At 37.1% G+C, this 288358-nt stretch overlaps 3 protein-coding genes, 1 non-coding gene and 2 pseudogenes across 8 annotated transcripts; 3 read left to right on the top strand and 3 right to left on the bottom strand.

Annotated features, from left to right (window-relative positions):
- Positions 1-42986: 42986 nt before the first annotated feature.
- Positions 42987-44150, bottom strand: LOC143405789 (visual system homeobox 2 pseudogene; annotated as a pseudogene).
- Positions 44151-57111: 12961 nt separating this feature from the next.
- On the bottom strand, positions 57112-135655 carry Anapc10 (anaphase promoting complex subunit 10). Of its 5 annotated transcripts, none has more exons than XM_076863828.2 (5): positions 135558-135655; positions 134088-134214; positions 118774-118864; positions 107711-107831; positions 57112-58619 (listed from the first exon to the last, which is right to left on the bottom strand). In XM_076863828.2, exons 2-5 carry the CDS (start codon positions 134200-134202, stop codon positions 58389-58391), a joined length of 558 nt encoding a protein of 185 aa, XP_076719943.1. In that variant the 5' UTR covers positions 134203-134214; positions 135558-135655; the 3' UTR covers positions 57112-58388. The 5 variants fall into 5 exon arrangements, with proteins under 5 accessions (XP_076719943.1, XP_076719942.1, XP_076719944.1 ...); XM_076863827.1 differs by lacking the exon at positions 135558-135655 and adding an exon at positions 135179-135357; XM_076863829.1 differs by lacking the exon at positions 135558-135655 and adding an exon at positions 135038-135122.
- LOC143406305 (aspartate aminotransferase, mitochondrial pseudogene) lies at positions 94819-96150 on the top strand (annotated as a pseudogene).
- On the top strand, positions 135389-165241 carry Abce1 (ATP binding cassette subfamily E member 1). Its single transcript, XM_076863826.1, has 18 exons — positions 135389-135523; positions 141594-141727; positions 143259-143344; positions 144969-145066; positions 146113-146230; positions 146604-146741; positions 146885-146954; positions 147200-147296; positions 148135-148224; positions 152296-152417; positions 155355-155576; positions 156559-156618; positions 156715-156773; positions 159501-159611; positions 159698-159840; positions 159965-160087; positions 162205-162316; positions 163668-165241. Exons 2-18 carry the CDS (start codon positions 141625-141627, stop codon positions 163713-163715), a joined length of 1800 nt encoding a protein of 599 aa, XP_076719941.1. The 5' UTR covers positions 135389-135523; positions 141594-141624; the 3' UTR covers positions 163716-165241.
- Positions 165242-169757: 4516 nt separating this feature from the next.
- Positions 169758-215464, bottom strand: Otud4 (OTU deubiquitinase 4). Its single transcript, XM_076863825.1, has 21 exons — positions 215306-215464; positions 210847-210930; positions 207510-207560; positions 198785-198831; positions 198010-198082; positions 196565-196646; positions 193956-194088; positions 190392-190449; positions 190031-190148; positions 189875-189939; positions 186838-186932; positions 185570-185673; positions 185283-185469; positions 182861-183023; positions 180853-180976; positions 180436-180491; positions 179887-179967; positions 178599-178737; positions 177763-178023; positions 176242-176282; positions 169758-174808 (listed from the first exon to the last, which is right to left on the bottom strand). Exons 1-21 carry the CDS (start codon positions 215462-215464, stop codon positions 173591-173593), a joined length of 3339 nt encoding a protein of 1112 aa, XP_076719940.1. The 3' UTR covers positions 169758-173590.
- Positions 215465-229678: 14214 nt separating this feature from the next.
- Trnav-cac (transfer RNA valine (anticodon CAC)) lies at positions 229679-229748 on the top strand. The gene has a single exon. It is a non-coding gene; the product is annotated as a tRNA-Val (tRNA).
- Positions 229749-288358: the final 58610 nt, after the last annotated feature.

Genomic DNA, 288358 nt, shown 5'->3' with positions numbered 1-288358 from the left:
AGGTACCTATATCTCACAGCTTCAACCTCTGAGCCCCACAAGTGGTCCTGCCCCCGTTACAGAAACATCAGAAACTATTTTCACTGCACATTCAGAATCTGAAGGACGCCTCAGGTTCCCATTCCTTTCTATGTCTTTAGGCAACCAAATCTGCTGTCTCGGGGGAGATGCATACAGACAATGGTGCCTTTGGAGGTGTATTCAAATATCTAGAACATGCACCTTTTGTAGCTCTCCTTACCCTCTTTTTATCTTTTTTTAATATTTATTTTTTAGTTGTAGTTGGATACAATACCTTTTTTTAAAAATAGAGAGAGAGAGAGAGAGAGAGAGAGAGAGAGAGAGAATTTTTTTTTTAATATTTATTTTTTACTTTTCGGCGGACACAACATCTTTGTTTGTATGTGGTGCTGAGGATCAAACCCGGGCCGCACACATGCCAGGCGAGCGCGCTACCACTTGAGCCACATCCCCAGCCCCACAATACCTTTATTTCATTTATTTATCTTCATGAGGTGCTGAGGATCGAACCCAGGGCCTCACACGTGCTAGGTGAGCACTCTACCGCTGAGCCACAACCTCAGCGCCCTCTTTTTATCTTTTATATGAATTTCAAAGAAATTTTGGAGCCAAAAAGAAGGGTGACATTGTTACTATTATGCTGTGCCCTAGAGAAAAGACAAAGAACAGACAGGAATCTTCGTGCCCACCCCCTGGGTGTTTACAGCAGCTGTTCTAAGTCCTCTAGAAACTCTGTCCATGTGGTAAGTATTTGAAGCTGTAAGGTGTGAGTGCTAGAGAAAACAGTAAAATGACCTGTTATTCCGTGAAAAGAAAGGAGGTGTTTCTCTGGGACCACCACTGCACCTGCTATGTTTTACTGCAATTCAACCCCCACATCTCTCAACTGCTCGCACCTGGGAGCTGGCTAGCAAAAACATGGTGAGTCTGGTGTGCGGGAAATGTTCAAACACATCCATCGTGGTTCCTGGGTAAATAACTTACAAGTCTCTATGGTTTTCTGTGTATAACTGAATTGGGGTCTAACTATATGGTGGAATTATCCAAACTCAAGTGCTCTAATTGACACACACGGACATGCGTGTGCACACAAACACACACACACACTCACCCTAAAAAGCCTTAAAAAGATATTTGGCAAGACATTTTGTTTTTCACATTTGTGAAACGCAGCCTAACAGTGTTCTTACTGTAGTCCTGCCCGAAAGTGATCACCTTCCTGTACTTTTCCTGTGACAAATTTATTTCCCCTATATGCTTTTGTTGGCTCACAGCTCTGGCATGACCTGACTGACAATGAGCCAGAAGATCTGAATTTGGGGAAAAACGCATGGCTCTCGAGCTTTAGCTGGGTGGTGGGTAAGGGCGGAGCAAACACCAGGCAGAGCCCCGTGTGTTGGCCTCCTCAGCCCACCAAAGGGCATCCTGGACACCAGATGAAAACAATATACTCCACAATCTCAGGAACAGAAACCCATTCAAAAGAATCAGGATTCAACATTAAATCAAGTAAACAATTGCCAAAGCCTTGGTGAGCTTGACTAAGTGACAGGTCATGTGCGACAGGGACTTGCTGTTCTCATGATCATTGTCCCATACAGAAACTGAAGGAGCTACCCGCTGATGACTTGCCTTCTCTCTATGAAGTAAGAAAGGAGACTGTCTGCTCAGAGTGGGGACAGAGCAGCAGTGTTGAGCGATCCTAAGCCATGGAGTTTAAAGGCATTTTCACAGCAAATTCTTTAAAGAATATATGTGCCATCCATCATGGCCATCTGATTAGAATATCAGCATTTGAAATTGCCATTTTACTCTAACACTCTAGCTCTCAATCGTAGGCCATGTACAAAAGGCTCCGGTTCTACAGACAAGGTGATACCAAGATGTGTTAGCTTACACCTAGAATAGAGATCCGAAGACTTCCAGCTCAGTTGATAAGAGAAGGCATGGCAGCCAGGCGTGGTGGCACAGGCCTGTTTTCCAGCAGCTCGGGAGGCAGAGGCAGGAAGATCCGAGTTCAAAGCCAGCCTCAGCAAATTAGCGAGTTGTTAAGCCACTCAGTGAGACCGTGTCTCTAATTAAAATACAAAATAGGGCTGGGGATGTGGCTCAGTGGATAAGTGCCCCTGAGTTCAATCCCCACTTCCCAACCCCCCCGCCAAAAAAAAAAAAAAAGCAGGCATGGCCAAGCACACAGACACACATGAAAAAAAATAATAATAACTTTTGCTCTAACAAAAAGTCATCCTTCATCAGAATCTGAGCACATGATTCAATAGGTGAGTGGGTCCAACATCTGGCCTGTGATTAATCCTATTGTGCACCAACAAGACAATGATTTATAAATCCTTTTTGGACCATAGAAGTCTGAGAATCTCTAAAAACTAAAAGCTCCTCCACAAAAAAGACAAAAATAAATACATACCAAATTTTACACACAATTTCCCAAAACTCACAGGCCTCCATAAAATTCATTCCATCAGTTAACTATTGCTGAATAAGAAAGCACTCCGAATGCTATGGCTTTGAACAGCATTATTTACCTTAAAAATCCTTTGGTCAACAATTCAGGCTGAACCTAGCTGGGCAGTTCTTCTGGCCATGTCTGGATTCCCCAGTTCCTCCGAGGTGAGCCATAAGTAAGTCAAGTATACAGATCTACTTCTGGATGTTGGTTCCTGGCTAGGACACTTGTCCTGGTTTCAACGGATCTTCTAGCAAGATGCTCAGACTTATTCTCATGGTGAAGACAGGTGTCCAAGAGAGAAGGGAAATGTACAAGGCCTCATGAGGACTAATATCAGAATTGGTGCTGGTACCTCATTTCTTTGACAAGACCAACTCGCAAGACCACTCCGTAATCAAGGAGCTGTAAAACTGACTATCTATTATGTAAAGTGTCAAAAAATCATATTGCCAAGGGACATTATTACAAGGAAGGATAGAGAAATGGAACAAATTTTTCAACCAGTTTACCATACCTATCATAAATATATTAGTCAGCTTCCCGTTATTGTAAGAAAACACCTCAGATAATTAACTTATGGAGAGAAAAGGCTAATTTTGACTCATGGTTCTAGAAGTTCCGGTGCAAGATCAAGTGATCTACTGCTTTGGGCCTCTGATGAGTCTATACATCATGGCAAGAGCACATGGCAGACCAAACCGCTCATCCTATGACCAGAATGCAAAGAGAGGAAGAGGAAGGGCCCAGGATCCCACAGTCCTAATCAAGGCCATGCCATAAAAACCTCAGGATCCTCTATAAGGCTCCGCTTCCCAATATCACCATCCTGGAAACCAAGCCTTTAACACAGAACTTTGGGGGACATCCAAATCATGCCTGTTAAAATTTTTCTGTAATAAAGGAAGTAATAGGGATTTTACCAGAAAAAAAAAATATATATATATATATACCAGGAGCTTACTTGTATTGTGACACACAACTTTAGAAATCAATAACTATTTGTGTTCCAGAAAGTGTCCTCAACCTTTGAAGTCCAGAGTCGATAGAACACCTTCATCCTGCTAGCAAGGAAGAGATTTTCAATACTTTTGCTTCCTTAAAGACAAATAGACTAGAAAATAAATATGTCTCACATAGTTTAAAGTTTTCACTTGGTAACTGAACCAGGACCTCAGGGGAGTGAATGCTCACAATACTGACAAGCAGTAGAAGGCAGTGAACATGCTGCATACTCCCAACGTCTGTGAGTTTCATACCCAAATGCATGAAAGGCTATGGGAGTTCAAGTCCTTCTGTGTGCTTCCCTCCTTAGTGAGCCTCGGTAAATTAACACTAACATTTGCCACTAAACCAGAGTCCTAGAAGGCAGCATTTCCACAATTCCTAGGAAAACTTCTAGAACGACAGAAAGTGCCAACCGGAACTATTGAACTCAGAATGTTTCCTGATGTGTGAAGACTGATCTGGTGATTGCAGTAGCATCATCATAAACCCTATCAATGGGTTTCAGTATGGTTCTGTTTTCCTTCCCCTGGAAAAACAACAACAAAAAAAAAATGATTGTAGGAAATTCATTAAGTAATTTACCACACGTTGACCGAGTTTAGGCAAAATGTAAGTCTTTGTATGCATTTAGTTCACATCAAATCTGACTCTCCCATTACCAAGGGTTTGGACATCTAATTAGAAGAGAATTTCTTTGATACTCTAATGCTATACTTCATCTCACATGCTCTTTTTTCCCCTTCCAAATTATAACAGAACTGGTGTAATGGCTGCATTGGTAAGAATGAATGCTCCAACTCAACCCAACTCCCTCTCTGCATCCTGTATTAGTTTCCTTTTGCTGCTATAACAGATGGCAACAAATTTTAGAGGCTAAGATTTTCTCTTATAGTTGTAGAGCTCAGACATCTGAAGTGGGCCTCACTAGAATAGTCAAGGTGTCAATAAGCTGCATTCTCTTTTGGAGGCTCTAAAGGAGAATCCATCTCTTGTATTTTCTAGCTTCTGTAGGCTGCTTCCAATCCATGCTCCTTGTCGTCTTCCATTTTGAAATCCAGCAGTGACTGATTCTCCTATCAAACCACTCTGACACTCATTCTTTTGCCTTTCATTTCCATGTTTAAAGACCCCTGTGATTACATGGGACCCTAGATAATCTGGGATAACCTCTCAATTTTGAGGTCAGCTGATTAGGAAATTTAATTTTCTTAATTCCTCTTTGCCACGCAACAACATATTCATAGGTTTCAGGGATTAGGAAATGAACATCTTTGGGGACTATAATTCTGCCTACCATAAACCCACACTCATCCTACCACTTTTCTTAGGCTACCTTAGATATTGATGCCCTGAATTTTATTATCACATTAAGCAGAGTTTTTGAAGGAAGACAAATTAGATCTTCCCAATGCAAATTCCAGAAATATCAACTATATCATAATTGAAATGTAAAATAATGTAACAAGTTTTTGTGTTAACTATAGGGTCTCTTGAAAAGGTATAGTTGCGATATATTTATACATTATTGATAAGCTATACTCAGAGAAAATTAAATGCTTAATACCTAATTATTGATACATTCCTTGATTTACTGCAAACCCTCTACAAGTGATCAATGTCTTGGGTTAATTTATTGTAATTACTAAATAAGTATAAGCAAGATTAGTCTTTTCTTTCAACTTATAAACTGGAACAAAAATGATTCTATCCATCTTTAAGTGAGGATTTGCAGGACAAGAGGATTATTCAATTGCTGTAATCTGATTCTCTATCCTCAGAATAGCGAGTACGGTCCAGTCCAGTACATAGCAAGACATAGCAGGGTGAAGGAAGGCATTCTAAAGCCAGACCAAAAGAAACACTGAACTTAAAAAAATAAAAATAAAAATAAAAATAAGAAAAAATAGACCTGGAAAGAAAGACGATGCAAATAGATGGGATAGAGCAATTTCCTTGAGGATTTAACAATGGTTAAATAGCAGTTACCACCCTCCTCCTCCACTCCCTCTCCTCTTTCTTCTTCTTCTTTTTCTGGATACAACTTAATTTGAAACATTGGTATAAAATAGCACAGTGTTGCATTTGAAAGGAAATGCAACCTTGTGCTATTTACGAAATAGGCAAGTCAATTAATGCTAATTTGGAAGTAAGATCATTAGAAAACTATCTAATGGAGTATATGTCTCCATTAAGAAATGCTTACTCAAAAATGTTGGGATAATGTGTAGATATTCCCATTATAGAAAGAAATTTGGGAGGAAGATATAAATAGTCATGTTACTGATAAGTTCACTGTTTATATAGTTTGTGAACATGAACTGTATTCATATAAATCATAGGTCTTCCAACATATTCACAGTACCTGTGCTGGGGCCCATCTGGAATGGAGCTCTGGTAATGTACTGCATAAACAAACACTGCATCTATGCTTTCCTGTGCAGCAGAGATACTATGTACCCAAGACTTAGGGAGCAGCGATCATATTATTGTCTCCACCTCACATCATTTCTGATCCAAGAGAACTTTTCACCTGAATGATCTATTTGAGTTTTTCCATCAGACATCCCTCCAGTCACCCGGATTATCATTCCCATTTTTCCCCTAGAATGATTCCACTCCACATTGAGTTGTGAATCTAGACACCATTCCATCTAGAAACGGTTCCTGGCACCAGCCCTCCTACATATTCCTATAATATGATGTCCCTTTTATCAATGGAGTTGACATACTGTATTGTAAATAACTGTGTATTTGTTCTCCACCTCCACAACCACAAATGAGTCTTCCCTATTACTTGAAGGCCAGGACCCTATTTTTTTTAATCATTGTACTCTGAATATCTGACATATAGTGAGTGATCAATAATTTTTAGTTGAATAAACAGATAAATGAACATAAATAAAGAAGGGAGGGATGGAAGAAGTGTGGAAGTGTTAGGGTCTGTAAACAAGTCAAGATGGCGCCTGGCATATTGCCAGGGGGAGTGGTTTGTGAGGTGGCACCAGCAAGCCATTAAATGTGGAGATTCCTTATTGGTTGACTGCTGTATCTAGTTTATGCTAATTAAGATAAGCTGTGTGTAATGTTTATATACCCCTCCTGTCCTACAATAAACGGCTCCCACTCCTGCTGTATCAATCTACACAAGTTCCTCGTCACCACCCCCCCACCCCCGGTTATTTTGCTGCAGCCGGACTGCGGCATGGAAGAAAAGATAATAATGCTTATTCACAGTCAACCATAAAGCTCTTTTAAAGAAAAGTACCACCCCTCATCTTCCCTGATCTAAAAATGGCATATTGACAGACCCTGGCCTTTGTCAGCATACTCAATTTTCACAGAATAGCATATATTATACAGTGCCCTCCTGTGTAAATTAAGAATGATTCTGCCATGCGCAGTGTGGCAGAATCCCAGCAACTCAGAGGCTGAGGCAAGAAGATCATGAGTTCAAAGCCAGTCTCAGCAAAAGCGAGGTGCTAAGCAACTCAGTGAGACCCCATCTCTAAATAAAATACAAAATGGGGCTGAAGATGGAACTCAGTGGTCGAGTGCCCCTGAGTTCAATACCTGGTATCCCCCCCCCACTAAAAAAAAGAATGATTCCACTCAATCACTAGCAAGTAACCAATGTGACTGTGTAAAGAAGAAACTTTGAGAGATCTAATTAATTTGCTTCTACAAAATGATAAGGGTAAGTAGAGGGGTCACATCTCCTGATTTCAATAGGACTTTTTGATTGTCACCATGCCCGGCTTCTGATCATCTCTTAAAGGTCCTGCCCTCAATATTCCAAAATAATATTGAGCCGGGGATGTAGCTCAGTGGCAAGGTAGTTGCCTAGCATGCATGAGGCCCCTAGGCTCAATAACCAGCAACACAAAATAACAATAATAAGGACACTTAGAAAAGTAAGTTTGGGACCTTGTGGATATTAATGACATGAGTGACTAGTGAAGATGCTGTATTTAAAGGGCAATTATCAGTGATACATTATCACCTCGAAGAAATTTCCAACTGTCTTTAATAGGGATTAGCCCCAGAATATACACATTTCTTATCTTTCCTACTGCTCATAATAAAAATATTGAAAATATGCAGTTCACTATGTATTTATATTGTGGCTGCTTGTGATCCCTTAAGATAAAATGGATTTCAAATGACTGATAAAATTGGTAAATTTCCTACAAAATGAAATTTAAAATGGAAAGACAAAATATGTACATTTAGAAAATGCTATGGTTTGGATATTGTTTGTCCCCTCCAAAACGCACGTTGAAATTTAAACCTCATTATGAGATATGAAGAGGAGGACCTTTAAGAGGTGATCAGAAGCCAGGCATAGTGTAATGCCAGCAACTCAGGAGGCTGGGGCAGGAAGTTCCCACGTTTGAGGACAGATCCACCAATTTAATGAGATTCTGTCTCAAAATAAGAAATAAAATGGGCTGGGGTATGACTCAGTGGTGAAACTCGGGGTTCCATCACCCATACCAAAAATTAATCAATAAGCAAACAAATAAATAAAGAGAGGTGGTTAGAGCTCCGGACTCACAAATGGGTTAATTCATTGTGCAACTAATGGGTTATCTTCAGAGTAGGTCTGCTCTGAAGGTCAATACCAGTAGGTCTATCACACATTCCCTATGTCTTGCCATATGAGGCCCTTCACTACAACAGGACTCTGCCAGGAAGAAGGCCGTCACCAGATGTGGCCCCTTGGACCATAGCTGTGAGCTAAAATAAACCTCTCTTTTTATAACTTACCCTGTGGAATAGTGTTGTTAGCAACAGACAAAGACCAAGAATTCAAAATAACGAATTTAGTTGCACTATAAAGTATAACTGATTATAAATACAAAAGAAAACAACTAGGACCAAGGGCCAAGACTGGATGTGACCACCAGCTGAATGATGTAGCAAGATAATGCCCTAAGCCAGTCACTCTTGATCAGAATGATTTGCACCCCCCGCCCCGGGACACATTTGGCCACATCTGGAGACATTTTGGATTGTACCAATTGGTGAGAGTGCTATTAGCCTCTAGTGGACAAAAGCCGGATACTTCTAAGTTTCCTGCACACAACACAAGCTCCCCACAACAAAGAATTATCTGGTTTGAATTTTTAGTAGTGCTGAGTGAGGTTGAGAAACAAACCCATCAGAAAATTATACAATACAGGAGTTGATTAAAATAAATGATAATAATCATTTAAAGTTTGCTCTCATCTATACTTTGTACCAATTTGTTATTAGAAGGTTGTGTCCCATTTAAGGATATGACCCTTTAGAATGTACAGACCATGAATAATTGGAAATAGTCAATCACGTCTTACTATTCTGCTTACACAAATAAATTTTGCCATTAATCTGTCTTCCACCCATTTAGAAGATCTTCAAATAATTCATCTTTATTTTTATGTTTATACATATTTTTTTTGAAGCTAGGTTCTATGTCTTGGATAAGCGTCAATAAAATCTTCCTGGATAAAAAATGCTTCACTAATACCCTGTCTGGTAAACAGGCTAGAAAAGAAAACTGAATGAAGATTAAGTTAAATGTTCTGCATAATTAAGTCAGTTCTCAATTATGTCCTAAAATAAAATCTCTAAAAGTTAAAACACATAGAAAAATATCAAATATGCTAAAAATACAAATCCCACAAAATTCAATGAATGAGCCAAAACTCTCACATTACCAACATTGAACTATCCCAAAGGCTCAACATGTTTCAATAATATGAATTTTATTGTTAGAAATGTGGTAAAAGTGAAGAATGAAGGATTCCAAAGTAAAATTAACAACCTTGAAGTCACTTCAAGGTAGACAACAGGTTAGAAAAGGAAAAGGTGCTGGATTTGAAGTTAGAATGGTCATTTTAGAGAGTGAGAAACTGACAAGCAAGTTTTTGTGGTGAGAAGAGTTTATTTTTGTGGGGCTGCATTGAATGAAATGACACAGTGAGCCATTTTGTGTGGTCCTGTTGGTATTTCCATTGGATAGGCACCATGCTGATTCTACAACATGCTCGTGAGCCAAATATGACAAAATGTGTCTGTAAGCAAAAATATGTACATATACATGTACACACATATATAATATTGTTTGTTATTTGAATTTCAAAATAAGTATTATATTCAGAATAAATACCACATGCTAGTTAAGTACATAAAAACACATCTACTATGATTATAGATGGGCATTGCTTCAGTCTAAACATTTTCTAAATGTTTTTCAATGAGAAGGTTTAATATAAAATGTTTTAATTCATTAACCAGCTCATTTAACAAATGCTTTAAAACCTATTTTTATAATATGTAGTCTGATAACTAAAAGGACATAATCTATGTTATTGTATTATAATCTGGAAGTGGAGAAGAATATGGAAAATGCTCAGAAAAAATAATTTTATGAATAGCCAGTAGTTTTACTGTTTTCACCAACAAAATCTTTTTCCAGAAATACTAATACAAAGTTAAGGACCTTAGAGTTAGTTTCCTTCCCGAGGGAGTGACAGGAAGCAAGACCCAACTGTCAATTCTTTTTTTTTTTTTTTTTTTTTTTTTGGTCTACTAAGAGAAAAATTGTTCTCTGTCTTATTGTGCTATATCAACTCTTGAGTCATGAGGAATTAACCATGCTCAGGCGACTTCTAAATCACTGCCTTTCTTAATTCTGGAAAGTTCTCTGCAGTTGTTTCATAAGATATGGCAATCACCATTCATCTCTACCTTTTTTATCTCCTCTTCTGGAATACCTCATAAGACAAATGTTAGTCTCCTCCCCGCCCCCACCTTTACTCTGTTTTTTAAAACTCCTTTTCCTTTTTTTTTTTCCATTGCTTCCCTATGTGCTACATTCTTGTATCTTCAGACCTATCTCTCTTTCAGTTCACTAACTCTTTCTTCCACTGTGCCAGACACACAATTAAACCTATTGTATGACTTAGCATTCCAAAGAAGTAGAACCAATGGAAGGAAGGTAGGTAGGTTGGTTGGCAGATAGATATTTATTACAAGAATTGGTTCACACAACTATGGAAGCTACGCAGCCCCATCGTCTGCCATCTGTAAGCAAGAGAACCAGAAAGCCAGTGGTGTATTTCACTCCAAGTCCAAGAACCAGGATGGGGTTATGGTATAAGCACCTGAGTCCAAAGGTCCAACAACCAGGAGCACCAGTTTCTAGGAGATGAGAAGATGGGCATCCCAGCTCAAACAGAGATCAAATTTACCTTTCCCCTACATTTTTCTTCTTATTGAGTCCTCAACAGATTGGATGGTGCCCAGCCACATTAATGGGGGTGATCTTCTTTATTCAGTCTATCATTTCAAATGCTAATCTCAGCCAGAAACACTCTCACCAGAAATGAGATTTTACTAGCTATGTGGGCATCCCTTAGTCCAATCAAATGGCCACATCAAATTAATCATCACCTCTGTACAATGCATTTTGCATTTCCAGTAACTATATTTTTCATCTTTAGATGTTCTCTGTAGTTATTTTTCAAATCTGCCTTTTCTTTAGGATAGTACTTTTTGTAGTTTATTCCTTCTTTTATGTTCTAATTTAATTTCTTTTAGAATATTAGTTGATGATTTTCATTCATTTGTTTGTTCACCATTAAATCATGGAAGAAAAAAAATTCCAGCCAATGAAGTGAATTGTGCTGACATGAGACATTGCCTCTCACTTCAAACACATGCTCAAATAAAACAGTACAACCAAACAAAATTAAATAACTCAGTTATAAATTAAGAACAAGAAAGCTGTAGGTGTTAGAAATGAAGAGGAAATTTGAAGAGTAATACATTGAAGGCCTAATTCCCAATACCTCAGAATGTGACCTGACTTGGAAACAGTTTTGTTGCAAATTTAATTAATAAATTAAGATTAGATTGTACTGGAGTAGAGTGGGGGCTTTGTAAAAATATTTAAACCAAAGAATTCCACTGAATTCTGAGCAGATTTAATTCCCCCTATAGTTCCAAAAACCAAACCCAGGATCTCCTGTATGCAAGGCTGAGCAGAATTTTTGAAAAATGTATGCATAATATATTCTGGCAACTAAAGCGTATTAATTCAAAGAGAAAAATGTTAAAAGCATTGTAACACTGGAGAGGAAAAGTCTGAATAACTGTAGAGATACAACAATTAGACTGAAAGTAGACTTCTTGAAAGTAACAATGGATGCCAAAAGAAGGGAGAATGAAATCTTTGAAATGCTGAGAGAAAAATTCAACTGCTAGCCCAGAAGTGTCTACCACTATCACTCAAAGATAAAAGTAAAATAAAAGTCTTTTCAGATTAATAAACAATTAAGAGAATTTAGCAGTGACAGACCCCCCTCCCAAATAAAGGAGTTTTGTCAGGAATTAGGAAAATTATTTCTGAATAAAAATTAACAATGGAAGAAGATTTTTAAACTAACAAAAATTAAAATAAATTTTAGAAGTGTCTAAAATAAAAATAGAAACAATGACATAATATACTATGTGAATTTTAGAAGGTAGACAATAACATGGAAGATAAGAGTGAAGAAGATCAGAGTTAAGGAATTCTAAGTTTCTTACACTATTTGAGAGGAAACAAGAGATGCCTATTAATTTTAGATCAATAAGTTAAGAATAATTTATTTTTAACTTCAAAGTAACCATTTAAGTAAAAGAAATTATCTATACTTCCAAACTGTAAAGAATAAAAAAGTAAAAAAAAAAATTAAAAGATAGCATAAGTAATTCAAATGTCTTTAATTACATATGCAAATAGTTAAATTCACCAAGAACAGAACAGAGACCCATACAAAGACTAAAAAAAAACCCAGCTATATGCTGATTATTTCAATTAGCCTAATATTTGAGTTTTAGATGTTCTCTATAAGTTCTGGATATTAACTCCTTATCAGATACATGATTAACAGACGTTCTCAGAATTTTCAGTTCTATAGATCACCTTAGATCACTCTGTAGTGTTTTTTTTCCTTTTTTTTTATTGGTTGTTCAAAACATTACAAAGCTCATGACATATCATATTTCATACATTAGATTCAAGTGGGTTATGAACTCCCATTTTTACCCCAAATACAGATTGCTCAAGCGGTAGCACGCTCACCTAGCATGCATGCGGCCCGGGTTCAATCCTCAGCACCACATACAAACAAAGATGTTGTGTCCACTGAAAACTAAAAATAAATAAATAAATAAATATAAATAATAAAAAAAAATCTGTAGCGTCTTTTGATACACAGATGTTTTTCATTTTAACGAAGTCCAACTCATCTATTTTTTTCTTTTGTTGCCTACATCTATGATATCACAGCCAAGAAGCCATTGGCGACACCAATGCAGTAAAACTTTCGTTCTGTTTTCTTCTAATAGTTTTATAGTCATGGTTCTTATATTTATGTCTTTGGCCCACTTTGAGTTAATTTTTGTTTATAGTGTCAGGAAAGGATCTAAATTCATTCTTTTGCATGTAGATAGCCAGTTTCCCCAAATTTCATTTGTTGAAAAGACTGTCATTTACCAATTGAATGGTTTTTGTCAAAAATCATTTGACCATATAGCTAGAGGGTTATTTCTGGGCTTTTAATTTTATTCCCTTGGTTTTCTGTCTGTCTCTATGTCAATACCATCCTGGTTTTATTACTGTAACTCTTAGTAAGTTTTGAAATCAGGAAGTGTGAACCCTCTGTCTTTGCTCCTTTTTCAAGACTGTTTTGGCTACTCCAGGTTCCTTGATGTGCCATATTAATTTTAAGATGTATTTTTCTCCTCCCTCTCACACACAAGGGATTAAACCCAGGGGCACTTTATTCCTTAGCTGCAACCCCATCCCCTTTTTATTCTTTGAAACAGGGTCTCACTATTTTGCCCAGGCTGGTCTAAAATCCTCCTACCCTCCTGGGTAGATAGGATAACAGACACATACTACCATGCCCAGAAAGATTTTTTTTCCTTAAATAAAATAAAATATTTATTATGACTTTGATAAATATGTCTTTGAATCTGTAGATCACTTTGGGTAGCACTGACATCTTAATAAGCCTTCCAATCTTTATAAAAATCCAGGCACAAAAAGGACATGTTTTCATTTATTTACATCCTCTTACATTTCATTCAGCAATATTTTATAATTTTATTGTACACATCTTTCACCTCCTTGGCTATTTCTTAAATACTTTATTGTTTTCTATACTACTATAATTGGAGTTCTCCTTTCAATTTCCTTTTAATAGTTCTCATTGTTTGACTTCGTGTCTTCTCATGCTGACTTCGTGTCTTCCTGCTTTGTGGAATTCATCAATTCTAATATTTTATGTGTAATTTTTAGAATTTTTACATATAAGATCATATCATATATGAATAAAGATCATTTTAATTCTTCCTTTCTAATTTGTGTAGCTTCATTTTTTTTGACAAATTGCTCTGCTAGTACTTCCATTACTATGTTGAATGGAAATGTGGGAAAATGACTATTTTTGCTTCATTCCTGATCTTAGAAGGAAAGCTGTTGGCCTTTCATGATAATATGATGTTGCTCTGGGTTTTTCACATGTGACTTTTACTATGGTGAGGTTATTTCTTTCTATACCTAGGATAGTGTTTTTATCATGAAAGTGTGTTGACTTTTGTCAAATGATTTTTCTGCATCATTTAAGATAATCATGTTTTCTCCCTTTATTCTATTAACGTGTGTGCTACATGAATTGACTTTCACATGTTGAATCATCTTTGCATCCCAGCAATAAATCTCACCTGGTCATGGCATGTAATCCTTCCAATATGTTGCTGAATGTGATATTTTGTTGGAGATTTTAATATCAATCTTCATAAGAGATATTGGTCTGTTGTTTTCTTGCCTTGTACTGTTTTTCTCTGGCTTTGATATCAGGTTAATCCTGGCCTCAGAGGATGAGTTGAGGAGTGTTCCTTCTTCAATTTTTTTAAAAAAGTTTGAGGATTGGTGTTAGTTCCTCTTAAATACTAGGTAAGGATTGGGGCTCAAGTGGTGGCACACTCACCTGGCATGTGTGGGGCACTGAGTTTGATCCTCAGCACCACATAAAAATAAAATAAAGGTATTATATCCACATAAAAAAACTAAAAAGTAAATATGAAAGAAATACTAGGTAAAATTCACCAGCCATTGGGACCAGAGCTTTTCTTTATTGGGAGAACTTTTATTACTAATGCAATCTTCTTAATGCTTATGTATCTAGACACAAATCTACTGAATCATGTGATTCAATCTTGGTAGATGTTTTTGCTTCTAGGAATTTGTCCATTTAATCTAGGTGTCCAAGTTGTTGATATACAATCATTCATAGAACTCTCTTATAATTATTTTTATTTATATCAAATCAGTAGTGATGGCCCTGCTTTTATTTCTGATTTTGATAATCTGAGTCTTCTCTTTTTTTCTTAGTCAATCCAGCAACAGAATTGTTCATTTTCTAAAACTGTTGGCAGAATCAATTTGGGGTTGTATTTTTTTTCATTTTCAAAAACCAACAAGGAAAACACTATTAGATTTTATGTATGTGTATGTATATATATATACAATATGTAGATATTATGCATATAATATATATTTATATACGTGTATATATATATACATATATATTTACACACACATATATATTACTTGTGATGAACCTTTATTTTATTTATTTTTATATGATGCTGAGAATTGAACCCCGTGCCTCACACATGCTAGGCAAGCACTCTACCGCTGAGCTATAACCCCAGCCCAGCACTATTAGCTTTTAAGGTTCAAATTTAATCTTCTTTGGTTTGAGGCTTTGCTTTTTTGACCCACTGGGACAGAGACCCTATAGCACCCTGAAACTTGGCTAAGCAGTTGTCATCTGGCCTAGTGACTAAGGGAACAGTCTTGATGACCTTGAAATTGCCCTTGGGATCATTCTTTCCTTTTCTTGAAGAATAGCATGCACATTTGCAGCTGAATATCTCTATCATCCCATCCTCTAGAATCCAGGAACTCTGACAGCCTTCTCTATCTCATCTGGTCTCCATCTCTTTGAGTTCAAACTGGCAATATTTCTGTTCATATAATCATATAATCTCTTTATTGAATGATACGCCAACCACATATTGATGTTCTCTTCAGAAAATGCTCTCTCAGTTTTCACAATATGGATAGGCTGAAAATTGTCAAAATCCGGCTCTTGTTGCTTAACAATGCTTTCAACTCAGTTTTTTTTCTTACAATTTACTATAAATAGTCAGGAGAACCCAAGCCACATCTTCAACATTTCACTTTGAAATTTCCTCAGCTGAATGTCCAATTTCATCATCCACAAAACACTAGACCACAATTTACCCAAGTTCTTTATCTCTTTAGAGCCAGGATTACCTTTCTTCCAGTTTCCAATGACCTGTTCTGAGGCTCATTCGAATAGCCTTTAATTTCTGTCAGAGGCTCAGTAGAATAGCCTTTAATGTCCATACTGCTACCCACATCCTGTTCATGATTATTGGTGTATTCTCCAAAAAGACGTAGTGTTCTTTTCAGGTCTCTTCTTATTCACCCCTCACCAGAATCACTTTATTTATTTATTCATTTATTTAGGTACCAGAGATTGAACTCCAGGCTGCTTAGTCACTGAGCCACATACCCAGCCCTTTGTATTTTATCTTGAAATAGGACCTCACTAAATTGCTTAGAGCTTCACTAAGTTTCTGAGGTTGGCTTTCAACTTGTGATCCTCCTGCCCTAGCCTTTTGAGTCACTGAGATTACAGGCAAGTGCCACCACATCTGGCCAGAATCACATTTAATATTGATATTTCTATTAACAGTCCCTTCAGTGCAGTCTGGGCTTTTCCCTCCAGTTTCAACCCACTACCCAGTTCCAAATCCACTTCCACATTTTTAGGTATTTGTTACAGCAGCACATCATTTGGTGATACCAAAATCTCTCATAATCTGCCTCAGTTGCTATAACAAAATGTCACAGACTTTGTAGCTTAAGCCTCAAAAATTTAGATTCTTACAGTTTGGAAACTGGAACCTGGAAAGTACAAGATCAAAGTTTGGCAACATTTGGTTTCTGTTAAGTGCTGTTTCTGGCTTGTAGCTGGCTGCCTTCTCACTGTGTCTTCACGAGGTCTTTCCTAGGGATGTGTACCTGGAGAGAGAGAGAGAGAGAGAGAGAGAGAGAGAGAGAGAGAGAGAGAGAGAGAGCGCTTTTCTCTTTTTATAAGGATACTAACTCTATGAGATCAGGGGCCCTTACATATAACCTTGTTTAACCTTAATTAATTTCTTAAAATCCCATCTCCAAAGACAGCCAAATGTGAATTTCTAAGTGAAATGTTAAGGCATCAACATATGAATTTTGGAGAGATGCAATATTCAGTCCATAACAGTCTCTTAAGTATTTTCTAATTTCCCTTGTGAGTTCTTCTTTGATCTATTGGTTGTTTAAGAGTGCATATTTTTTTTACAAACTTATAAATTTTTAATCTTCCATTTGTTATTGATTTCTAAGTCCATCCTGTTATGGTTAAATCTAGTGGGACTTTGTGACATAAGGAATGGTCTATCCTGGACAATGCTCCATGTTCACCCGAGAAGAAGGAGTATTCTATTGTCGTATAGAGTGTCCTGTATTTGTCAGCTAAGACTTTGATTCACTATGTTGTTCAAGTCCTCTACAGTCTTACTCATCTTACTTGTTTGATTGTTCTATTTCTAAGATTGGGGTAAAAAGTAAGCCTCCAACTATTGTCATAGAAATGTTTGTTTCTCCCTTCTGTCAATTTTTGTGTCATCTATTTTGAGATGTCTTGTTAGGTAAGTAAATGTTTTTAATTGCTAGGTTTTCTTACTATGAAGAATCTTTTGTTAATAAGAAATATCTTTCTTTGACCCTTTTTGAAAAACAGTTTTAGCTGTAGATGGACACAATATCTTTATTTTATTTATTTATTTTTACCTAGTGCTGAGGATCGAACTCAGTTCCTTACACAGGCTAGGCAAGCGTTCTACCACTGAGATACAACCCCAGCCCTCCTTTTTTCTCTCTTGTAAAGTTTTTCATTTAAAGACCTTTTTGTCTAATATTAGGATAGCCACCTCTGAGCATTTGTTATTACTATTGGCGTGGAATATATTTTTCCATCCTTTTACTTTCAATCTTTGGTATCTTGGAATCTTCAGTCTTTTTTCTGCTTTTCAGATTCAATAATTTCCATTTTCCTATCTTCAAGTTTGCTGATTTTTTTTTCTTCTATATGTTCTAACTGCATTTGACTCCCTCTGGTGTATTTTTTATTTCAGTTCTTGTCTTCTTATGCTCTATAATTTTTTTTAGGTTTTCTATCTCTTTATTGATATTTCTTTTTAAGTTTTTTTCATGTGATATTTTGTATTGACTTCTATTTTCTTGATTTTTTTCCCCACATTTCCTTTAGTTTAGTTCTTTGAGCATTTCTAAAGCAGTTGCTTTAAAGTCTTTGTCTAGTCAATCTGGGACAGTTTGATGGGACAGTTTCTTTTAGATCATTTTTTCCCTTTGAATGGGCCATACTTCTCTCTTTTTATGCCTTGTGATTTTGTTGTTATTGTTGAAAACAAGATATTTGAATCTAGTAATATGGTAACTCTGAGAATCAAATTATTTTCTCCCGAAGTTCTGCTATTTGTTATTTATTTATTTTTAGATTCATTTATTTATTTAATTTTTATTGTCGTAGGCTACTATGTGCAAAGGCTCAGCCTGAAGTGTAAGCTAAAGCTCTTCTCAGGTCTTTTCTGTCTTTTCCTAGTCATGTTCTGTCATTTTCCGATTTGCCCTGTAGATGTAATTGCTTTCCTCCTAAAGTCCCAGTCTTCAATGTCTGGCTCCACCAAGGAGAAGCAGAGAAAAGGAAGAGGAACAAATAAAGAAGATGAAGAAGATGCCAGCCCTTGAAGTTCCTAGAGGTCACCTCAGCTGAGGGGGAGGAACTTTCAACAAAAAGGGGAGTTGTAACAATGACGGCACCTCTGCGCCTGCACCTCTGTGATGAGAGTGGTGATTCAACAATCGAACACAGATCCCTGGTAGTTGGAGAACAGGGACTTCATTACCCACCATGGCTCTCTCCAGCTCCACACAAGCTGCTCCAAAAACTGCACAGGTGCCTGCCGTGAGGCTTGGGGGCGATGAATAGCTGGGACTGGGCCAAGAATGATAGTTACTGAAATTCACTGCTGTTTACCATCCAAGAGTTTGCCTGGAAGTGGCAAGCATTCAGTGGGCTCCAGAGTTCCAAAATAGCTCTTTCAGACAGATTCTGCCTGTGAGATTGTTGTCTAGGTTGGAAGGCAGCCGCGGGGGCGGGGTATGGATGGATTCCTGGTGCTTCCTTCTCTTCCATATTCCCAGAATCCTCCTCCCTGGTTAAGTATATTTAAGAAATACAAAGTCCATAAATACCAACATTTTTGTGAACTGAGGTATTTTCTTTATTTTAAGGTAAAGAGGAAAAAAAGATTAATATAACCACCTGCTTCTACTTGGGAGAAATTCTACAGTACAAATGCATCTATATGGAGTCCTGCCTCATGACATCACACAAAAGTCAGGGCTGATCTCACATCATTACTATATCCTACAAATATTATTTCTAATGATGCCAAAATTTGGGGATTCAAGATGTTGAATATGAGGGGAGAGAATGAGATCCTTAAGTAAGAGAAAGTGAGATGCATGTGAATCCTGGACTCAGGGAGAGTTGAAATTCATGCTATACCATGGAATACACATGGAATGTAATTTATTCATTCACTCCTTCACTCATCCATTTGTTCAATAAGTATACTGTGTGCTACTTATACCCTAATTACTGTCCTAGACATGGAGTGTAAACAGTGAACAAAAAGACAAAAGTCTCTGTCTCATGAAGTCTGCATACATGTAGGTAAAAAGTAGTAGACATGACAAGTAAATTATGCCCTTTGTTCTAAGGAGGTAAGTGCTCTGAAAAAAATATAAAGCAAGGAAAGATAATACGGAGTGACAGGATGGGAGAGAGGTGCTGCTAGTTCTTACAGAGTGTTTAGGGAAGACCAACCTCACTGCAGTAAATACTCTACTGTATTTGAGTTATAGTTAATTCATTCAGGAGTCAAACCTTCCTGTCCAACCTGTTAATGCACAATACTGAAATTAGCCTAACTTTCTCCACCTGGAGATGCTTTTGATCTTTTTCCCTTATTAAATTAAAATGTACCAAAACCCTGTGCCTGATACTTAGTGGATCAGGCAATGTACAAAAACCTGAATAAATATCCCCCATCCTCCCCCCTCCCCTTAGAGCTGTATACAATTATTAGAGTGATTCTTTAAAGAACTTGTTAAAATGCCAAAATAGTGCCACAGAAAACACGTCAAATAAAGATTTAAGTTTTCTTTGTGAAAAAAAAAGTGTTTAACGAGGGTTTATGGGGTTTTATAAAAACACCTTAACACCTTCCAGACCTAAGGGAGAAAAAGCTCTCTTTAAGTATCATACACCAATAGCAGACCACCCAATGCTGACGACTAGAAGCCTCTAACAGACCCATCCTTAGGAGCCTATGTGGAGACCCTTAATTTTATGGTCATTTTAATTGTATTTGGGTTATTACCTCATGCTCCAGCAAACACCTAGAGTATTTAATAAAAATGAGTGCAGAACACTGTTCCAGTTAAAGTATGTATTAACCAAAATCATAAACTAAGTATGTTTCACCATAAATTAACTGGGTGTTTAGTGTTTTGCCTTTGAGTTGTATTTATTTTCTTACAACATGGTATGCTTCAGTATGTACCAAATCAATGTTAACTGGCTTAGCATTTAGACAGACTCTGCTATCTCCAGTCCGTACACCCCCACCAACCTACCTGTCCTGGATATTAGAGAGTGATAAGTACAGTTAATCAACTCTGCAAAATGATTATAAAATATCACCAGTATTGAAAAACAAAATGAATCTGGAAAAAAAACTGCATTTTGTAATCATCTAGAGTCTCTCTATAGTACTACTACTTATATCAGTATTGGTTCTGATACAAAAAGTTGGGGTTTTCTATAGCAAACCAAAGAAAATCTTGCAAAAATAAAAAATCCTCCCTCATTTTGTATTTGTATTCAATATCAACAATGGATTCTTAATTTTTGCTTCAGTGTTCTGCAGAAAAAATAGGTTAAAAAAAAACATACAGGACTTAGAAGTGATGATGTTCACAGACGTCACTGTCCACCTAGGTTTTCTAGCCTAACTCCTTAATTACCGAATGTATAGCTGCTTCTATTTCCTTACATCATCATTCCATAACCCATTAAATTTAGCATCTGTGCAATAGTCTCCCTACTACTTACATTGCACTGAAAGAGTTGTTGTTTAAGTTCCTTGAAATGTCCTAATTGCCAAAATTGCTGATCTCTTTTCAGTTCTCAATTGATTTGACTTCTCTGTAACTTCTACCTATGGGACGCATCCTCCATGAAACTCTTCCTTGGGCTTCCACACCACCACCATTCCGGTTTCATCCCACCTGTCAGAGCCCCTTCTCAGTCTCCTCCACTGGCTCCTTTTTCTCTGAGCATCTCTTTTTTTTTTTTTTTTTTTTTTTCATCTTCCATACATTTGATTTAAATGAGTTATGCATTTCCATTTTTACCCCAAATACAGATTGCAGAATCATATCAGTTACACATTCACAATGCTTACATAATACCATATTAGTGACTGTTGTATTCTGCTGACTTTCCTATCCCCTACTATCCCCCCTCCCCTCCCCTCTCATCTTCCCTCTCTATCTCATCTGTTGTTGTTCCATTCTCTCCCTTCCCCCCCTTTCCCCTCACAACCTTGTATATGTGATTTCGTATAGAAATGAGGGTGTCCTTCCGTTTCCATGCACTTTCCCTTCTCTCTCCCTTTCCCTCCTATCACTCGTCTCAGTTTAATGTTAATATTTTCCTCATGCTCTTTTCCTCTGTTCAGTTCTTAGTTGTCTGAGCATCTCTTAACGATGGATGATCTGACATCACCCTACGCAGCCTTCTCTTTCCACTCTGCAGATACTCTCTGGTAGATTCATCTTAATCTTCCAAATATCTGGCTGGTTACAATTCAAAGTGAATTGCATGGTGCTCCCTTCACCCAAGAACAATCAGTTCTTCCTCCAGGGCTCCCTGCCTCAGAAGAGTACTGCCACCCACCAAGTACTAGTGCTAGAAACCTCGATGCCATCAATGCTTCCTCCTTTCCTTTGACCCCCCACATAGGTTGCCAGATTAAAAGTACACCATGCTCACTGGGTTTGAATTCCAGATAAACAACAAATTTTGTAAGGATTAGCATCTGTGAAATAGTGAAGTTTAACTGAGCACAATTTATTTTATCTTGCAATCCCACCCCTTCATCTGAGCAAACATCAAGCTCCTAAATATGCCTCCAGTCTCTTCATCTCCTGTAACACTCTATCACCTCCAGCCAGGACCTAGCCACAATTGTCCCTTGCCTGGACCTCTAAAACAGACTCCCAGTCAGATTCACGGAATGCTCGTGACCCCCTAAAATCCATCTCTACTTGGCAATCAGAGTGATCTTTTATTAATACATGAAATGGATCAGTTTGTTCTTATTTCCCCTTAACGAATCACTTATAATTAAACCCTAACTCTGGCCTCTGCCTCCCTCTTCGGCATACTTTTTCGTGACTCTATTGAGTTTACTGTGTTTGGGCCATAATTATCTTATTTCTATTCTTCAGACTCATTAAGAACTTCCCTGCTCTCACAATACCATTGCCACTGCTCCAAACTTTATAGACATGTATAACAGATTTTTTTAAAGTAATTTATTAAGGATAAATTCACATAAAATAAAGTCAACCATTTAAAAAGTGAACAATTTAGTGCATTTTCAATGTTGTGCAATGACCTCCTTTATATTGTTCCAAAACATTTCTATTGCTTCATGGAGTAAGCAGCTAGGCTCTTCCCCATTCAGCCCTCCTCTCAGGCCCTGGCATCTATCCAACTCTCTCTGCCCCATGAACTGGCCTATTTTGGACATTTCCTAAACATGGAATCATATAATACGTGGATTTTAATGTCTGGCTTCTATCACTTTTAGCATATTGTTTTGGAGATTCATTCATGTTGTGGCATGTATCCATACTTCCCTTCTTTTGTGACTGAATAATAGGTATGTATATATCACGATTTATTCATCCATTTATCTGTTCATGGACAATTGGGTTGTTTCCACCTTGACTACTGGGAACAGTGATCCTATAAACATATGTGTGCACAGGTACTTATCCAAATCCCTCTTTTCAGTTCCTTTGGACATATGACAAGGAGTGGAACTGTGGCATAATATAATTATATATGTATATGATGTGTGTAATACATAATATAATTCTAGGTTTGATTTTTGGGGGAATCACCATACTACTTTCCACAGTGACTGAGACATTGTGCTTTCCCACCAGCAAGTATGAGGGTTACAACTTCTCCATATCCTCTTCCACACTTATTTTATGTGGCATCTTAATTACTGCCATCCTATTCTCAGAGTGAAGACAATGATTAGGAATAAAAGAAAATAATTATAGCTATCTTAGCAGATGTGAGGTGACAATCTAGTGTGATTTTTATTTGCATTTTCCTAATGACTAATGAATTTGAGCATTTTAAATGTTTTTGTTGGCCATTTGTCTATCTCATTTGAAAGAATATCTATTCCAGTCCTTTCTTAATTTGTTCATCTTTTTGTGTTGAACATTTAAAGCTCTTTATCTATTCTGGATACTACACTTTCATCAGATATGTAATTTTCAAATAGATCTTTCCATTCTGTAGATTGTCTTTTCACATTTTTTGTAATACCTTTTGATGTATCAAAGCCTTCAATGAAGTCTTTTGATGACGTTTAATTAACTTTTTTTTCCTTTTATTGGTATTATTTCAAAGAATCAATTGCTAAATCCCTGGTCATGAAGATTTATCCCTATTTTTCCTTCTACAATTTTTATGACTTTGGTTCTCATCTTGGGTTATTGATCCATTTTGTGTTAACCTTTGTAGATGGCATGAAGCAAGAGTCCAACTTGATTCTTTTGCACATGAATATCCAGCAGCTCCAGGCTATAACAAAAAATTTCCCAGTCTCCTCCTCTTCCTTGTCTTCTCCCCTGTCTGGCCTTTATATATCCTTGTGAACTCAGGATGAATGTCACTTCTTCATCAAAACCCTCCTTGAATACCTGCTCTGTCCCTTCTGCAGGAGATATGCTTGGCCCATCATCTGATGTGCTGCACGGCCCCTTCACTTGTGCTCCATGCTTCTGCCCCCCTCAGCTGCATTCAGAGGCAGAATGATCTGATCCATTTCATGCTTTAAAAAAGTTTACTCTGCCATGTAAAGAATGGATTTTAGGGTACAATGAAGCATTCAGTGAGTCTACCTGGAAGTCTATTTTAGAGATCCATGCAAGAGAAAATGATGGATAGATCACATATGGAGGTGATACAAAATAACAGGACAGAAAGAGACTCCAATATTCAAATATATGTTACACACATGAGGACCTATGTCTGTCTGATTCACCTTGTCCCTCCATTTCCCAACATAGTGTCTGTTATATAGGTTTGTTAAATCCATAATTTTTGTTGAATCATTAACTTTCCATAGTATGTCTCCAACACAGATCTCTTCTCAATCACACTTAAGGACCTCTCATTTAATAATTACAAATCTTTTTCATGCTTCCAAGTATCTGCCTGAATTGATCTACACTCATTCTTTGTGTAGCAAGTATCCTGGAAAACATGGAGCATTCGTCAGTTTTCTATTGCTAGAATGGATCACCTGGCACTGGGTAACTTATAAAGAAAAGAGGTTGATTTGGCTCACAGTTCTGAGGCCTGAGAGCATGGTGTCTACATTGTTTCCGTTCTGGTGAGGACTTCAAGGTGGATGGCTTCACAACGATGGGAGCATGTGTGAGAGGGAGAGATCACATGATGGGACAGGGAGCCATAAAGGTTGGGGGATGGTTTGTTCTTTTATAACAACCCCTTTACAAGAACTAACTCATGGATCCCATGGAAACTACATTAATCCCTTCCAGAGGCATCACCCCACACAACCTAATTAGTTCCCACTAGCTCTTATTCCTTAAAGGTCCCACAACTTGTTAACATCACAACACCAGGGACCAAGCTTCCAGCACAGGAATCCTTGGGGGACAAACCACAGCACATGCTGAAGTGTCACCTCCCCCATAAAGACCTACTAAACTTCTATAGATGCCTACGGACTCCTTTAGAGCCTCTTGTGGCTCTCTCCATAATAGCACTTATCGCATTGTATTGCAGCTGTCATAAGCGTGGTCCTATGCTAGGCTATAAACTCTTCAGTGGCAGAGAACAAACTTTTTTTTTTTCTTTCAATTTCTCAATGCCTCACACAGTACAAGACACTTAGTGGAAACACAAAAAGTATTTGTTAAATATATGGGTGAATAAACATGTAGGTGATAAAAACGACAACAAAAACATGAATCAAATCAACAAATGCTTTTTCTGTGTTCCCATTAGTGCAAAGACCTGAAAGTCACCCCAGAAAGACCCAGTAGTTGCTTGGGTCTCTCTCATAAGTGCCAGGCTATTTATGAACCTGTCCTTTAAATTTTGTTTAATTACATAAAAATCAAAATCCTAGGTCAATGAGTTAGTGAGACAAATTGATGAACAGGCTTTTATAATTTTTTCCTATATGTAAGAGGAAAAAGAAACAAGATATGGCCCTTTATACTCACAATATGGATCAATGCGAAAGATGCACAAAAAGGAAACAATTCATAAAATTTATATACCAAGTAATGGAAAACTAGCTATAACTAATTACTAAATTATATAATAGCCTAAAGCTATAAATGTGATGAAATTCATTTATTTAAGAAAAATTGTTGTAGACCTATTCTTTTAATAAGTTTTGTGCTCAATGCTGGGCATAGAGTCATAAATAAGACATCCCTTCCTTAGTCAAAAATTCCTTTTTGTATCAGAAAAAAAAAATTATGAATCCTCTCTTCAGAACCATACACATCGTCCCAGCAATAGTGTAAACATTATTAGTAGATCATGGATCAAGACTGTCTGATCTATAGAATTTCTCTAAGGACCATCAAACCAAGAAGAAATTAAGTTTCTCAGTTGTTGTTGTTAAGTGTTTGCTATCATCTATAAGCCTACAGGTAGAAAGATTTGTGATTACTAGAAATCACAACATGAAAAGGCTCAAGAGTTAGGAAACAATTTCCACGGTGAAATAATGTTCTACCCAAAGCGGGCAACTTCATCTGACCGCAGATGCCCAAATATGAGTCAAGCATTGTCTGATTTCGTGACATTTCAAGAGAAGTCACAATAAATTCAAAGTTTATGTGAGGCCTTTTGATGTTTAAATGTTGGTGCTATAAAAGAGACTGTTCCTTGCCCCCTCGATATCTGTCCTCCCTTTCTTTTGTACTGAAGGAACTCCAATCTTATTCTAGCTATAATGTCCCAATTACAAGACTGCATTTTCTAGCTCCATTTTTTTGATGAGGTGCCTGATGAGAGGTAAGTAGAGATATTAGGTGACTTCTAGAGCGGGCTGAGTTAGTTGGAAGAGATGCTGTTTTAAATGCTTCATCTTATTTGGATGGAGTGTGCTTGTTTTATGCAACTAAATAAATTCTAACTATTATTTCATGTTTTCTTTTTAACCACAAGATGAACCAATAAAAAAATATTTGCAGTCTATATCTAGCCCTCCAGTCACCTATTTGTGACTTCTTTAGGGGGACACCGAAAACATATTAAAAGTTAATAAGTTATACAGGAGTAGTAGACGTACAGGTATCAGTATACGTCTGTATTTCCTATACTGAGAGGTCTAGATGCAATGACACTCTAGTAGCAATAAACATATCTAGCATGCAAATCTTGGTTCCCAAATGCCATTTTCTCATGGAAATTGAAATCTGTTCATCAGTTTTTCATTGCTATTCAGAAATATCTGGAGATAATCAGTTTATAAAAAGGAAAGATTTATTTTGGCTCACAGTTTTGGAAATTTCAGTCCCTGAGCAATGGGAGTAGTCGTCTCATGGCTTTGAACTTGAAGAAGGCAGCAGATCCTGGTGGAAGCATGTAAGAGAAAAACCACTCCACACATGGCCAGGATGCAAAAAGAGAAAGAGGAAAGCATCAGAGTTCCATATCCCCTTCAAGGGCATTTCCCCGGCTACGTAAAACCTCCCAACAGACCCAAGGTCTTAAAGTGTCAACTAGAGTCTAAGGAAGATCTGTCTGGCGATGATATGGCAGAAACACTGAAATGGAAAAGGGGCCTCTCCGCAAGCTAAGAGGCCATAGATATCTAAGTGAGAGTGGAGGGAATTTGAACTCTAGTTATTAGTTAGACTAGGAAGGAGATGTTACAGAAATTCACATTTTCAAGTTCAGGAATTGGTAGCTGCGTTTGAAAAACAAGGAAAGAGCCACAGATGCTCAGCTATCATTGAAGATAGTTAAGTTAAGATAGCATCTTGACAGAAATAAGGAAGCTGGGAGGGACAGATGATGAACCCAATTTTGGCCATGTTGAACTTTAAGCAATGATGGAACATTTGGAGATATGAGGTTGGAACTGAGAAAAGAGATTCAAGCTGGAAGTACATTTGTGTCACAAGCAAAATGTTAATTGCTAAAATCATTAGCATGTATGAACTCTTTGATGGAAAAAAAATGCAACAAAGAAAATCATAAGAACAAGGCTACAGAGGGGAAAAGACTGAAAATAGGCTCTTGTATTTCTATGCCCAATTATTAGCAGAAAATGTGAAAAATTTGGTTTCAAAAATATAGCAGGCAACTCTTAAGATGGTACCTGCCTCATGCCATCACCAGGAATGGCTTATGACTAGACTGGTGTGGCTGTAGTGCCCACGTCTGCTACCTGACCCTGCACCATGGCTATCACTATAATCAAGAAGATAGAAGCCTGACCCAAGCAAAGCTAGTGAAACCTCTCCCTAAACCCTGTATTCATAACCTGGACTGAAAAGACACTGCAACTGGGCATAAAGCTAATGGTAGAGTCCCAGAGGAAAAGTCAACCAAGTCTCGTTGCTTCTAATATTGCTGAAGCTTATTAACAAAGGTATGGTTTTGCCTTCTCCGTGATACACAGTCTCTTTCCAGAAAAATACCACCAAGCTGGGCATAGTGGTGCATGCCTATAATCCCATTGACTTGGGGGGCTGAGGCAGGGGCATCAAAAGTTTGAAGTCAGTGTTAGCAACTTAACAAGGCCCTAAACAACTTAGCAAGATCATCTCTCTATATATATATATATACACACACACACACACACACACACATAAATATGGCAAGGGATGTGATTTCCATTGCTGCAAACAAAAGACTTAACTTATACCATAAATATTTTAATAACTACTCCTTTGGTGCTACTCAAACTTCAGTTGTTAATCATCTAGGCCTTTTATTAAATGTAGATTCAGAATAAGTCCAGAGTATAGCTTGAGAGTCTGCCTTTCCAGCCAAATCCCAGGTGATGCCATTGGGACACACTCAAGCTAGTGAGGCACTGCAGAGAATTATCTTTGTCCCCAGCTGGGTGTGGTGGCATAGACCAACAGTTCCAGCTACTTGGGAGGCTGAGAAAGGAGGATCTCTTAAGCTCACAAGTTAGACCAACCTATCTCTATCTCTGTCCTTAAGGCAGGCAAGTCATACACATATGAAGTAAATGATTTGTGGTGTTACTAGGCAGCACAAAGTACCGTGAATGGGTGTTAGCCTTGACTTTGTTTAAACCTACTGCGTTATCCCACTCAGATCACTGAATCAAATTGGACCTGAGTGTCTTCATTTGCAGAATGTCAGTTTGGCAGGAGTCTAATCAAGTCCCTCTCTACTCATAAATTTTATCTATAATTATAATTAACATTAATTATAGAAATGGGGGAACATCAAGGTGGACAATTGTCAGATATGTGTATGTGGGTATATATACATCTATATGTATATTAAGAAAAGAATCATGCCTAATAAAATATGCATTTAATGATTTCAAAAATATACATGATAACAGTGATTGGAAAAAGCTTAATAAAAATATCCATATTAATTTTAAAATGAGTAGAGAAAGAAAAAAGCCTTTGTCTTGGAATTTATAGGTAATTCTAGTATTTCCTCTTTATCCTTTTCTGTACTTTCTACCATCAACAGGTGTAATCTGTAAGAAACCCCACATCCCTGAAAGATAATATCCATTCTTGTGTCCGCTCTGGACTGTCCCAATCTTACCCAACCTCTTCCACGTAGGGGAGCTCAGAGGTTGGAAATGGTTGTCAGCCGATATGTTAGAAGTTTCCTTCTCACGAGTAAGCAGAATCTGGAAGTAGTTTGTCCAGTGCTCCTTGAGGTGAATTGAGACCCCTGGGAACTGAGCTGCCGTTCAATCTGACTGGCCTTTTGCCCAGTTTCTGGTTTTTTACCCCAGCTCCCTGCTGGGAGAGGAGCCCAGCCTTGAGACCCAGATGAAAACGCTGGATGGAGCCTTTGCTCTCCTTAATCCTTGCCAGTCCAGGAGACAGACCTTGGAGTGGCACCACCACCGCTACCATCCCACACCCCCGCTGCCACCTAGATGTCTGTCCATCGGCCCAAGGAGAATTCCCAGCAACTACACTCAGGTAGTGGGATAACCCACAACACTTGAGAAATATCTCCCCCAGTTCCTAGACATTAGTCTGCCGAATACTTCTGCAAATGACTTCTCTAAGTTCCCAAGCAGACTACAAACATAGCAATGCATTTTGCAGATTAATTCACTATATTGAAAAGGTAGCAACTGCAGTTTATCTGCTCTTCAGCCTTGGTGTGAACACACATATGTCTGTGCTTCCATTATGGATAAATCATGATCATATAAAGCATCTTTGGGATCCAGGTTCCTCACCTGTTTAAGGAGAGAGGACAACTCTCAAGCCTCTTCAATTAACATTCTTAACTAAAGTTCTTTACCAAGCAATTGTGCTCACTTTTGGGACCCATTCTGCTTTCTCCCATTATGTCCATAAAGCTAGCGACGGTTGTGACCCACAGTATTTTATGGTTAGTTGTCTGAGTGTTCTCTTGAGAGTTCCTTGAGCTTTTGTTATCTTGCTCTTTGTGTCTGGGTGTCTCCTATGATGACTGGCTCACAGAGAGCCTCAATATACAGCCACTGAACGTTAACAAAGGTACAGAGCAACATCTCAGTCTTCAGCAATACCTGAAAAATGAGTTTTCTGATTAGTTCTGAACTGTTCCTGACATCCTGGAAAATATATATATTTTTTTTAATAAAAACTAGGTATGCTGGACTTCATCAAGAGAACCTTGTGCTCTCTTATTTGATAATAGGAAAAGGAAAAAACGAACCAAAGCGGGGGAATCCCTAGTCAATTACTTTACAAATTAGTAGAGTCCTCCTTCTTCAGAAAGAATTTAGGGCCGTTTTACAACATGCCAAAGGATGAGAGCTGGCAAGCTTCGCCTTATTGATTCTCAAAAGCCCTGAAGCAACTTCTCCAGAGAGAGCAGCAGCTCACCAGAATTTGGACAATAAGAAAACAGAATGAAAACACCAGGACCTTGGTAAACAGTAAAAATGTTAGGTGAGTGGACCTTGAGCTAGGGCAGAATAATTTTGTTTTTCCCCTGAAAAATCTGCCTTAGCAGTTCCTTGGGTCACCTGAAGAACATTTGGTAAGATATATAAATAATAGTTTTTCTTATTACCCTAGTAGATAAAGAATTCTTTGAGCACTCCACAGAACAGACAGTTGTTAAGATTTTTACAAAAAGGTATAAACTTAGGCTCCCACAAGGTATAAAAGGTATAAGAGGTATAAAAATGAACAGTGAATGATTTTTTTTCCTCACACATATGATATGCGGGCACCACACAGCTGTCCTAACAAGTTCCAAGGAAAAGTGAAAATAGTGCAAATTTATATGGTGCAAAAGAATATTGAGATGGGTTGCATATTGGGACAAAAGTAGTTTTTCTACATGGAGGAGAGAGAAAACTAAAACTACTAGATCGAGCAGAATGTACAGATCTATCATTTGACTACAGTTTACAAAGAGTAGCCAAATTGCTCCAATCAGTGCACAGGGCTAGGATCTGGTCTTCCGGAAGCCTGTGCTGTAGATGATGTTTTCCATTGAGCCACACAATTTTGGTCCACAGTTTACTTGACCCCTGTCCCTAATGACCCCATCAACTATGCATGTTTCAGCCGTGCTTTGGCAAGCAAATTGCTGTCATTTCATAATCAAGTTCTGGTATCTGAGAGGCCCCAATTCCACGCTGCTCATTAAAAAGCAGCCATGTTGTTTATGTCAGGGATCTACCTATTACAGAGCTGACCTAATGCTTTTAAAATTCTTGAGCTCCTGACATTCCTTCCCCTTATGCAGAAACAGGACACAGGGGTTTTGCTTATAAACCAAGGCCAAATTGAGTTGGGACTACGGGGCTCAGGGCCCTGAAATGGAAAGATGCATTTAGGCCTGCAGGGTCCGGAAGCCTGGTGCTTTGACAGGAGCAGTACATCCCTCAGGAGCCTGTGTTCCACAGGTTCAGAGCTCGGCGATTCTGTGCTGTTTAATTTCACTTGCCCAAGTGATGGGAGCAAAGCTCTATCCCTGGGAGTTAAGCCCTAGGTGCAGAGGCAGAAGGAAGGGTGGGGATCTGAGCCCGTCCTCCCTCTGTCACCGCGCCTGACACACGCAGTGACCTCACCACTTGGCCATCCTCCCCAGGCTCCACCATGGTGGTCTCCCCTCCTTATCCTATCTCTACCCGGCACTGAGGAGCCTTTGTTCACCCGGCTGAGCTGTCCTGTGGGTGTGTCTCTTCTCTCGGCTCCCCCACCACCCCGGGAGCGTCACTCCACCCTCTCCTCCTCCAGGCCACGCCCTCTTCTCAGGAACGCTTCTCTTATCTATTTTCCTGTCCATGACAGCTGACAGCTTTATTCAGAATCTAAAGAATCATGTAATCCTGAGCGCGCAGGCTGGGGGAGGGATTAGGATCCCTTCTAAACCAGGAGGAGGGGCAGTTCCAGGCACTCTGAAAACTACCAATTGGCTGCCTGGCCCATGAAAGCCGTCGGGCCTGCGCTTGGTGAATGTCTGATTTTTTTTTTTTTTTTTTTTTTTTTAACTGGAATTGTATCCCCATGGACCCACCCGAGGAAGTTAGATGCAAAATATACATTCAAATGGCTGAATGAGTTGACCTGTTGTATGGGGTTACTTAGTATTGTTCATTTAAATACTGCAGAATGTCTGTCAAATACAATGGTTTTCGCTGTAGCTCGGTTGATGTTAAACTGTTCTGACAGTAAGTAGCCAACAGGTTCAGCAGCTTTGAAAGGAAAATCCTGGTTTCTGTTAATAAAACCATGTCATCAGCATAGGGAAAGGCATACATTTTTATGCCTCTAGCATTATGTCTTCTAGCATTCTCCCCATTTATGGAACAGCTGTATCAAGTTAAATATGAATGAACTGTGATGCCAAATTAGGACAGTATCCTGTTCTAACATGGAGAATTGGAATTTTATCCTCCCCATGAGAAACTCAGAATAACCCCCGTGTTATAGAACTTGATTCATAGGTTCATTCAGAAGATATTCATTGAGTATCTCATTATTCTGTGAACAGGAGACAAAAGATGAGTCCCAGAGGAACTTAAGGCACAGTACAGAAGATGACGTAAATAAACATTACAACCTTTTCACAACATTAGGACTTGACTGTCAGTCACTGTTGTAGTCCTGGTGTCAAGGCTTTCTGGATTTTATTAACTCAAAATTAAATAGAATTGAAACTCAGTGGTGATGTAGTGACACATGGTTGCCTGAAAGCACAAACAAGTCATCTGATCAGAAAAAAAAAAAAAATGACTATAAAAGGTCATATTGTTTGGTTTTGATCTGGATGCTTTTAACTGAAAAATAAAAGTAACACAGACTTATTGTAAAAAATGATCCATGATCCCATTGTTTCATTATTCTCAGTTTTTTTTTTAATTTTTTTAGTTGTTGATAGACTTTTTATTTATTTATATGCAGTGCTGAGAATTGAACCCAGTGTCTCACACAGGCCAGGCAAGTGCTCTACCATTGAGTCACAGCTCCAGCCCCTATTCTCAGTTTTGTCCTTAATATAGGAAATAGTCACTCGTAGATGACATTGCTCATTCTTCATGTAAGATATGAAAAAAAAAATATGCTTAGAATTAATTAGGAAAAAGCAGTGGGTTTATTTTTTTAAACTCTAAGTAACATTGAAGAAGTTACTAGATCAATTTTAGTAAAAGATTTGAGCCTACTGAAAGCAAAGAGATGATTATGAGACTCTAGAACTCAAGTAGGCAACTTCTTGCACTACTGGAGATGAGCACCTATGGCTCCTTCTATAGGGGACTCCCACACACTGCATGCTTTTTATATTTGTGTTCATTATTGGTTCTGTCAGTTCAACCTGAAGTCTTTCAGTGAAATCAGCTATAATCATCCCTTTGTCCAAAAAAGATAAATACTTTTTTAAATGATACAAACTTAATACATCAATGTGTCGTTCTAGGTAAACCATTTGAAGGGTTGTTTTGCAAGACTTACAAGATGTATTTAACTTCTCAGAAATCTTTCTGGAATCAGATGAAATACAATAGATCAATGTGAAAAATGCAGGTGTTAAATTTTTCTTCCCCCCGCCACATATCAACAGAAATGAGCAAAAATTTTTTTTGAAAAAGAACTTCTCCTGAGGATCAGTACACCAAAATTCAATGCCAGATTTACTGCATTTTACCTCAATTTTTGTCTAAGTTGGGTGTTTTTTTTTTTTTGCTTTTTTTTTTTTTTTTTTTTTTTTTTTACCAAAAACATCATATTCGTCACTAGAAATAAAAACCAAGTTAGGACTAAGTATGTAAGAAGGAAAAAATGTGTTTATGTTTTTGGAGGAAAGAATAAGCTGCAAATACCAAATCATTTCAATAAGACAAAGTGAACTCAAACAGTTCTCACTTTACATCTTTGACCTCTGACCTCCATTCTTCTAAAATGAAGGAGTGGTTTAAATGACTTCTTGTGTCTGATGTCATATTAAAATTCTATCACCATGAACTACCAAGAGGATCATGGTTAGAAAAGTAAAAAATAAAATAGCAGACAGCAAACAAATAGTACACCCACAGCAAACATCTCAAAGATACTTCCATTTAGCTATATCAATAAGAGAGTCAAACTTCAAAGACACTCATTTGATGGTGAAAAGTTACTCCAACAACAATAATCTGATCAGGAATCTGAGGTTAAGGAATTAATGTAGTCAGAACCAGGATAGGATAGATGAGGTGGCAGAGAAAATTATTTAGATTAGAGAGGAAATTGCTATTTTCTTCTTTCTGGTTTTATTCAAACCAATTTAAAAATTATGTACTGGGCTGGGGATGTGACTCAAGCGGCAATGCGCTCGCCTGGCATGCGCGGGGCGCTGGGTTCGATCCTCAGCACCACATAAAAATAAAAAATAAAGATGTTGTGTCCACCAAAAACTGAAAAATAAATATTAAAAAAATTCTCTCTCTTTCTCTCTCTAAAAAAAAATATGTACAAAGAAACTTTTAAGTTGCATTTGATAATAAAATATCAGAGTAGTAAGAGCATTAGGCATTTCTCTGGGCCATGCATATCTCTTTGGGTGGTTAAAGGCCCTCAGCTTCCAGTGCATTTGAGGTGTATATTAAGGGCTTAGCACAGTGAACTATCTTAATGGCATATTTACTGAAGCACTAAATCTACTTCTTGGGGGTGAGGAGATTAAGCATGTCTCTGTTAAAGCACAGAGACTGGCTAGAGACCGGATGACGGCTGCTGCAGGCTGGGGCCATAGCCTCACTCTGTGGCTTGTTGATTGTCTCAACTTGTTAAATTATGATTCGTCACCAAGCATTCTGAATTAGAACCTCAGATATTTCATCAATACCTGTCAATCCTCACCCAGCAAAGAAAGCAATACAGTGTCATACAAAGGATTTAATTTAACAAGCTGGCCATAAACCTGTCGTGGATTGTTTTAGATTTCCCCACCATCCATCTGTGTAATCTTCTAGATCTTTGCTGGCCAGTGGAAGCTCCATTTATTTGTCTGTTAAATAAAGAGATTAAACTAAATGGTCTTTTAGAGCTGACAGTTCATTATTCTGTCTCATTTTTTCTTTGGGTAACTAGCAACATGAAGAACCCTGAATTAAGCCAAATTTCCTATTTTTGCCTGAAGGTAATCATCTTTTCTCTTCTTTTTTTTTATCCCAAAATAATCTCTTTGGTATCAAAAAAAAAAAAAAAATGGATAGTACCTCTCTTTCCTGTATTCCTTTAGGGTGGTATTTAAAGAATGAAACCTGGAATGGATGCTATTTGGAGAAATAGTAATAAAAAGAAGACAAAAGTCACAACTTAGAATGGAACTATTTTTCAATGAAATAGTGCCACCTATGAAGGCATCTTCTTTTACCTTATCCATGTGGATATAACTATGCCAGCATCCCCGTGTGACAAACAAGATCACAGCCTCACAAAAAAAGGAATTCCTTTGAATAAACTGTCTTTTTGTAGTTAATACAAGAAAGGGGGGTGCTGAATAGGACCTGAATAATCACTCTCATGCAATATCAAAGTGAAAATGTATATAAAAAAAACTTTTTTGAGTAACATCAATAACATGACAGTAGGAGATGCAAGCCTTCTTATCCCCACCCACAAAAAAATAAAATAAATAAAATAAAACAACAAATAGACAGTTGTCCATGGAAAGCAATAGCCTGAGAGGGTTCAAAGGCTTTTAAGAACATGCAGCAACACAAGGGAGTAAAAAATGTCAGAGAATAAACACATTAAAGGATCGCTGGGGAGATCAGCATACCTGAGACATTTGAAGATGACCAAGAACAAAGGATGGAGGCTATTATTATCTGCCACACAGAAGGTGCCACCATGTTCTCCAGTGACCCACTCTGCAGAGGACATTAGCACCTTTTTCCTCTGCAATAACCAACAGCTATCCCATTGAAGACACCCTAAAGAGAAAGATGATGTTGTGACACCTAAGGAAGGAGCTAAGACCAGAGCCATCACCCACTAACCCAAAATATACTCCTGATACCAGAGCCACATTCAATCCATGCTTGTTTGCATCCAAGACTCTGGCTCTGTGGCCACACTGTGTGCATTTGTGCCCCAATCAGCAGAGTCATCACTTTTATAGGGTAGTTCCACCCCAGGCCTTGGAAACTCTCTTGCTCTGTGCATACCTGCACTCTAGACCCCAATTCCACAGGCCACTCTATGAGCAGCACAGTCACAGAGAGCTGCAGCTCACTGCACACCCACATTCCAGGCCCCAGCTCTGTGGCTGCTCCCAAGCACTTATGCCTTGCACACCATTACCAATGAGGTACAGAGATGCATGTGCCCCAGGCACCACCATCTTGAACTCAGAAACCTTGTTCCCTCCACATAAAGCCATGCCTCAGACCCTGGCCTTGCAGTCACTGCATAGTCACTCCATCAGATGCTAGTGACACTGCCACCATTAGCATGCCCACAAGACAAACATAGCACCCAAAGGGATTCTCTCAACTAGAACTTCCCCAGTGGGAGGAAAAGAGATCAGGAGGACTCCAGCAGCCTTTCCTATTGAAGACCCCCAAAGCCTTCAAGGCTGCTACAGATACCCACCCATAGCCTACAGAGGATCCTTGTAGCCTTGTCAACACTGGCCTCAGCTGAGAGATGCACAAAGACTCGGATGCTGCTCCCTTGCTGGAGCCAGAATTGCCACACCTCACCCAACTTGTAGCCTGGTATTCACCTATATGGGAAGGTGTTTTCCCACAACAGCCCCTGAAGTATGGAAGAAGCAATTGCTCCATCAAATGTGAATATGTCAACATGAAATATGAAAAAGCAAGGAAAAACAGCACTACAGAAGAACATAATAAGTTTCTAGTAACCAACCCCTAAAAATGGAGATCTCTGAATTAATATCAGAATAATTCAAAATACTTCTTTTAAGGAAGCTCAGCAAGCTAAAAGAGAACACAAAAATAACTCAATGAAATCAGGAAAACAATATATGAGCAAAATGAGCAATTTAACAGAGATCAAAATCATAAAAAGAACCAAACAGAAATTCTGGAGCTGAAAAACGCGATGAATGAAGTGAAAAATAGAGAGAGTGTCAACAGCAGAAGAAAGAATCTGTCAATTCAAACACATGTTATTTGAAAATATACAAAAGAGAAAAAAGAATAAAAAGGAGTGAAGAAGTCCTATAGGTTTTATAGCATAGCATCAAGAGAGCTAACATGCACATTAAAGGAGTTTCAGAAGGAAAAGACAGAGAAAAGGACAGAAAGTTTCTTTAAAGAATTAATAGCTGAAAATGTCCTAAATCTGGGGAAAGATATAAACATCTAGGTACAGGGAACTCAAAGGTCTCCAGTAGGATACAACACAAAGAGAACTACACTGACATATTATAATCAACTGTCAAAGATCAGAGACAAAGATAGAATATTGAAAGTAGAAAGAGAGAGAGAAAAAAATCCTTACATACAAGGGAACCTCTATTAGACTACCAGTGGATTTCTTAGCAATAACTGCAGACCAGGAGAAAATGAGATGATATATTCAAAGTGTTGTAGGAAAAAAAGAAACACCAACCAAGAATATTTTAACTGGAAAAGCTAGTCTTTAAAAATGAAGGAGAAAGGTTTTACCAGAAGAGAGACAGACTTTACCAGACCAATGAAACTGACAAATTTCATCACCTTACAATAAATACTCAAGGGTATTCTTCAAGTAGAAATGAAAGAATGCAAACTAGTCATATAAAAACATAAATATATAAACTCAATGGTAAAAGTAAGTACATAGGCAAATTTAGAATAATATTGTAATGATAGGGTATGTGTCACATATCTATAGTACACAGGCTAAAAGACAAGACTATTAAAAACTACATAGCTATTTTAATTTGTTAAAGGATACTCAGTACAAAAGCTTTACAATTGGGATATGAAAACCAAAATGAAGGAGTAAAAGCACAGAGAATGAATAGCCAGAAAACAAATAACTCAACTACATGTGGAATCTAAACCAGTCAAACTCATTGAGACTAGAATAATGGTTATCAGGGATTGGGGTTGGAGTTGGGTATAGAATCATGAGACACTAGTAAAAAACTAAGACTTTGGTCAACAGAAAGAATAAATTCTGGAGCTTTATTGTACGATATAGTGACCATCGTTAACAATGATTATATTGAATACTTGAAAATTACAAAGAGTAGATCTTCAATGTTCACCCACAAAAAGTGTGGGAAGTGTGAGGTGATGGATATGCTAATTTATTATATTTAATCATTTCACAGTGTACACATATATCAAATCATCACATTAGGGCTGGGGATGTGGCTCAGTGGTTGAGCACCCCTGGTTTCAATTCCCAGAACCCAAACAAATAAACAAAAAACTTTGTACACCTTTTATCATATAATTGTATCTAAAGCAAAAAAAAAAAAAAAAAAAGAATAAAACTATTCAGCTCCACTGTTGGACATATTAAAATATTAAATATATAATTATTAGAATTTTTACTATAATTAAAAAGATTAAATTTCTGTGCATTTTTTAAAGAAATACAAAATTTCATAAATATTGGCATAGAAGTTAAAATAAAATACTATGCAAAGGCCAAATATTCATTCTGGCTCTTCCCATAATCAAAGGTATGAAGAACACATTCAACCAAAAATTGTAAGTCAGCCAAAGAGAGGTGATATGCAAGAAATGTAGTTTTATTTAAGGGTCTAATGAAGAGAAGCATGGGGCTGATCCGCAAAGACAGAATAGTTTTAGCTAAGTCATACAGAAGAGTTGAATACCTTCTCCACAAAGTGGCCCGCTCTAGAGGACACTGCAGTAGAGGATAAAACTAGTTATTTCTAAGTTCCTTCAGGCTCATTTTTTCAATGATTCCTGGAACCTTCAAGGACTTATCCAAATGAAACACACACAACCCACCACTAGAAAAGCTTCCATTCACATCCAGTTCTATCTAGCCTCAGTCAGTTTATTCAAGATTCTGGCCTCTCTGGTTTCTGAGCCCAAATTTTCATTTCAAATATTCCATCTTTAGAAATACCTAATGGACCATTAAAGAATTGGCAAAGAGTAAAAGAAATATTTCATACCTGGTATTTTTATTTTGGTTAGAAAAACCAAAATAAAATTTTAATTCACTGCCATGGTTCTTAGCCCATTTTAGAAGAGCAGTTAGAGCTAGAATTTTTTATTTAGCTTTTTTCCAAACTACCTGTAAGTCATTAAAAATATGTCCCCAGTTGGGCCCATGGTTAATTAACTGTTCTTTGCAAAATCCATCTGTAAAGATTCTATATAAAACACCTTTTATTCCCCATTCTGCTTGTGATCTTAAGTTATTCGGTGCCTCCTTAGGCTAATCTTGACCTACTTCTCACAAAAATAAACACTATGGTGTAGAGTTCACAACCTTTAGGCATCACAATTACCTACTTGAAGCTAAAGGTGCCCTTGTGGGAAGACAGCATGTGTAATGCCCCAAAAGTCTGGAAGGAATTGGATTATGGGCAGCCCCACAAAGCTCTCATGATGATGGTGTTTAATTAAATCTTATAACCCTGAATTAAGAATCTAATTCGTGTTGAAATGTTTTCTGAAGCTGCCCCTTAGTGTGTCCTTGCCATTTACATTAGTATGTCAGGGATTTCGTTAGTGATAAGGACTCGATCTGACTTGATCTGTCACTTGTGAGACTCAGAACACACATTAGAAGGGGAAGCAGAGTTATTAATATAGGTAGACAATTTATCAACTACCAGTTGCCCCCCTCCCAATTAACAGAGTACTAATAATTCTATAAAATTTCAAAAAGGCAAAATCAGCTATCAAAAGCCAAGAATCTATATTAAAATTGAACCCTTTTATTGCCATCCAAAGAATAAGATGAAACATGGAAAGAACTCTAGTTTAGAAGTAAAAACACCTGGGAGGTTTCAGTTGCATCTGTTCTTTGGGGCCAACATTGGCTTTATCTAGATGACAGGGTTGTTTTAAGTAACTCTGAGGCAACAGGTGTGAGTGTTCTCCATAAACAATAAAGCACTTTCCAAAATATTTGAATAATTCACTTTTCTGTTGTATGTATAGAAAATGGGATGCATTTAAAAGAAAAATATTTATTAAAATTTTTCAAAATGATTCCTAAAAGTTTCCTACTAAAATTTTCCAGTTCTTATCAGAAAGGAAAGGGGGTAGCAAGATAGTAGCTGCCCAAGGAATTTAAAAACACCTCTAAATCTGGCATCAGGGTTAGCACGAAAAGTAATTGAATCTTTCTAAGAAAGTTTAGAGAAGAGATTCACAATTTTCCACAAAGACTCAATTTAAATTTAATTAAATTTTTAAACTAAGAAGCAGCAAAATATTCATGCAAACTGGGCTATTTATTGGCCACCCCAGGGCATTTGTCCTTAGATTGGCCCTTCTTGTATCTTTACAATGTTTTTGGACACCTGTGTAGTTCTGAAGGCAAAAGAAAACATGCTCATGCCTCTGGGTCTTAGAAGCCAATTTTATTATTAAGGTGTTATCACAGTGGTGCTTAGATTAGACCACATGTAGATGGCAATAGAAAATTAGATGAAGTGTTATTTAATTGATATTATACTGATTCATTTATGATTTATTATTTATCCATAAAAGGTTCCTAAATACCTAAATGCTTTGGGCCCCAAATTACTTAAACTAATCAAATAATTAAACACACACATCAGCATGAAGTAGAAACAATAATTCAACAAGTTTGGAGATATGTAAATTTGTCTAAGAAAGATCAGAGAAAAGAGATCTTTATCTCTTTGTCAGGCCCCATTTAAATTAAATCAATGTGATTTTACTTAACCTTTCCCAGACAATGTTGTAAAGGTGTGAAATGGTCATGCAAGCATCTCATTTGCAAAGCAATCACAGAAGGAAACATAGCTGAATCCTTTTCTAGGTGTTGCCCCCAACATTCCTCCCCTCTTATTCTTGTCTCTCCTTCTATCCTTTAGTTTTTTTCTCAAAAACCACCAGCTTCGCTATGAATAAAGAGGAAACAGTATAGTCTGGCCAACTTTTCCTATTCCTTTATTTTTGAGTTCTCATCCTGCCCCTCCCCTTAACAGTAGTGATGTGGGGAATGAAGGTTTTATTTGAGGAGGTCAAAGGTGAGAATCCCAGAACAAAATTGTTCTTTTAATAGTCTTTGGTATGACAGAAAACATAAAACCAGAGGCTGCATGCCTAACTTATCCACATACCATCAACCTCATCAGGTATTTAGCCACAGTAGCCCGGGGCTGCTGGTTCTCCACGGACCTGCTGCCCTGCACCCTACTCTCTCTCCTGGTGACCTAGATTTTTTTTTTTTTTTAACTGCTCATCCATTTGTGTATTTTTGTCTTAGCTACTATTTGCAAATAGGAATCAGCTAAATCTTTTTTTTTTTTTTTTTGGCTGTTTTTACATCAATTTTATTACTTGTATCTTTACAGAAAGTGGCACAAAAGCACAGGTTTAGAATACCTAGAGGTTATTACAGTTCCATATTTCAAACAGCTCAATATCAAGATTTTCTTCTCATTCTATGTACATTATTTACACACCAGGGCTACAGTCTAACATTGTCAAACCAACAGAGGACAAAGACAAGATCTGGGGTGGGGAAGGGTGTTTCCAGAAATGGGATGAAGAAATCAACTTTCGATAGAAAATTAAAATTGCACCTCAGTGTCTCAGGCCTTTCTCTTGCAAGTATCCCCCGCCATGGTGGGTGGGGAAGTAGAAAAAAAATGTTATGGGGTGAGAGGGCTCATACCTGGCCTGGGAGTATGGTCCAGTGGGCTCCACCAAGCTGTGTTCCCATTGTTCATGCAAAAGTGAAAGGGCAGAGTGGAAGGAGCAGCTGCAGAGAGGCCATAGGTACTGATAAGCCTACTCCTCAGCAGAAGGGAGCCCTAGTCCCTTATTTCAACATGGCTCCTAGGTCTGTCTTATTCAAGTGGACATTCTTCCCAGCATACACCTGGCATGGTATGAGGGCTTGCAGTTTTATCTGGCTTAACATTGGCTCCTATTTTGCTTTCCTTTGAACCTTTTCCCCTTCCTTTCTTATGACCCATCCATGATGCATATTTATGGCTCAGTGCCATTCCAGGATTAGGGATGGCCTGGGTCAAGTTGAGGCCATATCTGTGGTTTCCTAGCTGCACTGCTTTTCTCCAAGGCAGGCACATGCAAACGAGTAGTTTGCTAGAAGCCCTAGGCAAAGGATGCTTTGCACAGCAGGTCAAGGTCATGGCAGTATATGGGGAAAGTTGGAATGCTTCAGAAATACAGGTATAGGGGTCCAAGGACTCTGGTAGGGGACCTGGGCTCCCCAATAGTGCAGTGAGCCACAATATTTATGAGACGGGCCTCCTCCCTGCAGGGCATAGGACCTGGACCCAGTACAGGTCTTATACTTGGGCACATGTGCTGTTGGCACCTGTGATGAGGAGGAACCCATGGGGCAGGTTGGGCATGGAGAAGGCGGGTTCCTGAGGGTGGCTCAAAGACTCAGGCTGAGACTTCCCAAGTTCAATCTGGAAGGTGGGTAGCATTGGAGGGAGGGATGGAGGAAGTAGAGGTAGTGTGCGTGGGCCTGCGGGGCAGTATATTCTCTACACAGCAGAAACCCAGGCCCAGGTCCCCCAGAAGGAATAGGCTGAGGGAAGATTTGCTGAGGACTGGGGTGCTCAGGACATTGGAGCTGGAATGCAGATACTCAATCCATGTCACGGTTGTCTGGCAGGCTATGCGTTGGCAGCGATGGACTTTAGGCATGTGCCAAGCAGAATCCAAAGAGGTGCGGAGCTAGGAAGGGGGCCCTTCAGAGCCAGAGAACAGAGGAAGGGGTGGATTTGGACAGTAAGAGTTGCCAAGGGATTGAGAGAAAGGGGCTTGAGGGGATGGCCAGGGCAGCAAGTGGGCTTCTGAGGCAGGGATGTTGGGATGAGGAGGGTGCTGGAGAGTCAGGACTACATCAGGAGGTCTCAGCAGGATCCCAAGCTGAGGCCAGAAATGACCTGTGCCTGGAGTCAATGGGGGTAATCGAGGGCCTGTGGGGCAGGTGAGGGTGGTAGAGAACCTCCCTGCACCACAGGGGCCAAGAGGAGCACAGTCTTGGGGCTCCAGTACCTGAGCGCCCCTTGACCTAAGCCATGTCCTCAAGTTGTGATGGACTCAGCTTCTCGGCTGGCCTGTCTTCTTCCACAGCCTCTTCCTCCTCTGCATTCCAGGGCAGGCTGTCTGGCCCAGACACAGTCCCCAGCACTTTGGTGCTGTGCTCCTGAGCTTTGGCTGGGAGCGCTGCGATGCTGTTCTCCCTCAGTTCCTCCTGGGAGATGGCTGCCTGGGCAACGGGGCCCCGCTCTTCCTGCTCCGTCTTGTCGAGCTTGGGCAGGGCCTGGCGTCCTACCTCGGGCTTCCTCCCTGACTCGGCTGCTGCCTCCAGTGACTTTTTGTGCATCCCCAGTCGCCACGGGGCACAAGAGTCCATGATGCCATCCTTGGCAGACTTGAGGATGGACTCGGGCAGGGGGATGGAGTGCCGCACCATGGCCCCGTAGAGCCCATACTCTGCCATAACACTGCTCCGTCCCCAGCACTTCTCTGGCTTCCTCCACTTGGCTCTGCGGTTCTGGAACCAGACCTGTATCCTGTCTTCAGGCAGCTCGGTTTTCATGGCCAGCATCTCCCGGGCATAGACATCTGGGTAGTGGGCCTCATTGAGTGCCTTCTCCAGCTCCTCTAGCTGGTAGGAAGTAAAGATTGTCCTGTGTCGCCGCTTCTTCCGTTTCTTAGTCTGGTTTAGAGCCAATTTGGACATTTTTGGGTCACTGGAGGAAACATCTTCAGAATCCGAGCTGGCCGTCTGGCTGTTGTCCAGCGGCCCCGACGCTCTGCCCAGTGGCTGTAAGTGGACGCTCTGAGGGTCGGACCGCACTTCCAGGAAGGTGGGCTGCGCGTAGAAACCGGGAAGCCCTCCGGGCCCCAGCAGCCCCGTGCTGCCCACTCCTGCAGGGCTGAGCATGGAGCGCGCAGCCAGCAAGTACCCAGGGGCCAGGCCGTCGAGGGTAGCTCGCAGGTGGGAACTCGGGGGCTCTTTGTTCAAGCCCAGGATCTCCTGGATGCCGAAGCCTGTGGACCTGGCCGGGACGCGCCCCCCGCCCCCCCCCCCCCAGGTACTCTTGGCTACTGTCTCGGATTTGGGCTTGCTCAGCGCTCCCCCGCCCCACCCCGCCCAGGTACTCTTGGCTACTGTCTCGGATTTGGGCTTGCTCAGCGCTCCCCCCCCCCCCCCGCGTTTTCCCGTCATCTTCCGGTTCTTTGGAGGGGCTGAGGCTGCAGGTCTTTCGCTCCCCCCACCCCCCCACCGGGCTCCCTGCTTGGCAAAGTTGGTCCCAGGTGCCCCTCCGGTGTTTAATCCAGCTAAATCTTATGTATTATAACAGCTGCTTGGATCTTACTGGTGTCTGAATAATATCAATTTTATAGGTAGGTGGTATCTAACACTAGATAATGTGATAAAGACGACAGATAATGACATAGATGAATGAATAAATAGAATTTAATAGCTATAGATAAACATATATAGGGAGAGAGGGAAGAGGGGAGTTACTTTAGACTTCCTCAGAAGTAAATATTTTATTTACTCAGTAACTGCATGGCCTAGTTGTATTAATCTATCCTATATTTTCTTCATCCTAAAAAGAGGATCACAATAAGACCCACATTCTAGGTGTGTCACATGAGTAGATAAGACAGTACATAAAGAATACTTTATCATTTGGCACAATGAAAGCACTCCATCAATGTTAGCCACTTTTAGTGTTAGGAGAATGAGAGTCTGTAAAGGAGTGAGGCAGTCCCAGGTATAGGGACCTGGGTCCCTCTAAGTGCCCATCCATCCTTCCTCTCTCATATGTCAGTGTTAAAGGACATGGGTGAACAAGTTCACTCAGCAGCGACACTTGGGATTAACACACACAAAGAATCAGCCGAGAACTTTGTTGTAGAAAGAGGCACCTCTTCAGTACAGATGATTCAGATCAACTCCCTGCTCCTCTGTGTAATGATGGAATTACTCCCTAAGCATGACCGCATCAGCACTGGACAGGCTGAAGCTCATGTTTTATGACATTTTCAACAGGCACAAGAAAAAAAAAATCTCACGTGGAAATAATAAAATCTCACATAGCTAAAAGAACTAGTTATAGCTGGTCATGGTGGCACACACCTATAATCCCAGAGACTCAGGGGACTAAGGCAGGAGGATTGCAAATTCAAGACCCTAAGCATCTTAGTGAGACCCTGTCTCAAAATAAAATGGTCTGGGGATATAGCTCCTGGGTTCAGAAGAACAACTTAATATTCTCTCTCTCTCTCTCTCTTTTTTTTTTTTTGTACTAGGGATTGAACTTAGGAGCACATCCCAGCCCTTTTTATTCTTTGTTTGGGGACAGGGCCTTGCCAAATTGCTGAGGCTGGCCTTGAACTTCCAACACTTCTGCCTCAACCTCCAAGTCACCGGCATGTGCCATGGCACCAATCTAGCTACTTCTTGACCTCCTGAGGATGGAGAATTGTCTTTTCACTTGACAAACCTACATGAGACTTAAGAAATGCCCTGAGTGTCTTCTGTTACAGTAATTACAGGTGCAGTACTACTTGCACTATGGTGATGATTTCTTTAATAATCATTTTTATTAGGAAGTGTTTCAGTTTTTTTTTTTTAATGTGGAACATATAATGAGCCCATGGGCATACACTATTTAGCTTAAGAAATAAAACATTACCAATGTAATTGAAGCTCCCCAATGATCTCATTTCTCCACTTCCTTTTCCCTTAGACCCCAAGGTAATCGCTACACCAAATTTTGTGTTATTGCTTCACATGGGATGCATTCTTCAAGGTTACTTTTTCAGGTCAAGTTAAAGGGGCCAGTTTTCTATCAGTTTCCAGAGTTAATTATTTCCTTTGTGCCTCTGAGTAAAATTTACGATGTGACAAGCTTTAGTGATATCCAAATTAGGTACTACTTATTTTTTTTTTATTAAATCAAAAGGGAGGGAAATGCCATTTTAAGGCCATAAAAATTGTGACCCATAATGTCCTTTTAAAAAATCAAGTTAAGATACTTAAAAACACATAAAGAAAAATCTTTATAGATATGGGAAAATTCAAGATTTGAGTTTCAGCAACATGAAAAGCTATACATAAGAACTCTCCTTTTTTTTAAATTGGTTATTCAAAACATTACAAAGATTGCAGAATCACATCGGTTACACATCCACATTTTTACATAATGCCATAATAGTAACTGTTGTATTCTGCTACCTTTTGAATAACCAATAAAAAAAAAAAAAAAGAACTCTCCTGATAGATGAGCTTGAAATGCTGGAGGAAATTGCACAGCAGAGAAACTATAAACAAAAAATACCCAGATGGCAGAAATAATGAAGCAACTGAAAACTGGAGTTGCAAATGAGTAGAATACTCTGCACTGGCCTGGGTGAGTAGGGGTTGCAAGGTAAGAGTTTGGTTTTAAAGGGACTACAAAGGGTAAAGGAGAATTCACAAGGTGGTGAATTGAAATTAAGACCCATCATAAAACCTAGAAGGGCAAAACCTACTATGATGGGGAGGTAGATTTGCTCAACAGCAAAAGAAGACATTGAACAATAGAATAACTAACTGGCCTGTCTATGCTTGGGCTTCTGATAGAGAAAATAAATCCCTTGAGAATTCATAATATGTAGGTAAAGAAATTACAAAAAATGGATCCCTGGACAGTGATTCCCACAAAATGCACGCAAAATAAACTCAAAGCTATTCTGAAAAAACTTCTTAACTGAAGCTGTATGGGAGCTTTACAGCCAAAGCTCTGCTGAATATAAGCTCACAATCCAAGGTTTAAAAGAAGAGAAGAAAATCCACACTGAGTGGATTTAGCAGCCAAAAAAAGCAGATTGAAACACCCAAGAAATTCATATAATAAAAAGGTCTGATGACGACTACTAAAAATTATGACTACAAGAATTATCACATATTTTAACTAATTAATCTAAAAATCCCCTAAGATTTTCATAACTACTATGAATTCTGCATTCTTTAATAAGTATAAAAATGAAAAATGAGTGAACTGCTGTTAAGGGAATGATAAATAACTGCACTTTGGGGAAAGATCAGAAATAGGAAACTGAATTATTTGCCACTGATTTACGTTGGCACCATGTAATAATATAAAGCTGCAAGTACACTTAATGGTTACTATATGAAAATGCTTCCTCTTAAAAATATGCAAATTGAATGTCTTTCCTCAAAAGTGCTCACAAAAATATGGATGTAGAAATAGCTACTATCCATATAGACTATGGAAGATGTTAATTTACAAATCAAAGCTAACATGATAATTTGAAAATCAGTGATGGTGGTAGTAAAGAAAAATATCATATCTTTATTTTTCCCCTGCATTTAACTATTTGTAATGCTTTATAAAGATCAATATTCACCACAGTGTCATTATTTTTCTGAGGATCCCACATAATAGGTAGCTATATAAATATCTTAGTGTGATGTTAATATCTATTTGCTGATTTTCTTAAACTTGCCAACTCAACATAAGCAGTCAATGAGTTCTATCTTCTCTAGATATTAAGTCATTCCTTCTCATTTCCACTACTGTGTTTCTATCTGGCCTCTCCTCACATCATACCTGAATTTTTTACTTAGTCAATAAATATTTCATTACAACTTTCTAAGTATCAGGGATTGTTGCTATAGGTGCTACCATTAAATGTTTTCAGAATCATCTTTATTGCCTTTAGTACTTTCTGCTCCAGTTGAATCGAACTGATTTGACCTTCTCGAAAGACATCACTCACTTTTTCAAATTCTTTTACTGTTTCCTAGAAATTTAGAAGATAAAGGCCAAACTTTTGGCCTTAATATTAGAAATCCCTCCAAAATCCAGCCCCAATCTTTCTAAAGTTTTCTCACACTTTTCTCCTAGATGTTTACTTGATTGACACTGATTTGGGAGGCAAATCAGCTATATAGCTTTCTACCTCTTGGAGAGCCAGACCGAATAAAAAAACAAAACCCAACTATATTTTGTTTACAGAAAACATAAGCAATATAAGAATAGAAAGGGGAGGCAAGTAAAAGAATTGGGGAATTATAATATTCAAACAGTAGTCAAAATTATAATATTTAAACAGTAGTAAAAAAAACTAGTCATACCTTTATTTAATCAGACAATGTAGATTTTATGGCAGAAAACTAAGATAAAGAAGTATGCTTAATAAACAAACACTATATAATTTCTGGTTATGTTGACTAGAAAAATACAATTCTAAATATGTATGTACTTACATAGTCTCAAAATACATAAAGAGAAAATTAACAGAATTATAAGGAAAAACAGACTAAGAGATAATCATATACAGCTTTTCACATAAATTTCTTACTGATAGAACTAGCAGAATAAAAATCAGTAGAATATAAAATGAATAATAAATTTGATCTAATTAACTCATCTAGAACACTGTACCCTCAAACTACAGAGTAAATACTGTATTAATCTGACTAAGGCTTTCTCTAACATATCTCAGTAATCATATGAAATGGGGAAATCTTAAAAAGTTTTCCAGTAAGATCAGAAACAAGAATGATTTCATTCAGTGTTCAATATAACATCTCAGCAATCTATTTAATACCTTATTCGAGGACATAGCTAGTATGATAAGGAAAGAAAATAAAGAAAAGATACAAGGAAATACAAAATAGTCATCATTTACAGATGTTAGCAATTCAAGAGTCTGTAGATAAGTTATCTTTCTTAAGAGGTAAGTTTAAAATATTGCTGCATATGAAGGCAAGATATAAAATAAATTTTATTTCAATTTATCAAACTTTTTTAAAAAAGAACTATTTATAATGGGGAAAGTTCAAATTTTTAGGAAGAAATCTACAAAGATAAACAAGATGTAACCCTAGAAACCATAAAACATTATTGAAACATTAAAGATTCAAATACACGGAGTCTCCGTGAATTAGAAGACACCATATCATAATCATGTCAGTTCTCCTCAAATGATCTGTTGAGTCAAAACAATCCCAATATAAACTTTATCAGGGTGTGATTGTTTGTATGTTTATAAATTGATAAGCTGAATTTAAAAAGCATATGGTAGTGAAAAAGGCCAAGATTCACAGAGAAACTGTTAAAAAAATAGAACAAACTAGGATAATTCAAACTGCCTGATATCAAAATATATTACCAATAATTGGTAATTCAGATGGTGTGGTCCTGATGAAAAAAGATACAAATTAAACAGAGTGGGAAGCTCCCAAATGAAGGTAGCATTGCAAAGCAATAGGAAAATGCTCTTCAAAAACTGGCAGTGGGTCAACTGGCTATCCATACAGGGGGAAAAAACCATGGAATTTAGTTCCTATCAACTATGGTGGATTTTAGATACAAATGTGCTCAACAAAGCAAATCGATCTGGAAGATATTCAGGTTAGAATAAATATCTTAGCACACAAAAAACTACCAAATTTCATAGAGTAGATTGATTCCATTAAAAATAAGGATTTCATCCCCTTTCAGCTGTATGTATTGTGGTATAATTGACATCAATTTTGCATATACTCAAAGTATATGTTTGATATAAGTATACATTGTGCAATGATTACCACAATAAACCTAATTAACATTCTATCACCTCACATAGTTTGTGTGTGTGCGCACGCGCGTGTGTGCGTGTGGCAAAAATATGAAAAGATTCCATTTTGGAGAATGAAAAGGTAAGCTACAGAATGGGGAAAGTTAAAATCTTTCCAAAAGACAATTTATATCCAGAATACTTGAAGTTCTTTTAGAAACAACAGGAAACTAAAGACATTTTTTAATGTGAGCAAAAGTCTAGAATACTTCACAAAAGAGTCTATCAAAAAAAAAATTGCCAGTAAACATATGAAAAGTACCCTAACCTTAGTTATCAGTGAAAAGAAAATTAAAACTACGATAAGATACCATTACTACATTCACCAAAATGGCTAAAATTAAAATGCTCAAGAAGATTAGATATTAGTGAGGACATGAAGCAACAGCAACTTTTACATGCTACTGTTGATAAGTGTGGGATTACATCCACTTTGGAAAATGATTTGGCATTATATACAAAATATGAGCTTATATCTATCATTTGAACAAGGCATTTGACTTATATAAACCTATCTTACAGAAAAGCACATAAAAATGAGTAATAAGAGCATTATTGTAATAGCCTCAAACTGAAAACAACTCCAATAACCAATAACAGAAAAACGTGTTAAACAACTATGGTATATTCCCACAACAAACTATAGCTACAGTAACATGGATATGTATCACAAACATTACGGTAAAAGGGAGTTTTAGCCTTTGGCATGTACATGTCAATTTTGACCTTATTCACTGAGTGGTATGGGTATACTTCATTGTTATGTACTTTATTCCAAACACAAAGTATACACACACACACACACACACACACACACACACACACACACACACCAATCAGCTAAGGATTGTAGTAGACAGGACTCAAGTTCTCACATAATCCCTGTACTACAAGCTGTGTACTTAAAGATTACAAATGTTAAAAATTATTCACATGCAAAACATTCCCATTAAAAATAGCTCCTCTTGGGCCTGGGGTTGTGGCTCAGTGGTAGAACACTTGCCTAGCATGTGTGAGGCACTGAGATTGATCCTCAGCACCACATAAAAATAAATAAACAAAATAAAGGTATTGTGTTCATCTACAACTAAAATTTTTTTTAAGTATTTCTTCTTATTCTATTCACTAGATACACAAAGAACATATAAAAAATGGTTAATATTAGTCAAGAAACTATGCTTGTCTATGGCCATACCACCCTGAACGTGCCCAATCTCGTCTGATCTCGGAAGAAACTATGCTTATACTACATTATTGTTTCTTTCATATCACTTGCCCCAATTGCCACATCATGAAAAAGGGTTATAATACAAAGTGTTTCAAAGTTTCTTCAGTCCTAAAAGAAGGCTTTCTTTTTTGAACACAAAAAAGTAATTAGACTTGAGAGAAGCATGAGTTGCACCCAAAGGAATCAAGTGGTCTTCCTAGTGATAATTTTGTTTCCACATACAACATGCCATAGTCCATTTTTGTGAAAACCACTTGAAAGCCTTATTTGGAACTGTGTGAGATTTCTGATGGTCTTGCTTACAAGTGAATTTTTGTAAGAATTCCATTTATTAGCTAAACTTCTGGAAATGAAGAAGGCAACCTAGAACAATGGATCAAAATTGAGTGGACATAAATCATGGCATTTGCCAGTAAATGGATGGAGTTAGAGAAGATAATGCTAAGTGAAGTCAGCTAATCCCCAAAAACCAAATGCTAAATGTTTTCTCTGATATAAGGAAGCTGATTCATAGTGGGTTAGGGAGAGGGAGCATGGGAGGAATAGAAGAACTCTAGATAGGGCAGAGGGGTGAGAGGGGAAGGGAGGGGGCATAAGGTAATTAATGATGGTGGAATGTGATGATCATTATTATCCAAAGTACATGTATGAGGACACAAATTGGTGTGAATATACTATGTATACAACCAGAGATATGAAAATTTGAGCTCTCTCTAAATAATAAGAATTGTAATGTATTCTGCTCTTATATATAAATAAAATAAATAAATTGAGTGAGCATTTCCATGATCCTACAAGCTTCATCCTCTAGGGAATGGCCTTTGGAAAAGCATAGATTTCTACCCACCTTGTTTTCCCTGGCAATTTTCTGAGAGCCCTCTCTGTGGACCAATCATAATTTATATATGGCAAATATTAGCTAAATACTTTGATTTACATTAAGTTATTGCCTCAAAAATTGTAGGTATTATTCCTGAGTCTCTTCCGCAACTGATATTGGGGGTGTGTGGTAGACTATCCTGTTGCCACCCTTTCTCCTCCAATACTCTATAAATACATAAGTACCACTTGATTTATATGCATATAAACATAATAAATACATAAGGGTATGACTATAAAACTACAGCACCCCAACATATAACAGAATAAGATAAAATTCACCCACCCTACTTTTCTCTCCCTCACATCCTTAAGTCTGTCACTGATGTTAACACCCTGCTTTACGCCAGACTGAATATAAGCGTGTTCACTTTTCCACACTGAAAATGCACTCCCAGGTCAGCTCTGCTTGAATCTGCATTTTGTTTTGGAACCAGACAGTAAATTTAGGACCACTTCATCCCCACTCTTGATGATTGCCAACTGGAAGAAAGAAAGCTCAATTCCTTTACCCTGAGCCTACCTCCACCCCCTACTCCACCCCTGAAGAGTAGGTATTGAAACAATGATGGAGAATAACGGCACAGCTCACCCTCCTTCCTGCCCATCCTGCCTCAGTCAGCACAGCTGTGCCACAAGCCTGAGATTCATGAAAAGCCCAGAGTGGCCAAGACTTAAAAACACATACATCAACATGCCGTCATCAGAAAGGCAGGGAATATTCTGCCTTCATCTTCATTTTGTTTTTCACCCTGTCCAGAACCCCAATCTTCATATAAAAGAGAGCACTTCTGCTGTCTCCACATCCATCCTTTTCTCCCAGAAGAACCTTAATGACCTCTCTGGGCATTAATGATACTTTCCCTTATTAAAACAATTAATATTGATTATCTGTTTCATTCATTATCACCTTTCACTGAGTGGCAATGTTTTCGTGTGTTCCTAGTCATCAGCTACACTGTAAGTTCTTTAATTGAAAACATGTTTTCAACTTATTCACATTCTACATGATTTAAGGCATTAACTAACATATGTTGAATGAAAAAAGATGCAATGTTTTCCTCCTGGAAACTGTTTGTAAACACGACTTATCACAGAGTTGTATCTTGTTAATATGATAGGGATGAACAATCAGGTATCCTTAATAATTAAAAATTGACACTTTGGATTATTCCTCCTTTTAACTAAATCTTTAGAAAATGTACTTCATACTTTCTAGCCAAAATGTATTTATCTTCATAAGCCACACCACATTTATCATTTCTCATTGGTACAGAGTTCCTAAATATAGTATCTTTATTTCATTAGAGTTATCTAGAATAGGGATTTCTACTCCATTCATCAAAATAAAGAAAATTTAATCAAAGTAAATTTTGCATCTTAGAACCCAATAAGAGAATATAAGATTGGAGTTAGGGATATAGCACTTATTATGAACTTCCAAAGAGTCAAGAAAGCGCAGGAATAAGAAAAAAGATTCAGACCAGGATCTGGAGTAAGGACTGGGTCTAGGTGAGCACCTTAGAACTAAAGCTAGACACAGTCTCAATGTGCTGGAGCTATGCCCCTTTCAGGGAGTGTGTGTGTGTGAAGAACTGACAGGGTTGCTCAGCATCCATTTCAGCTTGTGAAATAAGAAGGTTTTAACAAGTATTCCTTGATTTTTTGCTAAAATTGAAAATAGTTTTAATATTTTGGATGAAACTCCAAGGATAACAACGTAGTTGATCAAAGTCAAAAGGCAGTCTTAACCCCCATCCTCTGTAATATATACTGAATTTAGAAACTTCTACTGCTGTATACACAATCAAGTTCTCTATAATTGATATTTTAGTGAGGTGATAGTACAGCTGTCCCTCCAGTATTGAGGGATTGGTTCCAAATACCACAATCTGCAGATGCCTGAGGCCCTTATATACAACAGTGTAGTAGTTACACATAATCTATATACAGCCTCCTGTACACTTCAAATCTATGAAAATAGTTGTTATATTCTATTATTTAGCAAATAAGGGCAAGAATAGAAGTTCATACATGATCAATACAAAAAATAAGCTTTCTTTCAAAAACTGCATCTTCCATTCATGGTTGGTTGAATCCACTGATGTGGGACCTCAGGACATAGATGGCCAATGGTAGAGATAAAACAGAGAGACTGGAAAAGGAATTTGAAGGCCACCATACACATGGTTTTACATAACTAGCAGTTCTCTTCCAAAGTCCAGCAGAGTTGATGAGGAAGAAGGAAATCCCATTTTGCCCCTAGAGATTTCTCAGGCCCAACTTAAGATAACAGCAGCAACAGCTGCTACTTCTTTATTGAATGCTTATGATTTGCCAGGCACTGTCCTAAGTGCTCACATTTATGATCTCACTTCATCCCCTAAGGTATATTGCTATGATGTCCTGTCTGCAGTGAGGGTGCCCAGGCCAGACACTTTTCATTGCCTGCCTGATACTCACTCCCCCTTTTTCTTTGCACAAACAATATTGTTCTTTGCTTTTCAGGGAGACAATGTGTTCAGCTCTAGAAAACAAGTCAACAGTGGCAATTCTGTTTGCTTGGGTACTCCCTGCTTCCCCGTACACACTCGCCTCCTTTCTGTTGGAGGTGGCGAGTGTGTATGGAGAAGCAGGGAGTTTCTGTTGGAGGTGGCATTCCAGGGAGTGGCTTTTGAATGATATATAAATTGGCAGGAAAATGACAAGATTACAGACCATTCAGTGTTACACACAAAAATAAGGGAGTTGTGTGCTTAAAATAGACAAGTGTATTTATTTGCTTGGCTAGAACAGAGTCTGAGAATAATTTTTAAAAATTATAAAAGAGACAGGGAAGAGCAATGTATGGTCTTGAGGGAACATCAAAAGACTCTAGATTTATTTATATAGGTAAATTTATAAAGTAATATAGGATTAGTGTAGATATTTATAAAAAGCCATATGATGGAAAATTATTTGCATAATTTCATCTTAGCATAAACTAAAGCCAATTGTCCAGCTGGGAGTTTCCAGCAATTGACCTTGAACAATGTGAAGGGGATAAAACTCTTAGTAATAATGTGGAGAAAGAAGCTGCAGGACTTAGAGCTATTTAGTATAGAGATAAAAGACAGGAGTCAAAATTATACCCAGTTACTCATCTAACAATTGAAAATGTCAAGAAATTAATTTTGTATTAAACTGCCTGGAAGGCTTAGGAAAAAAAATGAAAGAAAACTTTGCTAAATACTACCCTGAAAAAACAGGCCCTGTTTTTTAGACTGAATTCCTTTCCATTATTTTTGGTAAACACCTGATTGTGCTATAACTCAATACCTGAATGGTTTACCAACTCTTTTTACCAGGGCTACTCTCTTCCACTTTGTCTTCATACCCATTTAACATGTGATTCTTTAAATTTTTACAGTTGAAAAACAAATAGCTGGCTGAACTCTCTGCTTCAGTCTTTTGGATGCTTCGCTTCTTGGTAAGTGGTCAGTATTTTGATACTGCTATAGTAATAACAGGAAATGATGTGTTAAAATCTGGATCTCCAGTTATAGATGAATGCCAGTGTAAAGAGGAGAGCTCGTTTCTAAATAAAGTCTATAAAAACAGTTTGGAGAATTATTTCTAAGACCACAGGGAGAAAACAGTCATTTGCTCTCAACAATAGAAAAGCGAATGCATAGCAGAAGGAGATCTTAGGGTGATCAGTGAACTTCAACAGGGGAGTCGGTGGCTACAAATGTAGCAATTTTGACTGAAATTGTAAATGCTAGAGCATCAATCAAGGTAACATTGAATGTCATCTCGGGAAATAAATATTCATTCAGAAAGCTTCACAATCAGGTAGAACAATTCTAAACTGGTCCAATGGTAAATGTGCTTGCTTGCAAAGTAGAAGTTGGTTCTGTTTACCAAAAAAGAGAAAACAAACAATGGGGGTGGAGCTAGTCCTGGAATAAAGTGAAGGTACTTTCATATAAAACTGAAAAATAGACTGGCTAACGGTACTAAAATTATCTTTTACTTTTCATATAAAAGTGCCATTGATTATACATTTTCTTAGTCTTATAGCATTGAGTTTTCCAAATAGGTTTAAGGTTTTTCCTGTTAATAGAGTAAATTGACATCATGGACAATTAATAAACCAATCCCAGAAGCTTTCTCCTTTCTCATCTTCCTCTCTCCAAGGCTTTCTGGGTACAACTGAGCAAAGCCAGAACAGGCAGCACAGAGACTTCCCTGTAGAGGGTTGGTAAAGAGCCTTGTACATCAAACATTTCCCAACACCATACTCCAGGGAGTCAGAACAGAAGCCAGGAAAGCCAGAACAATGTGGGCAAAAGATAATCTTGGCTTAAAAGATCTACAAAGCAAAAATGCTCTCATATAACCATAACTGCACAAATTAAATTTCCTAATGTTTTAATGTAATGTTTTGAAATTGTTTTAAAAATCTAATTGATAAATTAAAACTAATAACCTAGAATTCAATTAAAAACAATACATGATGAACCAATATTTTTCCAGTTAAGAATTTTAAGCAAAAACAATTTTGTAAAACACTAGAGACAGATGTTATCAAATAAGTTATATATAATTATAAAAGCTATTTTGATGTTATCAAATAAGTGATATATACTTGATTCTCTGCTAAATTAATAGAATGGATAAAAGAATGTATGGAGTCTAAAATTACTTTTCAAGATTTGTCTTGAATTTTAGTCATTGAATGCTTTTAAACAGGAGTAAATGAAAATGGACAAAACATCACTTGGATCTTCTGAATATATAAATCATCTGTTTCAAATTAATTGTTGTGACTCATATAAAAACAATGACAGTCTGGAATCAAGAATGAATTTGAAAAGTGAAAAACTAGCTGATATCATAGATAGTATTTCTTTCCAAAATTCCACCTCCTCCAAAATGTCTTCAGATTCACCTCTATCTTCCTGGAACAAGAAGTAAACTTTCCTTTCTCCTCTGCACTCTAATTTGTCAATTAATTATCTTATCACTTTCTATTTCTGATTTGATTAAAGAGGTAATATTTTGCTAGTGGACTGTAAGCCAATGGAAAGCAAGGCATGCATCCAATTTGTCTTGGTTTCCTTAATACATCTGTTTAATACCCAAAATCTAGGCGCACACACACACACACACACACACACACACACACACAAATCAGTTGAATGAAGTGGTCCTTTTGAAGAGTTGTTCATTTATAGTGTTCTATGACTAATTTAAAATTCCACACTAAAAACACTGGATAAAATTACCTTCAAGCTATGTATATAAGGTATATATGAAACATAAATGAATCTCATGTTTGGAAACTTGGGTTCCCATACCCAAGATATCTCATTATGTATCTACAAAGTATTTCTTTTTTAAAAAAAAAAAAAATTTAAGCGAGAGAGAGAGAGACAGAGAGAGAGGGAGAGAGAATTTTAATGTTTATTTTTCTTAGTTTTCTGCGGACACAACATCTTTGTTTGTATGTGGTGCTGAGGATCGAACCCCAGGCCGCATGCATGCCAGGCAAGCGCGCTACCACTTGAGCCACATCCCCAGCCCCTACAAAGTATTTCAAAATCTAAAATATCCCAAACTCAAAACACTTCTGGTTCCAAGCATTATGGGTAAAGGAGACTGTATCTGTATTACAAAGCTGTATGTTTTCTACTTTTACTCCTTTTCTTACATTTACACATGAACAATTGTATGTGAACATTCACATACAAATCTTTATATGGACATAGGCTTTCATTTCTCAGACAAATGTAGGAATAGAATGGACCAGTCACATAGTTTGAGCTGGTGAAGCTCAAATCTTTTGCTCACTTTTTAAGTGGATTGATTTTTCTTTTGACTGGGGAATCATAAGAGTTCTTCATATATTTTAGACACAAATATCTGTCAAATATATAATATTCTTTTGCTTTGTTTTGTTTTTCTATGGTGCCAGGGATTTTTATGTGTTTATTTAAAATCTTTATAAAAAACACTTTTATTTATTTTAAAAAATTTCACAGGACATGTTATCTCCAGGAAATGATACAGTGTCACACCAAAGTTTGAAACTAACTATAAGTATTGTTTGAATTGAAATAAACAGCAGATTATAACATTAGTCTCCAACATAATATTGTCAGAATATAGATGACCTTAGGGTTATAAGTGTTTCACGGAAGTAAACATAAGACAATTAATGATATTCCCAAATCAGATGATTCTTATCTAACATCTAATATCAAGTTCATTTTGACACTATTTTTTTTTTTAAAGATCCAGTATTTTAAAAAATAAGCTTCCTTTAATGGAAGGTGTGTTGGGGGTAACCTTGACTTGTTAGAGGTTATATACACTTTGGTAAAACATAGTTTTGTTCTCAAATATGCAATGATCACTACATGAAATGATCAACTGGTTGATTTAAAAAACTGTGTATATACTGAAATTTTCAGTTAAACTAGTTTTCTTTTAATACAAGGGAAATATACAGATTGGCTTTGAATTCTTTTTTAGTGAAGTAAAATCTGTGAGCTTAATTGTATGTTAAAAACTGAGACAATAATATCCAAAATTTATTTATCAAAGTTAAAATACTTTTAAATGTATACAAAATTGCAAAATAACTGAAGCATTTTTCAATAAAGATCTCCAACATAAAATGTAATAACAGAACAAAACAAAGGATTCGTCACTTTTGGCTCCACTTTAAAGTCACCTTATTGAACGATACATCATGAAATCGATAGTTGTACATCTAGGAAATTTACCAATAGAGCTCTCTTCCACTGGTGTGTATATTTTAATTTGTCTCATGTGGGTATCTCTCCCATTCTGGTGATTGGCTAGAACAGCAATCTGTATCATGAATGTTCGAGTTGGCTTCTTATGATTATCAGTTAAGGGAACATGAATCCAGCCACTTGGCTCCACCAATTCAAGTTGCTAACAAGAAAAAAGAAAGTCAGATTATGATTTCACTCAGTGAATATAACAATAATGTTTAACAAATGAATGCATTCTAAAATTAAATTAACATTTGCCTGCTGAGAGAATAAAAATATGACACTAACCATTACCAGTTAGCATGCACTTTTACCCGATCTACTTTTATAGCTGCAAAAAACTTTATATGTATCATATTAGTAGACAAAATAAAGGTATGTAATCATGGGATTAACAGAACACTGTATAACTTATATAACATCAGAAAGCACACATCTCTGCAGCCTTTAAAAATATGTGAAGTGGTACAAATCTATAATTCTAGCAACTCAAAAGAGATTGAAGCAAGGAGATCACAAGTTCAAGTACAGCCTCAGCAACTCAGAGAGGCACAACACACTAAACTACTCACTCCTAGTTGCAACTTAGTTTTCATTGATCAACCTTTCCAATTTTTCCCCTGAGCCTCTGGTAACCACCATACTATGCTCAGTTCTATGAAACAGGCTTTCAGAAGTTCCACATATTGAGTAAGATTGTACAGTACTTTCCTTTTTGTGCCTAATTTATTTTACTTAACATAATCATCTCTAATTCTATCCATGTTGTCAGGAATGACAGGATTTCTTTCTTTTCTATTGCTGAATAGTAATCTATTGTGTGCGAGTGTGTGTATTCTTTATCCACTCATTGGTTAATAGACACTTAGGCTATTAACCATTTGTTAATTTGTTAACCATCCATTTGTTGGCTATTGTGAACAGCGCTGTCATGAACATGAAGTGCAGATGTCTCCTTGACATACTGATTTCATTTCCTTTAGATATATACCCAGGAGTGGGACTGCTTGATATGGTAGTTTTTTATTTTGAAAATTTTGAAGAACCTCTACACTGTTTTATATAATAGCTATACTACTTTACACTCCCCAACAGTGTGCAAGGGTTCCTTTCTTCCATACCTTCACTTACCAGCCCTTTTTATCTTTTTCCCCCCCTTGACTGCTACTGAGAATCAAACCCAGGGTCTTGCACATCTGAAGCACACACTACTATTGAGCTAAACCCCCTACTACTGGGCTACACCCCTAGGCTGATCTTTTTGTCTTTTAGATAGTAGCCATGTTTACTGGAGTGAAGTGTATCTTACTGACATTTTGATTTGCACTTCTCTGATAATCTGTGATCTTGAACATTTGTTTTATATGCCTACTGGCCATTTGTATGTCTTGCTAGAAACGGCTACTTTGATCTATTACTCATTTTTAAATAGAGATATTTTGCTGTTGATTTTTTCTGACTTCCTTATGTATTCTAGACATTAAATCCTTATCACATGTATAGTCTGCGAATATTTTCTCCCATTCTGTAGGCTGTTTCTTCACTTTGATGATTGCTTCCTTTGTTATACAGAAAATTAGATATAAAAACATTTGTCTATTTTTTTGCTCCCTGTGTTTTGGAGATCTTGTCCCCCAGATTCTTGCCCATTCCAATGTCCTCAATTTTAAATGAGATTAGACTATTGCTTTGGGAGTCACTCATACTTTGGGAGAACCGTATGTATTAATTAGTCATTTTTCTCCAGACTGTAATTAATGTCTGGAAATAAATCAGATCACTTACTGGGGCTACATATATAAGTCAATGATAAAGTGCAAGCCTAGCATGTGCAAGACCTGGGTTTGATCGTTAGCACTGCAAAACTAAACAAATCAAAACCTTGGAGGAAGCATTAACCTTTCAGACCATTAAGATAAAGTATGATGAGTATATGACATAGTACCTAAAAATGCTGTACTGCTGTCAAAGTATCAAACATAACCAGATAGCAACTATAAATACAGAGGTTCTAAGAATAATGTTTACTGACATTCAATAATAAGTAAGCAAAATTCCACATCAAACAAACAAAAATTCTCAACTTTAAAAATGCACTGGATAATTTTTCATTTCAGAACACAGTCCCTTGATGTAATTCTATGTCTTTATAACATAGATATATATAACTGCTCCCATCTATAAAAAACGATATATTCACAGAAACATACTTCTCTAAGAAAGAATCAGACATAAGCAAAACAACAACAACAACAACAAAAAAAAAACATGCCACTACTACGTTATGAAAAAATATATAACATTAGATTTATGGTATATTTCATTTTAAAGACTGTGTCTAATACATACAAATGAAAAAAATACATGCATAAAGACTATGCATTAAAAGAGGAAGGGGAATCCACTTCAATTGTTGCACAAGTCCAGGACCTCTGAAAAAAATGAGGAACCAGGAAAACATCTCCCCACAAAACTCAAAATCTTTTAAGAAAGGATCCCACAGATACAGAAGTGGATGAGAAAAATGATAAAAATGGATTAAAATATTCCATGAACTAAAAAAAGATCTAAGGAATGAGCTAAGAGAGTAGATGCAGGAGATGAGACCATTCATTAAAGAAATAGAAATAGTAAAAACAAACCAATCAGAACTCTTAAAAAAAAGATAACAAATCAAATTAAAAATTCACTTGAAAGCATCACCAACAAATTAGACTGCGTAGAAAACAGAACTTCAGCCCTCAAATACAGAACATCAGGCCTTGAGAACAGAATACACAAATTTAAGTATATGGAATACAATAAAAGGAAAAAAAATACAGAACATGATCAGAGTATACAGGAAATTTTGGACATCAAGAGACCAAACCTGAGAATCACTGGGAGAAGAGAATGTGGAGATAACAAGCTAAAGGAATTAAGAACATTTTCAATGAAACTGTTGCAGAAAATCCCCCCCCCCTCAGAAATGAGATAGACACACATACAAGAGGTATATAGGACCTCAAAGAGACCTGACCAAAACAGAAGTTCTCCAAGACACATCATAATCAAAATGCCTAACATAAAAAATAAGGAAAAAATATTAAAAACTGCAAGAGAGAAACATCAGGTCACATTTAGAGGAAATCCAATAAGACTCACTTCTGACTTCTCTACAGACACTAAAATCAAGGAGGGCCTGGAATAAGATATTCCAAGCTCTAGAAGAAAATAACTGTCAGCCAAGATTGATATACTCAGCAAAACTATCTTTCATATTTAATGGGAAAATAAAAACTTTCCAGGACAAAGATAAAGTAAAAAATAAATAAATAAATAAATGGCATTTAGCCAGCACTACAAATAATCCTCAAAGATAAATACTGTGCAGAGGAATTCAAAAACAAAATCCAAAACTCTCAAATAAGTGAAGGGAAAATTTTCTGCAACTAATCTTTAAATGAGAATCAAGACAGAATTAAATATGACCCAAAAAAGTTAACAAACCAAAAACATATCCATAATAACATTGAATGTAAGTGGTCTTAATTCTCCAATTAAAAGACATAGATTAGCAGAAAGGATCAAAAAACAAGATCCAAATATATGCTATTTGCAAGAGACTCATCTCATAGGCAAAGATGCTCAAGGCTGAAGGTAAAAGGATGGGAAAAAAATATTCCATGGAGTTTGAAAATGAGCTAGAATAGCCATCCTGATAACTGACAAAGTTGATTTCAAGCAAAAATAAATCAAAAACAATAGAGAAGGCCATTATATCCTGGTAAAGGAAATGATCCACCAAGAAGATATAACAATAGTAACTATATGTACCCCAAATGTCAATGCACCCAGTAACATTTTAAAAATACTCTTTGACATTAAATCCCAGGTGGATCTCAATACAATAATATTGGATGATTTCAATACACCCTTATCATCAATAGACTGGTCACCAAAGTACATAATCAATAAAGATATTTCTAACCTAACTAATACTATAAATCAAATGGACCTAATAGACATTAACAGAATATTTCACACCAAAACTGGTAAATTCACCTTTTTTTTGGCAGCTTCTGATCACATTACAAGTCTTAGCAAATATAAAAAGATCAATAAAATTCCATGCATTCTACTGTACCCTAATGGAATGAAACTAGAAATCAACAGCAAGAAAAACAATTAAGCAATACTCTTTTAAATGAGGAATGGATCAAAGAAGAAATGAGAGAAGAAATTCTTAAAAACAAATGAAAACAACAATACAATATATTAAAATCTTTGGTACAGTATGAAAACAGTAACAAAAGGAAAATTCACTGCTCTGAGTGTCTATGTTAAAAATACAGAGAGACCGCAAATAAATAAGCTCTACCTCAAATCTTAGAAAAAGAAAAAAAAAAAAAAAACCCTCTAAAGTCAATGTAAGACAAGAAATAATAAGAATCAGAGCCAAAATTAATGAAATTGAGAATAAAAAAATTACACAGGATCAATGCAACAAAAGTTGGTTCTTTGAAAAGATAAATAACATTAATAAACCTTTAGTCAAATTAACAAAAAGAGAGAGAACCAAATTAACAAGATTAGAGATGAAAAAGGAAATATTGCCACAGATACTTTTTAAAAAGTAACTACTAAAGTGTCACACTAAAGCTCAAGAAATAAAAATAAAAATCGGTAAGTGTGATGCTGTCAAATTAAAAACCTTCTGCACTGCAAAGGTAATGATTAAGAGAATGAAGAGAGAGCCTACGGAATGGGAGAAAATCTTGCCAGCTACTCCTCTGACAGGGAGATTAATATCCAGAATATATAAAGAACTCAAAAAACTCAATGCCTAAAAACCAAATAGCCCAATCAGTAAATGGGCAAAGAATTAAATAGAAACTTCTCAAAAGAAGAAACATATATGGCTAAGAAATATATGAAAAACGGTTCAGTATCTCTAGCAATTAGGAACTACACTAAGATTTCATCTCACTCCAGTCAGAATGGCAATTATCAAGAATGTGAGGGGCTGGGGATGTGGCTCAAGCGGTAGCGCACTCGCCTGGCATGGGCGGGATGCTGGTTTCAATCCTCAACACCACATAAAAATAAAATAAAGATGTTGTGTCCCCCAAAAAAGAAAACTAAAAAATAAATATTAAAAAATTCTCTCTCTCTCTTTAAAAAAGAAAGAATGTGAATGATAATAAATGCTGGTGAGGGTGTGGGAAAAAAGGCACACTTTTACATTATTGTAGGACTATAAATTAGTACAACCATTCTGAAAAGCAGTGTGGAGATTCCTCATAAAACTAGGAATGGAACCACCATATGACCCAGCTATCCCACTCCTTCATGTTTATCCAGAAGATTTAAAATAGTGTATATAGTGATATAGCCATTACAATGTTTATTCACAATAGCCAAATTATGGAATCAATCAAGATGCTTGGCAATAGATAAATGAATTAAGAAAATGTGATATAAATGGAGTTTTTACTCAGCCATAAAGAATAAAATAATGACCTTTGCCAATGAAGAAACACCACTGTACTATCTTCTCTTCCCTTCCCCTCCCCTTCTTTTCCTGCTTTTCGTTCTTTTATTGCCATTCCCCTCTCCTCTATTCCTTCCCTTGCCTGCCCTTCCAGAGAGAGGAAACCAACATCTTTTAAAGGTAGTATTTTTAGTATTGAATACTTAATCCTTTTAATTACAAAAGAAAAACAGATCACTATGTTTCATGGTATTTTCTGTCTGTGACTTCTTATAAGACTTTCATTAACACTAATTTACAAAGACCAGATCAGAGGACAAATGTATCTGGTTTCTATCACTAATCAGGAAATAAATAGTTACTGAGCACATAAAATGTTCAAGATATTGTTCTTAAGTATAGTTAAGCATACAAAAGTGAGCGAAGTCTGTGCAAAAAAAAAAAAAAAATCTCTGTGGCCTCATTCAGTTTTTTCATATTTAAAATAAAGATACTGGATAAGATATCATCCGATATGCCTTCCACTCAATGAGTTTAAATAAAAGAAGATCAGGTAGGCAAAATAATAGGCCACCAAAGACAATATGTCCTTCCCCCAAACTTGAATAAGTTAATTTACATGGCAAGAGACTTTCCACATTTGATTTAAGGTAAAGATCTGTAGATGGGAAGATGATGCAGGATTATCTGGGTGGACCCAATGTAACTGCAAGAGTCATTATAAGAGGGAAGCAGAAGACACAGAGGAAGAGGTAACAGTAGAAACAAAGGTTGGAGTGATGTATCCATAAGCCAAGGAATATGAGCAGCCTCTTTAAGCTTGAAAAAGCAATGTTCCCCCCTTGAGCCTCTAGAAAAGAATGTAGCTTGCTGATACCTTGACTTGAATCCCTAATATTATTTTGGACTTCTGACCTCCAGGCATACATTCATTCATTAGATTTTTATTGAGCAATTACTATGTGTCAAATAATACCTTAGGTGCTAAAAATACAGTGAATGGAAGTTCATACTTGAAAAAATTAAAGAGGTACAAGAGAAATAATTTGTGCACCATATTGAGACTTCAGGAAAGTCAAGATTGTCATAAAAATACTAGCAGCAATCCAGAGTTGAACACTCAAAATTATATACCTATAAAATAATGCAAAAATGTCAGTGATAATGGTAATAATAATAACAACAACAAACTCTTCCATAGCAGATATTATGTGCCAGGTACTGTTCTTAGTAAGCACACCAATATGCTTAAAATCCTAGCAATAAGGCAGATAATAGCCTGCTGTCACAAATGAGACAACAGAGGCCCAGAAAGATTAAGTAGTTTTGCTGAGATCAAACAGCTGGTAAGTAGCAGAACTGTGATTTAAACTGGTGGTCTGATTCCAGAGTCCATGTTCTAAAACATAGTATAATTTACTTTACATCACAGAACAATAAGAATTAGATAATAATTATTTTTAAAAGCATTTAAGTATTATAGCAATACTGTACAATGAAGTAAACAAATTTGGGCAAGACAAAATTGTCTGCTAATCTCAATGCAGTTCTTTTTATGACATACAGCATTTACAAGCCTAGCATAAAGGGAAGTACAAAAGGAAATAATAATGAATTAAAAGCAGGACAGTGATTTAAAAATCTCTAGAGAGTAAAAAAGATAAATAATAGTCCACATATTAAATAAGCTTTTAAAGCATGTGTGTACATTCATTGCCCTTTTCTCTTGTGTATAAACCTGAGTGTGGAATGGTATGTCACAGGTAAATCTTTGTTAAATCATGTGAAGGCCTGTAAATTTTCCAAAGTGGCTGCACCATTTTATATTCTATCAGAGTAGTGTTTGAAGGTTCTAATTTCTCCACATGATTTGGAGATGATAAATGGAGAGCATAAAATAAAAGAACAGAATATTAAAGACAATACATTTACATGCATCAAACACTTCCTCTAAAAAACTCAGGTTTTCTGGAAGACAATATGCTAAGCGAAGTAAAGAGGTCATAAAAAGATAGTGCTGTGTGATTCTACTTATATGCAGTATCTAGAACAGGCAAATTATAGACAAGTAGAATGCCAGATGCAGGAGGCCAGTGGTAGGAGGATGAAGAGTTACTGTTTAAAGGGAACAGCTACTCCATTCCAGAAGATAAGAAAAGTTCCACAGGTGGATGATGGTTACAGTTGCACAACAATGTGAATGTACTTAATGCCATAGAACTGCACACTTAAAAATGATTAAAATAGTATGTGTTGTATTATATATATATTTTACCTGCCCCGCTGCTGCCATGCGCACATACCCTCACAAACCCTTCAGCTTTTCTGTCTGGGTCCAAAAAAATATCCAAATCATTCTGGAGAAATCGAAAGCCTCAAAACACTATCCTGGTGGGAATGTAAAATGATGTGCTGGCTTTGGAAAACCATCCTGCAGTCCTTGGAGTGATTAAACAAAGAGTGAGCTTGTAACCCAGCAATTCCAAATAAGTCAGGAACCACATTTTGTGACTCCATTTATATAAAATGTTCAAAACAGATAAATCCACAGAGATGGAAAATAGACTGGCAGGAGCTCAGGTCTAAGTAGGGCTTTGGATAATGACTACTATTCTTCGGGTGTTTGGAAATTGACATGGTGATGGCTGCACAAGTCTGTAAATATGCTAAAAACTACTCACGCTTTTGGTGAACTGTATGGTAGAAGTTAATGAAGCTGTTATTTTAAAAAACAAAATGTAACTCTTATTTTAAAAGGGCAACTTTGCACAGTGACTGAGGCATTCTAAATAAAAGCTAATGGCAAAACTATATTTAACAGATGGAAACAAAAAGAAAGCAGACACTGAAACATTAATTAGATTGTTTTCCTAGAAGAGGGATAGAAAGAGTTAAAATCTGAAAAAAAGAAATAGGATTAAGAAATGGGGCTTATAATTCTAGATGGTATAGCTAACCAGGCATATAAAACATGAATTTCATGGCAATAGGTGTGTGAGTAAGGATGAATTTAGTTACATAAAATTTAACTCAATTTGTAGCCTTCACCACTGCCCCCAAGCAAGACTGTTACCCTGTCCTTGGAAGTCCTGAAACTCCGTTGATTGGCCTCTTTGTGGATGACAGTTCTTTCAGGCATCCGTTTCCACAACAGAGAATTTTCATCCATATTGAAGACTCTGCCTGGCAATTTTTTTTCTTTTCAAAATCAGCTTATCTAATTTATAAAAATTCTCCAGCTGCCTTACATCAGCACACACTCACTACTCACTTTAAATTATCCAGAGCAAGCATTAAATTCAATTTCATAGTAGGGTTCAGGCTTCTCTTTCAATGCTATTATGAACTGAAGTTTCAAGAAGCCATATCCGTATTCAAAAGCCTGCAGACTGCTTAATCTTGGCCATCTAGAATACTGTGATTACATGGAGGAGGGGATGCTACAGATCAAGAGCCAAAGTAATTTTAGGATACCTTTAGTCACTTTTAGTAGCCATTTACTATCAACCTCTGTATGTGTCCTAGCATTCTTGTGACTACAGGTGAAACTCTTAAAATACATACTAAGCTTGGTAGACCTCTGGCCTCTACCTACCCTATATCCAAGAATGTGACAACATCAGAATCCCATAAAAGATTTCTTCTCCTCATTAAAGATAATATCTGAATCCTACAGAAGAGATTTCTCTGCCTCTTTCTGGTTTGCCTACCTATTGACCCCATCTACTTTATTTTGTGACTAAGAAAGCTGTTTCTTCTACCATGTTGTTCCAGGTAACCTGAATACATGTTCCCAGGCCATGGTCACTCTTACTTGACTCAGAATATTTTCTTATTCTGTGAAATAATAATTATTATTTTACATTAGCATCATAAAACAAACTTTTTGTGCTTCAGCCATGACAGTCATACAATGAGATATGCTTCTATGCCAGGTCTTCAGACTAGGTCCCTAGAAGTTTCTTGACATTCCCTTCTTGAAATTTTTGTTAGTTTCATTGCTTTCACTGAAACAGATCCTTTAACAGCTTCCATCATTTTGTCCTTATCCTTCAAGCTGGTTGCTACAGTGGAATGGGATGTACTTGACTGATGAGCAATAATCATCAATGATTTTCCACCTTCATAGTTCTAAGTCACTTTTAACTTTGTTATCATATCAATCACTTAATGTGGCCCTTTATGGGCACATTAGCAGTAAATTTCTTAGAAGCCATGATAAATGAAACTCAATATTAAATCAAGTGCAAGAGAAAATGCCATAATCAAATGATAAATACAAAATGAATCTGTCATTAGCCATCATTGCATATGGAGTTAGTTAATTTACCAGAATATTATGTGGTCAATGATTATCATCTTTATATTTATTTTCAGTTATTTGCAGCTTTCTCTGGTTAACTTTAAAAGGCAAACAACTAAATAACAAGTTGCATGATCTTATATATTTTTTAAAAATTCATTGTGTATAAATAGAAAAAAGTTTGAAAGGACATTCATCAAAAACAAATAGGAAATATCTGTAAGGGTGAGAACATGAATACTTTTCATTTTATTCTAACTTTATCTGTTTTTCTCAATAACCATACTTTACTTTAAAATTAAAAAAAAATGTTTTTAGTTATGTAGTTGTTAAAGAGGGACTAAAAAAAGGAAGTCTCTAGACAGTTTTAGTTCCTGGTTTAAAATCTCGTGGACAATGTTCCTTTCCATCACTAACAGGCTTATCCTTCCTGGCAATTTCAACACAGAGACAAACCTTTTAATAATCTGGATTCACCTTTCCTAAACTTCCTTACTTCCAACAATTTCTATCTCCACTCCAGGTCAGTTATCTTTCCCATAGTCACATCTGATCACAATCAACAGCTATTATCTTGACTTTACGCATCCCTATCTTACAACCCTTTAACTCATCAGATTTCTCTAGTGACTCCATTGCAACAGTATCAACCTCATCAAAACTGTTAAACTGATTCCATCTACTTTTTAAATTATTCATTAGCTGATTCAACATCTTCAATTTCCTCTTTACTTTGAGGGTATCCCAGAGTACATCATAATAATCCCTTTACTTACTTAAATTCTGTGCTACTGGAGAAAAACAATCAGCTATACTGACTGGCCTCACTTTAAATTCAAGACGACAAATTTAAAGTACATAGTTAGCAACATGCGAAATTCCTAGTAAATTTCTTCCCTTTAAAAAATTTTACTTTCACTGCTCTCTGGGATAGCCTCTCCTCAAATCTTAATGCTTACTCTGATCTCCAAAATGATGATATTTTATTTCAATAAGAAAACAGGAGCAATCAGAAAACTATCATGTCCTTATCAGCTGTTACACAGTATTTAAGCTGCCTCTCCACCTTCTAGAAACCAGTCTTCCACTTGGCTCAATAGATTCTATCCCATCCTTCCCACTAAAGACTCTGCTCTTGGAATAAACATTCTCTCCCCAAATAATTTTTCTTCTCCAGTGTGTCATTGTCATCAGCACACAAACATGCTATCATATTTGTCATTTTAAAGATTAAAAATAAATTAAAAATAAAACTCTCAATAGTATGTCCTCCTCATAAGACTCCCATTCTGTTTCCCTATGGCAAAACTCTTTGAAAAGCTGTAGTCACTGTCTCCCTTTTTGACCTGCTGTCCTATCTTTACCCCATTCCAATGTGATTCTGGTCTCTACCACTGAAACTTCTCTTGAGAACCAGTGATTATCCCACTTATCCTGTCAAATTAATTCTAAAAACCATTTGATATAATTAAGGACGGTATTGTATTCTGGATTTTATCTAATGATATGTTTGAATAAGACCTACTTATATTTTAAATTTTAAGGCTTTTAAAGCTTTACATAAATATTTTAAGTTACATAATTTGTACATGAATATATAATTTATACACAAACATAAACATGATTTACTGAAGACATAATCTTAAATGATTCAAATAGCTAAAATAATCTTCAAAAAGAGCAACAAAGTTGGAGGTCTCACACTTTCTGATTTCCAAACTTACTATAAAACTATTGTAATAAAAAATACTGTGGTACTGTTATAAAAGACAGTGTGAGAATTATCAACACACAAAGCAGCAGTTTCTAGAAGTATTACTATCTTTTCATTAGGAATGTAACCAGTTAGCAGCAACAATGATGTACAGTTCTGGAGAGAAAAGTATAAAATGATTCAAAAGAAACTTCAGAAATTCCAAATATGTTAAAAGTAAGGATAACAAAAAAGTAGCTGAATGAGAATGACAGAGGTCGACTCAAAGGACTCAATATTTTGCCCTAATGAAGAAGGTGACTGCCTAAGTCAACTTTGAACATCAAACTCAATCACCCTGCTACAAATGATCAAAACACTCATTTGGACTAGCAAGTCAAAAAGTTTCCATACAGAACCTCTTCTCCAGAAGTTAGATTATATATATAGCTGGTTTGTTTTTTTTTTTAGAGGTCTAACAAAAAGAAGATGTAGATAATGTAGACAGAGTGCTCCATCTAATCTATATAAACAACTTGAATAAATTTGAAGTCAGCATTAATTAAAAAGAATAATTTCATCAAAAACCTAAGAAGGGGGCTGGGGTTGTGGCTCAGTGGTAGAGTGCCTGCCTAGCACATGTGAGGCACTGGGTTCAATCCTCAGCACCACATAAAAATAAATAAATAAATAAAGGTATCATATCCATCTACCAAAAAAAAAAAAAAAATCCTAAGAAGGTACATAAACTTTAAGAAGAAATTACAGAAAATCTTTTGAGCCAACAAAAACAAAACAAATGAAAAAACTGATTTATAGGTAAATCAGGTAATTTAATAATAATTAAAGTCATATACATAGTAAATAAATAACAATTTATAATTTTTTAAGGTCACAAAATTGCATATAAAACAAAATGTTATATTTTATTTGTATTATAAAATACTGAAAGTCTTATAATATGTAATGAATAATCAAGAAATGATAGCATTAGTCAGTTCAATGGTACATGCCTATAATCCCAGCAGAGCAGGAGGCTGAGGTAGGAGGATCACAAGTTCAAGGACAGCCTGAACAACTTAGTCTGGTTGCAATCTGGTGAGATCCAGAGCAGAGCACTCAGCTAAACCAAGCCCAGACTCCTGATTCTCAGAAACTGTGAGATAATAAATATGTATTATTTTAATCTACTATATTTGTTGTAATTCATTACACAGCAATAGAAAACAAACACACAAGGACAACAAATGAGTAATGAATAATGATAAATACCTGTCTGTCTCAAGGTAAAAAAATAAAATATATATATGCATAATTTTAAATTTTTTCATAGCCACATTAAATATTTTTAAAAATGGGTGAAATTAAGCTTATATTTAACATATCTAAAATATTATCACTTCAATATTTAATAATATAAATGGTTATTAATAAGATGTTTTAATTTGTGAAATATTTTTCCACTATCTGACAATCAACAAAAAGTACTAACATTAAGAAATAAGGGACACAAAGATGCTTCCTAATTCAAAACCTATCACAAAATTCTATGCTCAGATGGCTTTACCATCAAATTGCACTATTTAAAGAAGGGACATCGATTCTGCACAAAGACTTACAAACAAAAGAGAAGAAAGAAACACTTTTAAACTATTTTTTTATGTCACCTGCATCCCATTGGTTCCAAAACTGGATAAGAATATTATGAGAAAAAATTAGACTAATTTTCTCATAAAAAGAAAAGAACAGAAAAAAATATATATCACTCTAAGAATGCCATGTTGGATTATCATTTGAAAATTAATCAATGTAACTAACTGTGAATAGTAAAAAGAAGAAAATTCATATGATCATCTTATCAGATTGAGAAAAATTTGACAAAATTCAGTACTCATTAATGATTTTAAAACTCTTAGCAAATTAGGAACATAATGCAATTTCCTTAATATAAAAAACAGCATCTTTCAAATAAACAACCTACAGCACACATGATACAGTAAGATCTTAAAAACTTTCCCAGTGAGAACAAGACTGTCCATTAGTACCACTTCTATTCAACACAGAATGGAGGTCACATGCACTGCAACACGGCAAGGGAAAGGGGTGGAGAAGAACAAACCAGCTAGGAGGTAAGGGGATCATTAAGAATTACGAGGAATTAAAAAAATAATATAACTTGCAAATTATACGATTGCATATCTAGAAAATCCAAAAGAATATACAAACTATGAGCCTTAATAAAAGAATTAATTTTGCAAGGTAAATGGATAATAAAGTAATATAAAGTTATAACTAAAACAATGCAAAAATTCATGCAAAAAATAGAGTAACAGCAATAAAACAGATTAGAGATTAGGAACAGACTCACACATTTACAATCATATGTTTTTTGTCAAAGATGCTACCTCAGGTTAATAAGAAAAGAAAAGTGTCTTCAAGTAATGATGTTGGATGATATGGATTTCATTTAGGGAGGGGGGGTTTTTCTTGACCCTTACCCTTCTTCCCAAAAGAAAAAAATCAGCTCTAGGTGCATTTAGACTTAAATGTCAAAGCTAAAATAATAAAGCTTCTAAAAGAAAATAAAATATCTTTGTGACCTTGGAGTTGATTAACACTCTCTTTTGATAGATGAAAAACAAAATCAACTAACATCAACTATCTTAAAGCTAAAGATTTTTGCTTATCAAAGGCACCATTTGGTAAAAAATACTTTAAAAATCCAATAAAGAAATGACAAATATTTGAGGAGATAGATATGTTTATTCTAACTTTAAAATTATGCAATGTATACATGTATTAAATCATTACATGATACCCAATTAATATGTGCACTACTTATGTTTCTATGTATCAGTTTAAAAATAAATTTTAAAAATTGAAAAAGTAAGTCTCAGACTTGTATGATATAGCATACATATATATATCCAACACCACCTATTTTGATTTTTTGGGGGGAGGGGGATGGTGGGGTTCATGCAGGGGTACCCTATCACTGAGTTACATCCTTAGCCCTTTTTATTTTTTTATTTTAAGACAAGGTCTCATAAAGTTGCTGAGGTGGCCTCATGCCATTCTCCTGCCTTAGCCTCTGAGTTGCTGTTATTACACTGTGCCCAGTCATCTATTTTGAATATATAAAGAGCTACTAAAATTCATAAAAGGTATATATCTCCAACATAAATGCAAATATATGTTTATTAAACACTATACAATGTGGACAAAAATAGTCATAGGGGCACTATCAATAAGAGCCAAACTATCCAAATATACAGGTCAATTGGGTAAATAGCATATACTCACAACATGGAATACTATAGAGCACTAAGGATAAAAGATCTATAACTACCCAACTATACTGATGATAGTCACAAACATAATGTTGAATTTAAAAAAGCACACAAAAAAAGAGTATGCATCATATGATTCCATCTCTACTAAGTAAAGGGGAAAAAAAACAATACACACACAAGTAAAAGTAGTCTATACTATAAGGGGAACAATGTCTAAATTTCAAGAAGGATCAGGAAGCATGCTGAGGGTTTTTGGATTTTTATTTGGTTGCTGGATACTCGACTGTGTTGCATTTGTTAAAAATTTAGTAAGCTATTCTCTCATGATATGTGGACTTTTCTGTATGAATACAAAAATAAGAAGTTTATTTTTTAAAAAAAAGATTCAGACCTTTCTGCCCTGACATACTCTATGATGCCCACAGCAGCCACAAGCATGTCCTCACACTACAAGGTCCAAAAAGGCATTCCTCTCTTTTAATTTCAAAGGAAAACATTTTCCAGAAGCTATCAGATTTCTCATTGGCCACATCTGGATCACATGCCTTTGCAGTAGCTGAAAGGAAAGTTGAAAACAGAGTATCTGACATATTGTTTTTATACTGGAAAGCAGTCTTGTTGGCCAGGAGTAAAGATGGAGAAAGGAATGTTGCATTGGTAACCAACAATGTCTGCTTCCTCAGATTATTGCTAATGGGTTCTTCACTAGTCTTGCCACAGCCACTTTTGTCTTACTCCCATGTAAGCTCTGCTTAGCAGTTAAGTAATTTGGTAAAAATATAAATTTGAAAAATCTTCCATAAACTTCTCACTACAGTAAGAAAAACTCTACAAACCTGCATGACTTGGTCTCAACTCTTCTGCTTTATGTTGACAATCTTCTGCCCCACTAATTATATTTTAATCATATAATCTGCAAAAATGCAAAAATAAATATATAGCATGCAGGATGCAGATTCTGAAAGAATTCCAAAGATTAAAAACTGACAAAGAGCTATTAATTGCACATCATTTTAAATGGGTCAAGTCTTGGATACTCTATTTACTGAATTATTTTTATATTCATAAATATAAGAATAATTATAGGAACTTTTGATCTGTCATGAGACCTTGGTCCCCCTACCTGTAATTTCCCTTTAAAGTGTCAAGTTCATCTAGAGTTCATCTATTAGTCAGTCACCTTTTATCAGAGAAAATGGTATTTGTTTTTTGGGGGATTGGCTAACTTCACTTAGCATTATCTTCTCCAGCTCCATCTATTTACCTGCAAATGCCATGATTTTATTCTTTTATTGCTGAGTAATATTCCATTCTGTATATATGTCACATTTTTTTAATCCATTCATCTACTGAAGGGCATCTAGGTTGGCTCCACAGTTTAGCTATTGTGAACTGTGCTGCCATACACATTGATGTGGCTGTGTCCCTGTAGTATGCTGTTTTTAAGTCCTTTGCACATAGACCGAGGACAAGGATAGCTGGGTTAAATGGTGGTTCCATTCCCAGTTTTCCAAGGTATCTCCATACTGCTTTCCATATTGGCTGCACCAATTTGCAGTCCCACCAGCAATGTATGAGTGTGCCTTTTTCTCCACATCCTCGCCAACACTTATTGTTGTTTGTATTCTTTTTTTTTTTTTTATTGGTTATTCAAAACATTACAAAGATTTCAGAATCACATCGGTTACACATCCACATTTTTACATAATACCATAATAGTAACTGTTGTATTCTGCTACCTTTCCTATCCTCTACTATCCCCCTCCCCTCCCCTCCCATCTTCTCTCTCTACCCCATCTACTGTAATTCATTTCTCTCCTTATTTTTTTCCCATTCCCCTCACAAACTCTTATATGTAATTTTGTATAACAATGAGGGTCTCCTTCCATTTCCAAGCAATTTCCCTTTTCTCTCCCTTTCCCTCCCACTTCATGACTCTGTTTAATGTTAATCTTTTCCTCCTGCTCTTCTTCCCTGCTCTGTTCTTGGTTGCTCTCATTATATCAAAGAAGACATTTGGCATTTGTTTTTTAGGGATTGGCTAGCTTCACTTAGCATAATCTGCTCTAGTGCCATCCATTTCCCTGCAAATTCCATGATTTTGTCATTTCTTAGTGCTGCGTAGTACTCCATTGTGTATAAATGCCACATTTTTTTTATCCATTCATCTATTGAGGGGCATCGGAGTTGGTTCCACAGTCTAGCTATTGTGAATTGTGCTGCTATGAACATCGATGTGGCAGTATCCCTGTAGTATGCTCTTTTGAGGTCTTCAGGGAATAGTCCGAGAAGGGCAATAGCTGGGTCAAATGGTGGTTCCATTCCCAGCTTTCCCAGGAATCTCCATACTGCTTTCCATATTGGCCTCACCATTTTGCACTCCCACCAGCAATGTATAAGAGTACCCTTTTCCCCACATCCTCGCCAGCACTTGTTATTGTTCGACTTCATAATGGCTGCCAATCTTACTGGAGTGAGATGGTATCTTAGGGTGGTTTTGATTTGCATTTCTCTGACTGCTAGAGATGGTGAGCATTTTTTCATGTACTTGTTGATTGATTGTATGTCCTCCTCTGAGAAGTGTCTGTTCAGGTCTTTGGCCCATTTGTTGATTGGGTTATTTGTTTTCTTATTGTTTAATTTTTTGAGTTCTTTGTATACTCTGTATATTAGGGCTCTATCTGAAGTGTGAGGAGTAAAAATTTGTTCCCATGATGTAGGCTCCCTATTTACCTCTCTTATTGTTTCTCTTGCTGAGAAAAAACTTTTTAGTTTAAGTAAGTCCCATTTGTTGTTTGTATTCTTAATAGCTGCCATTCTGACTGGAGTGAGATGAAATCTTAGAGTAGTTTTGATTTGCATTTCTCTAATTGCTAGAGATGTTGAACATTTTTTTCATGTATTTGTTGATTGGTTGTATATCATCTTCTGAGGAGTGTCTGTTCAGGTCCTTGAGGGGAAGGGAGGGGGTAACGGGTTAGCAATGATGGAGGAATGTGATGGACATCATTATCCAAAGTACATGTAGGAAGACAAGAATTGGTGTGAACATACTTTATATACAACCAGAGGTATGAAAAAATTGTGCTCTATATATGTAATATAAATTGTAATTCATTCTGCTGGTTTTTTTTAAAAAAATCAATTTGAAACCAATACAAAGTGCTCTGCCCTCAAACTTTCCAAACAATCTATAAAAATATCATAATAGCTCCAGTCCAGGAATAAAAACTGTTCATGCAGTCAAAAAATTGTATACCTACTTTGCACCAGGAACAGGAAACTGTAATAGATGGAGTAAAAGAAAATAATCATCACATTACTTGAAATTAATGTACTTTACATCCAGTAAATATATCTAATCCCTAATGTTTATGTAGATATCCTTTATTAACATACTTTACATGCGTTTTGGGAAAGCAGTAGACAATAAATATCTTTTTCTTCTTGCTTTCAAATTCCACAAAATGACAGCTGAGGGATTTGAAAAATGTATACACGCAAAAAAAAAAAAAAAAGGAATGGAAAAATGAAAACTGATAAGAGGTAGTAAACTGAAAGATAATAGTAATTAACTTGCATTCCAGCTCCCTTCACTCTTAGGGCCTGACATGTGGAGAAACAGGGAAGATGAGGGGAAAGGGTAGAGGGCAAAAGGTCAACTAGAAGCAAGGGCAGGGCTGGGGTAGCTCAGTAGTTGAGCCCTTGCCTAGCAAGTGAGGCCCTGGGTTCCACCTCAGCACTGTTAAAGAGAAAAGAGGCAAGGGCAGTGAACCCCAGTATTTCTTTCTTTCTTTTTTTTTTTTTTAAAGAGAGAGAGAGAGAATTTTTTAATATTTATTTTTTAGTTACTGGCAGACACAGCATCTTTGTATGTGGTGCTGAGGATCGAACCCAGGCCGCACGCATGCCAGGCGAGCACGCTACCGCTTGAGCCACATCCCCAGCCCAAACCCCAGTATTTCTGAAATTTTAAGTATCAAAATCCTGAAGGAACAGGTAGGCAAGTTGGGCTAAAGATAAACCAATAAGCAAAGAACAAATTTGGTGGAAAGTCTGTATAAGGACAAAGAGCCCCAGATTCTCACCTGACCCCTAATGAGCAGGCAGATGACAGTTCCTTTCTCACTCTTACTGAAAAGTAAGGGTTTACTACTATCTACACAGGGTGAATAAGGGTGGGTAGGGTTTCTAGATTAAGGTTAAAACAAGAGCAATGGACAGCAACTTATTAAAAATAGGAGGGATAAATGAATGTCTGCATTTTAACAGTAAAACCTCAGATCCCTTCATCTTGATTAGCTACAAGAACACTGACTCCTAGACAGATGACCCTGCAGCTCCAGACACATTCTACTGCCCATCACTGCCAGGTGGCTCCAAGCAGGAGGATGAATTAGTATTTTCTGGGCAAAATGAGAAGTCCATAAGAAAAAAATCTACCAATAATGATGCATGAATGCCTCCAATTTAACGAACTTTTGTTGACTGACTGAATGTCCATTTTGTCCTGGGCACTAATCTAGTTGGTTGGAGAATATCAGTAACATTAAAAACAACAAAATCTCAGCTCTCATGGAGGTGACATTTTCTTGTGGGAGAAGACCAAAAATAAACAAATATAACAAGTGATCAGGTAATAAAACATCAGGTAACAAGTGCTATGGGAGAAAAAACAGAATAAGAAAAGGATTAGAAGAAGTTCCTAGAGGTGGATATATGCAGTTCTGACTAAAGAAGGTTAAACCAGGAGGTGACATGTACAAGAGCTGAAGGAGCTGCAGGCTCTTGTCTAACCACACTATAGTAAAATCCATTATGCCACAAACTCTATCATGAGCAAAAACTGTTCCAAACTGCTTATCTGTATCTCATTTTTAAATATTAAAAAATAACCAAGGATCTCCAGGCATGCCAGAAATAAAACAAAACAGAAATTGGAAGACACATTCAGATAAAAACAAAAAGGAAGTCTAATGAAAAACAGTGAAGGGAATACAAAAATTTAAAAACCAAAGTGAAGCATCAGTGACACAACATATTGTATCCATGAAACAAGAACAGAATGTTACTTTTTTAAAAGGCCAAGGAACAAAAAGATGTCTTAGAAATTTAAAATATACATGAGAGCAAAAATTTGTAATGGAAAGTAAATGAATTGCTCAGAAAACAAGAAAACAAAAGAGAGAGGAAATGAGAAAATTAGCAGTTCAATGTAGGAAGTATCATGGCTAACAAATGTGAATTCACAAAGAATAGAGGAACAGAGAGGAACTGAAGGAGAGATATCCCCAAACTGAAGGGAACCAATGAACACACAAGACAATGAAAAGAACACACATAATAAGGTACAGCATTGTGAAATTTCACAGTATCTAGTAGTAAGAGAATAAAAAGCTTCTAGAGAGAAAAACAGGTCACATGCAAAGCATCAGAAATCCAAAGTGGCATTGTATTTCCCAACATTTATACTGAAAACTATGAGGCAATGGAGAATGTGTTTAAAATTCTGAGAGAAAATTATTTCCAAACTAGAATTCCATACCCAGCCAAATCATCCCTCCAGGGTGAGATTAAAATAAAGCTTTTGGTCATGCAAGGTTTCAACAATTTACCTCCCATGTGGAGGATGCATTCCACCAAAAAGGGAAGTAAAACAAGAAAGATGAGGACCTGTGATCCAGAAACAAGGGATTTATCAAAAGAAAAAGGTGAGGGAAATTCCCAGGATGCTGTTGAAGGGAAGCGGGCTTAAGAAGATAGTTGTGCTACTCTGAGAAGCAGACACAAAGACAAGATTAGAAACACTAGAAATGTATTAGGGGAAATGTCTGTGAGAGAAAATGGGGAGGGAGCCAGAAGAGTTTAATAGGGCTGCGAGATAGCAATGCAGATCTGACCCCAGAGGAAGACTCAGGAAAGGAAGGGAGGCTGGGCAGATGTGCTTTAGGCGGCAGTGCAGTTCTAGGCAAAGTTGGGTAAGGCTGCTTGTCAGAGGGCTCAGCATCTCCTGGGACTAAACCTTCTTGAGTGTACCTGTCATGTTCAGTCACTGGCTAAGAGCAGAATGTGAAAGGCAGACACATGGTGACAGATTTCAGACAGCAGCAGCTGAGGACATCATTCGGTTACTACTTCAGAGATCTGGGAGAAACATTCTCATGGCCACCTGTGGTAGCTGTGGTAGTATGGCTAATCTGAAGTACATTTCCCAGGATTCCCTTCCCTATACTTTTCTGGCTAGTTGAGACACAAGAGTTATTTTCATGGAAGAAAATAGAGAGCAGAAGTGAAGCAATAGCTATTTGGTTTTTTACACTTAAGCTCAGTAGGTGTTTTTGTAGATCACGCATGCTGCCACTATCTCCTGGTTCACCTCACTGTCGTGGAGGAGTGGCCAGACCAGCAGACTCTAACTCCTAGGCCAGATATGCGGTTCAGGTCTGGATGAAGAGCATCTGCTGTCCTGCAGGACATTCACATCACCGGGCCAGAGACAGTGAAAACTGACACAGTTTCCAGCTTGTATTCACAGGTTTTAGCTCATGCTCATGGGTTCCAGATATCTCTGCATTCCACTTCACATCAATCTTCACTCTTTAACTTCCTGCCTTGTGAATTTTGAGCACATCTCCCTTCATCACATGAGAAAAAGATAGGCTTCATAATTTATTTAACCAACTCCTACCTGAGGTAAAACCCCTATAGCAACCCCCTTATTATAATACATCCTCCTGCCCTCCACACCCACAGCTCCACTTCACTGATGGAACTCAGGCCTGACACAGAGGCTGAATTGGAGGGCCAGGAAATATGTTTCCAGGAAAAACACATGGAATGAGAGAGAATGTGGCTGTTTCAAGAGGTATTTTACAGATCTGTCAGTGAATTTAGAAATATATTAATAACTAACGTTTTTTAAATTAAGAAGAAAAGGGAGGCAACTATTAATTCTGGGAAAATGTTATGTCTTAGAAAAAGAAATTTAAGCATAGGACATGATATGACTAAGGAATGAACACAATGTATGTGGTCACAATAACGAAAATGTGCATAATGATTTCAGCCAATACCCACCAAATCTACACTAGGAAAATTAAGAAAAGGAAAGGAAAACAAAGGAAGTTGTATATTAAGAAATGTCATTGTAAAATTAAATCCTACTCTTTTGTAATAAGGCATCATTGCATCGTATCTTTAAATACAGATAGAGACCCACATTATTTAGAAATGTACACACCTATGACAGATATGTATTAGAGATATCGAAAGTAAACACCTCCCCACCAAACTGGCTAAAATCACTGCTCTGAAGGAATAGGAAGTAAGTGTGAGACAAGGAGAGAAATGCTATCATCATAAATGTTATTGTAGTTTTTTTCATGCTTTTAACATATGTAAATGTTTTATGATAGCAAAAAGAAAAATTAAATTTTAAGAATTCAAAGTTGGGCCAGGTGCAGAGGTGCACACCTATAATCCCAGTGACTCAGGAGGCTGAGGCAGGAGGATCTTAAATTGAAAGCCAGCCTGGGTAGCTTAGTGAGAACCTGTGTCAAAGTGAAAAATAAAAAGGGCTAGGGATGTAGCTCAGTGGTAGAGCATCTCTGGATTCAATTCCCAGTAGTAGGGGGAAAAAAACAATCAAAGTTAGTGAATGAATAAGACACATACATTAATAAAAGTTGACTCCATTAAAAAGTTCTCTCGCTTTTTGGTTCTTCCTTTTCTATGAGATAATAATAGTACAGTGACTAGTGTTTCTGGAGAACTTTGTCAGGCATTATTTTAAGAATTTTACATGTGTTGATTAATTTCAACAGCCCTATGAGTTAAATCATTTTAATCTTCATTTCATATGCAAGAATTAAAAGCACAGAAAGGAAAACTTTCTACTATTGGGGGTTAAGTGGCATAGCAGGCATTCAAACTCCAGCAGATGACTCCAAAGTTTGTGCTCTTGAATCCTCATCAGCCCAAAGAAATACATGTGTATCCAACAGCTAGATGTAGCCAAAATTCTCAATTTCATGAGATTATATAGAAAAGCATCCTATTGTGATTTTGGAGCCTATAAAAACATTAGCAGTTTCAAGGTTTTTCTTCCTTTCAACTATCATTCAATGAGCTGATACTATGTGCCAAGCACTGAATATATATTTGTTTTTATCATCCTACCGCATCTCTAATTTATGACTAGGTTCCCTGAAGTTGACAGAGCTTATATAATATAGCCTTAGGTTTGGTCACCAAGCTGGAGGACAGAAGCCAGTATTTCAAAGTAATTTCTGTGCCAAACCCCTGAACATTGCAGGAAGTAATAAAATAGTCTTAAAGTATATCTGTCTGGAATTAAGAATAAGAGAACAACATAATGTGAGATGAGATGAGTACAAGCGAAAATATATATTAACAACTCAAAATGTTATAATCCTATATATGCTTTAAAGAGAGATGGAACTTTAAAGGGGATTGGAAGAAAAGGAAAATTCAACTGTGTGAAAATCTCAATAGTTATGGTTTTATATTAGTCACTATGCAAAAAATTAAAGCATGACAACAAGAACAAATGAAATTCTGTTACAGATTTAGGCATAAGAGAATGTCCAATATACATTTCAAGTTTAAAAAATTTAAATGCAACTATCTTTAAGTATTCTCAACAACAGGTTTTTAAAACAACGGAAATATCAGCTCCTCTGTCCCTCACACACTTTGTTTATAAGATCTCTGATTTCCACTGATCGCATATTTCATATATGACAGATTCTGTTTACCTATAAAAGTACAAATGTCAAAAAAATCGACCTTATGGTTGATTTCAAAGTAGTGAGCCAAGTTTAGAATGTCTAATAATAAAGTGATATTATACAAAATGAATATTTTGGACTGAGATGCAACAAACTATATTTTACATGAATTTCGAAAGCACTGAACTAACTCTACTACTTATGGCTCAGTTATCATGAAGTTTGACTTCAGCTTTACGTAAATTTACCATCATTTTGAGAAAATATTAACTTGTTTCTTAAAATGCAACCAGCGACAACTAAGGAGAAAAGGCAGAGACATTTTTGTTCTATTCACAAGCACCAACAAACAGCCCAGTGGGGAAATGGCAGCACGCCAGGTTGCCCTGTGAGCAATTAGGCTTCCTGGCAATCAGGAAACTCAGGGCCCTAGGCCCTTAGAAAACTAACACATTAAGGACTTGGTGCTTTTATTTCCCCTTCCAAAAGCCATATGTGAGATATATTTTGTTTAGATGGCAATCTTTTCCATCATCTGGTCTGAAAAAAAAAAAAAAGAAAGAAAGAAAGAAAAAAAAGAAAGGCTAAGACAACTACTTAATAAGAAGTAAATCAAGAAGAACATGTTTGTGGGATTAGCAAACATCATTATCTACCAGACGAATTGACTAAAATTTAGAAACTGGTCCCCAATATACAGGAGTCTCATTCTAATAATCAGAAGAAACAATAATTAAAAGAGTCATACAACTATTGTGAAATGTGAAAGTGCATTTTAATTAATCAAGAAACTCAAATGCAAAAAAAAAAAACACTAAAATCATCTCAGTTAAGACGGTCAAACCCCAGTTTCAACAAAGAGTTACACAATTACTCTTTTATTAACTTCTAGAAGGAAAGTTTCTAAGAAAAAAAAGGATATTGAATAATTCTAATCAATCTTATGGGAGACTAGAGGCTACAACTTCCATTTTATCAAATTTAAGCCTGAAGTCTTCATGATCTGGTAAATAATTTCTCTTTTGGCTGTTTTATGAATCAAATGATGATTAAGACTGTCAACGTACTGTACAATATTTTTGTAATTTCCTGCTTGTATCTAACATGACACTCAGAAGCACAACAAGAGTAAATGAAAAATCATTCTGAGGATCCATAAATACACTACCTAACATACTGGGGAGTAATTATGTAGGGTCAGTTGAAAAATCTGACTAACTCAAAAAACAATATTGCCAAGAAGGCAACATATGTAAAGAACCTGAATTCAAGTAAAATAAGGACATTTATATTTTTATGTGTATCTAGCCAAGATACACTTTACTTTATAAATAAAATAGATTTTAAGGAGTAAGAATTAATAATGAAATCAACCCTTCTTCACAAATATTTAACAAAAGATCATTATTTCTCACCTTCAATACTTCAAATTTTATTTTAAAATTTTCATTATTTTATAGTACGTAAACAGAAAGTCCATTTTTCTACTTTTTGATGTGCCAATGACAATAGTGTAGCATACATCCATAACAACTTAGACTACAAACAGAAACCCCTGCAAACTGAAAATATAAGGACCAGCAAATGTTTCACTACACTCAGAAAACACAGAGTCTTTATTCCAAGAGGAACTTTTAGTAAAAAAATGATGTGTGAACAGCAGACACTGATGTTCACACAAGCACACTGCAGACAACCCAGCAGGCGGTTTTCTGTTTTTTTTGGATCATGCTCTGGAGGTGCTGGCACAATGGAATTTCAAGACCATAATTGCTTATTTCTCTGTATATCTTTAAAATAACAGGTAAAGAAAATAATTAAGTACAAACATAACAAAATAAAATGTTTTTAATTCTTCTTTTCAAACGATATAATTTATAACCATTACACAAATAGAGAAGAAGCACAAAAGGGGGAGAAAAGAAATAAAGTAATGTTTCAAAGGTTCAGTTTACAAGGACCTCACACAAAGTTGTTTTTTTTTTTTTCCTCTCTCTCTGCAACTCTTACTAGAAACAGTATTATTTCCTAAAAATGCACTAGCTGCCAAGAGCTATGGTCCATCTAAAGAAAGATGGAAATAGAGTGTTACAAAAAAAAAAAAAAAAAAAAAGCAGGATTCAGTGTACAAATTTCTGTAAAATCTGTTTAAAAATAAGATATTGTTCTGATTTTGATATATCTTTTTCACTAAAAAGTAATTTTAATAGATAAAATACTAAATTATATAGTACTGTATTGAAACAATAAAAGTAATCAAATTTCAAACTTTCTAATTAAACCTTTTTTCTTGTAAGTTATTGGGAATTCAACACTAGTCTTGGTTCACATGATAGAACAATGGGAAAATTTTCCGAATGGTTGAACACTAACCCTGACAAGTGTGGAGAGCCAACTACAATACATTATATGGTAGCATAACCTGCCACCCACGTTGCTGAGAGAACAGCTTTCAAACACATGCACTGAGCTGTAAAACCACAAAATCCCTTATTACACATTGTCTTTCTTACTCTAGGTGAAATATACCATCAATTCTTTCCATTATAAATCTTTTTTTATTAGTATTTTTGAAGCTCATTTACAATTTGCGATTTTTCCTGACAATGTAAAAGATGACTTTTTAAAAAAGAAAATGCAACAGGAAAGTTATCACTATCCTACAGTATTACAAATTGTGGCACAACTTCTCATAAATAATTTTGGACTCCATATTATCTAAAATGAGTTTCAGGATAAAATTCCTTTTCCTTTCTTACCTTTCAAAAATGAGCTCAGTGCAATAATGACTACCAAATACTAAAGGCTCTCAGATTCAGAAGAAGGGTGAAAAAAAGCCTGACACTATTTTCTCAGAGATGCAATGATAGTACCTTTTGGACATTCACGATGGTTAAAGTCATTTCAAAAACTTTCTCTGTAATGTTTTGCCTGATTATTTTCCCTCCAAAATCTTCCTACTATCCTTTACGTTTCCTTGTCCCTACAACTGCCACCATGACCCACCCCACCCACAGTCTGCTAACTGAATCATAGCATTCCAGAACAGCTACAGGACATAACAGTTTCTTCTGAGGTTTTCATTTGCAATGTTGTTGGCAAAGAGAATTTTATTTGTAAGTGTTTCTATTATACTGACAGGGTCAATTAGTCCTCTGAACTATTGGTCTTTCTGCTTGATAGCTTGGTGGATTATTCAAGTGGGACCGTTCATAACCTATAACTGAATGCAGCCAATTAACCTCAGAAACAAGACAATACTGATCATCTAATGGGATTTTAAATTTATCTTAATAACATACTACAGTTATATACTTTTCCCCAGATAGGTGGTTTATTATTTGACAGAAGCTCTACATTTCCCCAAAACTGATCTGATATGTAAATAATAATATACAAATCACAATTTTTATTTTATAAGTTCATATTTTGAAGCTTCTTAAAATTAAAAATCAGGCATTTTGCCTACATGTTCCTACATGTTTATACAATTAAATAAAACATATGAGAACCACATATTATGCAGTATCTAGTAAGATTTTTCCCCAAGATGCAGAAAACATCACTAGTTTCCCAGAAATTAATACGAAAACAAATCTGTACTTTACTTCAAATATTCAAAAAAACACCTTTAAGTTGTCAAATACAACTGGCTTTTTAAAAAACACATAAGAGAATCTGCATTAACTGTTTACTTTGTGACAGGTGATACGAATAAGTACTTCACAACTTAACTTAATTATCCCAGGAATCCAATGATATCCTATTATTTGAGGAAACCAAAGTTCCAAAGAAATCAACTGTGACTCCAAGTTTCATATAGCTACTAAGTGGCAAAACTAAGATTTGAAATCAGATGTGTCTAGTTCACCAAACTGTGGTCTTTCAAAACCTAAAAGTTATGAGATAATCCCTTGGTCATCTCCCAGTGTCATTTTGTAATAAGTAGATCAGAGAATATTGCCAAGCTCCAAAGCCCTCTATGAAAGAATGATAGCCAATTATTAATGAGGAACAACTTGAAGGAGATTAATAAGTACGGACATTTTGATAGCTATATAATTACATCAAAATCAAAGCTTTATTAATGGCAAAAACTCCAGTTACTTTTCATATTACCACCAATCTAAATTACTCCTATGTCTGTGAATGTACCAGGGATCTTCTACATACATGTTCACATATACACATACTCATCTAAACTGCCACATGACAGTATTCCCAGTTTCTAAAGCAAAAGTATTGGCTAATATGCCAGACCACACAGAAATGAAAAGTTGCTTTAATGCCACAAGGTGTCAAGGTGACAATTTCTTGGCAAAGAATGACTTTTCATGTCATAATTTTTTAACTAACTTAGTGAGCCAAATTAACATACATTCTAGCAAAAAAGTACACGATAATTACTTCTGTTTTTGTTTTATATATTTTCAAACACACAGTTTGTTCAATTGTTGACATCAAACTACCCTAAAAGCAAATATTTGTTATAGGAGCATGCCCTGAGTATTTCTTGAAAATCAATTATGACCTCTAATTTCCTTTCCTTCAAATTGGGTAGGGAGACTCTCAAGGTTCCATTCACTGCTTAGTGCAAAAGTTTGGGAAAATATTTGTGCAACTTTAAAAGTCATGGCACTTAAGATGAATATAAATCATTTAAAAATTTTTTACTGTAAATATTAAATTACTTTAAAAGAATACACCTTTCAGGTAAAGTATAATGGTTCAGAATTAAAACCCAAAGTCATCCATATTATTAAGCCAGCTTTGTTTTTTAAAATAAATCTAATCAAAATAAATCCCATAGCATAAAACATTTCAAGAACAGAGTACAAAATCAAAGGAAGAATTCACATTAGCAAACAATCACCTACATCAAGAATGATCTAATATTCTGATGAGAGTAAACATTTGCTCCATTAGATCTTACTCTATTAACAATAACAATAAAAACCAGAAGGCTTAAAATTGCTAAACTATTACTTTATATATGCCACAAAATAATAATGCCACTGATAGCAGAGTTTCAAAGAAGTAAATTTGTATTATCTAATCTAATACCAACAGAAATATCATTAATTAAAAAAAACCTAGATAACCTTCAGCAGATGCACTCTGTCCAGCTGTGGATAGTTATGTTGAAATGCGAAATATTAATATTAGGGGAGGAAAAAGTGAAAGCAACACTTCATGCTTAGATCTGATAGTAAGGAATTAAACCCAGAACAACCCACCTGTGCTGTTTCACTTGAGCATGGCTTAATATAGATAGGACACATTTATCCAGCTCTTTCCATTTGCTGTCACAAGTGAGCAAAGGTAAAGCAAGCAGCTAGTATGAAGCTGAAGGAGAAGAGTGTAGAAGGACATGATCTACACTGACTAAGAAGCTACTGCCTACAGGGATATGGTAGATTTTTTTAGCTTCCCTCATTTAATCTTCACAACCACCCATGCAATATAGGCATTATGATTCTCAGCTTTTAAAGAAAATAGCAGAGGCTCAAAGAGGACAGAGAAATTGCCTTATATCACAAGACAAATAAACCCTGATCTTGTGATAAAGCAGCATGTGGCAAAGACAATCCAGACACATGCTCCTTCCTCTGTCCTAGGCTCATCCATTGGTCCTACTCTGAAAACAATATTTAAAACCCAGATTGCAGATTATGAAACAGACTGGTTTTTCCCCCTGTAAGCCAAGGTTAGAGAACTTCGTGTTCAGTGGTGAGCACAATATGACTCTGGGGGAATATCAACAAGTTTCAAATGACTACAACCTCAGGTTAAATGGAGTTCAGTGAGTCATGGTAATTCCATGCTACTGATAATCCTGATTTTAATCAACAGAAACTCTCAAATTTGAATCCCATATTTATCTTAGGCAATTCCCTCTTAACACAAGGCAAATCTTCATTTTAAAGTCAAGAACACCTCTCAATACCTTTCACTGGCTTTCCTCAGAAAAACAATAAAATGATAAAAACTTTAAATCTTTAAGGCAAACATTTACCAACTAGATTTTACAAACTAGCTGAGAATAATTTTGATTTGAGTTTCATCCTTATATTATCTTAAATTGAAGTGGTTACCTAAATACTCAGGTTGAAGAGTGAGGGCAGAGAAAGAGTACCTCTTTTTTTTTTTTTTAACTACTTATTTCCTACAGTGCCTGCCTGTCATACTTAATCTGGGCTTATCACCTGGGGGCCTCGATAAGAGGCGAATTATGAGTCTCCCAGATTCCCCAAAGTACACTGCATCCTCTTTCGTAATTATCTTCTCTAAGATCACATGCTTCTATCAGAAAATAGGGCCCACAGGGTAGGATCACTTTAAGAACTAATCTACCTTGGACCCCTTCCTCAGTAAGGCTAAAACAGATGCTCCTTGCACTGTTTTAAAAATTAAATATGAAGGGCCACTGCAGGGGTCAAATTGCACAAGATATTAACTAAGTAACTGTGTGCCAGGAACCTAGCTATGAAGGTGATCAAGATGAGATAATGCCCTTGTACTAATAATGGAAGCTATCAAAGATTACACACACACACACACACACACACACACACACACACACACATACACACTATTAAGGAGGGCACAAATCTGGCTGGAAGGTTCCTGGCATTTAAAACAAAATGGGTACCATTGTTAGTTCTGACACATACAGAGATTCTTCTGCTTAAAGACAAGATTAGTTCCCAAAGAGCCATCATAAAGTCTACTTAATCACATATGAAAATTTTCAATTACAAAAGCAACTACTAATACCATCTATTGGTGACTGACAAGAGTTCATATACATCTCTCCCTCACCCCCGTAGGACTATGGATTAACACTAAAGAGAAGTTCTATAAAAGCAATTTTAAAAAATAATGCAACCAAACATTATATTTATAATAGCTAAAGAAATGCATATCTTTCAAGCAGTTTCTAATACAAAAACAAAAGAAGATTAAATTCAACTCTTGGAGGAACAGTCTGAAAATATAAAAATTAGCCTTCAAGACTCTTTCAGGGGCTGGAGTACAGTGCTTGCTTAACATATGTGAGGCACTGGGTTCCATCCTCAGCATCACATAAAAATAAATAAATAAAAGTATTGTGTCCAACTACAACAACAACAAAAAATTTTTAAAAAGACTCTTAAGACTATCAGCATCACAGCAACTTCTCAAAAAAGTACTGTACATAATACCTGTTTGCAGTAATTCATAAAACATAGGAAAATAAAGTTTTGAGATTAAGATTTTAAAAATGATATCCAAACTATGTATAATAGTTAATGAATAGTGAAAATTGATGCTATATTTTGAAGGTTTTAACTTTTGTGTGTGTGTTTGTTTTGGTACTAGGGATTCAACCCAGGGGCAAAACAAACACAGGGGCATTCGACCACTGAGCCACATCCCCAGCCCTATTTTGTATTTTATTTAGAGACAGGGTCTCACTGAGTTGCTTAGCACCTCACCATTACTGAGGCTGCCTTTAAACTGGAGATCCTCCTGTCTCAGCCTCCTGAGCCGCCCTGTGATTACAGGCATGCACCACTGCACCCCGCACCTTAACATTTTTTTCTCAAAGAAATTGTAATTAGAGGAATGAGCCAAAGGCCACTGTTTTTATTGTGTATGGTTATTGTAAAAGAGACACTCTAAACAACATATATTGATTGGTCAGAATAACCATAATTAGGTAAAATGAGAGCAAAAATCAGAATCTTAAAGAATGTTCAATTCTTTTTGCAAGAATTTAGTCTAAGGACACTATCTACTATTAAATAATCACAAAGTACTTTTTCCTCAATTTCAGAAGTGTTTCCATAATCTGAATACTAGGTCAACTCACAAAATTGAAAAGCTATAAAGTTAAAGAACATAAGATTATTTTAACTTTTTAAAAATTATTTTTTTATAAAAAAATAATTTTATATATGACAACAGAATGCATTACAATTCATATTACACATATAGAGCACAAATTTTTCATATCTCTGGTTGTATACAAAGTATATTCACATCAATTCATGTCTTCATACATGTACTTTAGATAATGATGTCCATCACATTCCACCATCATTTCTAACCCCATGCCCCCTCCCTTTCCCTCTGATGCAGCCAATATGGACAACAGTATGAAGATTCCTTGGAAAATTGGGTATGGAACCACCATTTGACCCAGCTATCCTGCTCCTCGGTCTATACCCAAAGGACTTAAAAACAGCATACTACAGGGACATAGCCACATCAATGTTTATAGCAGCACAATTCACAATAACTAAACTGTGGAGTTAACCTAGATGTTCTTCAGTGGATGAATGGATTAAAAAATGTGGCATATATACACAATGGAATATTACTCAGCAATAAAAGAGAGTAAAATCATGGCATTTGCAGGTAAATGGATGGAGTTAGAGAAGATAATGCTAAGTGAAGTTAGCCAATCCCAAAAAACCAAATGCCAAATGTTTTCTGTGATATAAGGAGGCTGATTCATAGGAGGGGGAGCATGTGAAGAATAAATGCTTTTTTTTTTAATGGAGTGAAATAATATCACCCAATCTGACTTAAAAGAAGAATCTGAAACTTAAAAGAAGAATCTGAAAAGTCAAATGTATAAAAGCAGAAAGTAGAATGGTAGTTACCAGAGTTAGTGGTGTAGGAATTAGGGAGATGTTGATCAAAGTACATAAAATCTCACTCATAAAGGAGGAGTAAGTTTAAAAGATCTGTTTTGCATCATGGTGACCATAGGTAATAACAACATACCTTAAATTGTAAGATAATTTTAATTGCTCTCACCACAAAAATATGTGAGGTAATACACATGACAATTAGCTTGATAGTTATGAAAATAATTATTCCACAACGTGAACACTTATCAGAATATCATTTTGTATACCAGAAGTATATACAAAAGCTCTAATCTCTAGGATATATAAAGAGCTCAACAAGATAAGCACCAAAAAACATCCCAAATAATCCAATCAATAAATGGGCCAAGGACCTGAACAGATACTTCTTAGAAGAGGATATACAATCAATCAACAAATATATGAAAAAATGCTCATCATCTCTAGCAATCAGAGAAATGCAAATCAAAACTACCCTAAGGTACCATCTTACCCCAGTAAGAATGGCAGCCATTATGAAGACAAACAATAAGTGTTGGCGAGGATGTGGGGAAAAAGGTACACTCATACACTGCTGGGGGATTGCAAATTAGTGCAGTCAAAATGGAAAGCAGTATGGAAATTCCTTGGAAAGCTGGGACTGGAACCACCATTTGCCCCAGCTATTCCTCTTCTCGGACTATACCCAAAGGACCTAAAAACAGCATACTACCGGGACACAGCCACATCAAAGTTTACAGCAGCATAATTCACAGTAGCTAAACTTTGAAGTCAACCTAGATGTCCTTCAGTGGAAGAATGGATTAAAAAAATGTGGCATTTATACACAATGGAATATTACTCAGCACTAAAAAAATAATAAGACCATGGCATTTGCAGGGAAATGGATGGCATTAGAGAAGATAATACTCAGTGAAGTTAGCCAATCCCAAAAAACAAATGCCGAATGTCTTCTCTGATATAAGGGGGTTGACTCAAAATGGGGTTGGGAGAGCAAGCGAGGAAGATTACCTCTAGATAGGGAATAGGGGTGGAAGGGAAAGGGAAGGAGAATGGGAATAGCAAGGATAGTGGAAGGAGATGGTCATCATTATACAAAATTCATGTATGAAGATGTGAATTTGTATTGGCATACCTTATATACAGAGATTTGATAAACTGTGGTATAAAGGTGTAATAAGAATTGCAATGCAAAACAATTATGAATGTAATGCACTCCTCTATTGTGATGTATGTAAGAAATAATAATAAAATAATTAAAAAAATAAAATCTTACAAAAGAGTAAAATAACACTATATAGTTTATACAGTTGGACTCTACATATTTTCAAATTTTAGTTGTCTCTAACTACTGATAAAATAGATCTACTAATATAATATAGTTGGCTGTCTGTATCTGTGGACTTCACATCTATGAATTCAATCAACCATGAATCAAAAATGTTTGTGGGAAGAAAATCAAACACTACAGAACATTTTTTTCTTATCATCATTCCCAAAATAATACAATATAACAACTAATCATATAGTTTACATTGTATTAGGTATGGTAAGTAATTTAGAGAGGATTTAAAATACATGGGAGTATGTGTATAGGTTATATGCTAATGCTATGCCATTTTACATGAGATTTAAGCACCTACAGATTTTGATAACTGCAGGGGTCCTGGAAGCAGCCCCTACGGATAGTAAGGGACAACTGTATGCTAAAATAGCATTTTAGTAGTTACTGGCTAAAAATTTCTATTATAATTCATTCAAAAGCCAGTGGGGGTACTCATTTATTATGAGATCTCACTTTCTAAGCAGCATATATGTAGTCTCAGGAAAGAACTGAAAAGAGAAGCTGTTGGAGTGTTTCATTATCTGAGATCAATATACCCAGCAAACCCTAAGAAAATCTTTCATCCTGACTTTTGGGAGAGAAAAGTTGGGGGTAGATGATATATTTTTAATCTAGAGACCTGCCATACTGTGATGGTTTTATTTGGTGGCAAAGAATGGAAACCTATGGAATAAATATAGGATACACAGCAAGAGTTCTTGTTATAAAAAATAAGTAACGAAAAATTCAGAGAGCTACTTACGAAACATTCTGTTCATTTCGGACAAGATTAAGCCTAAAGACTTTAGGGGCTCAACAGTCATTAGGTAGCTAACATTAGCGAAACCATCTCTTTTCTGCATCTCAAAGCTGTGGTACCACTTAGTGTGAAATCAGATCTTCTTTTCTCATTAGAAATTCATTGAAAGTCTCCTGTCTACTGCCACAGATCTACAAACTTAAGCATAAGAAATCAAGACTAGCAGGGTGCAGTGGTGCATACCTGTAATCCCAGCAGCTCAGAAGGCTGAGGAAGGAATATCAAAAGTTTAAAGTCAGCCTCAACAACTTAGCAAAGCCCTAAGCAATTTAGTGAGACCCTGTTTCAAAAATAAAAAATAAAAAGGGTTGGGTATGTGGCCCAGTGGTTAAGCACCTTTGGGCTCAATCTCTTGTGCCCCCCACCCATGCCCCCCAAAAAACAAAGAAAGAAAGAAATCAAGACTAGCTGTAAACCATTCAATTATAATAATTATTCAACATGAATAATTACTATCCTTAAGATAATTACAAAGCATACAATTCATTTTTAAAACATTTGCAAAAGAGCTAGGCTACTGTTTTTGTTTCCTACCATCAACTATTAACTTCAAATATACGAGGAAAGACCTCCAAATATCTATAAATGTGCATGACTTCTAATTCCCTTAGGAAGGATAAACGGTCACAAAGTATTAATTGCCTTATATTCCCATCTTCCATTCCAATATTCTCATTTGTTTATACTAAAACTGAAAGGTTTGACAATTCTTCATTAACCACATACAAAACAGGAAGCTGAGAAAACTGAGGTGAGCTCACTCATGAACCTTAACTGAGCTCAGCTGAGCTTACCTCAGTTAAGGTTGACTTTTATTTATTTTATTTTACTTTATTATTTTTTTTAGAGACAATTTTTAACATTCACTTTTTTTTTTTTTTTAGTTTTCAGCGGACACAAAGTCTTTATTTGTATGTGGTGCTGAGGATTGAACCTAGGCCGCACGCATGCCAGGCGAGTGCGCTACCTCTTGAGCCACATCCCCAGCCCAAAGTTGACTTTTAAATCACTATAAAATGCTTCCAGTAGTTTCAAGCAATATTTGTAGCAGCACATTCTGCTGATATTATTATAAGAGACAGGTTAATTACCAAGAAAAAGATTCACTCAAAATTTCCCATAGGATGAGGGGGTTGCTCTAGTTAGTCTGAAAAGGTCCATTACTAAAGGCTTAGTCCTCAGCTCCGTATCATCGGGAGGTAGTAGAACCTTTACGATGTGGGGTCTAGTCATTGGGAGTGTGGCCTTGAAGAAGGTATTAGGATTTCAGTCCCTTCCTCCTCTTCTCTCTTTTGCCATGAGATGAACAACTGTTTCACAATATGCTCCCCACCATGAGGCCACAGGCCCAAAAGCAATGGGGCCAATGGATCATGAACTGAAATCTCCAAAACTGTGAGCCAAAATAAGCCTTTCCTCTTCATAAGTTAAATATCTCAGGGATTTTATTACAGTAATGGAAAGTTGATAGGGGTTTGCTGAAAAACTTTGTATCTATCCCTGATAACCAAAGAAAAAGTGACTACTAACCAGGTATGAAAGGTCAGCAAATAAGACTAATGGGGCACCGGTCACTGGTCCAATTCTATTTTCCTCTCTCCCCTGGTAATCTATGTTCTTTCATCTACTCTATTCGTTCTACACTGTACTGTAGCCTCCCTTATCTAATAGCTTGTATTCTTCTAATGAGTCAAATTTCTAAGAGAAGCAAAAATTTAAAATAGAAACACCACAGGATACAGAAATCCTACTTCTGGGTATACATCCAAAGGAGCCGAAAGCAGGGTCTTGGGATATTTACAATTAAGCAAGGGATGGAGGCACTCCATGAAGCTACAGGGTTATCAGTACTATGTCCCACTGACAGAGAAATGAATAAGCAAAATGTGATATATATGCATAATGTAATATTTGGCCTTAAGAATGAAGGAAATTGTCACACTGCTACAGCATGGATGGAACCTTAAGGACATAATGCTAAGTGAAATAAGCATGTCACAAAAGACAAATCTGACTTGCCCTCCACTCTGTCTTGTGCTACCTCCTGCCCTCTTGCCATCCACTATGGCCCTGCTGCACTCCGGCCGCATCCTCTCTGGGGCTACTGGCGCCTTCCACCCTGGCCTTGCCGCCGCAGCTTTGGCCAGAGCCAGCTCTTCATGGGCCCATGTGGAAATGGGACCCCCAGATCCCATCCTGGGAGTCACTGAAGCCTACAAGAGAGACACCAACAGCAAAAAAGATGAACCTGGGAGTCAGTGCCTATCGGGATGATAATGGAAAAGCCTTATGTGCTCCCTAGCGTCCAGAAGGCAGAGGCCCAGATTGCTGCAAAAAATTTGGACAAGGAATACCTGCCCATGGTGGACTGGCTGAATTTTGTAAGGCATCTGCAGAACCAGCCCTGGGTGAGAACAGTGAGGTGTTGAAAAGTGGCCAGTTTGTCACCGTGCAGACCATTTCTGGAACTGATGTCTTAAGGGTTGGAGCCAATTTTACGGAAAGATTTTTTAAGTTCAGCCAAGATGTCTTTCTACCCAAACCCTCCTGGGGAGATCACACACCCATTTTCAGGGATGCTGGCATGAAGCTACAGGGTTATCGGTATTATGACCCCAAGACTTGTGGTTTTGACTTCACAGGCGCCACAGAAGACATTTCGAAAATGCCAGAGCAGAGTGTTCCTCTCCTGCATGCCTGTGCCCACAATCCCACAGGAGTGGACCCTTGTCCTGAGCAGTGGAAGGAAATAGCATCTGTAGTAAAGAAAAAGAATCTCTTTTCATTCTTTGACATGGCCTTCCAAGACTTTGCCAGTGGTGATGGTAACAAGGATGCCTGGGCTGTGCGCCACTTCATCGAACAGGGCATTAATGTTTGTTTCTGCCAATCATATGACAAGAACATGGGCTTATATGGCAAGCGTGTGGGAGCCTTCAAAGTAGTCTGCAAAAATGCTGATGAAGCCAAAAGGGTGGAGTCACACTGAAGATTGTGATTTGCCCCTTGTATTCCAACCCTCCTCTTAACGGGCCCGGATTGCCTCTACCATCCTGACTTCCCTGGATTTGTGAAAGCAATGGTTGCAGGAAGTGAAAGGCATGGCTGACTGTATCATTAGCATGTGGACCCAGCTGGTCTCTAACCTCAAGAAGGAGGGCTCCTCCCACAACTGGCAGCACATCACAGACCAGATCAGCATGTTTTGTTTCACAGGCCTAAACCCTGAACAGGTAGAGCGACTGACCAAGGAGTTCTCCATCTACATGACAAAGGATGGCCGCATCTCTGTGGCAGGGGTCACCTCCAACAACGTGGCCTACCTTGTCCATGCCATCCACCAGGTCACCAAGTAATTTCCTGGTGAGAGAACAGAGACAACCTTTCTGTCGTCAGCCCCTGCTGTTGTGTGATTCACATGCAGGATGAGGGAGGGTGGATGGTGGAGAGGTTGAAAGAATAACACTTAGTGATTGGATATGTTTCTCAGAAAAGAACATGTAGTGAGATAGGGCAGAGGCATCCATGGCTGGTGTCTGGAACTCTGTGGCTTTAAACCAAACTAACCCATCATCCTTTTATCTCCAACTTTTTTGAAGAGTTTATATGTATAAGAAAGTCACAGCACCAAAAACCTGTTGTGATGTTGCTATATTTCAGAAGCTTTAATGAAGCTCTGTATAGTGCAAGGGGTTCCTCTGCGGATCCAGCATGAGACATAGCTCATGCTATAGGCTGAGTTGTATCATTAACAGTCCACCTCACATTTGTCCCCCCTTGGTGGAGCATCCTATCAACAGACCATATTGCACAAATTGTGCTTTACAAAAACCAATGAGTCTGTTGCCACTGAAGCAAGGAAAATAATAGATGCTGTTTCCTGTCTTATTTAAGAAAATACGGAAAATGTCTGTCTCTTCTTACCATTGCTGTTTTTTTTTTTAACACAAAGATCTATAACCAGCCTAGATTTCCATCCCATTCTATTGCTTGATTAACCATGAACCCCATCATATCAGGATCTATTTAAGAATGGAGAACATAATTTTCTGCTCATGCCATACCCTCTCTTTCTTGGCAAAGAACAGTGGAGAGTAGGTGCCTGCACTTTATGCCGGCATCCTCATCAATGACTGTGTAATTGTCTCCTCCTGGGGTGCTCCTCTGCCCGCTGGACCTCTTCCTTCATTCCTTGTGGTTGTGCAGCCACTAACCTCACATCATGAGTCAGGCAACACAGGTTAGGATCAGAAAGGAGATAGTCTAGGGTTTGTGTACTGCCAGCCAGGCTTAGGCTTCACCCTTGGAACGAAAACCACCTTCTGCTCTAATCATGTCGACTTACTGCAGCTTGGTTTCTCTGTTACAATAAAATTACTATAGATCCAAAAAAACAAAAAAGACAAATATGATCCTATTTATATGAGATATCTAGAATAGTCAAATCAGAAAAAGCATAATGGTGGTCAACAGGGGCTGGAAGCAGGGGGAAATGAGGACTCATTAGTTAATGAGAAGAGGACTTTAGTTTTTTGTGTTGCTGCTTTTTTGGGGGGCGGGGGAGTACTCAGGAGCACTCAACCACTGAGCCACATCCCCAGCCCTATTTTGTATTTTACTTAGAGACAGGGTCTCACTGAGTTGCTTAGCACCTTGCTGTTGCTGAGGCTGGCTTTGAGACTCGCAATTCTCCTGTCTGACTCCTGAGCTGCTGGGATTACAGGCATGCCCCACCAAACCCTACAGACTTCAGTTTTGCAGGATGAAAAGTTCTGGAAATGTACAACCATGTGAATGTAATTACTACTTAACTCTACCTATAGAGATGGCGAAGATGGGCTGGACATATTGGCGCACACCTATAATTCCAGCTACTCAGGAGGATCCCAAGTTCAAGACCAGCCTAGGCAACTTAGAGAGATCCTGTCTCAAAATAAATAAAAAGGGCTGGGGATGTAGCACAGTGATAAAATGCTCCTGGATTCAATCCCTATATGACTAGGAGAAAAAGTGGTAAAGATGATAAATTTGATATGTTTTTTTATAACAAAAACAAATTTATTATATGAGAAAGGGAATCTCATTTGCTCAGCTAATCTTTTTGAAGCAAACTACACAAGCATGGGTCACTGGCAAACCTATGGCCAACTACTGGCAGATTTTATGACTTTTATTAAATGCCTACCATTTCAGACACATGCACATCCCATTCTGGTCACCTGTCCTGACCAGCATACTTTCCTTTTTGTAAATAAAGTATGTATTCCTATTGAAATACATCCTGCTGGATTTTAAATTTTTATTTTTGCTTTCTTTGCCCTTGGCTATCATTACGACCACTGTACATAAAAGGAACAGTGTAGTTCTTCTATAACTGTCATAAGAGATCAATTTAAAATAGGTGACCTTATGTTCAATGCTCTTGCAATAAACCTCACCAAGTTCTAGGTTTACCTTACTAATGCATTAGCAGTACAAAATCTTCCAACTCGATGCATTATGAAACAAGAATACCCTTGTAATCATCTTACTTGGCTCAAATACTAGTTAAGTACCCCAATCTGAAAATTTGAAATCATAAATACCCCCAAACCTGAAACTTTGTGAGCTCCATCATAACTCTATAAGTAAAAAAGTCCACACCATGAAACTTTGTTTCATGTACAAAATTATAAAATACTGCATGAAATTAGCCTGAGACTCTGTGAATAAGGTGTGTATATGAAACATAAATAAATTCCATGTTTTGGTTTGGGTCACATCACCAAGATATCTCATTATGTATATGGAAAACATTCCAAAATAAAAAGTTGAAATCCTAAGTACTTCGAGTCTGAAGTATTTTGAATAAAGGACATTCAACCTGTATTGGCATTTCCATGGTTCCAGACATAGCACTCTTCTTTTCCACTAAATATACACTTTAAGTGAATTAATACCCAGACTTCAGCTTCTCCTTACACACTGAGGGCTCTTAAACTACAATTTAACTCAAACTTTTTTCCTCAAATTCAGATGCATGTATCCAATTCCCCATTCAAATCCATTTGAAGAGATACCAGAAACCAGTGACAAAAATTAATCTCATTTCCTCAGAAAACTTGGAATGGAGCCAGGCAAGATGGCACACTCCTATAATCCCAACAACTTGGGAGGCTGGAGCAGGAGGATAAGGAATTCAAACCCAGCCAGAGCAACTTATCAAGGCCCTAAGCAACTCAGTAAGACCCTGTCTCTAATAAAATATTAAAAAGGGCTGGAATGTGGCTCAGTGCTTAAGCTTCCCTGGGTTAAATCCCTAGTAACAAAACAAAACAACTTGGAATAGAACCACCATTTGACCCAATTATCCCACTCCTGGGCATATACCCAAAGGACTTAAAATCAGCATGCTATAGTGACGCAGTCACATCAATGTTTATAGCAGCTCAATTCACAATAGCTAAACTATGGAACCAACAGATGAATAGATATATACAATGAAATATTACTCAGCCATAAAGAAGAATGAAATTATGGCATTTGCCAGTAAATGGATGGAACTAGAGACTGTCATGCCAAGTGAAATAAGCCAATCCCAACAAAATCAAGGCTGAATGTTTTCTCTGATATGTGGATGCTAACACACAATAAGAGAGAGAGACAGAAGTTCACTGGTTTAAACAAAGGGGGATGAAGGGAAGGGAGGGGGAATGGGAATACGAAAGGCAGCAGAATGAATCCAACATAACTTTCCTATGTCCTTATATGAATAGACAATACAACCACAATGATGGGAAGTTATACTTCATGTATGTATAATATGTCAAAATACACTCTGCTGTCAAATATATATATATAAAAATTTAAAAATATTAATCTCATTATCTTATCACCTTCTTCTCCACCTTCCTCACTCCCTAGAGAATGTTTCTTAACTCTGTATTCCATTTCTGATAAATGGCAACATTTGACCAGCTACCAGAATCTGAGAATAATTCTAGATGCCCTTCCCCTACTTAGTCAAACACTACCCACATTCTCAATATTTACCAGGTAGTAATCAGTCACAAGTCCTTTTCATTCTGCTTCAAATACTGCCTACCTGGTCTTCAGGTTGCTATAGCCCCAGCATTCCCACAATGAAACTTTATCAGTGTTTCCTTATTTAAAATTGAAATTCCCTGAAAACCTTAGTTTTGTCTGCATTTCCTGAAACAATTATAAATTACATTTCCCTACAGGAGCATAAATTCTTTATACATAGCAACCATGTTAAATCACAATAAATGTGTTGAATGAATAACTCTCCAGTCTTTCTTGCCACTCCCTCATACCTACTCAGAGTCCTGACCTACTGAATCACTTACAGTTCTGCCACTTGCCATGCTGCCATTCTTCCATACCTGTATGTGCCCCTGGCTCCCTACAGGAATGCCTGACTTTTTCCTGTATCTCAATAGGCTATTTTTCAGTCTTTAAGAGTCAGATAATCCATCATCTCTTTTAGAAAAACTTTTTAATCCATTGCTCCTAATATTCTTTGCACACCTGTATAGTTAGCCTTTCGTCACTATTAGCAAAACATCCAACAAGAACAACTTAGAGGAGGAAAAGTTTATTTTGGGCTCAGAGTTTCAGTCCATGGTCAGATGACACAGTTGCTCTGGGTCTAAGATAAGAACATCATAGTGGAAGTAGGTAGCAGAGGAGAGGTACTCAGCTCATGGCAGTCAGGAGCAAGAAACAAGAGGGCAAGGAGCCGGGGACAATATCTATAATCCCCAAGGGCACAGCCCCTGTAACATATTTCCTCCAGTCACGCCCCAACTGCCTACAGTAATCCAACAAATACACTAACCCACTGACTATGTTACTCACTCATAATCTGATCATTTCACCTCTGAACATTCCTGAATTAACACAGGAGCTTTTCAGAGGGCATCTCATATCCAAACCGTAACAGTTTCCATTTCCTCTTACATGTATTTACTTTCTCTAATTTAAATTTATTTTTAATTGGAACATAAAAACAAAAATTATAGATATTAACAAAGGTACAAAATATGTTTTGATAAATATATACATTGTGTAATATTTAAATCAGTTTAAACATATGTCCTCAAACATTTATCATTTACAATGAAACTGTTCTAGTTTTTTGAGATGTACAGTACATAATTGTTATCCATAATCATCCCACTATACAATAGCCCACCCAGAACTTCTTACTGCTACTTGTAATTTAGTATCCACTGTAATTTCTTATCTACTTTCTACGCCCTCCCCACCCCCTTACTCTCTTTGATAACCACCTTTCTACTTTCACTTCTGTGAGGTTAACTCTTTTTAGATTCCTCACACAAATGAGATCCTATTGTTCATATCTTTCTATGCCTGACTTATTTTACTTATCATAATAATCTTCAGTTCCATTCATGTTGTAGCAAATGACAGCATTTCATTCTTTTTATGGCTGAGTAGTATTCCATTGTGTATATGTACAAAGTTTTCTTTATCCCTTCATTGGCTGATGGGGACCTAAGTTGTTTCTATTTCTTGGCTACCACGGATTGTGCTACAAAAAACATTGGTGCACAAATGTCTTTTCAACATACTTATTTCATTTCCTTTGAATATACACCTAGAAGTAATGTTGTTAAGTCATACAATAATTTTCTTTTGAGCATTTTGAGGGACCTCATTACTGTCTTCCACAATAGCTAAACTAACTTATATTCCTGCTAACAGTGTACAAACGGTTTCCTTTCCTCCATATCCTTACCAGCATCTACTATATTTGATCTTTTTGATAACAGTAGCAGAGTGATATATCATTGTGGTTTTGCCATTTCTCTGATGATTTCTTATGTTCATATACCTGTTGCTCACCTGCACATCTTCTTTAGAATAACATCTATTTAGCTCTATTGACCATTTTTAATTGGATTTTGTTTTGTTTTTAAGTTCTTTGAGTTCCTTATAAATTCCAGCTATTAAACCCTTTTCAGACATATAGTTTGCAAATATTATCTCCCACTGTCATTCCATTTTTTTATGACCTCTTCAACTTTTTTCACCAATGTTTTAGAGTTTTCATACTAGAGATTTTTCATCTCTTTGGTTAACTAAGTTTATTCCTAAGTACGTTTTGAGGGGTTAGGTAGTATAAATTAAACTACTTTTAACCAAAACAATTTATATTTTATACATATATTTTCCTTAAACTGTAAATTGTTGGTTTATTTGCCTATCCCTTCCACCAAACCATAAAGCACTTAAGGGCAGAAACTGTGACTTCTTTTGTTATATATTCCTAGTACCTAACAGTGCCTGGCACTGTGCAAGCCACAAATACAGATTTACAAAATAAAGCATAAATCTATTTTGTATAGGATTGCCAGATTACATCTAACTTATCAAGCAAAAAAAAAAAAAAAACACAAGATACAAGATTGATTCTCTGTTAAAAATATATGTAATACTCTACTGTGCAACCATATTTTAGTTTCAAAAGGAAATATACCCAAATGCATAATTATCTCAATTCTATTTTGGAAACAAGTAACATACAATTACAAATAAAATAATTCAAAAAGTCCATATGTTCATTTTATATAAAAGATATAAATGAATAAGATTTCTGACTTAGAAATTATTTACTATGTTTCCTTAAAAGGCTAAATAAAGTTAGTTATTACAACTAATTTAAAAATTCTTTTTTAAAAAACTAGTTAAAAATTCAACAAGTTATTTTTCCAAATACTCAATAAATTATGTTCTCTGTCTTATCAAACCAATTTGTTTGGAGATACTGCCTAAGTCATTCCACTTTACAACAAGTTGTTTAAAATAAGTCCCTCATAAGAAAGTAAATACAAGTAGATTTTAAGATCAACGGATAGTCAGAGACTTTATGCCTTCTTACTCTACGACACACATTAATGGAACTCAAATTATAATAGTAAATATTATTTTAACGGAAGAACTGACTTATTAACCATTTCTGTCAAAACACCATATATGGACTCACATAGCAGAGCTACTGATTTAAGACACAAATAGATTTAGAGAGCCAAAGACTTGACCACATGGAAGAAGGGGAAACTATCATTACAGCTCTCTTAATGTTGAAGAATTATTTCACACCTCCTCTTTAAAAAATCACTTGATAACAGCTTTATTATCTGAAGACAAAAACAAAGCTTAAAAATCACTTAGAGGTTCAATCTTTTGCTCCATCAATATTTTATTCTTTCATGACCACAAAGTTTAAAAACAGAGTGCTAACAATAAACCAAAAGACCACTTTTCACATATGCTGAAAATATATCTGCTTAATGGTAAGCTAACAAATTGTTTTCCATACAATAGCATAAAAATACTTCTAAGAGGTATCAATAAATCACTTTATTTGCATACATAAATACAAAAAGTCTTAACAATATTTTTTAAAAAAGAAATAACTATCTAGCAAATTGAAAAATGTTCTTGTATTTCTGCTGGAGATGTTTACTAAAATGTTTAAATGTTCATATCTAAGATATACTTTTTGGTTCTTCAGTTTAAATGATAAAAATTTCCACCATGCATTATCTTCTTCTTTAAGAGCAACAGAATAGAATGATACTACCTCAAAACATAATGATAAAATAAAATTAATTCAAACCTTTTTAAAATGCTATCTTTGAAAACTGTTCTTGAATAACATGACTTTCTGCACAAAAGTAACACAATTGAAATGAAGGATTCTGAAAAGATTCTAATATCAAGATTTTAAAATGCAAAATTCTCAGTTCTGTATAGAAACAGTCCCTTTTATAGAAGCAATACATTGCAAACATCTTGTAAATGTTCTTAAATCCCAATTTGTGTGGGACAGAAAATTTTGATCACAAGAAAGTACATTGAGGAGACACAAATAAAATCAATTCTGGCAGTAACAGTAACTTATTTGGCCAAAACAGCAGAAAGCACATTGTAAGTCCCTCCTCAGGTACAGAGGTTAAAATATTCATTCTTGACTATTAAAGATCCTGATCACTTTCTAGAGATTTTTCAACATAGGCAACAAAGATCTAGATACAATGCATGCTTCATAATTGAAACATGTAAAATATATATGGTAGAAAAAGAATAATTTTTGGATAAAAAGTCATTCACTTTTCTCATCTTTAATTTTTAATGAAAGTCACTGCTTCAAATCAATAATAAAACTATAGAAAATCAGAAGTTTGTGTGTTTCAAGTAAACAGATCCATGATTCCTAGTAAAAAAGGAGAACCTATTAAAATACTCCAATACACCACACCCTCCAGTGGGCAAGCATCCACGGAAAGATATAAAAAGATTTAGCTGGATTTTCCACTCAGTCAGATTATTCCTGTAACTAATGATGGCTCTACAAACCTCATAAAAGTTCACAGAATTTTAATCACTTGTCTTGGTATCTAAGAACAAGTAAGGGCTGTTTTTTGTTTTTTTTTTTTTTTCTTGAGGGTACATTGTAGTGAAGTAATGTGTAAAAATAATCATGATCTGCTTCATCTTTTCTTTAAAAAATGTGCTATTAGGCACATTTATATAACTTATAAAAGAAAATGGTAAGTAGAATAAATCACATAAAAAGATGAATAATTAGAAGACATATCATATCATATCATGAGCTATAAAGAATGAGGCACTAATATTTTAAAGTGACATCCAAAATTTATGGTACTTTAGTGAGAACCATGGCAAAAAGGCAGTATGTTCATTAAGTTTTCCAGGAAAACACCATTATTACCTGGTAACATCTAGGATACCAGTCTCATGGGGTTATATGGTCACTACACAGAAATATAAATCCACTAAGAAAAACTCAGGGACTACTGATAAAAGCCCTTTGTCTAAACTTTTAAATGGTGCCATAAAAGTGGAGACTATATTAAAAGTATTAAAAGTATTCCACAAGGTCCAAATATCATTTAAAGTTTCTCTCACTAACCTCTCAAATTTCTTAATTTAATGATAGTAAAATTTACAACAGAACAAAATATCTTTAATACATAAATCTAGAAATCTTGTATGAAGATGCATGTTTCCTAAAACTCATCAGAGTTTTTGAATATATATACTTGAGGAAAAACTAGTACAACTAAGACAAGGTGTTAAACTTACTACAACTAGAAGGCAAAAAACTATAAAGGACAACAGTGACATCTGGTGGACATTTCAAATATACACCACACAGATCAAATCAAAATATTTCTAGTATTTCACATATTCCAAACTTACCTTAGGAATTATGACAATCTTTAGATACAACCCAAAACAATACAACTCTACCCCAAAAAGGTTTCTCAATATGAGCAAACCATTTTAACAAAAATGAAATATTTAGCAAAGTACAGGAAATAAATATCTCAAGTCTTCATAGCACTAAACACTAACTAAATATATCAAGCATCTACAGATGGTGCTAACAGGACAGCCCAGTGCCAGGTCCACTCCAGGTTCCAGACCAGTCCAGAGCCAGATTTTCTACACAGATCCAGTATTCAGGCCTATTCCACTGCATTTCAGCACCTCTGGTCTAAAAACCAGGTTGGCACCCAGAGACAAAGGCTGCTGGGGCTTGTACCCTGGATTCATGCTCCAAGACCACCTCTGTGAACCCAGTTCCAAGCTGTCACTTGCAGCCACAGCACCCAAACCAGCTCTTGCTGACCTAGCCTCCAGGCTAACCTGCAGGCCCAGCCCTGTGAACCCAGAATCCCCGGCTACCCCATGTCAGACACAAACTCCAGACTGGTCTCCAGGATGCCAGATTTCAGTGGACCCAGTATCTAAGCCTGCTCTAAGAGATCCCAGGTCCAAGTCCAGCCCAGTAGACCCTTGTGCCAGGTCAGAACCCACAGACTGAAGAACGAGAAATACCCTTAAGCAAGCGCTTGTGGACTTAAGATCCAGGCCTAGCCTCATGGGTTCAGGCTACAGGGCTACCCTAGTGCCAGGCCAACTTCCATGTGCTGAGAGCCATAGCCAAGTAGGAATGACGAATGGCATTTTTGGTTGAAAGGTGATGCCAGCAAGCCATTGAGATGATAATGATTATGTTAAGATGTGCATTCAATTGGAGATTAGACCCCTGCTGTCCGCCTTGGCCTCCAAAGCAGCAAAATGAGGTATCTCATAGCTATTAGAATGGTTATTATAGAAAAGGTAAGTACTGGCAAAGATGCGGACAAAAAGGACAAAAAGGAATCCTTGCACACTGTCAGAGGAAATGTATACAAGTACAGCCATTAAAGAAAACAGTATACAGGTTTCTCAGAATATTCAAAATAGAATTACCATATGATCCAGTCATCCCACGGGATGGATGGATGGATGGATGGATGGATGGATATATATATATATACATACATATACATATATATGTATACATATATGAATATAAGAAAGACTAAACAACAACAAAAATACATGTGGACAATGTCCTTACCTATTCTCATTTATCAGCACGTAAGCAAATTTCCTAAGTGAACAATACTGCATTTAATGAAAAACAAGTCCATGCAGTTTTCATTAAGCATTTCATCACTAACTCAGATAAGAAATATAAATGTGGATACATGGTCTTAATTTAAGCAATAAGTCAATAAGACTCTAAGTCACAAATTAACTGAATATTTTTCTAATTGCTTACCCACACTCAGAACCATTAAGATTTTAATGATAATTTGAGCTCAAAGATTGTCTGACAAAATACTAAGAGCCCGAACTTCACCAATATACAGTTCAAAGTCACTGAAAATATCTCTGAAATGTCAACATTGGAGAACTAATAAAATTCAGGTCATAAAAACTCTGTCCTAATAGCTTCAAAAAGATATACATATGATAAATGGTGGTAAATTCAAACAAGGGAATGTAACTCAGGAGTAAAAAAGAATGAAGTACTATTACATGCAATGATATGGGTAAATATGAAAAAAGGCTGAGTGAAAGAAACTTTATAAAAGCTGGACAGGCACAGTGGCACACACCTGCCTGGGAGGCAGAGGCAGAAGAATCACAAGTTCAAGGCTAGCCTTGGCAACTTAACTTAGCAAGAGTCTGTCTCAAAATTAAAAAAAAAAAAAAAATTAAAAAGGGCTGGCAACGTAGTTCAGTGGTAGGGCACTCTGGGTTTAATCACTAGTACCATGAAAAAAAAGGAAAAAAAAAAAAGCTATATCCTGTATGATTCCATTTATATGAGATTCTAAGACAGGAAACACTGATCAATAAAAACAAACCAATAAATAAATGGAATCATAACAAGAGTTCCCTCTGAGAGTAGAGATGGAGACTAATTAGAAAGGGACATGAGAGAATTTTCTAGCATGCCAAAAATGTTCTGCATCTTAAAGGAGTTGGGTTTACAAAGATGTATGCATGTAGTTTTAATCTATATAAGATTTGTACAAAACTGCACATAAATTTTACCTTAAAAATGAATATTTAGGGGGCTTAGGTTATGGCTCAGCAGTAGTGCTTGCTTAGCATGTGTGAGGCCCTGGGTTTGATCCTCAGCACCATATAAAAATGAATAAAATAAAGGTCTTAAAAAAATGAATATTAAGAAAATTTTTGAAAACCAGACAAATATATCATGCTGAAGTGCTTAGAGTGAAATATACAAATACTTGCAATTTATTTTTAAATTACTAATAAACTAGATGGACAGATTTTAATAAAGCAAACACAGCAAAACATTAACAACTTAAGAATCTAGGAGATGAGTATACCAGGATTCACCATTCAATTCTTTTAGCTTTTCTGTATGTCTGAAAAGTTTCATAATAAAAAGGACAATAATCAAAATTGTTCTCTTTAATATTACTGATTTTCCTTTTATATGTTAACATTTAAATCTGATGTCAATTATGACTATCTTCTAGCAAGCAAGAATTAAAAGATGACATAATTTGAAAAATTTTAAAAGACATACCCGAATTTCTTGAAGATTGTGAAAATTATTTCCTACTCTGACTGAGATTTTGCTTGGAGTGTAGCTTTCATCAGATTTGTAGTCTGCATATATACATAATGTCTTCACTGTTGTTTTTCTTCTAAGAGCAATAAAGTAAAAATAACATGCATTTTATCACGTAGAAAGATTATTTCCAAAGCATCTTCTCTTCTGATGTTAAAAGAATCATAGTTTGGTAAAATGAGTATATGAATCAATAATTTCCATTTCTTTTAATTTTGAAGATAGTGAAAATGAACAAAGTGTAAAAACATAGGTATAGATATAACACTTTACTTACATAGACATCTCTTATATAGACCATGGTCAAGAAAGTCAACACAGAGAAACAGACGAAATCAGGTCTCTTAGTGAGCAAACAAACATTAACGATTTCTATCCTCTTCATTTATATGTTCAATAAGGTAAGTGTTCTAAACAACCTTAGTTTTCTTTATTAGTTAATTACTTAATTTCCTACATTAATTCTTGAAAGTAACAAACTAAGTGACAAGTCAAGTCCAGCAAAGAGAAAAACATTTTTTTAAAAAGGCAGAAGGCTAATTTATTATTTAATACAAGAATTAAAATTCTACTCATTTTTAAAATATACATCTTCTAGGGAATAAAATTTAAAATTTTTTTAAAATACACAAATAAAAAATTAACCTTGGAAAAAAATGCACCAGGCCAAAATACATGAAAAGAGGTTCAATTTCTATGAGTCAAAGAAAGATAAAACACACAGATATTAGTTTTATTATCATATTGAAAAATATTTAATGTCTAATAAGAACCAAATTAGATTAGAATAAGATGGTTTCATAGCCAGTCAGTAGGTACATAAAGTTTGACCCACTAACTTAATGAACCTCAAATAATGCATTAAAAACAATAACATGATTATTTACAAAAAAGAAAAATATTGGCATGTGATTAAATTATTACAAAATTGTAAACATGAATATCCATTGTACTAGGGAATTGATTAAATTAAGATATATCCATTCAAGGATATACTATACAATTATAGATGGTACCTGCTTATAAAAGTTCCACCTGTGATTTTTCTTTTTTTTACAATGGTTGTGAAAGCAATAAGCACTGTATAGAAACTGCACTTCAAGCTGTGACTTTGGATCTCACCCCCAATCAGCAATATGCAGTATGGTGCTTTCCTCCAATGCTTGGCAGTCAGCCCAAGAACATCAGGGAAAACAATTGTACTCTATGCTATACTATGTTGCTAATAAGCTATTAAATGCATTTTCAACTTAATATTTTCAACTTGCTATGGGCTTATTGGGACATAATTCCACAGTAAGTCAGGGAGCATCTGTATTTAAAATAAGCATGCAGACATATAGGTAGGTACAAAGGTAGGGGGATCAGATTATAAAACAGGAAATACAGAAGGACTGCATTTTGGAGGAAAAAAAATTTAAAACATATAAATATATTTTTTATATGTAGAAAGAAGTCAAGATGGAAGTATACAAAAATAGTAAAAGTGGTTACCTTCATAAAGTATGGAAAAAACTATGAGACCTTTATTTTCTTCATCACGATTTTTATATTTTTTGGATAATTTTTCAGAATGGGCATGTGTCATTTGACCATGAGGGGAAAAAAATTAGATAATTATAAAAAAATGACTCAAAAACCCATTAAGAATGTCTTCTGAAATGTGCTTTAAAAGTTAAGTTCTAGTAAAACTGGTACTAATTTAATAACAATAAGATCCTCGAATAGAAATAGTCTGTCAAAAATCAACCTGTAAAGACAGCAGAGGATCTGCAGCTCTTCTTAGGGGACCAAATTTATGTAGCCTAACCTATTCATCAGAAAGAAATGGGAAAGTTAATGATTTTTCCTCGGTTCAAGATGTAAAACACTAAATACCCTGGAACTGCTGACAGGACAAATCCATTACTAAGTTCTCAAAAGAGGCCAGAGGCATCAAACTGACATTTTTCTCTTTTTGTTGGGCCAGCAAAGAGACAAAAGAGGAAGCAAAGAAATAAGGGGAAATTTTGAAGGTCATAATAAAGACCTTCTTCATGAGCCATAAGCAGGAAGTAAAAGGTCTTTTCTACCATAAAAAGAGCAAAGAACACAAGGATTGCACTGACCTGAGCAACAAAAAACAAAAGCAAAATTAAAGGATCAGACTTTTTGCTCAGAATAATTTTATTTCTAAATTATAAAATTCATGATAAGTTAGTAACTGAAACCTACAAGATAATTGGAAAGAAATTAGAAAGGCAAAGAGTAGTAACATTAATGATAATCAAAACAGCAGCAATGAATAGCAAATGAACACATATCTGGCCCAGAAGTAATGCTTCAAATATACAGGAACTATTATTATCTCTTTCTTTCTGATTTTAAAATGTAACATTGAGTTTAATACCAGCCTTAAAGAAAGCAAGCTAATAGACAAGCAGAGTCAGAACTCGAGGGTATGCTGGTTTGCCTCACAAGTTATCAGCCACTCCTACTGCCTTTAAGCAGGAGTACCTATTGGCTTATTCAATAGCCATTGATACCAGTTCACAGGGACATGTAGGTATCTGAAGTTGTTTAAATTTTACCCAAATCAGGGCTTTTGCTGCTAAGGTTCTTGGATCCCCAGAAATCATATGTATAATTTTTGCTACATACAGTTTCATTAGATTTACAAAGGAAACTATGATCTTAAAAAAGTTGAAAATGCTTTACTCTAAAAGATATAGTAAAATCCTTTAAAACTATTTATCAATCTTATCTCTTGATGAATCAAAAACTATATTGTATAGAAAATCATGATGTTTCTCAAATAGCAAGGCAGGCCATATTACCAAAGCATTTTATATTAAACACAATTCCTATTAAAATCCCAATGACACTCTTCATAGAAATAGAAAAAGCAATCATGAAATTCATTTGGAAAAATAAGAGACCCAAAACAGTCAAAGCAATCCTTAGCAAGAAAAATGAAGCAGGGCCATCACAATACCAGACTTTAAATTATACTACAGAGCCATAGTAACAAAAACAGCATGGTATCAAAACAGATACACAGATCAATGGTACAGAATAGAAGACACAATGACAAACCCATATAAATACAGTTATCTCATACTAGCCAAGGTGCGAAAAAACATACATTGGAGAAAAGATAGCCACTTCAACAAAATGGTAATCCACATGTAGGAAAATGAAATTAAACCCCTATCTCTCAACCTGCACAAAAATCAACTCAAATGGATCAAAGACGTAGGCACTAGAACAGAGACCCTATGCCTAATAGAAGAAAAAGTAGGCCCCAATCTCCACCATGTTCACTTGGGAACTGACTTCTTTAACAAGACTCCTGGGCTGGGGTTGTGGCTCAGTGGTCGAGCGCTTGCCTAGCATGCATGAGGCACTGGGTTCGATCCTCAGCACCACATAAATGTAAAATAAAGATATTGTGTCCACCTAAAACTAAAAAAGAAATATTAAAAAAAGAAATTAAACACACACACACACACAAACAAGACTCCTAAAGGGCACAAAGTGAAATTGAGAATCAACAAATGGGATGAAATAAAACTAAAAAGCTTCTTCACAGCAAAAGAAACAATCAAGAATACCAAGAGCCTTTAGAATGGGAAAAAATCTTTACCACACGCACCTCAGAGCATTAATCTTCAGGATATATAAAGAACTCAAAATAACACCAAAAAAAGCCAAATAACCTAATCCATAATTAGGCAAAGGAAATGAACAAATACTTCACAGAAGAAATACAATTAGTCAACAAACATATGAAAAAAATGTTCAACATCTCTAGCAATTAGAGAAATGCAAATCAAAACTACAGTGAGTAGTATATCCAGTCGGAAGGGCAATTATCAAGAATACAAGCAACTACAAATGTTGGCGAGGATGTGGAGAAAAAGTTACACTCATACATGGCTGGTGGGACTGCAAGTTGGTGCAACTACTGTGGAAAGCAGTATAGTGATTCCTCAGAAAACCTGGAATGGAACCACTATTTGACCCAGTCATCCCACTCCTAGGTTTATACCCAAAGGACTTAAAATCAGAATATTATAGTGACACAGCCACATCAATGTTTATAGCAGCTCAGTTCACAATAGCTAAACTATGGAACCAGCCTAGGTGCCTTCAACAGATGAATGCATAATGAAACTGTGGTATATACACACAATGGAATATTACTCAGCCTTAAAGAAGAATGAAATTATGGCATTTGCTGATAAATGGATATAAATGGAGACTATCATATTAAGTGAAAAAAGCCAATCCCAAAGAACCACAGGCCGAATGTTCTCTATGATATGTGGATGATAATTCACAATAAGGGGTCAGGGGAAGAATAGAGGTATTTGGGACTATACAGAGGTGAGTGAAGGGAGGGAAGGGAGTATGGAGGTAAGAGTGATAGAAGAATGAATCAGACATTATTACCCCTATGTGCATATATGATTACATGCCCTGTGTAACTCTACATCATGTACAACCAGATGAATGAAAAGTTGTACTCCATTATGTATGATTTGTCAGAATGCATTCTATTGTCTTGTATAACTAATTAGAAAAAAATTTAAAAAACAGCAATGCATTTGGGAAGATTGCACACATGAGAAAGTGGCAGCTACTCAAATTGCTCAAATCACTTTTGTAATAATAATCATCATAATAAACCAAATGCCTACCATATGCCAGACATCTTGCTAAACAAATAGGATGTTGTGTAAGAGGAGAAGGGAGAGGTAATACTTTCCCATTTCTGATGCCATAAGAACACTCCTGGCCTCCTCTACTCCCTTACCCACTACACCCTTTCTCCTGAGAAAGAGCTACTGGCAGCAAGCAAACATCTGCCTTGTTCCTCAGGCTATTTAATAAGAGAAGGCACTACCTGGTCTCTCAGTTTTATAACTAGATGGGTAAGTTTGTTTTTTTTTTTTTTTTAATACTAGGGTTCATGGGCTGGGGACGTGGCTCAAGCGGTAGCGCACTCGCCTGGCATGCGTGCGGCCCGGGTTCGATCGTCAGCATCGCATACAAAACAAAAGATGTTGTGTCTGCCGAAAAACTAAAAAATAAATATTAAAAAAAAATACTAGGGTTCAGTATTAGGATACTGCAGATACAATGCGGTTATGACATTTCTTGGCATCAACATTGGCAGTTTTATAAAGGTATTATTTTGGCTTCCACCTGCTGACTTGAATAATTTCTCATCTGGTTTCAAACCTATTAAATTCCAACAAAAGACAGTAGCAACCAGTATTCCACCTGCTGACTCTTGAATAATTTCTCATCTGGTTTCAAATCTATTAAATTCCAACAAAAGACATTAACAACCAGTATTTTATTTAATGTAAAAAGAGGAGAGAAGAAATGGGGATGTAATTCAGTGGTAGAACACCCCGGGTTCAATCCCCAGTACCACAAAATAATAATGAAAATAATTATGATAAACTTAAATTCCTTATCTATAATTCCTAACATGGTAAATGTTAGGTATAAAAATAAACAAAAAAAAAATAAATAAAAATAAACAAAAGTTGTCAATTTAAAGTGGTATTAAGACCAAAATCAAGAAATGGTGCCCTGGAACAGGGATTTTCAAGCTACAGCTAGCAGGTCAAATGTGGGCTGCCATCTATTTGTTAAAGAAAGATTTATTGAAACAAAATGATACCTACTCATTTACACATGTTTATGACTGCTATACTACTACAATAACAACACGTTGAGTGGCTACACCAGGATATTTAAAGAAGTCTTACAACTCAACAATGAAAACACAAACAACACAATTTTAAAAAGGAGAAAAAGACTTTGAATGGTCATTTCTCCAAAGAAGACATATAAATGGCCACTAAACACACAAAAAGAAGCTTAAACATCACTAGCCAATAGGAAAATGGTAATAAAAACTATAAAGAGATACCACTACACATCCATTACAATAGCTATTATCAAAACACAAAAAATAAAAAACAGGAAAGAACAAGAATGGGCAAAGATACAGAAAAATTGAAGTTTTTCTGCATCGCCGGAAGTAATGTAAACCTATGGCTGAAAACAGTATGGTGGTACCTCAAAGAATTAAACAGAATTACCATTTCTAGCAATTCTACTTCTGGACATACACATATTCAAAAAAAAAAAAACTGAACACAAGAGATTCACATAGAAATCTGAACACCAGTGTTCATAGCTGTATCATTTATAATAGGCAAAAAGTAGTAACAACCCAATGTCTATTGACAGATGAATAAACAAAATGTGGTATAGTCACACAATGGAGTATTATTCAGCCTTAAAAAGGAATGAAATTGGAATACATGCTATAACTGGAATAAACCTTAAACCAAAGTGAAATGAGTAGGAGACAAAAAGACCAACGTATAATTTCACTTATATAATGTACCTATAACAGTCAAATAAACAAATAAGCAAATTAAACTGGTTGCTAGGAACTGAGGAGGAGAGGGAATGGAGAGTCATTATTCAAAGGGTTCAGTTTTGGATGATGAAAAGTTCTGGAGAAGGAAAATAGTAACAGTTATACAGCAGTATGAATATGCCACTAAACTATGCAGTTAAAAATGGTTAAAGGAGTAAATTTTATATTCAATATATTTTACTGTAATTTTATAAATTTAACACCTCAACATAGTAAAAAAAAAAAAAAAAAAAAAAAAACCATATGATGGCATGCCATAAGAAAAGGCATTTGAGAAAATATAGTCCCTACTCCAAACCAACAAAAAACAGTCTTGGGGTTCCAGGAAGAGAAGGATACATAACATGGTAACATGAAGGGTTATCTTGGTTTCTGTTTGGGAAGGATGAACAGTGCTCAGCAGAAAGCTGGAGGTATTAACCAGAAGTTGAGAATTTGAAGGGATAAATGATGAATGCACCCTCAACAAGATAATCATCCACAGCATGAAGTGACTATGAAGGTTGATTCTCTCAACCCACAAAAGCATTCATAAGACAGAGTCCGCTTTAAACTAAAGGCAAGTCCAGTAAATAATACCAGATCACCATTATTGACTTTCCTTATCTCTTCTCCATTCCCATACTATCAAGCCTGACAAAGTCAGAAACAGTGAGAAAGGAACAGCAATATCCCAATAGAAGAGGCACACCCAACACCAGATTGGTCTCTATGTACTACGCTCCAAAAAAAGAAGCCAGATCTCTTTGATAAATGACTGATTCTAGGGGCTGAGCAGAAAATCTTATGCCAGAAAGAAAAGTGTTCAAATAACGATGGGAACACATCAAAAAGTTACGTAGTCAGATTAAAGGGACTTCCCATGGCCAAACCTGGAACAATTTGAGCATTGAAACAAATAATGATAAAAGATAATAACCCATTCAGTAAAACTGAAAACTGTAATTATGAATAAAGTGAAAATTAAATGAGGAATAGAATATTCAAAGTACCTCTCCACAAAATACTTATTAACTAACTGCAAAGGTAAAAGAATAACTCCCCCCAGTGTAGAAGCTTAGTAGACAATTGCTTAATCATGTGCTAAAAGTAAACATCATGGGACAAAATTTAATTCATGGACCACATCTGATAGGATGCAATGTAATGCAAAGGATATTACATTACTTCTATTATTTTTCCCAGTGATATGTAGCCTAAAGTGACTTGTGAAAAAAAAAATGGAGAAACCCGAATTGAGGAATATTCTTTAAAACAATTGGCCATTAATCTCCAAAAAATGTGTTAAGATACTGAGAGTCAAGGAAAAAATGAAGTCATGTTCCAGATTAAAAGATAGTAGAGGGCTAGGGATGTAGCTCAGTGGTAAAGTGCTTGCCTAGAATACTCAAGGTTCAATCCCCAACACCACCAAAAAATAAATAAAAGTAGAGAAGTAATTACTAAATTCAATCTGTGATTCAATTTTATTGGACAACTGGTATAACCCAAATGGTGTTTTAGAATCCAGTGGCAATAATGTGTCAACATTAATTTTCTAAGGGTATATTTTTAGTAGGCAATATCCTTCTTTATAAGAATGACATACTAAAGATTGCAAAGATACGAAATAATTTAGAAAAAAAACTCATACTATACTTGCAACTTGTGAGATTTCAAAATTCTTAATGAATTTCCCTTTTGCTAAAACACTGCTTTAAAAATGCCTTCCTCAAAGCCTTGGGCTTCCCTCGGGAGGAAAATTGCTAAGTGAGGAGGGCCTTGAGTTCTTGACTGCTTTAATAAAACCAGCTACACCCATGTTGAAAAGCAGCTCAGAGTACTGATTATAAACTCAGCCTTTTAAGTCAAACCAACTGGGATAAATCCAGACTCCATAAATGCATGATGTAGGACCTAAACAAATTATTTAATCTGTCTAAAGTTTTAGTTTGTTTGTGTGTAAACGAGGGGAAAAAAAAAATAGAACCTGCATCTTAGAAAGTTGTTACCTGGATTACAAAAACTTTTAACTATTAAATTTATAACTATTAAATCTTAAATTTAAATTCAGTGAGACAATAAATGTAATAAATGATTTGTTTTTATTATTATTTGTTCAGTGCATTAGCATTCTGCATAGAATTTTATTTGGAAAAAAAACACTGCAATTAAAATACAATTAAATTAAGATACTCATTCAACTTTAAGCTAAAGCCTCTGTTTTACTCTGGGTTGTACAGTATAATAATTAAAAGCACAGGCTCTGAAATCAGAACTTGTGTTCAAATTGCAATTCTACCACTTACCTGCTATGTGATCTTGGGCAAGTTATTTATCTAAGTCTCCACTTTTGAGACTAAAAATAATAATAATAATCAATATAAAGGTTAAATGAGATGAATAGGTAAGTAATTTTGTAAAGCATCTGTTAAAATCTCAAGTCTTAAAAAAAATAGCTGCTGCTGTTGTTGCTGGTCTCTATATATTTAATAACCTAGCACAGGAGTCTCTATATATTTAATAACCTAGTACCACCTGCTTGTATAAGATAAAATAATTAGAAGACCTAAGTTCATTCATTTGTGCACTATCCATGGCTACTTTAGTGCTTAATGGCAGAACTACATAGCTGCAAGAGATCAGAGGGCCCACAAGATTTAAAATACTTTCCAACTAGCCAGGTGCAGTGGTGCATGCCTGTAATCCCAGCAATTTAGGAGGCTAAGGCAGGATGACTGCAAGTTTAAAGTCAAACTTAAAAACTTGGGCTGGGGTTGTGGCTCAGCAGTAGAGCGCTCACCTCGCTCTTCTGAGGTTCTGGGTTCGATCCTCAGCACAACATAAAAATAAATAAATAAAATAAAGGTATTGTGTCCAACTACAACTGAAAAATAAATATTTTTTAAAAAACTGAATATAGCTTAGAAGTTAAATAATGAATATCTTAATTTAATTATAATAGCAACATCTTAGCAAGGCCCTCAGTAACTTAACAAGACCCTGTCTTAAAAATAAAAAGGACTGGGGACATAGTTGCTTTGCGTTCAATCTCTAGTGCCTTAAAAGAGTAAAATATTTACCATCTGGCTATTTCAAGTGAAGTTTGCTGATGTGTACCCTAGGACAATAAAAACAATTAAAAATGCAGTGGTAATAGAATGTTTAAACAGTTAACTGGTTTCCAATCTGTCAATAAATTCAAAGCAGTTGACAAAATATGGTTGTTTTTCTTTCTCCAAGAAAAACTGAAAAGTCTTTAGAGAGTCTAAGTTAAAATAGTTATATTTTAAAATAGAAGTATAAATTTGAGAAGTGATATGAATAATCTATGCCTACAGAACTTACCATTACCACTCCAGGTTCCCTCAATGCACTATGGCATTGTATTGGGCCATAAGCAAAATAGAATTTTCTGAAAGCATCTTCTAAAAATAAATCATATTGAAAAGTATATTTAAGAAGCAACTACATTAAAGGAACTATAAAAGGTACCGTAAGAAATTCAAAGAAGATAATGCAGCAAAGTAAACTTAAAATGATTAGAATCTAGCTGAGTAGAAAATTAATCTCTAAAATGTATTAGAGTTTAAAAGTTTTAATGAAGATATATAGTATCATTTCTATATAGTACAAGTCTGAATTACTGAAGAGAAAATAGATTCAGAATAATGAAACAGCTTATATTAATTGCCTTTAACCTTTAATTTTTATAAAGGTCTCAAAAACTTTCAACTAAACAAAAATCGAGTAAATGTACTTCATTTTAATTTGTTTCTCTAAATTTTACATAAATAAGATAGATTTTTCTCATTTACTTACACTGAATATTAATTAAAAAGTTAAAATTTTTTTTAATCTTTGAAAATTACCTGACTGACTGCTAATCCATAAGGGGGAGGCATGGGATGAATGGAAGACTTTGGATGGGGCAAAGATGGGGGTAGGAAAGATGGTGGAATGAGACAGTCATCATTACCCTAGGTACGTGTATGATTGCACAAATAGTGTGAATCTACTTTGAATAGAACCAGAGAAAGGAAAAATTCTGCTCCATTTGTATAGAATGAATCAAAGAACATTCTGCTGTCATGTATAAGTGATTAGAACAAATAAATAAATTCAAAAATAAAGCTTCAGGAGGTTTACTACTTGGAAGGACAAACATTCATCTTAATGCAGATATATAGTATCATTTCTATATAGTACAAGTTTGAAAATACTGAAGAGAAAATAGCTTCAGAATAATGAAAAAGCTTATATTAATTGCCTTTAACCTTTAATTTTTATAAAGGTCTCAAAAAACTTTCAACTAAACAAAAATCTATTATATAAGGAGAAAAATATTACAATCAACCTACTAAACCAATTTTGTATTTGAGGGATGGAGAATAAACAATTACATAGTTTTGATAGGACTGCATAACAGCAAATACTGAGAAGTAAAACTACACATACATTTGTAGAAAGAAGTTCCTGTTAACATATATATATATATATATATATATATATATATATATATATATGCAATATGTTTTGAGTTAATAAACTATACTGATTTGATTCTTAAAAAAAATTTTTTAAAAATTACCTGAACTGGATGTTCACTAAATGAGGCTGGGACCCATCTGATTGCCAGTATGTTTCTAGATTGTCATCTCGTAACTGATCCACTCCAAATCCTAAAAAAAAAAAACAAGAGAGGCAATAAATTTCCAAGAAAAAGAGCTATATACTCAAAACATAAAAGTATCATATATATTTGTCAGAAATTTTGATAGCAAGATGGTCAGAAATATAAAACTCAACCCAGAATTCTTCTACTTTTTAATCTAGATTTCAACTCACAAAATATCACTTGTACATACAAAAGTTTATATTAAGATGAAGTTTCTTAGTTCTTGGCTTCTTAAAAACATCTTCCAGGATACTTACTCTAAACTCTGTATGTTTGAATCAGTTTCTTATACTTTTTAGAAGCTGATAATTAGAGTGATCCCTGTGTCTGGCAAAATCCTTTAATTCTATGAAGTTCAATATGCCATGCTTACTATGACAAGACAAAGATGACTCAGAAATATTTTCAAAAGGCATATACATTATGAAACCAAGAGCTTCTGATTAATCAAAATCAAGTATACCTAGAATCCTATATCCTCCAGTCATTATATATTAGTGAAATTGAACTATCCTGTGTTTTTCCCTGAGTAAAACCATAATAATTCATACTAACTACAGAAAAGTACATTTTTAAAAAGAATGGATTTAATTTATATTTCATTTTTGACTAAATAATATAGTCATTATGGATCAAATTTAAAAGGTACAAAAAGAAAATTGTGAATAGTCACTATCACCCTACCTACCATTTTGTTCTCCTCTCCAAATATAGTCAATGTTATCAGTTTTTTGTCAATCTTTTCACAGATACCACATGCATATAAAAGCAAGAACTAGTTTCTTTTCCCCATCTCTTGGCACAAATGATAGCAAACTATATAGTTCTGGATTATAGTGAGGGTTTTTTTTTCCACTTAACATATCTGGAAGATTATTCCATATTAATAAATTAATAATTATAATAATAACTGCAAATGGTGATACTATATTTACTATGGGCCAGACACATTCTAAGCATTCTAAATACTTAATCATCTAATATTTATTAACACAATATCTCAAGCAGCTTCCACATTTTTAAAGGTTATACAGTATATCCCCATCTGGAAATACCATATTTAAACCAAATCCTTACATGACATTTAGTTTGTTTTCAATATTTTGCTATTACGAACAATACTACAACAACCTATCTATAATCTCTAAATACATGTTACTATTTCTGGAGGATGAATTTCAAGAAATAGAATCCAAAGTCAATGATTTTTCATTTGATAAATCTTGTCAAAACCTTCTCCAAAATACCTCCTCACCAATAATGTATGAGAACATCTATCTCCTCTCCATGGCTAGTAAAAACTGAGATGTTCTTAAATTTATACACTAGATTTTTCAACTTAGTATGAAAAAAATTATCCAAAAGTTTTTATATTGATTACATGTTGAGATGATACTATGGACACAATGAGAAAAAAAATAATTGCATCTATTCTTTTTACTTTTTAAATGTGATTATTAGATAACTTTAAATATATATGTGTTTGGCATTATATTTCTATTGGACAGCACTGCTCTGTACTCATGGGAAAATACAGTCAATCTTTTAAATATTTACTAACCGGACAGGTAAAAAACTATATTCCATATTTTTATTAATCATTATATTTTTATATCAAATGCCTATTCATACCCTCCTATATTTCCAATGAACTTTGGTGTTTCAATTGTGTGGGGTTTTTTGGTTTGTTTGTTTGTTTGTTTTTGGTGGTGCTGGGTATTGAACCCAGGGCCTTATGTATGTGAAGCAAGCACTCTACCAACCAAGCTATATCCCCACCTCTTTTCAATTTATTTTTATTTTTTTACTATGGATATCCATGCTCTTTTTGTTCCATGTAATCCAGATATATTATCTCCATTCTCAGATTTGTATCTTAAATTTGCATCTCTACTTTTACTAAAGATACTAGTGAATAAGAGAGATTTTCCCAGAAATGACTTTTGTATTGATCCTGAAGTACTACTTATACTAGTAAAGTAACCTAGACCATACTTCTGCCATTCCTTATGCAAAGAGGTAAAAAGATAATGCTACAGGGTATTCAGCAAAGAGGAAAACTTGTAACAGCATGAAGATAAATGGCATTTATGGAGAACTCCAGTAGGTTGTTCAGGAAGCTAAGGATACACAATGTAGGGGAAAAGGAAATAAGCCAGAGACATGAAAGGAGATGATCCTACAGATTCTTATGCACTAGACTAAGGAGTGTAAATTATCTTGAAAATTATTCCAATCTATTGAAGAATTTTTAGTAAGTCAGGCATAGAATCAGGAAATTATAAGAACAGGATCTCTAGATAGATTTTTCAGCATCAGGGTGAGAGAAAACTATCAGGATAATCAGTTACAAGTAGTGATGCTATGAATAAAGGCACTTATGGGAAATGTTACTTTTCTATTTCTCCAAAGAGAAGCTTCTTACATTATAAAAATTGGGATTTTTAATTATTCACTGTATAATTCAAATTTGTACTGTCCATTATGACAGTCACTAGTCACATGCAGCTATTGAACAATTGAAATTTGGCTAGTTCAAATTGAGATGTGCTATAAGGAGCTTTTGAAGATATAGTAAGAAAAGTAAAATACCACATTGATAATAAATGAATAGTTGATTAAAAACATTATTAAAATTAATTTTACTTGTTTCTGGGGGCTGAGGCACTGGGTTAGATTCTCAGCACTGCATATAAATAAAATAAAGGTCCATCAACAACTAATAAAAATATTTTTAAAAAATTAATTTTACCTGTTTCTAACCCTTTTAAATGTGGCTACCAGAAAAAAAAATTCCACATGCAAATTACATGATATTTCTATTGGACAATGCTAACCTAGACCATACTTCTGCCATTCCTTATGCAATACTGCTAAGACTAATCTAGAATATTATCAGTTTAGTTATGAGACAAAAAACTGTTCTGCTACCAATATAAAGAGTTCTAGGCTGGGCATGGTAGTGCATGCCTGTAATTCCAAATATTGGAGGATGCAGGAAGATTGCAAGTTCAAAGCCAGCCTCCATGACTTAGGAGACCCTGTCTCAAAATAAAAAATTAAAAGGAATTAGTAATGTAGCTCAGTGATAGAGCATCCCTGGGTTCAATCCCCAGTACTTAGGGGTGAAAGAAAGAAAGAAAAAGATAAAAAAAAAATCTTCTAGATTTTAAATCCCTTTTCTTTTGACTAGTTTATGAGCTCCCAAACAAAAATAACTAAATCACTTGATTGTTCCTTAAGAGCTTCATGGTTAAATGTTCCACTAATTAAAAGTGGTTTCTGTTCACTTATTTTACTTTAGCTACTTGGCTGGGTTTTTTTTTTCCTTCATTCTACAACTTTATTTGTGTATCAAAGAATTTCACAAAATGGTATTTGTTCTTAAAGAGCAAAATAAACATTAAACACTCTGAATGATTTATTTAGAATAAGAGATGTCCTATAATTCAAGACTCATCAATTTAATTTGTTTCTAAGATATTGCTTATTATAGTACAACTAAGTAGGTGTAGTCTCTTCAATAATTGATTAATCTAAATATTTACCTCTAAGTATGATTACTAGCTTTTACTTCAGTATGTATCATTAGCAGAATATCTTACAAACATCTCTTCACGTCAATGCCGTGTCTCAACCCACATTCTAAAGCTTCCCACTCAATGTTATATCTGAACTGTTTTAGTCTAAACAAAAGACTTAAAATGATGACAGACAGATCTGTGACATGCTTTGACAGATAATCATGATAATGCACACAGTTAACAGTATTTTTCAGAAAAAAAAAAATATTTATTTGATGTAACGACTCTGAGGCAGCAGTTCTTACAGTGTGGTCCCTAAACTAGTAGCATCATTATCACCTGGGAACTTATTAAGAATTCTAAACCTGCAATATCAGAAACTTTGAGAGCTTAACTCCTTTGAGAGTTTGTGTTTTAATAAATCCTCTAGGTGATTTTGATGCATGCTAAAATATTAGAATTAGTGCTCTAGGCAGGATTCTTACCCTTGGCACTACAGACATTTTGGACTAGACGATTTATGTTTGGGGAGGTCAACTTGGCTCCTCCCCACCAGAGGATAATCAAAACCTATCACTTTCTTTCCCTACAATCACAACAATCAAAAATATCTCCAGACATTGCTAAAAGTTCCAGGGTAGGGGGAAGAGGGAAATGAGCATCACCAATTGTCAATAAAAAAAAAGAAAGCCAATACTGATCAGTGCTTATTATTGGTTAGTAAATACACTTTTCTCTCCTCACATTCCATGGAAGAAAATGATTCTGTACTCCAGTCTTACTGGAGCTAAATCCTGACTTATTTTGGCCAATACAATGTTAATGAATGCTGCCACCTGCACCTTAGATAGTGCATTAATCTCCACAATACATAAAGACCTCAAAGAACTTAACACACACACACACACACACAAAATAACCCAATCACTAAATAGGCTAAGGAATGAACAGACACTTCACAGAAGAAGAAATATAATCAGTCAACAAACATGAAAATATGTTCAACATCTCTAGCAATTAGAGAAATACAAATCAAAGCTACCTGAGATTTCATCTCACTCCAGTCAGAATGGCAATTATCAAGAATACAAGTAACCATAAATGTTAGTGAGGATGAGGGGGAAAAGGTACACTCATACATTGCTGCTGGGACTGCAAACTGGTGAAACCACTCTAGAAAGCAGTATGGACATTCCTCAGAAAACCTGGAATGGAACCACCATTTGACCCAGTCATCCCACTCCTAGGTTTATATCCAAAGGACTTAAAATCAGCATACTATAGGATTCAGCCACATCAGCTCAATTCACAATAGCTAAGCTATGGAACCAACCTAGGTGCCTTCAACAGATGAATGAATAAAGAAAATGTGGTATACATACACAACTGAATATTACTCAGCCATAAAGAAGATTGAAATTATGGCATTTGCTGGTAAATGGATGGAACTGGAGACTATCATGCTAAGTGAAATAAGCCAATCCCCAAACACCAAGGGCCAAATGTTCTCTCTCATATGCAGATGCTGGGGTGGGGGGGTGTTCATAAGACTGGATGGGAGGGAGGGATGGGAGGAAGGGAGAAGGGTTGGGAATGGAAAGACAGTAGAATGCATCAGTGGACACAACTTCCTTACTATGTTCATATATGAATACGCTATCAGTGTAACTCCACATCATGTACTACAACAAGAATGGAAAGTTATACTCCATGTATGTACGTCAAAAAACATTTTCCTGTCAAGTATAAGTAAAAATAACAACAACAAAAAATACAAAATACATTCTACTGTCCTGTATAATTTTAAAAAAAAAGGGGGAATGTGACAGAGGTTTTAAATTTGTTTACAAGGTCTGGTGTGGAGAGTGGTAACAGAAAATGGGAGAATGGTAACAGAGATTGGGGTCTCTGATGAACTCCTGACTGAGGCATTCTTGGTGCCTGGGAAAATTTCTGTGCAAAGGAGCAGGATGCCTAGCTGATGTGGTAATGCCCTCCATGAAGAGGCTCTATGCTCCTTATCAGCTTCGACCTTGATCTCAGACACACAGCTCCTGGAAATAAAGGAACTCTCTTGCTAGACATTCACAATGTTTCACCAGCTCCACTGCTCCTGAACCTGCCCACCTAACAGTAATTTCAAACAATGAAGTTTCTTGAGAACTACACAAAGCTCCTAACAGTGCACATTGCAACTATAGAATGTAACTTTAGAATAAGCTGCATAGTGTTGCTACCCTGTAACTTTCCTGAATACAAAGAATAATGCTTGCATAGTCTTTAATCTGATAATAAGACTTATATAAAGATTGCTGGGGGGACTGGGGCTGTAACTCAGTGGTACAGTATTTGCCTAGCATGTCTGAGGCAATGGGTTCAACCTCAGCATCACATATAAATAAATGAATAAAATTCCATCAACAAAAAAAAAAATTTTTTTAATTGCTGGCGTAACTCTTTAGATCTGCTTCTCCATCAGAGAGCAGTGCTCCACCTGATCCCAGCTTTATCTTCAAAAACATCTATACGTGTGTCTTTATTTTTATTATCCCCTTCGCCCCTCACCAGAACCTGCCTTTTTAACCGCACTGGTTGTGGCAGTCTAGCTTAGCCTTCTAAATGTCTGAACATCCCTAGAGACATGGAGCAGACTTGAACTCAATTCACAACCTAAAGCCAAGTCACAGGCAAGCAAGAAATATATTTTATTGTTATATGCCACTGAGAAAATAGGGTTGTTTATTATTTAATGTTATTGCAACAAGAACTGACTAATACAGCATCCAGAAATGAGAAGCATTTGAATGGTCCACCTCAGATTGCCTTTATGAATAAAACAGGCATTTTCTTCTCAAGTATCTGTATCAACATAATTATTTTCACATTTGCTATGGAGCTATTATGAGATATATGTCTTCACTTTGAAGACCTAAAGGTAGATAATACATGGTCTTTGGGGAAGCATCTACATCATACACTTCAGCTATTGGCATTCAAACTAAATAAAATTAAATAATCTAAAATTTGGTTCCTTAGTAACAAGAGTCACATTCTAACTGTTCAATAGTTATATGCAACATAGGGCAATAAATTCTAATGGACAGCACTGATGGACTTAAGCAAATTAAAATATAAAGTGTTAAGTGCTATAATAAAGGAATAAAGAATTAACTAACTTATGAAATACTGTCTTTCTCTTGGCTTCTGCCATGATTTGGATGTGGTTTCCCCCAAAAAGTTCGTGTACTGGAGGCTTGGTCTACAGTATGACAATGTTGAAGTGTTGGAACCTTTAAGAGGCTGCGCCTAGTGAGAGGCAGTTAGGTCTCTGGGCGTACCATCCTCAGAAGGTACTAGTGTTCAACACTTGGAGTGAGTTAGCTCTTGCAAGAATGGATTATTACAAAGCGAGACCAGTCTCTGTATTTGGCCTCTTCTGCATGTGACCATTTCCCTTTCTGCTTCTCATCCTGCTGTGACATAGCTAGGGGTGGTGGGGTTGGGGGGGTGGGGGGGGGGACACTAGAGGCCAAACAGAAAAAGCCACTTGATCTTATAATGTCAACCTCCAAAACCATGAAATAAAACTCTTTACTTCATAAGGTATTCAGTCTAGGTAATTTTTTATGGCTACAGAAAATGAACAACTTCTTTCCATAATCTACAACTTTCCTGATTTTCCTCCTAGCCCTCATGCACTTCTCTTAAGTATTCTCTGTTGGTTCTTACATTGCTCTGTTAAATCTCTACAATATGAAGTGCCCCAAAGCTTTATTCCTTTTACTAAATACTTTTACTAAATACTTTTATTCTTTTTATTAAATACATTCTCTCCCTAGGTGAGTTGATAATCTAGTTCCCCAACTTAGTACACTATCAGCCATAAATTTATATCCCCAGCCCACAGATTTCACCAGAAGTCCCAGCTTCTATAGCCAATTGACTACTAAAAACCACCACTAGAATCCTGATAAGACATTTCAAAATTAACATCCAAATCACTTATTTTTTAACTCAAAATTCTATTTACTCCCTCATCCCTTTGCTCTTTCTCAACCTAGCAAACATAATGTGTTGTTCTGCAGACATCTAGGAGTCATTCTTAAATTTCTCCTTCCCTTCAGTAAGTCATGATATACCATCTTTAAAAAGCCTCCTTCTGTCTATACCAACATCTACTAGTCTAGTCCAAATCAATATTATCTCTGACATAAATTACTGAAATTGCCTTTCTTCCACTGGTTTGCTTTTCTGTACCTCCAATACCAACAATTATCTACAGTGGTCATAATGATCCTTTTAAAAATTCTATATCAGATTATCCTGGTCTCCTCCAGTGGTTCCTCTTAGTATTTAAAATGTGAAGTCTTTCTTGTTGCCCCCAAAAGTTCTTATTATCTGGCCCTGTTTAATTATGTCTCTGATGCCACCTTCTACCATATCTCCTCCTTACTCACTATTTCAAGTCATACTAGCCTTCTCCTTGAACCTCAAATATGTTTAGCCATTTAGTTTAGAGCCTTTGAATTAGCTGTTCCCAGTGTCAGGAAGCTTCCCTGAATTCTTTGCACAATGGGTTTTTCTAAACATTTATATCTCAATGCAAATTTCACTATTATGAGAAGCCTTCCTTGATCACACAATCTAAAGTAGCTTCCCACTCTTATAAAAGTCATTTTCTATTATTTTGCTATTTTACTTTCTCTAAAGCATATATTTCAAATCAGAAAGACTACAACTGTCAGTTATAGCATGAACTTAAATCAAAATTTAGTGAGTTTATGGGCTGAGGATGTAGCTCAGTGATAAACACATGCCTAGCATGAGTGAGGCCCTCGGTTCAATCCCCAGTACTGCAAAAAATTTAGTGAGTTTTTTTTTTAAAACAGAACTTAGACCATCCCACTACGTCTCTCAAAATAAACTCATAAAAGCAATTTCTTCATAGACAATATGGATTAAATAAAATACATGTTCACAAAATACAGCCACACTGAAACCCTTATTTTATATCAAATAAAGAGATACTTAGAAATGTATCTAATTTCCCCCTAATTTTATTTTTCAACATGGCATGAATCTGGTACTTATGAAATGAAATAATTAAATTATTTATAGTCCTATTATAATACTAGCAATAACCTCATAAATTTAACCTTTAGTTTTTCCAGTCTCTTGGGCAGAGACTGACAAATGTGCTGAATTGTGGGATTGTTTTGTGATGTGTGTACAACTAGACTGAATCTACTAATACATTCCAACTTTAATCCAAGTGAAAGATTGAACCAGTATTTCTAAAGATATAATTTTCTCAGGCCATGTGCTACTTACCATTCTGTAGCTGACAAGTATAGTTATGTCTTTTAAAGATTGATATTATCATTTTGAAAATGTATTAAAATTTTCCCTTATATCATTTTTTGACTGGATTATTACATGTCTTCTGATTTTTTTAATCTTTATTCTTGTCCAACTTCAATCTATTTTCTATTCACTTTAAAAGTGAACAATCACTGATTCTTTTGCTCTGCAGTTAAAATTTTTCAATAGCTCATATTATCTAAACAATAAAGTATGAACTGCTTTGAAAAGCCCTCTATAGTTAATCCTCTATCTACCTAGCTTTACATACACCATTTCCCTAGAATCTGGTCTTAATGACTAGAAAAAGACAATACTTTTAGCCATTTTTTTGTCTAACCTGCACATCTTTTTGCACATAATTCTATTCCCCTTGCTCTTATGTCCTTGTTTAGAAACATCTTACTCTTGCTCTATCAGATAAAACTAACAATATCTTCATGAAGACTTTCCTGGTAAAGAGAAAACAAACCACAGAATGGTAGATTTAAATCTAATAACATCAATAGAAACAGTAATTGTAAATAGTCTAAACACTCCCAATTTAAAAACCAAACAGCAAGACCCAACAATATGCCATCCATAAGAAACCTACTTCAAATATAAACATATTAGTAATGTAAAAGTAAAAAGAACTTCCAGTTTCCAATATGAAATGTAAAAAATTTGAAAGTTGTTATTACCATTCTTACAACAAGAAAAAAGGCTGAACAAACTGAAAATCAATAATTTTTCTTAGGTACAACAAAGAATGAGGTCGCAGCACAAAGGAAACCCAGAAAACTAGGGGAAGAAAAACAGAGAATCACAGCTTTCCAGGAATAGAAATGACCATGGGAGTCAATAATTGGTAGGAAACTTAGAGAGTAATTGACCAATTAAAGAGAATGAATGTCAATTAGCTTGAGTGAGAAAAGATCATGAAAAGCAGTTTATGAAAATCCAGCCTATGGAAAGGCTCTGCACTTTGATGAGTTTTATCTCTAGGAACTCTATCAGGTTCTCTGGGTTTAAAAATGGAGAAAGTCCCCAGTGCTTTCTGCAGAAGAAGGAAGAAAGCAATCGTTTTGAAATACACCGGAACCTTTTCTTCTCCTGAGGAGAGAAAAAAATAAAAACAAACAAACAAAAAGACCCAAGGAAAACTATTTTAACAGAACCTAACTAAAGGGAAATATCCAACTCTAGGAGCTGGGGTTGTTGCACAATGGTAGAGCACTTGGCTAGCATATGTGAGGCACTGGGTTCAATTCTTATAATAAAGTTCCATCAACAACTGAAAATATTTTTAAAAAAATAATCCAACTCTAGCTTCCTCTAGCCTTCTTATCTCATCTAAAGGGGGAAAAAAACTGAGAAGACTTGTAAATGTCAGAGCCAGGGACACAGACCCCCAAAAAGACTTGAGACCCAGTTATAAGATTATAAAACACTTCTGATCCCCCAACAATTGACCACAACAGCAAAAGGCTCTATTATATCAGGAGATTAAAATTAAAAGAAATATAGACTCAGATTCCATTTAAAAAGAAATTTCTAAGGAAACCCAAATAATAGGGGAGACCAAAACAAGGACACTATAGGAATTCTAGCTTCTAACCCCTTATTCACAGCAATTATAAAAGCATTAATATATGTAGTTGAATATCAGAAGGCAAACAACAAGAGAAAGGAACACAAGAAATATTTAAAGTAAAAATGGCTGGGAATTTTCCAAAAATCAATGAAGGATACAGATCTAGGAACTCAGAGAACATCAAGAATGATAAACACCAAAACAGCCGCACCTAGCCATATCATATCAAACTAAAGAAAACCAAAGACAAATAAAATTGAGGAGAGGCTGAGGAACAGAGCAGAAAAACACCTGACCTACAAAAATAAGAATGAGAATTATATCCAACTGCCAAGATTGATGGCAATAAGCCTATAATCTCAGCTACACAGAAGGCTAAGGTAGGAGGATAGCAAGTTGGAGGCCAGCCTGGGTAACTCAGCAAGACACTGTTTCAAAATAAAAAATATGAAACAAAGGACTAAGTGGTAGAGCACCCTGAGTTCAATCCTCAGAACTTCATGGTGGGGGCAGGGGATAAAAAATTATGTCAGACTGCTTCTAAGAGAATGGAGTGAAATACTGAGAATGTCAGAAAGAAAAAGAAAAAAAAAAAACTCCAATCTAGAATTCTGTATCCAGTGAAATTTTCCCTCAAAATGAAAGATAAAATAGACTTACAGATCCCTGTAATCTGAGACAGAAGAAGGGGGCTTATATAATAATCTGGAGAAAAATGACTACATTCAAGCTGGAATGTACCTGGTTTATCATGGTTAATAGGCACATTCCTGTTACTGATGGCACCAGAGCCCAAGCTGTAATACTAGGAAACCATGCAGGGAAAATTGATAAAGATTGTTCAGGGGGATTACAATTAAGATGGCAATAGTCATGTCAAACTGAATCTCTACAGAAGCAGTTATCTGAAGGCTTGACTGAGGATGGTTTGCTCATGTAGGTTGAAGATGGTTGTTGACAACAGGCCATGGTTCCTTGCCAAACCAACCTCTCCATAGGACCATGTTTCCTCAAAAAATGGCAGCTGAAATTCTTAGCAAGAAAAGTGAAGTACGACACATCACAATACCACTCCTTGAATTATATTATAGAGCTAAAATAACAAAAACAGCATGGTATTGGCACCAAAACTGATATGAAGACCAATGGTACATAGAAGACACAAAGATAATTCCACAAAAACACAATTATCTCAGACTAAACAAAAGCACAATAAACATACATTGGTGAAAAGATAGCTTCCTCAACAAAAGGTGTTCGGAACAATGAAAAACATACATAGCAAACTAAATTAAACCCCAACTTCTCACCCTGCACAAAACTCAAAGTGGATCAAGGACCCAGGCATTAGATCAGAGACCCTGTACCTACTAGAAGAAAATGTAGGCCCAAATCTCCATGTCGTTGGCTTAGGAACCAAATTCCTCAACAAATCTCCAAAAGTGCAAGAAAAAATCAAGAGTCAATAAATGGGATGGTATCAAACAAAAAACCTTCTTCACAGCAAAGGAAATAATCAAGAATATGACCAGAGAGCCTGCAGAATAGGAGAAAATCTTTAACACGTGCACCTTAGATAAAGCACTAATCTTCAGGATATACAAAGAACTCAAAAAAACTTAATACCAAAAAAACAAATGATCCAGTCAACAAACGGGCTAAGGAATGAACAGACACTTCACAGAAGAAGAAATACAGTCAACAAATATGAAAAAATGTTCAACATCTCTAGCAATTAAGGAAATGCAAATCAAAACTACCTGAGATTTCATGTCACTTCAGTCAGAATGGCAATTATCAAGAATACAAGTGACCATAAATGTTGGTGAGGATGAGGGGGAAAAGGTACACTCATACATTGCTGCTGGGACTGCAAACTGGTGAAACCACTCTAGAAAGCAGTATGGACATTCCTCAGAAAACTTGGAATGGAACCACCATTTGACCCAGTCATCCCACTCCTAGGTTTATATCCAAAGGACTTAAAATCAGCATACTATAGGATTCAGCCACATCAGCTCAATTCACAATAGCTAAGCTATGGAATCAACCTAGGTGCCTTCAACAGATGAATGGATAAAGAAAATGTGGAACACATACACAATAGAGTATTATTCAGCCATAAAGAAAAATGAAATTATGGCATTTGCTGGTAAATGGATGGAACTGGAGACTATCATGCTAAGAGAAATAAACCAATCCCAAAAATACAAAGGCTGCTCTGATATGTGGATGCTAACACACAAGACAATGGGGGCGTATAGAAGTTCATTGGATTAGACAAAGGGAAATGAAGGGAAGGGAATGCGGATAGGAATAGGAGAGATTAGAATGAATCGACATAACTTCCCTATGTTCACATATGAATACACAACCAGTGTAACTCTACATTATGTGCAACCACAAGAATAGAAAGTTATACTATATATAACTCTATAGAAGTGTACTATATGTACATACACTCTGTGTATGTATGTCAAAATACAATCTAATTTCATGATATCTAAAAAGAACAAATAAATTGTAACAGGAAAAAAAAGAAAAATGGCAGCTAGTTTGCACCCCATTAACGAGAGATCCAAACAAGAGCTAGGCAGAGGTATTAACGCTTTTTTAGGACCTAGTCTCAGAAATCACATACTGTCACTTTTGCCATATTCTGCTCGTTCCAGAGACCCTGATTAAATGTGAAAGGGGCCTAGAGAGGACATGATTATCAGAAGGCATCACCAAGGACCATTTTGGAAGCTGGTTCCTTTAACCCTTATCTATTAACTAGTAAGGCAAAATCAAAGGAATCTAAAACAGATCAGAAATTTTTAGGGGCTGAGGTGAGAGGCAGAAGAATGACTACAAAGGTGCTTGAGCAAATTTTTTAGAATGCAGTATATTTGTATAGTGGAATAATAATCATCAATGGAAAGGAATATTATGGTTTGGATATATGATATATCCCAAAAGCTCATGTGTGAAATAATGCAATAAGGTTCAGAGGTGAAATGATTAAATTACGTGAGGTCTAACCTGATCAGTGGATTAATCCTCTAATGGATTAATAGAGTGGAAACTATAGGCAGATAAGATGTGACTGGAGGAGGCAGGTCATTTGGGGGTGTGCCTTTGAGATTTATATTTTGTTCCTGGTAAGCACAGCTCTCTCTACTTCCTGTTGCCATGTTCTGAGCTGCATTACTCCACCACACACTTCTGCCCTGATGTTCTGCCTCACTTGGGACCCAGAGTTAAAGAGTCAGCAGTCTATAAACTAAGATCTCTGAAGCTATGAACACCAAATAAATATTGCCTCCTCTATGCCATTCTTGTCAGTTCTTTGGGTCACAGCAAAAAACAAACAAACAAAAACAAAAAAATGACTAAAACAAGGAACAAACTACTGTTATATGCAATAGCAAAACTCACAATGGCATTATGTTAAGTGAAAAAAGCCAGACCCAAAGGCTATATAATATATGGTTATATTCATAATGGCATTTTGGAAAGGGTAAAATCAAAGGAATCCAAAACAGGTCAGAAATTTTCAGGGGCTAAGTTGAGAGGCAGAAGAATGAGTACAAAAGGGGCTTGAGGAAACCTTTAGAATGTCAAAAATGTTCTATATTTGACTTAATGACACATATTTTTGTTAAAATTCAGAGACCTGTATACGTAAAAGGGGTGAATTTTACTTTATGTGAATTATACCTCAATAAACTACTCATAAAAAGAGAAGAGAACCTCAAGGGCAGAGATGCTTGCATGAGAGGATGGATACAGAAGTCTTATTAATGTGTAAGTAATAAAAATTTCTGAAAGAAGAATAGCTACCAAACTACTAGATTGTGTGTGTGTGTGTGTGTGTGTGTGTGAGCACACGCGCGCGCGCGCGCACGCACATACACGTATTCATGTATACAGATATTTTGTGTGGAGGGAGGGGTACTGGGGATTAATCCAGGGGAATTTGACAACTATACCACTTTTTATTTTTTGAGACACAGTCTCACTAAATTGCCAAGGCTGGTCCTGAACTTGTGATCCTCCTGTCTCAGCCTCCCAAGTAGATGGGATTATAGGTATATATCAGTATATCTTGTTTAAAAAAATTATAATTTAAGTTCCTCAACTTAAAGAAATTTCTCTTATCTTGAATCTGCAGATTGAAAATACCTATCCAATTGTTGGTTAGATAGATGAGGGAAGATAAATACATAGCCTGCCCTGCCACATTCTGGCAAGTGTTGAATTACAAGAATAAAGAGAAAAATCTAAGATGCTTCCAGAAAAAACAAAGTTACTTAGAAAACAGGAGACAGTTATAAGTCTTATTACCTGTAATATGGCAAAAAAGGATAAGAAAATAGCATTAACACATTAAGAGAAAAGAACTGCTACCCAAGACGTCCATCCAAACCTAGGCTAAAAGGAATTCTTTAAGGTATGTAATCACTCCAAAACTGTGTCACTCATTTATCCTATCTAGGAGAACTGCATCTATCTATCTAGGAGAACTGCAAACAAATAATGTTAAGTAAATAACAATGAAATCATAGTAGAGATGGAGAGAATAAAGAAGAGACCTTATGACCTCTAGTTAAATACACAGTTAATACATATGACTAAAAGCAGTTGAACAAAAATATGTAATAAAACTCAATCATTAGAATTTTAAAAAAGCATCTAAACAAAAAGAATACTCAACTTAATCCAGTGTACAATGATATTATTGTAAGTTAACTACTGTCAACAGCTTTTTGGTTTTATTTTACCTGGTTTGCAAGATGAGAGTGACCAAACAGCTTGTGACCCAATTTCCCTTACTGTTCCAGTCCTTTCCAGCTGCTTAGGATCTGCACCAGGAGGTGTTTTGTTTGGTGTGGTCATTTTTTAAATATTCTATGTAGAAACAAAGAATACACACATTATACCAGGACCTGAGCATCTTTCTGAAAAAGGTAAAAATTAAAATTTAATAGCAAAATGAATCACTCAAATACCCCTTCATCTTTCATATCTTTTGTTAATCTTAGCAAATCTATACAAATGTGAAAAAATACTTCTTGGACACTGAAGAGTACATAAAACTGCTCTGGCTGTGCAGTTACTGCTACTGAACATTATTATGAACGCTAAACAAGTCCAAAAAATCTTTACCATCTCCCATTAGATCTTAAGTTGTTCCAATACCACCACACATTAATAATTACTCATTACATCATGGCAAGAAGTCGAAGGCGGCAGGGGTACAGTACTTGTCTAGCATGCACAATGCTCTGGATTCAGTACCCAACACCGCAAAATAATAATGATGACAGTGGAAGCGGTAGGCGGCAGAGACAATGGACTGTAAACTAAGGCCTGAGACTTAAAAACTCAATGAGTAATGTATTGAACGAATAAATGGTTGAATAAGTTCATTCATAAGCTAAACCTGTAGCCATCACTACAAGCTGAATGGCCACCATCTTAATAAAAGAGAAAGAAGGGGAAAATAAGAAAAGGAAAAAAGAAAAAAATTAAAAGCCCATTTGTACATTGGGACACAACTGAGTTGGATGGACGCCACCAAGTGGCTAAAACACAGAGCTCGGAGAAGACTGGGTCTCTGCCCTGGAAGAACCTAGCACACAATTCAGAGGAAACTGGAGCCAAGACAAGTACACCATCGCGAGCGCCGTGGGGACTAGCCTATAGGAGCGGCTTGACACTTCTGGCGTACCAGAATGACCGAATGATTAGAGCTCCTGCACACCTGGCCCACCAGCCTGGAGGAGACCGCGATTAAACATTGAGATTGAGGAGGACGCATCTGCTAACGCCAGGACAGTTCTCTACGCTGGGGAAAAGCCCACGCACTTACAGCTTCCAGACTTGGTTTGCCACAACTGAGGCTCTCAGGGCCGGCAAGAGACCCACGCCACTCCCACTCCACTTCTACCGACAGCCTGGCTTCCCCAACGACGACTTAGGACAGGGGTCGCAGCCCTATGACATCACATACCATCATCTCTCCTAACCCACCTCCAGGGCTCCGCCCCGCGCTCTGTCGCGCACGCGTACTACGTCCTTATGGCTTACGCGAGGCGGCGGCTAGGCACCGCCATTTTGGCCGGTGGCCGCAGGAACACGCTGTCTGGCTGAGACGTGAAGGCAAAAGCTGTCTTGGCCTGTGCACTCCCCACCACAAGGGGATCGCTTTCTCCAGGTACGTGAGTAGGTGGGAGGGGTTTGGCCTTTACCTGACTTCTGCCTCTTAGGAAAGACGCGACGTTCCCAGAGCCTGTGTTTAGGCCTTGGGTGACGGCTGGGGACAGCAGCAGCGCGTGGCTGCCGCGGGACAGCTGGAACCGCCTGAGCGCGGGTGGCGCCGGTAGCCGGGGGCGCGGAGCACTTCCGCTCCAGCAGTCCTGGCTCTCTGATGCTCTTGTCCACCCCAGCCAGCGGCTTGGAGAGTGGTCCTTCATGCCGTCGCCTCGGAGATCCAACCTCCGCCGCCTCCGCTCGCTATTTTCCCTGCTCCTACCCTGCAGCTGACCCTTCTGGAGAGGAAGGCACCTTCAGAACTTGCAGTATCCCCTCACAGTAAAACGGCTGTATCGTCACATATGACATTTGGCTGTGGGAAGCTGTGGCTTTCTTTCTGCCGTTTGGTGATTGTGGAATGAGTCATGGCATCTTGCCGCCATGAAGTCGAATACTAGGTCCACTCCCAGCTTCCCAGAAATTATGGACTAACGTCGCTCCGCTTTTATCATAGAGCGACGTGTACTTGGCTATGATTGGGGTTATCTCATGTAATTTCCCAGTTGAAGGCCTATAGTTTGGGGGGGAAGGTACTTTCCGTTTTTCACTTTTTCATATCTTAAATTCCTTGAGTTCAAGGATGGTACTCAATACGTATTTGCTGGCAATGAATGCTGGCCAAATTCCCACAACCCATGAACTACATAATTATTTTTTTTCCTTTTTCTTCTTTTTTTAAGTGGCAAAATCGATAACTAAGGAATAACTGTCAAAACAACTTTTTGTTGCTTTTACCCTGTCTTCCAAGGGACTGCTAAAAAGACAGTTATGGTAGTGGCATATACCTTGCAATCATTTGTCCTGTATGCTGAGAATATTCATTCAGTACCAAATACGTGACAATGCTTTCGGTATAACAAAAGGTTTTTATCTGTAGTTGAACCAAAAGGTTTTTGTGGGTCATTTTTTAATTAAAAACTTGGTTCTCTCATACTTCAAAAAGAATTCTTATAAGTATTTTATATAACTAATAGTCTACAGTAAGCATCGGTTGGAATATTGCACATGAACTCAACCATCATAAGTTAACAACAATCTTTTAAATGCTTTCAAACAGCATTATAATGAATTTGATTTTAGACTGCAAATGCCTCACTTTTTTTTTTCTCCTTATTGGAAGAATGACAGCAAGGTCACCTTTTTGAGCACCTATTTTGAATAGTCTGTCTTCATTCAGATTTGAAAGATATTTTAAAATCCCTTTTTATTCTCTTCAGTCATATACTATAATCTTCCCCACCAAACTTTATTCTGCCAGATCTTTCCTACTGAAAAAGAACATAGGGAATTCCTTTTCCCTAAGTCTTGAAAGTAACAGAAAAATTGACCTAATAGTGTTCACATAGTTGATTAACAATTGTGAAAATGTTTTTCTTAAGTGCATTATAACTTACCTCTATTTTTATACAAATCCATCTATTCGATACCTCTGACATGTTTATATTCTTCTGTAAGCATGTCTTTTGGTTTTCAAAAATAGTTTGAAAAATTAAATGAAAACATTTTAATAACTTAATAAAAATAAAATTGGAGCAATTTTATGATAAAAGATTTATCCCCTGGGGGTGAATTTATTCACCAGCTAATTCATAGAAAGGCATTCAATATTTAAATTGGAACACATGATGTTCAGTTTTATTTTAATAGCTTACTAAAAAATCTTTAGTTCTTAAGAATTTGTCATTTTTCAGGATAATGGGGGTTTTGTAGTTGAATTACTACTGCTTTTATCATAGAATTAGTCATTTAATTTCTTCTAACTTTTCAGGGCCTGGGTGGGTTTTTAGACTAGTGAACTGGTTGGCTAGCATAGCTGTGTTTATTATATGCCTACTTAGTTTTTGGAGGGAGGTTCTTTTTTTCTCAGTATATAGTTTAGTGAACAACTGTCACCATAAAATATTGGTGGCATGCAGGATTTTGGAAGTTGTTACAATCTAGAAGAAAATCACTGTCTTTAAATTAATTTTCTCATTCATTCAACAGAAATGTTTGAATTTCCATTTTGTGTAGGCACTGGTCCAGTCACTGGAACAAACAAAAATCCCTTTCCTCTTGATGATGTAGTACATTCTATTTAGAGAGGAGAAAAATGCATGTGGAGAGAGGGAGAATATAGAGAGAACCACATATGCATTTATACAATATATATACACTAGGTAAGATAGCATGTCATATAATAGAGCTAAGGAGAAAAAAAAAAGAGGGTTAAAAAGGCAGCTAGGTGGCCTGGAGTGGTGATGCATGCCTGTAATCCTAGCAGCTCTGGAAGCTGAGGCAGGAGGATCACAAGTTCAAAGCCAGCCTAGGAACTTAGTGAGGCCCTAATTAACTAGTGAGTCTGTCTCAAAATTTAAAAAGGGCTGGGGATGTAGTTCAGTGGTTAAGTGCTTCTTTGTTCAATACCCAGTACCCAAAAAAATACCAGAAGGCAGCTGGATATATTTTTTGGAGATGTCCTAAGAAACAGTAAAGACTTGAGAACTGAGCTATGTAGCTCTCTAGGGATAAGAGCTTTACAGGCAGAAAGAACAAAGTGCCAAGACCCTAAAGCAAGAACATGTCTGGTGTGTGCTAGGAACAATAAGGAGCCAATATGGCTGGAACCCATTGAACAAGAGCTAGAACAGTTGAAGATCAGAAAGTTCACAGAAGCTGATAAGCATCTTGATGATTATTTTAAGGACTTCACTTTTATTCAGGCTGAGAAGGGAAGCCACTGAACCCTTTTTAAGTAGAGGAGTAATACAATTTGACTTACTCTTTGAAAGGATTACTCTGGTTCCTGAACTGAGAATGAACTGTTGAGGGTTAGAGTAGGAGGAAAAGGTGAAAGGAAGGAGGTCTGATCAGAAGCTATTTGAGTAATGCAGGTAAGAGATGGTGTTGATGGCTTATAAAAATTGTGAGAAGTGGCCAGATCTGGATATATTTTAAAGGTAAATTCAGTAGGGTTAGTTTTTGTTGCATAGAAAACAAAGATGACAAGGGATTTTGACCTGAGTAAATGGGAGATAAGTTACCATTTATCAGAATAGTAAGGCTGCTAAAAAAGAGGATTTTAATGAGGATTGCAGTAGCTCAGTTGGGGAGATGCTGCTGGATCTCCCAACTGAGGAGGAGGTCTTGTAATCAGGTAGACGTTCAAGATTTGGGTTTGGGGAAGATATCCTGACTAGAAATAGAAATTTAGGATAAAAGTGGGATTTTAAAACATGAAACAAGAATAGAACATCTTGGGGAATGAATATAGATAGAAATGAGTCTTAGAACACTCTCAACATTTAGAGACGTTAAGGAAAAGGAAGGGGGTTACCAGGAAAATAATAGACCCAGATTAGTATTGTATTTTACAACCACATCAAGAAGTGTTCAATCTAGTAAGAAAAAGTCATAATTTATGTCAGATGCAATATTTTGGTCAGATCAGTTAAGGTTTGATAATTAACCATTTGATTTAGCCATGTGAACAAAGATGGCATGATAAGTTGCTTAATGAAGCAGTGGGCTCTAAAGCCTGGAGTGGATTCCAGAGAAAAACGCGTGAAGAGAAGTTTAAGACATTGAGTATAGGAAGTTCTTTCAGGTAACCTTAAAGAAGGAGAGGTAAAATAATGGGAGATGATGGTAACAAGATAACAGAATGCTGCAGTGTTGATGAGCATGAGCCAGTAAAGAGAATAACTGATGTGAAAGACAGGAGGGAGAATTTAATGAACATTCTTTTTGGGGACTGTATTCTGTGTACAAATAGACTTAGCTAGGGAAATAACATACAATTGGTCCTCCATGTCTGGGTGTTCTGTGTCTTCAGGTTCTGTATTCAACCAAAAATATTTGAAAAAATTTTTAATTACATCTGTACTGGATATGTGCAGTCTTTTTTCTTGTCATTGTTCCCCAAACAGAAAAAAGTATAACAACAATTTACATAGCATTTACATTGTATTAGGTATTTTAAGTTATCCAGAGATGATTTGTAATATACAAGAGATGTACACAGGTTATATACAAATAGTACACGCCTTTATATAAGGACTTGCACTTCATCAGGTTTTGCTGTACACTGGGGCAAGGAGAACCTGAAAGCAGTCCTCCATGGATAATGAGGGACCAGTATAGTGTGATTGCTCGTTAATGGCATGAGGGTCAATTTGAGATGATGAATTTAAAGGGAAGCCAGTCAGCAGGCTTTGGGTTTTTTGTTGTTTTTTTTTCCTCCCCATTTCTGGCTCCATGCAGATGAAGAAATGGATTTAACCAAGATTGTGGTTGAGGGTATAAATGATTGATGGTGTAATTTTAGCTGAGTTTGAAGGGAAATAAAGATAACTGTGGTGTAGTGGGAATGTGGCAGATCAAGAGATAGTATGTTTGGAGGAGAGAGGAATCAGAGTTGTTGGATTGTTATGTATTAGATGGGTGAACTATAGGAGTGGTGGTTGGAGAATGAAGTGTTTGAAATTGAGGTTATGGATGGATTGTAGTTACTTGTAATGATGAGGTCCAGGGAATAATGAGTGGCTATGGTAAGGTAGAAGACATTATTGGAAGAGAGGAGTTAACAACTGAGATGATATGCAATTAATAGAATATCATCTATGAGCAAATGAAAATTAATGACTAAAAAAAAGCACTTGGATGATTTGAGAGATCAAACTTACTGTTTTTAGGAAAAAAGAGACCATAGTCTGGGAACATTGAAGAACTAGATCTCTTGTTCCTCTCCAAACCTAATCATATTGGTGGGTGTGAGAAAGATTTGAAAGGTGTGCAAAAGGGAAGCAGTCTATGAAAAAAGATCAGGTTAGAGGATCACAGAAAAAAACAACACAATATCTTTAATGGATAGTCTTTTTTGCTTCAGGTTTCTTCATTACATATTGGAATAAACTGGAATATGAAGGTACTTTTTGGAATAATCTATCTTCATCACCATTCTGAGAAAATTAATGTCTGTGCACTAAGCCCAGTACCATAAAATTTTTTTATTAGTGCATTGTAGTTATTATGTATAACTAATGAGGTTTGAAATTGAGGTTATGGGATTCATTCCAGTATTATATAAAAGAATTTTCAGTTCACTTTGATCTTAATGCTCTATAGCTATTACACATGAAGACTTATAAAAGCCTTAAAATAAGCACAGCATATACATATAGTTGATTTCATTGCTGTTAGCGTAAAGTCCAAATATTAGCCATATTGCAAGTTCCCAGTTGATCAGCATGATGATCATGGCCTTAATAACTATATTCTGTTTTCATCAATAATATCTATTATAGTCAGTTGGATAAGACATGAAATATTCATAATTGGTTTGGGGTAGGGAAGAGCAGGCATCTTTATCATGTATATTAGTTCTCATATCTGGTCTTCCCATTTGATTGGTCTCTAATCACACTGGCATCAGTATTAATTACTGAGACCTTATAATTGTTTTTGAAATGGAAGTTTCCCCATTCTTTCTCTTCTTCAACTTTCAAGTCTGTTATCACTTCTTTGTTTTTTTCCATAAGAAGTTTAGATTTGGTTTGTCTGGTTGGTTTTGGGATTTTTTTGTTTGTTTCATGAAATTGGTTGAAATGTGTAAATATAGGGAGAATTCAGATGGCTAGTATTGGCTGTTCTGTATTGTAAAAACTGAGATAGCAGTTTATTTTACTTGGTTAGATCTTGTCATTTAGTGATTTTGAAAGTTCTCATATATTGTTCTAGGTGTTTTCTTTTTTATTGCTATTTTAAGTGCTGTGTGTTTTTCTTTCCTTATATAAATCTTCTGATTAAGGTATGTATATAAAATTGGTTTTCACAACTTTACTAGAAACTTTTTACTATTTTTAAAAATTCTCTTTGTTTGCCAGTTAATCATATAATGATTTTTTGTGTCCTCCTGTCTACTTTTTATGCCCATGAATATTCTTACCTAAATGTGTTGAATTTGCCATAATTTTGTTAATTTTTTTTAACAGAAGAGCTGGATATTCTTACTTTGTTACAATTATGGCAGACAAATTAACAAGAATTGCTATTGTTAACCATGACAAGTGTAAACCTAAGAAATGTCGACAGGAGTGCAAAAAAAGTTGTCCTGTGGTTCGAATGGGTAAGTCGGGTAAATCACTTATGGATTTAAAAAAGGTCCTGATGGGGCTGGGGTTGTGGCTCAGTGGTAGAGCGTTTGTCTAGCATGTGCGAGGCACTGGGTTCAATCCTCAGCACCACATATAAATAAGTAAATAAAATAAAGACCCATGAACAACTAATAAAAATATTTAAAAAAAATAAAAATAAAAATAAAAAAAGGTCCTGAAAGAAAATAAACTGGTTTGATGGTTTTTTTAATGGGCTTTAGCTTATCCTTTGTTACCCCCACTAGTTTCTAAACTATGAAGATGAGATTCATAGTTTGTTCTAAATGTCTTTTATTGCTTATGAATAAATGACCCTGTTTAAAAAAAAAATAGCCGTTTGTTTACTAAATGTGAAGTAAAACTAGAGATTACTACAATTTTTACTCTTCTACAAAATTCTGTGATTACTTTTAAGTCGTGAGGATTACCAAAAACTAACTTTCTATTTTACTGTATTCTCATCTTTAAAAAACAAACAAAAATAATAGCAATGACTATTTATGAAGTTTTGCTGTATATCAAGATTAAATAAATTTAACAATTCAAAGCTCACAAATTGTTGGTAGTCTTTAGAAAGGATATATTATGTGATCGATACTTTGTACTAGTGAAGTCTAGACTTACTGAATCTTAAAAAGAAAATTTAAGCTGTATTCAGTGGCACACACTTATAAACCCACCTCTTCTAGAGGTGGAGTCACAAGGATCACAAGTTCAAAGCCAGCCTGAGCAACTTAGTGAGATCCAGTATCAAAATAAAAAGAATAAAAAGGAATGGCAAACATCTCAGTGTTGGAGCCTGTGTTCGGTCCCCAATAACAAAAAAGAGAGAAAATTTAGATGTCATCTATTACTATGTTCCATGCATACAAAAATTTCATTGTTAATATCCCTAATATTGTGTTTAATTTCACCTGTGTATTATGTATATATTTACCTGTGCATAGCTTTTTTGCTTTTAACTGATCTAGTTAACATTTCATCCCTACCTATAGTATCCTTGACTACATAAAAGATTCAGGTCAGGGGGCTGGGTCAGTGGTAAAGCGCTTGCCTAGTATGCATGCGGCACTGAGTTCAATCCCCAGCACCACATAAAAATAAAAACAAATGAAATAAATGTATTGTGTTCATCTACAACTAAAAGAATATTTTTTAAAAAAAGAAAAGATTCAGGTCAGTCAGCTTAAAAAGGTTCAGGGTTTGTTGTACTTTTGGTAGCATATTTTCTTCTCCAGTAGTAAATAAAACAAAATATATTAGAGTCATCTCCCTAATATCTGACAGGAATATTTGTGTAATTAATAAACTTAGAAATTGAATTTAGAAATTTACCCCCACAGAACACTGATGTAAGACAGTATTTCAAATATATTTCTTTGTGTAGTCTTTGTTTTTGAAATTTGCTTCTCTATGGAAATTTGGAACCAAAATTGCCTAAGTAAAGATGATTAGAAAATCATAGAACATAAGGGAAAATGACTTACTTTTTTTCTTTACCAGGAAAATTATGCATAGAGGTTACTCCCCAGAGCAAAATAGCATGGATTTCTGAAACTCTTTGTATTGGTTGTGGTATTTGTATTAAGGTAAGTGATAGTATTTTATTTAGTGTATCACATCTTTAGCCCTAAAGTGAACTATGAAAATTCTGACTACTTTATAACTACTTCTAAAGAATCAAAAGAATAAAAAATACTAATTTAGGAATGTAGTATTCTTATCACTGAGGATATCGCTTTTTAAAATTGATGTTTTAAACTACTGATTTGAAATATCTCCTTACCCCCACATAACTTTGTAAAGCCATTTTCAACCCAAGTTTGTGTCTCTTTATTTGCCTTTTTATGAAATATACTTTATCCAGCATGTCTCTGCTAGAATCTTTTGGAAATATAAAAAACAAGTCTGTATTAATGTTAAATTCACCGCTTTTAAGTAGAAATACACACAGCCAAAATTTTTAAATTTAATCCTTAAGTGCTGCTTCTACTGTATTTGACACACACTTCTGTGGGGTTTACCCAATTGTGTAATTTTTTAAAAGCTCAACTAGTGTTTGTTGCATTGAATAATTTAATTAAACTTTTGATTCTGAATAGTGAATTTCCATATTTAGTTCATAAAAGGAAGGTAGGACTCAGTGTATAAAGTCTTAATTTAGATATTTTTATTTATAGGTAATACAAAAAGAAACTTCACCAGAGTGTGGATACCACCCTATAAATTGTTCAAATAAATCATAGGTATATTTTACTTTGGTTTCTGAAGCCTCAGTTAAGTATCCAGAAAACTTTCCTAGATACCTGTAAACATTTTCTCTTGTTTTGCAGGAAACATTCCCCTTAGCATATATTTACTAGTCTTTTTATTAAAGATATGTGCCTGTGCCCAAGGTGCTGGGAGTCTATTTTGAACAATATAGTATCATCTGTTCTATTGTTTTTTGTTTTGTTTCATTTTCTGCTTTAAGAAAATGAGATTTCAAAATTTTGGAAATGGCATTTGAGTGGCTAAAAACATACTAATGAAATGAATCTGTATGGGGGTAGAAAGATACTATATACTTCTGAACAATAAGATACTAATAATTCATCTTATAAATAATGGTGGTATCTTTCCTTGTAACATTAGAGAAGTTTAAATCATTTGCAACCTATAAGCATTTTATATGCATTTAGACATTTTATAAATAAAAGTTACTCCACTGGTAGAAAAATATAACTTAAAAAGAATTAAAAGTTTTATCTAGAGATGGTGGTTACTTTATTAGAAAATAAATGCTTTTGCGGGGGGGGGGCGGGTATGTGCCTCTATTCTGTGAAATTTTTCTGGCCACCTTACCACTTTGTATATGTGTGTATGCACACATGCACTAAGGATTGAACCTAGGGTTGCTTAACCCTGAACACCCCCAGCCTTTTTTATTTTGAGACAAGCTCTTACTAAGTTGCTTAGGGCCTTGCTGAGTTGCTGAGGCAGGCTTTGAATTTGATATCCTCTTGCCTCAGCCTCCTGAGTAGCTGGGATTCCAGGCATGCACCACTGAGCCAAGCACAACTTAATTTTTAAGCAAATAAGAAAAGGAAATGAAAAAATAAATTCACATTCTTGTAAAATTCCCATCTTTGGAAGAATGCTTATAAAAATAATCCATTTCTTCATGTATTTTTCTACAAATTAATACAAAATTAATTTTTTTTTTTTAACCAGAAATGCCCCTTTGGCGCCTTATCAATTGTCAACTTACCAAGCAACTTGGAAAAAGAAACAACACATCGATATTGTGCCAATGCCTTCAAACTTCACAGGTATATTTCATGTTAGCATTCTTCTTTAACTCAGTCAATTTAAGAATAAAATAACATTTAGAATTTCTAGAGAAATAACAAAATTAGGGGGAAAACTGATATTGACCATCCATCAAAGGGGAAGAGAATATTATAGCATTGTACAAAATTGTATTTTGTATATATGTAGATACATGTGTGTATATGTATGTCAACGGTTCATTCTGGTTAGTATTAGAATTAAATCCTGGGACTTTGAAACAACTGCTAATGCCCAGGTTTCCACCCAATCAAACTACATTATTATCTATTGATGTAGGGACTGACGAAGTCCTAGGTAATTCTGAAGTCCTAGGTAATTCTGATATACAACCAGGTTGAGAATGACTGTTGTTCATAATAACTTTATCCCCAAAATAACTTCTAAGGGAACTTGCCCTTAGTTTTATTTTTAATCTATTAATCTATCTACAGAGGAAATCACTCTGAACTTAGACATATTAAATTACAAGGTCTATAGTTCTTTGAGGTTTCTGTCTGCTGAACATTAATATTTTGAATCTAGAAATCTAGGCTTTATTAATAAAAAGATATTTCTCAACCTGCCAGCTTTAAGGGGCCAACTGCAGCAGGGAGAATGAAGTGGAATTTTTCTGGTTGATGTGGCACTTCTCTCCTTGTAAGTAATTGGCAGGCCAGAAGAAAATAAAAATGATAGTGTGAGGTTGCACCTGCTATGTAATTTTGTACTGAAGTATTTTGCTATACATTAAAACTGAGCCTTATATGTAAAGAAGAAATTTACTTTAGAATGGACATTGAATAAGAAAAATTCAGAGTAATATTGGTCACAGATGCATTTCTAACAATTAACAGTTTAAATTAATCTTGGCTGTTTTATTCCTAATAGCCAATAATATCTGCATAGATATATATTTCCTAGCTTACTAATGGATGTGTGTGGAGTGCAAGTGCATTAAAATACATTGTTGTGATGTTATATAGCTGTTGCTACCTAAGTCTGAAGGTTATTCTGTGGCTTTTTTTTTTTTTGTATATTACTTCAGGTTGCCTATTCCTCGCCCAGGTGAAGTTTTGGGATTAGTTGGAACTAATGGTATTGGAAAGTCGACTGCTTTAAAAATTTTAGCAGGAAAGCAAAAGCCAAATCTTGGAAAGTATGATGTAGGTATTTTATAAAAATTACTATCTTTGGATGTCTTTTAAGATTTTGAAGGGAGAAATTTATGTGTGATTTTTTTTTTTTTTCCATGTTGTTTTTAAGATTTTTTTGTAGATTTAATGCTGAGAAACTGTGTGGATGAAGTTTTTTCATTCCTTTTGAATTAAAACCTGATAGTTCTACTTAACTGAGAGTTCTCAGTTTCCTCAACTGAGAGTTCCTAAAATGTTGTGAGTTGGTATGCCTTGATTTAAAATTAAATCTACCTCCAAATTTAGAGTCCTGAAGTATTCGATTTCAGTATATGTTCAATTTTGTATAACATTCTTCTTTGAAATTGCATTGTTAACTTAAATTTGATATGTATATTTCTAGGATCCTCCTGACTGGCAGGAGATACTGACATATTTCCGGGGATCTGAATTACAAAATTACTTTACCAAAATTCTAGAAGATGACCTAAAGGCCATTATCAAACCTCAGTATGTAGACCAGATTCCCAAGGCTGCAAAGGTCAGTTGCTTTTCAGGAAGAATTTACATATTATAGTTATTAAGGAGATACAAAAGCTACATCAAAGTAAACTCATTTTATTTTGTAACTCATTTTAATATTGAAGGAAAATAATGGTAACTATTTCTGGTATCTCATGACAGGGGACAGTGGGGTCTATTTTAGACCGAAAGGATGAAACAAAGACACAGGCAATTGTATGTCAACAACTCGGTAAGAGTTTATTTTGTTAATGTGTTTTTAAAGACCCTGAACTTAAATTCATAAAGGTGTACATCTTTATATTGATTATTGGAATAAATGGGAAAATCTTTAGTAGTTGTCATACATATTAATGTTTTATAATTTTCAACTGAAATGTCGTACAAACTCAGAGTCATAACATGCAATATACATTTTGTCCAGAGAGGTAAAATGAAATTGATAAATTGAACACAATGCCTCCATGTTCTTTGTAGATTTAACCCACCTAAAAGAACGAAATGTTGAAGATCTTTCAGGAGGAGAGTTGCAGAGATTTGCTTGTGCTGTCGTTTGCATACAGAAAGCTGATATGTAGGTTTCTTTACAGTTTTTATAAATATCTTATTTTTGCTTTAATTTGTAATACTGCTAATACAGCAGTGCTTTTGAGAGGAATTAATGTCATCTAAAGCTATACTTCTGAAGTAAGATGTTGAAGCAGTTATGCATCCACTACCAATTTTCCCTGTTATTCCTTGATAAGTAGTTTATGATTTATACATTCCAAGTTTTAAGACTTAAGTTATCCAACCAGCCCAACAAACTTTTTTAAATACCTCAAGTAAAAACAGGTCTTTTTAGACCACTGTAATAAGTCAGGGTGGCATGCTAAATGAGGGAGAAAAAGAGAGTGAAAAAGACAAATTTCCTTCTTAGCTTCTAGTGCCGCTCTTCTCCCAGCCGTTTACTGATCCCATCTTTTTCATGTTTTCACTCTGGTATCTAATACAGGCTGGCTCTTGGCCACAAAGTATTCTGTGAATTCTGTGCAGTGTCCTCCAAAAAACTATTGGCTTTAATGCATTTATACTTCAGCTAAGTAAGAGAAAAGCTCTCCAAACTATTACAGGCCATATATCGGGATATTTTTTTCTTAAGGGTAGAACCAGTTTATAAGTTGGTCTAATCTGGGAGGCTTTCCCCAAATGTGGTATACAGTCCTGCTTTTCATAATCGATTTTTTTCTTCTGTTTCTGATAAGAATACAGAAATTTTTACTGTTGTGGGTACATGCTCTTTATTGGTATGAATGAGATTTTGCTTGTAGTTACATTAGAAGCCAGTAGTACTGCTTTAAAAGAACATGCAGGGCGGATTGATGTCATGTTTGTCTTTTGAAATTATTTTCCTTTTTTTTTCCCCCCTATAGTTTCATGTTTGATGAGCCTTCTAGTTACCTAGATGTCAAGCAGCGTTTAAAGGCTGCTATTACTATCCGATCTTTAATAAATCCAGATAGGTAAGTATAGGTCTGGAATATTCCTCTGTTGTTTTATTTGGGGAGTTTAACAAGATTTCTAAAAATTAACTGCATTATCCATCTACATGTATAGATTCTTAATCTTGGTTATTTAGAGCTACCACTAAAATTTACTTTTCTCTATCTAGAACAAAAGTTCTTAGAGCAAGTTTCATATATTCATATATCTCTGTTTCTAGGAAACCTATGAATTCTCTGAAATTAAATGCAGTTTTTCACATAAATATATTACATTTTAGGAAGTAGATCTTTAGCTTTTGCTAGATTCTCAAATAGAAGTATCTCATACACTAATTTAAGACATAAGAATCACTAGAGTAATTCTGAATATCAGTGTTTAAAATCTTGCTATGCAAAAAAGAATTCTTAATCACCTATTAAGTAATCATACCCCCATGTATTTATAAGGTGCTTTGTTAGTTTTCAAAGTTTTTAAAGCCATTATTTCATTTGCTTATGGTATTCTTGCTAAGATTATTTAGGTACTTCCCATTTTTCAGTTGAAGGAGTTTAAGATCAGAAAAGCTAGTTATGTGTCCTAGATTACTGATTTAGTGTGTGAGAAAGCTGTAATCAAAACATGGGGTAGGGGGAGTGTTTGTTTTCTGTATGGCATTTTTTTATACCATGATACCTCTCTCCTTAATAACGTTTAATAAATGTCCTTTAAAATACATGGTTTATCTTGCAAGGAAAAATAAAAAGAATTTTGAGAATTACAAAGTGGAGAGATGAGGGGATGGCCTTCCAGATGTTGCTGACATCCCTAATAGGCCTTAGGTTTCAACATCCACTGTGGGAAAGAAGCAACACCTTGCATTGGATCATTACACATAATATGTCAGGACTCTGAAAGAACTCCTTAGCAAACAGACAATTTGGAAACAAATTATAAGCACATGGAAATGTCAAGTAAACACATTGAAAATTTAGGGACAGCTCCCTTTCAAATCTCTGTTTATGAGCCAGTAGTTTACATGACTATGGAATTCAATGTATGTAACCAGTACTATCTATAAACCCTTCAGGGTGAGAAAGTAATATTTTAAAAAGGCTCTTGGGATTTTTAGACCTGTAGTAGTAAATAAAAAACTGCTCTGGAGGGATATGCCCTCAAATCTGATTGCACAGCATTTTTACATATAAAGACTATCAAGCATGAGCTCAGATCTAGGGTTATAAATTACAAGAGAAAACTATTTACAAATATAGTTAGAAAATACAATAAGATAGAAATGCTGAAGTAATTATTAAATAATGTAAAATATTTAAAAGGATCAAAAACCCTGCGAACATGATGCTATAAAAAAGCAATAAGTGTTCAAAATCCTAAGCAAATTTAGAAGTTAAAAGTTAGTGCCATTAAAAATTCCCTAAACACCCAATCACAATGATGCACAACCTTGTAATCTCAGCAACTTAGTGAGACCCTCTCTCAAAACATAAAAAAGGCTTGGGATGTGGCTCAGTGGTTAAGCACCCCTGGGTTCAAGCCCCAGTACCAAAAAAAACCCTAGATAGATAAATTAGGGCTAGTAGAAAAGAGCATTAGAATAATACCTTAAAAGTTGAGTTTTTGTGGTATACTAAAGAGAGAGAAAGAAATTGAAATATGGAAGGGAGGTTTAGAAACATGGAGAATGAAATAAGAGTAATTGCTGTATCTTAAGAATCTGAAAAATAAAAAAAATACATAAAAATAAAATGGAATCTGAAAGATAAAGGCATGAAGGGATCATGGCTGATAATTTTTCAGAATTAATAAAAATCTCAGGTTCCTAAATTTAAAGAAAAGTCCTATAGAAGATAAATAATTCACCTAGATACATGAGTGAAATTATGAATATCCATGATAAAAAGTACAAAGTCTTACTTGGCCAGATATAAAATAACTTCTTAACTATTATATAAAGGATAGCTTAAGCTGGGTACAGTAGCACATGCTTGTTATCCTAGAGACTCAGTAGATTGAGGTAAAAGGATCAAAAGTTAGAGGCCAGTCACCTCAACTTAGCAACCTTGTATCAAAAATAGAAAGGGTTGGGGGTATACCTCAGTGGTAGAGGCCCCTGGGTAAGACATGAGGTGATTAAACTCATGTGTAAGGAATAAATTTAACATTAAAAGATTAAGAGCTATTTGGTATAGGAAAAATAGATGAAGTAAATAATAGGTATGGATGGACCTCAGGGAAAAAATTTAGTAAGGAAAGTAATAATATGTGAGATATTTTTTCAATGAGGGACAGAGCGGTAATCTTTAATTATAATAGGAATAATATGTTAAGAAAAATTGGACTAACAAAGTGGAAAAACTTGATTGAGACATTTTCACAAACATACTGATCTCATTTATAGAGTTAAAATAATCCATATGTAGTGATAGATAGTTAATGAGCCATAAGATGCGTATTTTTATACTGAAATTCTCCTGCATGTCATAACATATTTAGTCTTGAATGCTATAGAAAGATTTTGGAGATCATATCCTTCGAAAAATAGCAAGGAAAAAAGAAAGGATGGATTGCAGAAAACACAGTGGCAGACTGAAGTCGTATTTTGGACTTTTGTCTGCATAAGCTCCATTTGAAAGAGGAGGAGGCAGGAGGTTTGACAAATATATATTCAGATACTTATAATAGGACCTCAGGAGTGGAGAAAACGGTTCATCTATTAGGAAGTTTCCCTACAGTGGGTAGGAATTGAGATGGAACTTAAAGGATCAAGTAGAATTTCAGCAGGTGGAAGATTTTGGCAGGAGACTAAGGAAAAAAACAGCCTTTTGACACACAAAATGAAGAAATGAATTATTCAGCAAAAAAGAACTACATTTCAGTTTTTTCTATATATAAATGAAGTAAAGAAAGCTAAAGTTTTGGAGGATCTTGAAAGAGTTTAAGGAAATTTCATTTCATGTGGAATTGAGAGCCACATCAGGGGATCTGAAGAAAGTGAGATTTGTTGAAAATACAGTAATAGGGAAAGAAATGTAATGGGAGCCTAAACTAGAATTTAAGAAGAGAAGGAAAAGAACAAAATTATTACACAGCACTTTGGAAAAGAATTCACAGACTTCACAATTTATACAGTGTTTTAATAGGAATAAACAGTTATTTTTCTGTTGTTGGGAGGATAATGATTTCATTAGCCCATTTTGTCCCATTATACAAGTGGTTTAATAGCTGCAAAAATTAAATTCAACAACAAATATATCACTTGTGGTAACATTGAAATAATATTTGAATATTTATTATGTTTGCAGAATTGAAAACTTGAGACTTGTTGGGTTAATACAAAAATGGAGAATTTTTTTTTTTGCAGGTTGATGCATTAAGTTGGCATTTGAGATGTCTTCAGAACATTTTTAAACATCTTGAACTGTCTTGGAATAGGAATTAAGTGATACATAAAAGCAAACTACTTTTTACCTAATAGCAATGTTTTTTTATCACCTCAGTCAAATCTTAGTTTCATGTCATATCATATCATTCATAAAATCCCTTAGTATACAGGAAACTATTTCCTTTCTGACCTTCATTGGGATTTATTATTTGTCCAGCATATCTTTTTTTATTGTTTTTATTGTTTCATATCCATTTTTTTTTTAATCCATTCTTGTCTTCATAAAAATTCAAAGTTTTGGGGCTAAGGGGTTTGTCCTATCTTTCTCTCTGTATCTTCTGCTACAGCTAGCATGAGGCAGAACAGTTAATCATAGGGCTTAATACTTAAATTGAATAACATAATATTCAAATAATTTAGACTGCATCTGTATCATTGTAATTGCTTTTACTTTGTAGAGTTTATTAGTATTATATCTGTAAACTTTTCATATTAGTTGTTTTCCTTTTGGTTTAGGGAAACATTTTTAAATATAGACATTGATAGCCTATGTAAGAAATATTTTATGGCTTTGCTTCATATATTCTTTACATTTAAGTAGTTTAAAATATATGTTTTCTACAATTTGCTGCTATAGTAAAAAGAAATAGAAGTTACCTAATTATGTGTTATGTTAAATTTTAAAGTAAAAGTCTGTTTTGATTTTCAGATATATCATTGTGGTGGAGCATGACCTAAGTGTATTAGACTATCTCTCTGACTTCATCTGCTGTTTATATGGTGTACCGAGTGCTTATGGTGTTGTCACTATGCCTTTTAGTGTAAGAGAAGGTAACTAGAAAAAAAATGTTTTCACATATGCTGTATTCCTTTCCACTCTGATGTTTAGAAAATGTATTGTTGATATTGACTAGTTTTTTTATTGCTTTACTATTTATGCAAAACTGATCTCTTGGAATTTAATCACTGAGGAGAACAGTGTATGTAAAAGACAGTGTATATACATCAATGTTATAGAAAAAGTATTTCTTTTATAAGAATTTTCTGTTGGGAGTGGATAAAAATGCAATTTTACTATTTTTGCTCTTTTAAAAGTCTTAACTACATTTTTATTTCTGCAGTATTTGTCATCTTAATTTGTTTTTGATGGGCCAATCCCAATAATAAAACTCTTAAAATCCATTCATTGCTCATCATATTTTAACTGTAATCTATGTCATGAGTTTATGGAACTATAAGGCTATCTAAAACTAATAAGGTAGTTTAATAAGCATATTTTCACTTATTCCCTGAACATTCATGAAAGAGGGATTCTCTTGACTGTCTTCCAGTGTCTCCTCATGTGCAAACTAAACAATAGAAACTGTTGACCACTAAAAGACTCCTGAAAGCAGCAATGCATTCTCCAGCTTGCATACCTTTTCCTTTTGATTTTTTTCTCTTTCCACAGCTTACTTATAGTACTTTGTATTTCTTCTCTTTGTCCAAAGCTGATAACATAGAACATAAAAAGAACTACTTAGTCTGTATCTTAGGGTTGAGAAGTGTAATAGATGTTTTTTCTTTTATCTCTTCAGAAGGATTGAAATATCTAAAAAACTCTTTTTGGAAAAATAAATTTATATCATATTATATCTTTTTTAAAAAAAGATGGTGGCGAGGCTGGGTTTGTAGCTCAGTGGTAGAGTGCTTGCCTTGCATGCTGAGGCACTAGGTTTGATCCTCAGTACCACATAAAAATAAATAAAGATATTGTATCCATCTACAACTAAAAACAAATTAAAAAAAAAAAAAAGATGGTGGTGGCTTTTATAATTTTTAAGAAACATGCCAGGCATGGTAGTGCATGCCTGTAATCCCAGCAACTCAGGAGGCTGAGACAGGAGGATTACAGATTCAAGGCCAGCCTCAGAAACTTAGACTCTCTCCTAAAATAAAAGAACTGTGGATGTAACTTACTGCCACTGGGATCAGTCCCCAGTACAAAAAAAAAAAAAAATTAGGATGTCGGGAAGGAGTAGTTCATGCCAGCACATGCCTGTAATCACAGATACACAAGAGAAGCTGAGGCAGAAGGATTGCAAATTCAAAAGGCAGCCTGGGCAACTTAGCAAGACCCTGTCTCAGAATAAAAGGGTATGGGATATAGTTTAGTGGTACAGTACCCTGGGTTCAGTTCTCAGTACAGGGGCAGAGGGGGAGATGTGGGGAAGGAATTTATAACTTACCTACTAAGATAAATATTTTAAGGAAAAATTTGTGAGGTTGTCCAGTTTTCTTGACAGTAGCTTTAGGGGTGTTATCAGAACCAATTGTTGATATTTTATTCTCTATAATTAACATGAGTATTTCACCCCATATAATAATTCTAGAATCAGGTTTATGACGATATGAATAAATATTGAAAACGCTATATGTACTATGAAGATAAATATAGTTTGAATTAGTTTAAACTGACAAGGCAAATATTAGGAATGTAAAGCCTCACTTTATCTTTTTTGAGCAAAGTCACTTATTTCTTTTAGCCTTTGTTTCCTTGATTGATGGATTAGATTAGATTGAATTAAGTGGCTTATTTAGTTTTTTTCAGTTGGTATTTCTTTGTCATTTTTGGTTTTAATTTCTTTATATGTCTAATTTTTAAATGAGGTTGAAAAACATGCTGATTTTGGCAAAATAAATGTATCTGTTCATTTGTTCTAGCAGCAAAGTTTATTTTACACCTGTGTTATAGGCTGAGGATCCAGGCCCCCTGATGTGGCTCTCAATTCCAGATGAAATTAATAACATCCTTATACTGCATTTCAAGACCTTACAGAACTTTAGCTGCTATCTTTCTCTTATTTTACTTCAATATTAGAAACATTGAAAAAAAAAAGATTTACATTATTTCCCAAACAATTCACTTTTTCCTTTCTGTGTGTCTGTCATTGTGGATCTTATAGTTTTAGTAGAGAGGGAGTCTCATGTACAATGTTAGTTTAGTTTCATTTATTAATATCTGTTTAGGTAGCTATATGTGGTGGCACACACCTGTAATCCCAGTGGCTACGGAGGCTGTGGCAGGAGGATCACAAATTTAAAGCCAGCCTTAGGAACTTAGCGAGGCCCTGTCTCAAGTTAAAAAATTAAAAGGGCTATGGGTGTGGCTCAGGTTTAGCACCCCTGGGTTTAATCCCTGATATTTAAAAAAAAATAAAATATGTTTAGATAAGGGAGTTTATCTTTGTAGAGTCAGAACAAATATTAAATGAAGTTAGCCCATTCACTTTTGTCATGAAATTATAAAATTAATCTTTTAAAAAATGCCATAAACCATAGCTTCAAAATGTGTTATCATAGGAAATTGAAACTGAATACTCATAACTTAAATTGTTTATTAAAGAGTTATTTCTGAAGCTGTTTTAGGCCAATCTGAACATATTTCATTCTTACCTACCTGTCATACATTTTTAGAGAAAAATTATAATTTGACTTTGATTTTAAAATACAGCAAAAATGACATAGTATGCCATCTTTTGCATAAAACCTGGTGGCAAAAAAAATTTTAAATAATCTTGCATCTTAAATAATATAATGAAATAATGTGTTTAATGTGTGCACATGAGTAGGGGGGTGTGTGCATAGGTACTTTTGAGTCACTTTATTATATGGTACCCTACATATTATCAGAAATCCACAGAAATTAAAATCTATATGGAGATTGCTCCCAAGAACTCTAGGATTTGAGGAAAGTTTAGTATTTAATTGGTCTTTTCTTCACAATAGGCATAAACATTTTTTTGGATGGCTATGTGCCAACAGAAAACTTGAGATTCCGAGATGCATCGCTTGTTTTTAAAGTGGCTGAGACAGCAAATGAAGAAGAAGTTAAAAAGATGTGTATGTATAAATATCCGGGTATGAAGAAAAAGATGGGAGAGTTTGAGCTAGCAATTGTAGCTGGAGAGTTCACAGATTCTGAAATCATGGTGATGCTGGGGGAAAATGGTAAGATTTCCTTTTATATATATATATATATATATATATATATATATATATATATATTTAGAAGTTTGTTCTGCTTATCTAGTAAATTTGTTTTGCCTATTCCATGGAAAACTTTGACTCAATTTTTAGAATTGGCAGCTGAGTTTTTAATCCATAAATTTCTTGGTTTAGCTTTACATTTTTGTGGCATTGTATAGTTTAATCTGTTATTCAAGCAAGTTAATATTTCCTATTTTGTATCACTAAATCCTTGGAAAATACTTTTACTCAGTTTTTCTATGTATAAATTATTAAGACATTTAATCATCTTGCAAAAAGACTAGGAAGGAAAACATAAATTGGTAACTCAGAAACAATCTATTTAAGATTTTCCTTGTACAATTCTCTTTGGAACTTATTTTCAATTCAGAGTACTCTGTCTGCTTTTGTAAGTAGTTGTATGACTAACATTTTCAATATAAATTGTCACCATAAGTATAGTTGTGAGATTAAGTTGACTACTCAATATCTGTCTTTATGATTTAAAAATAAACATTGTCTTGTAATCTACAGCTAACAAAACTAGAAAAAAAAATATGTAAGGATTATTGCAGTATAATACTCTTACTCAGTATAAATTCGCAATTGGGTTGCAACTTAAATGCTTTATGTAAATAATTTCAAATAATGGTATCTATTATAAAATGCTCTATACTATTTTAATTGATCGTTTAGCTAAATGAGTCTTTTTAAAAAACTATCTCAAGCTTTATGGACCTACCACTTATTAAAATGGTTATTATAAACTTGGACAAGTCTTTATTTCTTGTAATAAACTTGTACTCAATACAAGCCACAAAAGATATAAGTATTTTTCTGTATAACCTTCAGGTTCCAAAATGTTAATGTATTGTTTTTAAAACAAATTTCTCAGATAAAAACAAGTATGACATTGAAGTGTAAAGCATCGTTTAGAACAATTTTTTGTATGTTACATTGCCAGGTACAGGTAAAACGACCTTTATCAGAATGCTTGCTGGAAGACTTAAACCTGATGAAGGAGGTACTGTTGTAAATATAATCTTTAGTCTGTTCCACATAGTTAAACTTTAAAATCTGGGTGATATTTCATGTGTTGTGTATTCATATTATTTTGCAGGAGAAGTGCCAGTTCTAAATGTCAGTTATAAGCCACAGAAAATAAGTCCCAAATCAACTGTGAGTTGTTTCATCTTTTATTTGATTATCAAAGAAAAGTGTGTGTGTGTGTGTGTGTGTGTGTGTGTGTGTACGCACACACACACACATTTTAAGGGATTGGAGATACGGCTTAGTGATACGTGTGCCTAGCTCATGTAGAGTCCTGGATTCAATCCCTAACACCAAAAAAAAGAAAATCTTTTACAGTATTAAAATTCTTCTCCAAGTTAGACACCAAAAAAGTGGTAAAAGAATGTATTTTTACAGTCCTTGATTCATTTCAACTACTAGTGGAAAATATTTTTAAATCTGAGTGCAGGCGGGGTTGCACACCTGTAATCCCAGCAGCTTAGGAGGCTGAGGCAGGAGGATCACCAGTTCAAAGCCAGCCTCAGTAACTCAGGAGGTCCTAAGCAACTCAGTGAGACTCTGTCTCTAAATAAAATACAAAAAAAGGGCTAGGGATATGGCTCAGTGGTTGAGTGACCCTGGGTTCAATCCCCAGTACCAAAAAAAAAAAAAAATTAAATATGCTTGTTATCTTTTTTCCTACACCTTTAAAAACTTAATGTAATTTGTGCATGATGATACTGTCAAGAAAGAGGAAAGGCCACTCAAAAGGTGGAAGAAAACATGTGAACTAATCTATGATCTGTGGTTTTTTGTTTTTGTTTTTTTGTGGGGCTGGAGATTGAACCGAGGGCCATGTGCTTGCAAGGCAAGCACTCTACCAACTGAGCTATATTCCCCAGCCTGCCAAGAATATATTTTTAAAACTCTAGAAACTCAATTTAAAAATACCCTTTCCCAGGACTGGGGTTGTGGCTCAGTGGTAGACTGCTTGCCTGGTACATGCAAGTCCTTGTTCCAACTTCAGCACTACAAATAAAGGTACTATGTCCAACTACAACTAAAAAATAAATATTAAAAAGAAAAAAAAAGTGCCCTTTCCCCAAAAGAGGTCAGTGTTTAAAAGAACAAATACAAGTGGCTAATAAACATGAAAAGATTTGGGCTGGGGTTGTGGCTCAGTGGTAGAACACTTGCCTAGCATGAGTGATGCACTGTGTTTGAAATAAAAATAATTAATTAAAGATATTGTGATTATTTAATTATCAAAGAAAAGTGTGTGTGTGTGTGTGTGTGAGAGAGAGAGAGAGAGAGACAGGTGCTGCCAAGTTGCCCAGCACCACATAAAAATAATTAAAGATATCATGTCCATCTACAACTAAAAAATATTTAAAAAAAAAAAAAGAAAAAGGAAAAGATGCTATTAGCATCTTCATCATAAGGAAAATGCTTATGAAAACCTTGGTGAAATACCACTTTATTTTCATTAAGATCACTAAAATCCACAATAGTAATAGTAATACTGCTGGATAGTAATAGCTATTAGAGAAGATGTGAACAAATTGGCACCTCATACATTGTTGGTGGGAGTGTAGAATAATGCATTCACTATGAAAAATAATCTAGCAGTTCCTCAGCAAAGTTATCAGGTTCAACTCCTAGATGTATATCCAAGCACTGGGTACCACATATGTTGGTACCCAAAACTTTTATACACATATGTGTAGCAACATTATTTAGAATAGCCAAAAATTAGAAATAATGCAGATGAATGGCTTATGAATGGATAAACACAGCATGATATATTCATAAAATGCAAGGTTATTCCACCATAAAGAAATGAAATACTGGTAAATACTACATTGTGGATAAAACTTGGAAACCTTATATTAAAGTTCTTTGATTTCTTCAGGTGTTGTGATGAACTTTTTAACTATTATATCTGTTTTCAGTACCTAATAGCCAATGTTGTATCCATTTCAAACAATTTCATTTACAATAAGTGTTTCGTTATTGATACTTTCCATAATCTTAGACTGAGTCCTATCCTGAAATAGTAAACACAAGCATCTTATGATTCAACCCTAGAATATTATGGTGCATTTTGTGTTATTTCTTAATGATTACTTTTGGATTCAGAATTATTCCCACTTTATAATTACTTCTTCCCTGAAATCTCTGATTTAAAATTTTTAGATTATTATTGCCTTTTTACCTATTTGTTGTAATGACTATTAAATAAAAAATATCTGGGCCGGGGATGTGGCTCAAGCAGTAGTGCGGTTGCCTGGCATGCGCGGGGTGCTGGGTTCAATCCTCAACACCACATAAAAATAAAATATAGGGCTGGGGATGTGGCTCAAGCGGTAGTGCGCTCGCCTGGCATGTGTCCGGCCTGGGTTCGATCCTCAGCACCACATACAAACAAAGATGTTGTGTCCGCCGAAAAACTAAAATAAATAAATATTTAAAAAAAAATATATATATATATATATATATTGTGTCCACCTAAAACTAAAAAGTAAATATTTTTAAAAAATATAAAAACATGCTATAAATGTTGGGTAATCATTAAAAATTCAATTGCTGTCTCCTAGTAGCCAAGCAATATAGAAGAGTTCTGTACTACCTGGTGTGATGGCACACACCTGTTATCCCAGCTACTCTAGGAGGCTGAAGCGGGAGGTTCCCATGTTTGAGGTCAGCCTGGGCAACTTGGCAGCACTTGTCACAAAATAAAATTACAGAAGGGCTCAGAATATTACTGCATCTCTAAGGTAGAACACTTGCCTAGGGTACTTAAGGGCTTGGGTTTAATCCCCAGTCCACAAAAAGAAAAACAAAGAATTCTATACTGATTTTTTATCACTTAAAAACTTTTTCCATTGAAAACAGGGAAGTGTTCGCCAGTTGTTACATGAAAAGATAAGAGATGCTTACACTCATCCACAATTTGTGACTGATGTGATGAAGCCTCTGCAGATTGAAAACATCATTGATCAAGAGGTATGCTAACATAAGTATATTCATTAATTTTTTAATTTTATTTCAGATTTGGGATTTCTTTACATAGTTTCCTGAACTTCTTTTAGGTGCAGACATTATCTGGTGGTGAACTGCAGCGAGTGGCTTTAGCTCTTTGTTTGGGCAAACCTGCTGATGTCTATTTAATTGATGAACCATCTGCATATTTGGATTCTGAGCAGAGACTGATGGCAGCTCGTGTTGTCAAACGGTAAATGTCTTGCCACAGCATATTACTTTTGATTATGTGTACTGGCATATAAGTTTGCTTAATATCACACTTGAATGTTTTGTAATATAAAGCTATAAAAGGCTTTCAAATTGTTGTATTTTAGTTTCATACTCCATGCAAAGAAGACAGCCTTTGTTGTGGAGCATGACTTTATCATGGCCACCTATCTAGCAGATCGAGTCATCGTTTTTGATGGGATTCCATCTAAGAACACAGTTGCAAACAGGTAAGATTAAAATATTTTAAAACTGATTGTAAATTCTAATAATTAGAAAATTACCACATTTTAAATTTTTAGTAAACTTATAGACATTAAAAGAAAGAGATTACCAAAAATTCTGTGCCTTACTCTGACTCCCAAAGTGATTCTTATTGAACATTGGTAGGACCATGTAGAATAGTTCTAGACTGTAGTTGGAATCCCTGACCCTAGATATAAGCATATCTTATATCTGGGATTCTCACTTTTTTTTTTTTCCAGCTCAACTTTTGCCTATTTTATTATTTGGATTTCCAGAACATGGTTTGGTTTTGTAAATAATTGCATGAAAATAAATTTCTGATTTTTTTTTTTTTTTTTTTTTTTACATGACAGAAAAAGGAAAAAGAGAAACCAAAGAGATTTCGTGATTTGCCTAACTTAACTCTGGTAGTGATTGAACTAACAGTAGATCCCAAATATCTGATAGCAGAATTAAAAATGAAGGAGGTCACCTTTCCCTCTCACTTTTCCTGACTGACTTGATTGTGGGTGCTTGTTATATAGAGAAACTTAACATTCAGGTCATATAATGAGAAATTTCTGTTGCCATTAATGCTAAAATCAGGTTGAACCATCTAAATTGCCAGTATTCGGGCTGGGGATGTGGCTCAAGCGGTAGCGCGCTTGTCTGGCATGCGTGTGGCCCGGGTTCGATCCTCAGCACCACATACCAACAAAGATGTTGTGTCTGCCAATAACTAAAAAAATAAATAAGTATTTTTAAAAAATAAATAGCCAGTATTCAAACATTTTTTGACCCATAAAACAACAAAGATTAAATAAACAGTGGTTCCAGATACATTTTCTAGGATAAATGAAGTTGCTATTTGATTAATTCTTCCAGGAAATAAAAGTACTGAGCTTCTCAGAACTTTTTTGGGGGTGTATGTGTGTGTGTGTGGTGCTGGGGATTGAACCCAGGGCCTTGTCCATGCTAGGCAAGCATTCTATCAACTGAGCTATATCCCCAGCCAGAGAACTCTTTTCATTTTAAAATTTTTATTTCAGTTATCCAGAATTATACCTTTTTTGAAGAGTTAGGGAAATTTCTCAGAATATATAAAACATTCACATAATGGTCTTCCCTTTGTGTTTACAAAATGTTTAAAGTGTTCCATCGATTTTGTGATTTTATTTAAGAACTAGCTTAGGTAGGCCAGGCGCATTGGCGAATGCCTATAATCCCAGCATTTTGGAGGCTGAGGCAAGAGGACCATGAGTTCAAAGCCAACCTCAGCAAAAGTGAGGTGCTAAGCAACTCGGTGAGACCCTGACTCTAAATAAAATACAAAATAGGTCTGGGGATGTGGCTCAGTGGTTGAGTGCCCCTGAGTTCAACCCCTAGTACCAAAAAATTAAAAAATAATAATAATAACTAGCTCAGGTAAAAAATATGTATAAAGCATAAAAGGAATATTACTGAAAATCACAATGTGGAAGTACATATTTCCTTCATTGTCAAATTTCTAACAGAAATTAACTTTTTTTGATAACTTCTCTTCTCCCTTAAAAATGTCAATTTGAGATTCTGTAAGTCTCCTAATTTATTAGTGATCTTTTGTTTTTCTAAAGTCATACTTCTGGGCTGGGCATGGTGGCACTTGCCTGTAATTCCAGTGACTTGAGAAGCTGAGGCAGGAGGATTCCAAGTTCAAGGCCAGCCTGAGCAACTTGAGATCCTATCTCAAAATTTAAATAATAATAATAATACTTCCATTGCAGCTCAGGGGTAGAGCGCGCATACTTTATGCACAAGGCCCTAGATATCTTCCCTAGCAAAAAATAAACTAAATAAATAAATAATTCTAAAATGTTTCTTTTTCCACATCAGAAATACAGGTACAATTGTGTTTGTCTTGCACAAAGTATTATTGCCAAGCAAACAGTATAGTCCAAGCAAAGTTGTTTGTGATTATATAAGATTTATAGTATGTTTTAATTATACTGTTATCCAGATGATGTGTAATAGAACTCAAGGGAACAGTTATTCTTTTTATTCCTTAAGGTAATTAATTAATAAGGTAATTAATCTTTAGGGGTTGAAAATTTAATCGAAAATATTTATCCCCTACCCCCCACAGTCCTCAAACACTTTTGGCTGGCATGAACAAATTTTTGTCTCAGCTGGAAATTACATTCAGAAGAGATCCAAACAACTATAGACCACGAATAAATAAACTCAATTCAATTAAGGTATGTGGAAAAACTGTCTTAAGTCATAACTTTCTCAGTATGAATAGTGGAGAGGCTGTTGCTTTTATAAGTCAATATTGCATAGATTTCATACATTCTATGATTCATGTGTTTTTCCATTTTAATACCTGATGGCATGTAGTCCTGTAAGCAGCAGCTGTGATGCAGCTACTATTGCTGCATGGACGCAGCTCTTCCTACTGTTTGAGTTGTACTGTGTTAACTGGTAATTAAAATGTTTTAAGAAAGATTATACTACTTGACCATTGAAACAAAGAAATTTTCAAGAATATTTCAAGCAGCTTCTCTATATATTTTTATGTTGTTCAATTCATGACTAAATGTATATTTTAAGTCTGAACAAGCTCTTAGAGTATAAAATTCTAAACAATGGAAAACCACTTTGTCAGATCAGTTGGTAATGTTTTTCTTTGTAGAACATAAATTAGTTGTCCACCCTGTGCTTAATTTAGTCTGTGAAATGCAGTATTTATTTTTTCAAAGGCAAGTTTCTTGGTCACACAAATTAAAAAGTGAACGAACTATGAAAGCATTTCAACTGTTTTCATGTCCCCTGCAGTACTCACTTCCATGTTTCTCTTTCATCACATCCTGTGCTGTAGCATTTGTTTTCATATTTGTAGTCCTGGCTTTGCTCCATGAACTCTTGGAAGGCTGTAGGCAAAGTCATCTTGCACATAATTGAATGAGTAAGCACCTAATTCGATGTCTGGATCCCTTTAGTCTGCACTACATATTTTGTTTATAAGTGGTTGATGTTACTCCCTGTCCAGGATAAAGAAATAAGTCCTACCATAAAATTGAAAAAGTTTTCTCAGTTTTGAAAGGCATATTAGGCAGAAAAGAGGACAGTATTTATACTTGGTATTGTCATTTTGGGGGGTATGCTTATGGTTCATAATGTACCTATTAATCATTTCTGTATTCACATTCATCTTAGTTGTAACTTAATAAGGGAGCAGATGGGTGAGTAGGTAAATGTTACTGACTGTTCTACCAAACATTCTGGGGAAAGTTATTTCATTCATATGTATATATAGTGTCATTCAGTATGCTATCTTTGGGCCAGGAGCTTAAAGTTGAAAAGATAAAAATGGAATGGAATTCCATATATGTACTATATCTTACATGAAGGAACTTTGAGTTGATGGAAGTGAGGTCTTTTGATAATAGGAATGGGGACAGAAGGTAGTAATCTTGCTTTTGAGTAGTGGACCCAGAAATATCCAAAAGCAGATGGAAGTTTGTTCAGGTACTTGATTTACTAATACCTTGTATGAAATCCTAAATGTAAAGGAGTGGTGATGTTGACTTTTGCTTTTCTTTTTAGGATGTAGAGCAAAAGAAGAGTGGAAACTACTTTTTCTTGGATGATTAGACTAAATCTGAGAATATTAATAAGCCATTTATTAAAAGAAACATTTACTGGGATTTTTGTCATATATGACTAATCAGGTTTTATGGCCCCACATACTCTGGAGCTTGAAGAATGATTTTTTTTAATGTAACATCCAAAGCCAGGTATATTGTAAATTGTAGTCTGAGCACAAGAAATGGAACTTTTCTGTTCTGAAATGATAAGGCCCTTTTTGTGCTTAATAGTCTAAAATGAAGACATTTCAAACTATACAAATTACCTCCAAGTTTTCATGATAAATGGAAGATTTTCAGTAGGTGTATTATATTCGTGTACCAAATACTGACCAGTGTTGCCCCATTTTAAAAATCTTGACATGATTTCTGTACTTATCTGGTTTGCCAAGTATGCCAGTATAATGAAACTGCCCTATTTTAAAAGCCAGTCCAAGACTACACTGATGATATTTGATAAATAAACTTCAGGACTATATTTGTTACTTGTTTTCAGTCTTTGCACTGTATGTTCAGTGTGTGATTCCTAAGGAAGATTGCTGCAGAACATCACTGTCAGAAAATGGGTATTTGTTACCAACCTACGCATTGTTTTAATGTTTTTTGGTGCTTTTGAACATCATTATCTAAAAATCACTTCACTGTCCCCTCAAAGGGAAAAAAGAAAAAAGTGGGTTTTTCAGTTTTTGCACTCTGTAAGATTCTATAATTACTCTGTTATTTTTTAAACATGCATTTATATAATCACTGATCAAAATTTAGGGGAAAATATTTCTAAAGAATATTTGCTTCCCTTATAACTACAGTCTCAGAATTTTTAAGAGTTGGTGCCTGAGAATCTATGTTTTTAAAACTACAGATTTTTCTGCTGAGCAGTCAAGGATTAGGGAACTCAACCACTTCCCTAATGGCAACATCAATGCAAGAGATAGCAATACAAAGCATCCCTTGGTACCAGACATATTCATTTCTAAGTTGGGACATAATAAACATCATCAAAACCTTACTAATGCACTGAACTGGAATTAACTTATATGTAAGGAAGAAGGATTACTGTAAATAAATTATTGGGGCAAGCAAAACAGAAAAATTGGAGATTTGACAAGACTTTTTATAGCTCATTAAATAATAGAAGCTTTGATTAACATATAATGAATAAGTTTGGTTTAATTGGACCCTATTAGGCCTTCTGAAAATAAATTTTATGTAATGCATAAATACGTTTATTGTGGAAATTTGAACTATTCAGAAGTATACTTATGCAATAAAAAATGATCTCCTTACATTATGCTCCCAGGGGTTACCAGTGTTTATTCTTTCATGCTTTTTTCTATGCACTTTGCTAAGTGAGAATATGTAAAGGGTTTGTCTTGTACATAAATGGGATTACACTAAAGTTAGTAGTTCTGGTTTTTAAGATGGGTTAAATGTATGATTATTTCAAATATATTGAGTAAAATAAGACAAGCTTCTTTTATTTCTAAAAATACTTGGGATGGATGTATTACTGATTAAAATGTGTATTAATTATAAGGTGGTATTTTATGCAAATGAAATTTGAAGACATAGATTTAAATGTTATATGCTGTAGAAAGCCCTAACTTTGCTGACACCAGAGTTTAGTCACCATCAATGCAAATATTATCAGGTGTAGTGGTGCACACCTGTAATCCCAGCCAACTCGGAAGGCTGAGATAGGACCATTCCAAGTTCAAAGCCAGCCTTGGCAACTTGGCAAGAGTATGTCTCAAAAAGGGCTGAGATGTACCCTGAATTCAATCCCTAGTACCACCAAAGAAAAAGAAACTGTTAAGATGTCCTGCGACAGTTATTTTCTTCAGTTTAACCTGATTTTAGAACATAAACATGTTAAAGTCCAGTCTTGTCTCATTTATCACTCAGTGTATAGTATGGTATGTGGGACTGGCATATTGAAGGAATGAGCATATATGCCAGAGAGAAAACTGCTCAATTGTGCCTGGCACAGTGGCACACACCTGTAATCCCAGCTACTGTGAAGACTGAAGTGGGAGAATCAACAAGTTCAAGGCCAGCCTGGACAACTTGGTGAAACCTTATCTCAAAAAGGACTCAGGGTGTAGTTAATTGGTAAAGTGCCCCTGAATTCAATCCCCATAACAAGAAAAAAAAAAAAAAAAAAAAACTTCAATTCTGTGATTTCTTTGTGTTTCTCAACACAAGTGTATGTCAACCCCTTAGTGCCTGTCATATTCTAAGTATGAAATGGTTCAAAATCACTCTGAGAATCAGGAAGGACTGCATGAAGGAAATAGCTCTGGGGAGTATAGTACCACCTGTCCCATATGAGAGGCAGAGAGGTTGTTAGAATTTATACATGTAAAACAGGATATGCATATGACAAGTGAGAGGCAGAAAGGAGCATTCTAAGAGATGCGTAGACCCGGCACACCTGCAGTTCAGGAGGCTGAAGCTGGAGGATCACAAGTTCAAAGCCAGCCTCAGCAGGGGTTAGGCACTAAGCAACTGAGACCGGCGCTATCTAAATAAAATACAAAATAGGGCTGGGGATGTGGCTCAGTGGTCAAGTCCCTGAGTTCAGTCCCCAGTACCAAAAAAAAAAAGATTTGAGTAGAAGGATATATAGGTACATAGTAATGAGCTTTCTCTGTTTGAGGTTGAAATGCATAGCCAGTTAGATAAGCACCTAGAATTATCAAAATAACAGGTTTCTCAGGAGCACTCACTTATTTTTATTTAATATTTTGAAACATTCCATCCATTGATGGCAGGAGTAAACTTGCTATTTTTGTCTACTATTATACTAATGAGTTGTTTCCTTGTGGTTAACCAATGTACAGTGAGACAAAAATTTTGACATCTAGTGTGGCAAATAGTAATTCCCTGTGCTCACCACCATCTACTTCCATGCCAAGTTAGGATACACAGTGTCTGTAAATCCAGGTGATCAGTCAGAATAACTAAGAATCTTACAAATCCTTTTTCATAGTTTCTTAGTTCTCTTGCAGTTAAGTAGGTCACATGACCAGATCTGACCAATTAAATTGAAAGCCATGCTTTCCTAGAATATGTGTATCTAGTTACTGATTCTTGTGGATGTGACAGAGCAAGAAATTGTGGCCACAAGGTTAAGAGATGTAAGGAGGAGCTGGGGTTGTAGCACGCTTGATTAGCATGTGTGAGGCACTAGGTTTTATCTTCATCACTAAAACATGTAGAAATAAATAAAGGTATTGTGTCCGTCTACAACTTAAAAAAAATGTAAGGTATGTGTGAAGAATGCTCATCCTTACACTTTACAACTGCCTGCAAGTCACTTTCCTCCATATTTCTTATGAAGAAAATAAGTCCTTATTTGTCAAGCTATTTTTCTATTGCTGGCCACCAAGTTACCTTGGCTTCTTGGGCAAGGTCTGCCCCTCCAAGGACTTTCCATTTGCTTTCTGCCAAGTAACCTAAGTAGGAACTTCTTTACACTTTTCTTAATTTGCAAATTCTTGGGCCTGGAAACTAAAGTGCAACCTTCCCAGCGAGTCTTTGGGGTTTTATTGTTTCCAATACTTGAGATTGAACCTAGGCCCTTGTGCATGCTAGTAGGCAAGTGCTCTACCAGCTTTTTGTTTTTTGAGATAGGGTCTTATTAACTTGCCTAAGCTAGCCTCAAACAGAATCCACTTGCCTCAGACTCCTGAGTGGGCAGAATTATAAGCATGTGCTTTTGCATCAGGCTGGGTGGGTATTTTTGTTTTTGTTTATAAGATCTGGAACTTAGACCAATGGTCTTGTTTATAGAAAAAGTTTATTATTACTGACCTTTCCACAGAGGTCACAACTGTGTTAGTATCAGCTCCCAACCTTGCATTTACCTAAGTCTACATCTCCGGTATCTACACAATTCTTGGCTAAGGAAACAGACCAGCTGTCTAGGTCCATTCCTTCTCATGGTGCACAGGCTTAGTATCACCTTTAATGACTGTTTCTGCTTTCTTTCCCCATTTATAAAAACACTTTTTATAATCCTAGAAGAGCCAAGCCAATGGTGCATGCCTGTAATTTCAGCTGCTGTGGAGGTTAGGGCAGAAGGATCACAGATTCAAGGCCAGCCTGGGCAACTTTGCCAAGACCATCTCCCCCATCCCCTCCCCCCAAAGAAAGAAAAAAAAATCCAAAGGCTGGGGAATGTAGCTTAGTGGCAAGGTGCCCTTGGGATTAACTACAAAGTTAATTAAATGCTTTTACTAACACCCAATTTACAAAGTAAATGGCAGAAAACATTTAACAAGTAACACATCAGGTAAATCCCTAGTGGGTTTAAAAAAAAAAAAAAAAAAGCTCATTTTCTACTCATCTATAAAAGGTAAGTTTCTCAATTATCTGCCAGTTAATATTAAAAGGAAAAAAAAAAAGCTAAAAAAATCTCTCACACTCTTCATCTTTGATCTTTACTCTCATTTTTGTTTCTTCCCAAATCCAAATGAAAAACAAAATGTAATTAGAAGACCAGTATGTATTTTTTAAAAGGGTTGACTGAAGCCTGTTTCTCTAGTAAACTCATTAAAGGATCCATCTAAAAAGCTTCAACATGATGAGGTCTATAGCTCCTCTTGAAACACTGATCCAAAGTACTTAACAATTCCGAGGCACCCAGGATTCACAAGATGTGATAAGGATGCATAGGTTTGTATAGGAAAGTTGGGCATAGTGACTTCCTCTTTTGTTTCCATTCTCATACTTTTCCCTAGTTCTGGACCTAAGTACTTCAATGTTATATAGAAAAGCCTAATTATTCTAGGTGAAGGATAGGCCTAATTATAGAAAACTTCAGAGAAACCCCATCTTGCACCTCTTGAGGACAAATTACTTCCCTTGATATCACCTTTTATCCCATCCAGCTGGACATCTTGTTCTCATCTCTGGCTTCTGCTGACCGTGGGCAAACCTGCTAGCCAACTAATAGATAAACGTTTCCCCATTACTCCTTCCCCAACAATGTTGTCATATTTTACCAAACTTCTCAAGCAAGCTGTCCAACTTGTAAGTAGTGCTGGGGTTGGAACCCACAGGGCTTAGTTAGGCAACCGCTCTTGCCCTGAATTACATCCCTTGCCCCAGCTGTGATTTTTCTTTACACTGGCTCATTCTGTCCCTTGCTGTTCCTGTGCCCATGTGTATCAGGTTCTCTTTAAAAATACATGTACTGAATGAGCACTGTTTCAGGCTCTGCTTTGTGAGGAAGCTAAACTTTCCTGAGAGTTCACATTCTAAGTATATTTAATAAACAAATACTCTTAATATTCAGAGTTGGCTTGATTTAATAAAGGAATGAATTTAGTAGGGCAGAGTGACACACACCTATAATCCCAGCAACTATGGAAGCTAAGACAGGAGGGTCACAGGTTCAAAGGCAGCCTCAGCAATTTAGGGAAATTCTGTTTCAAAAAATTTTTTAAAGGGCTGTAGTTCAGTGGTAAAGTATCACTGGGTTCAATTCCCAGTTCTGCAACAAAACATCAACATTTAATGGTGGGCTGGAAATGTTATTAACTCAGTGGTAGAATACATGCCCAGCATGCACAGAGGCCTGGGTTCAATCCCTAGCACTGAAAAAAAAAAAAAAAACCTAAAAGTAAAATTGGGTTTTCAAAGTATTAGGTATACTCAAATCTGTTTTCAAAGCTTTCAATTTGCTTTCCCTTCAGAAAACATTTAATAGAAATGCAAAAAAAAAAAAAATTACCCTCATCAACTCAAGTATTCTCAATTCATTTTGTGGCTGCTGGAAAAAAAAATGATAGCATCAGCTGTGAAACTACAGAACTAGGTTCAAGTCCAAATCCCACCACTTGGTAGTTGTATGACCTTAGGCAAGTAATGTGGAAAATAATATCACCTATGGGTCACAAATCCCAAATGACTTTTAGTTTACATAAAAGAATTGCCTTCTGGCTGTGAAAGAACCAAAGAAACCATCCTTATTCTAAGAAAGCTTAATAAAATTTATATGCTATATTACTTGATTACCCTTGAAACCAAAGAATCACAAGTAGGATCAAGAGACAAAATTTAATATATGCACACAGTTTTATATATAATGCAGCATCACACCATGTAGGGCATTTACTCTTATTTTGTACATTCAGATATGTTTGAAACACTTCTTAAGGCTACAAAACAGAACATAGAAAAATAAACGGGAATATATTCAACACTTACAAAAAGTGATATGATAAAGAATATAAAGTACTATTTTCCTTTCAACACTTCAAAAGATATGTATATATACTTTGTTTTTTACAAGTAACATCACAAATGATCACATCTTCACATGCTTGTATTATTTGTACTCAGTGTAAGGCTATTATCATTTTTTATACATAAAATTTTTCTAGCTCTGTAACAATGCAATTTTTAATCCATTCAAGTAAATCCAACCCCAAAGTTGCTGCTTCCCAGCATTAAGACATGCACCCACCCCTCTTAAAGGATTCTCTAAAACTTGTATTTCAGGGGGCAGGGAGGAGAAAATCTCTTCTAAAAAAAAAAAAAAGGAAAAAAAAAAAAAAACCCCAATCAGTGGGAGAGTAAATGGCTGACACTAGTAGCAAACCTTAGTTCTTTGAAACTGACATACTGGAAATGAGCCATTATTGAGATTTTAAAACAAAAACAATAGCCTTTATACATAAAATGGGGAGGGAGCAAAATACAGTACACAGAAACAGTGTAGCCAAATACGCATTCTCTTCAGCAACACCGGAATGGGCCTTGCTTAGTACCCATAAGTGAAAGACGAAAAAATTTACCTCATCTAAAACTGAAGGCAAAACAAATGAGGCAAAAATAAATATTGCTAGTTTCTAGGATGTCTGAGTATTTTCTAAACCAGAAATGGTTAGAAAGAAACTTTATTGCACCAAGTCAATCTTAAGCAAGTTTGCAGTTCACAGGCATTTTAATTCACCCTTGAGTCACAAAGGAAACAACACACTGCAAGAATAGAGTTTGCTTCAGATAAGCGGTCTCAGCACTGTGGTTTCAAGAAACCCACCGCTGTCAGATGGAGGCAGGTCTGAGCTTGGGTCTGCCATGACAGTGGACTCGTGGAACAACAGGAAGACAACACAGCTGCCAGCATCCTGCTACAAGGAGCATGGAGGGCAAGAATGGAAGATGGATCTGAGAGAAATGAACTTGAAGAAGAGACATGCACAATACTACAAGAAGGGGAGCTGGACTCAAGTTCAGAAGAAGCACCTAACTAAACAAAAACAAGTGAGCTTTGGTCAATCTAAACATTTGTTCTTCAAAATATGTCTGATCATAATATGCTGAAGTTTCATAATTTCCAAATCAAAATATAAATGATTCTCCATTCTACCCTTCTGCCTTTTTCTTATATAGAATTATCTCAAGTCAATATACAATATGACATACAGTTATAATATGAAGGACAAAAGCTTGCTTGGCCTTAGTTTGACCTCAGCATAAGGCAAAATCCCCTGGACTAAAACATTTAAAAACAAATCTAAAGGGAAAAAAAAAAAAAAAAAAAAAAACTGACCTTCATGCAAAGAGTGATAATTTTAAAACAAACAAAAGTCAGAGTTCTTTTATTCCAGAGGTCACTGAGAAAAGTACCATCTGCTAAAATTCTTTCAGCACTGTTTCCACCCTGTGCTGGAGGTTAGAGATGGGAAACAGGAAGCAAATCAGTGCTTCCCTCAGGAGTGATGAGTCTTTCGTTAATTGAGGTAAGGTAGGATGACAGTGAAGAAACCAACAGAATTCTGTCCTATCAAATTTTTAAACATTTCCAGAAACAAATCAAATCCCAGTCAATACAATAAAGGACACTGGAAACAATTGCTTTTACTCCTGAGATCAAACTTACATTGAACTTTTAAATCTGGTATTTATATCAAAATGATTTTCATAATAGAAATTATCAGATAAACTAACCTACAATAAAAGAGGGGGCTGAAAAAGAAGAGCCTTCTAAGCTTCTCATTTCATAATTCAGCTACTGATGTTAAGGAAAAACAGGTTTCAGCAGTACCTTCAACAACTGCTCTAGCTTAGAAGGTGACAACAGAAATTCCTCAACAGGTTCTTTCAATTTTTCTATCCATAACCATCCCAGTCTTTACAAATTTTTACCTAGCACCATCATAATAAAATGTTATCTTTCAAAGTGCTCTCTAAAGTCCTATGTTACAAAATATCTAAATGCTAATCACTACCCAAATCAGCAGTTACATAGACATTAGGTAATTAAAACAGCACAGAGGTAAATAACCATTATTACAGTACAGTGGAAATTCACTGAGCCTAGCTGACATCCACACACTCCTACAAGTTATCAGAGAACCCAGAAAACTCATCTGCTTTGTCAATTCAAGTGAATTATATTTGCTTTTAAAGTAATCTGCTTTAAAAAAAAAAAAAAAAAAAAGCCACCACATCTATTTTGGCTAGGTATATTACACGTGGCATGCAAAGAAAAATCACTGTATTATTTGCATAGCACTCAAACTTCCTGATCAAAAGATAATCAACATTTAAAAAAAGGGTAAATTTTCACATTGGTATGTACAAATAAGAAATACAAGCTACGGTTATTTTTACAAAGTAACACAGATGAATGAATACTGTGTTAGTTAGAGTCCAATCTCCAAATGAGAACAGAGTGCAACATGCAAAGGGAACGCTAGTAAATACTGAAGACTGGAAGGAAGAGGGATAGAAGACATGTTACCAGAGTAACAAGTTATAAAATGCAAAGCAAAACCATTTTCTAGCAGCATCCTCTAGATAAGAACTAGAAGTTACAATCATTCTTATTTTCGTACAATTCCAGCCATGACAAATTGAACATGCAAATGTAAAGTGATACAAAACCAATGGTGCAAGGGAAAAACAAAACAGTCACTCTCTATAGAAACCTGTCAAGCTAAAAATTTTTTAACATTTCTTCTCACAAAATATTTAGAATCTGTCAGTGCATTAGTGTTAAAGTGGCATTAAAAAACTTCTGCAATTTTAACAGATGCAGATTATTTTCAAAATGCATAGCATCTACATTTCTTTCGAGTAGGCACCATGATATTTACACCAGTGCTAAGTATTCTTGGTGGAAACAGCCATTTCACTGGAATTTCCTACTATTTCTTAAACATCTATTCTTGTATGCAATCTCAAATTCAACAAATACTCACCAAAAATATACCCTATGAATATTAAAAGAACTATATACATTTCTAAGACACAGGTTAATAGGCTGCCTTATATGTAATATTAAAGAGAAGACATTATTCAAGTTTGACAGATATTGAGATGAAAGGCCTTTGGGTTGGAAGCATTTTAAAAGACAACAGTGTTTTAGGCTGAGAATCGTTTGAGCCCAGTTTATGACTAAGGCATTGCATAATAAAATATACATTTCTATTTGGTGCAATGTTATATTTTAGAATCTATACTGTGTCCAATGGTGTTTTGTCACTTTAGTAAACACTATAAAGCACACATTTCCAACATTTGAAATCAAACTTTTACAAGGAAAAAAAACCAAACACTAAATCTATAATGTTTTATATTAGGCTGTTTATAAAAAATACTTTAACAAACTTATTTTCTAGTTTTTATGGGGGCAGTCACCCGATAAATAAATGAAAACAGATTGTGAATGAAGATAAATGGCAATGCCAAAAATTCACCTGCCCCTGACTCATGTCCAAAATCTCATCCAGAATGGGAATGAGGGTAAAGGGGGAGGGGAGGAGATAATTCCAATTTGGGTTTTTATTTTAATGTATTTTTTTAAAGCCTCCAGAAATACTCCACCTAAGAAAGGGCTTCTGTTCTAAAACATCAGAGCAACAACCATCAGGTGTGTTGTCCCCTATGGCCATCTCCCATCCCTGATCTCCTCCTATCGCCCCTATATGGACGTCCTCTGACATTTCGATGGTACTGATAACCTTCATCCCGGCTTCTGCTCGGCTGCCCTTTCCAGGTCTCCTCACCTCTCACGTGTTGATATCCGCCCCTACCAGAATAGCCCCAATCACTTTTGTACTTCCTGCCTCCGTAAGTTTGATTATAGAACTGCTTGGATCTGCCACTTCTCAGAATATTAGACACTTCATTTTCATCTTCTGAACTCTCTTCTTTTGGTCTTTGCACTCTGCTATCCATAGAGTTGGCCCCAGGGCTGACCACATCAGCAGCAGTCTTTGGATCTTTTACTTTCTCTGGTTTTTCTTTCAGACTTTGAATGGTCCTCTTAGGCTCAAGTTTAACAGGCACAGTTTCTCTCTCTCTGTTTAGAATCTGAGAAGGAAGATGAGACTTTCCCTCTGCTCCAGGAAGTGCAGAAGCCAGGGTCAGATCTGCCTTTCGTGTCTGGGATGACTGCTCTGCTCGGCCTTCATGTTTGCTGCTCACGCTTGTTTCAGGGAGAGTGTGTACAACTTCACCCCTGGCTTCTGGAAATTCATTTACTGCTAAGACTGAACCACATTCTTTAGAGAGATCCAGGTTTTCCAGAGGCAGATCCAATTCTCCTTTCTCATCAGAAGGCAGGACAATATTCTGCCTCATTACAGGATTTTCTATGAACCCCTGAAAAGGGTATCCATACCAAACATGAGGAAAGAAAGGAGGTGCAATGGGAACTGGGCCTAAGAATGGATTAGGTCCAAAGGACGGTTGTGGATACATGTTCTTGCCACTTAGTGACTCTTCATATTCAGCATGAAGAAGCTGCCCAGTGTTCTCAGATTCAAGATCAGCCTGGTAAGACAACTGTCCATGACTTTCAGACACCTGAGATGGAGGGATAACCAGAGGTGAAGAAAATGTTGGTGGTCCAATATCTGCCTGAGGCATCTGACCATTAACACTGGCCTCAGTCTGCATAGGAAAGTGTGCATCGGTACAAGTACAATCACTTTCATTCTGAGCAGAAGGAGCTTCTTGGAACCAAGGATTATGAGGATACACAGGTACTGGGACCTTTGGGTACATCCTGCAGGCTGCCAGGTAGGCCTGGTGCAAAGGGTAAAGGTAAGAATGTGGGGCCCACATAGGACAACTATATGCCTGAAAGAGATACAAAATAATAAAAGTAAATAAAAGGGAAAATTAAAAAGGTTTGAGCGTACCCATCTCAAAACAGTAGGCTCAAGAGAAGCTTCTCATGCCTACAAAGAACACAAACCTACCTACAGTCCAAATACCAGATCATTGCTATACCCCCCATCAGGAAAAAGAAAATCGTGTTGCACTTCAAGATTCCATCCTTTGCTCCTGTCTTGAAACCAATCCAAAGTCCTGCTACAGAGGCTGATAGGAAACATCATCTCTATAACTGGCAGCTTAACTAGACCTACATTCACTTTCTGGTTCTCCCACTGACTGATTGTATGACCCTGCCAGCCGGTTCACTTGCCTGGACCTATTCTATAAGGAAAATGCTGATAGAGGAGTAGATGGTCTTTACTGACAGGACTCAATGAGTATGAAAACCCCAGAGTACTCCAGCTGCAAAAATTAGGTTAGATCCTCTACTCAAAAAAGGCTAATATTCAAAATGAAATACTCCAAATCCTTCCTCTACATGGGTTCAGCTAAATACCAAAATATGAAGAAAATTTAACCAGCCAATTAGATAAAGCCTACATAAATGCAAAACCAGGCGCTGAATATGGCACAAGGCCTTATGAAACTTGGTCACTAGACCAGGACAGAGTGCTTTATTTCCTCTCTGAAATATCTAGAACCCACAGAAACTACAGACAGCCTAGCACTGACAGAGAGTTCTCTAGCCTCTTGTTAAAAAAAAGTATTTTTAGGTGACTAATTTCCAAAGGACCTCTCTGCTATGCTAGTGAACATACAAGCCTCCCACTTCACATACTAATACTTTCATTTGTTATTTCCTTTGGTCCTTTTCAATAACTGAGGCAGGTAGCAAACATTAACACCATTCTATAGATGGAAGAAAGCCATGCTCAGAGACACTGTGGCTTACCCAGGAATACACAGCTATAAGCCGTGAAAGAGAACTTCAAACCCAGAAATCTCATCCACTTTCCCCAGTAAGGACATTTCCATGAGGTCCCTGGAATTATGGTTAATTCCTGAATGTATTCCTAAGTTAAATCATCATTAACTAAGAGGTAAACAAGCAAACACAGGAACCTCTACACCACCAAAAGCATCCTGTAAAATGCTGAAAACTCTGGTTCTTTTTTTTTTTTCCTTGAGAGAGAATTTTAATATTTTTTAGTTTTTGGCGGACACAACATCTTTGTTTGTATGTGGTGCTGAGGATCGAACCCGGGCCGCACGCATGCCAGGCGAGCGCACTACCGCTTGAGCCACATCCCCAGCCCCAAAACTCTGGTTCTTAAGAAAATATTTGGTAAACCTGAGGTTACTGCCTGATAAAACAGGAGTTAACACTATGGCAATAATTTAAAACAGAATTAACTTAATAATAAAACAACTTTAAAATGATAAATGTAAATTACCTTCACTCCAAGATTGAAGAAAAATCTAAGAATGTTCTTATCTGAAAACAAAAGTATTCGCTTGTTAAAAATATACATTCACAAAGTATTTCTTTATCATCTCGATCAATACACAGTTCCTAAAGAGCATTTTATCTATTAGAATTGTATCCTCCGACCTGTGATGTAAAACATAAAAACTAACAGAGCCAAAATTCAGGACTGGTGCACTGGAACACACCTGTAATCCCAGAGGCCCAAGCAGGAGGATCACAAATTCAAAACCATCCTTAGCAACTCAGCAAGTCCCTATCTCAAAGAAAACAACCACAATAGTCAGGCTGCTAAGCAATTCTAATTCTGTATGCTTTTCCTCTAATTAACATCTAAATCCCATAATGGTTTAAACTAATATTCCTATCTGATTAAAACTGAACCTGGATGAAAGAAACTCAAGTGTTAATTTCTTAACTTACCAGTGAGGTTTAAAAAATTTTGAAATAAAAATGCTGGGGAGAATGATAAGATCACATAAACCTAACTTAATGATACTATGATTAGTAGGACAATACACTCCTGCTATTCATTTGCCATTAGCCCATTACCCATATAAGCTCACTGACTAAAAACAAACTATCCGCATCAATCTAGGCAAAAAGTTACAGGGGCTGAGGCTACAGCTCAGTGGCAGAGCACTCCCCTAGCACAGGCAAGGCATTGGGTTCAATCCTCAGAACCACATACAAACAAATAAGTAAAATAAAGTCTTTAAAAAAAAAAAGAAGAAGAAGAATATACAAGCAGTCACTGTATTACTCTTCCAGTTTTACAGGTTTGAAAACTTGTAAACTAAAAATAGAGGCTACAGATAGTAAGATCCTTAAAAATAAGGGAGAAAAACAAATTTTAAAGAATTATTTTTAAAAAACTGCTACATATAGTACTGTACGAGTTACTACAAATATTATATTCAATCTTCTTAATTTTTTAACAGATAAAGTAATATCAATATCTCCCAAAAAGCCAGACCAGTGTTGAGAAAATTCGTTGATGTTTAGATGTCCAATTAATGAAAATATCAACCCATAAAGCCCCAAGTTCTCAATTCTATGTACACTTCAACAAAACTGAAACAGGGACATTAAAACAGGTTAGAAATGCTAATCTAGAGATAAATTATATAATGTTAATATTAGCTAATATAAACATGATGTAATATAGTTATGTAATTATGAATTATATAATTTTATTAGATATTATATATTGTATTTAAGCTTTTATATATGTTCTACATATGGAATGATGGGACAAAATGTTAAATCTTACATAATTCAAAATTGTTTCAAGGTTGTTTATGAAAAAATGACATTTTTGAAGAGAACCATTACTAAACACAAAAATCACTTCTTTAAAAAAAAAAAAAAAGCCAAACTTCTGCCGTCTTTCCCAATTAAGTCCTCCTTCTGGCTAATAAATGATCTCTGGCCTGCATTTTCATCTTTTTAGGTCTTACTCAAACTATGTGAACTTGGAGGAGCTCACCTTTAGGCAGGTCCTCCCCAGTCTGACACAGTGAATAAGGTGGTGCAATGGCTCGATCTCCCTTTTCATTATAAGGAAACCCAGGATAGAGTGGGTCCTGATAAAGGCTCAGTGTCTGAGGCAAAGGCATCAAGGGCTGGTTAACTGCCTGAATTGACACAGGAACTGGAGAGGGTGTTAAATGAGCTTGAGACACAGCAGAATCAGGTCCAGTGGTCAAAGTCTGTGTCACTGATAAAACAGGAATCGGAGCAGGGACACCTACAAAAGAGAGGGAAAAGAATCAAAATCTACAAAAAGATAAAAATAATTCTCTAAAAATACAAATTTATATTACACTATTAAGTAAATAATGCTACAAGTGAAACAGCTAGTAAAACAGCAGGTTGTTAAGCAATCTAACATAGTTTTAATTCTAGTATCAACCCAGGACTCTTCAGGACACAGAGGAAATAAGCCTAAGAAATAAGCTTTGAGTCAATATCTAACTGTAGCTCTCAGAAGACACAAGGTCTGCAAGGAGTCCAACTGGGAAAGAGCTGACCCGTGGGGGAAGCAAACTGTAGTGCCAGTTAGTGCTGAGCAACCAAAGCAAAGAGTGGTGATAATCAGCTCAAATTCCATGTGTCTAGGATAATAGGAGTACACCTTAAGCAACAGCAAAGAAAGACCTCAGCCCTCCCACACTAGAAGCAGAGCAAAGCAGAGAATCACAGAAAGCTCCTTGAGACTCTCTACACTTAGTCCTTTTCTGCAATCAAGCCCTCATTCAAGAATTAGAAGTCTGACTTTGAAGCTTTTTTGCTGGTTGTTCGTTTGATAAGTCCTTCTCTAACCTGTTGGTCCAAAAGTTGTAGGCTCACTTGGCCAGGCTGGCACAGTGGCTGGTAAAGAAGGCACCGCAGGAGTTAGATGTACCTCTGGAGAAACTAAAAGGGGAGCTGGATTCGAAAGAGACACATGTTCTGCTGGCTTCTACAAAGAGTGGAAAAAGAAAAGGGGTCATTTTGCTTAGACACTAATTTTTAATCACATATATCTTGAATTGGCTGCCTTTTATACAACTGAAGTATAAATGGTCCTATTCTTGTCTTAGAAATGAAAGAAAACAGAGAGTAGCCAAAAACAACAGGCAAACAAATGAAATCCAACCAAGTATTGCCTACCAAAAGTCCCAGAAGCCACAACCCAAGTGTGAAACAGTACAACCAACTTGAAATTCATGAGTTTAGAAAAGCTCCCCACACAGACATACCATGTAACTATGACTTAGTCTTACTAATAGGAAGGATGATAATTAAAAAGCATTTAGCACTGAACTTTTTTTCTACTTTTGTATTAGACCAAGAACCAAAATAACTGCCAGAACTTCTGTTACTTCATCATTTTACTTATAAATTTGTGGAATTGCTTTTTTAAATGTGTGAAATAACTGATGGAGATGTCTCTTCAAAAGGTCTTTTTTTTTTTTTTTTGTAGCAAAGACTGAACCCAGACATATTTAACCACTAAGCCACAACCCCAGCCCTTTTTTATATTTTATTTAGAGATAGGGTCTCACTTAATTGCTTTGGAATCTAAGTTGCTGAGGCTGGCTTTGAACTCAACCTCCTGCCTCAACCTCCCAAGCCACTGGGATTACAGGCACATGCCACCACACCCAGCCAAAAAAGGTTAAAAATAAAGTAGAAATTCAGTTTTCTTTCAAAAATCTAATGTTCAGGTCAAGTTACCACAAAGGTAGGACAAGATATCAAAAAATAAAGATAACAAATATGAACTTATCCAAAATAAATTCAGAAGAATGGCAAAGAAATGTTATAAAATAAAAATCTATTAAACACCATTAACATTGTAAACTAGCCAAGATCAAAAGAAATTACAGAAAAATTTTAATTGGGACCTGGGGATATAGCTCAGTTGGTAGAGTGCTTGCCAACATGCACAAGACCCTGGGTTCAATCCTCAGCACCACCAAAAAAAAGAAAAATTGTAATTGCACTTAAATTGTGATGCTAGAATAAATTCTCCCATTTCCAAAGAGATGTTTCCTATTTTTATATCTGTGTATACAAAGAACCCAGAGAATATAGTACTCAGTGTCAAATGCAACAACTTACGTACTTGTTCTGCAGGAGATGGGCACTCTAATTTCTTTGACTTTGATGGTGATGAAACTCTTGTACATTTTTCATCACTGATATTCTTTGGGAGCAAAAAGAAAGTTTGATTTTGTATTTCAAAGACCCACATTCCAGGAATAACAGCAATTTCCTTTATAGTTCACTCCACATGCATCTGAGCCCTCTCATGATTTGAAATTTTTTTCCAATTATAATGGTCTTCAATAGGAAGGTTAGCTTTGCCTGTGTATCTCTATTCTACCAAATTACTGGGTTGTTTCTAGCTGAGGCATGGCTTTAAACAATCTCCCTGGAGTGATGGAGAATATAAGCTACTCTTTAACTATTCACATAAGGCATCCCAAGGTATCTTGAAGACACAGTTATGACTTGTGAGCATAAGCCAGAATACAAACTTGCCTCTTTTCTGCTTCTCTTCTATACTAGTAGTTATAAAATGTTAAAATCATTTCTACCTTCTCCTACTTTTTCTTACTGTAGTATCACAGTGTTAAAAAAAAGAAATGCAATTAGAATTTTAAACTTTTACCTCCAATGTGCTTGACTCAGGCTTTTTATCCAAGTGAATATGTCCATGGATAGGTTCTATAACATAGTAAGGTTAAAAAAAAAACTCAGCATCAACCACTAGTCAGGTTTGAATACAGAACAAAATATGAAGAAAGTCAAAAGTACTACTGAAAGCATGTGTAGTCAATGAAAAATGCAGTTTTTAGAGTAACATTTAACATGCCTTAGGCTGAGTCAACGTTTCTCGCCATACCTAACATTAAATATGGAAAGATTACTTAAGCAGCTTAACAATTTAAAAAGTACATTTTTTTCCCCAAAATAGTAGTCCCTCCCTTATTTACAGGAGATACATTCCAAGACCCCACCAGCGGATTCCTCAGAAAATTATTAAGAAAATCTTTCCCATATGCTTTCAAATGAGGAAATAACGTACCTTTGTCTTTTCGTTCTTCTATATCCATTCTCCGCCTGCTTCCTTTCCTATCACTTACATGCGATGATTTTCTCTGAACACATGGGTTGCTACTCTGAGAAGCTGACTGACTCATTGATGAGCTCTTTAAAATGAACAAAACCCAACATTTGTGTTAAAATTTACTCACAAAACTATCAACAGAAATTCTGTAATTAATACTATTCTTCATACTTCTAAACACAAAATCTCAAAATTCATAGCCCTAGATATTTATATTACTGAAAATAAAAATGATAAAATCTAGGGTCCACTTTTAATTATATTAATAGCTAAATGACTAAACCAAAGTAATAGGCAAAGCAGACCTTCAGCATAATTAGTAGTTAGACTTCATCATAGATCCATTTCAGGAAGCCACCCTGACCAAACCTTCACCTGGCAACTTACATTCTCTGTATAAACAATAGCATCCTCTGTACCAAGCTTCTGAAGAAGCCATTGTAGAGGCATGATCTTTGTGGAGGGAAAAAAAATCTAAATCCAAATTAGCAGATACACTGCCATCAGGATTTTTATCACTGATATACTATTACCAGAGCAAATCAATAAGCTCTGCATGAGATCCAACCTTCTAACTGTGAAACAAAAGGACTGTAATAAGTTGTTTTTTAAACTAAATTATTATTTAAGGTTCTAGGTTCCCATTACTCATATATTTCATATAGCAGCATAGAGGACCTTGGTCTTGGCTAAGGAATTTTACAGAAAATAGACCTGAGCCACTAGCAATCCCACGATGTCTAAAGATAATGAGGACGAACACCCGTAATCCCAGCAATTTGGGAGGCTGAGATAGGAAAACTTCCAAGTTTGAAGCCATACTCAACAACTTAGTGAGACCCTGATTCAAAATAAAAAATAAAAGAACTGGGGATGTGGCTCAGTGGTAAAGCAACCCTGGGTCCAATCCTCAGTATTTTAGGAAAAAAAAAAAAAAATTAACAGTAAAAAAATTTCATAATCTGTCCTTGCATTATAGTAGCAATACCTTTCACATTTGCTAACTAAAAAGAAGGAATATAGATAAAAGCTCAAATAATTTATAGTTGTCTACATAAAAATTGTAGAAAATTGACATTCAGGACATGAAAGATAAATATACTTAGCACACACACACAATGCCCTATGCTTTTAGGAATCTCTTCCAATAATTCCTAACCCTGTGCCAAACTGAATAACTATTTCACATAAGCTTTTTCAACTGAACTCTTCCTCAGACCCCTAAGACATTCCATAACCAGAAGACAGAGAACTAAGTATATGGGGCTTTAATGTTTTATGATGGTCTAGTGGGAAACCTCTCAGAATACTCCATTTTGTATGTTTAATCCATTGTTACCAATCAGGATCATAGGTCATCTGAGTACCACTTACCAAGACTTAAAAGCCCACAGGGTTCCCAGTATCAATAATGAAGCAGTTACCCTTCCCTGTTCTGCTCATGAACCTTCTTCACCTACATGACTCCAACAGGAGTTAAGGAAACCTGAAGACAGAGAACTCTTTCATCAGAGAAACATCCACTGCAAATAGTGTCTGACACATGGAGCAAGGACAGAAACACAAGACTGCAGGATTCTACCTGAACAGCGAGCTCTCTTGAAAGATAGCTCTCACTTTATCAGGTCCTTGTAGGTTTAATAAACAGTTCAGAGTACTTCCTGATTTAACAGATATTTCTTGTAAAAGGTTAAATGAATCATGAACCTCTCTATACTGCACATTATTTTGGCTACCAAATTAAATACATACTAAACATTTCAAACCAATTTACTTGCCAACCATCACCAACTTTTCAATAACATTTCTAGACCTATCTTCATGCAAAAAATGAAAAGGAGAATTAAATGATCTTTAAACTTACAGTTTAAAAATTGTTAGCACACCATCAGAAACCTATGGTTTAATACAGAAACTATACTAAGACTTCCAAACATTAACCTTTAAAAATTCCCTTTATACATACAGAAAGAGCTGGGAAAGCCTGTTCATCTCTGTTCTGAATCTCATAGAGTAAACGAGACTCCTCTATAGCTTGCTTCTCTCTGCGCTCTTCTGGGGAGAGGCCAAAATAGTGAGATTCTCGACTTGTATGATCAAAATCTTCAACTCTCTCACGATCAGGTTTTCTGTCAAATAAAACATTCTTGTCAGAAAGAAAAAAAGACAAAATGTATTGAGCACCTAAAATAAAATCTACTTTCCAAAATAAATGTTTGACTAATTCAGCCACACTAACACTTCAGAACTTTTGGCAGCCTGATTAGTATGTTTCACAACTGGAACTGCTATAGTATCAGAATATCTCACTAAGATAATGCACTTACAATAAGGGAGATAAAAGATATATAATTCACTTCCAAGTAATATAGAAATAATTAAATCTCTTTTTATCAGTGCAGAAATATAAGTATTGTATATATTCTTTATGCCATATTCCAACACTTCGACAGGAATTTGCTCTCAAAAGAAAAAAGAGTTAAGCAATGACATTTCCTGTATATCAATACTAAATGAAAGCATACATACAGTCCTGCTTATGTTTTTGCTTTTTCCAAAAGAATAAACATTATCATTGAGGAAGAGAAGAAAAATTAAGATGCCATAAGTACCCTCTCTAAAGAAGAAAACTAGATCATTGGGAAAATACAGATAGAAAGGAGACTATATATAGGAAAACATCTAGGATGCTTTGGATTATGAATAATATGAATTAACTTCCTATCCTAAATACTTTTAATTTTTTTAAAATGGATTTTTTAAAAAAAAAATTTTAGTTGTAGATGAACACAATACCTTTATTTTATTTATTTATGTGTTTCTGAGGATTGAACCTTGTGCCTCACACATGCAAGGCAAGCACTACTCTACCACTGAGCTACAATCCTAGCCCTTAAATTGATTTCAAGTATCTTATGCGTTGAATTTATTTCCTAAAAAACAATATGTTCAGCTACATAACCCCTAGTATTTATACATGTGACCCTTCTTGGAAAATGGTCATTTCTCAGATGTAACTGAACTTGAATTAAGGCTAACAGGACTGGAGTAGGACCTAAACCCAATGTATCTAGTGTCCCCTAAGAATAGACAAAGAGGGGCTGGGGATGTGGCTCAAGCGGTAGTGCGCTCGCCTGGCATGCGTGCGGCCCGGGTTTGATCCTCAGCACCACATACAAACAAAGATGTTGTGTCCGCCGAAAAACTAAAAAATAAATATTAAAAAAAAAATTCTCTTTCTCTCTCTCTCTCCTCTTTCTTTAAAAAAAAAAGAATAGACAAAGACAGGGAAACACCATGTGATGACAGAAGCAGAGAATGAAATGATGTATCTATAAGCTAAGGGATCCCAAGGACTCTGGGCAACACCAGAAAACAGAAGAGGCATGGAACCTCTTTTCCTAATTTGGGCAACAACCTGACTTCAGACTTCTAGTCCCAGAATTGAGAGAATTTCCATGCTTTGAAGATGACTAATTTGTTACAGCACTAGGAAACTAATAGTAATCAGTCTAAGAACCTACAATTCTGTCTTAAGATGCTACATAAGATTTATCTTTAATGACAAAAGATTAAGTGCATGCTCAAGAAAAGGGAATGCCCAAACGTCAAAAATAAATCAATTAAAGACCAGAACTCGGCAAGGATAGGGAAGTCACTGGTCACCGTAACTTAGGAAGGCTCCAGAGTTCCTGGGAGACATGGCCATGAGTGCCTGAGGAAAATGTCTCTACCAAGACCCCCTCAAAGAAATCTCCACAAAAGGGAAAGCTTTAATATGTAAAACTACTCATCAGAACAGTAGATTAGGGAAACACTCAACACCATATGCCACAGGAAAAGTATGACCCTTAAGTTCATCTTTCTCTGAATATTCAGTTAGAATGCCAATATTCATAATTGCTTAAATCTAAAACTTGCAGCCCTGTTTGGTATTGGAAACATGACCACAAATAATCAAAACTTATCAGAACAAAGTAAACAAACAGCTGAGGATGACTTATGTTCCTGTACAAAAGGCAGAATCCTCACCCTCCTCCAAGGATTTAAGAATGTGATCTGGAATCCAGTATTTATCACAAAAGCCACCAGAAAACTATTAAATACTAGAATAAGATCTGGCTAAAGAAAGACCTCCCAAGTAATTTGAAACAATTATTCAAAAATAAAGACCTTTGATCCTATAATATTACCTTGCTTCGTTTAAAGAGGATTAGAGGATTATAAGGAACTAAAATCCTTGCATGGTATTTTGCCAATACTTTAAATACTATATTACAAACAAGTATATGAACAAAGAGTTGTAACTGTTTAAAAGCAGGCAGTGTGGCCAATACAATAAACACCTCTCACCTGACTGCCATTTCTCTTACATTCAGGAAGGTTACCTTATGATCTGTGAGGGTGTCCTGCTAAGATTTTTGTGCTCACTGGAGGATTTCTGAGACTGGGACCCTGAAGAATGACTAGAGAACGCATGTTGTCTTACTCCTGAAGGTTGCTGCAGGCGCGGAGGTAGTGCTGATGGGGCTTTTATTGGCTTGCTTGGATTCTTTGGCCCTCTGTAATCCATGTCTGTGGCAAGAATCCAAAAACACCTTATAATTTTCCTACTTAACAACCCCAAATACGGCCATCCTTAATCCCCCAAAAAGACAACCTGATGTGTTCCTACCAGAATGGAAATTTTGTCCAGAAGTGGAAGGTTTTTTCATCTTCTTTCCTGACACTGTGTTCCAGCTTTCTGGGGGAGGTGCTTTGAGGTTCTTCGGTATAGGTCTTCATAAGAAAGAAAAAGACTTTTAATAACTTAAAACAATCCTAGCTCTACTCAAAACAAATATTCTACCATAAACATCTTATTTTCAACTTAAATAAAACTTCTAGTTTTCTTACATTAAAAATAAATCAGATTTCAACTATAAATAGCATGCAGCAATCCTTACTTAATTCTAATCAAATATGTAAAAAACATACTTCCTAACTTAAAAAAATTATACATTAAAAGGCCTTAAATATAATTTAAGCAAAAGACTAAATTTAAGCAATGATTATTATTATGCCATTCTATTGCCTAGTGGTACTATAAACATCTATTAGAGAAATTGTGTGATGTCCGGGATTTCCTTCAAAATATCCCAATTTCATTCACATTTAAAAAATAAAATATTAGGGAAGAGTAAATTAGAAAAGGTTGCCAAATGCTGTGAGTTGCTGAAACCAGGCTTTGGTGCTCTGTTCCTACAATATTATCTTGCTTTTAAAGAGGATTATCCTTCTACATTTATGTATGTTTAAATTTTCCCATAGTAAAAATTTAAGGTGTGACTTTACTTCCTTTTTCTCTATCTAATAAGGGCAGCAACAACCAAAACAAAAAGTGTTCCAAAGTAACACTGTATAAACAATAAGTCAATGGTACTTCACTACTCAACCCGGCAGACATTTCCTACTAACAGATGCAATGCAGTACTAAATGAAAATAGAAATGAATGTGCTCCCCACTCTCCAAAGCTCCCATTTTATAATTCGGCCAATTTCTAAAATAGCCTTTCTGTAAAATGATGCATTTTAAACTAAATTAAATAAAACAAGTATTCTTTATTTAAAATTTGCCAACATGGAAAACAGTCAATTAGAACTCAAACTATTACTTCTAAAGATCTGATTGAAACTTGTGCTGGGGATTGAACTCAGGGTCTTGTGCATGCAAGGCAAGCACTTTACTGAGCACTTTATATCCCTAGCTTCCCTGAATACACTTTTTATACATGGGCAATACCTTTCATTGAATTTGCAAAGACACATATTAGAATTGCAATACCTTTCAGAAAGGCAATACCTTTCATTGAATTTGCAAAGACACATATTTAGAAATGTTCACAATTACATCAGGCTAAATGGAAGAAGCAATGAATGCCTTGGCTGAAGGATAGTACATACTTTTTTCCCAGTTCTTCAACCAAAACTGGTCCATTTTCAGAGTGTATCCCTTGAATGTCTGCATTATAAAACTTTCCATTGTGATCCAACCTAACCTGTTGAACAATGGCAGAAATAAAAATCAGTTACCTGCTTCCTTTGCATTAGTGACCAGTTTCACCATTTTTATTCTCGTTGATTAAAGAAAAACATTTATTTTTTATGGGAAAAACAATGTAAGTTCAAAAGGAAAACAACAGAATATGTCTCCCTAAGCTCCCAGACCTCTACTATACTTATATCTAAAAGAAAAGCTTTGCTATCTATCCTTCCAAAATTTTTCTAGGTTGTTTTTCTACATGGTTGAAGGAGAAGCTAGAGTACAATCTATTAAAGCTCTAAATAAGAGATAAGAGATAATCTGCCTCTGAACTCATGGCTGTTACACCGTATGCCCAGGCTTCCAGAACAACTATTATTATAGTTAGTAGAATCTTCCTTTTTTTTCTGTATTAAAAATGTGTAAACTCTGACCTTTCTTTCTCCCTAAAAAGAAATGTGTCAACTATTCTCAAACATACTTGGTAACACCCAACTATATTGACAAAATAATCCTTAAAGTTTGCTACTGTAGTTAAACACACACTAAACTATACACCTGTCTTCTATAATAGAAGCACATATACATAGTACTGCTTTAAGCAACCTCCTTTATTGGCCAGCCTTTATTACATCAACAATCCCAATTATTTGAACAGTTGATATTTCATTCCTTATAAATAACAAGGCCTCTGTACTTTCTTCAAAAGTTTTGCAATAAAATTTGTCACTTATTTTCATCAACAATTTAAACCACATCTGATTACACACTTCGAGTCATACCATTTTTTTTAAATATTTCAATTGTTTTATCCAAATTAAACAAATAGGAGAAACAAAACTAAAACACTCCAAAAAAGAAAAAAAACTAAACAGGTATCTACTTCACCAATTATTTTATCAATAGTGTCCACTTGGCCAAAAAGCACTTTTAACCTCAAAGGAAAGATGCTTGATTTACAATAACAAATGTCACAATTTTAGCAAGATAGAGTTAAGATAAACAATTATCTCTTTTCTGCTAAGTGGGCAGGGAAGGAGGCCTCCAAGCTCTAAGTTTACTCTTCTTTTTTAATCTCTTCTAAGTTTTCCAAGCAGTGTAGTAAGAGCTTCCACAATTCTGCTGTACAATTAGAGCACACTTCTGACAATTCCATATGGAAACCTCTAAAGAAATTATATTCTCTTTTTCAGCTTCCAAGTACCCCAGAACAGAATACTATTAAAAGTTCTAAAGGTGAAACTCTATCACTGATGCCCCAGATATAACCCTGATCAGATATTTTTCATGTAAACCAACTTATTATAAGGTAAATGAGTATTTCTTCCCCAAGTCACAAAGAAACATCTAGGGCTGGGGTTGTAGCTCAGTGGTACAGCACTTGCCTCACACGCACAAGGCACTGGGTTTGATCCTCAGCACCACATAAAAATAAATAAAGATACTGTGTCCATCTAGAAGAAGAAGAGGAAGAGGAGGAGGAGGAAGAAGAAGAAACATCTATCAATGGCGGTTTTAAGTAGTTTAAAAAGGCAAAAATTTTTAACCAGGAGTAGTGACACATACTTGTAATCCTAGCTACCCAAGAGGCTGAAACAAGAGGATCACAAACAAGAAATCACAAATTTCCACCCTTGGCAATTTATTTAATAAGACCCTGTCTCAAAATAAAATTTAAAAGGGGGTTGAGGATATCAATGGTTGAGTGGCTCCCAGGGTTCAATCCCAATATCACAAAAAAACAGGCCCAAGGACTATACTTTTGATGGAAATCATTTCTGATAAAAAAAAAAAAAAAATTAACTTCCACATATTGTATGTGTGCGTGTTTCAAAATAACAGTGCTTTTTCATTAAAAAAAAAAAAAAACATAGGGTCTCTCCAGCTTCAGCATTACTGAGACTTTGAACTAGATGGTTCTTGTTGGGGGTGGGGAGAGGGAAAACAGAGCACTGTTAAGATGTTTGGCCAGCTCTTTGGCCTCCATCCACTAGATGCCAGTAGCGCCCTCTTAGTTTCAACTATTAAAAATGTCTCCAGACTGTTAAATGTACCCTGGAGGATGAGTGGGCCAAATTACCCCACAGTAAGAAACAGAGATCCTATCCAACTTTTCCCATTAACCATCAGCTACTCAAGTGCAGTTCAGTAGCTTATTCAAAATAAATAGCTCATAATTAATCTAATGGGGCTCATTCTCCTCCTTCCTTAGTCTAAAAGGAAAACATTATACATATATCAAAATCTTCCAGGAAGACTTTTAAAAGTAAAATAAACTGACCCATAAAAATCAAGTTTGAATCCATTTGCCAAATGAAATGAATATACCTCCTGAACTTCTCAATTGTTACTGTTACTTCTTATTTCTTTGGTAAGAGATTGAACCCAGGTCTTACATATGCTAGCAAGGGCTCTACCTCTGGGTTAAATCTCCAGCAGACATTGTTTTTTCATTTTGTTTGTTGAGGCTAATCTTGAAACTTGCAATCCTCCTGCCTCAGTGTCCTGAGTCACTGATGTCTCCAAGTGTGCACAACCACACCCAGTTTATTATTACTTCTTTGAAGCAAGTAATCCCAAAGGCCAAATTCTTTTAAATAATCATGGGAGGGGGTTGGGATTGGGCTCAGCGGTAGAGCGCTCCCCCTAGCACAGCGGGACCTAGGTTCGATCCTCAGCACCACATAAAAATAAAGGCATTGTGTTGTGTCTATCTACACCTAAAAAAATAAATATTAAAAAAAAAAAAATCACGTACGGGGATACTATTGTTTAAGATACAAATTTTAGTATTCAAATATCAAAAAGCAAACCACTTGTGACCTATTAAAATGTATACATGATAAACTCTGAAAATCTAAATTAGTAAGATATTCAAACCTCAGATGTTTTCTTCATTCCTATTAGAAAAAGCAAGATTCAAGTAAAATATTTTCTTCTTTTATACAAATCGCTTACTTGGCATTTATCTCCAACTTCATATTGTAAACCAGCAGCAATGGAATAATCACGTTTTTGTTGAGCTGTTAAAAAAAAATAACAGTATCAAGTTTACTTAATTATTTTCAAGTGCCACAAAGCAATTTTAGAAAAAAATTCAGATTTTTAACTCACCTTGTTTAGACTTTAGCCAAATCTCGTACTCGAGATTTCTATATACTGCTGGATTAAGTGACTTAAGAACCTTTCTAGATAAAGGCAGGCTAGAAGAGCTCCCATTGTTCTTCAGGTGCTAAACAAACAAAGTCAGGAAGTCCAATCAACACAGAAACACTTTTAAAACATTTTTATTAGAAAATCTACTTACTAAAGTAAAATCTATTAAAGAATTTTAAAACTTCAAACAATTAGGAAGCAGCCAACAAATTTCTTACTAGAAAGATGTTCCTAACTCTACTGAAAATATATCAGAAAAAAGGCTATAAATTCATATTTTTATATTGAAGAACTAGTTAAAACCATTTTTAAAAAATACCTCATCGCCTGACAAAGGTTTAAATCCATTTACATCATTAGCAGTGGTAGTTTTACTCCTACAAAGAAAGAAATACAACCATAATTAGGAGCAGAAAAATTTAGTTGCATGAAGTAACTTCTACCTCACCTAAAAATCTCAAGTTGGCTATACACTAAAAAAGCTGGAGCTATCCTCCATTAAGTTCATACAAATTTGAGTTTAAGTATACAAAAGTATGTATATGTCAATGTGTGTGTATCTATATGACAGAAGTCCAAGACCAAAAATACCAACCCAGTATCAACAACAACAACAAAAAAAAAAAAAAACAGAAATACACCATAGTAACTAGGGGAACAGATACGAAATTTAGAAAGATTCAACATAACAATGTCTTTCTACATGCAGGGAAGGCCCAGTTTTAAAAAAAAAAAAAACTACTGCACAGTTAACTAAAGAAGGGTTCACAACCAACCATTTCATTAAAAACACCATGTAGCTCAGCCAATTGGAAAACTGAGGCAGGTGAATCTCAACTTTGAGGCCAGCCTCAGTAACTTAGCAAGACCCTGTCTCAAAACGTAACAGGGCGCAGCAGCTCAGGAGGCTGAGGCAGGAAGATCCCAAGTTCAAAGCCAGCCTCAGCAAAAGTGAGGCACTACGCAGCTCAGTGAGACTCTGTCTCTAAATAAAATACAAAAATAGGGCTGGGGATGTGGCTCAGTGATTGAGTGCCCCTGAGTTCAACTGGTTGTTTAAAGTACTCTCTGTGAGTCTTCAATACAACCTAAGAACCATCATTTGAATTCACTGTAACACGCATAGCTAAACATTTATTCATTCACTCAAGTATTTGAGCCTCTATTAACTGCCAGGCACTAACATTAAGGTGCTGAGGTCCCACAGTGAACAAACAAAAACTACATCTATATGAAATGTACAATGTAGGAAGAGTATATTAAATGTTGGTAAGACTACTAAGGGAGAAGACAGGAAGAAGTGTTTATAGGCTCTAATAATAAAAAATGAAATGAGAAATGGTCTCGATGAAACATCTTTTTTTTTTCTTTTTCTGTGGTGCTGGGGATTAAACTCAAGGCCTTGTACATGTGAGGCAAGCACTCTACCAACTGAGCTATATCCCCAGCCCTGAATGTCTTTTTGAATATGGACAAACCATAAGCCTACTTAGTATTCTAGGCAGACAGAACAAAATTTGCAAAGACCCTGAGGTGTAGACCCATGGCTGGTGAAGCTATAACAGAATATTTCAATCTCTAGTTTTCAGGACACTTTCCAATACCTCACCCTTACACACAGCAATTTCTACAGGCTAGACCAGAAAGTCAGGCCTAATTTCCAGTACTTCAGAACCCACCTATATGAATGTGAAACAAATCCAGGAACAAGAATACAGTCCTCCTTGGTTCTCCCCATGACTATCTATCCTGCCATTGTAATACAGAATTCTTTCCTAACTGAAGCCTGTCATCCCTTAGTTGAAGATGAACACAATACCTTTACTTTATTTACTTTTATGTGGTACTGAGGATCAAACCCAGTGTCTCACACATGCTAGGCAACCACTCTACCACTGAGCTACAATCCCAGCCCTGATAATCATCATTTCAAGAGCTACAATAATACCATATTAAGAAGAAACACTGAGCACGATATAGTGCAAATCTCACATACCTACTCCATAACCCCTAGAGTAAACCTCTCCAGCCTTCACTCCAAACTTCACCCAACAACTACCATCCCAGAGTTGCTTGTTACACAAGAGAACCACAAAAAATGTAGTAGAAGTACCTCTCACCCCAACCACAGATAAGTTAAAACAAGCCAGTCACTCTCTCTTCCAATTTCTCCTTTGCTCAATGACACCTTAATTAGATGCCTGGAAATAACTATGAAGCAGAATTTCTCTGTGTGCCTACTTAGTATATTCAAGGATTAAACACTGACTGAAGCTATAATGAAATGGTCATAAAATTTTCAAAAGGGATCAGAAAATTTTAATTCAATAAATGAAATTCAAATTCAGATATACACACACTCTCTCTTATATATTTTTAAAATATTTTTGTCATAAAGAATTAGGTAACTGGAGCCAGGCACAGTGATGAAAACCTGTAATCCCAGCAGCTCAGGAGGCTGAGACAGGAGGATCATGAGTTTAAAGCCAGCTTCATCAACAGTGAGACATGCCGTGACTCAGTGGTCAAATGCCCCTGAGTTCAATCCCTGATACCCACTCCCCCATAGGTACACCCAAAAAAGAATTAGATATCTGGGAGGATGGGAATAGGAAAGACAATAGAATAATCAAACATAGCTTTCCTATGTTCATATATGAATACATCAACAGTGAAATCCATATCATGTACAACCACAAGAATGGCATACTAATTGCAATAAGTTATACTCCATGTATGTACAATGTCAAAATACACTCTACTGTCATGTATATCTAAAAAGAACAAACAAACAAAAAAAAAAAAAAAAGAATTAGGATATCCTAAGGCTCAAGTGCCATTTCTATCTCCAGCTTCTAAGTGAATAATGCACCAAGTAGGATATTGTCTTACTCTCATAATAGGAATATACTTTTAGCTTTAATGGGAATGTAACAGGATTGGTTCTTATAAGATAAAACTTCTTAATATTTGTTGACAAAAACTAAAATATACTAGATATATTATCTAGGAACTAGATTTATGCACCTTATATAACTCATTTACATATCATTTAATTCTCACAAATTCTCCCCTTTAAGGATTACTGAAATATCCTCACTTTATAGCTACAGAAAAAAAGGTTTCTTTAGAGAACTTAAGTTGCCCAAGTCTAGTCACTTAGCAGGAAATCAGGACCACATTTAGATGTTCAGAGCCTAAGATCTTAATCCTGTATAACTTGTGTAGAAAAGAAAAAGAACCCCCAGTGACTCACAACCTACACAGAGGGATTATCCAAAGCTCTTTACACACTGATAACCCCAACTGAGGACTTTCATTGCTTAAAGAAGAAGCACTAAGAGAAAATGATCAAAGACAAAATGGACATCCATCAATGAACATGAAAATGACAGGTTAAAATTTTACACTGCATATACATCTGTTCTACAGATACACATCTAGATTGTATAGACAGAGTCATTAACCAAAATGCTGATTTTCAAAAAAACAATGTCATAATGTAAGGTAAAATTAGTGTTAGACACAAGCACAGTGGCATCCACCTATAATCCCAGCGGCTTCAGAAGCTGAGGCAGGAGGATCACAAGTTCAAACCCAGCCTCAGCAAAAGCAAGGTGCTAAGCAACTCAATGAGACCCTGTCTCTAAATAAGATACAAAATAGGGCTGGGATGTGGCTCAGTGGTCAAGAGCCCCTGAGTTCAATCCCCAGTATCAATCAATCAATCAATAAAATTAGTGTCAGAGATCTATGGCAGATTGCTATATGGCAAATTGCTATATTTTATGTGTGTTAACACCTTAAAATGTGAGAAAACTTAATTGAAATGTCTCTTTGTATGGCATAAGAAAGCTATTTTAGGATTTAAATTCATTCTTACTTGCAACTGTCATCCTCTGAATCGGATATTTCGCTGTTGTTTTCATCAGTTACTTCAGAGGTGTCTAGTCCCATCATGATTTTACTAACATCAGTCTTAAATACCTTCTCATACAACAATTCATAAAGGAGAGCTGCAATTAATGAGAGATTTGTAATACTGAGTACAGGCATATTTTTAAAACAAGAACAGGAAAAAATGTGACTATATGGCTCAGGCTTCTAAAATCTGAAATAGTATCTGCAACATTTTAGTCAGTAACATAATTTCAATTTAATCAAAATAATATAAGAATCACCTAGAAAGCAACTAAAATTTTTCTGTGCAGATATGCAGTTTGAAATTATGCAAACACTACTATTTTTAAACTAACATCATACAGACATTATGACAATTGTGAAACAAGTTTGATAAAGAACTAATCATACACACTGAACAATTACTACACTCTACACACTGCTAAGCACTACATATCCTCAAATGTAATCTCAGCACATGCAGTACTAAGACTGAAGAGACTGAAACTTACGGATGTCATGCATATGCTTAGCCATAAGAGGCATTAAGATTGCTAGAAGAGAGCAAGGTGAGATGGCACATGCCTATAATCCCAGCAGCTTGGGAAGATGAGACAGGAGGACTGAGAGTTTAAAGCCAGCCTCAGCAATTTAGCAAGGCCCTAAGCAACTTAGTTAGACCCTGTCTCTAAACACACACACACACAAAAAGATTACTAGAAAGAGGAATATGGAACAGCAGAGAGTATACTAAATTACTAGTTAGAGGACCTGGATGCTAGTCTTAGCTTTACCACTGACTACAACCTGAGACAAGGCATTTCTCAGCTGTCTATGAAACAAGATGTTTGATTATATAACTTAGCTCCAGATTTTAATTTTGTATAAAGAACTAAAAAGAAACTATTGCAGGGACTAGGGATATAGCTCAGTGGTAGAGTGAATGCTTTATTTAGCATGTGCAAGTTTCTGGGTTTCATCCCTAGCAGAAAGAAAGAGGCAGGGAGGGTCATTAAGAAAATGTATTCTCAGTTGGAAACAGAGGCACATGCCTGTAATCCCAAATACTCTGGAGGCTGAGGCAGAAGGTCGCCAAATCTGAAGCCAGCCTGGGCAACTTAGTGAGACCCTATCTCAAAATGAAAAATTAAAAAAAAAAACAAAAAAACACTGGGGATGTAGCTTTTAATGGCAGAGTACGCCTGACTCAACTATAGCAAACCCTAACCCCTTGCACACAGCCAGAACCACCAAAAAAAAAAAAAAAAGAGAACTATTCTATGTAACCACTGAAGGGAAGAAGTGTATTTAGACAACTTTGATTAAAAAACTCTAGTTCTGAAAACAGAAAAATATTTTACCAGAAATTCAAAAACACATGCATTTTAAGACTGTCATTTGGTTTTACTTATGTGAGTTTTATCAAATCAAGTACATAAGAATTCAGGCATTACAAATTAAAAAAAAAAAAAAAAAAATCAGGTACAATAGGTGCTCACCACCTAAATCAATCTGAAAAACCAACTTCACCCCGACCTTCTAGATTCTATAACAGGAGCCCTGTACCACCTACACAGCAATAGCAGGCTATAAGAGCTCTTCTCCCCAAAACTGAAATGTCCAGACTTTGACTAGACAGGGGAGGGAAAGAAATAACCCAGGATTGCAGTTAGACATTTCTATCTCAAAATGCAACTTAAATTCAAAAAAAAAAAAAAAAAAAAACCATTACATGTGTCTTCACTGGTCAATATTAACTTAAGAACAAGGAGAAAAGCCAGGCACAGTGATGCATACTAATAATCCCAGCAACCTGTAATCCCAGCAACTATGGCCTGGGCTGAAGCCAGAAGATCTCAAGTTTGAAGCCAGCTTCAGCAACTTAGTAAAACCCTGTCTCAAAGTAAGAAGAGCTGGGGCCAGGCACAATGGCTCAGACCTATAATCCCAGCAACTTGGGAAGCTAAGGAAGGAGGATCACAAGTTGAAAGCCAGCCTTAGCAACTAAGGGAAATCCAAAGCAACTCAGTGAGATCCTATCTCAAAAATAAAAAGGGCTGGGGATACGCTCAGTGTAAAAGTGGCCCTGGGTTCAATCCCAAGCATAAACAAAACAAAACAGGAAAAGTTTTTACATGCCTGGAACCACTTCTTTGTTATGATGCTTTGTCACAACAGATGACCAAGAGGTAATTGTGGGAAGAAGCCATTTCTATTCTCTTAGAGCACCTTCCTCAAATAGTGGTAGGAGAAAAAACATCATCCCCCAGGAAATATTTGGGAAAATCTGGAGACATTTTTGATTGTCACAAATGGCAGAAATAAAGTATTACCAGCATCTATTGGTGAAGGACAAGTATGCAACTGAACACCCAAAAGTATCCAGGAGAACACCACACCAGAAAACTATCTGACCCAGAATGTTCACAGTGCAAAGGTTAAGAAATCCTACCTGAGAGTCAAATACAATCAAGTCCTTGATTTGCTCACTCATTTAGATGTTTAAACTATACACAAACACCTCTAAAAATGCATGTAACTCCTTTACAGCTTAGGAATAAAATTTTCATATAAATACACAGTGATACTTACACTGACACATAGCAGAACTATCTTTATACTTTATGGGATAGACAATATCATAATGATTTCCATTGGAAAAACATAGTAACACCTGAAAGGGAAAAACAAGACATGTTTCAGCCTCAACATTTACAAAGCAACTTGGTCTGGAATGCCTCTGAATCACTATATCATTTCCAAATAAAAAGTATTTCAGAAGCAACCTGAATAAAGCTCCCATGTTATTGAACTATACTACTCCCAGAGGCTATACAGCCATTAAATCAGTAGGTTCTTAATGACATACAGAAATTATATAGAATCTCTCTCTCTCTCACACACACCCACACACATACCCACATCCACACACACATACCCACATCCACACACACACCATGAAAACATTTCAGATACTTAAAAACAAATTTAAAGACCATAAAAAAAATTCCAAAACCTTAGTAATGGTAACCTTTAAGAGGCAGAATCAAAGACAATATTTTTCTGTTTCTTTACAACTTTAATAACACTTTTTTTTAGTTTTCGGCAGACACAACATCTTTGTTTGTATGTAGTGCTGAGGATCGAACCCTGGCCGCACACATGCCAGGCGAGCGTGCTACTGCTTGAGCCACATCCCCAGCCCCAACTTTAGTACTTTTTTTTTTTTCCTTTCTTTTGGTGCTGGGAAATGAACCCAGGGCCCTGTGCATTCAAGGAAAGCACTCTAACAACTGAGCTATATCTCCAGGCCTAACTTTAGTATTTTTTAAATACTTAATTACTAATGAATAGAGAAATTTACATTAAATTCTTTTAGAACACGACTCGTTCCAAAAACTGCAGTTGTAAATCCCAACTCCAGAGCAAAGACCTTATAGAGGCAGTAATTCACTCTCTTCCCCTTCCCTTTATCACCACAAATATACAAGTATGGTGATACACAAATCCCTTCAACTTGGACTTCACACTTCCCAAAGAGTTAATTAAAACAAAATTCTCTTATAATGAGTCAGCTGATTTTTCTTGCTTTTTGGCTTCATGAAATTTTTCCATTGTTTCTGTTTTATGACCAGATGATGCATTAATACCCTTGCCACTTAAATTATCTTTACAATGGGAAATACATGTGGTTACCAAAGAATTCCTGGATGCAAAGTAGAGCCTACTTTCACAAATTATTTTACGATTTAATGTTTAAACTGACACAAAACAACAGAAAGAATCTAGTTCATCATATACACTAGTAGCATAATTATTTTCAGTGTACTTACTAAAATTACTTAAGAGGGTTCAATACAATAACGGAGGAATACAAAATAATATGACTCAATGATGATTATACTAATATAATATAAACTCAGAATGCCATAACTTTCACACACAACTATTTCAAAAAGTCACTTATAATTACAACTTACTAGGTCAACATAGGTTCTTTTAATTAAATCCTTTACAAACACTTGAGAAATTCTTACCTTTTCAGGAAAATTATTTTCAGTTACTTGTGAAGGAGAAACATTTGGTTCCCGATAAATTACAAAATCTTTCCTGAAAATAAAATTTAGAAATGACTTTTAAAGGAATATACTTCATGTATTTAAATTTAATAATTCATTCATCAATTCACTTAACTAATAAGTGTCAGGTCATATTTTAGGCACTGGAGAAGAAACAAGAGAGTAATGACATAACTAAGCAGCAAAATACCTACATAAAATTATCTTTTCTTGAAAATAGTTTATGTGTATGAGTGTTACAGACACAGACATGCTTAAGTACACACACACACACACAAAACTTCAGACATAATTCTAAAGGGAGACCTAGAACTCAAAGTAGGTATAAAGAGAAAAATCTAAAAATTTGAAAAGAAAAAGCTAAGTACTGATCTGCTCCTTTATATAGGGCATAAGTAGTAAAACTAAACATACCTATTTTATTAGCTCTGTTCTACTAGCTATCCAATGCTACTAGCCTGAGAAATTACATTTTTCTTTATAAGGTTGATTGGGGCTATTTTACAGCCAGGAAAATTTTCTGTATCATTCCCAAAACTATTTTGATAATTAAAACTTCTAAATGTTGACAACTTAAATCTAATTGATGCAATTAACACAACACATATACACACCAAAATTAGGATGTTTTACATTTGTGTGTAAAAATAGCCTATTTTAACATTTTCAGCAGAATAAATATATTAATTTCACAGTGATTTTTATTTTTTACTTATGCTATTACAGTGTTTACCTGTACATGAGAGAAAGGGCACTTATTTCCACTTGTCCTACCCATTCCTGTATTAAAAAAAAAAACAAAAAAAAAACGGAGGACTGCATTAAACGTTTTATAATATACCTTATACAACACTGCTACTCATACCCATTATACAACACAGCTAATGAGTTTTTTTATATATATTTATTTTTCAGTTTTAGGTGGACACAATATCTTTATTTTATTTTTATGTGGTGCTGAGAATTGAACCCAGTGCCTCACTCATGCTAGGCAAGCGCGCTACCACTTAAGCCACATCCCCAGCCCAGCTAATGAGTTTTAAAAGCCATTAATATTGTTAGTATCATTACTATTACAAAGACATTTATACAAAATAGGTCAATATATTTGGCACACATACTAAAAGCAGGCTAAGTCTAACAAAAATCTTAGTTATAGAAATAGGCTGTAATGTCAGTTCCTATCTGCTTGACAAGACTATGGAGTAGTACAAACTGAAAATGTGAAGGCAAAGGCTACCCTGTCTCATCTTCAGGGTGAATGAAGATCCTCAAGACAACACGCTCCCAGCAATCATTTTGAAATAAAGGAAATTCTACCCTTAAAGAAACTGCTTTAAGCCTCTAAAAGGCAAATGGCCAGTACATACCAAAACTTAAAATACCCATACACACTTTGACTCAGCAATTCAACTTCAATCAATCTATTCTAAAAGAATATTCTGTTATGTCCACAAAACTGTATATAAACAAGGATATCTGTAAGCTACTTGTAATGGTGTTTTTAAAAAACATTTTTTAAATGAATTCAGCAGAGTAGCAGGATATAAAATCAATATTCATAAATGCATTTCTATATATCACTGATGAATCCTCTGAAAGAGGAGTTAGGAAAACTATCCCATTCACAATAGTCTCAAAAAATAAAATTAAATACTTGGGAATCAACTTAACAAAAGAGGTCAGAGACCTCTACAATGAAAACTACAGAACACTAAAGAAAGAAAGTGAAGAAGACCTTAGAAGATGAAAGATCGCCCATGCTCTTGGATAGGCAAAATTAATACTGTCAAAATGGCCATACAAAGCACAGTACAGATTCATGCAATTCCAATTAAAATCCAAACATCATTCCTTATAGCAACAGAAAAAGCAGTCATGAATTCATTTGGAAAAATAAGAAACACAGAATAGTCAAAGCAATCCTCAATATCAGACCTTAAACTACCCTACAAAGCTACAGTAACAAAAACAGCATGGTACTGGTACCAAAATAGACATGTAGACCAATGGTACAGAGTAGAAGACAGAGACAAACCCACATAAATACATTTATCTCATACTAGACAAAGGTGCCAAAAACATATACTGGAAAAGACAGCCTCCTCGACAAATGGTCTGGGAGAACTGGAAATCCATATGCAGCAAAATGAAATTAAATGGCTATCTTTCACCATGCACAAACTTCAACTCAAAGTGGATCAAGGACCTAGGAATTAGTCGACACCCTGTGCCTAATAGAGGAAAAAGTAGGCCCAAGTCTTCATCATGTCAAATTAGACCCTGACTTCCTTAACAAGACTCCTAAAGCATAGGAAATAAAATCAGGAATAAATAAAAGAGATGAACTCAAACTAAAAAGCTTCTTCTCAACAAAAGAAACAATCAATGAGGTAAAGAGAAAGCCGACATTTTGGGAGGAAATTTTTGCCACACACATACATCAGATAGAGTACTAATCTCTAGGATATATAAAGAACTCAAAAAACTTAACACCAAAAAATAATAATAATAATAACCCAATCAATAAATGGGCTAAGGAGCTGAACAGACATTTCTCAGAGGATATACATTTGATCAACAAATATATGAAAAAACGTACATCTCTAGTAATTAGAGAAATGCAAATAAAAACTTAAGATTTCACCTCATTCCAGTCAGAATGGCAATTATCAACAATATAGACAACAACAGATGTTGGTGAGGATGTGGGGAGAAAAGGCACATTCATACATTGCTGGTAGGACTGCAAATTGATGCAACCAATCTGAAAAGCAGTATGGAGATGCCTTAGAAAACTTGTAATGGAACCACCATTTGACCCAGCTATCCCACTCCTTGATTTATATATACCCTAAGGACTTAAAATCAGCATACTATAGTAATGCAGCCACACCAATGTTCACAGCAGCTCAATTCACAATAACTAAACTGCAGAAGCAATCTAGATGCTCCTCAATAGATAAATGGGTAAAGAAACTGTGGTATATATATACACAATAGAATATTACTCAACATTAAAAGAGAATAAAATTATGGCATTTGCCGGTAAATGGATGGAGTTGGAGAATATCATGCTAAGTGAAATAAGTCAATCCCAAAAAGCCAAAGGCTGAATGTTCTCTCTGATAAGCGGATGCTGACCCATAATATGGAAGGGATAGGCATGGGGAAAATGGAGGGAACTGTCATTGGACAAAGGGGAGGAAAGGTAGGGAGGGTACAAGGGGGCAGGAAAGATGATAGAATGAGATGGACACCATTACCCTAGGTACATGTACGATTGCACATATGGTGTGATGCTACATCATGTACAACCACTGAAATGAAAAGTTGTGCTGCAATTATGTACAATGAATCAAAATGCATTCTGCTGTCATATATAACTAATTAAAATTAATTAATTAATTAATTAATTACAAAAATAAAATTAGTCATGGAAAAAAAAAACTATTTTTAAAGTTCCTAGAATCCAAGAAATAAACTGGCATAAGGCAACAGGCCTGTAATCCCAGCGACTTGTGAAGCTGAGGCAGGAGGATCACAAGCAAGACCCTGTCTTGAAATAAAAGGGCTGAGAAACATAGTTTACTCGTAGAGCATTCCCAGCACTTGGGGGATGGGGGGGAATCCTATGAAATAAATAATTTAATCTACTATTAAACTGTACAACAGAACATCATGCATTCATGGAAAATGAGATACATCCTTTTGAAATGACTTGGAAAGACCATGCAAGTCTATTAAATTTTTAACACACAAGTCTATTAAATTTTTAAAAAGTCACAATAACATGATCTGTGTAAACAATCAAAAGGTATATTTAGGGCTTGGGATGTGGCTCAAGCAGTAGCGCGCTCGCCTGGCAAGCGTGTGGCCCGGGTTCCATCCTCAGTACCACATACAAACAAAGATGTTGTGTCTGCTGAAAACTAAAAAATAAATATTAAAATTCTCTCTTTAAAAAAAAGGTATATTTATCTATATGTATGAATATGTATACATAGAAACTGAAAAGAGGCAGTTTACTTAAATTGACAGTACAGAGGACATTCAGATTAAGAAAGAAGCATTTTCATCCTTTGTTCTGTACATATCTATACTTTAAAATCTTTTAACATAAGAATTTTGAAACTACTTGTGAAATTATTAAATACAGGGATCACTGAAAACAATGAGCTATGGTAACTGAACACTGCCATTTCTTTCCTGAAGGAAGCAAAAAACTGAGATGAGGAAAAGATGTTAGCCAATGTTTTCATCTCAAAAAGGTCAATCTTGCCCAGCGTGGTCATGCATGCTTGTAATCCCCACAATGTGGGAGGCTGAGGTAGGAGGATCCAAGTTTAAAGGCAGCCTAAGCAAATCAGGGACAACCCGTCTCAAAAATATAAAAAGGGCTAGGGGAGATATAGTTCAGTAGTAGAGTGCCTTTGGTTCAATCCCCAGTACCTCAAAATAAGAAAAGAGAGTTCATTTTAATAGTTTTTCAAAGTTGGCTTTGGGTTTCAAAATGAAACAGGTGCCACATATTAAAATAGATTTCTTAAAATAGGCCTTAGCCCAACAAAGGTAGCTTCTCACAAACTGTTACAAGTGACACCTTCTGGACTACAGGAAACCCACTGATATGTTTAGATCACAAACTGCAAACTACTTTTCTAATGCTTGCAAAGTGTTTAGATCAACAAACACAAAATATTTTTTTTTTTAAGTTTATGTGATGTGTTACATCACTTTAAAAGATGGGAAAAAAATCTACTGGAGGCAAGACTTCTCATGAGAATGACATTATTAAATAATGATACTTTTTACATGTCACTTTCACAATGAATTCTGTTGTGGTCCAGTTAAGTAAACAATGGCTGCCACCTTAACCAAGATCAGTTGTTAATTATTAGTAGAAAACATATCCATGTTCTAAGACCACTACCTTCCTACTTAAGCCTGTTAATTCCACTTAGCATTTTCCCATGACTTTCTCATAGATGAGAGAAAAGAGTTATTGCCACATCTGTTTTAATGAACCACATTATATCAAAACTACATAATTTAAATTTTCTGAAAATTATCCAAATTAAACTATTTCTTAAAAGATACTATTAGGAAAATGAAAAGCTAAGACAAACTGGAAGAAAACATTTGCAAAATACACAGCCAATGCAGGATTTGTTGTAGAATTCAGTAAGACCAACAACAATAAAAAATGGGCAAAATGGACAGACATTTTCCCAAAGACATATGAATGGCAAATAAGCATGTAAAAAGATATTTAACATCATAAGAAAAATGCAAATCAAATCACAGTGAGCGCTGGCAAAGATATGAAGCAACTGAAATTCTCACATACTGCTGATTAGGAAAGCAAAATAGTACAGATTCTTTGGAAAAAAGTTTGGCTATTTCTCATTAAGTTAAACATTTATTTACCATGACCTCAAAATTTTTCTCTTTAGCATTCATCCAAGAGAAGTCTTATGCCCACACAAAGACTTGTATCTGTAGCAAATGTTGACAGTACCTTCAATTTTAACAGATCCAAACTAGAAAGAATCCAAATATCAATTAACTAGTAAATAGATACACTGTGGACATTCTATGAAGTGAATTATCCTTTGCAGTAGAAAGGAATAAACCACTGACGAAGACTCAACTTCATGGATGAATCTTAAAAGTGTTTCTCCATCATGCTAAGGGAAAGAAGCCAAATATGTGAGACTACAAATTATACCATCCTACTTATATATATCTAAACAAGCCAAAACTCAGAAAGCAGATCAGTGATTACCGGAAACCATAAGGTAAAAGGAGGAGATTAAATGTAAAAAGGCATGGGGAACACTTCTAGGAGCAATGGAAATGTCCTATATTATGTTGGTGGTGGTGTTTACACAATAATTTATGTTTGTCAAATCTCATCAAGTTGTACATTTATGACCAGTGAATTTTAGCGAGGCAAAGAGGCGCATGTCTGTAATCACAGCAACTTGGGAGGCTGAAGCAGGAGAAAACAAAAGTTCAAGGCCAACCTCAAAAACTTAGCAAGACCAGTCTCAAAATAAAAAAATAAAATGAGCTGGGTATGTAGCACAACAGTAAAACACCCCGGGTTAGATCCCCAATAGCAAACTATTTTTAAAAAGTTCGGTAACGAAACAAACCATATGAATGAATGATAAATCCAAACTGAATGAATCCATATTTAACAGACAAGAGGCCAATTTACTTCATTAAAACCAACAAAATACTTCTTGCAAAACTTTAGGCTATTTTCAACATGCTCTACTGGAATCTTTAAAAGGATATAAATGCTTTCTTTGAGAAGTGGATGAATTAAGAGTTTATTCATCAACTGTATTTCTCTTTTCATCTTATACATCCTGTGTATCAGGGAGGAAAAAACCCAGAATGATTTATAAGTATCGTTGCTATTTAATAATGAAGAAAAAACTGTTCGGAAGGCACTTAAGACACAAAGGAGAGGTTTGATCAGATGTGGAGTGTCCTAAGAAGTCCTAATTATTGAAGGGGGGAAAAAAAAAACCTGGCCAGACCACCTAGCCCCAGCAATCAAAGCACCTTCTTTTCTGGTAACCACAAAATCAAATCAATCTCAGTTCAGTCCACACTACATCATTTCCTCCCCATGTCTCCCCTCTTTGCACTACCACTTTGTAGATCCTAGCTCAGGCTCTTACAGTCTATTAGCCTGAAGTGCTGAACAAATATCAATAAGAAACATCATAATGGGGTTTTCTGATTAACAATAAATGGACTTTGTCATTTCCTATATTTTATATAAAGAAAATAAAAATCACATCATTATATACCAACTGTTGACATTCTAGTTGTCACCTTCCCTCCTACTTGTAACAAGATATAGGTTTAACATGCATTTGAAATATACACACTGATCACCAATTAGGCACTCCAAATTGAAAGTTCAACTCTGGGAATTAAACAATTAAAATATTTAATCCTTTTCAAAAAGGCTTATAAACAGAGATAAAAATGTAAACTTCAGGAAAATGAATCTGTGATCATAGTATATGCCGACACTAAGTTTCAAAACTATTCAAATAAAAATATAATCAGAGAAAAGGCCTTCCTGGAGTATTTCTCCAAAACTGGAGTAAAACTGCAATTACTGCTTTTTATACTTAATACAATGTAGACAGTTTTCCGTATATTAGCAATATTTTAAACAATTTCAAAATGAGTCTGACAAATACTGCCTGCACATTCTCACTTGTATGTGGATGGGGGTGTGACAGAGAGATAGTTAACAGGTAGAGGAGTGCAGTTGGATAGGAGAAATAACTTCTCATGTTCTACAGGACAGTAAGATACAATTACTGACAACAATTAGTCACATATTTGAAAACAGCTAATAAAGACTTTAGTGTCCCCAACACAAAGAAATGATAATGTTTAAAGTGATAAATACGCCTATCAGCCTGACCTGATCATTAAGTGATACCCTGCATCCCATAAATATGTACAACTGTGTGTCAATTAAATTTTTTAACTTTTTAAAAAATAAAATGGGTTTTTCTGTCTCTGGTCTCATTCACTTCAAACTTTTGCACAGCATTCTTTTCACGTGTTCATTCAGTCACAAAAATACCAGGCACTATTCCTGGTCTGGGGCATATCAGTGAACAAGACATACAGAAATCTGTGTTCACAAAGCTTAATTCTAAAAAAAAAAAAAAAAAAAAAAATGAACAAAATATTTATTATACAGAATAATGGTGTAAGTATGATAGAAAAAAATAAAAGCAGGAAAGGGAGATAGGGCAAGTGTTGAGGCTAACAGTTACAATTTGAGATGTGGTAACCACTAATCTCATGTCCCTATCTCAAAAATCTTGATGTCTTTCCAAGGCTATATACAGAGACCCCAGAGCTAAGAGTTTAGATATGGGATAGGAGCCAGGGATTCTATATTTTTTTACAAGCACACCAGGTGATTCTGATGCAGACAATCAATAAATCATAAATATCTTGAGAAACACTGGTCTAAAACATAAGCTCCAAATTACTGAGCTTAACACTGAAGGCTCTCCCACAATCCAGCCCCAGCCTGCCCTCTGACTTCTTTCTCACCCCCTCCAACCTTAGAATGTTCCATGCTTCACATAAACTGATCTGTTTTCTGCATCTAACTTGATCAGTTTTCACCGTTAGAATATCCTTCAATACAGGCACTGCTTGTTTAGAATCTATTCAGACTTCAAATATGAACTCACAAACTCTTCATCAACCCAGCTGGAAATAAAACCTTGAGTACTTAGAGCATCACATCTGGGGCTGGGGATATAGCTCAGTTGGTAGAGTGCCTGCCTTACATGCACAAGGCCCTGGGCTCAATCCCTAGCACCACAAAAAAACAAAAACGAAACAAAGCCCCCAAAAGTGAGTGACTTAAAATACAGCATTGTATCTGTATTTCTTACTAATTTGTATTTGACTCTCTTTTCCCTATAGTAGAAAAAAATTATTTGGTTATCTCATCTATGCATTCTCAGGGTGACTAGTTATTCTCAGCCCATAAATCAAACACTCCAAATAGCAACAGGGAATCAAACAGATGACCCAATTACTGATCAAACACCCTTCTTTCAACATTAACATTCCCTTTACCACCTATCTAACTCCTCATCTTTTCTCTTTGCCGATGTTATTTTTTTCTTTCAACAGTTGACAAATTCTAACATTCTAAATGGCATTCCACAATATTCCAGTTTGTGTACATGAATGTGTATGTGTATATGTGTGATGTTGAGGACCAAAACCAGCACCCCTGCATATGCTAAGCACATACTCTTTCACCAAGCTGCATACCCAGCCCACATTTCATGATATTTGAACTTTTACAGTGAGAAGATGAGTTTTATAAACATGGAAAAAAAAAAAAAAAGAATTCTTTTAATTTCAACATGACTAAGAAAATGTGTTAGCAGAAGTTGGTAGAGACATGCTACCTTTTTCTCCTCCCCCTTCACAAGTTAATCATGGGAAATACAACTTCCAAAGAACTTTGCCTTCTCGGTTGCCTAAGGAAAAGATCAAAGCTCACCTGTCCATCAAGTTCCACACAAACCAACAAGGCATTCTGAAAATCATCACCATTTTTATTTCAATCTTGTATGCTACATCCACATGCTATTATGGCAAAGACAAAGATAGCATGACTCTTGTCTTTAGTGAGAGAACTTCTAGTATACAGCTCAAATTGTCTTCCAAATAAATGCTCAACAAAATGCCTTCCTACACATTCGTAGGAAATGGTGTACGCTATCCCCGTACCCCCTAAACACTGTACTATTAACTAGGAAATAGTGTATGCCTGTAACCCCCTAAAAACTGTACTATTAACTTCCTTCTTAATGAATTTCAAATACATTATGTTGGATACACACACACAAAAATATATTTAGAACATTACTGCATACCTGTGGATTTTCCAAACGTTTTAAATACTCTTCAAACGACCCTTCTATAAACTGCAAAAAAAAAAAAAAAAAAAAAAAAAAAAAGTCTATTAGGAATGTTATGTCAAAAAAACAGTTCACTGCTTCACTGTTAACTATTCACTTTAAATTACTGAGATCTTATACAAACCTCGGATACACCAGTAATATTAAAATAAATAATGATGATAATATATACAAACAATTTAAGACCATAAATATAAAAGAATTTAAAGAAGGAAACATTGCCAGAAAGAGTTTCCAGGAATAAGAGTGACTCAAGATGAAGGCTGGTCAGAATATGGATGGGCACACAGGGAGCAGACACTCCACAGCAATGGCCCTTGTGGCATAAGGAGGAAGAACTCCATGTTGGGAAGTCAGGGATGACAGGGGCCACAGGGGCCACAGGGGCGACAGGAGCAACAATCTAGCCAGCTCCTAGCCAGCTGGAGCCAGGCAACTTGTTAGGGAGCTGAGCAAGAGAGGAAACCAAATGGGGACTGCTGTTTATAGAGGGCCTTAACCCAGGCAGGAATTTCAGACTAGACAGGAAAGGTAATTCAAAGTCACTGCATATGACATCCTGAACTGAGAAATTAGACGATGAAAGCAGTGCTTTTGGATAAATTTGGTAGTGGTCAGTGTGTAGAAGAGAATAAAACAAAGACAAATTTAATAGCTAAGAAAGCGTGTTATCTTAATAATTATCTTAATAATACAGATATAAGTATTCTTTTTCTCTAGGTCAGTTATCCACAAGATGAAAACTAATAATGCTAAATACTGTTGCTTCACTGTTATTAAACATAAAATTAGTTTATTCACACTATATGATCATCCAACCTTGTTTTTCTCATAGCAACTGCACTAACTTGAGAAAGCTCTAAAAAACATCCACCTGACCCACCACAGTCAATTTTATGTAATTTATAATCCCAGTTAAGTACATTAAAAACATTCTTCCTAGTCTATAATTTTAAACATAAATTGACATTGACATTCTTTCATAAATTGTATACTAACAGATTTCCAAAAGCATCTTAAATTTTAACACATATTTTTAAATCCCCATCAATCAGATGCTACTATTCCATATTAGATAATTATTTACAGACTTTTAAAAGAAACCCATAGTGCCATTTAAAGTTGGTAAAGACCTAAATGTTTTTCCAACACAAACCTGCTCCCAATATAAGCCTCCTTTCTAAGCAGAAAGTGTCCTGCTAAGCCATGGGTGACACTGTTAAGTAGAGCAAGGTATACCTTACCCACAATACCCCTTTCCAACTCTGGTCAACAGAAACTACTAGGGTTCTTATTATAAGAAAAGTAAATCTTTCCCCCTCAGAACTTTCAACAGCTGATCATATCTCATAAGATTATATGAATTAAATAAATACATGTGAAGCACTTAAAACAATATATGACACACAGTAAGAGTTCAAGCAATGTTAACAATGTCCATATTACCAACATGATTTTTACCTTTTGGGTCAGTAATCATTAATTTCTTCAAATATTTATAAACCATGCCACTTCTCCCCTCTTCACCACCATAACACCATAGTACTCTGTTACCATAAAATAAGGTTTCAAATCACCTGATTAAGCAGGTAACTCTCCTTCCTACAATTTATTACTATCCATTCTAACCACAACATTCAGAATTTGCTTGAATATAGAGAATCCCAATCCAGGAATACATTTAACTAAGATGTCTTCTGTTAAGTCTTAAAATCTAGTTATTTGCTAACCCAATCAATAAATGGGCAAAAGAACTGAATAGACACTTCACAAAAGAAATATGAGTAGTCAACAAATATATGAAAAAATGTTCAATATCTCTAGCAATTAGAGAAATGCAAATTAAAACTACACTGAAATTTCATCTCACTCCAATCAGAATGGCAATTATCAACATAAGTAACCACAAATTTGGCAAGGATGCGGGGGGGAAAAGGTACACTCATACATTGCTGGTAGAACTGCAAATTGGTGCAACATTCTAGAAAGCAGTATAGAGATTATTCAGAAAACTTGGAATGGAACCACCATTTGACCCAGTTATCCCACTCCTTGGTTTATACTCAAAGGACTTAAAATAAAGCATTCTATAGTGACCCGGCCATATCAATGTCCAGAGCAGCTCAATTCACAATAATTAAGCTATAGAACCAACCTAGGTGCCCTTCAACAGATGAATGGATAAAGAATGTGTGGTATATACACATAATGGAATATTACTGAGCCATAAAGAAGAATGAAATTATGGCAACTGGCGGCAAATGAATGGAACTGTAGACTACCATGCTAAGTGAATTGAGCCAATCCCAAAAAAAGAAAAGCCAAAGATTCTCTCTAATATGTGGATGCTAAGACACAATAGGGGATGGGTGGAGGGAAGAACAGAAGTTCACTAGATTAGACAAAGGGGAATAAAGGAAAGGAAGGGGAGATGGGAATAGGAAACAAAGTAGAATGAATTGAACATAACTTTCCTAGTTCCTATATGAACACATGACCAGTCTAACTCCATGTCATGTTCAACCACAAGAATGGGAAGTTATACTCTCTATATATATGTCAAAATACACTACACTGTCATGTCTATCTAAAAAGAACAAATAAAAAAAATTTAGTTATTTGCCAAGTGTCAATATTCTTTACAAGTCAATGGGGGGAAATACCATTAAAAGTTGTCAGGTTATATAATTCTAGGTCATAAAACCAGTAAGCAGTAAATCCTGCAAGGCTTTGAATATATAATAAAAATAATCAGGTGGCAACTTATTTCACAGCCTTCTACACACTACTGAGAAAATTATACTGTTGTTATACAACATTTTATTAACTATTAATCAACATTTATATAGTTACAGTGTTCTGATGTGATTTCACAATGATCTCTGAAAATTAAAAATCTAGAAATGCCTTCTGATAAAATAGTTCAGCATTACTTCTGTTCAGCATCTTTTTTATACTTCAAATCTGAAACTTTTAAAATTCATCAGCAGTTACCAATCACACAAATCACTATTAATCTCAACACCCATTTCCCTGAGCATATCAAGTACTAATGTATAGTATACAAGTCTCCCATCCAGATCATCCTTTCCATCCCCCACAGTTGTCTTATTCGTCACAGAAGCTTTCTAAATGTATAAATTAGTAACACAAAATAGCCTAGAATATTCACAGCTGAATGTTTGAATTTAATGACTTTTTTTTAACAAGGGTTATTTTCATAACACAGCCTGTTGCATTTCCACCAGAACACTTCTAGAGACCAAAATGGGTATTAGAGATTATAAATTACCGCTTCAAATTTCTCTCTGTTCTCCCGAAGATAGTGAATACAGGCCATTCTAACTTCAACATGGCGAGACTGAGAGTGCAATACCTAAAAAGAAAAAACAACGCATTATTAAGCATTTTGTTAAAAGTGGATTTCAGTTACAACTTGATGCCTTCTTTCACACCCACAGTAATGGGACAATCAATAGATTATCAGTCTCCCTCCATTTCCCTTTCTATAATTTTGAGACCTTTACTCAATCTCACCTCTTCTCTAAGCACGAAGATGGCATGACACAGAAATACAGCAATACTCCTTAAGCCAGATTCATTCTATAAAGAATGTATTACCATTTATCTTTTAAGTCACTAAAATCACTCCTCTGAGCACACTTTCGTAAAACAAGACACTTTCCTTTCTTGCCATCTTTCTACAATAATTCTGCTCTTCAGAAAGCAGAGTTAACAGAATCCCTGCTACTCAGGGCAAAGCCTCAACGTGTGCTTGTTAAAAAAGAGAACAAATAGGTGACTTCATTAGTAATCGTCTTTGGGGCTGTAAGACTGTATGAGATACTTTTTCTTCCAATAATTGTGAATGTATTTAGTGGCCTTACACAGAAATTTAAGTCCATCATGGTTTCAGAAAAGTTAAGGAACTCTTTACCAAGTTTACAAGACTTAAAAGATATAAGATATCTTATATCTGGAAGATATAAAAATGCTGTTATTCTACGAGGCTTTGGATTTGACTGTGGTGGGGAAGGGGGATTATGTGGACTGATCCCAGAGGTGGTCTACCACTGAGCTACATTCCCCAGTTCCCTTTTTTTAAGATTTCACTTTGAAGCATGATTTCACTAAATTGCCAAGTCTTGAACTTGCAATCCTCCTGCCTCAGCTTCCCAAGCTGCTGGGATTACAGGTATGCACCAAGCTGTAACTCTTTTTGAGTGTGTGTGGTACTGGGGTTCAGAAAATTTGGCAACTTAGCAAGAACCTGTCTCAAAATTTATAAATTAAAAAAATAAGGGGGCTGGGAATAGAGCTCAGTGTTAAGAGTGACCCTGGATTAGACCCCCCAGTACCATCAAAAGAAAAAAAATTAAACTACAGCTCCTATTGAGTGAGTCTCCCATATATTCAGGGTGAGTGGAGAATTCAGGAAAGACAAGACTCAAGATACATGTTTTACTGCTCCCTTGGCTCATAGCCAAGGCTCATTTATACCCACAGAACCACAGGCACAATAGCCTGGACAACTATGTCTTATTACACTATGATACACTGAAGGAACTCTTCACCAACTAGCTAAAGTTAGCAACTGAATTGGTTTTTAGTTTACTAGTTGGTTTTCAGCTTCACTGGGTAAACCTTGTGATTCTATTAAATAGAAGCCTTTTTCTAAGCTTCCAGCACACGGGATACTGCTCACATATCCATACATATATGACTAACATATAACACTGAAGGTGTAGCTCAATGATAGAGTGCTTACTTAGCAAGCATAAGGTTCTGGGTTCAACACTTAACACACACACACACACACACAAAAAAAAAAAAAAAAAAAAAAAAACCCACACAAAATTTTTTTTGCCAGTTCCACAAATGACATTCAGCCAACACTTCTGCAGCTAACGTTAGACACTATTATGAATCAAGTCATTATTAGTATGACTCAGGCAGTGTCATCCGATAGGGCTTTCCTGCCATTAGCAAAGTAGAGCTACTGTTAAAGCCATCTACCTAGCAACAGGTGGCAGATATAAGTTAGTAAAGCTTATTTCCCATCAAAAACAATGGCAGGCATATCTCATGGTTTTTCTCCTCTTTTAACAAATATTTTAGCATATAGAATCAATCTAAACTTGTTGCTCAAAAGCAAAACTCTCAAGTTCCATAAATTGTGGGGTGCTGGTAATTTACAAAGCCAAACACTGCAAGACAAGCAAGGTTAAATGACAACTGTATAAAAAGTAAATTACTGCACAAGTTCAAGGACCTCAAGAAGAATTCAAATGGTATGGTAAAAATCCATCTTTACAAACTATTGCAAACATGAAAGTAAGCTACAGGGAGGAGGCTTTCCATCGCTCCTTAGGACAAGATAGTGATAAACACTGGGAAAGGATGAGACACACTGTTTTAGCAAGTCCTCTAAGAGTGCCCTATTTTTAGCTCTATGGCTAGGAGCTGATTCAGGTCAGGCCTCCTGCAGGCCCAAATCCACAACTGTAAAAAAAAAAGGGAAGGGTCCACCCAAAAAAATGTCATCTGAAGGGAACCTAAAGTCCCCTCCCCATTTTTTCAGCCTGCCATTTAGATTACTGACTCCTTAGAAATTTTACCTATTGTAATTTTATATAAAAATCATTAGTTTAAAAGAAAATCCTTTGTACTCATTTTAAAAGGGCAGCCTGAGTGGTGTTATTTCCCTTTTCCCCACACTTTGCCTTTAGTCATAACTGCTACACCCTTAGTCCTGTCTGCTAAAAAACCCAGTCTTCACCCAAAAATTCATCTCCTAGAGCTAAGCTCAAAAATCAGAGTTAGATAATTGGAGAAGGCAGTCCCTTATGCCCAACCTGAGTCCCATTATAATAAATTACAAAAAAAAAAATGTGTTATTGGATGTTAATGAGTTTTTAGTGTTTACTAGTTCTTGCCCCTACAAAAAATACTCAATAGATTCTACTACAATATGAACAGGCTTCTGAATAATCCAGGTTCACCAACTATGGCATATAATAGTGGAAACAGTCAAACCTTTCTGCTTCAATAACTAGGATCTGAATAATTCAACTCCAAATTTAACTTCTACCTCCTTCCTGACCAAACTCTTGCTAAAGCCAATAGTATATAACTATGTGCTGACTTCATTTTCATCTCTTCTGCTTCTGGAGGTGTTGAGGAATCCAAAAAGGCTGAGACAGAGGAAGCACAACAGATGGGGAGATTTGAAAAATTCACAAATGGGGCAGACTGTTTACCTACTGATAGTTAGTACTGGGGTGGGTGTGTGAACATACTCCACTCACACTGAACATCCTGAATTTCTGAAAATCAGAGCAGTCTAATGAACTGAAAAAGACAGAGCCTGGTTTGGAGAACTTTTAAAGAAAATGTTTCACTATCAATGCCTGAAATGCTGCAAAGGCTGATCCCCAATAAATAAATTTCTTGTTTTAAACAAAGATTCCATGCTATAGATGTAAAAAACGAGAGGCCTTTGAAAATAAATATCTGGCCTATTGATGTTTTTAAAAAAGGAGAACACCCAGACACCAGGGCTCAAGCCTGTAATCCCAGCTACTCAGGATGCTGAGGTAGGAGGATGCAAAATCCAGGTCAGCCTCAAAAAACATAGCCAGACCCTATCTCAAAATTAAAAAAAAAAAAAAAAATGTGGGGTGTGGGGGTGTGGCTCAGTGGTACAGTGTCCCTGGGTTCAATTCCCAATATCACAAAAAAAAAAGAGAGAGAACATACTAGTAAGACTAGTCTCCAGATGTTAGATAAAACACTTATTCACAAATAGAAATTCTAAAAGCTATTTAGCATTCAGAAAAAGTGAGGGGGAAGAAAAAAAAAAACAGAAACATCATTAAAAACCCCCTAGGGTATGAGGAGTTGTTACTTAGCTAAAGGGAAACAAACTATGAAAGGTATGAAAATACCCGGTCAGTGAAACTTTTTATCCAACTACTCAAGCAGCTATTTTTCAAATATACGATGCTTTTTGGTGACTGCACACTTACAACGTACAGTATTATATAACACGAAAAAAAAAAAGACTTTCAAAAATAAAAATCACAAACATCTTCCTAAGCAAGTTATTAAAAATGATTTTGGCCATTTCAAACGGGGTGGGAGGGTGGAGGATCCGGTCAAGAAAGGCCCCGAGAACCCTAGTTACTAACACTCCCTCCTCCAACCAACACAAAAATACTTTTGGAAAACGTGAATTTTTTTAGTATACCTCCGCTGCTTCGCCCAGCTTAATGAGGTGTGGAATCTACTCAAGCTCAATTCATTCAACATGTTTTGTATTTGTAAAAGGTTGGTTTTCTCAAACGTCAAAGTTGCCCCCTTGCTTCAAAGTGACATCAGTGAGCCTGATTACCCCACATTCCAAAGTCCAACAAACAGGGGGAGGGGGACGTGTTCCACAGTCAGGGCCACCACCTCCCCTAGGAAACGCGCGGTTCACCGGCGTGAACGCTGCGCTTAGAAAACCCAGGGGAGCTGAATGCGGAACACAAGTGAAAAACCAGCTTGTCGCCAGGTCCCCGGCAGGCAAGCTCCGCGCAGGCCTCACAAGTTGTCCTCAACTCTCAGTCCCATTCCGGCGCCACAATGGGCGGCTGTGACGACAGCCGGGCCACGCGCGGCCCGGGACGTGGGCAGCCAGGACAGCTGAGCCGCCGCGTCCCACCCCGCCCGCCGCCGCCGCCGCCGCCGCCGCCGCCCCCGCCCATTACCTGCTCCGCCACGGCCCGGAATAGGCACGACCCGTCCTTGGCTACCAGTTTCCGATACAAGCCCAGTTTTCGCAGATAGGCGTCCATGGGCGTCGCGTCCTCGCGGGGCGCCGCGCCGCCCTGGTCCCCGCCGTCGGGGGCGCCGACGGCCGCCTCCATGTTGCCGGTCCCGCTGCAGGCCAGGCGCGCGGGCTAGCCCCACATGGCCGCGCCGCCGGCTGCTCGACGCCCCGGCCTGGGGCAGGCGGCGGCTCCGGCTCGGGCTCGGCGAGCTGCGGCAGGCGGCGGCCCGAGGCAGCGGTCCGCGCTCTCCCGGCGCATAGGGGAGCCCTGCCTAGTGCATGGCCGTCCGCACGCGGCCGCCTCCCCGGTGGGGCCACGCGCCCGGGGGCACGAGGGGGGGGGGGATGAAGGAACGCCCCGAGAGGGAGCAGTCACTTCCCGACCGCCTCACCGCCCCGCTCGGGCGCTGGGCCGAGGGTCGCCGGCCCCACAAGTTTCCTGGTCCCGACGAGAGTGGGGCTAGGAAAGCCCCGCCGCCGGCGCGTGCCGGGCCGCCTCGGGTGAAGCGAGGCCTGCGTGCCTCGCGCGCTCTCCTCGTCGGGAGCCGAAGAAACCAAAAGAGAAAGCCGCGGCCTTGGGTTTCCCCACCTCGCCGGAGGGAGCCGGAGGGGCGGGGAGCGGGAGGGGGCTCCCGGCGGAGGGCAGCACCCTCGCAGCGTAAAATTTGTTTTCGCTTTCAGCCCCAGAGCGGAGAGGACGGCGGGAGGTGTAGTTTTGGCAGCGGCAGGAAGTCGGCGTGCGGCGGGCGGGCACGCCCGGGCCGGCCTACCCGGGGGAGGCGCCCGGGAGGCACGCGGACTACAAGTCCCTACAGCGCGGGCGCCGTCGCCGCCGCGCGGAGCCGGCTTCGCGCTTCCCAGGCGCCGCGTCCGCAAGCAGGCCGAGGGTCTCTGCCAGCCGACGCGCGGCCACCTGCGCGCGCCGCCCGGCCCCGCCCGCCGCCGCCGCCCGGCCTCCCGCCCTCTGCGCCGCGGGGCCGCGGGAAGTGCGCGCGCGCCGCGTGCGTGGAGTTGCCAGGGACACAGCGGCGGCGGCGCTGGCCCTTTGTGTATTTCCAAACAGAGGGCGCACCTGTGTGCACCCCTCCCCCCGGCCGCGCTCCGGGCGTCTCCGCAGAGGTGGCTTTAACGGCTTAGGCAGGCTCCTGGAGCCGCCACCGTGCGGGACGACACAAGCTGACCGTAAATCAGCCGTGGGCTGCTGGTTCCAATCAGAAATTTAAAGTGCAGCTCACGCACCACGGCAAGATGATGCCTGTTTTGTTTTTTTTTTTCACCTTGTCACTAGTTGAGCACCGCAACATAGAGAAGTCAACTGTTTGACGAAATTAGATATTTTCCTTGTTAAAAATATTCATCTTGTAATCACTTGATAACATGTTGTACTTGCCGTAGCGTCCAGGAGTGCTGGAGGCTTCCCACTCACTCCTACCCCCCCAAAAAAGTTGCATGACAGGAAATGGCTTTGGAACCCAGTATTTATCCAACATGCTTCTGAGACACCAGAGTTTTAATTTGCCAAAACACAACAGCATCTGGTGTCCTTATTTAAATACATGGTTAATCATAAAAACTACTACAGCCTTGAGGCCATGGTGGAGGAGAGGGAAAAAAGTGGGGGATAATGGTATGTTTAGATAGAGTTGAATTCTTTGGAAGGGGGACCAAGGCAGGCCAGATGGTGAGAATCCTACATAAATTTACTGAAAACTCTTGTTAGACATTGTTTCAGTGCAAGCAATGAGTCATATTTTCACTTCCCTTGTGGCATCTAAATTTGATTTTTTTTTTTTAAACCAGGGATTAAACGAGGGCGCTTTACCATTGACCTACATCCCTATACTTTTTTATTTTTTATTTTGAAATAGGGTCTCCCTAAGTTGGTTAGGACTTCGTGAAATTGCTGAGCCTGGCCTGGAACTTGGTGATCCTCCTGCCTCAGTCTCCTGAATAGCTGGGATTACATGCATGTGCCACCACATCTGGCTAAATTTAATTTCCTCATGTTTAAATATCCTATCTCCAATATGCTATTTTTAGAAAATCCAAACATTATTGTGATCTAGTGAAAAAATGTCCTGTCACAATTGAAGGGAAAGCAAGAAATGAAAGACCAGGCAGAGATCACAGAGAGTTTATTCGTTAGAGCTGACAAATAAAGGTCATCTCTCTACAGGAGAGAAAAGCAAAACAGGCTTGGGTCTGGGACTTTTATGGGGCAGGCTCAGAAATCAGAGCCTAGCCGGTTAATTGTTAGGTTGGTATGAGGGAGTGGTGAGCCTTTCTCAGAAAGGCCCTTGGGCGGGAAAGCGAAACTTTTTCCTTGAAATGGCGGCTGTCACCATCCAGACGCTAAGCAAGGACCTTATAACAATATTAGATTATTTAAATATTGTAGAGAGGAAACCTTATAGAAAAAAATCTTGTTTCATTGGGCATGGTGGCACATGCCTGTAATCCCAGTGACTCAGGAGGCTGAGTCAGGAGGATCACAAGTTCAAAGCCAGCCTCAGTAATTTAGTGAGACCCTAAACAGTTTAGCAAGACCCTGTCTCAAACTTAACAACAACAACAACAACAACAAAAAAAAACATAAAAGGGCTGGAGATGTGGCTCAGTGGTTAACCTCCCAAGGGGCTCAATCCCCAATACAAAAAGAAAAAAATTTGGTTTCAGATCAAACCTGTTGCTTTTCTTTTGAATGTATTACATTGCATATACTATTCTAAAAAAAAAAAAAAAAATTGCAGAGCATTGCCTCTACAACATGTGTCACCTTTTAGACTTAGAAAAATTTTTAAAAAATAATCTATAGGACTTAAAATACAAATTTCTAAAATGAGTAGATTATATATCAATTATATAAGAAACAAATTACCTGAGAAGCAAAAAGAAAACCATACCTTTCCTAATTTTTATTCCTTATTTTTATTACTCCTCAGTAAGACTTCCTAAAGTTACTCTCATATTCAATTTATATTTTGGAGAAATCTGTATATATTAAATTGCTCAATATCTGGAGTATATATTAAAAAGTTATGTTTCCAGGGACTTCACAATTCAAAATTTTTCAACTTTTGTAATTGAAATGTTCAAGATTGTACTGTATTAATTTTTTTCAAGTCATTCAAAGATAAAGATAAAGCTTTGCTTGATTTTATATGTAAAATTCTGATAGTGTTTGAAGCACATTTTCCATTTTGAGACATATCCATATTTTAATTATTTAAATGTATTTGTATTTAATGTCAACATGAAATAATGGCAACATCTTCTAAAGCCCCAGAATTTTATGAAATTCTTTGAAGAAACCAAATCCACCTTTCATTCTATGCCTTTATTTTCCATTGCAAAAATTTTATTCACTGATAATAATAAAATCAAAATAATACCGGACATGATCATTAGCTTAATTATTCTAAAGATCCCACTTTCAACATATTTTTAAATGAATTATGGAATACTAAGAAAAGAGAGGCCTTTATCAGAATCATCAAAATTCTATGCTATCTTGTAAAAAATGTGATTTGTTATCAGAAGTAATAGAATAATAACATACTTTTGGTCATTTCTACACTGGATATTATGGTAAAATTGCTTATCTTCACTTTTGCTCAATGAGTGCAGACCAGCCTAACTCTAAACTGATTCTAGTTCCAAAATTAGAAGTGATGCACCTGTTGTATCTCACCCCAGGCCTGTATAAAGAAATCCTTTAGGTATTTTGAGACCTAATCCAAGACAGACCCTCTGTACGCCAACTCCCCAAATATAACTCAGTATTCAGGCAATGTTAGAGGATCCTATGTCTTTAAACTAGACTAAAATTTACAAAAATTCACTAACTTTAACACTTGTTAATATTAACTGCTGACACTTTTCAAGAAACCACACTGAAACTGATTGAAAAATGTTCATTCTGAGAAATTCATTTCTGACCTGCAAAAGTGAAAGACATCTTTAAATAGACTCTATTTTAATAAAATAAAACCTGAAGTGTGATGCTTCTGAGAACCTAATGATATTGTAACCATGCTCCACTTTATGCTTTGAATATAGCCCCTGCTGCTCTGTCCCTGCAACTTATTTTTAAAATGGACATGTTTCTTTCTCTTCCTCTCTCCCAGCTCCTCCCTAATCTCTCCTTGTCCCTAATCTCAGGGGAAACAGGATTACCTTTCTTCCCCATCCTAGGCAGAGTTATCTGTCCCTGAGTACACACCCACCATAGGAACAAAGTCATCCAGACTTTGGGGGTGGTACCAGAAGATCTCAGAAATGTCTATCTCCAACAGGGAACATGTGTGGAATGTAGCCTTTGAGTCACCTCTTTAAATGCCCCCTGTTCCTGCTGATGGGCAGAATCACAGTCTCTGGGACAGGAGTCCCCTGTGTTTCTCTTTTTCTAGCAAAGCAATAAACCTTCTTTTTGATTTTTCTCAAAACTGTGTCCTCATTATTGGATTGGCAACAGGGACAAGAAACAGGCTTTCAGCAACAAATTTACCAACAATCTTACACAAATGTGTCAACCAAATTTTTTTTTCCTTGTATTCTCTCAATATCTCATTAGTTTGTTTACTTTTATAATTTGTTTTAAAAGATAGGCTAATAGGTTATATGAAGATTTTTTTGGCTTCTTCCTAAGGTAAGGTTAGGTATGGTGGTGGGTAGCCTCAAGATGGCTCCCCATACCAGGATTCCCACTTCCTGGTATTCACACTCTTGTAGAGATGGCTCCCACTTTGTGTGCCAAGGTTGGCCTGAGTGACCAATGAAAGAGACTGAAAGTGATGATATCACTTCTGAGACCAAGTTGGAGACACTTGGCATTTTGGTGGTTACATTTACACCCCACCTCTCATGGTATAACAGGAGCTTCTTTAAAATTGGGGAATTTAAAGAAGCACCCAATCATTGTCCTTCTCAACAGACCTTAGGTTGTTTTACCTTCTCAGCTTCATCTCATGCTGGGAGTAAAAACTGCCCAGAAGCCCTAGTGCCAGCAGAATCCACAGAACCTCAACAGAACTTCACCACACCTCTGCGCTCCTCTTGGTTCCCACTTTTGTCCTTTCCCTGTGTCATTCTGGATGTCCTCTGTATAGGACTGTCTTCCTAGTTTGGCCAAATCCCCAAGCTAAACTCCTGCTCTTCTTTGCCACCGATCCCCTTTGCTACTGGACCACTTCCAGAGGTGGTGATTTTAAGCAGTTAGTCATGCGCAGGCAGGTAGGGGGAAAACCATAAAGGGAGATGACTTACAGGGAGGACATCAAACAAATCTAAACAAGACCACAAATCACAGGACTGGAGATAACAGGGAACTGTATCAAAGATGACAAACATCTGGAAAATGAGAACTGATATGTCAAACCTCCCCAGGCATAGTTAGTTATAATCCCCTAAAGGAAATTATTGTTTCAAAACCAAGTCCTGAGCTATCTCTTGTGACCAGGTCATCTTGACCCTCACAAAGAAAATTGCTGAGGGCTATACAAAATAACAATGGGTACTAAACTGCTTATCAGTCAAAAAGTGGGTATAAGAAAATGAGACAAGAACAAAGGACCCAAAACACTTAAAAACTCAAGACTCTGGAGTGCCACACCAACTCAGCTTGGTACATGTGCTATCTGGCCTTAATTTCACCTTCTCTAATAAACTCCTGTCTGTTCATCTGTGCAACAAATTTGAAATCTTCCCTGTGGGAGTCCAAAATCGATGGCTGTGGACTCTGCTCTATCAGTGAATAATGGGAACAGATATCCCAGAGGTAGGCCTCTGGCCTAGCGCTGCAGGAACAATGGGTCACTCACTTTGGTAGAAGCTGACTACTATGTTAACCCTATACAAAGGTTCCCTTCCTAATGAACAGGAGCCTCTTTCCAACAGTAAGATTTGAAGGGAATCCTCCAACCCAGTCAAGCTTTCAGATGTCTGCAGCCCTAGCCAAAACCTTTAGTGCAACCTCATGAGCAATCCAGAACCATCCAGATAAACTCGGAAATTCTCAATACCTCAGAAACTTTGAGGTAACATTTTATGCCTCTAAATAATTTCTTACACAATAGATAAATACTACACATATTTTAAGTCATCGTTGGACTCGCTAGGTAGACAGAATGAACGTCTTTCAATAATTCATGAAAATAATGACGAATTTAATTTCATTAGTTGTTTTACCAGTCCTCTGAAGCCCAAACAAAAATAGTAAGAAGTTTCTAGGTGAGGTGGTGCATGCCTGGCCCAGCAACTTAGAAGGCTAAGTAAGGCAGGAGAATCCCAAGTTCAAGGCTAGCTGGGAAATTTTAGTGAGATCCTGCCTCAAAATTAAAAGGGCTGGGATAAAGTGATAAACCAGGGGTTTCAATCTCAATAACACACACACACACACACACACACACACACACAAAAGTAAACTATTTTACTACAAAGTAAAAGTTTAGGGCTGGGGATGTAGCTCATTGGTAGAGTGCTTGCCTAGCATATGCAAGATCCTGAGTTAATTCCCATTGTTATTTTTTTTTTTTTTTAAAGAGAGAGTGAGAGAGGGAGAGAGAGAGAGAGAGAGAGAATTTTTAATATTTATTTTTTAGTTTTCGGCAGACACAACATCTTTGTTTGTATGTGGTGTTGAGGTTCAATCCCGGGCCGCACACATGCCAGGCGAGCTCCCTACGGCTTGAGCCACATCCCCAGCCTCCCATTGTTATTAAAAAAAAAAAAAAAAAGTAAAAGTTTAAGTAATTGAATCCTACCAAAAAAAAATTTTTTTTTGAAGAAAAACCCATATCTTCTAGTTCCTACCTGTAAAAGATTGTTTATTATCATCTTCATTTCCAATTTTATTTCCCCCAAGTACTAAGTGGGCACATGGCTGCCATATTTCCAAACTACCTCGTAACTAAATGTGACCATATGATTTTGTTTAGGCTAATGGAATAGAAGCAGAATTGTCAAATTTAACATCCGGTTCATCTCCTTAAAAATAAAACCTCATGCCTTTTATTATTTCCTACTTTTTTTTTCCTACCTCTTTTGAGCTGTTTTGAAAACATTTTAAAACTAGTTAGCCAGCTTTGCCATGAAAACACAACACCCTAAAACATAGCAGAGCAATGAGGTGGAGGAACCCAGGTCCCTAAATTCTCCCTGGCCTGTAAGCTTGGACTAGACTCACCTCCAGACTGTAAGACAGAAATAAAATCATTTTATGAACCACTGTGCTATTATTATAGCTATTTAGTCTGTGTATTCTAGCATGGTTTTGCTCCAATATTAAGTAGGTAGTAATATTTGGGATCAAATAAAATTTATTTATATGAGCTCCTTCCTGAGTTTAATAGACCATAATTTGTGTTCCTGGAAATCTGGGGAATTGCCAAGACTGACTTCCAAAATCCCAAATGTCAAAGGATTTCACAATACACTTTTTAACACCAAAATAATGGTGTTACTTTACTTTACCCAGTGACTTTCTGCATGGCCAACCCCTTCTCTCTTGGTTGCTATGTTTGACAGCATTGAACACCTTTTCATTTCGAGACTCTCCTTCACGTTTGTAGGTCTATCTGGATACCTTGATTTCATCTCATTTGGCAAGCGCTCTATCACCGAGCCACAACCCCAGCCCCTCCCCAAGTCTTATCTGTAAACTTATTTAGCCCTATTCTCTTTTACAAGCTTTAATCTTTATCTCTAGTCCACTGTGAGCATTTGCACCAAAACCACATTTCTAAAAGTAAATTAATCTTCCTCTTAAAAGGATTTCCAGCAAGTGCTGTAATATCAAGCATTGGTTTCACTTAGTAATTAGGTATTCAAAAAATGTGGGGAAAATTAAAAAATTTACAGTCAAGGTTTTCTGGATCCCAGTTTTCCTGAATCGGAAGAGCAAGGGATGGTGCACAGGAATCTGGTGATTCTGAAAATCGGCCAGCAAGCACTCAATGACAGAGTGCTTGCCTAATGTGTTCAGGGCCGTGGCTTGGATCCTAAGCACCAAAAAACCAGAACAGAACAAATGCAATACACATCTCTTGAATGATTTCAATGATAGATCATTTATTAGGGCAAATAGCTTTTATTTTTTCTTAATCATCAAATATTCTTTGTGGAATAGGGGACAAAAATTAAGGCGATATTTTAGTCAAAATAAGGTGATTTAAAAATCCCCAACTTTTTGAGACAGAGAATAATTCAACTAAGTGTCCAGGGAAAGCAGAGAAAGAGTTGTGTGATAGAGACGCATCCCCGATTTCTATTTTCGCGCCCAAAAAGTGTCTTACCAAGTTGGGGAAACCTTGTCTCAAAATAAAAAAAGTCAAAAGGGCTGGGGATGTAGCTCAGTAGTAAAGCATCCCTAGGTAATCCACAGTACAAAAAAAAAAAAAAAAAAAAAAAAAAAAAGAAAAAAAGGCCTTATCTGTAATTTAACAATAGAGTAAAATGAGAGAATAGCTTGTATGTTCATTTGCTAGCTACTCACAAGGAGGAACTAGCTGCTGGTAAAAGTCTGGCTAGACTTTTAAATACTAAAGTGTTAAATAATAACAATTTTGAAAAAATAAAAATCTGAAATAATAAAAATAATTAGCCTGTGACTCCATTTCCCACTTTTTTCTGGTAATTTGGAACCAGCCTTAGCAATGTTCTTTACAGACCTTTTAAGTTGTCAATGCTACACACTCCTGTATAGTAAAAAATTCTTCAACATTGCACACATCATTTATTCTATATTCTTGATATACCAAAATGATAAAAAGAGGGCTGGGGATATAGCTCAGTTGGTAGAGTGCTTGCTTCACATGCAAAGACCCTGGGTTCAATCCCCCGCACCACACACACACACACAAAAAAAAAAAAAGGTAAAAAGAATGGTGGAAAAGAAACATCTTGGGAAGCCAATACTTCTTACCACAGGAGAGTGTTGAAAATTAAACTCTGCTAGCCCTAAAGGAAACCACTTTCTTTTCTTTTCTTTCTTTTTTTTTAATTTTGAAAGTAATTTAAAATTTCTTGGTCTGATTTAATAGGCACCAAACTCAATTTAAAAACTTACCAATAAATAAATGGAAAGAAGAAGGAAGGACACAAGGAAACCATGGGAAAACCATGCCAGGTGAGTGATCCCAGAGAAGGATTTTGCAAGGAGATGGGTTAAAGAGACTGAGACAGCTAAGCTATTCCCAGCACACGATGCAGCCTCCATTTGAGGGAGTGTGTCTTGCTGGCCTTTGCTTAACCGTGCCCACACTTCAAGGCATGATTGCTCTGAGGACTGATGCTGATGTATGTCACAAGATGCTCGCTCAATCCCAATTTGGACACCTAAAGAAGTAGGGAAATGGGAGCACCTGTGTGTGCTTCAGGGGGATGAACTGAGTAAGTTCCACATCTCAGAACTAGGACTGTGGTCCTGAGATCCCATTGCCTATGTGATTGGAAAGAAAAAACTATGATTTAGTTTCTTGTAACTGCCACTTCCTTGGGAGGTAAGAACCTTGGCATCCCCAAGGTGAATGAATGTTCCTAATAAACCAAGAACAGAATGAGGGTCTTACAGGAGCAGCTCATCACATACTTTCAACCTTGTATTTCTCCTTCCATGGCTACCTCTTAGTTATATATATATACACACACACAGAATGCATTACAATTCTTATTAGACATATAGAGCACATTTTTTTCATATCTCTATTTGTATACATAGTATTCTCACACCAATTCATGTCTTCATACCTGTAGTTTGGATAATAACGATCATCACATTCCACCGTCATTAATAACCCCATGCCCCCTCCCTTCCCCTCCAACCCCTCTGCCCTATCTAGAGTTCATCTATTTTTCCCAGGCTCCCACTCCCTATCCCACTATAAATCAGTCTCCTTATATCAAAGAAAGCATTCGGCATTTGTTTTTTGGGATTGGCTAACTTCATTTAGCATTATCTTCTCTCACTCCATCCATTTACCTATAAAGGCCATGATTTTATTCTCTTTTATTGCTGAGTATTATTCCATTTATATATATATGCCACTTTTTTTATCCATTCATCTATTGAAGTGCATTTAGGTTGGTTCTACAGTTTAGCTATTGTGAATTGTGCTGCTATAAATATTGATGTGGCTGTGTCCCTGCAGTATGCTGTTTTTAAGTCCTTTGAGTATAGACCAAGGAGAGGGATAGCTGGGTCAAATGGTGGTTCCATTCCCAATTTTCCAAGAAATCTCCATACTACTTTCCATATTTGCTGCACCAATTTGCAGTCCCACCAAAAGTGTATGAGTGTACCTTTTCCCCCACATCCTCACCAACACTTATTGTTGTTGTATGCATCATAGCTGCCATTCTGACTGGAGTGAGATGAAATCTTAAAGTGGTTTTGATTTGTATTTCTCTAATTGCTAGTGATGATGAACATTTTTCATATATTTGTTGATTCTTACCAAAGCAATCACAAGAAGTCCCATTATAAGCTCCCTAGTGAGATTGTAATCTCTTTGTATGCTTGGAAAGTATAAGCTTCTTTTGCCTGGTTTCATTCACAAAAAAAAAGAAGGAAAAACTTTTATTTTTACCAAGTACCTAATAGCATTTTTACTTTTGCATGGTAGGATAAGTAAATCAATAAATCTTCATCAAGCAATATCATATATTCCCAAAGAAACTCTCAATGAGGTAAGTATATAGAATAGAAATGCATAATTACAAAAACTATAGTTGAGACCTAAATAATTGGTGTAGTCAAGGTCAAGATTAATTTATATATCATATCCTTTTCCCTCCCCACCAAAAATGGAAGATTATCTAAACACAGAATCCATCAAGTACATTTTAGCATGTCCATACATAATAGACTACTACCCAAACTTTACGTGTCATATCACAATCACCCAGAAAACTTCTTAAAATTACAGATTACTGAAATTGAAGGTAGAGGATGGTGATAAATGAATCAAAAATCATCATGACTCAATGATAGTAGAAATCAAGTAATGTGCATATATACATTACACTATTCATTTTAGTTCATAAATATTTGAAATTTTATAAAATAAAAACTATTTTATATATAAATAAATTTTATATGTAAAAATCAATTTCATATGATAAAACATAATTTTATATATTATATAAATATATTTAATAATAAATAATAAAATTAAGGGTTTGAGTAATATTTCAGGTTGCCTGTATCACAATAACAAAGGATAGCACACACACAGGAATCTTCCCAGGCGATTGTGAAGATCAGCCAGTAATTGAGAGCATCTGGTAATTGGGATGGATGAGGTACCCACCCAATAAAAGAAAATCATAGTTTTCAAATTAGTATGAGAGTAGAAATGGACACTGGTTTGCATTCTAAATCCTTAATTCCTGTTCCAGATCACCAGGAAAAATTCTTAAAAACATCCATCTTGATATCAATATTCATTGTTTTATACACAACATCATTAAATCAGACACAGTGGCACATTCTGCCCGGAATCCAGCTACTCAGGAAGCTAAGACAGGAGGATTCCAGGTTCAAGGTCTTTTTGGGCAACTTAGTGAGACCCTGTCTCAAAATAAGCTCAGTAGTAGAGCACCGCTGAGTTCAATCCCTAGTACTGCCCCAAACAAACAAACAAAACTATGTATATAACCAAACAAAAACTTCTAAAGCTAAAATTGGATTTTTAAAATAGTTGCCAAATGTAATACTGCATTAGCTTTCCATTACTGTAACAAATACCTAAAATTATAAGGAAAAAATTTTATTTTGGCTCATGCTTTTTGAGGTTTCTATCGATGGTCAATTGGTGCCATTGATTTTGGGGCCCAGGGTAAGGCAGACCATCAAGACAAAGAGCATGCAGTGGAGCAAGGTGTTCCCCTCATGGCAGTTGGGAAGCAAAAGAGAGAGGAAGAGACTACCCTCCCAGAATTCCCTTTGACAGCAAGCCCCCAATGATCTAACTTCCTCCCACTAGGCCCCATCTCTTAAGGGGCCACCACCTCCCAGCAGCACCATGGGCTGGGATTAAGCTTTTAACACATAGGCCTTTGGGGGACCTATCAGATCAAATACCAATATTTTAAAATTAAAGTAAAAATGCACCATACGGTATTGTTTATACAATATAAAAAAATGCATTATAAATATTCAAACTAATGTAGATGTTGGGGAACATGCTACTGCTAAGAGAATTATAAAATATATGTGAAATAATTTTAACAGCTTTTAGATACAACTGACACACAAAACTGTACGTATTTAAACCATATAATTTATCTTAACATAACTATATACCCATGAAGCCATCACTACAATCAAGATAATGAATATATCTTATTGATGGATATTTGAGTTGTTTCTAATTTGGGGCTAATGTTTAAAAAAAAAGTCAAAATAGGCCAGACGCAGTGGCGCATGCCTATAATCCCAGTGACTTAGGAGGCTGAGGCAGGAGGATCACAAGTTCAAAGTTAGCTTCAGCAGCTTAGTGAGGTCCTAAGCAACTTAGCAAGAACTTCTTTCAAAATAAAAAAATAAAAACGGGCTGGGGATGTGGCTCAGTGGTTAAGTGTACCCTGGGTTCAGTCCCTGATACAAAAAAAAAAAAAAAAAAAAAGTAGAAATAACCCAAATATCCATCAACTGTTGGACAGGTTAATAACAAAAGCTGTTATCCATATAATAAAATATTATTAGCAGTAAAAATAAAAGTATGAATATATACCATGAAATGGATGAATGTGGAAAACATTATGCTAAAAGAAACAAGCCTGATACAGAAGACCGCAGAACAGGCAAATCCATGTAGACAGAAAGTAGAAGAAATTGCAAAATGGGAGGAAATGGGAGTATTACAACCTGTTAAGATACCTGAGGAGAGATGAAAATGATCTAAAATTAGATAATGGTAATGGTTGCATAACTTTGTGAATATACTAAAACCATGAAATCGTGACTTTAGAAACGTGTATTTTATGGAGTATGAATTATTTCCCAATAAATCTGTTAAAATAAAAACAAATAAAATGGATTAGATGTATTTAAAATAGACTTTAAAAGCCAAAATGAATACATCTTATCATTTGCCTGGATCTATACAAGGCTCAGCTTTATAAGGTGGTAATAGTTTCTTGTGCCCAAATTGTAATTCACTTAGTGTCAACTTCATTTTCCCCAATAAGTAAAAACAGTTTACATTTTAGACTAGTTGGGTACTATAGTCAGTTTGTTTTTGTGGGGGCGGTGGGTACTGGGGATTGAACGTAGGGGCACTCGACCACTGAGCCACATCCCCAGCCCCATTTTGTATTTTATTTAGAGACAGGGTCTCATTGAGTTGCTTAGTGCCTCACTAAGTTGCTGAGGCTGGCTTTGAACCTGCAATCCTCCTGCAATCCTCCCGACCTATAATCACCTTTTCTGGCATTACCATTTAGAATTAATACCTGTAACTATAAATAACACATTCAGTTCTCTATCCATTTTTATAGAAATCTGTCCATAGATATTCTTGGATTTTTTAAATAGTTTTTAAAAATTTGTTCTAATGTTAGTTATACATGACAGTAGAATGCATTTTCACACATCATACATAAATGGAGTATGACTTCTCATTCTTCTGGAAGTTCATGATGTAGTTACACCAGTCATGTAATCATATATGCACATAAGGTAATAATGGATATTCTTGAATTTAAAAGGGACAATAAGAAAAAATAAAATACAATCCTCCACTTGTTTTAATGCTTTCTTTCCATTTCTTTGCAATAAACACATTCTAAGAAAGAAGGCATTTCTATTGCCACCCTCAGAACAAAATGAACAAGATTATTTCTCTTACCTTTTAAAAGTTCACCTAAAAGACCTGTTGAATAAACCTGTTTAAAGGCTATTGATCTAAGCACGGGTTTTAATGGACCATCAGGATATGTTGTGAAAGAAACTCAAGAATAGGGCATTTGATTTGTGTAACTATTTAAAAAAAGTACAGGACAGAAAGTACCAGGTGAGTAGACTAAGGGTTACTGGGAAGGCTTACAAAGCAGCCAGTCCCCCAGTCTTCACACAGGTAAACTCATAGCTCCTGCATATACTGATGTCCCCAGTGTCATTCTGCTGGCAACCAGTTACCCCATATCTATATAAATCCCTGTAATGGCTTCAGTCTTGCAAAGGACCAAGGAGGGTTTTAGGCATGTCGCAGAGTGGTGAGGTGCTGAAGTTAGCCAGTCATATTCCCCCCTCCAGCTATGCTGTACAATGATGCTGAGGTTTTCCCATATTATAACATGGGAAAACAAAGGAGACATAGCTCAGCTGGTAGAGTGTTTGCCTCACATGCACAAGGCCCTGGGTTCAATCCCCAGCACCACCACCATAAAAAAAAAAAAAAAAAAAAAAAAGGAAACAAAGCAAGTTAGGGGCAGAGGTGTGCACCTGTAATCCCAGTAATTTAGGAGGCTAAGGCAAGAAGATCATAAACTGGAGGTCCTCCTTGGCAACTTAGTAAGACCCTTTCTCAAAAAGGAAAATAAAAAAGAGCTGGTAATGTAGCTCAGTAAATCCTGGGATTTGATCCCTAGTATCTTAAAAAAATATTAATAGATGATTTAAGCTATTTAGCTTGCTTATCTGATTATTTATCTGTTGCCTCTCAACCCTAAATTGACCCTTTTATAAAAGTCATTCTGTGATGCTGGGATTGGGAATTTGCAAATAACACGTCCCAGAGTTCCTTCAGTTGGTGCTCTGATAAGTCCTGCAATTAGAAGATTAGAGGAAGATTAGCAGGCAAGGAGAAGAAATGTCCTTCCTGACTTGGTTGTTTTTGTGTTGGCCCAGCTTTTACCATTCCTAGAACAAACAGTCTCAGAGGCCGCCCAGCAGGAAACCCTTTTCAGAGCCTTACTCCCAGTTCCATAGGGGATTTTGTCCAGGGACAGGAGTGGTAATCCCAGTAGCTTCCTTTTATTTCCCCAGATTTATCTCTGGGTTTCCCCAGCGTTCCATTTTCTTCTTTCATTCCTTAAATAACAAATTCCCTGTATAAAATTTTCCCTGTTAAAATGCCTAATTTAATTTTTTTTTTTTTTTTTGGTCTCTCTGACTTGGCTCTGCTTTATATAGTATCACTCTCTATTAGCTGTAACATATAGTTTTATAAAGATATAGAAAGACAGAACCAAAAAGAAGAAAAATCAATTAAGTTTTGCTTCTTAGCCCAGCTCATATCATCTTCCTAATTAATATTTTAAATTCACCAGGCGTGGTGGTACATGTTGTAATCCCAGCTACTCTGGAAGCTAAGGTGGAGGGATCAGAAATTCAAGGCTAGCCTCAGCAACTTAGTGAGTGAGATCCTGTCTCAAAATAAAAAATAAAAAGTGTTGGGGATATAGCTCAGTGGTAAAGCACCCCTAGATTCAATCCCTAGTACCCTCCCTCAGATAATAAATAAATAATAAAAAGAGCGGGGTGGGGGGGTGTAGGGAGTTTACCTAGCATGTGCCAGGCCCTGGGTTTGACCCCCAGTATGACATGCACACACGTACACATTAAATCCATCTCAATGTCAACATTTCAACATGTTTAACCACCACTTACTAAGCCTCCTTTACCAATGAGTAGAATTCTATATGTGAAAACAAACATCTAAACATCTTTTTCATACAGTATGTAAAAAATGCTTTTATATAATAAAATTTTTTCTAAGTTGTAATTCCCATTGCATCTGTACAGCTGAAGCTTACTTACCTAGTAACATATTTTCATATCATCCCCAAGATCCAGGGGTGTACCCGTTTCCATCTTCAGTCATTTATCCTGAACCACTCTTATAGTGGCAAGATACTCAACCCTTCCACCCTTCCTTCTACTGTGTGTATGTGTGTGTGTTGCTGGGGATGGAACCCAGGACCTTGTTCATGAGAGGAAAGCACTCTACCAACTGAGCTGTATCCCCAGCCCCCCTTTTACATTTTTAATGTGGCTTCTTTTCACTTGCAGAATTTGAAGAGCCTGGAAGAGACACTACCAGGCTTCCTCCATCTCTGGCTAACTTCTGTGTAAGTATAGCAGAATAATGCTGCCAGATGATATTTTTTTTTTTAAGAGGAGTGTTTAAGAAAATTCCATAAAAACTCTGTGCCAATGACTAATCTGTTGCTCTCAGCTCCAAGTCTGTCCTTTATTGCCTGCTCCTGATAATAGAGCTGGGCATTCTTCAGGCATGATGTCAAGTTTTACCACTAGAGGCTGCTGGGGAGATGTTGAAGAGAAAGGAGTTACTCTTCCTGCGTGGGGTGCACTTTCCTTGCAGGCTCCCATAGCTGACCCAGGGGTCATTATCATGGGGCACCTTCTTATGAGCAGCTTCTCATGGCACCTCTTGGGTGACTTTTCAGTGGAGTGCTGGACAAGATATTTCCCTATAAACAGCACCGCCCCCATCCCCCACTCCCTCCCTCCCCTAGGCAGCATGCCAAGGAGTGATTTTCCGGCTTCACACAGCATGACACCTCTGCAGGCTTCTCTGCCATCCAGTGAGCTAAAGCTGTGATGTTCCAACAAGGTCTGGATGTCAACACTGAGGATCCCCTTCCTTTTCTCAGTTCTGTGGGTAGTGGCTGCTCCCTATCTGCTATTGCTGTGTCCTTCCAGGTTCTCTTTACTCTCACTAACCAAGTCCTCATTATAACATCCCCTGTTATGGCTCATCATTCTTTGTACAGAGCTTTCTCTGTTCAAATTATCGAGTGGTTTACCTCTACTGATTGGACCCTGATTAAAATGTACTCATTTGTTATATTTTGCTTCATTCCATCTGGTACCAATCACTAAACAAGTATCAACCATCTATTCTATCAGTGCTCATAAATCACATGATAAATGTACATTTGAGAATAAAGTTTTAAAGAGGCTGATTGATGTTAGTGTAGGTTTTCAGCCTGTGTCCTACCCTATTCCTGCTCTGACTAGACAATTATAGACTCATCTAGCTTTAAAACCTCAACCTCAGTTGGCTCTGTCCTACGTGACTGACTTCTCATTGAAAAATGAGACCCATTCCTTTGATGAAACTGTTTCTCTTCCATTCCCCCTGCCAGGCCTGGGACAATGCGGATAACCTTCCCTGTTCTGGGAGTGGGCACAGGACTCAGGTGTGGCCGGTCAGAAATTTGGCTTAGAACTTTGCTAAATTAGAAATTTAAAAAATAGGTCTTTTCCTCTCTGGATCGTCTGGAAAGTTGTAAGCTGGTTCCAGTCTTCTAGCAAAAAAAAAAAAAAAAAAAAAAAAAAAAAAATCAGACCAAGAAAATAAAGTTGACAAGAATAGGAAAAAAGAGAAGAAAATTTTGTTGGTGTTAGAGTGCCTGGATTTAGTATTAGCAAAGGCACAAATGTCCCTCTACCCCTTCCCACAGTTCAGTTAGTTGAACCAAGTAATTTTTTTCCCCCAAAGCTGTGTGGAGTTAAAGTTTCTCTCGCTTGTAATTGAAAGTCCTAAAACGTTAACTTTTCTGAGAACCTTCCATTTTTTAGTCTTTCAGCATATTTCCAGTGTACTATTGATATTTTATACTGTGATTTTTCTCAAACTGCCCATCTGGCCCAATTTAACATTTGTAGCTAACGGCATAAAGACCATATTTTGCATATTTACATTTCATTATTGCCGATTAGATGATGCTCTTCACATCTAAACAGGGCCAGGCCCTTAGTTTGCTTAGATTACTTGATGGAGAGGAATTCCAAGGGGCTACACATGTGGTTATTTGTTTCCATTTTGGGGTCTTATTTAACTATCTACTACAGTAAAGGGTCCTAAGCAATATTCAAATAGCACATGTAATAATAATAGCCTCTATTTATGAAATTTATGAAGACTCTGCATATATTATGTAATTGTAACACCAGAAATGATTACTTCTATTTTAAATATAAGAGTGCTAAAATTAAAGTAACCATGGAATTTGGGCCAAGGCTTAACTGACTGCAAAGTTCATTTATGATACTATTCTGTATCCAGTGTCATTCTGCTGGCAACCAGTTACTCCATTGTATGTTTAAAAGGAAGATCTCTCAAGGTACATCGTATCTACTTGTATTTTTAGATTTAAAGAATGATGAGGTAGAGCCCAGAGTACAAAATAATCATTACTGAATATCAGGCATTATGAGGACATTTGTTAAGCACTGGAACTGCCCAAGATAAAATCTGCCTGTTTAGTGGTGTGAACTGATGAAACCGGGCAGCATTGGGAACACAGGCCATCAGCCTTATTTACCTTTGAAACAGCTCTATTTTGCAGTGAAGCGAAACCCTGGTCATACTCCTGAAATAAAACTGTAACGGTGCTCCACTTTATGTTTGAATATAGCCCTTGCTGCTTAGCCACTGCAACTTATTTTTAATATGGACTTGTTTCTTTCTCTTCCTGCTCCTCCCTAATCTCCCCCCGACCCCCCAATCTCAAGGGAAACAGGATTATCTTTCTTCCCCATCCTAGGCAGAGTTATCTGTCCCTGAGTACACACCCACCATAGAAACAAAGTCACCCAGACTTTGGGGATGGTACCAGACTATCTAAAAAATGACTATTTATCAAATTAACAAGCAAATTACTACTTCAACAGAGAACACATGGAATGTAGCTTTTGAGTCATCTCTTTCAAAGCCCCCTGTTCCTGCTGAGGGACAGAATCACAGCCTCTGGGACAGGAGTTTCTCTTTCTCTAGCAAAGATATAAAACTTTTTTTTTTTTTCTTTTTCTCAAAAACCAGTCTTCTTATTGGATTGGCATCAGGGACAAAGACAGAGCATTTGGCAACAATACTCCTGAAATAACACCAGTGACCATTTAAAGCTAGTTTTATTTTTTCTGAGAAAAATATAATAAAACAGATATAAACCTAAGAAACTTGTCTTAATAATCTCTGACCAAATTTCCTTCTCTTATTCTTTTTTTAAAAAGTTGCTCAAAGGGCCAGGGAATAGCTCTGTGGTAGATGGCTTGTCCAGCATTTATGGAGCCCTGATTTGATCCCCAGCATGGCAAAAAAGAAAAAACTTGCTTGATACTTAAAAGCAGACATTTCAAATTGTATATCAATTAAGTTCTTGATCAAGGAAAAAAAAAGCAGCATTTTCTTCCTAATTGCCACACTTGGGGGTAGGGATGCTATTAGATTTAGAACTCAAGTCAAAATTAGTTCTATATTGGTTTTGGCTGGGTCCGGTGGCACATTACTGTAATCCTAGCGGCTCAGGAGGCTGAGGCAGGAGGATTGCAAGTTCAAAGCCAGTCTCAGCAAAAAGTGAGGCACTAAGCAACTCAGTGAGACCCAGTCTCTAAACAAAATAGGGCTGGGGATGTGGTCGAGTGCCCCTGAGTTCAAACCCCCAACCCCCAAAAGAAAGATTGGTTTTGGTTAGTTAAAGCAACTACTATAATTCTCTTTTGTCCTGAGCTACTGTAAGCAATTATCCGTAAAAATGTACTTGCTGGAGTTTTATTACTAGTTTTTTAAAAAAGGACTATTATTGATGTAAATAAAATAATTACACCCTTGCTATAGTTCACATTTCTGTGCCTGGAGGGAACCATGAAAAGATCAGTGAGGCTGTATTGACTATACACAGTCAGAAAATGTTTTAGTAGCTGCATCTATGATGTTCAAACAGATGAAAAGCAAGACTCTTGTTACATCAATCAAATTTTTGTTCTCAGGTGTGGCAAATAACTGATTTGAGTTATTGTCTCACAATAGACTAGGTTTGCCTTTTTTCCTCCTCTCTCTTTTGACTGAAATTGCAAGTTATCCACAACTCAAAGACAATTTTTTATACAATAAAGAAACAGCATAGATTAAAAAAAAAAAAACTTTATTCTGGAAAGCATTATAAATGCAGGATCAACTAAATCAGACCTCAATTTGAGTTCATGATTTACACAGTGAAAGAAGGAGATTCTGGGGAAAGCTTAGACCCATAGGAGCTTTTTTTGTTTGTTTGTTTTGTTTTTATTTATTTATTTTATTTATGGGGGGAAGGTACCCAGGATTGAACTCAGAGGCACTGAATCACTGAGCTACATCCCCAGCCGTATATATATATATATATATATAGAGAGAGAGAGAGAGAGGGTCTCACTGAGTTGCTTAGTGCCTCACTTTTGCTGAGGCTGGCTTGGAGCAATACACCTGCCTCAGCCTCCTGAGCCTGGGATTCCAGGCATTCACCAGTGCACCTGGGTGCTTCTATTTGTTTTAAATTCCTTCCTATTGTTTGACCCACGTTGTAGAAGACAATTTATCTACACATGGGCACACATTTACAAACAAGCTGCTCAGAGTTGCCAAAAAAACATTAACAGTCCTTCCTTCCTTCCCCCACCTCCTTCTCTCTTTCTTTTGTGGTACTAGGGATTGAACCCAGGGATGCTGTACCTCTGAGCTACATCCCCAGCCCCATTTTGATGAGTCTCACTAACTTGTCCAGGCTGGCTTCGAACTTGGATACTTAAAAGTTCAGTCTCCTGGGTTGCTGGGGTTAACAGGTATGCATCTCTGCACCAGTAAGGGAGTCATTTCTTGGAGCAGGTGGATTTTTACATATGGACCTCAACGGACAGAAACACACACATACACACTACTGATATTTGTATGGTAAGACATCTTAGAGGAACTTTTCACTCTGCAAGTATAAACACCAATAGTTGTACTTGTGTTTACTTCTATCTTGTGAGATTTTTCCAGCAACTCAGTTAAATTCACTTTTTCTGATGACTGCTGAGAAGAAAAGGAGAATTGGATAAATAGACACATTGTTTTTGTATTTGGAAAACAATTCGTAATAATTGAAGTCTCGGAAGCAAAAATAAATTTGAATGCATTCACGTCATCAAGGGCCATAACAAAACATGTTAAATTTCTCTACTTAAAGGAGGAACTAAAAATTAAAGGCAAACTTGGGCCAGGGCTGTAGCTCAGTGGCAGAGTGCTTGCCTAGCACGTGAGGCACTGGGTTTGATCCTCAGCACTGCATTAAAAATAAATAAATAAAATTAAGGCATTCTGTCCATACACAACTATCAAAAACACTTTTTAAAAAATTAAAGACAAACTCACAATTGCTTATTCTTTCCCTACACCCTCTCCAGGTACAGCCAGTAAGGAAAACAAATTAGAGTCTCTTTCTCAAAAGCGAAAAGCAAACCTAAAGACAGCCTTAGAGAACAGAAAAATATACCTCAAATACACACTAAGAAACGCCTACATTGAACAATTCTCAAGCAGCTGCAGCAGGGTGTGTATCACTGTTTTCCTACAGTGAATTTTTCTGATCTCTTCTCTATTTAAAATATGAAGTAGGCAGAATGTTTTAATCCAGAGTTTTTACTGTTGTAACCTAGGAACAATAATTTGAGGCTTCTAAGTAGGTAAGTGTTGCCATGGAGACAAAAAGAAATCTCTCTGAGATCTCCTCCTACATGAAGCTTATCACACACACACACACAAAAAAAGTAAAACTCAAAGCAGGTCTAGATAGACTCAAGAACTATAGAGCCAGCTGAACCTTTTGACTTTTCCAACTTCTGATCTGAAAAAATTTTTCTTTTAAAAATGTCCAGACACATTGTTTATTAATTTATAAAATGATGTAACTTCTACTGGGGACAATTTACAAAACATTATCAACATTATAATCATGCATGCTCATTGACCCAGCAGATCTTCCTCTGGGAATTTATTCTACACATACACAGAATTTATTCTATAGATGCATATAGCAAATGCATATATGCTACATGGTTACATACATGAAGTTATTTGTAGTAATATTAATTGTCATAGCCAAAACCTGGAAACAACCTAGTTTTCTATTAATAAAGGATGGAATATTATGCAGCCATATTGATATGGAATTATGCAGCCATATTGATATGGAATTATATATAAGATACAGTGTGAAGCAAAGATATAAAGTGCAGGGGCTGGTAATATAGCAGGATTGGTAGAGTGCCTTCCTTGCAAGCACAAGGCCCTGGGTTCAATCCCCAGCACCACAAAAAAAAAAAAAAAAAAAAAAAAAAAAAGTGCAGTAAAAGTCAAGCATACACAGTATGCTACCATTGGTGTAAGAATAATATTCATACTATATTTGCATAACTACCCTTGGATGGATTTCAGTGTCCACATCAGCTGCCTCACAAGGAGTAGAACCATGGAACTGGCCCCCAGGGGTGTGAGGAAGTCCTTTCAGTATATACCTTTCAGTACTTTTTGAATTTTGAATCGTGAAAATGTACTAACTCTTCAAAAAACAAATCAATCAAAACAGAACAAAAATATATACAGGTAAGCAAAAGTGTTCACTGACCCACAAAAGTTTCTTGGGCTTTACTCACACTGAGGAATGTCTTATCTCATCTCCCTCTTTTATCTTATGTAAAAGATTTTCTAACATGAAAAGAGTGTGTTTTGGAGAATGTATCCAAATAGCAACAGCTAAGTGAACACATGCTCCGTGCATGCTAGCATACAAGCATATCCGGCTCTTTACATGTATTTTCTTCTTTAATCTTCACACCTCAGTAAGACAGACACTATTATTCCATGTTGCAGAGAAATACATCAAGGTAACAGCCAGGAACAGGACTAGGGACACAGTCCCACTGACTCAAACACCTGGGTTTAATCACCATCGTACGGCTTCTTTTAATACATTGGAACTGCATTCTTCAGGTACCTGGGGCTGACTGTCCATCCACTAAAATTGTATAAGTGAAGGGGAAATGAATATATATTATTTGGCGATGGGTTATCTCATTTGATCAGTAACAAAACCTCCTGCCAGAATAAAGAGGCCAAATAAACTGGGTGCATTCTCACATTTCAATGTGGTACAATACTGAAACCATCTGGTCAAAATCACATGTTATTAAATAGAATCGTGATTAAATAGAAAACATCAACAAGAGTAGACTTAACCATAAAAAAGAGAGAGAGACAGAGAAATCTGTCTTCTTTGGTGGTGTGATATCTAGAGCCAGATGTGAAATTATCAGTTAGCTTCGGGCCATGTGTAGATTGGAAAATATTTAGGTTCATTGACCTTGAGCTTTGTGTAGTTCAAGTTTCACTTAGCATTGGCAGGACTCAACTTTGGTCTTCAAAGGGTAAAGGTATTTGAAAAGCAACTTAGCTATCAAATGTTTTGTACCAAATAATGCTGATTAGTTAAAGAAAAACAAATCAGTAACATCTGGACTATTTGCAACATCACATGCAATTTAAGGAGGAAAAAATGCGTGGAAGAAGGGCTGGGGTTGTAGCTCAGTGGTAAAATCCTCCCCTCACATGTGGAAGGCACTGAGTTCAATCCTCAGCACCACATAAAAATGAATAAAGGTATTGTGTCCATCTACAACTAAAAAGAAAAAAAAATATTTTAAAAAAAGGCATGGAAGAATATTTTTGGTGCTTGGTTGAATGTAAAATTTGGGAAATGGACCTCTTTGAGTAGGCTTGTACGTCTATTGTGTAAATAAAGAGACTGACGTTTAAAGGTCATTTCTTTGCCGCATTACAAGACAAAAACTCAACAACAGTCATGTAAATAATAGCATGGTCTTACATTAAAGTGCTTTTTAGTTTACCTAAGGTCAAGACTTTTTCATATTTTATAAAATTAGTAACTGACTTTTTAAAGAGATGATCATGACAAAATTTCAAGTAATGAGATAATTTTGATATCCTTTGTACTTAAAACTCTTACCAACTCCCCAAAGACTTTGACATAGTAGATAATGAAATATGTCTATGTGTGTGTGTGTTTGTATATATATATATATATATTTGTATATATTACATTTATGTGTTTTATTCAGGGCCCATGCAGGAAAACAGAAAGCACTCAAGATCTTCCATCAGAGATAATTTTAAAATTATTGAGATAATCTGTTTATGACCATTAAATTGTCACAAACAAGTGATGGAAAAGCAGAGACACCAAGCACAGGGCACTGAGCAACCCAAAGACTGGCGGCACAGGAAACTACTGCCAACCCTGGAGCCAGAAGACAACTGGAAGGGTGGCGTTTCCACAATTTGGAAAAAAGGCTGGAGAGGGGAGTCTCCAGATTCCCTCAGAGCTGGGACGGGCTGGGCTGCCTGGCAGGCCCTGAGGCTAAGGATGTAACAGCTGTTTCTGCAGATGCTGCAGAGGCAGAGTTATGAATAATTTACCATCTTCTGCCAGTGCCTCTCATTGGCTAGGCCTGCCTGGAAGCCTGGGGAAGCAGGAACTTGGGAAATATATTTTCTTCTGATAGAGAACAGAGCTCAGGAAGGGCAGCGAATGGATTTTTCTAGGCCTCTTGCCATTCTTACCCTTCTATGAATTTAAGAGCAAGTTCATGATTGTGCCTAACATTAGGCAACTACCCACTATGAACAAAAATACTGTCCTTTTTCCAGATGCAGTGGTGCATGCCTGTAATTCCAGTGCCTAGGGAGGCTGAGGTAGGAGGATAGCAAGTTTGAGGCCAGCCTCAACAATTTAGCAATGTTTAAAGTAACTTAGTAAGATACCGTCTCCAATAAAAAAATAAATAAATAAAAGGACTGGGGATGTAGCTCAGTGGTAAAGTACCTATGGTTCAATCTCTAAAAAAAAAAAAAAAAATTCTGTCATCATCTTCCCAGCAAGGGGAGACACAAAGTCCTAGAAAATCCAGCAATTGTATTTGTATCAAGGTTCTTCAGATAAGCAATCCTGCAATCTTCCCTGCATGTGGTTCCTTATGGATGTTATGACCTAGGAACTAAATTGTTAAATTAAGCACTAACGATTCTCATTCAACATAGTGGGGAAATGAGAGAGAAAAAAATCTGAAGGACAAAGAAAAATCTGATACATATAATAGGTGTGTGTGTGTGTGTGTGTGTGTGTGTGTGAGTGTGTGTGTGTGTGTGTACTTTTTTTAAATGCCTGTGGTCCTTATTGCCATAAGTGATTACAAGGTCAAGGGTGATATTTCCTTCTTCCACACCCATTCAATCCAGTATTTTGATTGGGATTTTTTACCTGATTGGATGACCCCAACCTTTAGATGCAAGGGCCTGAGTCCATAATAGTCCAGACTTTATGAACAGGGAAGTAATGAGACATCCCAGGGAATCTCCAGGGTTCTAGAGATTCCTCCCACTCGGTTTTCCTGTGGTAACTGGACACATTTTTCCAGTCTCTATAGCAACTTCCTTCTCTGCCTGTTGGTGACAGTCTCCAACTTGATATGACTAGTGTTGGATCCTGGTGACAACGCTCCTCTTTGAGAATGAAGTCCTGGCACTGGCGTAGCCCGAGGGAGAGAATGAGACCCTGAATCTCAGGGAGGGTTACTGAGTCTCAGAGGTAAAGGGGCCACCCCCATTTCTATTGAGTGGACTGTCCCAGGTATTGTGGCCATGGGGGGAAGAGCATAGCATGCACAGAGCTGGTTCCAGGGTCTGCTGCACCCTGCAGTGCAGAAGGCTGTCTCCCAGTTGAAGCCATACCAGAGTTTTCAGTAAGCTATTCCTCCATTCTCTCAGGCCAGTTGCTCTGACAGATGATTTATGTAGTAAGCCTGGTGGATTCCAGGAGCATGAGCAATTGTTCTTTTCTCCCCCCACCCCCCGTCCTGTAGAATCGTTTCCAAAGGTAATATTGCATGGAATACCATGTTAATGAACAAGGCCCTCTGTGAGCCCACGGACGGTGATGCCGGGAGACTCTCAGGAAGCATGGAGGACAAAAGCAGATCCTGAACCAGTCTAATTTGTTCCTTCTACGATGGAAGAGGCTCTGTATGGTCTACCTGCCACTGCCATCCAGTCGCTGGTTGGTACCCATCCCCTGCTCTCAGGAATGGTGCCACACCAGGGCTCAGCATTGCCCTTTGCTGTTGGCAGGTTAGGAACTCAGTAGAGGCTGTGGCCGGATCAGCCTTGTTAAGGAGAGTTCCTGTTGTTGAGTTCATTGTGGACTCCATCCCTATTGCTATGATCACTTGGTATAGATGGAGTACCCGGATGGAAAAGAAAAGAAACTGTGCTGATTTTTTTTTTTTTTTTTTTTTTTGGTAGTAGGGAATGAAGCCGGGGGCACTCTACCACTGAGCTTCATCCCTGGCCCTATTTATTTTGAGACAGGGTCTCACTAAATTGCTCAGGCTGGCCTCAAACTTTTGATCTTCCTGGCTCAGTTCCCAAGTAGCTAGGATTCCATATGTGCCACCAAGCCTCACTAAAGATGGGCTTGTATCTCTTCTTTCTGTTCCGCTCTCCACTCTGTTCAGCCTAAGTTTCATGTGAGGATTCTCCAGTTGTCAAGGGTGTCTATTTCAACTCTTCAGAGACTCAGGGTATAATCAGACCTAGGGCTGCAGGCTTTTGGGGTTAATTGCAGTGTCATCTGACCCCCACCATCCCCCACTGTGAATGCATGGTGGACCACCTTGATCCTTCAGGTTTCCAGAGAGTAGCATCAGCTCAGAGCAATGTCTCCTGACTCTCCCAGACTTGGATATTGTGTTTTCCCTGTGTATAGTCATCCTGGTAAAAGGCTGCAGGTCACTTTGGGGTAGGTTTGGAGGATATTTATAGACAATTCTCTCTTTCTCACTAAATATTATGAGAGCAGGTATTTGTGTCTGTTTTTTTTTTTTTTTTTTTCTTTTCTCCTACTGCTGTAGCTCTACTACCTAGATGCTTACAGTTTGAATAAAGCAATCAACATTTTAAGGCATTATTTTGTCATAGAGACTGGACAAATGTTTATATTGTTTACTATGACAGTACAAGCATTCTGTTTATATAAAGTTGTATCATGTTTAGTTCAAGGGTAAGGGTAATTGGAGAGAGATGGTAATTTTAAATAAAACTTATTTATTCTGTTAAAGGCACATTACATTTCTACTCTTAGTGGATTCTCACAGTGGTAGATACAATGTGGATTTTTAATCATTTTGAATGTCCAAATAATTTTATTCTGTGAAGTAAAAAACTAATTATGTTTCAACAAAAGCCTTAAAAATGCTTAAACATTTTCAATAGCTTTCTCATTATGTTAAAACAGAATAGAGTTTTGGCAATTGTGTTTTATAGCATAAAGTGACTATGAGTTATTCTGAGACTTTGCTTAAATAAAATAATAAACTTTGACATGGTTCAAAACAAATTATTTCAACTCTTTTCTCAAGCCACAAATTGCTTAAAAAAAACCCAGATATGTACATTTTTTTTCCAATTAAGAGTGAGAAATACAGAACATCTATGAAATACACAGAAAACCTCTTTTTTCCATTTAATGATGTATGTCTCTGACCATTCTTCATAACGACTATAATTATAACACACCAATCCACTTGGGTTCTCTATAATTTATTTTTTATAATCCCTTATGATAGTGTTTCTAAGTTGAACTATTATGTATATCTTTCTCTCTTATAAATAAGGTACAATCATCCTTGTACATAATTATTTGAATATGTCTCTGTTCTGTATATTCAGATATAGTCCTAGACACAGAATTAATTAATTATAACCTTTGAAAATAATTAGAAATATTTGAATATTAGAAATATTTGCTATGTATGGTCCCCATATTTTCCAGAAATGCTCATCAATTTTAATTCCAAGTGGTGAGTAATATTATAATGATAGAATATGATAATATAAAACTTAACCATTTTAACCACTTTTAAGTGCAGTTCTGTGTCATGTAAGTACATGCACCTTGTTGAAATTGCCATCACTACCATCCATTTCCAGAGCTTTTACATCTTTCCAAAGTGAAACTCCATCCATTAAGCACCATCTCCCTCATCCTGACAACCAACATTCTACTTTTGATCCCTATAAATTTAATTATTCTAGGTACCTCATATAAATAGAATCATATAATATTTATCCATTTGTGACTGGCTTATTTAGCATGACATCTTTACTTCATCCATGCTGTGTAATGCGTCAGAATTTCCCTCAGTTTTAATGCTGACTAACGTCCCATTGTGTGCACATATATGTCACATTTTCTTTATGCATTCATCTTTCAGTGGACATCTGAGTTGCTCCTACCTTTTGGCATCCAGCACTGAATTTTTAAAACACTTTTCCTTATGGAGTTTTATTTATATTTATTTGATTTATTGTAATGCTGAACACACTATAGAGGTCAAGGGACATTTCTCCTCTGCCTTCTGAGATTCACTGAAATGAACCAACCATAGATTAAATAAGGAGGAGAAAACACACACACATTCATTATTGTGCATGGCAGGGGGAGGGGAGAATTCACAGCATGGGAGTCACGCACAAAGTTTGAGACCTGAGACAGGGTTAAATGGTTGACATTTAAATGCCCTCTTTATGGGAGAGAGAGAGAGGTGGGAGTGCAGGTAATTTTAGAGGAATAGTAAATTATCTTTTTTAAAAAATAACTTTATTTTATATATTTTATTTTTTTCATTTTTAAAAACATTATTTTAGTTGTCAATGAACTGTATTTTATTTATTTATATGCAGTGCTGAGAATCAAATCCAGGGCTGCACAAGTACTAGGCAAGTGCTCTACCACTGAGCCACAACCCCAGCCCTCAGACTGCCTTCTTGCGATAAGATTTTAATCTCTGGTTAATGACATTTCAGTTAAGAAGACTGAAGGTGATTGGGTTCTCCTTTGGTGGATGCCCTCAGGTTAGTAAGGGAACTTTGGAGAAACCTTCTCCCAGCTCTGGGAGGGGAAGAAGCCAGGGAAGGTCAGAGGGACCTAGAATTTATGGTAGTTTCCAAGACCTTTTGTTACCAAAAGCCGCGTGGTCCTTGTCCCCAATGCCAATCCAATAACGAGGACATGATTTTGAGAAAAAAGAAGTTTTATTGTTTTGCTAGCAAAGGAGAAGTACAGGGGACTCCTGTCCCAGAGGCTGTGATTCTGCCCATCAAGGGAAGCAGGGGGCTTTGAAAAAGGTGATTCAAAGGCTACATTCCACGCGTTCTGTCCAAGAGTTGTAATTCACTTGTGAATATGGGAGATAGTTTCTGAGATCTTCTGGTGCTATCCCCAAATCTGAATTACTTCATTCCTGTGGTGGGTGTGTTCAAAGGACAGATAACTCTGCCTAGGATGGAGAAGAAAGATAATCCTGTTTTCCCTGAGATTAGGGAAGGAGAGAGATTAGGAAAGAGCAGGGAGAGAGCAAGAAAAAGCAACAGGTCCATTTAAAAAATAAGTTGAAATGGCAGAGCAGCAAGGGTTATATTCAAAGCATTAAGTGGACCACTGTTACATTCTTAGCATGTCAAAGCCCTGGGGCATCAAACCACAAACATACACACACACACTCACACACACACACTTTTCCCTCCTAGGTAGTCGCTTGCATTTTAATTTTGCTTATACTGAACTTGTTAATGACACTGTCATTGACTTTAACAGCTGTAATATGGAAATCACACAGAAATATGGTAAGCTAAGAATACATTTATGTTTGTATCCAAAGTGAAAAATTTTAATATATTCTTTTGCAATTTGCTACTGTTGCCTTTAGGTGGCATTAGATCCTTGGGCATGTGTAGCACAGCTTTTGGGATATTGGATGTATATATGAGAATGTATTTGTGTGTGTGTGTGTGTGTGTGTGTGTGTGTGTTTTGACAGTTTTGAGATAGGAATTTAGAATACTGAGGGAGAAATACTTACTCTTTCTTTAGTAGTTTTATTGATTTTATTTTTTTAAATATACTACAGTGGAATGCATTATAATTCTTATTACACATATAGAGCACAATTTTTGATATCTTTGTATATGAAGTATATTCACACCAATTCATGCCTTTATACATGTACTTTGTTTTTTTTTTTTGCATTACAATTCTTATTACACATATATATCATAATTTTTCATATCTGTTTGTATATAAAGTATGTTGACTCCCAATTTGACTTTTCATACTTGTACTTTGGATAATGATGTCTATCACATTCCACCACCCTTGTTAATCCCCTGCCTCCTCCCTTTCCCTCTCACCCCTCTTCCCTATCTAGAATTCATCTAATCCTCCCATGCTCTCCCTCCCTACCCGACCAGGAGTCAGCCTCCTTATATCAGAGAAAACATTTGGCATTTGTGTTTTGGGATTGGCTAACTTCACTTAGCATTATCTTCTTCAATGCCATCCATTTACCTGCAAATGCCATGATTAAAAGAAACTCCCACAAGTCACTGAGATGCCCCAAAGCACAGTTGTAAATCTTGGGCAACAAGCCCTTGGCCCATGCTCTTGCAAACTGAGGAGAACATGCAAGTGCAAGGAAAATTGACATGAAATTGTGCAGCTCTGCCCTGGCTCCACCTCCTTTCTGGCCCCTGATACAGGACTTCTATAAATATGGGACCCCCAGCCCAAGGCAGGGCTCCTAACTCTTGAGACAGCTGTATACTCCCTCGAATGTGTATATTCTTTCCTAAGTGAACCTCTGTCTCTGCCTTTGTCTGGCTGAAATTCTTTTCAGTCATCTATGCCAAGAACCCTGCTCGTCCTGAGCTGAGTCCCCCTCTCCTGAACCCTTCTCCAGAGACGTTTCTTTTCTTGTGACAGTTTGATGGATTTTAAATCTAATCCAAATGTTCTTTTAGGTCTAGAAGGCAGCATAAGTGAATATAGAAGCTGAGCACCTGAGACCTCTTCCTGGATGTAGGTTATGTTCTGTCTGAATTCCATCCTCCTGCTTCTGCTTATAGCAAATATCCTCCAGGTTTTTGCCTGGGATGAAATAGTTTTGGAACAAAAATCCTAAAAATGTTTTGAAGTTCCATAGGAAGTCCTCAGCAAAATGGAGACTATTTTCTGCCCCACACATGGTAGAAATTTGGAGCTAAGGGGGTCTTTCATGTATGTAAGGAAGAGATTACATTCATTTTTCTGAATTAACACTTCAGACATCAGAATTACAGCTCTGCTTGGCATAATGGAAACTAAAACCAAATAGCTATTCGTGAAGGATTTGGAGAAATTGCCAATTGCTGTCTCTATGATTCTGATATTTGAATTTATTTTATTTTATTTTATTTTATTTTGGTATTGGGGATTGAACCCAGGGGCATTTAATCACTGAGCCATATCTCCAGCCCTTTTTTGTATTTAGAGACAGGGTTACTGGGCTGCTTAGGGCCTTACTAAATTGCTGAGGCTGGCTTTGAACTCTTTTTTTTTTTCCAAGTTGCAGATGGATCTTTATTTATTTTTTTATATATGATGCTGAGAATCGAACCCAGTGTCTCATAGGCAAGCGCAACCTCAGCCTGGATTTGAACTCCTTATCCTTCTGCCTCAGACTTTGGAGCTGCTGCGATTACAGGCCTGTGTCAGTGTACCAGGCTGATATTGGGTTTTGATGTGAGGGAGTAATATTGTATTCTCAGCCATTTTTTCTTCTCCTTTGTACAGTGCCAAGGATTGAACCCAGGACCTCTTACATGCTAGGCAAGCACTCTTCTATGGAGCCACTGTATTCTCAGACTTTGCTACTGCATTCGGGATTCATGAACTAAATGAACTAACTAACTTTCTCTCTCTCTCTCTCTCTCTCTCTCTCTCTCTCTCTCTCTCTCTTCTCTCTCTCTCTTTTCAATTCTCCAGGTGTTTTGGACCTTTTAAGAGATGCTCTATACTGGGGAAAAGAGCCTGACTCTGGCATATTTTACTGAGTTTAGCCAGGGCTTGGGAGGTCAAGGGATTGGTCAAGGTCTCAGGTTGGGGACTTTGTGGCTAGCCTTCTCCACAGGGCTGGAATCAGCTGTCTGTGCTGTGGTCATTGTTTTGTCTAGCTCTAGACCACATTCTCTTCCAAATGAAACCCAAGTACAGCGGAAACCAGAAAGGAAACTCTTCAACTCACTCAATTGTTTTGAGAAAGACTTCTTTAAAGACAAGGACAAGGGAACACTAAGAACAGCCTTTTTCCTTTTTCATAGGCAAGTGACTCAAAGGGACTATTTCTACTTTTTCAGTTGTTGGCTTTTTCCTTAGTAAAGTATTGCTGAGAGACTGTGCCTGTTTGTAAAGATCCATCACATAGATGAGGAACGTGAAAGTATTTTGAATCCTTTAGAAGAAAAAGATGTGTTTCCATCATATCACTAACACATTTTGAAAAGCTGCTGTGGGCAAACTGCCTTATGTTTGTCATCTCAAATGATAATCCACAATAGCTTCATTCATTCTCTTAGCTTCATTCATTCTTCATTCTCTTAACACTGAACTGGAAGTTCAGAAATCTTAAAAAGAAAAAATGAAAAAAAAATTTTTTTCTCAAGTTCCGATAATAAGCAAATGAGAGAACCAAGATCTTGGTCCATTCCCACTGAACACATAATGGAAATAGCCTGAGATATATTTGGTTATCTAACCCAGGGGGATGACGACATCTTTTGAATCTTGTCAAATCCTCTTACCATATTGCAATCAACGAATTTTAGATGTCGACAATTTTTTGTGGCTATAGTTTTTTCTGGATCATAATTAAGCAGCATTTTATAATTTTTCCACTGAATTTGTAATTAGGCTGTTAGGGGTTCAAGGAATTTGAGGCTGATCAAGAAAAAGGATGACAAAATAAGTTTACAGGGTGGTGCTTGGCCAAGGTCCCATGACAGCCTTCACAGGCTGAGACCACCCAACGGCTTGAAGGAATGGGAGGAGGGTATGAGAATTCAGTGAGGAATTAGGGTCTGAGAGGGGCCTTACAACCTGGAATCTCTGGGTCTTAGGCCTTTTTAACCTTGAGGCCCTATCTCATCAATAGGTCACAGCTGTTGGGTGGGTTGTGCCATGTAGGCAAAGCAGGCAGCCTCCCAGGGCTAAATATTTTATTGGTCAGACTGTCTTAAAATAACTGCATGTGTAATAATTTATGTTTGGTGCTAGAGGGCTTTTGAGCTAATGAGTCTCAGCCTTCAGTGAAGAAATAAACAACTTAGGGGCCAAAATACAGAGGCCATTTTTGGCTCGTTTGTATGACAATGGCTTTTGATCATAGAGTGTCTGATTCAACCGAACTTAATGAGTTCACTAATGTTTTATTCACTTATGTATGTACACAGAGATGGTGATGATGATTGATCCCAGGGGTGCTTTACCATTGAGTTACATCCTCAGCCTTTTTTATTTTTTATTTTGAGGTAGGCTCTTAGAAAGTTGTCAAGGCTGACCTTGAACTTGAAATCTTCCCGCCTCAGTCCCCCCAGCAGGTGGGATGAAAGGCATGTACCACTGTCCTGGATGTCAATCCAATGAAAAGGGTTTTGAAAAAAAGGGGAAACAAATTTATTGCTTTGCTAGCAAAGGAAGAACATAGGGGACTTTTGTCCCAGAGGAGAAACAGGGGGCTTTTAAAGAAGTGATTCAAAGGCCACACTGCACCTGTTCTCTGTCCCAAACTGTAATTCACTTGTTAATTTGGGAGATACTAATTTGTGAGATCTTCTGGTGCCATCCCCCAAGTCTGAATTACTTGGTTCCTGTAGTGGGTGTGTAACTCAAGGACAGAAAACTCTGTCTAGGAGGTCGAAGAAAGTTAATCCTGTTTCCCCTGACATTAGGGAGGTGGAAATATTAGGGAGAAGCAGGGAGAGAGGAAGAGAAAGAAACAGGTCTGTTTAAAAAACAAGTTGCAACGGCTGAGCAGCAGGGGTTATATTCAAAGCATAAAGTGGACCACAGCTACATCACCATGCCCTGATCAGAGTGACCATTATTTTTGGTGAATGAAAGAAAATATACCTACTTATTAATACAATTTTATTCCAAAGAATTAAATAACATTCAAATATTTCCTCTGGTGATAATCAGTTAAGGATTTACATTTAATTTCTTCCTATTTATATAAATTTGTTGCTTGTAAACACTGATGAAGAGTAGAAAGAAACTCTAAATTCTCCTTTCCGTCTTAGAGATACATGTTTTTAGTTTGCGAAGGCAATTCTTATTTTGGTATGGGAAGTTACTAGTTGCATTGGAACTCAAAATATTTACAAGTGATATGTGAACAGCCTGCAGGCCCCTTGCCATCTTGTCTCCTTGGCCTTGACATTGCTTTGGCTCTATGCAGTCTCCTGTGCCCAGGCTTCTTCAGGAACCAGCATCTGTGTCCCAAATTCCAGAAGACATGTGGCAAGTGTCCCTGAGAACCTGAAATCACAATCCTCTGCTTTGCAATCCCGTTGCAGCTCCAAGCCTGTGCAAGTGGAGGATTCTCTACTCTTAAGAATGCCATGAAGGAAATTGCTTCTCAAATGAATACGGAGGCTCTTGACCAGTGCTGATTGTTGAATCAGCTTGGCTACCCCAAAGTCATGTTCTAGTTTCTCTCTTTGAATATATGGGCATGTTTTTTTTTTTTCCTGATGTGAACAAAATATCTGGCCAACAATTTTTAGGAAAAAAAAAAAAGTTTATTGTGGGCCTCATGGTTTCAGAGGTCTCAGTCCACAGGTAGCCAGCTCCATGCCTCAGGGCCCAAGGCGAGGCACAACAGCATTGCAGAAGGGTGTGGCAGAGGAAAGCAGCTTGAGGTCTTGATTCCAGGAAGAAGAGAGAAAAATTCTTTGACTCAAGGACAAAATATATACCCCAAAGCCAGGGACCCAGGGATCTACCTCCTCCAACACATGCTATCTGACTTCAGTTACCACCAGAGATTAATCCACTAATTAGGTTAAACTTTTTTTTTTTTTAAAACTCAATCATTTCATCTCTGATTTTCTTGCAGTGTCTTACCCATGACCTTCTGTGGGAACCTAATCTAAACCATAACAGGGCATTACCATGCTCATAAATTTGAGGTCTCATCTGTCACTCCAAGAGTATTAGCTTTTCATTGCTGTGACAAAATACCTGAGAAAAATCAACTTAAAAGGAGGAAAGGGCTGGGTGTGGTGGTGCATGTCTGTAATCATATATATATATATATATATATATATATATATATATATATATATATATATATATATATATACACACACACAGAAAGTGTTATGCTCGAATTCGAGACTCCCAAAAGATCACCAGAGACCAAGATCGATGTAAACAGCAAAGAGGTGTTTATTGAGAGCTAGCTCGGTCCTCCACGGGCACACACAGCAACTGGTGACTCTGAGAGGCCCCGAGCCCAGGGTTTGCAGCAGTTTTATACATTCTTTGGAGAAGGCAGGGACCCCCACATACATTATAGCATCTCTTAGCAAATCATCACACACCGCGGGAAAATCAAATAACAACTCTAAAACATGATTAGCACATTCACTGGCGGGAACAAGTTGGATAAGGGTGATTGGTCAGTACAAAAGGGGTATTCATTTGAACTGATTGGTTTAAGCCAAGAGGGGTGTTCATGCTGAACTATGTGGTTTCCCAACACGTCATCAACCACCATAAACTACTGGGAGGGTCATCTGGCATCCCAGATATTTCCCTGTCTCATGCTGATTGGTGGCTGCTAGGGGGTTGCTATGGATCCCCACCTAGCCTGACTGAGTCAGGGACATCTGGTGCAGCAGATCTCTCCTGTTATTTGTAGATAAACAACTTAGCAGGGTGGGAATGTGCCTAGGAGTGCTCTGTGGGTTTTTCCAAGGACAAAGGTCATGTCCCTTCCTTGGACAGGCTTTGCTCTGAGATAGAGGCTGGTTTTTCAAAAGATCACAGTTTCAAGGCCATTAAATTAAAACCATTAAGAGTCATTGCAAACCTTTAAATGGCAAAGTTGCTTTTACTTTCTAAATTGTTTTACTGAGATATAATTGCCGTATAAACTGCATATATATGTGTGTATATATATAATTTTTTTTTTTTTTTTTTGGTGCTGGGGATTGAACCCAGAGCACCAAGCATGACCTCTACCACTGAGCTACATCCTCAGTCCTAAAATGCATATTTTCAAAGTGAACATTTTGATACGTTTTGACATTTATCTATATCTGTGAAATCATCACCCTGATCAAGGTGGTGAAAATACTAGCACCCTCAAAAATTGTCTGTGCTCCTTGACAATCCTTCTCTCCTCTCTTCCAACCCTTGTGGTCCCTGATTTCCTCTCTCATTGCCCATTAGTTCTAGAGTTTTGGGAAATGGAAACATTCAGCCTGCATCATTTTTGTCTGGCTTCTTTGACTCAGCATAATTATGTATCCAAGTAGTTGCCTGTCTCTGTAACTCCTTCCTTCTTATTGTGGAGCAGTGTAGCATTGTATGGATACATTGTAGCTTGTTCATCCATTCCTCTGTTGATGGACACTTGGATGGCTTCCAGTTTTGGGATTTTTTTTTTAAGAGCTGCTATTAACATCTGTGTACAAGTCTTTGCATATATGTTTTCATTTCTTTTGGGTAAATACTCAGGAGTGGAAAGACTGATCATGTGCTAGGTTTATGTTGAACTTTTTCAGAAAATATCCAACTTTTCCAAAGGAGATTTTACCATTTTACTTTCCCACCAGTAGATTAGGAGGTGTTCCATTGCTGGCTGAAACTTGGTATGGTGAGGTTTTTAAAATATTAGCCAGGTTAATAGATATGTAGTAATATCTCATTATGATTTTAATTCCCATTTCCCCAATAATGAAGCATTTTTCAGTTTTTTTTTGGCATTCATACCTGTTCAAATATTTAATCCACTAAAAAAATATGATCTTGTTGAGTGCGATGGTGCATGCTTATAATCCCAGTGACTCTGGAGGCTAAGGCAGGAGAATTAAGAGTTCAAAGCCAACCTCTGTAACTTAGTGAGGCCCTAAGTAACTCAGTAAGACCCTGTCTCAAAATGAAAATATAAAGGAGGGCTGGGGATGTGACTCAAGTGGTTAAGTGCCCCTGGGCTCAATCCATGGTAAAAATACATACATACATGCATACATACATACATATTTATTTAAGATACTGGTGTGGTGGTGCATGCCTTTAGTCCCAGCAACCAGCTCTGAAAGCTGAGGCAGGAGGGCTGCAAATTCAAAGTCAGCCTCAGCAACTTAGGGAGACCCTGTCTCAAAAAAAAAAAAAAAAAAAAAAAAAAAAAAAAGACTGGAAATGTAGCTTAATGGTAAAGCACCCAGGATTAAATATATATATATATATATATATATATAATTTTTATAAAAATAGAAAGGAATTAACTAATATTGGTTAATATAGACAAATAAAAATATCTAGAAAGGTATTTCCCAAGTCAATAAAGTAATAAAATCAAAAAGCAATTTAAATGTATAAGTTATGCTTTTCTGAAATATTTGAATGCTTTCTTTTTGCAAGGAGTACATGTTATTTTTCTAATGAGAAAATACAGATTTGTATTTCTTTGGACCTGCATTTAAGACAATCTTTATAGCTTTGGTGATTTGATGAGCAGGATCCAGAGAAACCTTTAGGAATGATGGGAACTGGAATTACATATGCTCCTACCTCTTCTCAGATGGTATTCCCTTGAACACAACATCTGCAGACACATGGGGGAGAAGAGGCAGCGTGCGAGTGGGGCTTTGATGGGTCTTTGCCTTGCCCTGCAAAGAAACAGGCAAGAGTGGAGGAAGAGGATTAGACAAGCAGCTAGAAGGACAAGGGATTGCTGACTAGAGATATTCAGAAGGAACTTTGAAAGAGATATTGGTATAGTTCAAATGTTGGTGTCCGCTGGACGCGGTTGCACGCACCTGTAGTCCCAGCAGCTGAGGGACTGGGAGGCTGAGGCAGGGGGATTTCGAGTTCAAAGCCAGCCTCCCCAATTTAGTGATGCCCCAAGTAACTCAGCAAGACCCTGTCTCTAAGGAAAATATTTTTAAAAAGAGCTGGGGATGTGGCTCAGTGGTTGAGAGCCCCTGGGTTCAATTCTGGATATCAAAAAAAGAGTTGGTTTCCCCTTCAAAATTCATGTTGCAACCTAATCCCCAATTCCACAGCATTTAGAGGTAGGGCCTTTAGGAGGTGGTTAAGTCATGAGGGTGGGATTAGTTAGCTTATATAGAAGAGGAAGCAACTAAGTAGGCACCCCTCCAACCCAGTTTTTGCACTTTCTCCTTTCATCCTGTGGAGGCACAGCATTTAGGGTACCATCCTGCAGGGGAAAGTGGTCCTCACTGGACACTAAACCTGTCGGCATTTGGTTCTTGCACTTCCCTGTTTTCAGAACTTCAAGACATAAATTTCTGTCTTTTATCATTACCCTGCCTGTGGCACTTTGTTATAGCAGACCAGTGAACTGAGACAGATATATAAGGGGGAGATGGGGACAATTTTTTTTTTTTTTTTTGTAACAGGCTGATAGAACTCTCTTTTTTAATTTGCCAAGAAAACATTTTTAAAATCATTACTATTCATTAATGCCTTCTGATGTTGAATTCGTTTTATGGGGAACCCCAGGTTGGATGTGTAGAGAGCAGAGGTGACCCAAGGAGGCTTCAGGGCATCCAGGTTACACAAAACTATTGGACTGAAAAGAAGGTAGTGAAAGAAGAGAAAAATGTGAAGTAATTGCAAAATCTAGTCTTAAGTCACTGGGCATTGAACCCAGGGGCGCTTAGCCACTGAGTCACATCCCTGACCCTTTTAAATATTTTATTTAGAGACAGGGTCATGCAAAATTGCTTAGGGCCTTGATAAATTGCTGAGGCTGGCTTTGAACGCATGATCCTCCTGCCTCAACCTCCTGAGCCTCTGGGATTACAGGCATGGGGGCTTCTTAGGTCACTTTTTAGAGGAAAAGTGAATAAAGAGAGGCAGTCTATAGGTCCTGATAGGAAACACACTCAGTCATTGAAAATATTATAATGATCCGACTATTTACTGAGATGCAGCCAAAGGTAAGGGAAATAAAAGTTGGTGGTATAGCAGGAAACCACAGGGCTAGGACTAAAGGGGCAATAGGAAGGTTGACTATTGGAAAATGGCAAGGCTGAAACCCAAAGATGGGTGCTGCAAGGCAGGAGTGTGGCCCTGTGCATAGGCACACACCTGCTGCCCCTCTGGGCTCTGCAGGAAGGGAGCTGGGCCTCCATTTCTGCCAGGTGATTTCTGGAACCAACTGGAAGCCAGAGGGCAGGCAAAGCATGATATGCTCTGCCTTCCTCAGGCTCCAGAGGTTCAGAGACCAGGAAGGATAGACAGTGGATCTTGAGGGTATGTGGATGTTCTCCTCAAGGCTCACTACCCCAATCCTGACTTCTACACAGTCCTGTTCTCCCCAGACAGTAGCCCCTCAACTTACCTACTTCTCCGCTAGAAAGTCACGAGACATGGTTTCAACAGAGAGACTCATGGTTCTTAATTTCTTTGGTGTCAGAGACTTTAATGTACATCTAAGCACGCACACAAATTTACATATGATGTTTGCCTCCTTGGAGATAGAAAACCTTTTATTACACAGTGAATTGGACTTTCTCACTTATATTCTTACAGAAACCAGTGGCCAATATCTTTTTTTTTTTTTTTTCCCCTCAGTCCTGGGGATTGAACCCAGGGGCACTCTACCACTGAGCTCTATTCCTAGGTGTTTTTGTTATTTCATCTTGATACAGAGTCTCACTCGGTTACTGAGACTGGTCTCAAACTTGTACTCTGGAATTGCTGGGATTACAGGCATGCACCACCACGCCCAGCTCTTAAAATTTTTGAAATAAATCCAAATTATGTACCTAAAATAAAAAAAAGAAATCCAATAGGAAATTTCTGCTTAGAAAGAGATTTCCCAAGTACATGGATTTATTTTTAAAAAATATTTTCAAGAAGAACATTGACTTTTGGAGTGGTCAGGGGCCTGGTAACACTTGTCAACTCTGATATTTCACAGACCCAACTCTAACGCTGATGACAATAAGTCACAAAACCCCTGACTTACCAAGGTAGGTGGTGGCAGATAGAATCAAAATTCCCATTGATCGCTGTTCCAAACGAGAGTTGGCTGGTATCAGAAATTGCCACACTCTCAAACACTGTTTCAGTTTCTCATCTGTCCTCAGGTCATCGAGGACATTTTTGCGACTGACACTGTTTGGATGTTATTTTGGGCAGAAGTAACCCATGAGCACTTCTGCAGTGTTTCCAAGTTCTGCAGCTGCTTCCTGATGGGGAATGGCCCCTGGACTCTAGTTGTCAGAACATCTTACCCAGGTCTGGAAAGGAGCCACTGTTTACCTTCACTTCTTACTTCCAGAGAGGTAGGTTTATCCAAAGAATGGGTTGTTTTCCAGCAACTACACCTAATGGTAAGTACAGACCTTCAGTTAAAAGTGTGGGCTCCAAGTTCAGGCCACCTGGGTCAAGAGCTTTGTACCGCCTCCTTATTAACCACCACACTTAAGCAAGGGCCTTGCAGAATATGGCTTGACCCGCTCATCAGTGGATGACATAGCACCTATTTTATAAGATTGTTTTGAGAATGAGCTAAATTCAGATAAAGCCTTATTAATAGGGGCAGCCACATTTCAGTATTATTCAAGTGGCTCTGCTTATCTGGGAGGCTGTGAAAAACCTCTCCCCTGACTTCTTTCTTCTATGCATTCATCCGTGCATTTCTAAATATTTACCGGCAGCTCCTATGGGCTCAGCACTGTGCTGTGTGCTACCGATGCAACGGCCAACTGAAATAGCTCCAGGGCTTGGCTCCACTGAACCCACGGCTAGTGGGGAAGGCAGGTATTAATCAAATAATCACAAAGACACAGGTAAAACTGCCATGGAGGAAAGGAGCATGATTCACAGAGAACCAATAATGGTGGGATAGGACCCAAAGGACATGTTATTTAACCTAAGATCTTAAAGAGCAGGTAGGAATCATCTCAGAGTTACTTATCTCAAGGTCTATTAAGTGTAACTAGCCTTTGATAGCTGGTGGATTTCAGTGTAGCAGAGGAGAACTTCATAATCTTCCAAACAAACTTCTTGAAAAGACAGAAATTGAAGGTACTGATATTGTTGGTGACTCTTATGATAGATAGTAAAAAAAAAAAAAAATTTTACTCAGAATTTGTCTTTGAGGGGCTGGGGATGTGGCTCAAGCGGCAGCGCACTCGCCTGGCCCGGGTTCGATCCTCAGCACCACATACAAACAAAGATGTTGTGTCCGCCAAATACTAAAAAATAAATATTAAAGTTCTCTCTCTCTCACTCTTTCTTTAAAAAAAAAAAAAAGAATTTGTCTTTGACTCTAATGCAAGACAATTTAGAATGGAATATCTTTTTTCTTTCTTTCTTTTCTTTTGTACCAGGGATTGAACTCAACCACTGAGTCACATCCCCAGCCCTTTTTGTATTTTATTTAGAGACAATGTCTCACTGAGTTGCTTAGGGCCTCACTAAATTGCTGAGGCTGGCTTTGAACTCATGATCCTCCTACCTTACCCTCCCGAGCCGCTGGGATTACAGGCATGTGCCACTGTGCCCAGCTAGAATGGAATGACTTTCCATGACCTGTGGAGTTTCTTCCTTCGTTAAAAAGTGAAACCTTGGGGCTGGGATTGTGGCTCAGCGGTAGAGCGCTTGCCTAGCACATGCGGGGCCCTGGGTTCAATCCTCAGCACCACATAAAAATAAATAAATAAATAAAGGTATTGTGTCCGACTACAACTAAAAAAATAAATACTAAAAAACAAAAAAAGAAAGAAACCTAGATGGGTCCAAGCATTATTGTGTCTTTTTAATCATGGACAGTACCAGTTTGTTTGTTTGTTTTTAGTTGAAGTTTTGTTTGGCAAATAAAGTTTTCTCAATTTCAAAACCACAGGAGGCCTTTGAACTTTCCAAAAAGGCTCCCAAAATAGGAATTTTATTTCACGCTGTCTTTATGTAAATAAAACGGAAACTAGGAACTTGGCTCTGCTAAGAGAAATTGATACCATGCAGGGAAATGGCCATTCGTCCACTATCTGCTTCAAATATTGGAATAGAGTTAGTGATTCTGGAGTGGATGATAACATGTGGCAGAAGATAATTTTGGTTTTTAGATTTTTCTCCAACTCACCGAGGAGATTAACTGTTTCCAGGGGATTTTGTGTCAAGGTTTTTATCTAGTAATGCAGCAAGCAGTCTCACAGGACAACGAAGACAACTCATCTTTGTGTTGCTGCAGGTCAATTTTGGTTAAGTTTTTAGTGTATTCCAACTGAGCTGCTTACTCATGCAAAAGAGGCAGCCCGTGCAATGTATTTTCAGGGTGTAAGAGATCACTTCCACCTTCCATCAGTAATATGCTCAATGACATGAGCAAAATCCATTGTTTGACACACACATTGCCATGAGCGTACACACAATGTCGTGTGCACACACATACTGTCATGTACACACACACTGTCATGTACACACACACTGCCATGTACACATTGTCAAGCACTACATGACAACACTGGGGTCTTTGACAGAGTGTGTATACTACAGTGGTCCCATGAGAGTATATCCTCATCCTCTGGTGATGTCATAACCATCTTAGGTTTGTGTAAGTGCTCTCTATGATGTTCACACAACAATTAAATTGCCTAACAATGCATTTCTCAGAACATTTCTCTGTCATCTATATCTCTCATGACATATGACTATATGTCATATGACTATATGTCATGAGAGAGAGAGAGAGAGAGAGAGAGAGAGAGAGAGAGAGAAGACAGAGACTCCCTTTGCCCATTTGCCAGGATTACACCCTGTCCCCTTCCTTTGGCTGGTATTCTAAATTCTAAAGAGAAGTCAGCCTAAATGCTCAAGATGTTAACTGCTACATAATCTTTTTTTTTTTTTTTTTTTTAGAATCAAAAATATCTGATGACCTTTGTAACACCCTGCCTTAATCTTTACTTCTATACACCAACTCACCCAAAAAACTACAGGAAATGGCCCCAGAAGTTTAAGCTCCAATGCCAAATTCCAGGGAAGAAAAAAGGACACACCTGCTCTGGATGACAGACCCTGCTCAGCCGGTGGCCTCCCTGCCCTGCTTCTCCTTTCCCACCTATAAAAGCCCCTCCCCCTCCATCTTCTGCAAGGCTGACCACCAACTCTTATCTCCTGAGTATTGGCCTTTGAGTGGTGGGCAGCCTGGATCTTTTTTTTTTTTTTTTTAATATTTATTTATTTATTTATTTTTAGTTTTCTGCGGACACAACATCAACATCTTTTGTTTGTATGTGGTGCTGAGGATCGAACCCGGGCCGCACGCATGCCAGGCAAGTGCGCTACCGCTTGAGCCACATCCCCAGCCCCTCAGCCTGAATCTTAACCCAGAGTTAAGGTACAGATGTTCACAGTCTTCACGACATGTTACATTTTCAGTTTATAACAGAGAATGGCCCAGCCCGTAGCACAACAGGCCAATGGTGACAATCATAGATGACCAAATTCCACATAGCTTTGCATGCTGCTTTTTACTTGTCTAGCATGAAATAATGCCATAATAAAAATGTTCTTCAAGAAAATTCTCTCTCCTAAGCATAGTTTTTAAATATTGGGGAAGACATAAAGATTATATTTTCCCTCAGTGCCAATCTGCCTGTGTGCTCTGGCTCATTATCCCAAGGCCAACGACCTCAGCTATCAAGAGACCCTGTCTCTAAATAAAATACAACATAGGTGTGGGGATATGGCCCAGTGGCCGAGTGCCCTGAGTTCAATCCCGGGTCCCCCTTGCTTCTAAAAAAGGGGCGTTTGCTGGAACCAAAATCTCCATTTAATTTACTCGAGTTTTCATGTCCATGGTTATTTTCTTGCTATGACTTTTTTTTTTCCTGCCCTTGCTCATATTTTTTTCAGAAGACCAACTACTTCAACCTGTCATGCATGATCACTTTATCTTGTATTCTTTTTCTTTCCTCATTCTAAATCTTCATCCCTTTAATTTTTCAATCTAAAATCTCATTTACCCTAAACCTGGCCCTGTGTGGAGAGACCAATACTTGATACTACCAGCAGGGGTCACTATCGCTCCTTCCCAGTAAGCCTTATGGTTCAAATACTCATTATCACATTAGAGAACCTTCTGGTGTTGCTTGATATGCTTTGAGTTTCCATGGAACATTATAAATTCTTAAGGCTCAGTATTCACATTGGAATAATGTCCATCTTTGTCTAGTATTAGGTAACACTTTAAATACTTTCTAAAGTGAATGCAAATGTATGTATTTATTTATAATAGCTATAATTCCTACAGGTAAAACACTCTTCAAATCATGCCTTATACATTACAGACCAAAGTTCCTATCCTTAGATACAAAGGCAAATACAAAGGTAAAATTACTGCACTTTTTTTGGTCTTCAACCTATACTTTCTTCTAGTAAAATGGAGACTCATACATGTGTGTACTTGAAGTACTTAGAATCTAAATAATGTAATCTAAATGAGATTGAATTAGAATTTATCTTAATTATTTTTCAAGAATAATTCCCTTTATTCTTTTCTGTAATTATTTATGCCATTTTTAACCATTGCATTCATTTAAAAAAACCACTAAATTAAAAAAAAAGAAGCCAGGAAAGATTAGCTACATGGTAGCTAGTTATGGAAACATAATAATAAAATATTGATTAAAGTGGTTATTGGGTTTAAGTTAGGGAGCAACCTGATTTAAATAAGGATATCACAGCAACAATCCTATCTTCTCATTCCTGCATCATTAAATTGGGTCATTTCCACAAGTATCAAATATGCTATTGTTTTTTTTTTTTTTTTCTCTCTCTCTTTTTTTTGTACTGGGGAGTGAATCCAGGGGTGCTTAACCACTGAGTCACATCTCCAGCCATTTTTTTTTTTTTTTGTATTTAATTTGCAGCAAGGTCTCACTGAATTACTTAGGGCTTTGCTAAGTTGCTGAGGCCGGCTTTGAGCTCAGAGATCCTCCTGCCTCGGCCTCCCAAGCTGCTGGAATTACAGGCCTGGGCCACCACACCTGGTGTTTTTTTCTCATCTTAAACAAACACAACCTCCTTGGAGCCTACTTTTCCAGCTACTGCCCCAATTCTCTGCTCTAAATTCAAAAGTCAAGTTTCATTTCTCCTCTTACTTGGCCAATGAGCAGGATTAGACAATTTATCACTGCTTCAAACATTTTCTACTACAAAAGTTTTCTTCCCTTGCTCTCAGGACACCACCGGAGTTTGGTTCTCCCGCTGCCTGTTTGAGCCCTCGCTGCCAATCTCTTTTCCTGCGCTGCCAATCTCTTTTCCTGTGCTCTCTTCCTTTGCTTCACGTTACGGTTGAGACCCTCCTTGGGCTTTGGATCTACTCAGTTCCCAGGTGATCACCTGCAGAGTCCACGCCTTCCATGCCACCGGTTCTCTAACAAACTGTGCTCACCTTGCTGATCACTGAGATCCAATTATAAAAGATTTGCTATAAAAAATTTGCCTACACACAAGAAGTCAGAAGGAGGCAGTCCACAGTTGATGTGACAGATTCACTGTTTGGGGCTGGGGATGTGGCTCAAGCGGTAGCGCGCTCGCTTGGCATGCGTGCTGCCCCGGTTCAATCCTCAGCACCACATACAAGGCAAAGATGTTGTGCCCGCCGATAACTGAAAAATAAATATTAAAATTCTCTCTCTCTCTCTCTCTCCCTCTCTCACTCTCTCTTTAAGAAAAAAAAAAAAAAAAAAGGTTGAACAGATTCACTGTTTGTCAGAGGCTCAGGCTACTTCCCATTCCATGGAACTTATATTCTCAGGTGGTGATGGGGATCGAACCCAGTGCCTCACACATGCTAGGCAAGCGCTCTACCACCGAGCCACAACCCCAGCCAGCAGGTGAGCTTTTAAAGAGCCTTTTTGGAAGCCCACCCCCCATACCTCCACACATGCATGCCTATTCATTGGCTCACTAGCCACACTAGGTCATGTGTTCATATCTGGCTGCATGGCAAGAAAGTATCTGGGACCTTAATTCCAGGCAATAATAAGCTCAGTTAAACTTGAAGTTCCAATTCTAAGGAGGAGGAAGAATGAAAACATTTGCTAAGCACCTACTAGTTTCTGCCATGACCCCAATACATCGAAGTGTCCTGTGTTCATGTCTCCAGTGCTGCACTCTTCTCTGAGCCCCAAGATGGCCGACTCCAACTTCACCCCAGCCAAGTCAAGCATTCATTATCTTTATGTTACAGTCTCAGAAATGAATGGTGGCTTGGAATGAGCTGAAGAAAGAGTTAAGGAGTGAGAAGGTGAAGACAGTGGCTGTAGAGAACTCTTTAGGAGTTTTGGTATCAAGAGGAGCAGAAGAGCAGAAGAATGGGAAGAAGCTGGAGGAAAACTGGAAGACCAAGGGGAGTTTTGCGATGTTGTGTAAAATAGGTGACATTTCAGTGTGCTTGTGTGTGAGTCTGCTTTCCGTCTTTCCCAGGTCCTAGGAAAACAACTTAGAGTGGGAAGGGTTTATTTTGTCTCATGGTTTCAGAGGTGTCAGTCCATAGTCTTAGGGCTCCAAGGCAGAAATATCATGGTGGAAGGTGTGGGTGTGGGCAAGGAAGCTGCCCAACTCATGGTGGCCAGAAAGCAGAGGGACAGAGAAAGAGGGAGAGGCCAGGGACAAGAGATGGTCCCTAGGGGCAAACCCACCAGTGTCCTACTTCCTCCAACCAAGTGCAACCTGCTTAGTTTCTACGACTCCCGGGAGTCCATTCAAAGCACTAAACCACCGAAGGGATTAATCCACTGAAGAACTCAGACCCCTCATGATCCAAGACTTTCCTAAAAGCCCTACCTCCAAACTTTATTGCATTGGGGACCAAGCCTTCAACACAGGAGACTTTGGGTGACACTCCAGATCAAAATCATTATAGCTTGTGTGATAATGGGAAGGACTCAGGAGAGAAGAAACCAATGATTTAACAAAGAGGGAGAATAATATAGAAGTAAAGGCCTCACGTAGACAGAGAGGTATGGCTCCCAGGACACAACTGGGAAAATTAGTTTTTTCCTTTTTTTCAGTGCTGGGGATCAAACCCAGGACCTCACACATGCCAGGCAAGTGTTCCACCTCGGAGCTGCACCCCCAGCCCTTTTATTTTTATTTAGAGACAGGGTCTCACTGAGTTGCTTAGCACCTCACTTTTGCTGAGGCTGGCTTTGAACTCACGATCCTCCTGCCTCAGCCTGCTGAGCCGCTGGGATTACAGGTGTGTACCACTGAACCCGGCTGAAGATTAACTTTTGATAGGAAAAAGAAGACACAGTATGTGGGTGTACTTTCAGGCAAAAGTGGAACTGTATTCAAGTTTTGATAACTCTGTTTCAGACACATGGCAAAAAAAGGACAAAACAATAAAGATAAAGCCAGATTCAAAAAGAAGACAAACATCTTCTAGATGGAAAGAGAACAAAAATGTCAAAGTTTATGGAAAATTCAGAAAGTATTGATTACTGATCACAATTTCAGTTCCTCAGGGGCACAGGGCACTGAAATTGCTCTACACAATATTGGATCATATCTTATAGCTTGAAACTCCTTCCTTCTCAAGAGTGAGGTTGCAAAAATATTGAAACTCCAAATGAATCCTACTTGGAGATATGACCTTTCTTTTTCTTTTTCTTTCTTTCTTTTTTTTTTGGGGGGGGAAGCTCTGGAGATAGGGGTACATGAATATCATAATCAAAATTTGAGTCAACCTTCCCAATATTTCTGTAAATTATAATTGTCTTCCTGGCCTGTTTGACACTCGATGTTATCAATGTTACTGTGGGGTAGGAATTCCAAGCTGCTTCTTTAAGACTTGGGGGGCTTTTGATTGAGGGTTTGCTGACAGATGGGAATGGGCTCATGGCCAAAGGCATGGGGGAGAGAGAGAAAAACGTTAACAGCTTTCGAATATGAACCTGTAACCCCAAATTCCAAAACACATGGATCAGTCTAATACTTAGGAAACCAACAAAAATCAATCATTAGAAAGTGAATTGATGGGCGCTGAGGGGCACGCCTGTAAGACTCACAGGTATTCTTTAAAAGTGGGCTGGAGCCAGTGTGGTGGTGCACACTTGTAATCCCAGCGCTCAGGAGGCTGAGGCAGGAGGATCACAAATTCAAAGCCAGCCTCAGTAAAAGCGAGGCACTAAGCAACTCAGCAAGACCCTGTCTCTAAATAAAATACAAAATAGGGCTGGGAATGTGGCTTAGTGGTTGAGTGCCTCTGAGTTCAATATCCCCTCCCCACCCCCCCCCAAAAAAAAGTGAATTGACTACAGGTAGAATTAGTTTTGTCTTTGGAGCAATTTCTTTTGTTATTGCTGTTGGCACCAGGGCTGAACCCAGGGACCTTAACCACTGAGCCTCATCCCCAGACCTTTTTTGTATTTTGATGAGAGTCGGGATCCTCCTGACTCAGCCTCCCAAGCAGTTGGGATTTCAAGCCTGTCATCGGGCCTGACCTGATAAACTTCTAATACAAATATGATTGAGGGTTTCAAAGAGATAACAGCATAAAAAAAAGAACAAATTACAGAATAAACATAAGTAAAAAGTAAAAATGAAGCATAAAAGAGTTTATTAGAAATTTGTCAATGAAAAAGGTGTTCGAAAGGGGAATGAGGGGAAGGGAGAGGGGATGGGAATAGGAAAGACAGTGGAATGAATCGGAGTGTAACTTTCCTATGTTCACATGTGAATACACAATCAGTGTGACTCCACATCATGTAAAATCACAAGAAAGGGATCCTAATTAGAATAAGTTGTATTTCAAAGTATGTCAAAATACACTCCATTATCATGTATATCTAAAAAGAACAACAACAACAAAAAAGATATTCATTGGAGTATAAATCTGTTAGAGGTTTTTTTTTTTTATTGGTTGTTCAAAACATTACAAAGCTCTTGACATATCATATTTCATACATTAGATTCAAGTGGATTATGAACTCCCATTTTTACCCCAAATACAGATTGCAGAATCACATAGGTTACACATCCACATTTTTACATAATCTGTTAGAGGATTTTAATTCTGATGTTGTCAAAGGGAAAATTAATGATTTGTAAGATCATAAAATGGAGTCATCCAGAACATGGCATAGAAAGCAAAGAGAAAAGCCATGCACAGTGGGCACACCTGTAATCCCAGCAGCTCAGGAGGCTGAGGCAGGAGGATCACAAGTTCAAAGCCAGCCTCAGTAACTTAGGGAGGCTCAAGAAACTCACTGAGACCCTGTCTCTAAATAAAATATAAGAAAGGGCTGGGGATGTGGCTCAGTGGTTAAGCACCCTTGGGTTCAATCCCCCATACCAAAAAAAGAAAAAAAGAAGAAAGCAAAGAGAAAGTGTGGATATGGACACTGTGTGTGTGTGTGTGTGTGTGTGTGTGTGTGTGTGTGTGGTGGGGGGAGTTGGTGGTGGAAGATGATACTGCCCTTGTATTTCTTCCATTTTCTCAATAAAATTAGAGATGAGATCATGAGCTGAGAAGGAGGGGAGGTAGCTCATGTTTGAGGAGAAAGAATAAAGTTTCCTTTTAAAGAATGGGACAACGAATTGTTGAAGGACGTGTGGAAGGATTGCCGGGAAATGCCTGTGGTCGACTTTTGTCTAACTAGGATTTAGACCTCCTAAAATTGCCCGTGCGACTGACGATGTAGCTCAGTGGCAGAGCATTTGCAAGATTCTGGGTTCAATCCCAGCACTGGAAAAATAAAATTGCTGTTGGGAAAAAAACTGTGTGCAAGATGCAACGAGGAAAGTAGTGGAAAGATAAATAAATGCCTGGAACACATTTAATTTATTGTAATTACTTACTTTTGCAATTAGATATAAAACTGAGCTCTGTAGATAAAAAAGCCATATTTTCAAGTAAGAGCACAGAGAAAAGAGGACATAAAGGATCTATGAGAAAAGAAAAAAGAAAGAAGAAAAGGATATGTCCCAACAACGTTCCTTGGAAGCAGGTACAGGGGGCGATACTCGGGCAGCTGAAGGATGGTTGAGTCAGACCTGCGTGGCTCCTATAGGGAGGACCAATAGCCATCCCCCTCCATTGATTCTTAAGTCTATTTTTAATATATTTTAGAAAATCAAAATAAAATGTTATAATCAAGTCATCTAAGAGTCAAGTGCAGTTCTCAAAGATGACAATTACTAGAATTGTGAGAAAGTTTCCTTGTCTTCTCCTCACTTAGAAAACATAGTCTATCCCATGGGAATCTGGTGATATTCTGACTGTTTGAAGCGTAGGCATCTGTGTGTGTCCATTCAGCCAGTCACTGTGTCTTTATTACCTGTTGGAATGGTTTGGTCAAGTGCCTCCCAAAAGGCTTGGTCCCCATGTTTAAAGTCTTGGGAGTTGTTGTTACCTTTAGGAGGTGGGGCCTCGTGAGAGGAAGTTAGGTTGTTGGGGGTGTGCCCTTGCAGGGGACATTGGGACTCTGGTCCCCTCCTCTCTCTGCTTGCTTCTTGGCCACCATGAGGAGAGCAGCTTCCTCTACCATGTGCTCCCGCCATGATGTACTGCATTTCCACAGAACCCAAAGCAACCAGGTTAAGCAACCTTGAACTGAAACCTCCTAAACTGGGAGCCAAAAGAAACTTTGCCTCCCTATAAGTTGATTATCTTGGTATTCTCTTACCGTAACAGGAAGTCGATGGACACACCTGTGAACCTGTGTGCACTAGCGGCTTAACTACAGGAAATGGCATAGCAGGTCAATTCTATTACCCAGATTCAACTCCAGGTTCTGCTACTGAATACCATCGTGAACTGGGAATTTAGGGATTTACTTAAACTCTTTGAGTCCCTGTTTCCTCTTCCATAAAAGAAGAGGTGATGATGATAGTAATATCCACTCTCATCGGGTTCTTGTGAGAATTAAATGATATGAAGTATTTGAAGTGTTTAGACTAATGCCTCATAAGTGCTCACCACGTGGCAGCAGCTATTATTATCTACTAATTAAAATTCCAAGCAGCCTATTATGCTGCTCTAAATAGTGCTACCAAACTAAATATTTTAGAGTAGGCCTAACACATATATTTTATTGTGGATCCAGTGTACCCAACACCATTTTGAAGATACCCAACATCTCCATCTTTAGTTATAACTGTACAATTTTTCAAATGGTGGCACAGCATCACGTAAATTAGTTCTTACTGTATTTGGCAGCAGACAAATACCATCTCAGTTCATTAGATACAGAAGCAGAGACTTGGAGAGCACCTAAGTGACTTGACCAAAATCACAAAAGCTTCAGCGTATAAATCAAAGCGTTCAAACAAGAATGTAGGTTTTCATTACTGATGACTGTTAAGCAGTCTCATGGAGATTAAGGAGAGTCTTTAATGGACTTATTAGCAGCTTAATACTTGTCTTAATTATTTGTTTTGATACAGAAATCATCTTATTATAATTACCTGTTATTAATATATCTAAGGATGTCCACAAACCACAAAGCAATATCATTGGTTCACATGCTCTATGAAGCACATTTTTTCTTAAAAAATGTATAATGAGAGTTTTACATTCTAAGAGTACACATACTTAAAAAAAAAATTTTTTTGTAGTTGTAGATGGATAGAATGCCTTTATTTTATTTGTTAATTTTTTGTGGTGCTGAGGATTGAACCCAGTGCCTCATGCATGCTAGGCAAGTGCTCTACCACGGAGCCCCAGCCCCAGCCCCATACCCCCATTCAGTAGTTTCCTTTTCTGCTAAAGAAAGGAACCATTTCTCTTGCATCCTTCATAATCATTAACTTCCTCTTTTTCTTCCCCTCTTTCACTTCCCATGGAAGACCAGTGACATCTTTAATATCTGTCATTATATGCCATGGGAATATAAATTGTGTGTTTGTGTATATTTTATTCATTTATTTTTTTGCAACACTGTGGATTGAACTCACTACTGAGCTCCAGCCCAACCTCTTTAAATTTTTTTTTTTGTTTTGAGGTAAATTCTTGCTAAATTTCCCAAACTGGTCTCAAACTGGCAATCCTTCTGCCTCAGCCAGTCTCCTGAGTAGCTGGGATTGCAGGTGTGCACCAACCAACACAGATGGCTGTTTTTGTTTCAACCGTTTTATTATTTACTAAAGTTGGGAAGTCACTGAACTTTCTATGAATCTATATTAAGCACTTGCCTAGAGTTGGACATTGTCAAGATTTGCCCTTGTCAGTCTTTCTGGGCAGGATGGCTCACATCTGGAGTCCCAGCTACCTTGAGGCTGAGACAAGAGGATCATCGGAACCCACACGTTCCAGGCCAGTCTGGACAACATAGCCAGACTCCATTTCAAAAAACGAAAGCAAAGCAAAAACCACAAAGAGGAAGATCCTTTCCTGTTTGGAAAGGTCAAACAGAGACTTGGACGTCCTGGTGAAGAAGTGTGTGAAGCTGTGGAGAGTGGGAATGAATACAGGTGTGTGTGTGTGTGTGTGTGTGTGTGTGTGTGTGTGTGTATGTGTGTGTGTGTGTGTGATTTGGATGTGCGGTGTCCCCCAAAAGCTCACATGTGAGACAGTGCAAGAAGATTCAGAGAAGAAATGATTGGGTTGTGAGAACCTTAACCCAATCAGTGAATTAATCACTTGATGGATTAATTGAGTGGTGACTGAAGGCAGGTGGGGGTGTGGCTGCAGGAGGTGGGCATCGGGAACGTGGCTTTGGGGTATATATTTGCATCTGGCGAGTGGAGTCTCTCCACTTTCTGATCATCATGTGAGGCCATTCCCTCCACCATACACTGCCTTCCTCCATGATGTTCTGCCTCATCTCGAGCCCTGAAGGATGGAGCCGGCTCTGAGACCTCTGAAACCGTGAGCCCCCAGTTAAACTTTTCCTCCTCTACAATTGTTCTGGTGGGTCTTTTGGTCACAGTGGTGTAAAAGCTGCCTAAAACAGTGTGTGATGTTTTCACATAGACCCAGGACATGTGTGACGCCTCTGGAGTAGAGACAGGAAGCCTGCTCTTGGGACAGTGGCCTCCTAAGATTGGCATTGAAGAGAAACCTTGCGGTGTGTTATTTGGGGATAAATTCTCTTAGCTGCTCTTGAGAAAAATCTTTAAAGCTCTGCATTACTCTTCAAGGCTTTTGCAGTTGAATTTCTAAAATGTTTATAAATTGTTTGGAAGTGTCACCGCAGGAGCAAGATTGGAGAAATACTATATTTGGATTATATTCTCCTATAAACAAAATTCATTCAATTCAGTCACATTTAAACACACATTTGAATGTGGCCCTCTTCTAGATGTTTATAAAAGAAAAAATATTTATGTTTCTAGTGATAGAGCAAAAGAGTTGAGAAAAATCTGCCCAGTTAAGAGATGTCTTTGGAAAACCTGCCTTAAAATAGCCTGAAATGGCCTGGCACGGTGACACATGCCTGTAATCCCAGCAGCTGGGGAGGCCAAGGCAGAAGGATCGAAAGTTCAAAGTCAGCCTCAGCAACCTAGTGAGGCTATAAGCAACTTAGTAAGACCCTGTCTCAAAATAGAAAATAGAAAGGACGGACAATGTGGCTCAGCAGTTGAATGCCTCTGTGTTCAACCCTGGTCAAAAAAAAAAAAAAAAAAAAAAAAAGCATGGAACTCTTATTTAGGTTTATCCAGACAAGTGCTAACACTTTGTCAGGAGTGTTTAAAACTAGATGGAAAGAAGAATTCCTCCAAATGAATGATTTTCTTGGAAAAATAAACAATATTCGTGTTGGCTTATGTTAGAAATTCAGAGCTTTAGAGCTTTAGATTATCAATTTATTAGGAAAGGCTCTTACATTTTCTGGAAACGAGACAACAACATGGTTGCAGCCATTTTCCCCAACTGCCCACATGGTTGACTTCATTGCTCTCTTTGTTGGGAAAACTAGGCCCAGAGTTCTCGGGATGGTAGAATCAGTGAAATTCACTATAAAACTGTCATCTTCCCAGTTAACCAGTTTTGCTGTCACATAGGTGACTCCCTGCTCCTTGGCTCCACCAGAGATTTATGATTTCCAGCCTCGGCTGGCTCTTCAGTGTCATCTGGCAATGGTTCCTGGGGCAGAGACCAAGGATGAACCCTCCAGGATAACTCACAACCTCCTTTTCCCCTTATCATCACCTATAGCCCTGGCTAGAAAATGAAAATTCCCCATTTCCCAGCACCCTTTCAACTGAGAGACGGCCACATAGAATAGTGCTGGCTGCCGGGCAGGGTGGGGCACGCCTGTGATCCCAGCTGCTCCAGAGGCTGAGGCAGGAGGCTCTTGAGTTCAAAGCCAGCCTCAGCAAAGGTGAGGCCCTAAGCAACTCAGCGAGGCCCTGTCTCTAAATAAAATAGAAAATAGGGCTGGGGACGTGGCTCAGTGACAGAGTGCCCCTGAGTTCAATCCCCAGAACCAACCAACCAAACAAACAAACAAAAGCCAGTTCTGGCCGCTGCAGGAAAGGCTCCAGCTCTCTAGGAGAATGATTTTTCCCTCTAGATATTTGTCTCTTTATTATTGTGAACTTGGCTAGGACACCTGGAAGTGCAGCAGCCATCTTTGGACATACGGTGACAATTCTGAGAAATCACTAAACCACTGCAGCAGCCCCTTGTTGCCTATCCATTGTCCTTTTGCTGAGTGAAATAAATACCATCCATTTCATCCATGCTAGGTCTCTTCTATTTGATTTTGCTCTGGACTAAACACTCTTTGTCCTCAGTTAGCTCCCTTTGCTTCCAGTGGGAGAACAGTCACTCTACCTGAGTGAGCAACTTTTGGTGGCTTCTTGGGCTGTTCCCTCAAAACTGCCACTTCTGTTCAGATTGATGTGGTTTATGGAAAGTCATCCTATACGGTATTCAGGGGTGAAATACTTTACCTAGGTTAAACCAGTTGGTGCATTCCATAGTCTAGCCATAGCATTCATAATTGAGTATATGACCTAAGATAGTCCAATCAGAGTGAGTCTTAGGACTTTTTCTATGATTTCTGAAACATAGTCCTCTCTTTCTCAAGTCAATGAGATACGCAGGTGCAAGTCAGGAACTGCTGCAGCCATATTGTACCATGTAGTAAGGCAGCCTCAGTATACATTTGGCACACTGAGAACAGATCTCACAGCATTGCAGAGAGCCAGGTTCTGGCTTGGATTGCATCTGAAGTCTATCCAAGGACTCTTTTTTATTTTGTAATCATTTTAGGTAAGCAGAAGTCTTGTGATACACTGTTCTTTCAGTAGAAAACCTCACGTGCAGGATATTTCCTCTCGCCCTGCAGATCCACTCTTGTCTCTTTGCTCCATGTTCTGTACCTCAGGAGGTGAAGTTCACTGACCGCACCAATAAGCACCCTTGCCTCTGACTTCCAGTTGGATTTGGCCAAAGCAGAGCACCCGCAGGTGACCAGAGGAAAGAGAAAATGGGAGGAAGATGAAGGTGTTTCTGGCCCCTGCTGGTGGGTCTCTGCAGGCTGCTGTCTGCTGGTCACAGGCCAGGTCTGCTGCCGGCTGATCCCTCTGCTCAGAGCATCCTCCCCCTGTTCTGATAACACATCCCTCCTGCCCTTTGGTCCTGTGCCTGGTGATGATTCCTCATGGACGCCCCCGAAGAGCTGCACCAGGCTGTGGTGTCCCCCTCTGTAAATGGCTCCTTCATCATAAGCTCCTCAAAGTCATCTGTTCATTTGCCGAGGACCTGGCTGCTGGCCCTCACTCTGCTTCATCAGGGCACAGGAGTCCACACTTCTCCTCCTGCCCAGGCCTCACGCAAAGTGCCCACACACGCTTTGAGCACCGTGTGGGGCTTCCGTTCTGTTTCTGAGATTGCCAGGGGACGTGGGTCAAACCAGCGCCTCTCTTCTCCTTCACCAAAATGAGAATGATGATCCTTCCCTACATATCTTGCCAGGGATTTTGGAAGAATCAAGTCATAACAGACTTAAAAATACTAAGAAGCCGAGTACTGTGTTTTGTTTTGGTACCAGGGATTGAACCCAGGGGCGTTTAACCATTGAGCCACATTCTCAGCACCCCCATTTTTTTTTTTTTTTTTTTTGTATTTTATTGTCTCACTGAGTTGCTTAGGGACTTGCTAAGTTTCTGAGGCTGGCTTTGAACTTGCCATCCTCCTGCCTCAGCCTCCCAAGCTGCTAGGATTACAGGTGTGTACCACTGCGCCCCGGCTAGAAGCCGAGTACCAGACATCCACACAAAGCATTGCTATCAGTATCTACAAAACGGTCATCGCTGAATTGATTGAATGAGATAATGAGAAGGATCCGGTGCTAGTGTCCTTCTGTTTTCTCACCTAGTGACAGGAGGAGAGTCCTACAGGCAGGCGGTGCACACTGGAACCAGCAGGCCACAGCTGATCTTGTTAAGAAGGGACAGAGGACTCCAATGCCAAAGGCTGGACTCGGAGATGATTGTGGCAAAAGGACTGGGAAATGACAGTGTGCTCAGGTCAGGGAGGGGACACTCTCTTTGATTGAAGCTTACTGGAAACCACACACAGTGGGTGGGACTAACCGGCCACAGAAATCCTTCCCAGAAGTAATCCATGTGACTTGAGGACATTTTACTGATGAGATTAAGATGCTAAAATGCCATCGCGAAGCAGCCAACCTAAAGTATAATTAATGTCTAGCCAGCCATAAGCTTGGCCATTGTAATACTCCATGGATGTCAACTCAAGTGACGGTACCGAGATGAGGGGAATGGTATTTATGGAGCACCCACGTTGGTCCTGGCAGCCTGTATACATCACCACACAGAGTGCTTAGAGCAACCTCATGCAGCCTTAGTTGACTGACAGCGGGTGGAGTCCCCAGTGGAGCTTACTTACTCCCTGTAAGTAGCTCCGGATCTGCAAGGTCCTTGCTTAGCATCTGAATGGCCGTCTTAAGTGACAGTCACCATTTTAAGAAAAAAGTTTCGCTTTCCGGCCCAAGGGCCTTTCTGAGAAAGGCTCCCCACTCCCTCCTATCAATGCAACCCTTAACCACCTGCATTAGGACTGCCGGGCTCTGACTCCTGAGCCTCCCCCACAGAAGTCCCAGAACTCAAGTCTGTTTGCCTCTTTCTCCTGTAGAGAGATGGCCTTCATTTGTCAGCTCTGACAGATAAACTCCCGTGTGGATCTCTGCCTGGTCTCTGTCTTTCATTTCTCACTTACCGGTCTCTTGTTCCTCGCTTTACCTTCAGGATCAACCTCTCAAACCTGCAGGAAGCTGGTGAATGTGGTATATATAGTGGGTATGAACCCGAAGATTCATGTGCACAAGAAATATATCAGCTTTCTTCTTCTTCTCTTTCCCCTTCCCCTTCCCCTCCCCCATCCTCCTCCTCCTTCTTCTTCATTTTTTTTTTTTTAGTAGAGATTGAGCCCAGGGGTGCTTAACCACTGAGCCACAACCCCAGCCCCCCCCCTTTTTTGTTTTATTTAGAGACAGGGTCTTGCTAAGTTGCTTAGGGCCTCGTTAAATTGCTGAGACTGGCTTTGAACTCTCGATCCTCCTGCCTCAGCCTCCAGAGGTGCTGGGATTACAGATGTGCACCACCACATCCGGCTATCAGCTTGTTTTATTTATTTATTTATTTATTTATTTATTTATTTATTTTTAATTAATTTTTAATTTATCTATGACAGTGGAATGCATTACAATTCTTATTGCATACATACAGCACAATTTTTCATATCTCTGGTTGAATACAAAGTATATTCACACTATCAGCTTTATTCTTATGTAGCTCAGCTTAATTTATATTCTCAGTCACTACTCCATCTCCCAGATTCAGATTCCTGCCTCATCTCTTAATGAGGTTTTCTCTGCGTTCTGATTTTGAATAATTTATTATTATTTGTTTTTTTTTAGTTTATACGGCTCTATTGTTTATGACTTTAAAGCTGTGGTGGTGGAAACACAGGGTTGGAGACAATTTGGTCTTCATCAAGGCCATAAAGAAATCTGTTCCTCCCTGGTCGGTTTGTGCAGGTTGTCATGGAGACATCTCTTGTCTCTCTCTGGGCAGCCCTTCCAACCCAGACAGTCTCCCTCCACTTCTTCTGTGCCTCCCTTGGATACATGAGGCTCATTCTGTGGCTGCCCCACATAGTGGCTTGAAGGTTAGACCCGAGGCTGTGCGTCTGGGAAGATCACAGATGTTGTAACTCTCTCTGGTTTTAAGCTGTCCACCCAGGATTCTGCTTAGCTGCTGGGACTCAGGCCTCTTCTGCTGTGGATTCCATAATCCCACCTGGGCACCCGGCCCGGCCCGGCTCACTCTGCAGTGCTCAGCTCTCTTGCACCTTTGCCCCGTGTCCTCCCCTATCACTTTCCCTTTCGTTCTTTTTTTCACCAGGTGTGAAGCCTTTTCTGGTGGGCAGGGGAGTTCACTCCGACTGCTCTAGGATCTTGCCCTAATCCCTTTTGTTTCTCTAGGAAGCTGGCTTTCAACACTCAGTGGAGGAAGTCTCCATCTCCCTCCGTTTTCTGCTATCAGTGTCTTCCCTGAGCTGATGCAAACCTCATGGTTCAGTTGCTTTAAAAGAGGGAGCGAGGGGCTGGGGCTGGGGCTCAGTGGTGGAGCTCTTGCCTAGCACATGTGAGGACTGGCTTCGATCCTCAGCACCACATATAAAGAAATAAAACAAAATAAAGGTATGCGTCCATCAACAACTAAAAAAAAGAGGGGAGGGGGAAGCAAAATGCAGAGTAAAAAACCCAACAGCTCTTTCTGAGTATTGTCCTATTTGTATACAAATGACTTTTTAAATTGATCTCAGTATGGTAAGAACCACAACTTCAGGTTGGACGGGAATCTCCCTTTGCCTTCCTTGGTGGATGAGGACATATTTTCTCTGTGGACATGATACGGGGGGAGCCAAATGTTCATTAGAAGCTTGCTGTGGAGCAGGTCGAGACCAGTGGATGAACAACCTCCCCGTGATGGTCTGAAGCGCCTTTCACTGCTCAGCAGAGGCCTGGCAGGGACAGGAGTTCCATCCACCTGGGAGCCTGGCACCTGCAGGGGAAGGCACTCTTGGTTTCTGACGCCCGTTTTCCCTGGTTCCGTATTGCCCAGTTCCCTTCCAGTCTTCCCATCACCCTGTCCTTGGCTTTCAGGTGGACCCGCAGGCTCTCCTCAGGAGATGCCACACAGGAATTGTTTCAGCCTTAGTTTTAGAAACCTGTTGTCTCCGCGTCTTTTCTGCTGCTGTAACAGAACACCCGAGACTGGATAACTGATAATGAACATAAATTAATTTGGCTCAAAGTTCAAAATCGAGGGGTCAAGTCTGGTGAGCACCGACTTCCTGCCTCATAGCACAGTGGAAGGCATCCCGTGGTGAGAATAAGAAAGCAAGCTTGGTTTATAAAAATCCACTTCCCACGTTTTTTTCCTTTTTGCAGCAGGGGGGACTGAACCAATGGTATTCTACCACTGAGCCCTTTTTATTTTTTATTTTGATACAGAGTCTCACTAAGTTACCCAGGCCCACTAAGTTGCTGAGGCTGGCCTTGAACTTGCCATCCTCCTGCCTCAGCCTCCTGAATTGCTGGGATTACAGGCATGATCCACCACGCCTGGCTACTCACCCATTCTCGTCTTTACATGCCTATGATGAAAAACTAAACAATGATAAAAAACAAATGCACATAGAAGAAATGTACACAGCAAAATAGTGCTCTTCTCACTTGGGACCTCCTCCCTTATCCCTGTACTTTCAATCCCATTTCTCAGAGGCAAATATTCTTGCCAGTTTCTTGAGTCTTTTGAGAGAGATTTCTTTTCTTTCTTTTTTTTTTTTTTTTTAAAGAACAATTTTTTTAAATATTTATTTTTTAGTTCTAGGCAGACACAACATCTTTGTTTGTATGTGGTGCTGAGGATCGAACCCGGGCGGCACACATGCCAGGAAAGCGCGCTACCGCTTGAGCCACATCCCCAGCCCCAAACATTTCTTTTTTTTTTTCTTTCTTCCTTTTTTTTTTTTTAATATTAATAAACAATTTTTTATGAACTATTACAACAAAGAACTTCAGCAAGAAGGAAAATGAAGTTTATGATCTTTGAGTAAACATTTTTAGCGTAACAGTCTCTGCGACCACATATTTAAAGAGAAAAATCAAGCTTATAAAACACCATTTCTCTGTTATCAACTGGAATACACTAAAAATAGGATAATGGAAATACATGTTCTTAAAGCATTTCCACAGGAAATGTCCATAATTATGACATTCTAAATCATTTAGCAATTGTACATGCTACATTAACTAAAACAAAGGTATTCCTTATTGCACATTTTAAAGTTGGAAGGATACTCTAGTTTAAGTGGGGGATATTTAGGGGGAAAATATTTTGGCTCTAAATGTATACTGCGCCAAGGCAGCTTCATTCTAAAAACATAAACCATTTAAAATAAACTTTTATATTTTGAAGCCAATAATCCTTCAACACAATGAATAGTTCATAGTCCACTTTCTGACTAAGTGTCAGAGGTTAATTTTATGGGCCCTGTTTTAAGGCCTGTGAACAGCCCTCACTACTCTGAGAATCGGGTGTAGGTGGAGGTTCATCTTTAAAGCCTGAAGACATTAAGTCTTTTGCAGCAGGTGGTGGCCCATATCTTGGGGACCATGAGTTGGAGGTGGTAATGGGGCACCAGGAATGAAGTACTCTCTTGGGCCAAATGAGCCTAAAGGTCTAAATGGTGCAGGTCCTGGAAAAAAAATCACGAGGGTCAAAAGGCAAATCCCATTGTCCAGGTGGAACACCTGGTGCGTATTCTCTGAAGCCTATTGGTGGACGCATACCAGGACCAAATGGTGGAGGAATTGGCAGAGGCCCAAAAGGCCCACCGAGCTGATATGGCGGTCCATACCAAAAGGGAGGTGGTGGAGGCCGTCCCATCGGGGGTCCCATAGGGGGGCCCATGAAGGGTACCCCTGAGAAAGGAGGGGGCCCTTTCATAGCCATATTAACCTTGCCCTCATCCGTCACCTTAGCTGGAGAAGAACTTCTGGAGCTGCTGTTCATGTGAGCTGGACCACATCCTGGGTCAAATCCATTTCTAGGCATATCTCTTTGATTAAGAGTAGCAGAATTTTTTTTTTTTTTTTTTTCTAATTGTCCAGCTCCAGCTCCTGTGTGGGCTGGATCTATTAGGTGCTCCATACTTTAAACCTAATTCTGACTTTGTTCTTCACTAATTATTCTAGATTTTAATTTCTTTTTCTTTCTTTTTTTTTTAGAGAGAGAGAGAGAGAGGATTTTTTAATATTTATTTTTTAGTTTTTCGGCAGATACAACATCTTTGTTTGTACGTGGTGCTGAGAATCGAACCCGGGCCGCACGCATGCCAGGCGAGCGTACTACCGCTTGAGCCACATCCCCAGCCCCAAACATTTCTTAAAAAAAAAAAAAAAAAATCACAGTTTATAACACAGAAGGAAGGGGATCTAATGATCTGATAAGAACCATCTAGTTCCTATTTTCTTTCCTTGGGGAGGCCATGGGACAAAAGTGATTCTGGGCAGGGCTGTCTGAAATGATTGCCACATCTCTTTGCTGGCCAAGAGAGTTTCATGTCGTGTGGGTCGTGGGCATCTTTTTCCAGGAGCTGGTGAACGAGTTAGATTTTAAGGACTGTGTGGGGCTGCGAAAACCTGTGCAGACTCCACCTGAGAGGGCCTTGTTCTCGAAAGCTTCACGTTTAAGATAGGGTCTGGTCATCGCCTCTTCTCTCGTCCTGCCTGATCTTGTATTTTACTCCGGACTTGCCCGTCTGAGTCAGACAGACCTGGATTTGGATACCACTTTTAACTGTATAAGCTTGGACTTGTTCCTTGACATTTCTAAGCTTTGGATGTGTCGTTCACCACAATGGGAACAACGCCATCTACCTCACTGGAATTTGGTGAGCACTAAATGAGATAACGTACACCCAATGATGATCTCAATGTTTCTCAGTTATCCATTCAGTAACTACTTCCCCAGAGCGGCTGTGTGTCGGAAATGGCTCAGGAGGAAGCCAAGCCACAGAACACAGTTCAGGAAGAAGGTGGCATTGATGTGTAAGCAAGAGATTTAGTCAATGAAGGTGGCTGGGAAGGGCCCTGGGAGCAGGGGAAAGAGAGCACAGCGTGTCTACAAGTTGAATAAGTGTTGTGTTCTAGAAACGGAAAAAGGATTATGAAGGCCGGACCAAGATGGGGAATGACCAAGATGAAGCTAGAGATCTCACAGGGACTTATAGGCCAGGCTAAGGTATTTAAAATGTATATTAAAGCCACGGCTCACCATTATTATGTTTGTTCTTCAAAGGAGAAATTGACCTGATAAAAGTAAATATTTTCCTAGAGCCAAACAGCCAGTAGTGAGTGGCACAGCACTGAAGGATTTTTAAGCAAAAAGTGAAATGATAGATTTTTGCTTTAGAAATAAAGCTGAATGCATGGGGGTGGGCCGAGGAGCACAGCTGGGAGGCACCCAGGTGTTGAAGCAACTCATGGGCAAGTTAATGAGGCCAGAGCCTCAGGAATTAGAGTGTGCAGGACTCAGCGAAGGGCAACAGGGAACAGCCACACACGGATTCCTGGTGCAGGTTGGCGGTCTTGGTTCCTTTACTAGTGACATGCCACCAACGGCCCAGGCTTTAGGGATGTGGCACAAGGACTGGTATATTCAAAGCAAGAGAGACTGGTATATTCAAAAGAGGAGAGACAAAGGTTATGGTGGATCAAGCAAGAGGTGGGAAAGAGAGGGTGACACAGGTCTCAACACCTGCAGCACCTCCTTACTGAGAAGGGACACAGGACAGCTATTTTCAAAGCGTCTCTGTACTTCTTTAACATCAAGTAGAGGATAAGGAAAGCCAAGACTTCAGGCCGTAGCAGAGGCCAAAGAGAGGCCACCTAGTCTGGCTACTGGGAGTCCACGACTCGGGCGACTGTGATTTACAGGCATCTGATCTCGACCAGGTCCCTGTCTTTCAATGTGGTCTTTCCTGTCTCCACATTTGGGCTCCATCCCCTATTGAGTGCCCAGGGTGCGTCAGATATTTTATTTGCATTATCTCATTCATTCTCGCAAACACCTTGAAAGAAAGGTGTGTGCTAGGACCGGGGATGTGGCTCAGTGGTCCAGTGTCCCTGAGATCAATCCCTGGTACTAAAAGAAGAAAGAGAGGTGTCCTCCCAATTTTTAGATTAGGAAACTGAAATTTATAGGAGTGAGATGGTTTTAATAGTTATAATTGCATAAGAAGTTTTATTAATGTGTTGGGGCTACAGAAGGTGTTGCTAATATGGTTTGTCCCCTCCAGACTCATGTTGAAATCAGCCATTGTGGAGGCAATGGGAGGTGGGGCTTTTTGGAGATGTCTAGGTAGGTAGTGGTGGGTTGGTTCTTCCAAGAGAGGGTTGTTGTAAAGTGAGGCTGCCCCTTGTGTTTTCTCTTTTCTCCACTTGCCATTCTGCTTTTCCATCAGAAGATGAAGCGGCCTTAGTCCCTCACCAGAAGTGGTGCCATGCTCTTGAACTTCCTTGAACTGTGAGCAAAAATCCCCTCTTCTCTATAAACTACCAAGTCTCAGGTATTCTGCAATTATTTCATTTGTGCTATTGATTTAATTTTCCTAAGAATCCTAAGAGGATTCTTAGGAAAATTAAATCTGTGAGCCTTTAGGAAAAATAATTATAAATTACTCTCTATAAAGATTTTAAATTTCTGTACTCAAAGACATCAAAAGGGGTGTGGGGGGTATGGTTCAGTGATAGAACATGTTCTTAGCATGTGAGGCCTGAGTTCCATCCTCCAAATAGACACCTAGAAACAGGTAAAAGGCAATTGACAGGCTGACAGAAAATATCTGGCCATGTATATCAAACAATGTCCATATGCAATATGCAAAGAACATTAATGAATAAACAAGAAAAAATCACAGACTAAGAGGAAAAAATGGGTGAAAATATAAAAAGGCAGATCACAAATATGGAACTAAAAATAGTCAAAAAACATGAAAAGATGTTCAACATTTCCAGTAGTCAGGGGAAATTTTTATATTTAATATTTCTTTGCAGTACAAGGGTTTAAACTCAGAAGTGCTTTACCACTGAGCTAAATCCCTACATCCCCAACACTTTAATTTTTTTTTTTTTTTTTTTTTTTTTTTTTTTTTTTAGTTTTGAGACAGGGACTTGCTAAACTGCCTCAAACTTGCAATTCTCCTGTCTCAGCCTCCCAAGTTGCTGGGATTACAGTTGTATACCACTGTGTACATGTAAAAAATTTTTTTCTAACTTTTTTCTGAAGTTGGAAAAATTTAAATTTAGATAAGAGTTTCTTTTCTTTCTTTATTTTTGTGGTACTGAAGATTGAACCCAGGGGCACTCTTATTAAACTTCATTCCCAAGCCTTTTTATTTTTTATTTTGAAACAGGGTCTCCCTAAGTTGCTAGGGTAGGCCTTGAATTTGCAATCCCCCTAGCTCAGCTCCCAAGTAGGGAGTACAGGTGCACCAGTACACCAGGATACATTTTTCTTTTCTTTTTTTTTTAAATATTATTTTAGTTGTAGATGGACATGATACCTTTATTTAATTAATTTATTTTTATGTGGTGATAAGGATGGAACCCAGTGCTTCACAGATGCGAGGTGAGCGCTCTACCACTGAGCCACAACCCCAGCCCACATTTTTCTTTTGAAGAACTATAATCAACTCTTTTTTGTGGGGAGGGGGCAGGGATGGAACTTAGGGGCACTCAACCACTGAGCCACATCCCCAACCCTATTTTGTATTTTACTTAGAGACAGGGTGTCACTGAGTTGCCTAGCATCTTGCTTTTTGCTGAGGCTGGGTTTGAACTTGCGATCCTCCTGCCTCAGCCTCCCAAGCCGCTGGGATTACAGGTGTGTGCTACTGTGCCTAGCCCAAATTAATTTGTTTCACGGTAATCTATTCTGTCTTAATGGATGCAATATTCTCTTAGGATACATACTTTTAAATTTTTTCTTCCACTTCCTGTATAAATCCTATTTTCTTAGAAGCTAATCCAATGAAAGGAAATAATAGCACAAAATGAAATAATTTGGTTTCCTTCCAATGTCTTTTGTTTTCTGTTGATATCTGTAAAAGAGGTCTAGATTGGTTGTTGTGTATCTTAAGACACTTGATCTTCTAGAAGCAAATCAGATTTCTCTTATAGGAGTCAGCTGTGATATTTTGGGCAGAGCAAAGAGCCAGGAGGACTGAGTATGGCCAAATGGGCTCTTTTCTTTCAGATGACTGGATGCCTGGTTTCTTGGTGTGTGGGGCTCCCTGTCTCTGAGGTTGGTGGTCAGTTAGGGACTACCTCCTATCTTCTCTAGTGCCAGTGTTGACACTGGGAGTCTTACTCACCAGACTTCTAGTTTTACTTGGCCCTTAAAAATGCACTATGGCTTCACCCCAGGGCTGAGGCCCCGCTGCAGCTCCGTGAGTTAGGAGCTGAGGTAGCTATTCCCCAGACTCTTCTTTATGTGTTGGCTACCTCTGAGACTTGCTTTCCTACTAGCTCCAGCTACTTCTCATCAGAATCCTATTAGTTCCAGGTGCTTCTGATCAAAGTTTATTCCTGTTTTCGAGTGGGGAAATTTGCATGTTCAGAAGCCTCTTCTTTCACATATGTGGGGTGTCTGGTTCCTTGCCTCCAGAAGTTTTCTCCTACCTGGATTAAATCTTGTAGACCTTCCATACTCTTCTTGGTGTGGGCTTATTTGTATTTCCATATCACTTTCCTCATCTCATTACAGTGTTGGGCGAAGAAAGCGAGGTAAATGGGTGAGCTCAGTCAGCCATCTTGAACTGAAAGTCTAAATCATTATTTGAATCCATCTGTGGTAAGTGCTTTTAGGGAGAAATAAAATACCATGTTTTGTGTCACTGGGACCAGAATGCCTGACAAGAACAACTTAGAGAAGGAAAGAATTATTTTGGTTCACGGCTTCAGAGATTCAGAGTCTATGGCTGGCTCTAAGACAGAAACTTTGTGGAGGAAGGAAATACGCCCAGCTCATGGCAGCCAGGAAGGGGGGTGGTGGAGCTGGGGGAAGAGAAACCTTTCTAGGCCGTACCCTGGGTGACCTACTCCTGCAACTAGGCCCCACCTCCCAGTGGTCCATCCAGCTATTGATAAATTAATCCAGCAAACGGACTGGCCCCCTGAGGAGGTCAGAGCCTCGTGACCCAATCACATCCCCAAAGCCTGGCCTCGGAGCTCACGAGACTTTGGGGGACATCCTAACAGTACACTAGAGGAGAGAGGGAGAATCTTCTCTGGAAGTACAAAAGTTAGACTTCAATTTTGAAGTTTGCTTTTACTCAGTAGCAGAAAGGTACCCAAGGTGGCCTTTCAAGATTTATCTTCATGATTCAGTGGTTTGCCCAGTTTGTGTTCATAGTTGCGGATTTTTAAAAAAATCAAGTGAAAATGAAGAAAAAAAAAAAAGAGAGAGAATAAACTCCTTTTAAAACAATGAGACTTAAAACCCTGAAATCTCAATGGACTGAGCCCAGCATTGCGACTAACACCTCTGTCATTGCACCATTGGATGTGGCTCTCCTTGGGCCTCAGTGAGTGACTCAGGACTTGAGCCTTCACTGGAGACCAAGAGACTCATTGAGGTATTAACCTTTTGAGAAGTTCTTTCCTTTTTGAGAAGGAAAGTTTGGTTTTGCCTCAGCAATAATTCTCATTCTCTCTCTGTCTTCTTTTGTGCTGGGGATTGAACCCAGGGGAGCTTAACCACTGGAAAACACCCCCAATTCCTTTTTATTTTTAAATTATATTATTATTATTATTTTATTATTTTGAGACAGGGTCTCACTAAATTGCTCAGGACCTTGCTAAGTTGCTGAGGCTGTCCTTGAACTTGCGATCCTCCTGCCTTTGCCTCCCAAGTCACTGGGCTTACAGATGTGCACCATCGCGCCTGACTCTCTCTCTTCTTTAGTGCTCCCATTTTATGAAGGGCAAAGTTACTACAGAAAATGTTAGTAAAATACCAAAAACTAAATTGATCTTTCCTATTAAAATTTAGAGTAATCAGAATTTACATTTTTTTAAATTACAGTTGCCAATTATTTTACTACGATGTTCATACTTTGACAGTCAGCATTATGATCAGAACTCTATTATAAAATCTTGGGGACAGATACACTAATGGCTCAATATAGTGGGAGAGAAGAAGGGATGCTTCTTGTCTTGCCTAAGCTTGAGTTTTAGGAACTTGCATTCAGAAGACTTTTTCTAGAAAACAGAAACTTGAATGAATGTCCTGATAGTTTCCATGTTAAGATCACCCTATTTAATGACAACTCCCTTACGGAGTAAAGAATCCCCATGTATGAGCATAAAATTCAAGAAAATCCACTTGAAATGCACTAGAAACATGGATCTGGTGATCCTATAAATCAAATTCCACTTCCTGTGTACGTAGTAATGTTCTCCAAAATACTAAAATTACAGTCATTTGTCACATGATTAGCTATAAAATTGACTGCTATCTAGCTATTACCAACACTTCAGTTGAACAGCTTGAGAGTAACAATTGAAAGAAATGTGTTAGCTGCTATTTCTCCTATACCCTATATTCTGTCCTGGAGAAATATAATTTTTCTCAATTATGTTTCTCAAGAATATAAAATAATGTTTTCTAAAAATTACTTTGGGGGCTGGGGGTATAGCTCAGTGGCAAAGAGTTTGCCCTCATGTACCACGCTCTGGGCTCAATTCCTAGAAATGGAAAAAAAAATTTTTTATATGTTAACTTGGCTGGGCCACCATGTCCTGCAATCTACCTCTACTTTAGAATCTTAACTCCCCACAGAAATTGTTTCTTTGAGACATAATTTAATAATTTGCCCTCTCAACGTTCATAGAAAATTTCTATTTGAAGAACATCTTTTAAGTCATTTGCAAAACACCCAGATGAAGATATAATTCACTTTGAAACCTAATGTCCCCAAGGGAAAGATTCCTTTTGATATTTACTGAAAGGAAATTCCTCTCTCTAGTACACTTTTTAAAAAGCATATGAAAATGTATTGGTGCCATTTTTGCATCATTGAAATTTATGATCTTGGTCTTTGCTTTGTGCTTTTTTACCAGGCCGAGAGAGAGAGAGAGAAGCTACTTTGACAAGGCAAACTTAAGGCAAACTCCAAAAATGTCACCAGTAGCATGACGTTGGCATGTATATCCAGCAACCAGAATGTCATCGTTTCCCTCAGTAAAGTCTGATTACCATCACTGACTATGGAAGCTATGGTTTTCTTATCTTCCTTGATCAGCTGAACCCTCATGTACTCATATTTTTCTAGGGATTGAACTCAGGGGCACTTAACCACGGAGCCACATCCCCAGCCTTTTTTGGTAGTTTATTTAGACAGGGTCTCGCTGAGTTGCTTAGGGCCTTGCTGAGTTGCTGAGGCTGGCTTTGAACTTTGGATCCTCCGGCCTCACCCTCCTGAGCCACTGGGATTACAGATGTGCACCACCGCTCCTGGCTCCTGATATACTTCTTGATTGAAGAGTTTGGCTGTTTGGCTTCAATCCCTGCTTTTTCTATCACAAGTCCTTTTGCATGTGAAATTCCTCAGAGGGGTTGGACATCAGGGTTGTACCCCAAAGGGCTTTCTTGTGCTGTTTGTCATGCTGCTCCTGGTCTCGGTGGCTACAGAGCTTCCTGGTGATAAGAAGACAGCCACATTTTCCCAACTTCCTGGTTGGGCAAGTGAAAGATCCAACACATTTTTGTTAAAAATTAGCCATTTACCACACATTACACGAAATTTGCCATCTTGACCATTTTCATGGGAACGGTTTAGTATTTAAGTTTATTCACATGATTGTATAATCAGTCTCTAGAACTTTTCGTCTTACGAAGCTGAAACTCTCTCCCTGTTTTGATGGTTAATTTTGTACATCAACTTGGCTTAGCCAAAGATATTTGGTCAAACATTATTTTGGATGTTTCTGTGAGGGTGTTTTGGGTTGAGATTTGCATTTAAAGTATAATTTGAGTTAAGCAGATTGCCCCTCTAATGTAGGTGGGCCTCTTCTGTTCACTTTAAAGCATGAATAGAAGAAAAGACCAATATCCCCTAGGCATAGTCTGTGAGTAGACTTGAACTGCAGGCTAGGTTCTCAGCTAGCTCTCTGTTCTGGTTAAGATATGAAGTGTCCCCCCCAAATCTCGTGGGTTAATGCAGGAATATTCAGAGATAAAGTGATTGCATTATAAGAACTGAAATCTAATTAGTTCTAGCTTAAATGAACTAACTGGGTGGTAACTACAGGCAGGTGGGTGCAGCTGGAGAAGGTAGGTCTCTGGGTATGTGTCCTGGCAGGGTGCATCTTTTTTGGGTCCCTTTCCACCTTCTTTCTGTCTTTCTGCTTTCTGATTGCATCATGAGCTGAGCACTTCCCTTTGCTGTGCCCTTCCTCCACGATGCACCGCCTCATCCTGGGCCCAGAGCAATGGAGTCAGCCATTCTGGGGACAGAGACCTCTGAAACTGTGAGTCCCAAGTAAACTTTAACTCCTCTAAGTTTTTCTCCTTGTGTTTTATTGGTCACAGCCATGCAGAGCTGCCTAAAATAGTTTCTTTTCTAATCTGGTAACCTATAGATTTTGGACTTATTAGCCTCTATGAAGTTTTCCCCCTGTTTTCTTCTTAGAGTGTAATAACTTTAAATTTTTATCTTTGGGTCCTTATATCAGTCTATTTTCTGTTACTATAGTGAAATACTTGAGGCTTGGTGACTTTATAAAGAGAAAAAGTTTTTTAGCTCATGGTATTGCAGGTTCAAGGTACTGAACCAACGTGGTACTGGCACAGGGTGCATAGCTTCACAATGGCAGGAGTGCAAATAATAGGGAGAGATTGTGTGGCATGACTGGAAGCTAGAACAGAATGGTGGGTGCCTACCAGGGGCACACTCACAAAGACCTAATGTCCTCCCACTAGACCTCACCTTTTAAAGATCCCACAGCGCCAACCCACCACACCGAGAATCAAGTCTTCAAGACATGACATTTGGGGACAAGCCACACTCAAACCCTAGCAGTATTCAATCAATTTTGAATTAATTTTTGGTATATGGCCTAAAGTAAGTATTATGAACTGAATTGTGTTTTCCCCACCCTGACTCATATGTTGACTTCATGTCTTTCGTGTGACTGCATTAGGGATACAGGGACATTGGGGAGGTAATTATGGCTAAATGATGGCACAGGGCAAGGCCTATATGATAGGAAGAGTGTCCTTAGAGAAAGGAGGAGTCTCTCTCCCTTGCCCTCTGCATGCAGAGGAAAGGCCACATGCTGGGACTTGTGTCCCCCAAGAGAACATGTTGAGAATGGGCCCTTTAAAGGGTGATAAGGCCATGAGGGCTCTGTCTCCATGAACGGATTAATGATAAAGGAGTAAGTTGGGCTCCTTGCCATTTCCATCTTGGGTGCTGGTTTGCCATTCTGCCCTGTGCCATGTTATGATGCACCAAGGATATCCTTGCCAGATGCAGCCCATTGACCCTGGTCTTCCCATCCTTCAGACCATGAGACAAATAAGTTTCTTTTCTTCATAAATCACCCACATGAAGACATTCTATTGCAGCAACACAAAGCAGACTGAGATACCACCTAAGGACACAGTGAGAAGGTGGCCATCTGCAAGTCAGAGAGAGGCTTCCTGGGGAACTGATCCTGTCAGCACTTTAATCTAGAACTATGAGAAGGTAAAGTGTCTGTTGCTTAAGTCGCCCAGTCTGTGATATTTGGTCAGGACTGACTCAGCAGCCTAACAGAGTAAGTGTCCAACTTCGTTATTTTGTATGTGGATGTCTGGCTTTCCCAACACCATTTGTTGAGAAGTCTGTCTTTTCCCCATTAAACCCTTGTCAAAAATCACTGGACCATATATGGGAGGGTTTATTTCTGGCCTCTCTATTCTAGTGCCTTGGTCTAGTTTGCTTGTTTGTTTGTTCATTTATTTTTGGTACTGCGGACTGAACCCAGGGATGCTCTGTCACTGAGCTACAGCCCAGCCTTTTTTTATTTTGAGACAGGGTCTCACTAAGTTGAAAGCTGGACTCAAACTTGTGATCCTCCTGCCTCAGTCTCCCCTGTCACTGGGATTATATATGTGTGCCACTATACCCAGCCTGTTTATTTATTTTTATGCCAGTACCACATCCCTTTACTTACTATAGTTTTGAAATAAGTTTTAAAATCAGAAAGTACAAGATCCTTGTTCTTATTCAGGATTGTTTGGGCCATTCAAGGTCCTTTGAAATTCCATATGGTTTTTTTCTATTCGTGCAAAAAATGCTTTTGGGATTTTGATAAGTTTGTTTGACTCTATAGATTGCTTTGGGTAGTACAGACTCTTCACAATGTAAAGTGTTCTAATTCATGAACATGAATGTTTTCCACTCCTTTATGCTTTCTTCATTTTTTTCAGCAATATTTTGCAGCCTTCAATGCTCTTTTCCTCCTTAGGCAAGGTCATTGTAAATGAAAAAAAAAAATTTCCTTTGGGTTGTTCACTGTTATATGTATAGAAAGATACCTGAATCTTGTGTTTTTGTGTATGGAATCTTCAGGGGTTTCTACACTTAAAACCATGCTCTCTGTGAACAGAGGTGATTTTACTTCTCCCTTCCAACTGGGATGCCTTTTATTCCCTTTCCTCGCCTGATTGCCCTGGTAGGACTTCCAGTACTAGGCCGAATGGAAGTGGGGAAAGTGGGAAAAGTGTCTTATTTCTGAACTCAGAGAAAAGGATTTCAGACTTTCCCTCGGAGGAGGTTAGCTGTGGGCTTTTCATCTTTATTACCAGGTAGTTTCCTTCTATTTCTAGTTTGTTCAGAGTTTTTATTGTGAAAGGGTGTTGGACTTTGTCAGATGATTTTTCTGCACCAACAGAGATGATTATTAGGCCTTTTCCTCATAATGTTAGTGTGGCTTGTGACGGTGGTTGATTTTTGTATGTCAATTCATCTTTGCATCTCAGGAATAAATCCCAGTTGGCCATAGTTTACAAACTTCTATTTTTTTTCATTTATTCCACAAGAATAATATAACATGGTTCCTTTTTTTAAAAACCTTGTTTTTCATTGAACACCAGATATATTTATTTCAATATTTGATGACTAATGCATCTGGATGCCTGAGCATACTGTTTATAACTTGTTTCCTAACAAGTGCAAAGCATTTTTTTTTCTATTAAAGTTTTCACTTTTGAAGTCACAAGAAAACTTTACTCATTTTGAGGTTATTCAGTTTACAAATCATATCTAAGTATTATAGTGATTGCAGTGGTATACACTTATGTCTCATATCATAACTCAAAGAGCCACAGCCATGAATATTTTCCAAAGTTAACTACAAAAATGAAATAACACTTTGTTATTTTCTTTTTAAGTTAGGAGAAAGATATTTTGATCATTCTTTGAATGAGTTAATAATGTTTGGAAGATAGGCTTGAAGGTGTTTGCTTCCTTTACAGTACTGGGGTTGATCCCATGGGCACTCTACCAGTGATCTACATCCCCACCCCTTTTTTATTTTTATTTTTTAAAATTTTATTTATTTATTTGGTACCAAGGGTTGAACTCTGGGGCACTGAGCCACATCTGCAGCCCTATTTTGTATTTTATTTAAAGACAGGGTCTTATGGAGTTGTTTAGCACCTCGCTAGATTGCTGAGGCTTTGAACTTGCAATCCTTCTGCCTCAGCCTCCTGAGACGCTGGGATTAGAGGGGTGCGCCACCGTGCCTGGCCCCTTTTATATTTTTTATTTTGAGATCGTCTCCCTAAATTGCCCAGGCTAGCCTCAATCTTGCAGTTTTCCTGCCTCAGCCTCCTGAGATTACAGGTGTGAACCTCTGTGCCCAGCTTAAATTGGTTCTTACTATCTAATTTTCACTAGTGATAGAGGAAAAAAATAATTCAGTATTAGAGAGTAAAATATAAAATATATTCCAATGTTATATTCT

Source organism: Callospermophilus lateralis, chromosome 8 (assembly GCF_048772815.1).
Source record: "Callospermophilus lateralis isolate mCalLat2 chromosome 8, mCalLat2.hap1, whole genome shotgun sequence".
Lineage (NCBI taxonomy): Eukaryota > Metazoa > Chordata > Mammalia > Rodentia > Sciuridae > Callospermophilus > Callospermophilus lateralis.
Note: the sequence above shows the minus strand (reverse complement) of the source record. Positions and strands in the feature narration are given on the sequence as shown.

Excerpts from the sequence above, each read along its gene's own strand:
- Abce1 (XM_076863826.1), top strand. The coding sequence starts at position 141,625 with ATGGCAGACAAATTAACAAGAATTGCTATTGTTAACCATGACAAGTGT. Across the intron at positions 141,728-143,258 it reads TTGTCCTGTGGTTCGAATGG|GAAAATTATGCATAGAGGTT; the intron begins GTAAGTCGGGTA and ends TTTCTTTACCAG. Across the intron at positions 147,297-148,134 it reads TGCATACAGAAAGCTGATAT|TTTCATGTTTGATGAGCCTT; the intron begins GTAGGTTTCTTT and ends TCCCCCCTATAG.
- Anapc10 (XM_076863828.2), bottom strand. The coding sequence starts at position 134,202 with ATGACCACACCAAACAAAACACCTCCTGGTGCAGATCCTAAGCAGCTG. Across the intron at positions 118,865-134,087 it reads ACTCTCATCTTGCAAACCAG|GATTTGGAGTGGATCAGTTA; the intron begins GTAAAATAAAAC and ends TTTTTTTTTTAG. Across the intron at positions 107,832-118,773 it reads TTAGTGAACATCCAGTTCAG|AAGAAAAACAACAGTGAAGA; the intron begins GTAATTTTTAAA and ends TATTGCTCTTAG.
- Otud4 (XM_076863825.1), bottom strand. The coding sequence starts at position 215,464 with ATGGAGGCGGCCGTCGGCGCCCCCGACGGCGGGGACCAGGGCGGCGCG. Across the intron at positions 180,977-182,860 it reads AGGCTTTCCCAGCTCTTTCT|AGCTCATCAATGAGTCAGTC; the intron begins GTATGTATAAAG and ends TTCATTTTAAAG. Across the intron at positions 179,968-180,435 it reads CTGAGTCAAGCACATTGGAG|AATATCAGTGATGAAAAATG; the intron begins GTAAAAGTTTAA and ends TTGCTCCCAAAG.